Source organism: Athene noctua, chromosome 5 (genome assembly GCF_965140245.1).
Source record: "Athene noctua chromosome 5, bAthNoc1.hap1.1, whole genome shotgun sequence".
NCBI lineage: Eukaryota > Metazoa > Chordata > Aves > Strigiformes > Strigidae > Athene > Athene noctua.
Genome location: NC_134041.1, coordinates 1,501,719 through 1,788,965, shown reverse-complemented (window position 1 = coordinate 1,788,965; position 287,247 = coordinate 1,501,719). Strand labels below are relative to the sequence as shown.

The 287,247-nt window shown below is 45.9% G+C and overlaps 2 protein-coding genes across 8 annotated transcripts; one reads left to right on the top strand and one right to left on the bottom strand.

The window, feature by feature from the left end:
* Positions 1 to 94,822: 94,822 nt before the first annotated feature.
* Positions 94,823 to 267,821, top strand: LRRC7 (leucine rich repeat containing 7). Of its 7 annotated transcripts, none has more exons than XM_074905988.1 (25): positions 94,823 to 94,914; positions 165,082 to 165,284; positions 171,017 to 171,134; positions 172,070 to 172,148; positions 172,891 to 172,980; positions 175,941 to 175,997; positions 199,178 to 199,241; positions 203,206 to 203,280; positions 206,042 to 206,186; positions 207,827 to 207,899; positions 213,064 to 213,193; positions 213,592 to 213,707; positions 222,680 to 222,749; positions 224,645 to 224,744; positions 225,460 to 225,584; positions 230,465 to 230,665; positions 238,763 to 238,874; positions 239,097 to 239,277; positions 240,246 to 241,923; positions 243,673 to 243,822; positions 248,183 to 248,302; positions 253,140 to 253,358; positions 254,661 to 254,753; positions 257,264 to 257,338; positions 262,220 to 267,821. In XM_074905988.1, exons 1-25 carry the CDS (start codon positions 94,890 to 94,892, stop codon positions 262,325 to 262,327), a joined length of 4,407 nt encoding a protein of 1,468 aa, XP_074762089.1. In that variant the 5' UTR covers positions 94,823 to 94,889; the 3' UTR covers positions 262,328 to 267,821. The 7 variants fall into 7 exon arrangements, 5 of the variants coding, with proteins under 5 accessions (XP_074762089.1, XP_074762091.1, XP_074762092.1 ...); XM_074905990.1 differs by having other exon boundaries at positions 257,281 to 257,338; positions 262,220 to 262,286; XM_074905991.1 differs by lacking the exon at positions 230,465 to 230,665.
* Positions 267,822 to 267,964: 143 nt separating this feature from the next.
* LRRC40 (leucine rich repeat containing 40) lies at positions 267,965 to 284,992 on the bottom strand. Its single transcript, XM_074905987.1, has 15 exons — positions 284,743 to 284,992; positions 284,138 to 284,319; positions 282,892 to 282,965; positions 281,856 to 281,985; positions 281,317 to 281,440; positions 280,365 to 280,507; positions 279,089 to 279,261; positions 277,991 to 278,081; positions 275,332 to 275,377; positions 272,990 to 273,098; positions 272,308 to 272,415; positions 270,720 to 270,830; positions 270,239 to 270,316; positions 269,667 to 269,852; positions 267,965 to 268,757 (listed from the first exon to the last, which is right to left on the bottom strand). Exons 1-15 carry the CDS (start codon positions 284,885 to 284,887, stop codon positions 268,652 to 268,654), a joined length of 1,806 nt encoding a protein of 601 aa, XP_074762088.1. The 5' UTR covers positions 284,888 to 284,992; the 3' UTR covers positions 267,965 to 268,651.
* Between the last annotated feature and the right edge of the window lie 2,255 nt (positions 284,993 to 287,247).

Here is a 287,247-nt window from a genome sequence, read left to right as displayed (position 1 = left end):
TCTAGGGTTTATTTTTGCTTGCCATTGTTTCTCTGATCTCTCTTATGTTCTATTCAATATTGTGTTGCAGTCTGAAACATCATATATTAGGGCCGTATATTATGGTGTAAACACAATATAAGTGATATTTTCTGGATTAACTGGGGAAGAGACTGGCCTCATGAGGACCTGCTGACTTAGGGGCCCAGCCCACCTCATTAATTCATTTAATTGAGGAAAATGGTTTATCAAGACTTTTAAAGTTGCACTTTCAATGGAGATTTTGATGTATTTGTCTACCTTCCTCTTCTCATCGTTTCCAATTTGGATCTGAAACCGTTGTGCCTTTTGTCCCTCTGGGGTTAACCCCCGTCCTCTGTGAGCACTGGTTTGGGGTGCTCCTGCCCTCAACCCCTGCATCCAAACCTCCAGCCTCCTGGCAAACCAGCCCCAAAGTCCATGCCTGTCTCCAGCCCCACAAAGAAGAAATTCTGTCATCATATGCTTTAGCAAAACCCAACCCTTCCAGCCTACCTGGCATTACCTCTGTGGTGGCTTCCCGTGGGGACTTGGCACAGCCAGGTGATGTCCTGGGGACAGAGCCCCACCATGGCCTCAGTGCTCCCATCCCACCTTTGTCCTGCACCAGAGGCTTCCTCTTCTGTAGTTTGTGGGTGTGCTGAAGGAAAGCACACTCCTCCTGCAGCAGTCCCGGGCTCTTATCGTGCATGTACAGAGGGAACTTACAGGACCAAGTGATATTTCTCCTAAATTTGTTCTCCTTGGACTTTAGATGCTAAACTGTAACCATGAGACAGGAGTGGAACTTAACACAAACTCTGTTCTGAGCGTGGGTCTCGTCTCCTCAGTAAGAAGGGATGGGTGTGTGGCTTGGTGGTTTCAGTGGGAATCACCCTGGCTGATCTAGTGTTTTAAATTCTTGTCTGAAAAGCCCAGAAACTGTGAGAAGAGGAAAAAAACCTGATGCTCGAGTTCCCACAGTTTCACTGGCAGCATGTCAACATTGTATTTTACAGTGTACATGCTGCTAAGGTACTGAGATAAGCAAAAACTCTGCGATTTCCCTGTCTAGCAGCTCTCTGATGCTCTTGATTTTGTAAATCTCTTTATAATATGTGATTGAAAAAGGCCACCTTGCTGTTTGAAAAGCCACAGCAAGAAACAACAATAATGTGTGCTTATTGTCCAGCTTTGTATCTAAAGCTCTTTTGTGCTCAGATTTTTAAAAAGCTGCTTTTATTATTTTGGTGAGTTTATCTCTTCAGCTGGTCTGGAGACAGCGTATTAATCAGATGTGTGGGTAGTGAATTACCCATGATGTCAAAATCTGTTGTTAATTAAAAATACATGCTTTTGACATATTAAGCATCCATTAAAAGCACTATCCTTTGTCTGGAGAGGCACTGAGCATTGCACTTTGGGATGAGCTGACAAGGCATGAGGGCTGCCTTGCGGAGAGCCAGGCTGGGTAGGTTAAACGTAAAGAATAGAACTGTTGCCTTGGATTATGTGTTTGCTTTTGCTTATCTCCCAAGGAATAGGTGTCAAGGGCTTAGCTGGCTGTTGGGGTGAGAACTAGCAGGTGAAGGACTGTCTTTTTTTCACTGACTGGTAAAATAGATTTTTCCAGTTTGATCAGCGTAGTGCAGCATGGTGTCTGTTGGTTAGCATATCCTTGTAGCTGGTTGGTTTTCAAGGAGATGAAAAATTATTTTTTTTTAAATCTCATGTGACACACTGCTGAAATGAACAATATTTATTTTCCCACAGGCTGTATTTTCAGTGATGCATTTGAACGGGGACTTGCAGTGCTGTAGTATTTCCTTACAACTGAAAGTTAGGTTTCTCTTATTTGAGAAACAGGTATTAAGCGTACCTTAATTCATGCAAAATATGTCAAGCTGTTATTCCTTAACACCAAAAGAGAAGTGATAACAATGTCCTTGGCCTTGGTTCAGGCCTGTGGTGTGCATCTGAAAGCCAGGCTCGGGTGCGGTGGGTGGCTGGTGACCAAATCAGAGGAATCCGTGTCCTGTGAGGGGTGTGTATCTCCTTTCCAGGTGCTTTTCAAATGTTGAGTTTCTTTCCTTGCTGGAAGTGCTACAGGTGTCGTCCAGGGCCCCTGGCAGTGGAGGTTTGGGTGCTGGGCCCCCACTCCCTGCACCCTCCCTAGCAGGGGACACATCCCCAGGTTGTGCTGGACTGCCTGGGGCATCCAGGTTGGGCACAGTCTATAATGGAGGTGCGTTTTATTTACTTATTCTTCAGAGAAAAATCACGAAGTAAAAGGAAATCTTGAGAGGCAGTCTGAACTGTAATTACTGAGGAAAAGGGTTGTCATCTTCCCCATCGATCAAACCTGAGCAGAAATGAAAGGAGTATCTTTGTTCCAAGTAGTTACACCAAGGAAAATGGTAAAACTGTGAAAGCACAAGTGCTGCTGACAGGCTGTTGCTCTGCTCTACAGCTTCCTTTTCCTGGGATTATTATGGGCAACCATAGATTTCTTTAATTTTGAAGCAGAATAGAAAATAGTAAAAAATGGTATCAAGATGGATAATTTTGAGTTGGCTGTGGCATTCCTGTTAAAACGGTTTTAGTGAGTCCTGTGTCTTTTTTCAGCCCATGAGGTAGTGCACATAGAGCTTTACATTGGTATGCAGGAAGGAGCTGCAGGGCTGCATTCGTGACAGTCTATTTAAAACCCGCAAGAGAAGGAGCCTCCTGAAACAAGGTTATGCTCTTCATTTGCCATTCAAGTATTGAGAAATTGTATCTGCCCTCTCCAAAAAGGAAACAGAAACCCTACCTTATGTTGAATTTGCTCATTAATGATTGGGATCAAAATTTGTTAATTTTGATGCTGAAATTACATTGATGTGTAAATAAAATATGAAAGCCTAATATGTGTAACTGATTTAATTTGAAGTGAACCATGATTATCTACTAAAACTCTGCAATGTTATATAGCTATGGCCATTGTGGTTTATAGTTAATAATGTACCTGGAGTGAATTTTGGGAAGAAATGCTTTTTTTTGAATTACAAAACTTTGTATTACTCGAATGAGCATACTTGTATGTGGGAGCTCTGAAAATTTAGTTGCATCTCTCGTTAAACGTATTAGAATTAGATGGAAGATAATTTTGTAGTTTCAAAGAAAGATAATCCTAGCAGTGTTCAGGGTCAGTAATGTTGGTAGTGGTCGCCTGGATGTGCTGGCGTGTGGGATGTGGGGATGCCTGATGTATCATGTCATAGTCCCAGATTTTTAGAGAGGGTTCTCAAAAATAGCATTAAAGTAGGGCAGCTCATGCCACCTCTTCTCTGCGCTGTCCTGCTCTTCCCAGCTTTGCTTTCCTCTCGTACATGATGCTCTTGTGGAGTGAGAAGCAGCCTCGTACCCATGCAGCCTTTGGGGAGGGATTTGGGGTGGTTTGTAGGTGCTGGTCAGGGGATGGGCACGGCAATCCTCGCTGTGGGGAGCAAGGGCAGCCCTGGGCTCCCCCCAGAGGTGCTCGAGCAGCCCGGGAGGCTGAGAGCAGGTATAGCAAAGTCCTGCTGTCTTCTCCCTGCCAGTAGCCAGACCAGGAAATCTTGTTTCTATAGCGCTTCCTATAGCTTTCAGTAATATCCACTGCATTCTCTGACATGTCTTGCCTGAAGAGTCCCTGGAGTAACAGTCTTTGTTAAAATGTCCTGTGCAGGGAATGTTTCCTTGCTGGTTGTGGAGGAACACAGGCTCTCCTGTAGCATTTCAGATCTCTGTGTTTTTAAAGGTGAGGGTTCCTTGCAGCTCTGGGTCGTTTACTTAAGTACCTCTCTGGAAAGATTTGTATGGCTGGAGCCTGAAGACTTGGATCTCCAGTGTTTTCACCAAGTTCTCAGTGTCTTGAAGCTCACCACAACGGCTGAAGCCCAAGGTGCTGGCCCCATCCCTGCCCTGTGCCACAGTGAAATATTCCCTGCGGTGGTTGCGCAGAAAGGCTGCGCAGGGCCGTCCTCTGAGGGTGCCTGTCCACGCTTCCCACATCGGGTCCCCTGCCGTAGTGCTGCTAATGCCCAAACCTGCAGGGGCATGAACCCAAACGGTCCCTGGAGTCTGTATGAAATCCTGCTTGTACAAATGCTGTGACTCCTGGTGGAAACAGCCACTGGGTGCCAGAATAATGTGACACTTTCATTAGCCAGAATTTAAGAAAGGAAGTGGGAACAGTATTAAACTTATCAATGCACTGGAAGGATAAGAGTCCAAGAAAAAAAAAAGATGACATTTGGCTGTGGTGCTAGACAACAGTGAGTGTGAGCAATGCCTGATAAGGCAGACAGCTCTGAAGTGCAATTCCGGTCTGAAAAATTGCCTTGTGATAGCAACAGTGAGGTTTGAGGTGGTGTGTATCAGTGGCTCTCAGCATAAATGCTTTTCTAACTGCCATCCCTGGAAATGCAGCCTCAATTCTCAGAGCAAACTCCAGCTCAAGTCATTAATAAAACCTGTGACATCTTAATTTCAATAGCAGTGGCTTAGTGGTGACCACTGGGGTAGAGCAGGCCTCTTCGGTCTTGGCTGTGTGAAAACCACAGAGTTTGAGGGGGAAAAAAAAACCCCTCAGTAAAAGCGTATTTTTGTCACCAATGTCAGCAGATAGTGCTTTGAATGTGTGCAGGGAACAGACCTGCTGAGTCAGGTAGAGGCATTTTACAAAATTGCCTTTCAGAGGAAAAAGTGCATTTTGAGGGAGATGTAAAAATTCCAGGAAGATCCAAACTTTAGTGCTATGCAGTAGAGAAGATAGCTAAATATGAAATGTAATGGGACTCCCAGCATGACCAGAGGGAAAAAAAGCAAGAGCCAGAACAATCTTGGAAACTTGTTTCTGCCAGCAGGTGTGACCTGCTACCATACAAACCGTTCCATTCATTAGGAAGAGCCCCTTTTGTATGTGATGCGAGGAGGTGCACGCTGCTAAAGGTATTAGTGTTATCCATTTTTCTATAGTTGATTTTAGAGTGTGAGGAGGGAGGAGTGAGACGCCAATAAGGAAATGTGAAACGCTGGAAGCCGCAACCATAAGCCACTTCAGATGCTTGTGCCAGCACGGTGAAAGGAAGCTGTAAAGCATTCGAGTGAGTGGATTTATGGGGTCATATGGACTGAAATGGGCTGGTGATGGGTTCAGTAACAAAAGAATTTCAGAACACATTCAGATAAAAGAAGGTGAAGGGGAGCAGCATCAAAGGGCTCCCCAAATCCAATGTGTTAATAGTTCTGCAGTAACATTTAAGCTCTCTGGAAGGAGCACGGAGCAGTTGATGGGGCCTGGCTGATGTTTGATGTGGCAGGTAACTGCTGTGTCTCGTACTTGGGGATTTTGCTGCGCTGTGTTGTGTGCTGCAGAGTACTTGGCAGTCCTGGCCTGGGGCACTCCCAGCCCTTCCCTGCTTGTTCCTGCACTCGCTTGGCCTTGAACCAGCCAGCACAACCACTCGTGCAGCTGTGCTGGGGGACAGCAGATGGCTTCAGTTTACCAAAACCCAAACAACCCACCCTAACCCCCAAAGAAACCAAAACCCCCAAACGCCAGGTGGAGGCCAGCTCCAGCATGTCCCCCAAGAGGAGCTCCCTGGCAAGCTGGTGGGTCAGGAGGTAGTGGCAGGAGAAGCTGTGGAGGGCCACTGCAGTGAGAAGGAAAACGGGGAGCTCGAGGTGCAGGGGTGGAACTGCAGCATCCCAAGGAGATAACACGGGGAATGGAGATGGAAAGTAGGTGCCAGCACTTGCAGTGTCAGCGTGGCTGTGCCGTGAGGCAGGGTTGCTTAGCAATGAGATGAGGCCCGCATAAAGCAGCAGAATAAATAACGTTCTCATAGCGACAACCTCAAAAACTTCCCCTCTTCATATGCTTTTGCTTCCTCCTGAAGTTAGCACGTTGCTCTTGAAATTTGAGGGCCATCCTGAAGGACTCTAGCGCTGTTCCATGCAGCAGAGCTCAGCCAGTGCAAACCTCTGGCAGAGCACCTGTGGGAGGACCCTGCCTCCCCAAACACCCCCCCCGAAGCCTGGGGGCTTGCACTCATCATTGGGCTGCTTTCTGGAAGGTGCTTCTCTTAAACTGAACTTTTTTTGAGGTGCCAGTGGGCACCCCAGCTCCCCTGAAAGGGCCCATTGCTGTCCCTGTTAGGTTTTTGATGTTTCTGCTTCCCTGGTGGCTGCAGCTTGATGGCTGCTTTTTTGACTGAATCCATCTCAGACATCAGCAGCACCCATTTGAAGTGTCCTTTAAATATTTGTGTGACGAAAGGCCATTGCCTGGATGCTAGTACGCTGTGGAATTTCCGTGGAGCTTTGGAGCATTTGAAATTGGGGCAATTTAGGAATACCAATATCCCTTCTGGCTTAACAGCCCATTTATCCAATGTATCACGACAGAGGCTGTATGAATTGTGGTTAGGTAAATTGCTGTTTTGTAAGCTGCTCCATTTATATTATTCAGATGTAAGTGTGGAACTGCAAGCTTTGTTTTCTTGCGTTGTAGCAGAGATCGTAATGGTTCCCTAGACTCCTCGGAGCTGTAGAAAATCTAATTAAAGGAAAAATACTTTGCTGTGCGCATACAAGATTCACAACTGCTTAATGTCTGGTGTTTGGCTTTTTTTTTCTGATGCTTGGCAGAGCTTGTGCCTCCCGGGGAGACCCTTTGTCCCCTGTCCCAGGGGCAGGGGTGCGGGCAGGGCTGGGCTGCAAGGCAGAGAGCCTCTGAGCAAAGATTCACTGCTGCTTCCATACCTAATTCCGATTAACTTCCTTGGGAGTGTTTCTTTGTGTGCTGTGGCATAACATTTCGAAAGGTGTAATTAAAAAACCATCTCAGCTGATAATGTACCTAAATCAAAGTGTATTATCCACAGGATTGCCTTCTGATGACCAAGGTGATGGGGTGTTGTCTGTGGCTGCCCCGGGCTTGAAGCAGGGATCACCTGTGTGATGGTTTAGTCCCTTGGCCTCAGCCACCAGCAGCCTTTACCCCAATGTTGTCCCACAGGAAAACCAGCTAATGGCAAAATAGGTGGGGGCAGGAGGATTTGGCTGATAATTGCATAAGTCTGTGTAGGTCTGGAAAAGGAGAAAAATAATCATGTAAACCCCCCAAGCCTGGAGGTTATGTAAAAGTAAAAAGGAAAGCCCAGAGCTGGTGGAGCAGGGGCTGAGAACAAACCAGGGGAAGAGGTTTTGGCTAAAAGTGTCCTGAGCTTGTGGGTAGTGATGTGTTTGGGGGAAAAAAAGCTGTGAATTGAAAACACTCTCAAAGCTGCCTCTGCCCGGTGACTCTCCCTGGCCAGAGCAGCACCCCGCTGGCATGGGGCAAAGAGCAAATGTGGGACGAGTGGTTTTTGGTGTGTAAATCTGTCCCGAGTACCTTGTTCAGGTACAATCAGTGTTCCTAGAGGTTATACTGAATACATATCAGATGCACTCGCTGTGTACTGAGCATGTCGCCACCTTGGCTGCAGGTTGTGCAGCACACCCAGAATGTCTTCTAGGTCTCCAGTAGAAGGACCAGGTCTTCTGCAGGGACACAGGCACCTGTGCAAAGCCAGTGGCTTCCACTTCTCAGCAAAACAGCTACCTAGTCCTAGGAAGAGGTCTGGTACAGGTGGTGTTCAAGAAATGTTACCTGTGTGGGTGGGAAGAGGCAGATGAGGACCGCAGAGTGATCTCCACTCCTGATGAGAAAGGCTTAGATGTGGGTGGTAGCCATGAGCTGCCCCTTTCCAAGGCGGGGGGGTGGTGTCACTGCAGTGCCATGCCTTCCCCTGAGCACTGTCAGGGCCTTCCTAGCCCAAACCTACCTGTCTGTTGGGCTGGCTGGGGCATGGCACTCTGAGACGTGAGTGACAGAGACCTGTGATGGAGGGGCAAGGCTCGCCCTGCACCGGGGGCTGCTGCTGACCGCCAGCACCCCTTGCGGTGTGTCCTTCACCCTGCCTTTCGATACCTTTTGTTGGGATTATTTTGTCCTGTACCAATTAACAATAACCAAAAACCCCACCCGTGGAGCAGGAGCAGGAGCAGCACCAGCTTTGCTGGAGGTCTCTGGACTGCCATGTCTCCGCTTGTGGGGTTGCTGTCATCCAGTAACAGCAGCAAACCCTGCGGCTTGTGTCTCTCCTGAGCAGGGTAGAATAGGTGGAGCAACTGCTTTTGTAGTCTGTTTTTAATAGAAATGTTTTTATAATAAAGTAAGTCCCTAAAACATGGAAACTTAGTAAGGCAGAAACATAAAAACATTACACTATAATATACATTTATATTTACAGATATGGTATTTTTAAGGTGTTTTTAAACTATTGTTTATTAGAACATGTTGGTCTGAACCTATCATTGAAATTTAAATCATAAAAAATTCAGAGTGGTGGACTTTGAATTTAATATTTTACTTGCTCAGCATGTGTGCAGGCTCTTGGATCTCTTATGGTGATGGTCAGGAGTGTCTCTGAAGTCTGAGGCTCGTAGAATGGAGAAGTAGCAACATTTGAGGCTCACTTGGATTTGTTTGTGATGAGTCCAAGCCCAAAAGATTCTTTGCTGGGAAAGCACCTTCTGCACCTTCAGAAGTGACATATCGAGGTGTTTGTAGTTCTGCTGTGTTATGTTGTGCATATATTCTGCCTGGTGGAGATTTCCTGGGGTCATGCAATTTTCTGTTCTTGAGTTCTGTCAACAGCTTGCTGTGCAATTTGTCTTTTTTCTTCCTTTTTTTTTTTTTGAAGTATGATTGCTATGTCTGGATATTTCTATGGTTTAGCAATTTTCTGATCACTTGCATTCATTTGCTGTGTGCAGGGATTCATTTTCTGTGTTTCCTTTAACTGATGTTCCACAAATGAACTTTGTTCTTTAGTGCCAAAATCCTGTGAAACCGTTTTAGGTGAAACAATGGAAAGAATACGTTCCCGCGGATGCAGAGCACCAGCAAGTGCAATGTTTTGGCCTGTCTCTCTAGCACATCTGTATCTCTTGGCACTCAGGGAGGAGGTAGAAGGATGGGCTCCTAATTGAAAAATTAAATGGCTTGTATAGACTTCATTGTGTAGACTGATCTGTATTCACTGAGAATCAGATGCTGTATTGTTTTACTAGCTGGATGAGGTGTTAAATCTTGATCTTTTTTGCATGAAAATGTCCATGAAATTTTCCTTTGATTCAGGGTAGTTAAAAAAAAATAATGAATCTATTATATTTGGACTTGTGGCTTAAACTGCAAGAGCTGGATTTCATAGCCACTTAGGATTATTATTATTGATAAATGAACAGTATAGAAGCATAACCATGGATTGAGTAAGAGGAGTATGTTTGTGTAAATGAGGCTGATACTGCAGTGTGCTTAGTAACTCCAGCCCGGCTGAGCTGATTTAACAGCTGGTCATTAAAGTCCATGGTGCCACAGAGCAACCCCGTGGGACTGCAGTATTTTCTCATACCATGACCTGATTCAGCCACAAAATGTTCAGAAGAATTTAAGTCATGGGCAACTGCTTGTCTTTAACCTGTGGCTTGTTGTGAGGCGCCTACAGAGAGAACTTGAGATGCCTTCTTGGAAAGCCCGGTGGTACCTCCCTGTCTTGATGGCTGTTGTAGGTGTGAGAACTATAGATTTAAGGCTTGGGCCATCTCTACAGACATCCCTGTCTGTGTCTACCCCAGCAAAATCGGCATCGTGTAGGTTGTAGGGTTCATCTCTTGGTTTGGGAAGCCCTGCTGCAGGCTTCCCACCAGGCAGTGGTTCAGGAGAGCCCCCGGAGCTGGGGACACAGCCACGCTCTCCCCAGTGTCAGTCAGCCCAGGAGTTTCAGATTTGATTTGGGTCTCAGTGCGAGTAAAAAACATGCGATGGGGAATTACAGGGAAACAAAGAGCCGGAGCGAGGTTGACTCTGGGAAGAGCTCTGTCACACACAGGGTTTTAAAATGAGCTAAATTTAAGAATGAAGTGTGAAGCTAAACTTCTGCTCGTGTGGTGCTTTGAAGATATGTTAAGCACTGAGTAGTACTATGTCTCTGGAAAATGCATTTGGATATTTTCTGTCTCTAAGTGGAATACTCCCTGCAATTCAGTTCTCTGCTGTACAGTATTTATCTTCCCTAATTTCATTCCTTACAAGATGGCACTATTTTTAAATGAGGCTTTTATTTTCCTAATTAACCATGTAATATTTGCTTTTCTGTTTCTTAGTTTTGTTGATACATTTGAAAGCATCTCGTTCAAGTTCTGTTTCTGCCCTGGCTTTCCTGCAACTCCCAGAATTACAGCCAATGTTTCACAACCAATATAAAGTTTCACTGCTGAAGATTCCTCCTTGAAAATAAGTCAGTTAAAATTTACCTGTGCAGGATTTGTGTGGAGGTTAGTCGGCAGGTCTCATAGCAGCAGAGCAGCTCCCAGTTTGCTGATCAGCAGGAATATTGTTCTTGGAATAAAATGAGTTTTTGTAAATTTTTTTCCTGCTAGTCTCGAAGCCACCCAGAGACCTTGCCATCTTAGCTGTGGCTTTGCGGTAGACAAGAAGCAGCTAATTTCTTTACTTTTTTTGATTACTCAGGAGTTATTCCAACTGCATGGGCATCCAAGCAAAATCATCTCAACACCCATATCACCTGCCCACCAGACCATCCTAATTAGCCCATGCCTTTTTCTACTAAACACGAGTTACAAGTAGCCCTCAACTCTTCACTGTTGTTTTGTTTTTTTTTTTAGGAAGAGGATCTCAGGCTGTGGGTTTAGTGCTGCTGTGTGTCCTCACTCATTCCCAGCTGTGCACAGTGCTGTGGATCATTCCTAGCAGGCAGTGCCCTGAGCTGCCGTGGTGAAGCTGCTCAGCAGAGCAATGGGGTCAGAATGGGAAAAGGAGATTCTCAAAGAGGAGAAGGCATAGCAATATCCTTAAGGGCCCAGAAGTGCTGTCTAGGTGCATGGGTGACCAAAAGGAAGGTAAAGATGTCAGAGAAGGATGCTGGAAAAGCAGAGGTTAGGAACAGTGTGAGAAAGTTGACTGCAAGCCAGTGTACCTTGTGTCACTGATGGAGAGATCTTACATGGGTGTTTGGAGGGTGCCGTGAGGAAAAGGAGTTTTTGCATATTTAGGGGTTTGCTATAGAGAGAACTGATCTTCTTTGGGAAAACTTTGGATGACTATTAATAGATTTTTTTTTTGTACTGGGATTTGGTATTAACTTCTAACAACTGTGGAGTGCATTGCAAAAATTGATTTGAAAAATTTGGCTGCATTCTTGACCTATTCTCTCTGCTGCTTTTTTGTGCTGCTATTGGTGAATAATGTATGTGACAAAACCTGTTAAAATAAGAATGAAGTTTATTCATAAGCTTCATAACTTTGCCCTGAGCAATATTTTTCTTCTGAACTGAAATTATCATTTGTCTGAGCATCCCTGATTTTATGTGTATAACATCATTCTCTGGAGTTATTTAAGGCAGTGTCCCAGAGCTGTGGCTCGGGTGCTGGTGATCTGGGCAGTGAGCCCTGACTTTGGGAATGCTGCCAGCAGAGACGTGCACCTTGCTGAGAAATGTCTCGGGAATCAATCATACCATAAAAGAATCTCCTCTTTAATAAAAAGTAGTACAAAGGACATGAAACGGGTTGGTTTTCCAACCTGCCTTTAATGGTGTTCGCTGGCCTGTTGTACCTACTCCCCTGCCTTCAGGAAGGAGTTTCCCACGGCCCACCCGGTTCATTGGCATTGAACCTGCCTTTCTTGGAGCGCTCAGCAGCTGTTGAGATATCCTGCTGCTGGTGTTTTGTTTTCTGTCTCCTTCCATGCCTTGGGGAGCACAGTGCTCTCCAGTCCTCCATGAGCCGAGCCACCAGCATCGCCTTGAGGAAAAGCCAACCGGCTTATGGAGAAACCAGTTGGGTACCAGTAGTTGAGAAGCTTGCTCCACCTGTACTTGCAAGGTAACTAGTCTTCAAATCAGATGTGCCCCATATGTGTGTTGTATACAGAACTGACTGGAAGTGTGTGGTGTCTTCCCAGGGAAAAGGTGCGTTTGGTGTGAGGGGGGGGAAAAACCCCCCAAACAACAAGATCTTGAGATGTGGGAACTGCTGCAGGTCATGCACAGCATCCTGCAGAGGATATAGAATGCAATCTGTTTCTTCAGACACACACGTGTGTATATATATGTATGTACACATACTTTTAACTTTGAAAAACATCTCATGAAGTCTAGTGACTGCTTGTGCTTTGGAAATTCGGGGTGAGCCAGGCTGACAGCGCGCAGGATAACCTGCAGCTGAGGGGGAAACTTTCCTTGCCCAGTTAGTGCATCCGCTGGAGTCACAGCAGTGACACTGTGTGTGTACCTTGGAGAGACAGAGACAATGCCCTAAAACATAGGTGTTGGGAGACATTTTGGTTGCCTTATATTAATAAAGGGATTAGCCTAACTGATAATGTTTCAGTAAAAGGAACAGAATTGGGATAGTGTCTTAAGGTCGGATGTTGGAAAAACAGACCTGGGAAGCATGGCAGTGAGGGTCCTCACTGGTGGTACTGGGTGGAATGAAGTGTGGGCAGCTTTTGCCCACCTTGGCTTGCTGGGGGGCATCTGTGGCTGTCCTCCCCTCTGACCTGGTGCTTTCAGAGGTGACATCCAAGCAGCAGTGACACAACACGGCCCTGTTACGTCTGGTGGGCTGGTCTGTCTAAGGGCATGCAGGGGCTGCTTTCTGTCTCCTTGCTGGCAGATCCTTGCATTTTTTGAGAGGAAATTGGATTTTACTTTCTCATAGGCAGGAATGGATGTATATCTGGAGAAGTCTGTGAAAGCTTCTGTATTTTAAATTTCAAATGCCAAACACAACAAACAGCTTGTGGACACGGTGATGCTGTTGTTCAGTCGTGGTGAAACCAGCCCCCACACAAGGGCCGGTGAGGATGCTGGGTGGAGCAAAATGGTGCAAAACAGCATCTGAGGGACAGCATCACTCTGCGGGTCCTGGGCAAACGCCCGCGGGCAGCGCAGGCGTGAGAGCTGCTCTGTGTGCTGTGACCACGTGGAAGTACAAACCAGTGACACTTGTTGAACAAGGTGTTCTCCAGGATCTGGTCCTCAGCATGCTCTGTCACCACTGCTTGGCAGTGCTTGGAGGAGGAGCTTGGAGTACCAAAAATAGCGAGAATTCAAAAAGATCTGTCTTAAAATTACAGAGCAGCTCGGTAACAAAAAGTACACAGTCCATACTAGGCTTCAGCTGTTTGTTTGATGCTTCATCCAAAACCGGCTTCGTTAGTCAAAATGAAATACTGTAGGCGGTTAATCCTAAACCCACCAGGGATTCTGAGCAAAATGGCAGCACGAGGCAGACACAGCAGTGTGGGAGCATCTGTTGCCATGCCAACCTCTTAATTTAAAGCTATTGCAGAGCAGATGCTATCACATCATAAATATAGGTTTACCTTGTAGTAACAATGCTGTTCTAGACATTAAGTTTGCTTGTGTGTAGGAATGCTTGGGACCTCAAGTATGCAGAATAAATCAAAGTACTGTGATTAGCTGTATTTATCTTTCATGAAATAAGAATAAGGCTTCCTCAGACTTATTCCTTTGCATGAAAAATAGTGAGTTACAGGTTTTGTTTTTTTCTAGAATGCTCCTTTGCACATCGCTCACCTGGGTGCCCCCATCCCCACAGCAGTGTGGTCTGTGCCACCCATCTCCACGGCCTGGCACTCTGCTCCTTGGTAGCATCGATTGCATTTTTTGTGTTTGAAAGACTTTTCTGTAAGTCAGGCTGACAGCTATGATGTCTAGCTGCAAGTTAGAGCTGCAAACAGACAACCTGATGGTGTGAGAGGTAGAACATGGGAAAAGGCTCTGAGCTCCTGCTGGCAGAGGTATGGCTAGCTCCAGACATGCTCTGGGCAACAAGGTGTTCACTATCCCCACTTCAGGTTTATTGTTTTTCATCCTGAGGTGATGTTTTGGATGTGAAAAGGCATATGGATACATTTTATATTTAAAAATAAAAACCAAAACGATTCTGTCTTGAGAGAAATGGCAGTGACTGGAAGGTCTGTGAAGGACGGGTGTTAACTGAAGGCTGAACCTGTGGCTGAAGCTGACACGTGTGGTCAGCCCTGCCAAGGAGCTGCTCAGCCCAGAGCACAGCACCTGGCCAGCGCAGGGGTACAGAACAGCAGCTGTAAGAGTGCTGGATGGATTCATTGAGGTTAGGTTTTCCTTCCTCCTCCCTTAACCCTGGTAGTGCTAGCCTGGTACCGTGTCCTCCAGGGTTGTGATATGGTCAGTTGGGTACCTCCTCCATTTACTCAGAGCTGCTCTCATTTTCCTGCTTTGCCTCTTCTGATCAGGTGCTCAGTGCCTCGCTGTGCAGAGACATCCATTGCACTAGCAGGTCCATTGCTGAACCCTTGACTTTGAAATAGTTTTTCAGCTCCTTCTAGGAATTATGTTGGCATATGGATTTATACCACATCCTTGTTACTACGGTTCAATTTATTGAACTCACAAAAACTGCTTATGTTTTCCAGTTTTACAACTTTTTTCCTGTTGCATGTCCAAAGATTTAGATTCTCTGTGGGTACTTGTTGCAATCAGTGCCCTGCCTTTTCTGCTAACATGCTTTCCATTCTCACGGTGAAGCGAGCGGCTGAGCAGCTCACACCTCCCAGGCACAGGGCTTTGTGCCGCAGGGAGCCACGGCCATCAGGAATGGAGGTGGTGTGGTTCTTACCAGGTATCATGTGGCAATCCCTTCACAGAAGCTGTCTTAAAACTTAGCAAGAAGTGTTCAACCGTAGCATTTATTTTTCTGAGGAGGACAAAGCAGAGATGCACAGAAACTTCATGCCCCGGAGGCAAACTGGTGCTTCTAATTTCTGGAGTATGGGCAGAGGGTTGTAGAGTACATCGGGTGTAACGGGTATGAGTCATAACTGGAGCAGGTACAGAAAATTGCGGGGTGTGTGTCTGGGCAAAGCATATATACAGAAAGCACTCTGGAGCAAATACGCTTGTTGTGTCTGAAACAATTGGAAGGATGGCTATATCCTGCTCGAAGCACTGGTTTCACCTTCATCCCAAACATAATAAGGAAAAACCTTTTCAGCTTCTGTGTGCTTGTGGTAGAACAAGTGCTCAAGCAATGAGTTGTCTGAAGTGAGAAATGAATGGAGGCTTCACCCTAAAATTGAGGCTGTATTGCACACGCTGGCATCTTGCCCATGTTTCTTCCCCAGAAGCGTCCTTTTGCAGGAACAGTGCACTAAAACCCTTTTTCCTGAATTTTTCTGCCAGTGAATTCAATGACAAGACTGTCCATGGAAAGTGAACGAGTTTAACTGAATTAGTGAATGCTGTAAAGCGACTTTATTTTTTTCCTCTTTATTTCTCTTCTGTGCTTGTGTGAGAAGTGTATGAGTATCAATGAACTGTTAGCAGAAAATCAGTTCCTGAATTCCCTTTTCTGATCTTAGTTTGAGTCAGTACCCGAATGTGCTCCTTTATACCAGTCTGGTTGGTCTGTGGGTTAGCAAGCTGTTGTTATGCCCCCATAGAAATACAATATTCTTCTTTGTGTTGCTTTTGCAGTCCACAGATGGAGCCATGCATAAAAATATTGTGGAAAAACGTTGCCCAACTGCAAAAAAAATATATTTGGAGGTGGTCTAAAAGGTCTTTATTTAGGAAAAACTAATGGAAGTGTCAATTTGTACCATACGAAGTAGGTGAGCAGCAGTACGGGTCAGGGGACGGGGCGTGCGGCATGGCTCTGCTCTGGGAATGCTCTGTCACAAGCCAGCACTTCTTCAGAAGTTTTCTATTAGTAATTAATCATTTATTAATAATCTGCAAATTATATATGCCCTGGAAGCCCAGAACCCTCCCCATGGGCCCTTTCTCACTGGCAGGTGTTGGAAATCAGCCATTTTAGCCAGAAATGTGCTGTTTCCTCAGGAAGTTTGTCCCTTGCTTCAAGATGTTCCAGATTTTTGGGGTTGCTGGTATTTAAAAGCTGTACTTTTAAAAATTATATGAAATATTAAAGTACCAAAAGGTATTAAAAAATGGCAAGTTTGCTTTTTTAAAATACTGGGTTGGATAAGGAGAACGGCTCCTCTGCCAGCCGTAGCCACTCATTCCTGTGATGAATCATTATGGTTTGCCCTGAATTAGCCACTTAGCAGAAAATTGCTGATGTCTTTACAAGCCTCAGAGCCTGGTATATGTGTTTAGAGAGAGGGACAAAAGGCATTCATTTTTAAAAAGCCATGTTGCCCAGAAGTGTGCGAGTCCACGTGCCAAAGCAGCTCAGTACTTTTGGCAGCTGAAACAAGTAGAAGCACAAATCAACAGGATCAAAGTGGGAAAAATCCGTGTATATACAAAAAGGTGAAAAGGAGGGTGCAATGAAAGAAGCACTCCTTGTTTAGGCAAGACCCAGCCCTGGCCCTACCTACTTTGGGTTGCCTGTGGGACCAGAAACATATAATTGTATTTTATTTGTATTTTATCTGCCTCTGCTTTATGTTTATCCATACTATATTCACAAAGTTATTCTCATATTCTGTGGCAGGACCTCATAGTCTCTTTGCTGGGCAAGGAAATAACGTTATCTGGATTTTATAATCACTTACATTCCTGCCATGCCAAGGAGGTGCAGCATGGACAGACCTAGAGGTAGCACATTGAAGGTAGAGCTGAGAGGACCACGTGCATCTCTGTTGCAAATACCTGCTTGCAAATTTATCAGGCTCCACTGTAAATGTATTTGTGTTCTTTTGCCCCAATACCCTTCTAGGGGCTGCCCCAGAGTTTCCTCTCAGGTGCTGGGCAAGGGGGGAGCATGCAGGATGCTTGGGTGTCCAGCTCGGGGTGGGCTATGGGTTAGGAGGACACACTAAGCAAAAGTAGTTTTCTTTGGGACATGTAATCTCCAGTCTTTAACCTAAACACTTGGTGCTTTGTCTAACTAATAATTTTTGGTTTACTACAAAACTTGTTTGGTGTTTTGTAGGGGAAAGAGCGAGAGTGGTTTTGTCAGCCTTACGGATATGCCGTTGTCTCTGGGTTGTGCATGCGGGCACCTCCAAGGGCTGTACCCCAGCCTGTGCTGGGGTGCAAAGGATGCAAATACATGTGCCCAGTCTGGGGAGGGCTGGCGTGGGGCTGGCTGGGGATTGTGGCTCACAGCTGGTGCAAAATGCAGAGGCATGCTGAGCTGCGTGGGTGCCCCTCTCGGCTCCCAGTCCTTCTAGTGGGGATGTTTTCCGTGTTATCCTCGAGGAATAGGTGACTTCTGCAGGGCCCTGTGTCCCCTCTGGAGGCTGTGGCCCTGTGACGGCTCATGGCCCAGCTCCCTGTCTGCAGGGCTGCTCCTTGGGGCAGGAGGGACCTGCCTGCTTGGTCAGTCCGCTGCCTGCAGCCCCGTCCATCACCCCACAGAAAGGCTTTCCTCTGGCAAAGGCATCAAGAACCTTCGGTACCAGTAGTTCAGTGAACTTTGTGCCACCGGTGGGCAAGAGCTTCACCCAAAAGCAGCTGAGGGAGGAAGCATGGAAGTGAATGGGGAGGAAAGGGATGTGCCCATTCGCCATCCTGGCAGCACAGCACCAAAACACTTCAGTCTGGGATTTTCCTGGTCATGTCTAAATTTGTCCTGTAGCAAGCTTGACCTGTAACATATATATTCTTATATAAAAAAAAGAGCAAGCTTAAGTCTGTTTCCCAAATTCAGAGTAGCATCCATTCCAAGTGCTCCAATGCACTGTGAAGTCTCACCAGAGCATGATGATCCCGTTTATGAACTGTTACTCTCGCCTTCCTCTAGCTTCAGCCTGGCTGACATCTCTGTTTTTACAGCTGCTTCCTCATATTCTCCCCCACAGTTTCCCTTTTAGTAACTTATTTTAGCCTTTTAAAGTGATTTGTCTACTAAGCCTCATCTAAGTTGGAGGAAATAATTAATTTGGAAATAATACAGGCTGTATCAAGGCAAGCCCACTGTGATTTGCCAGTTTGACTCGATGGACAGCCACACAGAGCATGAAATATAATCCTAAAATAGAAACGGAAAGAGCAGAACACAGTAACCCCTTCTGAGATGGATTCTTTCTTTTTCTTTCATGGATAGGGTAAGGTTTGCACAAGGGGTATTTTTCCCTTTCGAAGGCATCGCTGTGCTAACCTTTTAATAGCGGTCCCCTCTGCTATGACGTGGTGGAGCACAGCTCCTCGGAGGCCGGCGGTCCCGCACGGGGGATGAGGCTGCTGGAGGGGCTCGGGAAGGCAGCGGCTCCTCACGCTGCCCGGGCGTTTTCTGGCAGCTGAATGTTAACGGAGGCCCCGGTGGGGCCGCGGTGCGGCACGGGCGATGTGCAGCAGCTCAGCAGGCACCAGGCAGGGCCTTGCCTCCAGCAGACCGTGTCTTCTTCCAGCACCTCTGTCTCTGCCTTCCCCACAAACTCTGTGTGCAGAACTGGTGGGAGTTTGACTGACTGGGCTCACCGCGAGCATCCTTTTATTTCCTTTTTACTTCTGCAGGCCTGGGTGGGTTTTGCGTTCAGGGGCAGAGTGCCGCTTGCCACCCATGCGATGCGCCCACGTGGGGACATCCAGACGTGCTCAGGAAAGGGGGCCCTGCTGCCCAGCAGGCTGCCTGGGGGCTGTGCCTGTCCCCCCAAAGCCCCCCACGGCAGCTGACTGGGAATTCAAACCTGCTTCTGCCGTACTGTTGCACAATCTGCTTTCCAGTCGTGCTGAGGTGCCAGCTCGTTTCAAGCATCAGATACCACCACTCCTATTCACCCAGAAACATACTGAATGTGTTTGGTTTCCAATACTCTTGCAAATGTATATATTTATCATGCTGTCATATTTCGTTTTGCCAGTTGTTTTAAAAAATGCATGATTTTAAAAGTCCTTGCAGGCAGCATAGGTAGGGGAGGAGGGAGTGTTAAAAAAATTTAGCTCACTTAGAGTAATTTTTAATCTTCCTCCCTAATTATTTAATCACTGAAATAGCGCTGAGGATGTGTCATAAATAATGCTACGTTTCTGTTTCCCCCAGCTAGCTGCTTTCTTCTCGGCTGAGGCACAATACAGCAAGGCAGAGCTCCTTCATCTTTTATTCTGATTGATCTGAATTCATACTACCCAGTAACACTAAAGCAATCTGGAAAGGAAACCAAAGGTAACTTTATATTTTCACTTGCTTTAACAAATAATATTTTATTGAGTCACGTACATGTGGGCTTTGACCTTGTGTGTGTACACACAAGCTCAGTGCGTTTGGTGGTGGCACTGCTCACCTCAGTACGGGCTGTTCTCTGTAGCACTCCTGTTATAAATGAAGAGAAGAATTTGTCAATAAAATGAAGCAGAATTACACCAGGGTGTAATGCATGAGATGGAAATGCATCACATGGGTGTGTGCATGCAAGACACTTGCTTCCTTACAAGGTTTTCTGTCTGCAAAGGGCTTCCAATGCTGCCTTGTTTCCTCCAGAGCCCCTAGAAGAGGGACAAGCCCTTGTGTCAGCCCCTTTTGTGTTTAGCAAGTCGTGGTTAGGAGAGGAATGGTAAATATGGTCAGTTCTGGAGAATGAGCTGAAGTCAGCCATTCTCCATCTCAGATTCGAATCCCTACTTGCCACACAGAACAGCATCCACTTCCCTGGTGAGATACCGAACCCCCCTGCCCCAACCTGGTCCCCAGGTGAGCCGGGGGGTGTGGTGGGATTCCCACCCACAGCGGGGAGCTCACATGTGCTGCCGGGGCCATCTGCTCCCCAGCACATCCCAGGTGGGTTTTGTGGGTTGTGGTGTCCCTCTGGCTGGGCTCCTGCCTGGGTGCAGGTGGTCCTGAATGAGATGAGCTGAGCCCAAGGGCCTGTGGCTGGGCTTTGCTCAGGGCATGAATGAGGAAAAATAAGATGTTTTCCCTGCACAGTGTTTTGAAAATATGCCCTTGAAAGTGCTGAGGGATAATAATTACCAGCTCTTAAGACTGCTTCCGATTGCTTTATGGAAATGGGTTTTTCCCATCCCCTCCTTGCCTGTGTCTGGCTGTGCACTTGTGCTTTGCTGCTCCTGCCCAGCACCTCCCAGGATCCCAGCTGCCGGCTGGCTGTCCCTCTCACAGGGCATGGGCAGGGATTACAGCTCCAAACCGCGGACACACCTTGGGAGCACCAGGGAAAGCAAACCAGGGCAGCTGGGAGCTGTGGGGATCCTCCCGCGGGTGTTCCCGCAGGGACTGAGGCTGAGAGCGGGAGCCGGGCCATCCGCAGGGCCCCTTCACGTCGCTCTTACCCTGGGGCCGCCTCTGACTGCTCACGGGGCAGAGGAGTTTGGATCTGCCAGTGTTGAACCCAGAGTGGTGTCATCAGAAAAACCCAAAACACTCTGGGTACAGAAAAGCTCAATTCTTTCACTTGTAAACTTTCTGCAATGTGTGTTTGCCATACTTGGCGCAAGACTGACACAGTTACAGCTGGGAGCTCTGGGCAAAGATGAAGCAATAGCACATGCAATTACACTGACATAAATGGCTTCTTAGAACTTTTCAGCAATGCTTTAAATTTTACATGAAGTGCTCAGGCATCAATGGGCTCTTCATCAAAATTTTTCTTTGCCTTTCTGTGTAAGACGTACAGGGACTGGATGCTGAAATGCAGTTTAAAATTTTGTCGCCATCTTCCTAGCTTTGAGAAATCCAAAAAGCTGCCACCTAAAAAACTACAGATGTGGGGAGTGCATCCAGCACCTGAGTGCAGGATCAAGGGAAAGAGCTACAAAATATTGGGATTTTGAAATATTTCCTCCTTATACAGAGGCGGGTGGTGAGGGTAGCTGCCAAGGTGCTGTGTGCAGGTGCCCCATGGCCACCCGGGCACGGCAGGGCCAGGAGCTGTGTGTGCACATGAAAAACCATCAAATGAAGAAAATGGCTCTCCCACCAACCACGGGAGAGGCACAGCATGGCTCTGGCAGCAGGGCTGCTGCACAGGGGAGGTGCTGCCAAACAGTTCATGGTGAAGAAGGAGGAAGGTGTAGCTGCCTCTGTGCCTGACTGCCTGTCCCCAAGCTCCCAGCAAGGAACCACAGAGCAAGCATTTGCTCTCTCCTGGCACACTCAGAGGTGCTTTGACACCCAGGTATCTGCTTTCCAGGAATGCAATTTAATCTGCAGAAAGGGGAGTGTGTCAGATTAATGGGAAGAGTGTGTGGCACGGATCCAATCTTTTTTTATATGAGCCATAATTCTCTTTATAAAATGCAGTGGCCATCCGGAGTTAAGGCTGCACATCCATTTTGTCACTTCAGGCTGTGATGTACTTCATGAATCCCCCCATATACACACACTGCATACCTTGGGTCTGTCTCGGGAGACGAGGCTCTCCCAGAGGAAAAGGAAAAGGCAACTGCAAAGAGGGAGACTCTGTTTTTCTTTATTAATCATTTTTTTCTGAAAATCAGTTAGCTGGCAGAGGCAATCCAGCAAGTCTCTTGGTAGCTATGGAGACAGGCTGAGGAGCCAGGGGAGAAAAGTACAGTTTATTCATGAAAAGTCCAAATTTTGTGTTCTAGTATTTTTAACCTTTTAGAGACAATTATAAACGATTTTAATTAGGAATGTTTGTTGCCTGCTGTAGAATGATGTTGTCTGGACAGAAGGAACTGTACATGCCTTTCCTCAGCTCCCCAGACTCATACTCATCCTCCTGCTTTGGTGCTGCTTTTGGTGCAAAGCTGCCTGGGATTTGTGTGAAACGTGCCGAGTACTTTCTGTTCCTATTAAAATAAGTTTTTCACTGGAAGCCAAATGAGAAAAGCTGATGATTTAAGTGTGGAGTATGATAATTAGTGCCAGGCTGGGGCTGTGTTTCATGAGGACCCCTTGCAGCCCTTGAGTCTCACTCCAGCACCTGGGTGTTTGCTGCCTGTACCCCCCTGCTGTACTGGGACTGATGTGCAGGCTTTGCAGGCAGCTCTGCCTTTTCTTCAGGTTAACCAATTCTTCCCATTTTCTAGCTGTTGGGCTGGGGTGCAAAGGTCTGCACCATGCTGAGGGCTTGGCCCTGGGGTTGGCTGGAGATGAGTTATTCAGGTTGTCTTTAATACACACTGGATGTAGTGTTCCCAGTGTGGTGCTGTACCATTTTTGGAGTGGAGCAGTGGCACAGAGACACAATTATACCCCACGTATGCCCCTGGTGAGGGCACACACTTTGCAGTATTGCAGAGTGGCCTGAATCTGTGGCTCAGGGTGGGGCATTGAGGGATTCCTCAGGGGAGATGTCTCTTCTGGCAGCAGCACTGCAGCCCCAGCACTCACGGGTCTGTCTGCTCTCCTGGTAACTTTCCTGTAGGCAACCTGTCCAGAAGAGATCACTTTTTTGGCCAGGGGTTGCAATTTAAGCATCTCAAGTTTTTTCTAGCACTTTCCAAAAGGAAATTGATCTCGTATCTGAGACAATGTTTTGTTTTGAACATGGCAAAAATCTTTGCAAAATCTTCCATGCAAAAGAAATTTGAAAGAGAGCTGCTTCACTTTGAAAACTCACCCATAGAGAACTTCAAAATTTTGCTTTTAAAGGTCTTTATTTTATTCTCTTTGATAGGTTGATCGTGATGCATTGCATGGCACAGCTGTGAGCCTCATCCTCAGCATCCATGGGAGGGTTTGCAGGGCAGAGGGGGTGCTGGGGAGCAGCCTGGGAGGTCAGGGGTGGCCAGCCCTGCCCTAGGGGACAGGAAGGTGTCAGTTCTTGGAAGGTATCAATGCTGAGAGGACCGTGGAATGAGCGGTGGTGGAGCTGTAAGGGATGCTTGGATTGTGTGGTCTATGTTGATGAGGCCGCAGCTGCTGCGGGGGGACGTGCTGGACCTCTGTATCTATTAGTGTGTCCCCACAGCTTAAAGCCTGAGCTGCAGCAAGTACCAAATCACCGTCAGATCCAGATCTGAAGGTGCTTGAACTCCCCCAACTGTCCCGTGCACACCAGTGGCTCTGGCAGGCCAGCACCCTCCATGCTGTGGGAGGCAGAGAGGAGATCCCACAGGGTCCTGGGCCCCCGGGGCTGCTGCAGGGTGGGTGGCGGGGCACACGGAGGAGATGGGGCCCCTGCCTCTGGGTAACAAATGAGAAGAATCCAGTTCAGATCCATAAATACCATGAAATTTGAACTGCAGCCTGACTGAAGCTGTAGCAAAGAAGCAGTGGTAAAGGTGACATCTCAGGTCCTGTAATTATTCAGCTGGTGATTTCCGCATCCAATCTGACTGCTTTGCAAGGCAAAGCATATTTTTCTAGCAGCTCGCTTTCTGCATTTTAACCTGGCCATGAAAAATCATGATATCTTATTCACACTTACACCTCTTCACCAGCCAGATACGTGGTAGGAGCCAGCATAAGTGACAATTTTGTTGCGAATGCAGGAAAGCCCCAGCATGGAGTTCATTTTGCAGATACAGGTCCTGAATCTATTCCTGGTTACATAGCAGTGTCAATCAGGAATAACAGTCTCAGTCAGTGTAACGCAGCCCCCAGAGATTTTTTTCAGCAGTTAAGCAAGGTCAAAACTTAAACCCATATTTGTCTCTGTGAAGCTAAAAGTGGCAGATTTTTCTTTGTGAGAAGAAGCGATCCAGATCCCCGGGAAGCATGTCTATGTGCATGTCCAAGAGGATAGCCAGGGACCCATTTTCTAAGCCAGTAATCACCCAGGTTTACTCCTGAAGAACTCCTTAATTTTAATCCTAACTCACATGTGCTGCAAGGCATTGCCATAGGGGAGGCTTCTCATTTTAATCAGGACAAAATAAAGGGGGAAAGACCTACAGCCTCCCAGGTTTGCAGTGTGCCCCTGCCTTGGCTGCCCCACGGGTGCTGGAGGGGCTTTGGGCTGCTCAGAAGAAAACCTTTTGGCTTGCTTGGCTCCAGAAATATCAATGTGTACATGGTGTTTAAAGAAAATTCTTAATGTTTTTCTTTTTTTTTCCCCCAGTTTTGTACAGCCTCCTTTGCTATTTCTGTCATGACTGATGCCAGCTGAGGCCAGCACACACCCTTCCTTCAGCTGAGGCGGTGCAGGGCTTTGTGGGCTCTGAGCTCACCTCGTGTTGCCTCTCAACCCGCTGCTGTTTGAGCCTCCCCCCGTGCGCAGTGTCCTTGTGCCCTCAGTCCTGCTCCCCGCCTGCTCAGGGCCACTCCAGCTCTGCTGTGGTGTCCCAGGACAGAGAGGGAAGATACTTGTGGATGTCTGGGGGAGGACAAGTTGCTACAGAGCGACAAATCCATGACATTTTGTGTAAAATCTGCAGTTTTGTCCTCTTTAAGAAGCCATTAATGATTGCATTCATGCGAAACCCGGTGCTGTTGCCTGGTTAACCTGTTGTTGTGATTTCTCCTCGGCTTTTCTCAGCACATTGCTTTCTGCCTCAGGTTCTGCCCCATCCGCTGTCTGCATGATGCTTTGTCCTGTGTCATGGGGCTGCCTTTGGGTGTGGGGCTGGGGAGATCTCTCCACACTGGAGATAAGGAACACTTTTTGGGCAGAGCCTTTGCCTGAATGCTGGCACAAAGACAAGTTATAGTGAGAGCAAACGTCGTGGGGTATCAAGGGCTATGGCCAGAAACGAGCACAACTGGTGGCCTTGTCAGCCTTGATTTCAAGGCCAGTGATGCAAGAAAAACACAATCCCCTTCCTGCCTTACTCTGCTGATTGCTTTCGGCAGGAATTGAAGATTAAAGAAATTTGGTTCAGCCGAGTTGCATGGCATCCCACTGCCTGTGCACGGCGTGGCACCCTGCCCGTGCCAGCAGCCTTTGTGGAAAACCCTCTTAGTTACAGGATCTGCCCTTTGGATTTTAAGAGGCTGAAGTGATAATTGGCGGCTCCTGGCGCAGGACAGTACTCTTGCACTAGAAACGCTTGGGAAGGTGCTCGTGATCCCATCTGGATTGCCAGTGAGATCAGAGGCTTGAACCCAGACTCTGCTTCTCAAGCAGGAGCAGTGGGCTCTGAGACCCGCTGGGCATCGTGCCAGACCAGCTTTCCCATGAAACACTTTTGTTCCAAAGGCCCCAGATCTGGGCCCATCCTGCTGATGTTCTGAGCCTATCCCGAGTCCTGGCCTTCCTCCACTTAGATCTTGGCTTTTTTACATCCCTCCTGTCTTCCATGTTTTAATTTTTTTGTCTATACCATGCCTTTATATAGAGTTGGGAATATTTGGAAGCTTTGTTGTTAATGCGTTAGGGAGCAGACAGTGCCCTCCGAGGAAGAGATGTGGTGCCTTAAACTTTGCTTTAAGCTGCCAGGCCGCTTCTCATTTGCTGCACCTGAACGCACTCTGTGTTCTGACATGGTGGCAGCAGGTGGCAGTGCCCCTGGAGCTGTGTGTGCTGCTGGCACCTGGAAACTCTCCGGGCCCTGGGCTGGAAGAAGTATCTGTATCCTCCAATGCGAAGGAGCGCGCTCGCTGCGTCAGAGGCATTCAGCAGAAATGTCAATGAGCCAAATTTAGATGTGCTGCCAGAGGGCAAGAAGAGGAGACAAACTCCTCCTGTCTACACTGGGTGACTGTTGGGCCTTGTGCTTCTGCCATTTATTTTTGTGTGTGTGAGACCTGGGAGTGGGGCTCGGCACTGAGTTACTGCAGCCTCGCCAAGGAGCAAATGTGTGTTGCCCCAAACCCCATGAGTTACCCCCGGGAGTAACCCACGCCTGCTGCACGTGGTTACCACACGGTGTAAGATCCCGTGCCTGCGGACGGCGGTAGCTCTGTGGGGCTGCTCAGCCCTGGAGGAGCCTGGGTACAACCAGGAGCAGGACAGCCTGCGGACAAAACCCAGGAAGACCTGAGTTCATTTAGGGCAGCATTAGCTCGAGGCTGTCAAGGAACTGCTAGGATTAATTCCCTTGATGTCATGGAGACGGGGAAAAGCTCCACTTTCCTAGACAAAAAGGAAAATGCATAATTCTCTGTCCTAACTTGATTATTTTAGCTGTAACTCAGTATTTGTGCCCATTGCAGTAGCGCTTTGCCCTGGAGCCCTCCCAGCCGTGGTGCTCCCCACCTCTCCCTAGCTGAAATCGGGAGGCTGCAGCCATCGTGTGGAAGGTGGGAAGAGCTTTACTGAGCTTTGAATTGCAAAATCAAAGGGGTGAATAATTCTGTGTAAATAAACAGGAAATATTTATGATGGTTTTGCATTTGGAAGGTACAGTGGTGATTTGGATGAGCACTCTTGGCTGTCTCAGTGCTGATGGCCAGAAATAGTCCCATTTTATGGGCAAAAGAAAGAGCATGTAAAACAGCTTAGTACAATTTTGGAGAGCATCCTTTAAAATTTAATTGCATGTGCCCTAGAGATGACTGTTAGAAAGGGTTGCTCTGGAGCATCTTGTGTGCTCTTTTCCTTGACATTAATGATCTGTTTGGGGCAGGTACAGTTATTGCATGTTCACCATGTTATCAAAACATGAGAAAACCAAAATATAATATTATATTTTGGTTATCACCCACCTGCAGACCCGCAGGTGAGGGCTACCCCTGCTCCCAGACTGGGTCTCTCCCTCCCTGCAGCCCCTGGGAGGATGATGACAACAGTTTGAGCGCTCCCAGGGCACCGTTCCTGGACCAGGGGGGAGGGAAGCTGTGCGTGGCTGTTTTGTGACTCTAGGGTGGCTAAAATAAAATCTGGACTTGGGGGATTGCTTTTAAACTAAGTGGACATCCCAGGCACATGTGTGATTTAAAGCTGTGTCTACCATGTTTAGGTTTTTATGCATCCTGGTGGCTAGTGGTGTTTGAGATGGCTGTAAAACCAAGCACAAGCTCGATGGTCTGTTGGACAGAAAAATGAAGGCAGGAGCTGCTGCCCTTGTCAGTGTTGGACAATTTGTTTTGACTGTAATCCCAATATTTGCTTTTTACTCCCTGGCTGCCGGGGCGTCAGGAGGGGCTGGCTGAGCCCGCTGTGCCCCATGCAGCGCAGGGCAAAGCCTTTCCCCTGCCATGTCATTCCCACGGGGAGGGCAGTGGTGGAGCGGCCGGGCTCCCGCCGGGCTCCAGGGCGCAGGCACTGCAAGTCTGGATTGTGGTTTGCTGTGCCGAGGCTCCGTCCGAGCCCTGCTCCGATCTCACGCAGAGGCACTGGTTGAGCTTTCCATGCAGGCCTGAGTTTTCTGCCAGTTCTTTTGGGGGATTTGTCCTGCTGTGGATAGTCACCCCCCTCCCCAGAGGTGTCCAGGGGGTGCCAAAGCTGTGTGTCCCCTTCCTCGTGAGCCAGGTGGAGCTGCTGCCAGGGAGCAGAGACCTGGTACAGCCCCTGAGGTCCCTGAGCTGAGGGCAGGGGGTTTCAATTTCTGGAAGGGGCTTGGCTTGCAGATGCTCTGAAAATATTCCCTTAAGTAATATTATTTAGCACCACACTTCTAATATCTGTATTCTGAGTTTTCACTTGCTCCTATGGTCTGTTGACTACAGGTAAGAAAACAAATAACCTTGAAGTCAAGCCAAGGGAAAGTGTATATGGCAGCTTTTACCCACAGGGTGTTACCAGCCTCTGCTCTGCTTTCTGCTCAGGGCTGTGTCACTGTGCCTCTGTCAGTGCTCCAGCCCCGGGCAGCAGCGGCTGCTCCCCACCAGCCATGGGAGAGGGGCTGTGCACCGGCCTGTCCCCTCCCTCCTCCTCCTTTCTCCAGAGACCTCAAGAAGAAAACTAATATAGTTTCCTCTATCTATAGTAGCTTATTGCTTAAGGGTAATGTTTGCCCTTCAGTGCTGTCATGGGGGAAAAGAAGGTAAATAAGACTATCTGAAGCAAAGAAATACCGAAGAGGAATATCAAGTTCCTAGGCAAGTCTTTATAGTTGATATTTTCACCATAGGATAAGATATAGACTGGAGTCTTCTGAACAACCCATCTGAATAATTCTTTACCAAAACGTTACCTTAAATACTCCCCTTCCACCACTCCCTTGGTTTTCCTTTACCAGGGGGTTCAGAGCATTTTGACTTATCTCTGTGCAGCCGCAGGTGGGGCTTTCAGGCAGAGCATATGAACATCCCTGTAGCGTAACCAGTTTAGCGACAGGAAGAATAAAATGCTTTGGAAAAGCTTTGTAGGGAGCTGAGGCCTCAGAGGGGAGTGCAGCAGGACAGGAGGATCCCCTGCGATGAGTTCCATGGGTGTGGGAGCCTTTTACAGAGGGCTGGGCACACACAGACGCAATGAATTTTGCTCAACCTTCTGCAGAGAGGAGAAATTAAATTATTACAATTAATCAAGCAGACATTACCCTAATTCCTCAGCGCAGTAGATCGTAGCATTATAAGTTAAATAATGCTACTTTAGCAGGAACAGCTCAAAAAGTTCTTCTGCTGCAGCAGGCCAGAGTTTGGGTAGATAACATCACAACAGTGCTGAAATTATCCCTTCTCGCAGGAGAGGACATCCTTTCTCCTTCCAGAAACAAGAGGGAAATGAGCCTGGAAATTAGTTTACGATTGAAGCTGTTGGCAAGCGAGTGCACCCCGTGGGTGAGCTGTGGGTGCACACCTGCAGTCCCCCCAGCATTGTATCAGGCCGGTTATCCACACGAATGCTGGAAGTGATGCTGAATGAAATATGGGGATACTGCACTCATCTTGGTCTGCCCAGGCTTTGCTCCAGGGCAGATTGCAGCAAAATCACCTCTTTCTCATGTATTTCCCGTATTAGTGGGAACTTTCACAGTCACTGTGAATTAGGAAACTTCCAGTGGTGAGGAGGACTTCTTTAGGCTGGTGCGCTGTCTTTGTTAAGCAGCCAATGCAGCCAGGAGCCCCAGCTTTGCAAAGTGAGCCTGTGCTGGTAGTGTAGCACAGATTTTAGTCCTGCTTAAAATAATACAGAAAGCTGTTACCATGTCTCTTCATCAGGTGCATTGTCACACCCGGCAATTGGGGTGTTTATTATATTTGATTCCTTTGTGTTTGCCCCTGTGATAAATGAGAGTTCTTGGTGCCATCGAGGAAGCCCGAGGGGTGACACCGGGGAGCTGTGACCGCTCCCTGTAGGGTCTGCAGCATGTTCCCCCTGTAGAGGAATGTTACTTCTCTAAAATCTGTCTTTGAAGTACACAACCTATAGAAGCTTTCAACAGCACCATGCGATGCAGCCCTGCTCAGCTGGGCACGGAGAGCCAAGGGCTTGGGGCGCAGGCTGGCGTGTGGGGTGGGGGAGCCCTCCCTGTGCTGCCCGCAGGCTCGGCTCCTCACGCTCCAGGCACGGCCTCGGCAGCTGCTCCCAGGCTTCTCTCTTGGGGGATGACTTGCCCCACCAGCTCTTTTGTGTCATTCAGTTGAGTTTTTTCAGGATGCTGAGGGTGTTTTAGTGCCTCTCCGGCATACCTCACAAGCCAGAGAAGAGAAGGTAACAGGCAGCTTTAAGCAAAGCTGCTCTTCCAGAAGCTTTTAAATACAACCTGGTAACGGCCCGAGGCCGCTCATGCGGTGCTCAGTGTTACTGCACACAAGTGCTATATATTCCACTCTATTTTCCTTATTTCCACCTGTGTTTTCTCTAGGTGGCTAACTTATAAAACATGCCCAGTAACAAACCGAACAGTTTTAAGTATTTACAGAATCAAATACATTTGAATTCTGTGCTTGGTATATTTTGAGACAGCAGAAAAGGCGCCCTGGTGATACTGGGGGGTTGACCTGGCATCGCCCGCTGCCTGCGTGGGGTGGGGTGGAGGTGCCAGTGGCCTCTCCTCACCACCCTCTGCCAGGGGCTTGTGTCCAGGGTCTGGGAGAGCCCCTCGGGGTGGAGGGTCCCCCTCTACTTGTGCACAGCGTGTAACAGGCAGGAGAGGGCTCATCTGGCATGAAATAACCCTGCTCTGCTTGAAGGGTGCTCAGTGCTATAAAAAAATGCAGTTCATGTTACTTCTTATTCAACTGGTGGGGTATTGGTTGCTGGGGGGTATCAGCCGCAGGGGTAACGGTTTACAGTGCTGTAAAACTGGGCTACACAGGGACACTGTAATGGGAGTTTCCATTCAACAAAGATACGTCTACAAAGAACTAATCTTGTTTAGCTCAACAGTAGCAAACCAATGTCTAAGCAAAACTGGACATTCTCGATTGCTTTGAAAATGGCTCTGATGACTTTGTTTATCTGAAGTGCCGAGGCACCTCTGTCTCTGTCGGCATATTGGATATTGCACGCCGTGCTTTGGATGGGATGCAGAAAGGTGAATGGTGGCTGCTGCTCCGAGCCCACGTGCGTGGGACATGGTGGGGGCCCCGTGCCCCTCGGCGTGGTCCACCTTCCCCAAAATATTTGAGTGGAGGCTGTTTGGACAGTCATCTCTCCTCACATGTCCATCTGCAGAGAGTTGATGCCTAGGAAATCCCAGAGGAGGAAAGTAGCGTGGGTAATTAAGTGCCTTTTCATATAGGATTAGCCTCTGGAAGCAGAAAAAAGAGCTGCTACCTCTTGATCCATCATCCCCCAGCTATCGGTTGCCTCCAGACCTGTCTTCAGGCAGCTGCTGTTCCAGCATGTGGTATTTAATTACCGGTCCCAGCATTCTGGTGCCTCAGAGACTTATCTGAGCATGAAGAGCGGGACCAGAATTCACGGCAGAACTGTCCAGCTCATCACGGAGCCCTGCGGCACGGTAATAGTCCTCGTTTTGCTTGGGCTTGCTGAAAAATGTGTTTAAGGTCTTCACACAAAGGCAATTGGGGATTTAGAATAAACTTATTCCCTTTAAAAACAGACTTTAGGTCCCAGAAAAATATAGAAGAAGAAAGAGCATCCATAGGCAGTGACTTCAGGCATGTCTCTGAGGCAGGTACCTGTCTGACCCACTGCTGCGTTCATGAGCTCATGTCGCTTAACCTCCCTAAAAATCCTGCCCGTGTTACGCAGCCCTGTCAATAAACTGCAGTGGGCTAATAGCAGCCTCAAGAAGGGAGAAAGAAAAGAGGAGGGAAAAAAAAAAACTTCTCAGGTATTACTCTGTGCTAAAAGCAATTAAATACTGAATTTATCCCAGAAAACCGACTCCTCGTGGGATAAATGCTTCACGCTTCAGTCTGGCAGCTCTCGCCCGCTCTGGCTCTACGTCACCCCCCTGTTTTTCAGCTCTGCCTGCTCTGCGCCTGCTGCCTGACACAGGGCTTTCCTACATCAAATACGTGTTATGTGTGAGACCATTTATTAGGTGAAAGGAGGGTGAATTGGAAGCATCTTCCTCCCTTTGTATAGATTTTGCTACAAAGTCATAAATTGTTAGACAATGATTTTGCTCACAAATCTACTTTTGTGTGAGGCTTCAGTTGATTTTGGGAAGAGCAGGAGCCTTTGGCCATTACTGTCCAATTTTCATCTTTGGTCTCTTTTTTTCTTTTTCTTCTAGCTCAGATAAAATTTCATTTTTCTGACTGTCTCTTAATGCTTTCTCTTGGTGGGGCAGCCAAAGGGCTGTTGTGCGGGTACAGGGCTGATGACTGTTAAAAAAAAAACCAAAAAAAACCCCCAACAAAAAAACACCAAACCCCAACAAAATCAAGATACCTTTTACCATCTCTGTAGCAAGCTGATCTTTCTATGGAAATATTGTTGATCTCTCTCCTGGCAAGGAGAGGGAGGAAACTCTTGACTTTTTGATTAAATACTCCATTTTATGATTAGAAAAGTATTTTGAATTGCAGAATGCCATGTGCAAGTGTTAAATATTTGAATGCCTTTTTCCCTGAATGTGCTTTTTTTGCACATTTTGAATGTTTTTTTTTTTTTTCTCTGGGTGTGCTGCAGATCTAGCCCTTGCTGTGGGGCACGATTCTGTAGCTGGTTTGTAACTTAGATGACACAAAGCTTTTACTTCTTGGTAAGGCTCAGGATACAGGAGGAGTTTGGTGTGTACCTCTGGTGAAACACCTCATTACAGGCTCGAGAGTGAGCCAGCGTAGCAGTTAGCCCAGCCCAGCCTGGGGGTGCACGGGGAAGAAAGAGGCAGCCCAGACAAATAATGGTGAAAAGTGTTCTCTCACTTGGCAGGGCTGGCCTTGTGTGTGCCAGGTTGAAGAGCTGGTAAGAAAAGAAGCCAAAGGTAGTGTTTACGTTCTCTAACTTGGCGATAAATGTCTAAGAGCAGGTGGCAGGCTCGCACTGCTTTTGTGTTTGAAGCTTCCCCCTTTGCAGAACTGCTCTATTCATCCCTGGTCCTGTTCTTCCCGTATGTCCTAGCACCGGTCTTCAACTTCAGCTCCTTTTCCCAAGCTTCCTTCCGTGTGTGTTATTTTATACTTATCTGCATTGAACTTCATCTAATGTTTCAGTATTAACAGTCTGGAAAGAGCAGGCTACAAATAAGATGCCTATAAAATGCAATTCCTCATCATAAGGTGCTTGCCCATCTGTTTCAGTGACTTTCCTTAGGATAAAACGCTCCGGAGCTGACCGTCTTGGTTTTTCATGTGCAGCCTCTAATCTCTGCATAAGTGATTCCTCTTCCCCTCTTTTTTCAGCACTTTCTGGTCTGATCCTCTGAGGGCTCATCCGCTGCTGTGGCAGCCCTGCTCCCTGCCCCGCTCACGTTCACGGTATTGCACAGCCATGTAGTGAAAAGCCTTAATTTTGCCTGCAGTTCGTTAAGCATATCATCCCCCAGCGTTTTCAGCAACTGATATAAACCACGTGTGGCATCTGCACGTGACAGCTGGAGAAGATGGCTCTCGGACAATGTGCTTCATTCAGATGCTTTTTGGATATCAGAATTGCTCCCCATTCTCTGTCTGCTGTCAGCGTAATAGTTCTTGTGTCGTAACTAAATTCTGACATCTGGTTTTTGCAAAGGGCCTTGAAAAGGATGCAGATAAGTCCAGAAATGGTTTGATTATCCCCCTTCAGAGATGATGCTCAGTCTGCAAAGCCTCTCCGAGCTGCCTGCATGGTGAAGGCCCTGGAATCACCGGCCAGCGGCTTCTAATCCTACTGGAGAGAGTTTGATTGTAGCTTTAGACCAAAGAGAAGTGTCACCTGTATTTTAGATTTCTTCCAGTTGTACAAAGGCTTTCATTTCCCCTACAGGTCTATAAAAATAAAAGTATGTGGGCTTCTGTCTCCCTGGCAGTAATTATCCATGCCTGGGCTTTTTTTTCTGCAGCAGGAAGCATTGTTTTCCCTTCCAGGAGATCCCACTGATGGATGCAAAGCACGTTTGCATGCACAGTCTGGTTTCACTTGAGCGTGCAAATTCTGTCATCTCTGTTTACTTTTAATACTGCAAGTTGAGGTAATTCCTAGCACAAATTTAGGCTCTAGCTCTGACCTCTTAGAAAATGTAGCTCTTAGAATAGCATAAGCTGTTGTATTTGCTGACTTTAGCGTGTTCTTAACCTTCAGCAATACTGTTTTATGAGAAGTATAGATAATCTATCTGTACGTCACCACTAAGGGAAGCAAAAATGCAAGCAGTGAGAATGATGGTCTCTGCTGAGGGCTTTCCTGGGACACTGTGCTTAGGCCGACTGCTCCATCGAGGCACAGGGCTGTGGTGTGTCCTCTCCTCAGCACGGCAAGAAGCAACGTGAACCAGTAAGGTGTTTGCTCAGACGCCCAGTTACGTTTCGAAGGGAGATGATGATAGGCAGTATCTTCAAACCTTCTAGCTGATTTGTTTTGTAATTCCATCACATCACACATTTATAAGCAAATAGGATTTTATTCTCAGAAACTCCAAGCAGAGAGGATCTGACAGCATCACGGGAAATGTTTTACCAAATCCGTGTAGTCCTGAAATATTAACACTAAACAAATACCAAGGGCAGGCTCCCCGTTGTACCACAGCAGTGCTGGGAATCCCAGCCCGCACGTAACTCCAGTTAGGGGTTTTGCTGGTAAATCAGGGCAATGGTTTTGTCTTGCAGCAGTCGGGCTCGGCGGGTCACGGAGCTGTGCGTGGCTGAGTACCACTGCCAGTGACTGCAGCAGGACAAGTTCTTTGTCCCGGCGGGTCGAGGTCTCTCAGTTCCCCCCCCCGTAGCGTTTTGGTGCTCGGCATCGGGCCTGGCCCCTCTCCTGCTTGGACTCCCCTTGGGAGATTCTCTGCTCAGCACCCAGCGTGCAGCACTGGTGGATCTGATCGTGCCTTTCATAACCTTCCCTGATCAAAGCTGTCACTCACTCTGTGTGCTCTTGATTACAGAACAAGCAGGAAAAAATAACAAATATTTCTGTATTAGCTCTAAAAATAGGGGGGCGGGGGAGTGTTTTTGTTTACACTCTGTGGCTCTGGCGCTGTCTTCTTGTCTCCTTCACCCCTTGCCTTGTTCTTACTTTGCTCTAAGGGTGGTGCTGGCCTGGTACCAGGCTCCTGCACGGCAGATACAGGCAGAAATTTGCCTCCCCACTGCTCAGCTGTGTTTAGCCTCTGACTTGGATACCAAATGCACGGGCAGCGTGGGGCGGGCAGGAGCCTTGTGCCCCCCAGCAGGGCATTGCTTGGTGCAGGAAAACACACACCGACCCCCAGGTTTTTCTGCCTCTCACCCTCAGCAGCTGGGATTGCACGGCTCACTTGGGGAGGTTTGGTTATAGCTGGTAAGGGGAAATTCAACCGAGAAGTGGAGGAAGTGTTGTTTGTATCCGGGGGCGGGGGGGGTCTGTCCTTTACACCAGTATCCAGATGCAGTAGTGTAAATCTGCCCTTTGTGCAAGGACCCAGACTGCAGATGGGGCTCTGGTTTTCCTTTGTGTATTAAGTTGCTGTATCAGGCGCTGTGCTGCTGCCATGGTTTTTGTGGTCTCCTCCTCCATTCATGGCTCATAGCTCTGCACCAAAGAGGCTCCAAGGTACTTGAGAAGATTAAAAGGATGATTAAAAAATAAGAACAAAACCAGATCTGTCAGTCTTTTAAAAGGGGATTTATTTGTAATCACAGAAAGAGGAAAATGAGGCCCCAACCTGCTGCACTGCAAAGCAGGAGAGTCATGTTAAGGACTTGAGCTGGACCCTGGTTCATTTATGATCTTCACCATCTGTAATTAAATACAAGTTTATCTGGGCTGAATGTATCTGCCTGCTTATACTGCACTGAAATACAGTACTGTGTTTTTAGCAAATAAAGCTAAAGTGTCTGTGGTTTATGATTTTTCGTGTTTGTTTAACTTCACAGCTGTGTGAGGCCCTGCAGGAGCCCGGCGCAGCCAGAGCGTCCCTGGGTGCTGCTCTGGGGTCTCGAGGCGCAGCAGGGACAGGCCCTGGGAAGCCACAGAACTCCCCAGGTAAGGCCAAGCTTTGGGATAAGCCCTACAGAGCAGCAAGAAATAGAAAGACTTCACTTTTCTTAAAAAAAAAAAAAATCCATTCTATTTAGAACCTGCCTTAGTAAAAATATTAGAAAAGAATAGGAACCTTGCATGGAAATACCCTTGCCTCTCCGTACTGTAACTTTCAGGCTGTGTCACGTTTGTCCTTCTTGCCTCTGTACAAGAGAAACACCTTTTTTTTTTTTTTCTTTTTGGTGTTTTGGTTGGAAGATGATTTCTAAAGAGAATAATTTTGTTAACACATCTACTGTTTTTCTCACAAGTCTTCAAAGCAAATGAAGGCAGAATAATTTTTTCCTCTGAACACATTATTGTCCTAACTGAAGCCTGAGCCCATGTGCTGTCCTGCAGCCCACGGGGGGAGTGCTGGAGGCCTTCTCTTGCAATCAATTCGTATAGAGAAAAATTACGTAAACAGGTGTAACGATAACACACAAGTCAATACTTTACAGGCAAATTCTTGCCATGCTTTCTGAGCTCAGACTCTTGTCCAAACCTGCAGGGTGCTCTCGGAGCAAAGGGCCGTTGGCGCGACGCTCTGTGAAGCGCAGGCAGCCCCGGCCGCCTGCAGGAGAGTCCTCAGGGAGCTCTCCGTGCCTGCTGTCCTCAAATTTACTACTACACAGCCTCCCTCCTGGTTTTATCTTCAGCATTTCATGCTCATGAATTCTGTTCAGTCTAGTCAATAATTTCTCATTAAGAATAGTTTATCAGTGAGTATTGGTTGAGAATCTTCAGGTGTGACGAGGCTGGGGCGAAGCAAGCTGAGACACGGTGGGTTTTTGCCGTGTCGCATTTGTGGGCAGTGATTTAGCTCCCTGCCCCTTCTTGTGCTGCCTCTCCTTAACAATACAGATTGCTTTTCTAACGTAGTCCTGGAAGATCAGTCACATATGTGATTTCTAATTAATACGGCTGCCAAGAAAATAGAAACTTGTCTTGGTATCAGAGGGACAGGGGCATGAAGAGTCTGGCTTTCTGCCTCGTAACCTCTGGGGAGGGATGAGAGGTGGCTCCAGCTCGTCTTCGTGCAGGTCTGCAGCTGTGGGAGTAGGGCTGGGCAGAGGCAGTGCCTGTTCGGGTGCAGCCACCTGTGATACTGCCCAGCCCTCCCTCCTGTGAAATGCCTTTGAACCCACCTTCAGTTGTTGCTTTCCCACGTCGTTATGAGATCCCTACTCCTGAGGGAATCCCCGTCAGATAACGGCAGTAATCAGAACCGAACGCTTCATTATCTCTCAGGTGGCTTAGGGACCTGGGTATGTTTTTTTCCCCCCTGGAAGCAGAATATGCTGATTTAAGTCTTCACCGATTCAAAGCGCTGGCTGTTGGGGTGCAGATTCAGCGCCCAGCGATGAGGCTGCCATGTTGCATGCTGCCAGCAAGAAGGGCAGTGACGGCTGGTAGGAAACAGGGAGTTGGCCCATTTACAACTGCATTTCTCTGGGCTCTGTAGTTGGCAGTTTCTGGAGTGTTTGGGTTGGGTTTGTTGCAATGGCAGAGCGTAAGGGCCCTGAACTGCAGAGCGGTCCTGGCCTTCCCAGGAGGTGTCCAACTCATTTGTGTGTTTGATCTTTCTGGACCCCTCTGACACGTGTGCCTGTGGAAAATGGATGAAAGCTTCCCCAAAACAGGAATTGGGGTGGATGCAGGACTGAAGAGGTGCTGGTGAGTGCTGGCAGTCAACAGGGTGCCCAACAGCTGCAGGTGGTGCAGGACTAGGACTTCTGTGAGGAACATAAAATCTTAGACTCACAGCACAGTTTGGGTTGGAAGGGACCTTAAAGCCCATCTGGTCCCACCCCCTGCCCCAGACAGGGCCACCTTCCACCAGCCCAGGTTGCCCAAAGCCCCGTCCAACCTGGCCTTGAACCCTGCCAGGGAGGGGGCAGCTACAGCTTCTCTGGGCAGCCTGGGCCAGGGCCTCACCCCCCTCACAGGGGAGAATTTCTGCCTCAGATCTCATCTAAATCTATCGCTCTCCACTTGGCCATCGAGTTGTTGACCGCAGCTCTTTGAGTGTGACCATCCAACCAATTCCTGATCCACCGAGTGCTCCATCCGCCAAACTCACGTCTCTCCAGTTCAGAGACAAGGATGTTGTGTGGGATGGGGTCAAACACTGTACAAGCCCAGGTAGATGATGTCAGTTGCTCTCCCCTCATCCACCAACCCCATCGTCGAAGGCCACCAAATTCATCAGGCATGATCACTGCTTTCCAAGACTGTACAGTGATTTTTTTTGTCAAACCTATTTCTGTATCTCTTACATCTCTGAGAGAGGGAGAAATTTCTCAGCTGAGCATGGCACAAATGCCACCTCAGGGCAGCACCTGCACGATGCAGAGCTAGGGCTCGGCCTGGGGAGGCTGCATGGGATGGCTGGCTGTGCTGTGCAGGCTGTGAAAGACAAAAGTTCCAAAAAAAGGAAAAAGGCAAAGAACCTGACATAAGTTTTTCCAATCCATCTTGATAATTAAGCATCTTTGAATTGGGACTTTACCAAACTTGGTGTAGTTTCATGGCAGTCTTTGAGGAAAATCATCTGAAACATTCCAAACCATCTCTGTGTTTGATAATGGTATGCACATCTTTCTCTTCTCTTTCTCTCTCTCATATTTCTGCATGAAGAAGTTCAAGGGTTTTCTGTACACAGAATATTACTTCAGGGTTTGTTTCTTTTGTATTGGGGGATGCTGTCGGGCCACCCCACAGCCTGGGGATGGAGAAAGCAGCCTTTTCCCTGAAAAACAGATCTTTGGGGCTGCAGAGACCAGCTCTGTACCAGCAGGTTAGATGAGAGTAAATTGCTTTACAGGCAATGCTAATATCTATAAATCATGTGAAGAGTCCAAAAATTTCACTGATCTCATATATTGTAGTTTGTTGCAAATGCTGTAATACCTCATTATATTGTCTGAATAGCATAAAATAACAGAGAACTAAAGGCAGGTCACATCTGGCATGTCTAGACTGGGAAAATAGGTTATGTTTGAAAATGTTAGCTCTTCCCCAGAGTCGCTCATGACCAGTTAACATATTTTTGAAAGTATTAAATCGCATTTGCACTAGGAGCAAAATCATGTTTAAATTGCTATTAACTAACACATTTCCAAGCGTGGCCTATTTTTCCTCAGAAATGGCTGTTATCAGCCGAGCTGTCACCAACACAAGAGGGGATGTATGAGACACAAAGAGGTAGGAAATGTTAAAGGAGGCTTTTTTATTATCTCCAATATTTGCTTTGGGTTAATTTCAACTTTTGGCTGTAGATTCCTGTAAACCATCTTACTGAAAGCAGTTTGTGCCTCCGTTAAAGCAAGGCTGTTGGGGAATGTGGGTTTCCTTGGTAAGCGCCTCACTAACACATCTCGCTGAGCAGTTAAGCCTAGCAAGTCTCCAGTGTGGCATCTCTCCATCCTTCATTGTATCTCTGCTTTGATGAGAAGATTTTTGCGTTGTTTTGCTGAAAAATTTGCTAGGTGGGAATTGCTAAACCTCTTTTCCTGTCTATCCGTTGTCTGAGTGTGGTCAAGACATTCAGCCTTGCCGCTGCGCCCAGCTGGGCCGGGAGCTGCCCCTGGGGGATCCTGGCACACCCGGGTTCCCTCAGTGCTCTTACAGACTCTGCTGAGGGGTCAAAAGCCCTTCAGGAAATCAAAAGCTCTTACACCAACGTTTGCAGAGTGGGGTGGAAGTCCCAGATCAGCCTTTGCTGATCAGACCTGGGAAGTGCTTCTCTCTGACGTCTCAGCGAGGGCACTCGCTGCCTCGTGGCTGGGCCAGGATGGACCCGGTAGCGTTAGTGGAGAGCAACGTACTGCTTAAACCCAGCCTTTCCTAGGGTCTGGTTTTAATCACAAATGGAATTCAGTCCCAGGTTTTACCACCTGATACATGGTAGGATTGCAGCTTACCTGCTCTGTGAAAAGAGCACGGTCACCTCTGCTGACACAGCCACATTTTTTGCAAGCATAGATTTTAAATCGCTATTTGATGTATAGACTGATACTTTTCTGTTTTGCTTTTTTTTCCATTGTTATCCATGAGCATTACTTCTCCATTAATTGCTTTTCTGTTAATTGCTCACATTAGACTAACATAATTTCTGTGACTAAGATTGTCAGTGAAGTTCAGGGGCAGAGCCCGCTGCAGCATGCTCCTGCCATCGCGGTTCAGGTACAGCCGCTGCCCTCCAATTATCCACAACCTGCTGAGGGAGTGTGAGCTCCAACGAGGAGGTCCTGAGTCAGAAATCAGAGGGCAAAGAGCCTCCAGACAAGAGGCTGGTCACACAAGCCGATGCACATAAAGGTTATTCTCTGCAGAGAGTGGCCAGCACAGGCAGGGTGGGCAGCGCTGCCCCGGCTCCTGGCAGGGATGTCCCGGGGAATCAGCCTGCTGCTGCCATGGGCGGGATTTTTCTCTCCAGTGTCTGATCGTGTCTCTTCTTTCAACGTGCGTGTCATGCTCAGGAGTTGTCTGAGGGGTTAATCTGGCTGTAGAAACTAGAGATGGGAAGTCTGGGAAGAGAACGATGTAAATTGGCAGTGAAGAGTTCAGTAGCTCGATTTGACCTCATCGGGTAAAGGATAAAAACCCTTTCGGTTATCTGAACAGGGACGGAGAGCTGTCAGAGGATGATGGACTGCAGGCCTCGCGCGTTGCTCCATTGCTCAAATAAACGGAGCAAACTCATCTCATCAAGGGGCTAAAGCTGTTCTGGGCCCATCCACGGGCTCCACAGCCGTGCAGTGCTGCACGTGTCCTGCAGAGCAAACCACAGGGCACCTCGGCTCTGCTGCATCTGGGACGCTGCACATTAAATAACCCGTTTTTAATTCCGCTGTTTCAAAATCAGGGTGAAAATTAGTTAAGAATGGATACACGAGCATTAATTAACCTCGGTCTATCCAATTCTGTTTAAGCAGCGAGTATTTTTAGCTGCTGCTCATGGTGATAGTTTTGTGAGTTTATTAATAGTTGGACTTAATTTTTGTGCTTCTCTGCTTGAGAGCAGACTGCTGGTGGTGGATGAGCAATGGGCTGCTGTGGGGAAGGTTCGGGTGATCTCCTCCCCAGAAGAACCAGTAGAGTTAACGAGATATGAAAATAAAAGCAAATCCAAGAGGATTTTTTGGTTTAAGGTGATGAGACAGGGACGTTTTCAGGTGCTTTAATGAAGGCTGTGTTTTGCTCACAGTTGAGGTACGAATGGCAAGGACTTTGTGGAAGGAGGCAGAGAAAAGCCAGTAAGTCGAAAAATTTCCCGGGTGCAAACGCCACGGGACATGGAACTGGCCAGTGCAGGGGCTGGCATGGCTGCACAGGGCAGGCAGCCCAGGTGAGGCTTTTGGGGTGATGCATCGGGCGGCAGCGTCGTGCGCTCGTCCAAGCGAAGCTGGGAAGCGCTGAATGAAATCCAGGGGGTGGGGCGTGGGGTGGGGGCGGCTCTCGGGCTTGCGGAGCTGTACAGCCCGGCCGCCCCGCGGGCTCAGGCAGCCCGTGAGTCCCAGAGAGGTGGTGTGAGAGGACGTGATCCACGGCTTTAGGACTATGATTTGCAGGGCGAGCTGTGGGTCGGCGGGGAGCGGGGCGAGGAGCAGGGGCGAGGAGAGGATGGCTGTCCTGCCACGGGTGCCTTGTTCTCCAAAACGCAGGAGAAGGCTCATCGGAGCAGGCAGGTGCTGGTACAAAGCCATTTTCTCATTTCGGGGCTGGCTGCCATGTCCTTGGGCAGGCCTGGGCTGCCGGTGGGAGCCTCAGCCACGTGGATTCCTCCCACATGTGCCTACGAATGATCCTCCAGTGCTGGGTATCACAGGTGTGCAGGCAGGCAACTATTGAAAGATTGCGGCAACTCAGTTGTGATGATGTGTTTATTAAAGGCAAATTACTGATATGGCTCAGAGATACAGAATGTATTTGACTTTGCACATGCCAAATGCATTGCTGTCTTCTGGAAAATAAAGAATTGTTACTCTTCGTCTTAGCCAAGCGGCATCTGACCCAAAGTTCCCGTTGTAAAACGTAAAGATTTCCTTGACCCATCCCTTTCAAACAACACGGTGGACCACTGGGGCCCAATCTGTGACTGATGACCCCACATCAATGGACCACAGAAAGCCCCACCCCCAGAATTAATTGCCCCTTTTTGAGAACTGGCCAATGGCTTTGGCGGATGCAGGGTCGGAGGCCCCCCAGTTTTGGCAACTTTATGCACTGACAGTGTAGCTGGGAGGACAAGTGCACATGTCAACATCATCATTTGAGACTGGAAAATGAAAAAATGGGGAAATTTGGGAAGAGAACCTGTGGCAGAGCTGGGGCTTGTGCCTTGGGCAGGGGTTGGCCAAAGCTGCCCCGGGGAGGGGTGGGGGATGCCTGTGCTTCAGTGTTGGTGGGCTTGGTGCTTGTTGAAGTTACAAGACCAGAGCCCTCTGGCACAGCTGTGCTAGTGGTGCTCAGGTTCGTGAAGCTCAAACGCTCCAGATGTTGACTGCATTATTTTAATGTCCATTTTTTCTTTTACAAGGCGAAGGGCCTTGAGCAGCTCGTGGCAGGAGGGGGTCATGCACAGTGGCCCTCGTGCCTCACAAAGCCCTTCTGCAGGGGGTGACCTGCTCCTGCCGCTTGCTTTGCTTCCGGAGGAGGGGAGAGGCGGGCAGCTGCCCAGACGAGCAGTGCCTCCTCCCCAGCACCGTTCCTGCTCTGCCCTGCCCAGGACCTGCAGTGGGGCCTGGGCGCAGAACAGCAGGTGTGCACAGTGACCCGCGCTTCTGAAATCCAGGGTGCGGGAGTGTGGGCAGCCAAAGACCTCCGTCCCCTACTTAGCAAAAATTTAAATGTGGTTGAAAATCGTGAGGAAATCAATAGACACGTTTAATGACCTCCTGTTGAAGGATGGCTTGAGCTATAGCAACTATTGACCAGGCTACAGCACTAACAAAGGAATGGAAACTGGCCCCCCGGGCACCTCCCGCCCTTCCGCTTGGACATGCCGGCGGGACGTAGCAGCTATCGGTCACAGGAACCACACGTTTACTCGTGGTTTCCTACACATCTGCTATTCTGAGCTCTCTTCGAGCACCTGGCCATGGCGGGTGATGTCCTGCCTCCAGCAAAGCTTCGAGGAGTTTATCTCCAGCTTCGGTGTGAGGCCAGGGCAGGGGGTGGGGGGCCGACACGTGGGGTCTGCTGAGCACACGGGACATGGCTCATGGGAACACCAAGGAAAGTCTTTGCTCTGTGTTTTGTCACAGACATCGGCCTGGGACATACAAACCAAAACCTGCAGTCTCATGCGGGCCAGCACCCGTGAGGCAGGGCAGAGGCGGGTGTCCTGGCCGAAGGCAGAGGGATGGAGCTGGTGGCCCCCGCCCTCCCTGTCCTCCTGCTACGTGATGCCGCTTCTCTGGGTAAAACACACTGAAATGTCTTTGTGTGTCCAGATCTGCAAACTTCTGTTTGCGGTAGGATGTCGAGTCTGCAAAATCCAATAACTATAGTTTTCATCTGTCTTCACTGAAATACCACTTTCTTGGATTCCAGATATTTGATTAAGTTTATTTGATTCTTTTTATTTTTGATTTAATTCTTTTGCAAGTCAGACAATGATCATCAGAGAAGGAAAACAAATATTTTCGTAAGATTAATATGAACTTGTTAGGCAAAATGCAAGTGAAGTCAGCCACAGTTCCTTTTTTAGCTCTTTTATTCCTCATTCCGTGTTGTGACAGTTCTGTTCCTTCCGCTTAGCTAAGAATAGCCAGAAGTCTCCCAGGAACAGGCTCAGAATTGTGCTTCCTGGGACTTCACGAGAAGAGTCACCTTTGCAGGAGTGTGTGTGAAGGGGAGAACCACCTCCAGCCAGTTGTCTCCAAGTTGTCTCTGCTGCCCATGTCCGCTGCCCTCTCCGCTGTGTAAAAGAGCTGTGGCCTTTAGCCGCACTTAGGGGACGAATTAGGGCCAAAGCCAAAGCTTTCTGTAGCGGCTGCAGAGATCTGCTGCATCAGGCTGGCTGCCTTGGAGCACAGGAGCTGACAGGTGCTGCTCCCAAAGGAGCTTTTCCTTTTTCTGTGCGTTTCCCTTCCCAGTGTGTTTGGCGCTGCTGTGCAGGCTCGCTGGGAGCCGCGGGGCGGTGAAGGCACATCCCAGCCCTGGCTGGGAGCCCTTCCCCGCGGGGCCGGGGCCGGCCGCAGGCTCCAGCACCCGAGGCAGCAGCGGTTGTGTCGAGAAGAGTTCCGATTCACCGCAAAGCCCGTGGCGGTGGCAGGGAAAGCAGCGACACGGAGGGACGCAGATAGCCCTTCTGTGCCCTGGGCCACAGCGTGTCCCACACGTGGAGTGAGCACTCACACCTTGCCTCAGCCGAGCCCCTCTGACCCGTGACGTCCCCGGTGAGGTGTCCTGGGCCACCCCGGGGTCCCCCACCTCCGGCAGCGTGTCGGCTCCCGGCAGGAGCAGCCCGGGCAGCGCTGCCGTTAGCTGGAGAGAGGGGCTGCCGTCGGGGTCCTCTGCTTCTGTACCTCTGCCAGGGCCCTGCTCAAGGCTGGTGGCAAGCTGATGCTGCTAGCCCGGCAGTATTTTTTTTGGAGACGCAATGCATGCATTTTGTGTGTGTAGTAGCGTATAGATATCAGGGTGATGCCTCTGACCAGGGACCGCTGCGCTGCAGCTCGCAAAGGGATTTTGAACTCAGCGAGTCACTCACTGTCACAATTACATGGGGCCAGATAACTCCAGACTGACTTCATCAGAAAATTGCTCTTATTTATTCTTTTATTTGTATTCAAGCCTCAGCTATGCAAAGAAATTTTCCTTTGCTGCACTAGGATGAGGAGCAGGCTCCTTGTCATAGCTCCGCGTGAGGACTTCACCACAATCATGAGTGCTTCCACCCCACACATTTCAGAGAGATTGAAAAGCAGCAATTTCATCACAGGAAATTCAACTCATTCTTGACACAACTATTATATTGATTAGATGAAACAATTTTACATAAGTGTGGTGGCAGCAAATGGCAACTTACGCAAGAGAGGTTAAAACAATCTAATAAGTTTTTTCCCACAACTATATTTTGACTGAACTTACAACGATGTCATCTTCACGGACGATAACCCGAGCTGCTAAGTGCTGTGTGCTTGCAGCCATACATGCACTTTATAGCAGAGCGCCAGTTATGGGATGCCACCGTTTGTAAATTAATTAACCCTGAGTGCACAGCCGTTTGCAATGGGAAACAATATATAGCAGCAGCTATAAAACCGGTTTTATGCCTTTGTGAGTATTTGTGAACCGCAGAGAAGAAAAGTCATTAATACTTATTTTCTGCCAGCTTTTAGAGCTTAGAATTATCTCATTAGGTGCTGAAGGAGAGATGAGCTCACAGTAAGAATCATTGGCTCTAAACTTGCAAATAATTGCTGAAAGCAAGGTGAATATTCTTAACGCTTTCTAAGGTCTTAATATGCAGGACTTTGTTTCAAAGACATCTTTTCTCCTGAGTTGTTTTTATTGCAACTTATCCTGTCTCAGATTTTTGTTAGTTTTTAGAATATCCTGTTTTGTTTCCAGTCTTTACATTTTAATAATTGGTTTTATACCTTTGGATATCTGTCGTATGCTTCTGGCCACCAATGCCTGCGCTCCTCCATCTACCTGGCTGAGACACATCCACACGTACCGCACGTCCTGGCGTTCCTTTTGCCCTCGTGCTAACTCTAAACCATTTCAGTTGATGCGGTTTTCATGCCTGTGCTGGCAACAATCACAGGGGCTCGATGAGAAATGTCAGCAATGGCAGGAACGTGGGAGCGGCAAAGGCTGCAGCCCTTATTTGCCCCCAGTCTAACAGTAGCTTCAGCTTTTGTCCAAAAATTCTCCTTGGATAAAACTCAACCTGTGTGTAATGGAGATGCCACCAAGGAACACCTTCACTCTTTGCGGATCGCTGGCACCTTCTGAAGGTGAACATTGCCAAAAGTTTGATGCTGAGCGTTTGGCTGTACGTCCCGGGGTTCCCCGCAGCGAGGGGCGGGAGGCCGCATCCTGCACAGCCAGAAAATGAGTTGTGCTGCAGATTCAGCCGCTGAGCCCAGAGGGACCTTGTCATGAACCCTCAGGAGCAGCGGCAGAAGTGGTCATGATGCCAGAGGCTGCTGTCCTCACTTCAGCTTCCTGAGAGTCGCTGTCAGTATTTTGCACCGGAAATGCGTTTCTGCAGCCTGCTCTTTAACTGCTGGTGCTGATTGCTAGGGCGTGCAGTGCAGGAGAGGCACACAGAGTATGGCTTGCTTACAAAAAAAGCAAACAAAAGCAAGTTTAAAAATAGTTGCGAGCTTGAGATTTCGCTGAATTATTTTTCAACCACCTTTTTCCTGAAACACCCCCTCAGGAGTCAATCCTCATTAAATATCCACAGACCTTTCCAGCTGCTGACCCTCCGCTCCCAGCCGCTGTGAGACTGCAGGAAGGGAAGAAGAAACGCTGCGGGGTACGTCCCCCTTTGCTGAGTGAGAGCCCGCACCCAGGAGGCTTCCCAGGCCGCTTCCCAGAGGAGACGGGAGGGAAGCACCTGCCTGACTTGCGGGAGGAATTGGAATCCTTTGCACTCCCCAGCTCAGCCCAGCATGAATCCCCCAAGAACGTGATCTTCTGCGAAGAGCACAGCAGCTTTCTGCAGACGTCTGCTCTCCCCCCTCTCCATAATGCATCATTAAATCAGCAAGTACTTGACATAATTGGATCCCAGTACATAGCTGAAGTTTGTAGTGCCACTGCAGTACAAATAAACATCTTCACCACAGCTGTGGGGCTTACAAGATAAAAATGTGCTTGTCTCCCAAGAAAAACATGGGAGACCTTGTGTACTGGCAGGTGATTCCTGCTACAACGGTATCTGGAACCGGGAATCCTTTTTCGATGCTGATTTACTGTTTTTTGGGGGTTTTTTTTAAACAAAGGAAAAACAAATCTGGCTGCTGTCGGTGCAGGGCGGTGCTGGTAGGAGGAGGGCTGGGACTCAGTATTGCTGAGTCAGCGCTTGCCTGCTGCAGGTGATGACTGGTACCAGGTACTGGTCAATGTGGGGTGAGCACACCTGCGGCATCCCCAGACCCTGGTGCCAGCAGCTCATGGCAGGGAACAACCTGCAGCAGCGAGGAGAGTAGCTGGTCAAAGAGAGTGCGGAAATAAAACATATGGATTGGAAAAGAAAGCCACGGGGTGTTAATTAGCAGTTGGTCTGGCAAACTAGTATTTCAGAAATTCAGTTTTCTCTTCTTAATCTTGACACAGCTGCTTGAAGGTTATCTGGAAAGGGAAGAAGTGATTTTCCTGAAAGCAGGTTTTGTGTTCCATCATTTCTTTAAAGCATGTTATTGCAATTACCATTTACCTAATGAACTCTTCAAATTTAATTAGCATAATTGGTGCCAATTTTGCAAAGAAAGATTCATCCTGCTGTAACAAAAGTTTAGATGAAATTTGCCCATACTCTGCAGAGCCCTGAGCTGGCAAAGGGCTTCTGGCGACACTCCCCAGCAGGGCCAAGGACGGGTTTTACACCAGCTTTTCACATCACTGATGGTTTCTGGAGCAGCAGCCCGGGTCTGGGGGTGCTCGAGCTGCCTCGGCCACCTGGACCAGCCCAGATAAGTTGCTTTGGTATGAGCAAGGCATCAGCATCATGTTGTGTTGGCTTGGTCACTGGCACCGAAAATACAGATGAATCATAGATTTGCAGCAGAGTTTGATTTGGAAGGGACCTCAAAGCCCACCCAGTGCCACCCCCTGCCCCGGGCAGGGCCACCTCCCACCAGCCCAGGTTGCCCAAAGCCCCGTCCAACCTGGCCTTGAACCCTGCCAGGGAGGGGGCAGCCACAGCTTCTCTGGGCAGCCTGGGCCAGGGCCTCACCCCCCTCGCAGGGGAGAATTTCTGCCCCAGATCTCATCTAAATGTACCGCTCCCCACTTGGCCATCGAGCCATTGAGCCCAAGTCCTTGAGTGCGACCGTCCAGCCAATTCCTGATCCACCAAGTGGTTCAGCCACCAAAGCCGTGTCTTTCCAATTTAGAGACAAGGATGTTGTGTGGGATGGTGCCAAATGCTCTGCACAAGCATGAGAATGAGTTTGAAACAGAAATATCCATGTGAAGAGAGGCCTGTCCTTGTGACACTATGATTGGACAAGGACATGCATCCACCCCTGTTTGACAGTCACGGAGAGGTGACGTGCTCTGGTCCTGCTCTGTGCTCTGCCCCTGCTGTGTCGGTCTATGCTGGGGTCAGGTGTGCAATGCAAACACTCTTCCTCTTCGGTTCAGCCGCTTGGAGAATTGGCAGTGATTTAAGTTTTGAATTGTTCCCTCCCCAAACGTGGCGTGTTATCTACTTATAAAAATATGTCGTGGAGGTCCTGGCCAACATACAGATGGAGGAGTTAAATGTATGACAAACATCCTTTACATCTGGCATACAGGAGCTGGTAAGTATTTCCAGCTGGATATGACATAAAAGATTTAAAAGCTGCCGGGCGAGGGGTTGCCCGTCAGGATCAGTCAGTGACAGCAGCAAAATCAGTTTTTCCAGTAGGAGATTGGCATGCAGAGACTGGCCCCCTTGCAGTCCTGTCCTGCCCCCCACAGGTGCTCTGGGGGACTCCAAATGGATTTGCCAACATTTTTTCCCCAAAAAGTGTTTTTTTCCCAAAAAGTATTCCAGAGTTTGAGGGAAGTTTTGCTAGAACAGATGCCCAAGCGCAGCCACTCCTCGAGCAGCATGGCTTTCTGTGATACTGCTTTAATGGGAAAAGCTGTTCTGTAGCCAAAGCCTCACTTCAAAGCACAAGTATTTTGAATATTTCTCTTAAATGAATTTGACTTTGTTAATTTTACTAATATAATACAATGCAGAAGAGCATATGTTGCTGCAAAACAAGCTGTGTCCCGGAGGGCTGCCCGTAGGTGCTGCAGAGCGCCACGTGCTTTGGCATGCCTTACCCACATTGCAGAAGCCTTCCTTCTCCGTTGAATAAATTCTTCTTGGTATTTGCGTCAACAGTCGTAGAGATGAGACCCTGCTGCTGAAGCAGTCAGTAATTTAACAGAAAGCGCCGAGAGCCTGGCCCTGGGATCCGGTGGGGAAGGCAGGAGTGGGACCAGGAGGATGCTCACTTACACCTGGGTGCTGGTACAGCAGCGGGTGGGAATGGTTGTGCTCTGTAAACGTGGCTCTGTCTGTCCTCTGTCTTCCCAACAAGAGCGATGACTGGAGTCTGTTTTATTAAATTATCATTGCTTGGGCTTTACTAGCTGGAGTTTTCATGTCTCCTGCTATTCGAGTAGTCAGCTCCTGGGCAGCTTTTCCTCTTCTCAGCCCCTTTGCATGAGTGGTTAAATTTATGTGAAGCAAACCAGGAAAACATGACATTCCAGACATTGCACCAACAAATTAAGAGGAGACCATCTTGCTTCTGCTTTCCAATGGTCTCATCATTCCCCGAGTTCAACGTCTCCCTTTCAGAGCTCCTTGCCAGGAGACGTGCTGTGGGAAGACGAGGCTTCCTCTGCAGCGAGCCAGCCACCTTTTAGGTAGGATTCTCCCTCCCATCGGGAATGGTATGTCAGGAGGTGCGATATCTGATGTGGATTGTTTTCCGCTGTTATTGAATAAAGAGGCACAGCTTTATGTGGAATATCAGCCCAAATCTTGGGAGTCATTACTTGTTCCTGTGCCCTTCATAAACCCCATGCAAACATGGTCAGTGCATCCTTCCCGTTCCTGCTGACCTTCCCAGCAGCAGTGGCCCAGAGTCCTCGGTCCCCTCCCCAGGTTCAGGGGTCTCCGTGCAGGCTGAGCCCCATTGTCCCTCTGGTACCAGCCAGTCTGCGGAGGAAGATCCCTCCCGACACAAACAGCTTTAGGAAAATAAACCCCTCTATCTTTATCTGTCAGATTTTGTTGGAGCTGCTTTGATCAGCTCCTCGCTCCTCCCCATCCCCTCTGCACCATCCCATGGCTGGGAAGGGATGTGCTCACCCCAGTGTACCCCTCCAGCACCTGGCACCCCCCCAGCGAAGCTTCCCCAGGGCAGAGCAGCTCGGGGGAAACCAAATCCCCTCCTGTCAGAGTTGGGTACCAAACCCTCGGCACCCAGCTGTGCTCAGACCAGGGACTCTGCCTCTGGGAGTATAAGCTGGCTCCTGGGTACCAGCAAATGTTGCTTTTCCCCCATGTTTTGTTAAATCTGTCAGGCGCTGATCCTCCTTGGCAGCTCTGGAGAGAGCTGCTGCCCTGACAGAGCGGGATGGAGGAGCTGCCTTGTCCCTTGGCTGCGGCACGGCTGTTCTCCCGGGGGGTCGCCGCGTGGGTTTGTGTCTCTTTGGTAGCACAAAAAGCCAAGTGTCGGGGTTGAACACGTGTGTGATCAGTGTAGCTATGGGGCTGGCTGGGATTTAATGTTTTGGTTACCCTCAGCAGGCCCTATTATAAAAATCTATACATCTGCCTAAAAACATTGTTCTCATTCCAGTGCCATGATGAAACTCTTAATTTGTGTAATTACATCGCCGCGAAGCAGTGAGCACATCAGGAGCCGTCGATGGCTCCCGGGGCAGCGGGGCCCGAGGCCGGTGCTGGTGTGGGTGCTGTGGGAGGCGGGGGGGCAGGATGGGGCCCCCAGCATGGAGGGCTCAGCCCGCATGCCCCCTGGGCGGGCAGGCCTGCATGAAGCATCGCTGCTCTGTCAGAGGGCTGTGCCCCAGCGGGGGTTTGTTTGGCAGCGGGCTGGGGCCGCGGCGGAACCGCTCCTGGTTGATGCAGCGTGAGGGGGGGGTGGGTGTGCGGGTGACACCTTCACGGCTTCTCCAGGAATGCCTTGGGAGTGTGTTGGCATCTTCCCTTGGGAGCCAGTGCTTCCCAGGTCCTGCGGGACTCCAGCAAGTTCTTGCCCTAGAGAAATGTAAGTGACCCTTGTCCTGAGGAGCTTCAGCCATCGGGGGTTTTTAAATTAGTCTTCAGTTGTCTCTTCGCTTGCAATTACAATCAAATAAGCCCCTTGTGCTGTAGGTTATAAAACAGAGGCTTGTAGCTTCCAGAATTGTTAGTAAAACTTAATATTCCAGAAACATGGAAGACGTGGGGGTAGAAATCAATATTTCATCTTCTTCCTTCGGTATCCATGTGCTGAGTGCTGCAGTTTTGGAGGGAATGAAGAGCAGCAGCCTGGTCCTGCTCCTGCCTTTCCCTCTGCTGTGTTCCCCCCCCAGATTTGGGGTTCTCTCAGCAGCTTTTGGGGAGATCCCTGCCTCCCCTGGGGCAGCAGAGTACCGCCGTCCATCTTTCCTTATGCACTCTGGAAATAACGGAGATGAGAACCGTTTAAAAACAAAAAAAATGGTAATAAGTGTGGCCAGAGCTGAGCGTTGAAAATGAGATTGTCTCTGCTCTGTACAAAATTAAATTCCCAGTGGAAGTGATTAGCAATATTGCTAATAATTTACTACGCTGTATTTCAATATAGCAGGCAGCTCCAGAAGTGTATTTCCTGAATAAATGAACACCCAAGGGCTAATTCTCCCGTCCTTCACAGCGCTTTCACACCCGTCCCTGCCCCGCAGTGGCCATCCCCGGCTCGCTGCTGGGGAGAGCACAGGCCGGCCCAGCAGTGTCAGGCTCCTGCGGGGACTTGGTCCCCTCTCCTGGGTGAGCACAGCAGCGTGTTCGGGGGAGCTACGTGCAGTCTCCCCAGAGCCCCTCAGCGCCCTGAGGTGCCGCACCTCCCGCCCCGTTGGGGAGGGTGTCGGGGGGGGCGGGGGAAAGCAGCCAAGGCATCGCCTCAGGGGTTGCAGATCTCCACGTACCCAGTCCCAGCCCCAGGAACTGCTGCTGCCCATCTTCTCGGGGTTTACACGTACGTGTAGAAATAAGCGTGAAGCACAGCACAGCTAAAGCGTTACAAATGAAATGAGTGAGGTGCTTGTCCTCACAAACGCAGCAGTACCTGCTCTTTCTAGCTGTTTACTCCCTCGGCACCCTTGCCGGCGGGGACTGCCTTGCCCTTCCCTTTGAAGTGTTTGCAGACTACAGATGCTTGGGAGCTGCTTGAATCCCACGCGCGGAGGATTGCGCAGCTGGACCATGAAAAGCAAAACAAGACCACAATACCATGGAAGAAATGTAAAAACTTTTAATTATGCTTCCTGTTGTAGATTCCAAGCGCTGCTTGAGATCTGTAAGAGAGGAGGGAAGAGCTGGACGATGCCCCCCAGCTCCCCAAGGATGGGGCTCCTGGCACCCCATCCTTCTCCCCCTTCTGCCCACGGGGCCAGGGCTGGGTTTGCTTTCCCAGCAGTGCCTTTGTGTGCAGCTCCATCGCTGTGACACCAGCTGCAGCACACAGGTATCAGTCTTTTCCAGACTAGAGGTGCTGAAAGCTGTAATCTCTGTATTTAAACACACAGTAAGAAAATCTGAGGCTTTTTTCAGTGTAGGTAGCGTTTAATTCCGCCTTCTTCACCTCTCTGTTTTGACTGATAATAATTTATTTTTGTTTATTAATATCAAAGGTAAAAGTAAGTAGCTTTTAGGTCAGCTCCTCATCTCAGGTCTCTCAGCAAAGCTGCCTGAGGTCGTGCCTGTGCTCGGGAGAATCCCACCTCCAGCCCCTGCCAGCTCCTCCAGTTTCTGTGGTAACAGCACGTCTCCACGGTTTCCACTTCAATATGCTAAAAAAGTTATTAATAACAGTGGAATTTCTTTCATATGCTTTTTCATTTGAATGATGTCAGGTTTAGAGTTAAATTGGCCAGGTATTTTGCTTGCCCTGAATTCGAGCTGGTGTTAATGGCTGACAGAGTCACCAGCAATTAGCAGCAGTGCTGCTGGGACCTGCTGCGACCGGGGCAGCTCCTGGAAACCTTTGCTTGATGCTACTTGTTGTGATTTCTGATACCCGTGCATCGGCCGATAGCAATGCCTGCAGGCTGGTGAGCACGGGATTGCTGCTTTTCATCGAAATATTTGTAGGTTTTGGGGCTCTACTGGATTCTTACAAATTGCTGTAGCTGACTGCAGAGCCTACTAGCGCTGGCTGCGCCGACCTTTGGATCCTGCTTTGAACCGGTGCTACAGAAATGCAATCAAGTTGGTTCATTCATACTAATACCCCTTTATTGTGTTGGCTGGATACAGCTAGAAAAACTGAATTTTTCTTCTGTGATCTGCTTTCTGTGGTCTGGTTTTATTTCTACTGTAAGTGGTTTATAATTGATAATGGATGGCTTTGCTTTTCCCGTCACGTGAGGCTGAAAGCTTTCTTTACAGACTTTGGTATGCATTTACTATTCAGGTCTCTTCCACTTCTCTCATTTTATGGAGAAAATTTGTCTCAGGAGTGAGGAGCTCCTGCAGGCAGCAGGCCAGCTGAAAAGGGCCTCCACGGAAATCCCTCGCACTTCAGATGGGAGGTGGCTGCGGCGAGCGGCTCGGCTGGAGCAGCCCACCCAGCCCTGCCCGCGCGGCCGCTCGCTCTGGGAACGGGGCAGATATTTTATTAGCCTTTGAGGAACAAGTGCTGAAAAGCTTTGCTGCTCAAGCGGGGTGTTGTGTGTTGTTAGGGCGGGGTGTTTGGTGCATGGGCGGAGGAGGCTTGGCAGAAGGGAGATTGAGACGCCAGCGTGAGCATAACCATGAACTGACACTATCCAACTGTGAAATATGTTAAATTAAGCTTATGGGGTGAGGAAGGTTGATTTTTTTTCTAGAGCAATAGTTCCTTTAAGGTTTATGAGCAATCCTTATCTGCAGCAGTGACACCTTTCACACGTAGCGTGTGAACGCCAAAGCCTCTGTGGATTTTGGGGGCGGGGACAGCAGGAGCCCACACTGTGATTTCAGGGCGGTGGAAGCAAACCCCAGTGAGCCCAGGCAGTGCCGGGGTCCCCCCGCCAGCGGCACGGCCGGCTGCTTCGATGGCCGGGCTGCCAGCAGCCACTGCTGCCTGGCCATGGACTGGCTGCTCTGTGATTGCTCCCAGGGGTGCAAAACTGGGAAGAGATTAAAGTGACCTTGAACACACCCTGTATGCCGTGGGGGTTCAGGTTGGACTGGCTGGGCCTCAGGGGCTCAGCTTCCAGCTGGAGACTCTGATTTTAGAGCTTGCGCTGGTTTTGGCAGCTCAAACCATGAGACAGCAGGATGAGGTATTCAGGGAAGTTATTTAGTTTGGGTCATCACAGAATTTAGAGAGATCTCAATAGAATTTTTAGGAATAAAGTAATTCTTAGGATGAATCTATAATGGTTTAATACTGCAGCCTCGTATGTTACAACTGGTTTCAAGTGAAACCCACATAATTTAGTTTCTGCTTAATGAAGTTATGAAGTCTTATTGTGTATTAGTAAAAGCTTCATTTAGTCTGTTTTGGAGTTTACTAGAAAAAAAGGCAGCTGTGGTCAAAGGGTGCAGCAGGACAGACTTTAGATGATAAAGCAAAACTCACAGGGCATCAGTGGGAAAGTACCAGAGGCACCCGGGAGGGGCCTGGGGGGCTGTGGGGACAGACCCTGGGCTTGACTTTTGTCATTCCTGCAGCCCAGCCATGGCCCGGGGACACGCGCTGCGGCCGCCCTACTGCTCACCCGCTCCTCCTCCTGAAGCAGGGAGAGTGGGATTCACCCCGCTGCTGCCTCCGGGGGGTTCAGCAGTGCTGAGGGCCTGGCTAGGCGGCGGCACGGCGTTTGGGTGGGTGCGGGGGGGCTGCCAACCCCAGCCCAGGCAGCGTCAGCATCGGAGTGAAGAAGGGGGGAAAAACGCCTTTCAGTGGTGCGTTGTGCCGGGAGCCAGCCGCTCCAGCAGCGCTGGCCTTCGCTGCCCGGGCATAGAGCAAGGCAGTGCCCAGCCTGTGGCACGTTTACGAATGCAGCTAGAAGCATTGTACAATGCAGATCCAGGAGCTGGACAGAAATGCTGTGAGTCCGGGTCCCTTATGTGCCAGCCCCAGGGTGCCCCCGCAGTGCTGCCCGTGCCCAGAGGATGTTTGTGTCAGAAAACTTGTGTGTGTAAATAAATGAGTCAAGTGAGGAATTCTCTGCCATGCTCCCACTGTATTCCCTGACATCAAAAGCGCCTCTGTGGCTCCCTGTGTTTCTCATGTGCTTCGGGGTCCCGATGGCCACAGGGACCTGGCACATCTGGCCCTGGTGAGCCCCCCTTTGCAGCATTACACTGGGAAGAGTTCCCATTTCTGTAATCCCGGTTTGGGCGCCCCGCAGCCGGGCTGCAGCCCAAGGGCAGAGGAGGGTCACAGGGGAGCAGGGCCGTGTGCGGGCGCTGCGGGGTGGCTGCCTGGGGACACAGCTCTCCTGTCCCCATCTCCGACCAGGAACACCAACCTCCGAAGCCGCCGGGGTTTAACTGAAAAAAACGTCAAGTCTCTGTGCCACAGCGAGAAAAACAGGACAGAAAAACAGAAAAATGCAGTGCAGGGGTTTATCTTTGCTGTCAGGTGCAAGGTCAGACCAGGCTTGGTATTTCCTCCGACTTGCTCCGTGGAGCCTGGCACCTCACATCGGGACGCTGCCGCACGTAGCCGCCCTCGCTGGAGGAGGTAATTGGTTTCAAAGCGAAAATAACTCACAAATTCTATTGTCTCAGCCTTACAGCTTGAAAGGTCTACTTTAAAATGCAATAGCTGCATTCCCATCTTCTTCTTCTTTTTTTTTTTTTTTTAATAAGAAAAAGATTGTTAGCTCAAAGTTCATATATTCTACTGTCAAACAATCTGTTTAAGATAAGTGGTAGACCTGACTGCTACACTTCAACCCTCCAACGCAGCTGTGGCCCTTTGAGGTGCCAGGTTTGCTCGGGAGAGAAAGCCAGCAGTATTTTCCACCTGAAATGATCCACTGGCTTTTTGGGACTACTTATATATTCAGATTAAGGGAGGGAGGCCAAAGTCTGTCTATATAAATGTCATCTAAAGCCTGCTTAATGGAATTAGCAGGAGTAAGTCAGTGGAACTCCACTAAGTCAATTGAGTTGCTCCCACTTAATTGGTGAATTTGTCATCAAATACTTAATTTGCTCTATAGAGGGATGGAAACATGCTATATATTCTGTACGCTAAAAATAGTCTATCTGTTGGTCTTTCATCATTAATAAAACGTAACAAAGGAATTGTGTGCAGCACAACAAGCCCATAGTTAATAAGTATTAATTGGTGAAGAAGGAGCTCCACCACTCGTGTTGTGCCGGATGCTCCGGTCCTGCCGTGGAGGAGCCCTGCGGATCCCCGGCTGCCCGCCGGTTCGTGTGGGAACCGAGGGCTGGTACCGGGCCGTGCAGTCACAACCCGCCTGGTTTTGGTTTCTCCCTGGCAGCGGGATGTTGTTGGGAGCTGCCTGTGCCCCCACCGACTCTTCCCTGCTGCAACAGCTGTTGCCTTATGAATTTTCCTGTGAGCGTACAGAGCCGGGGTCAGAGCGTGGAGAACCCTGCCCAGGCTTTGTGCCAAACGGCAGCGCTGGTTCTGAGGGCGGCGGGGAGACCCCCTGGTGCCGAGGGCTGGTGCGGGCAGAGCAGGGCAGGGACGGGAGGGAGCCCGCTGTCAGCCCTCCTCTGAAGCTGGCGGGGCAGCCAGGCCGTGTCCGGGCCGTGAGCGTGGGGACGATATGCGACACTGGTTGCTCTATAGGGTACGTGGCTATACAGGGCACAGCACCCTCTTGCCACACTGCCCGGGGCCTTTCTCATTTTCTCTTTCCTTCTTCTCCTACTTACCCAGACAAACCTATCAAGGAAGACACAGATTATCTTGTCTGCATGAGATTCTCAAACAGAGAAGCTGTTTCAGGGGCTCTGAAGAAACAGCTGCAGAGGGGTCCCCATCGCCCAGGGTCAGTGGAGCTGCAGCTGCAGCTCCGTTTGTGCTGGGCCAGCCCAGGTCTGACCGCCCCAGCCCAGCACCTGCCCAGAGAACTGCTCGGGGGGTTTGTTCCTTGATTGGTTTATTTGGCTTTGTATCTTCTCTCTTGTAACCAGCAGCATCGTGAATGATCCGGAGCCAATTTAATGCTCTAACGCTAAGGTTGCTCTTTCTCCTTGCAGATTCGGTTCGGAAGGACGGAGGGGCTAGCAGCATTGAGGCACGCGTGGATGTCGAGACAAGGTGGTTGAGGTGCCATGAACAACTGTGGAAAGCAGCAGGCGTGAGAGACCCGCTGATGTTTTGTGTGAGAAACACCTCATTTGTACAGACAGGGAAGACCAGAGTTTGAGGCAGAGAAGCCGAGGGACAGCATAGCTGAAGGGTCTGATGGTGCTTTCTCTGGCACGACAGCAGTGGCAGGAGACCTGCTGCCCTCTGCAACCCTCCTCTGAGCCTCACCACCACTAAAACCACGGCTCAAACGCTCCCAAGGAAGAGGCTCTTCAGCAGGACCGTGGAGCAGAGGAAATCAGGGGAAAAAATGGAGACATAATTAAAAATTAGGAGCTGGACTTCAGAAAAGAAGATTAAGGTATTAGACTAAAGCAAAAGCTGCAGCGACTACGTGACAGCACTTAATTTTCTTCCCTGGGGCAGACTGAACGCCTGACCTCTGGCCATTTGATGATGATTTTGAGATTGCTGTGTGGGTCAGTACAAAGCGTCTGCCTGCTTTCCCCTGTTCAGCCTGGTATTATCATCTCGCAGTAATTACATTTTCACAAAATGAGACAGAAAAAATACATGCTTTTTTTCCCCAAGCATCAGAATATTCATGGGGTTAAATTGGCAGTTCCCTTATTTTGAAGCAGGGATGTCGATGTTTCTAAGCCTGACTTGTCAGCCTTCCTCTTGGCCGGACAATAGTAGACTTATTGATCGTTTCTCAGAAAAATGGAGTAAAGGATCTTTGTCTTTCAATGGAAAACCCACTCAAGGTGAGCGGCGGCTTCAGCTCCATCACTCTGAGGTTGGCTGGCTCTGGGCTTTGCAGGTCAGCCCGCCTTGGGATGGCCATCACGGCGTGCGTGAGGCTGACCTCTGACAGCGGGGCTGAGCCGGTGCCTGACGGGCACGGTGCTGCTCCGGGCTGGACGCCGAAGCTCTCGGGTCAGGGCGGCCGTGAGCAGCCTCTCACCTCCCAGACAAACAGCTTGACCGCTGAGCAGCTGCTGGTGAGTCATCGGGCTTAGTAGTTCCCTGCCGGTAGTTTTAAAGTGGTTTGAATTCTTTGTAATAAGAAATGATGACAGAAACTCAGAATTCTGGTTTCTGGAGTTATTTCTTGATGTACTTTGAGTGCAGGCTTTGCAGGGCAATACTGCAGGTCCACATTTGTCCCAAATAACTGCTGCACACACTTGTTTAGTTCGTCAGTTAAAAAGGCATTTATTTCTAGCTGCCAGCCATGGAAACTCGACTTGCTCCCTCGAAGAGGCTGATGTGACTCATGCACCATGACAAGTGCAGAGGCACAGGAGCTGCCTCTTCCCTGCCTTTCCCCCTTCCCACCCCCAGGCTCTGCTGGGGCTCTGCAACCTGCCTAATTAAGGACAACACATGCGGCCCCTTGGCAAGGTGTGAGCCACAACAGAGTCTGATCTGCTTCCCGCCAGCCCGGAGAGCGCTCGGCGTCAGTCCTCACAGTCACCAGCTCCGCCGTGCGCCGGGAGATGATGCGTTAAGTGCAGAGCTGTCACTCAGGCGTTGTCTTTTTAACTTGTGCCATGAAATACCAGGGCTGCACAGTCAGATACGGTGACATTAGCAAGTGGAGCTGGAGGGTAGGAAGCTGCCCGCTGCAGAGGTGCTCAGGGGAGAACTGGGGAGCCCAACTTCTTGAAGTGCCAGCACCGGCACCCCCTTTGCTGCCTCTGATCAGCAGGGCAAGAGCAGAAAGGGGGGAAGAAACCTGTGCTTCTTTATCTTCTTTTCTTTGTGTCCATACTACTGAGATAAAAAATATCACTTTGAGCTCTTTGGGGTGCTTGTGTGTAAGTCTGTGTTTAAGGCAAGGAGATCAGATCCTCTGTTACGTGTAATCGGGTCATCTGCTAACGGGTTATTTTTTAAGTTGTCTTAGAGGTTGCTCACTACAAGCCAGATATAATAAGCTTTGCTTGGTTTAGTTTGTTTATGAAACTGGGAAAGAAGGTATGCTTTATGCTTGCTAGAAAATTCCCTGAAGAAGTGTATGACTGGGAAGTGAGTCACATGCAGCACATCAGGTCGTGCATTGTCCCCCAGCCTGGGGTCCCTGCTCACCCAGGGCTTTTCTGAGCCACCTGTGGGAATGGAAACAGTGCACTTGGAAGAGAAACCTGGAAGAGAAGCCTCTTCCAGATCCCAGGTGCACAGCAAAATGTAATGAAACATCAAGATTAACATGAATAGTTTGCAAGGTGTTTTGAGGACCATGATAAAGCTAAAGGATTGGTTAGGTAGGAGCTTAATACTTCCCTTAGAAACACATTCACAGTCCAAATCCACAGAACATTTTCCTAGAGCCAATGTACGTTTGAAAACCGCAGCTCTAGCTCTAAGGTCCCAGATGATGCCGAGAACTGACTGCCAAAACGTGGGTGACCAGTGACTGCCCTGGGCAGTAACAAGTAGAGGAAGGTGCTGTGGAGGGAGCGGGGGCTGTGGGGCTCACCAGACAGATCGTTGCCCATTAAACGTTTCAGGTTTGTGGAAGAAGGGAGTTGTGCCTTTTACTTCTCATTTTCTCCAGGTATGTTATGTAATGAGAAAGAAGCGATGGCTGTTGGCATGGCAGTGTTAGCAGAGTTAGAAACATCTTCTTAATTCCTGGTTTAAATTGTCTGAGCGCTTGAGTATCACAGGTTGCATGCGCTGGCTGCATCCTGACCGTCCACCCAGCGTTTGGGTACCAGCATCCCCCAGCAGTTACAGCATCATAAACAACAGAGATACCTCCCCCAAAAATCCCACTTTCCTCTCACTGGACGTGTGGCTGAGCTGGGCTTGGGGCTGGGGGTGCTGGTGCCGCTGCCCCTGGCCAGGGCAAAAGCCCGGGAGCACCCAGCTGGCTTCAGTCTCCACGTGACACCCACCACATCCCAGCACCGCTGCACGTGGGGCAGCTGAGGAGCAGCACCAGGCACTGGGGCGCTCCTGGGCACCGGGCAGAGAGCCCCGGCTGCTCCAACCACACCCCCAGGGAGTTCAGAAAGACACCCATTTCAGATGGTTTCTTACAGCAGAAATCTGCGAGTTGGTAACCGACACTATTAAAGGCCAGTAGCAATTTTGGTCTGCAACATCTGCCATTTCTCACTTGCTGAAACCTCTGCTTTTCACCAAATTAGCTACAAAGATTCCCAGGCGGTTTTTCAGCCAGTGTGAATTGCTGTAGCTTCTCTGAAGTCTGTGGAGGTTTGTGATCCTATGTCAACGGGTAATTTGGCCCCTAGTCTTCAAAAAAGAATCAAGGCTATGTCCATGACAGGGAAAAGTTATTAGTAAGTGAAAATTGCTTCCTTTATTTTTTCTGCTTCTCCTTGTGACAGTATAACAGTATAACTGTCCAGAAGAGCACTCATAGAGCTATGGGAGCAGGAGCTGATAAAAGCAGATCAAGAAATAACCAAAAATACAACTGCAAAGAAGAAAGCACCAAGTGGTTCAATACTTTACCTCCTGCTGCTCGCGTACGTGGCCCTGGGGGCCGAGGCTCTGGGGGGTGCTGCAGTGGTGGGACAGAGCTGGAGGAAGAAAGAAATCAGAGAAAATCTAATTCCAGCTGGGATGCTCAGTTGCATGAGATGCAGAGGAGAGATGAGAACTTGAAGCAAAGCCCGGCAGTGCCACGGGGTATTGATGCAACCGCTGAAGGTGCTGACGGTCTAACAGCTGAAGCCCTCAGATGCAGTCGGGTTCAATATCTCCCACAGCAAACTTTAGGGTTAATTACGTGCAGGCTGCTCAGACCCTGCCCCCAGGCCTCTAGGGTGTTACTTTTAATTTATCTGACTGGATTATTAGCATCTCCTGCTTGCCCAGGGATAATTTTGGGACACTAAGAGCCAGTTGGGAACAGTGCTGCAACAAGTGGACTCCCTTCTGCTGAAATGAGTTCATTGCTTTAGCCCCCGGACATGGATCAATTCCTGTGTGTGCAGGGGAGACTGTTTTATGAGGCCGGAGGAGTGTGGCAGCCTCCACCCCAGGCCCGTGGACCCAAACCTGGCTCCTAAACCTGTGAAATGAGCAACGTGCTCCCAAAGGCGCTGAGATATTTTATAGGGTGGCTTTGGCTCCAGGCAGTGTGGATAACTGAAACCAGCACTGCCAGGTATTCTCACACGTCAGAATTCGATAACACGATGTGCGTGTACACATGTAGAGTCACTGGGGAGGGAGGTGTAAGGAAAAGGCATAATGTAAATGACAGCACATGGCAGAGCGGAGCTGAGCTTACAGGCAGGAAACCCCAAGGTTTAGAGTTCTCTGACCTTTTCGGTGTCCGGATGCAGAAGTGTGTGTGTGCGTGCATTTCCCTGCCAAGGGTCGTATGTGTCTGCGGAGGATTATAAACTGAAATCGGGTATAAGAGGCTGAGGCTGCACTGGGGCACGGCAGGGCAGAAGATCTCACCCTGAGCCGTGCCAGGTTTCATAAACCCCAGCCAAACACTAAAGCTCCCTCGTTTTGTTAATCCAAGGCAGGGCCCAATATCTCCCGTTTCCCAGGGAAAAGGAATAGCTATGGCAGAGCAGGAGATAAGTAAAAATGACTTTACAGCTGCTGGATTTCGTGCAGTAGTTGTGTTTGCTGGGTCCAGGAAGATCACACAGGTGCTTTCAGGCTGCGTGCAGCAGCCAGGCGGGAGCGGGCTGTGCTGCCGGGCTGACGCCGTCGCTCCTTCACGCTGCACCAGCACCTTTGCTGAGTGTCTGAGAGTTTTCTGAAAGCAGAGCCAAGCAGCACAGATCAAAGTGTGGTCTAAAAGCGGGATTCTAAATAAATCCTGGGGTCTGATGACTTTGGTGCTGTTAACTAATGCATGGAGCATCGTCCCTGCCGGGAGGGAATAGCTGCTGTGAAGAGATCAGCAAGGGCACACGCTGCCATCCTTCAAAACTCCCTAAGCAAAAGGCAAGGCAAGAAACAAGAAGTCTGTTTTCTAAGTTTTCAGAATATATAGGCAGCACAGGTAATATGACAGTGAGTCATTAAAAAAGGAATGCTTCTATCTAAAACCTACGATTTTCCTGGAAGCCAGTGAAAATCTCTCCAGATAGGGCTGGTGAGGTCAAAATGGATTTTCTTTTCAGGAAATCTGAAGACAAATAGCAGAGGTGCACAGGGCTGCCCTTGCACCAGACCTGCTGCCCCTGCCAGGCTCCAGATTGTAGAACCACAGAATTGCAGCATAGTTTGGGTGGGAAGGGACCTCAAAGCCCACCCAGTGCCACCCCCTGCCCCGGGCAGGGCCACCTTCCACCAGCCCAGGTTGCCCAAAGCCCCGTCCAACCTGGCCTTGAACCCTGCCAGGGAGGGGGCCTCAGTGAGCGCTGCCCTTCACAGCTCCTTACTGGGGGGAGCCGGAGGTGGCTCCCACTGGAGGAGAAGGAAAGGCTCTCTTTGACATCAGTGAGAATTAAATCGAATCCCTGGAAAGGATCCAAGATGAAAGTGAGTGAATAATTCACAACCAATAATTTATGCAGAAAATGTAGTTTCTTTTCCTACTCGAGGCTTGTCTGTAAAATGGAAAAGATTACTTCAGCTGTGTTTGTTGTTTGAATTTGTTCAATTAAGCTGAGTGAGGCTTTGAACCTCAGGTTTATATTATGGATTGATTGTATATAGTTTATATATCAGATACTTAATTTTGAGAAAACCTCGCCTGCTTTGGTTAGGGATGAATTATCCGAACTGTGTCGCGATGCTGATTTTTGTGCTCTGACTGAATAAGCGTAATACTTGTAGGGCTTGACCCAAATCTCTTTTTCATCTCTTGCTCTTGGATTAAGCCCTTGATCGAGAAGAGGCTTGAAGAAATACTTGTTGTAGATGCTTAAGATGTTCAAGAAAAGGAAGAGACAAGAACAACTGGGACATATTAGTAAACATTGAACATTTTTTGCATCACTTCAGAGTCATTTGAAGCATCTGAGTTTTCTTGAGAATGAGCAATTCTCAAAAAATGCAACAGGTCCTGCCATGCTGTAAAATGAGAAAGTGGGTCGGTCTGATGAGCTGCGGGGAGAGGGGCTGGGCATTCCCCACAGCCCCTCCTTGAATCAAAAATCCTTTTGTAAAGGGAAAAAAAACCCCAACAACAGCAACACCCATACATTTACATCAGCCTTCACTTATGCTATGGTCTTTTAAAATTCGGGTCTAATTAAAGGGTCTAGTTAAAGGTCTAATTCTGTTGAGACAGCTCAGTGTCCTCAAATCAGGGCACACGACACCCCAAAGGAATGACGAGTTAGTTTAAGCAGGCCACGAATAATTAGAGATGTGAGACTTGACTTTAAAGAAATGATAATGATTCTTTACAAATTTTAATAAATTATTTATTTTTTAAAGAGAGAAAACTTACTTGTAATAAAAAAAAATATTTGCCTATTTAGAGAGCAGCCTGGCTGCATCAGGGCAGGGGGAGAAGGAAGCAGCTCCGATTTCAGGCGGTGACAGCTTGCCCTGAGCAGGGAACACTTTCGGCTTTAAACCCCTGCCCGCAGCTCGCTCCGTCCCAAGCGGGGAGCCAGCAGTCGCAGACAGTTTTCGACTCCCCGTTCTGAAAGATCCGACGTGCCGCCAGTTTTAAATGATGAACTGAAGAGGTTGTACCCAGCGTTGTACGTAACAGCCCAGGTCACCTGTGTCCTTACTGCCTGGCTCTGGGGGAGCCTGGCTGGAGGCGGCCGGTCTCGGCCTCGGGGCGCTGGGGGTGGTGGAGCTGGGAGACATCCCTCCTGCCTTTCCAAACGCAAAATTCAGTGCTTACAGCAGAATTACTTCTTTTTGTGGTTTTGTTTTTTTAATCCTGAAGTACGCACTTTACCCAGTCCTTAAGGGCATCCCAAATCTTCCATCTTGGTGCTGGATGCAGCCTGCCGGTGTTCGGCCGGCCGGCCGCTCTTCTGTCTGAGCCAGGGCCACGAGCTGCAGGGTGGAGTTAAATGGAAGCCAAGACCCGAGGCCTTTGAGGAGCTTCATTAGCCATCCCTCCGCAGCCAGCCACGCCTCTGCCTCGATGCTGCTTTTCTTGTCCTAGAAGTCCATGTCCACCCTCCCAGCTCTGCACTGACCCTGTGCTCCCCCGTAAATATTGGGGCTTGGTTACATGTCACGGTCTGTCCGTTCTCTGCGCTGGGCTGCTTGGGCCTTTCCAGGCACTTAAGGGACTTCGTGTTCATACGCTGTTATTTTTACTGTGGAAGATGATGTGGTATGTCACGGTGGGGCAGTTTGTGCTGAGAGCTAGAGATGGGGTAGCAATCACTGGCATTTCAGGAGGGACTTCCCAAATTCTGCTCCTGCGAATTGCCTACTTATGCTCAGCTCTGACTCTTTAAAGTATTTTCTCCTTTTCTTTTGTCAGGGAAATAGATGTAATCACCAAGGTGCTGTTCTAAAATGTACTGCTCATTTTACGTAACCTATCGCATTAATTAACATTCATCTGAGCAGGCATAGGTGTGGTGGGGAGAATAATAGAGTTCTTATAATCAGTCTTCTGGGAAAAAGATATCATAATTCCAGCATGTGAGTACCGTTTTATCCATTGAAAAATATTCCCCTGTTCCCTCATCAAGAGCAGAGTGAAAAAGAGAGAGAAGAAAGATGGTCAGATTACAGTTGTTTCTAATTCAAATGTGAGGACTCTTCATGGCAATGAATATTTTTTGAACAGAAAGTGCCTGCAGCATTGGCCTGCACCAGGCATAGGAACTTGTTATCTCTGAGGAGTATAATCCTTTGGTTTAGCAGAGCTGGTGTTCTGGTAACGTGGCAGATTTAAAAATTCTCCACTGATAACATCTGTGGGACTCTGACAAGTGATTAACAGAAGAAGGAGCATTTCATTAGGACATTCACATTTTTATGCCGAGCTATGAGTTTTGGTCTATCTAGAAATGAATAAGGAGTTGATGTTTGGGGCACTGCTGATTATTAATTATACACCACCCACAATTACGCAGGAGTGAGAATGGACAGGAACAGACATCTGCACTGTACAAACCCACTTGTGTTGCACTTGATTCTCTGAAGCTGGAACATGTCCCGTAAATGCCTTACGTCCCGGGTGAAGGCGGTCTGGGGGAGATGTGGTGCAAGCATGAAAGAATCAGACCCTCCCTGCAGCTAAACTCTTCTGAGGGGAGCACAGCGAAAGGTTCATTCTCGCTCACAAGCACCAAGATGTGTGTGACCAGCCGGGCTGGCCAAGGTCACGTGTGGGGACGCACAGGACCGGGGTATCGGTTCAGGAGACCTCACCAAGGGTCCGCTCTTGCTCCTGGGTGCTCTCGGCCTGGAGACGCTGGGCTGGTCTTTGGGTGAGTCTCCTGTACCCCTCAAGAGTTGTGGCTGTTTGTGCTTCATCCTGCTGCCGTCCTGCAGAAAGCAGGTGGGCGCAGACATCTGGGGCACTGCTGGGATCTCAGGGTCAAGCACGTTCATCTGTGTACCCAGAACAGCTATTCAAGTGCTGGAAAGAGACCAAAAGCACAACATAAATCAAAAAATATCAATAATCTTGGCTAAGTCCCAACGAAAGGAGTTTGGGGCTGTGGGGTGCACGGGCGGCCGTGCTGGGAGCCCGGGCCTGGCGAGCAGCGGTGGGCGGGAGCGTGGCTGTAGGGATGGGGCACGCCGCGCTCAGTCCCAAGTGTCAGCTGGTTTTTTGCTGCTCAGCCCCCTGGCTCAGTGTTCCCTACAGCAGGGGACATGAGAGATAGCCAACGGGTGAAAAAAAAAAACAGGCAGTCCAGGAGAAAGCAGGTGGGTTTGGGAGCAAATGTCCGGGATTTCTCCAGCTTTCCACAGCTGTCCGTGCGGCAGCTCGGGGCTTGGGCAGGGCCCAGCCCGTCCGGTCCTGGGGCTCCCGCGGCTGGAGCAGAAATAACGTGAGGAACGGCAATGTGGCTGCCCTTGTTATTTTCGCAATCTGTATTTTTGTCTGCAAATTCCATAAAAAAGGGAAAAATTCTTATCAAAGAGTGTTCCTTGGTAGTTTTGCAGAAGGTTTTATATTTCACATAATTTAAAGAAAACACATCTTCTTCCAGAAATGCTGTATAACATCCTAAGGAGGGAAGCAGGGAAAAATATTGCCTAGTAAGTGATAATATATCAAGGTTCCTCTGCTCATTATCAGCATAAGAGACATAATATACATAAAATGTAGGTCATAGCATCCCATTTAACACCCTATTTATCCTTGGTGTGAGAGGCAGTTGTGTGCTACTGCAAAACAAGTCATGTTCTGATAAGAAATTTCAATGGCAAAAAGCCTCCTTATCTCGCAGATAAGCAAATGTGTTTTCTTTCTCCATGGATGTTTTTCACAGCGTGTCATCTCCCTCCCCTTCTCCCTGCCTGGCTGCGGGATGGGTGAGGCTGGGGGAAACTCCCCGTTCGCAGGGTTTGGCCATCGGGGAGAGGAGGAGCTGAAGGCACCAAGGGGCATCTCCAGAGGGACGTGGGCAGGACGTCTCGGCCTTGGTGATGGCAGAGCAGGCAGGAGCAGGCAGGAGGAGGCAGGCAGGGGCAGGCAGAAGAGCCACGCTGGCCCGGAGCAGAGCAGTCCCACCGGTGGGACCTGAACGACTGCAGCTACCGTGATTTCAGAAACGAAGGGAGATGTAGGAGAGATCTGGTGACATTTCGGACTGCGGGCGCCGTGCTGTGGATTGCAATTAGGGAAAAAGAGCTGTTGATACAGTTCCACGTGGGATGCTGTGATAAAGGAAACTTCACCTTCTAAAAATGTTCTCCCAAAAGATTTCCAAGCAGCTTGGTAACCTGGCCTGGGGTAACCCTGCCCAGAGCCACTGAGCTCCTCCTGGAGCGAGAGGAGACGTTGCGGTGGTGGAGGCGTCGGAACCGCTTTTGGGAGTGAGGAGGGGACGATTGTGCGGGGCTGTCTGCTGGAGGAGGGCAGCTCACCCTGCGAGGAGGGACAGAGTGCACCTCTGTAATCGATGCTGGAATTTTATTTGGTCATTTTCCCTTCCTCTTTAGCAGAATAGTTTCCCTGGAAGTCACCTCCCCCTGCAGTCGCCATCGCTGCCTCGGGACCTGAAGGAGGCTGGGGCACACGGGGCTGGGGACACCGGAGCGGGCACCCACGTGTGACCTGGGGTGCAGATGGGTGTCAGTGCCACCGCTCAGTCCCAGCCTCGGTTCGTTTCTTCCACGCCTGAACATCCACCTTTTGTGACTTTCTGGGGGCGGACACTGCGAGCGATTTGCTGAAAACCGGTGCAATCGGGAGCAAAAGCAAAAAAGATGCAATTAGTGTCCAGCCTGTTCCCTTGGCATTTCTCAGATGAACTGTATATGGCGTTCTGCATAATAATAAGAAAATTAGAGACAAGAGCCACCACCATTAAACATTTCCAAAATAATTAAGCAATAAATAGTAGTGCAGGAGGGTGCAGGAGACACTGATAGATGATCAGAAAGTTGCTGCAGGTGAAGGCTGACCAGGAGTGATAAATGGGAAGGTGGCAGGGAGGAGGGGAATGGAGGGAATACTGTTAGCATAGAAAAAACTAAATAATAAGATAGCGAAGCTCCTGCTTGCCCTCCTTTGCCAAGGCAGGACAGATAAGCAGCAGGGTGTCAGGAGCGCAGAGATGGATCATCGAGCAGCTGAAATTCGTCTAAATCATGATGATGAGTGAGACACCGAAGCGCTGGGCTGAAGCCCGTAAAGGAGACAGTGCACGAAGGGGGAGGAGCCGGTGCAATATGGATGGGGAATAATATTACATGCGAAGCCAGGAATAGCCTAAAATACTGGCTGTAGCTGGCAGGGAGGACTGGAGTAATGGGTAACACTCCCCCCCCCCCCCCCCCAAAGTAACGAACAAAAAGAAACTGAAGAGCAAGTGGAGTGGCAGGCCATGGGCTGATGGTCAGAAGCCTGTCAAAAGTGGGGGCTACCGGTGCCCCCCCAGAAACCCCCGTGCTGGCAGCGGCACCCAGGCCAGGTGCTAAGGGGGAGCTGCACCCACAGCATCCCTCCCTCTGCACCCCAACCGGAGTGCTCACGGCTCGAAACCGGGAAACCACCGCTTCTCTTTCATAGGGTGCTGCGGGAAAAACGTGCAAAATTAACAGAAAGATAACATCAAGCATTCAAAATGAGCAAATATTTATTTATTCGCGATATGCAAGACGAGGTGGTGAACGAAATCCTCCCTTCGAAAGAGCAGCTGTAATGGCAGGGGTTGAAAAAAAAAAAAAAGAACGGTATTAAATAGAAAGCAGGGATCTGGATCAAAACACGATGTTATAGACAGAAATAGAGAAACTGCTGCGGAAGGCTGTAGAGCTAAAAAAATACCTTTTAGAGCTTTGTGCAGGTACAGAAACATGTGAACGAGGCAAGAGAGCAAAGGCCACGGTGTCAGTGACACCCCGGGGCTGAGATTGGGGCGTTTCTGCGGTCTCTGCTGTGAGCACGGCATGAGCAGAGTGGGACGGAGGGACGGAGAGATCATGGGATGCTTCAGATGGTTTGACTGAACTTCTGATGTCTGGAAGTTTTTTGAAAGTAGGTTAAGACATCAAATAATAAAACACTCAGGCAAGCAGGCGTGAGCCACCCACGGAGCCACGGCCCCCGGCCTCCCCGGGCCCCCATTGCGCTGCGCTTCTGACGCAAAGAAGCAAAAAAATAAGAAAATTCAGTTAAGCAGTCTAAAATCAGCTAAAATGCAGAAAAGCTGCGTAAGACATAGTTATCTAGGTTTTTATTAGGCATGAGGAATATGTTACTCTGGAACTGCATAGCTCTCAGAGTGCCTTGCGGGCTCTTTCTACCCCCACAAAACTGACTGTAAGAGCAAGATTTCAAGATTTCCAGTGGAAGATGAGCTGGAAATAATGAAGATACCAGTGGCAAGGCAGGGAAGTCCTCACCCCAGGATCATTTCACGACCTGGGAAAACACAGCGTGTCTCTGGGTAGCTCGAGGGAGAATAACGGCCCCTGGGAGGTCAGTGCGGTGCTGGGGGGCCCCGAGGGAAGGGTCCTGCGCTGCGCCTGCCCCAGGCCCGGCAGCCCCTCCTCTGGCACAGCTCGGGTTTCCCTGCCTTCCCCCGGGGCGTGGGAACCCAGCAGTGTTCCCCGGTACCTTGGGTGCGGTTACTGCTAAAATACAAAATCTCACCCTTTGGCCCCCTCTTTTAGAGATAATTTTTACTGACATTCTGATTTTTTTCCCCTTTTTTCTACACTAAATATATTTGCCAGGTTTTATTTTTAAAACTGTGGAAACCACATAACTTGAATTTTTTATAATATATATATATATATTTTTTTTCCCCTCTCCATCTGGAAAGCCCCTTGGAACTCATTTCATGATCTACATTCCCTATTAGAGGGAATGAGGCTAGTTCCTTACTCAGCTCACTAAAAGTTAAATTAAGCTGAAAAAATTTGGAAGAAAACAGCTTCTATATTTATACAGAAACTAGAGGTGAAAACACAAGGCTGAAGCTTTGATGTTGTAAAACTGAGAATATATTTCTAATTTTATGAGCAGTCCAGTGGGTTTCTGCAGGAATATTTCCTGTACGTGGCTTATGCCTAAGAGCATCTCTGTGAGCACTGGCGGGGCAAAACCTCCAGGCCCAGCAAGCTGGTGCCGACAGCCCAGGGCAGCCCGGGGGGTCGGACGGCGCTCTGCGTCCGTGCAGGGGTAGGGAGGTTGGTGTATGTATGTCTGAAAACTTGCCACGTACACGCACACTGTCAGTGTCCTCATTTTTCTCCAGCTCAAAGCTCCACTCCTATGAATAAGCCGTGGTTTTCATTCTTTCTGCATTTCTGAGCTGAAACCGGTTGATGCTGAGCCTGCATTTCTAAATGTGCCATCTTTTGTTGGTTTCCTTTCTCCCATTAATGTTTTGCATAAAAAATTGTATGAGCTGAAGCCCAGGAGCAAGCCCTCGCTGCCCATGGGCCCTGCCCAGCAGAACTTAATGCCACATGGATGCTGCCTTTGGAAACCCAGGGGACTTTTGGAGGCCAGGGCTGAGCCCGGTGCCGCCGGCAGCCTCACGGCCCCGGCCTGGGGCCTCCCTCCGCCCGCTCCGTGTGCTCTGGGCCGCGAGGGCGGTGGGTGATGGGGACGGTTTGAGAATACTCCTCCAGCTGCCGGGGTGAGACGAGCACTACGCGGCTCAGCACATCTTTGCAGCTGAGCAGACATCTCATACGCGCTCGAGTCTATTCAGAAAGTCAAAGCCTGGGATGGCCAGGCTGGCTGGGGAGAGAGGCGCGAGTGGCAGCAGCGTGACGCTTCTGGAACTGCACGTAGGTGCTGCCGGTGTCACAAATCACGGCGCTTCTCTGCAGGCGAAGGGCAGCAGCCGCGTCCCCTTCGGTGCTGAACAGGCAGGGAGCCACCAGTGGAGCCTCAGCCCCGCTGTCCCCACGCGCCTCCCCACATCGCTGCATCCAGCCCTGAAAAACTACAGCAGCAGTTCCAGCTGTGACCAGCCTGGCGGGTGCTGGGGGCTGCCAAGGACACGTGAAGCCTGAACATGACCGAAACCCCGTTTGTTTCATATTCCTATTGCGTGTCATTGTGGATTCCTGCAGACGATGCTGTGTCGCTGCAGCCCTGCTGAAGTAGGGATTTGCCGGGGCTGGCCCGGCACGAGGGAGCACAGCTCTGCAGCAAGGCCTTTGTAAAGTGCTCTTCACCAAGGAGTGCATTTCCTTGGGTTTATTATAATAGACTGGCAGAAAAGTAAATAGATGTGCTAACGTGAAAAATCAAGTTTCAATTTAATGAAATGTTTATTCACAGCAAGTTTAATATTAATGTTAAATTGATCGGTGGAATTTTTCCCATCAAATATTAATGTGATACAATCTTTGCTTTTCTGCTCTGAAAGCATCTTCCAATTAATTGGCAGATAACACACTGTAAATCTGACACCACCACTCAGACAGTCCCAGGCCATTATTTTTTTGAAGTGCATGACCACTCAATGAATAATTACTGATTTATAGTGGTATTCAACTATGACTAGTGTATCAGTACTGTAAGGCAGGTAACAATTTTTTATCTATAGTTGAAAACAATGAAAATTAAGAATGAATATATATATATATATATATAAAAGTTGGTTACTGCACGTATTGTGCATGCATTAAAACCTGACTTAACACCTACACAGCAAGGTACAGCTGCCACGCTGTGCTTTGTAGAGAGGAGCCCCAAACCTTGTCAGAGATTGAACCAGACTCTACACACCTCAGTGGAATCTGGAAGCAAACGCATTGGCTTCTCTCTCCTCTCCCCCGAGTTCAGGGGCCGCAGCCAGAGCAGCTCCACGTCAAGAGGACGGCTCAGTGCCTTGCAGTGCATGGCAGCAATTAATGTGGGGGTTAGAAATGACTTAATTCGCAACTGAAGAAAAAAAAAAAGGAGCTCTTGCCATGGCAACCAACACAACGTTACAGCCCTGCATGTCCTCAACCCCACCGAGGTACCCACCAAGAGCTGCACTCCCTGCGTAGAACAGGTCCGGGCTTTGCTTCTTTGCACAAGGCAGGAACGTGCCTGGGTTTATAACATTAATATTGATTAAAGAATTTTATAACTAAGTGTAAGGAGGAAGCAAAATCCTGCTCAGCGCTCTGAATAATTTCGAGTGCTTATTTTTAGGCCAGGATGAGATAATTGATTTACACCAAGCCCTTAACATTGTGATGGAGCCAAGGGCCAGGTACTTAATCCTATTCTTGGCCCTTAATGGCTTTGGGTTGCAAAGCAGCGCCGGTGCACATCGTCACCGGTGGGCCCCTGCACCGCACTCCCCAGGGCTCCGGCCTTCCTTCATTATCGGAAGAAACAAGAGCTGTGTCCTTTCCTCTGCTCCTTTCTTGAGGCTTTCTGCTTCATCAGCATCCATTTGAATTCGTAATGAAACCAGATAGGCTGTAAAGTAAAACTAGTAAGTATCATTTAACACAAAAAACCTCCCCAAAACCTTCTTTATAGATGTTTGTTTGCTAGTCCGTGGCTTTTCTTTAAATGTTCACACACAAACAAAAGCTGAAATTAAAAAACCCTTCACATATCTAACTCTGAAAATGTGAAACGTTCCAGCCCCCCAAATAATTACCTTGGGCAAGAAATTGAAAATAAGGCTTAGTGTGAAAGTGTAGTAGTAGTAGTAGTAATAATAATAATTAAAATAATTATAAAGTCTAAGTGGGAAGAGCAGCCTGGTGAGGGGAGGCAGAGCCCGCAAGGTGGCTAGTGCAGGGTGCAGGGAGAGGCCAGCAGCTGGCCATCCCAGGCGGCTGGGCCCACGCAGGGGAGCTCCTGCCGCTGGGCTGTGGAATGGAAGGCCACTGGGCCAGAGCAGCCCCCCTACCCAAGGGCGGGAATATGTTTTTATCCCTGTCTGTGGTGTCCTTTCCACCGCTGACCTCCCCGTGCCCCTCGCCCGTGCTCTGCTGAGGGAAATGGTGTTGCAGTAATTCTGTGGGGCGGGGAGCCAAGCCCGGGCACTTGGCCTCTCCCAGCACCAAGCACCTTCCAAAACCCGTACAGCTGTGTGCCGTTAATGGCACCTACGAAGGGGAAAGTAAAGAGCTGTCGCCTTTCTCCTGCTGTTGTGATACTTATTACGAAGGATGTCTGTGTTTTTTCCTGCTTGTTCTTTGCTCATTTAAAGGAAAGATGTTTCTCCTGCAGGAGAGCCCCTTCTGCAACGCAGGGAGGCGAATGATTCAGTGGTGTGGAGGTTTTCCAGCCTAACTTTTCTCCCTCAGTTGTCAGGGAGGATGGTCTGAGCTGAATTTTAACAAACCTGCTTTCCTGCCAGCTCCTTCAGTATCAGTGGCAAGAAAGAAATGGAGAGTTTGAAACAGCCTGAACACAATCACACCCACTGCACGTAGTCGTGTCTCGTGAAGGAGATGCTGTTGTTGTCATGGACCTCCTGGTCTTCAGCTACTGACAGAGACCATCTGTGGGTCCAGCAGAGTGGACAACTCCTGCTCTCTCAATGTAAAACAGAGAGGTTAAAAAAGTGTATTTTGCACTTTCATGCATTCAGAAACACTCGCCCTCCCATCAAAATGCATCCTGGATCCCTTCGCTTTGAGGCTTTTTTGTTCTCTGGGAACCATGAAGGTCTGACTCTGCTCCAGGGAGGCGGTGGCTCTCATCTGGCAGCTGAAGAGGGAACCAAGCAAGATTTAAAGGAAAAACCCCAAACAGAGGGGTTCAAATGCGATTAGAAGTCAGCCCCCTCATTTCTCAAGGCAGCAACATGGTAGGCAGCAAGTTCCGAAGGACACTTGTCTCCCCAGCTGTGGGGTTTCGAAGGACTACGTTTGCTACACCTCATCTCTGAGCTGACATCTCTCATTTTTCAGCAATAAAAGAGGTGAAGAGCTGGTTTTTGAGGCGGTACCCACATTTGTTGTGAATAAGTAGACTTTCTGAATCTCAAGCACAAGCATTCACCAGCTGGTAGACAGTCTCGGGGGAAACTGCACCACGCTTGCTCATCAAAATAACAAATTAAGGCTCTGCTGGGGCCACTTAGTGCTTTTAAAACTTGCAGCCAAATTTAGGTAGAGGTGAAGAAAATATTCCTTTCCTTGCAGGGAGCTTTTTTTGCGATGATAATCACCTGAGGACGGTGACCCCAGGGTTGGGGAGAGCTGTCTGCCTTGTGCCGTCCCACCGCTACCCCTTTGAGGGTGGGTGGTGGCTCCAAAGGCCTTTTCATTAGGAGCTGTAAAGGTTTGTTTGGCTTAGCAGGGACTCAGCCTATAAAGGGGCTTTTCTCTGTCCCTGGGAAGACCAAAGCCCCATCCCTTGGGGGCAACGGCCTGTACAGTGCTGGGTGCTGCTCCGAACCGATGGCTTTGCAGAGGTCATCTGTGTTGGCTGAGTTTAGGAGTGGGGCAGCGCCAGGACGGCTCGTGCTGAAGGATACTGTCCGGAAATCTAAACCGGCTCCCTCGAGAGTTTCCGTATAGACCTGAGTTAGCAGCTCCCGTGTCCCCTCAGGCATCCCAGCTGCACAACATCTCCATAGCTACTTCTGCTTTTTGCTTTCCCTGTGCTTTCCCTTTCCCCTCTTCTGGGTTTTTCCTTCTCTCACCCTCCTTCACGTTATCACTTCTGCAGTTGGACCCCATTAAAGCGCCAAACGTGGGGCAAGCAGCCCGGCCCGACGGCTGGGGCTCTGCTGGGGGCTGCTGACGGGTGCTGTGTTTCCAGCCTTGGTTTGTGCGTGTCTGCTTTCCTCTGCCGGTGCTCCCCGTGCCCTGGGGGACCCTCCCTTGGGCAGAGCTGCGGGACCGCAGGCTGTTGCCAAAGGCTGGGAGGTTGTAGGACCCCAAGAGTGGGTGAAGGCGGCTGCAGGCAGCGGGTGCGATGAGGCACAGGCAGAGGATCCGGGCTTTGCGTGTCCGTCCCCCCGTGTCTGCCTGTCCATCCGGTTGTGTCTGTGTGTCCGTCCCATCGCGCGGGGCTACAGCATCCTCATGCCTGGCGTTTCGCTGAGAGCGTGATAACCCGCTTGAAGCAGGGAAGAGCAGTTCCTCCAGCGGCGGCGGAGGACCGGGGCGGTAAAGCAAAGCTCAGCCAGCATCTAAACCCGCTGCGTTCCCATGGCTACCGCGTTCCCCGGAGCAACCGGGACAGCCGCAACCCAGCGCATCCCAGTCTGCTGCAGGCAGCCACCCCCAGCCCCACTGCGGGGCCAGGGTGCCCCCAAACTGCCCCCTGTACCCCCACCCCAGCCACCCCCTGGCACACGGCAGCCCCGGCCCCCAGGCTGTGCCTTGTCGGGCCGGCAGGGTGCCTCGGTGTGAGCCCCAGTGATGGGCACCCTGCCCCGGGGTCCAGCCCCTGGCTTTGGGGCTGCAGAGAGGGGCAAAATGCTCATTGGAAACCTCGTGGTTATTATGTTCACAGGGCAAAAGCCGTCCCAGGGGAGCGGGGACGCGTCGCCGTTGGCAGAAAAGCAAAGCGAATGCAGGAATGCGTTAAAGCTGTCAATAAATAGCTAAACGCGGTAAACGAAGAGAGCATTTTCCTTTGTTCTCCACTTTTGATGTTGTTTAAATCAAGCAGGAGCTCGATGTCTACTTGATTTTACCTTTATAACTGTAATTAAGGGAGACTAGAGATCTCTGGAGTGTTGTCGTCTGCTTATTTTTGCATGCTGGCTTATGTTAAAATCTGTCATGTGTTCCCGGCGGAGGGCAGGAGATACGGCGCCAGGCTTGCACAGCCCTCAGTGAAACGTTTTGCGTACCACAATCATTTCCAGGCAGCTTTTCAAGCCTCTCTCATTTCGGGGGGGGTGGAGGAGTTTGCTTGTCGCAGGTACTCCTTGCAACCCCCCCTCCCCAGCCCAGGCGGCCGCGGGGCTGGGAGCGCTCACCACCGGCGGCCTGCGCTGGGGGAGCCGCTGCCCGCTGGACACCCCGCTGCCCGGCCTCGAGGAGCTGCCCTTAAGGGAGGAGGTGGATGTTCTCCTCAGGAGGGAAGAGATGCTCTTTTTGCCGGCAGTAAACACTGGTGCTGGGGGTTCCTTGAGGGGTGCAAGAGGTTTGGGGAGCCCTAGTTTTGCTGCAGCTCTTGCCAGGGTGTGCGAGGGGACGGAGGTGCAGTCGGTGGGCACCAGCTCTGAGGGAAGGGGTGAGGGAGCAGCTCCTCACCCTGGTTTGGTAGCGAGGTGCAGAAGCAGAGTGGTAGGGGCTGGGTCCTTTCTGTCCCCCTGAAATCGTCCCAAAGGGGCCAGCAAGTGGTGAGAGGTGCTGGCAGAGGCTCGGTCTGCACACACGGTGCTGTATGCTCTGCTGACAGGACCAGCCCCTCTCGCGTGGGGGGTGAGAGGCAGGGACCGATGCAGGGCCTTCGCTGGGCAGGTTTCTGGGTCTGGGCTTTGGGGTTGTCTTGTTTTGTGGGGGCATTCCAATTCTGATGTGATCTGAGGCTGCTGGGAGCTGCCCAGGAAGCCTGGAAGCGGCGTGGCCGTGACGCCGCACACCGAGCTGTGGAGGTGGGCACAGAGGCATGGCATCCACTCCCCCTGAAAGCAGGCTTTGTTTTACTTTTCAGTTAAAGACTCAGAGCCGGCAAAAGCATACGGCTCCCCAGGGGCCCTAACGCAAAGCCAGCAGAAAACAGATTGAAGTCCCTGATAAATCTAAGCAGCATATTTTCAAGATCTTCCTTCCTTGATCAGAAAAATATGAAGTTGGTATGAGCCCAGCTTGAAAAAACAAAGAAGATTGCACAAGGTGCTTCAGGAAACAGGAAACTTGCTGTCAGTAAGTGAGAGAAGAAGCCCCTGAGCTTCCACAGCAGAGAGCCGGGTGTAGCTCTGGTCGTGTGTGCATGGAAGTGCCTTCAGGCTCTTTCACTGTGAAACAAGACTCTAGCGTTGCTTTCCCGGTACTCTGGCTGTACTTGGCATTTTTTAATTACTTGCATGCTCTTGGTTTGAAGGAGCGCAGCTCCTTACGCAGAGCTCCGGCTGCCCGAGGCCCAGGAGCTGTAAATCCCCTGGGAAGGAGGGTGCTGGTCACTCCGCCTCAGGGCCGTGCTCCAGCTCAGCTCCACCCTCTTTCCATCGCAACTGCACCGTCCCGCGGCCTGCGAGCTGCTCACTTCCAAAGTGAATAAACAGCCACCGAGCGTGCGGGTGCTTGTCTGGCTCTGCTGCGGCAAGCGAATTTTGCCGCTAGTCATATGCTGCTGACAACGTGGTCATTTTGCAATATTCAATACAGTAAATATCAAATACCATCAGTACAGTCCGATCCAATCCAGTACAATCCTGCTGCTTTATACCACCTTGATCATTAGGAGATGAAGAACAAGTGTTTTGTGTCAAAAATCAGGGAAAAAATGGAGTTGGAAGACATCCAGGAACAGTTCTGAATCTATGGATGACATTTCTCTTGTCAAGGCTAACGGTGAAGCTACCTGTCACATCTAGGATGGGGATGACATTTTAGGAGCCCACCCTCACTGTTGGTGAAGGCTACACCCCACACAGCACCCAGCTGATGGAGTGGGAGGACGGGAGAGCACGGGAGAAGCTGAGGGGCAGGAAGAAGTCGGGAAACTTGGTGCCATTCAAATAAAAACTCTTGGCAGCAAGAACAAAATCTGCTGCGGGTGTAGGCAGCTTTACACCTGCGACCTCCTGGAGAAGCTTGGTCTTCAGAAGTGACCCGCGTGTCCTGATGGGTGGGTGTTCCTGGAGCCACCAGGACCTTCCCTGTGAACCCCAAGTCTCGCGGATGGGCACCACCGGTGAGCACAGCTCAACCCTCCTGAAAACACCGGTTTGCTCTCACGATGGAGGCGTCACCCCAAGGGACCAGGCTCGAGGCTCCCTCCTTCCCAGGGCAGGAGGGGGAGAGCTTTGCCAGAGCACCGGAAGATTCGGTCCCTTACTTACAAAAGTTGCAGTGCCCCAGGATGGAACTATGTAAAAAGGACAGTATAAATGTAAAAGGAGATGAAAAATAAGGCTTCACACTCTTTGTACTCCCTGGTCACGTCCCCCACCACAGCTAGGATCCGTGCATAGCACGTCCCCCGTAACAGGTTGGGAACACGGAGCAGCTAATGCAGGAGACGATCTCTTTTCATACTAACTTGCTATTTTTTCACGAAGAAAATAAATTTTTAAGTTAAGTTTTTCACTGTGTCTGTCCTAGAGCATAGACAAGAAAGGTTAGTTATAAATAATGTAGAGCTGTGTCCCCTGTTGAGGGGAAGGAAGATGCAGGGGGCCTCATAAAGGGGAACACAGCAGCACCCTCGATGGGTGGGGATGAGGATCCCACCAGGCCACCACAGCCCTTCTGCTGCCCACGGGAGAGCTGCCCGTGGCCTGTGGCCAGGCGGTGAGCAGCCACGTCTGCACAATCCAGCCCTGACCCCGACACAGCTCCGGAGGCTTGTCAGGGCAATGAAAAATGCAGCAAAGGCGGCGGGATCAAAGCGGCATCTGAGCACAGAAGCACTTTAATCGGGCCATGCTCTGGAAACTACTGGAGGATGAGCCCGAAGAGGAAGGCGTTATCTTCCACCCAGCTTTTTAATCAATTCAGCCAATTTTCTGTGTGTGGCAGAGGGCTGATGTAGCTGCTGCCCAGCCAGCGCAGTGCATCACCCCCATGTCCCCACTGTGTGCATGTGCTGCCTGCGTGGTCACCCCACGTCCCCAACCTGGGATCTACACCCCACATCCCCACCCAGGGACGAGCCGCCGCTCCCCGCTCAGGACAGCACGGCGAGGAGATGCCCTCACGCTGGGGAGCTGGACTCGGCACTTCATCCTCAGGCACCTGAGCAGTCCGAGCCACACAGGAGCCCTGGAGCTGTAGCCCTCCTGCCCTGCTCAGGTTTCCTCACTCTTTTTTGCCCTTTTGTCCCCTGTGCAGACAGTTGGTCCCTCCTCACGCAGCGCGAGAGGGACGATGACTCACTGATGGAGAAAACCAGCTTTTGGTGATGGGCTGGGAGACGAGCTTCGTGTGGGAAAGAGTGAAAACTGCTGCAGAGGTTGCACGGAGTAGGAGCCTTAAAAGGACTGTGGGGGAACAGAGTAAGGTGGAAAATCAGGATGCAGTGGTGTCTCGGCAGCCCAGTCAGCGCCTGCCTCCTGCTTCGGGCACAGCACAGCTTGGGCAAAGCTGCTCCCCAAGGGGACTGGTGGGGAGTGGGGCTGCCAGTGCCCAGCACAGAGCCCCTGCCCGTCGGGAGCGTCACCTGCCCTGGGACGGGAAGCTGAGAGGCAGCGGCACGTCTCTGAGCTCCAGCACCTTGACTACAAAGGCTGGCCACTTTACTATTGCACTGCTGAGGGTGTAATGGCTTCCTGTGAAAAAACGTTTTATTTTGCATATAAAGGAAGTTGTAAGCACTAATAGAGGAAAATATATTTTAGTCATTTTGCGTGGGAACTTAGAAATCTTTTGCTTTGGCCAAATAGGGGAACGGAGCTAGACAGAAAAATAAGGGGAAAGTGATGTGCTGTTGTGTTAGTAGCAAAATTTGCTTTATCTTACAGTTCAAGAGGGTTTAATTGTAATTTTTCAGTAGAAACTTCTGAGGAAAAAATCACTCAAAAATGATTTTATTTTCTCTCAAGAAGTCAAACACAGAAGTGACTCCACTCCATGCCTTTGCTGTCCTGCACGGAAGCAGGCAACGGGAGCAAGACACAGCTGAGGCTGCTCGGCTCTCCCCGCGGCAGCGCTGAGTCTGCTGAGACCAGAGCTGGCAAATCACAGATAGTTTATTGATGGAAACTGTTGTTCTTTTAATTATATACGCTTCGTGGTGATCATGAAGTTATGCAGAAAATGAACACGGAATTCCTGAATAATCTGCCAAAGACAGCAGCGGTTCAGCAGAGGACACGCGGAGCAGCGAGGAGATGGCCGTACGTCCCTGCTGCGCAGGTTTGGTCCTGCTGTCCCCAGCGGGAGCCGGGGCAGGGACTCCTCGCCATGCTCTTCCATCTCGCCCCCACGGAGGTTCCACTCTCTTCATTCCTCCATGGCCCACACCACCTCCCCCTTCTGCCAGGACGCCACAGCTTGGCGGGGGTTTAGGGCCCACGTAAAAGCATCTTCCAGGAATTTTTGGACTGTGGGATGGTTGTGCTGGGCTGTTGGTTTCCATCCAGATAAACACAATTGCAGTGCGTTGGCGGTGGTTTGGTTATCGTGGTGGTGCACGATGCTCTGCGACAAAAGACAGGCAGTGCACTCTGCTTACTTCTGAGTTAACCCCTTTTTTGATATCTCTGCCTGACATCTAGTACCCAGGTTGTTCTTCATGGCTATATCGCAACATAATTGTTCCTTTAAGAAAGACTAAACCTGTTTGTCTCCTAACAGCTAATGATTTCTTCAGCACATGGTTTCCCATGCACAGCTGAGTTTTTAGCCTTGTGTCATACAGCGTTGGGAAAAATCCAACTGTTTTTAAAGATATATATATATTTTTTTCTATTTAAGTGGCAAGGTTTTTCAGAGAAAAGGTCTGTTTGGGAGAAAGACACTCCCCTGCCTACTCTTCCTCTGGCTTTGTCACCAGAAATGTGGTGAGTCGTGTTGCAGCAATCGCAGCACCACTGGAGGGCTGAGGGGACAGGGACCTCGGTGAACGGCCCAGCCCAAGCCCCTGCTCCAAGCAGGGTCACAGGCAGCAGGCTGCCCAGGACCTTAGAAACACAGAAAATCAGGATATAAAAATAAACACAGAAAATCAGGGAGTCCTGACGCACCGCTGGGGCAGGGCTGACTGCAGCGAAGTCTCCCTCATCATCCTCTTCCCTATCCCGGGGGCTGTCTGCCGTTAAACTCGCGTTGGGAAAGCTGAGGGTGTGCGTCGTGCTGCCTTCCAGCTGTTTCACACCAAATCCATCATTCAGAGCAGCAACCTGAACCCAAACAAGTGTGAACTCCTCATGGGCGCTGGGATTAAAGGAGAATGTGTGGTCCATCAGCGGACATTAGTGGTCCCTGGGGCAGATGGACACTCTACAGTCCTCAAGTATTTCAGCACTCTGAGGCCAGTTTGATGATAAATTTAACAAGCCGTGAGGAGACTGTAGTTTGGGAGGAAGCAGCTCTGCTTTGTAGGAGCACGTTAAATCCACCGATGGTGTGTGTGCACCCTGCGAGCCGTGTGCTAAATTATGTATCTAGCAGCAAACTTTAATGGAAGTTTTGAATTCTTTCATTGCTCGGTTTTCTACTTGAAGAGAAATTCATCAAAAAGGAACTGCAAGGAGAGCAGAGCACAGTGCCAATTTAAAAAAAAAAAAAAAAAAAAAAAGTCTGCTTTAAAGACATCTCTTGTTCCAAGCCTGCTCTTTACAGAGGCCATAGCCAGCAGTCTCCAGCCAGGAGCTGTTTTTTCTGGCGGTTGCCCCTGGGACCCCTCCCCGCAAGGCAGCAGACCCTTTCCCTGCCTGCCCGGCCACGAGGCCTCCGGGTGACTCCTGTGCTCCCGTGCCACCCTGGGGCTGGAGGTGGCCATGGCTCTGGCTCTCATCCCTCAGCGATTTCTCAGGAAGCACCGTGGTTTTGACAAAGAGGTCACCCCCATGTTCCCCTGCCATGTCTTGAGCCTGTTCCCTTTTCTCAGTTATGAACTCATTTGTAATGAAGCAGAAGGGATTGTTAAAGAATTAGGGTCATCCCATCTAACACTTGCAGCTTGTAAGTTGACCTCAGGGACTTTTTAGATGTCCAAACCCCCTGTCTGGTTTGCCAGAAAAGATGGGAGAATCTGATAGGTAAATGATTTGCTCATCCCTTAATATTTCCTTACCCCTTCACCTGCACTAAGCTGGCTCACCCTATAATAGTTCAGGAACCTAACACAAGTTATCTATTGCTCTTTCAGAAGAGTGAAGCGATTACGTTTAGCTGGCGTATAGCCTGGCACATATGGCTCCTGAAGTTACCTAATTACGGTCGCAAATCTGAATACCTTAATTTAAATGAGTGCCAGAAATCCTGCTGCTAAAAATGAAAAGAGGCCGAGGTGGTATTCACTTCCAGAGAGCTGTTACGATCGGCCGAGCTGCACCATTGCATCCCGCCGGGGCTGTGGCTGGGCACGGCCGTTCCTCTCTGGGAAGCTACACGTGTTGGGGAAAGCATCTGCTTTTCTGCTTCTGTGTGTGATTATTTAGGCACAAAAGAGCACGGAGTATGGACAAATCCATCATTCCTTTTGATAATTTTAATGTATGACTTTTATTTTTAATACTTGGGCTTCTCCAGCTGCATCTTACAACTTTTTATTACCACGAGCTGTACTTTTCTTCCCATTTTCTCCAGCAGACCTATCAATTCTAAGCTGCTGTCTTCCTCTGCAAAGTCTTGGTTAATTGAAAATGTCAGTTATAGTATTTGATGATATTTTCTCCCCTATTCTAACTCTGGCTGTGATAGTGGTTGTTGTGAGAAGAGACTTTATCCTAAATCTACTCATAAAGACACAGTGCAAAAGTCTCAGCTGCCATAAATCAATGAGGGATTCAGGAGAGCTACTTCAGCTAACAAGGATTTAACCCCCAGCTCTCATGCTTTGTAGGAAAAGTAGAGATATTTTTGCGATTTCTCTTAGTCTTGCTTTTAGTATCATATGTTCTGCATCTCTTTCAGTGCTGCTCTTGGCTTCTTGCAGAGATATTGAGACCTGGGAAATTAAAAAAGTCTGATGAAGCAGCTGTGCGCTGCTTGTGGCCGCTGCATGAGGGCATCGGGTGCTGGGGAGCCACACTCGGGGGTGTCAGAGGGGCCAGGAAACAGCCAGGGGGAGGATTCAGCTCCCCTGAAAATATCCCAACACAAGTCAAAGATGGAAAAAAACCGCTTCAGAATTTCCACTTTACTGGTTAAGTTCCGGAAAATGAGTTGAATGCTGGGAGGCACCGGCGCAGTGGGAGCAGGCTGCAGCAATGGGGGAGGCAGTTCCAGAGCTCTCTGGGTCCATTATCCAGGCCGTTCTGGTTAAGAATTAAAACCTGATCCTCTTGGAAAATCTGGTGGGGAGGATTGTATGGAGAAACTCTTTGTAGAAAAAAAGAGAAGTGACAGTTGTGGCTAATTTCTTTAAGATCTGAAAACCCTAAAATTGCTGCTTCCACTGCTGCGTTAGGAAGATGCGGGAGTTACCAGGAAGTGTAAGACTCTCCTATTCCAGACTTTTAGGCAATGTTCAGCTTAATCAGCAGCAGAAAATTAAGGCAGAAGAAAATGTGCAATTGAATTTGAGCAAGAACCCGTGAACCGCTCTTTCCTGGAAGAACAATGACCCTCTCATCATCATCAAGAGAAAAGTCTACCCGCGGTATCATTTTTATTCTCTGGCTGCAGACATAACTCACTCTGCATCTTGTCCAAACCTCCTTCCTAATCATCATGTAAGAGGTTGACAAGGCACAAGATTATCCTCAAATATATGCTTTTTCTTACATTTATCTGACTGTCCTTCACCATCTGCCTAGCAAAGAATGGGTACAGAAAAGAAAAATTAATAAGGAGGGGAAATGAACATGGAGAGAACAGCTCTGCACTCAGACAGAAATTGATATTTCACTTTGGTCACGGAACGGGCATCCTTCAAGTCTCAGCACCTTTTGGTGCCAACCTGTGATATCTAACGTTCTCTAAAATCTCTTCTCAGCTGACACCCCTTTACTAGCCGGTGCTCCTCTCTGCTGTCTATAGCCATGAGTTTCCAAAAGTACTTCAGTGACTTAAACCCAGCTGCTTCCCCAGAAATGGTTGTGCTCCCGGTGTCTCAGAAATGCCACCCCCTGCAGAACTGGGGCTTCCCCGTCCAGAGCTGCCTGTCTGGGGGGCAGGTGGCCGCGGGGCCGGCCGTGGGCAGCGTGGCACGCCGCGGAGGCAGGAGGCTGCAGCAAGCGTGCTTATAAAAAGTGACACTCTTAAATGAGGTGAGGCTTTGATTTTATGAGGTATGAAATGCCACTCACATAGCGCAGCCTTCAGCGGAGATGGTCGTTAAGCAGTTATCTGCACAAGGAGCTGGGGTGAAAACTGGGCATTTCCCCCAGGCTGGGGACGTGTGCCGGCGGGCAGCACCCGCTCTGCTCCCGGAGCACCCGGCGGCTCTGGGCCGTGAGGAGGGCACTGCTGGAAAAGGAGTTGGAAGCGAGGAGCTCCCACTCCTCTGTGTCACTGGGGAAAAGCGTCCTCATGTCTGCCCGGGCTGCTCCGGCAGACCTGCACAGGCTTTGGAGATGCTCCGTGAGGATGTTCAATACATAATCTGACCCTGGCAAGAGATTCGATCCAATGAGATACTTTATTATAGATATATTCTGTATTCAGGTGGCTGCTTTTCTGGTCACAAACCTTATCACTTATTCTAAGGTAGCAGAGAAATTCCGCTCCAGTTTGCCGTGCCTTTAGTAAAGCAAACTCCACTCCTGTGAGGTTTCCCTTGGCTCTGACCGAGGGGCCGGGTCGGGCCGGGCACGCCAAGCCTGAGGCTCTGCAGGGCAGAGGCTGGTTTTCTCTCCATCGGTTTTAACTCGAGTTGTTTAGAAATTCACACAGAGACTTGAAATATGTGACTAAATTCCCAAAGTGACCAGGTCACCACGCCGGCACAAAAGCTTTATTTTAATGTGTCGCCAAGAGAAGTACAAGGAGTCAAGAAATAGGGGAACCTGTAGGTCATAGGGAAGAACAAAGAAAATAACTGCTTTTGTCTTTGCCTTCCTCTCTGTCATTGCGATCAAGCTTGCCTCTTGCTTCTCGTTTAACAGCCACTTACCCGTCTCAACAATTTTACCTGTTGAAGGGCAGAGGGAAGCGAAGGAGAAGCAAAGGCACCGCTTCCACTCGCTGCTGCTGCGGCTGCCTCTGCCCCGGCCCCCAGCTCTGCCCCACCGGGCCCGGGCGGGCAGGCGGGGCTCAGCCCCCCACCGCCACCACGGCCGCATCCTGCATCCCGCCCGCCGCTGCTCCAGCTGCGCCCTCCGGGGCTCGGGGTGTCGTTACCGTGTTAACTCGTACGGGGTAACCTGACAGTAACATGATTCACAGAGCCAATAACAGTTTTTGATAACAATAATGCAATTGCTAAGCCTGAGTCCTTAACCAGTACAGCTCAGCAGGGAAACATTGACTTCAGATATGTTGTGCTGCTTCAGCTCCTAATAGTCAAAATACTTAATATTGATTTCTTCTTCTTTTTAAAAAAAATAAAAATAAAAATCATGGCATACTGTTTCCTGGCAATTAATGTCTTTAATATATGAAAACACAGCATTGCATTATGCAGGTTTGACACTTAACCAAAGTAATTAGTGGATGCAATAATGAATCTTATAATTTTTCCCCCCTGTAAGAAATAAAATAGCTATAAATAATTTGTTAGAACCTGGACATCTCACCAAGCTTTTATTGCTTTGTTCAGCATTGAGTGAATCCAGTTTGGCCCCATCCTGCTGCTCGTCCCACCCAGCAGGGTAGAGCTGCAGGTCCCCAGCCCCCCGCTGCTGGGGTGCTGAGCTGGGCGAGTGCACCCCAACGGGCTCTGCTCCGGGCAGGCAGAGCAGCACCAGCAGTGCCCGTGACACCGGGCGCTCTGAAACCACCGTTTTGTCCAGTCCCTGGGAAGAGGGAAGAGGTTATTCTTTTGCAACAGCCGCCAAGGCCTGGGCTGGCCTGGGTGCTGCCCCAGGCTCTGCAGCGGGAGCAGGGACACGCCAGGCACCCCCCACCCGCTGCCCAGCGAGCCTGTCCCAGCCCCTCGCTCACACCCCGTGTGTGGCTCAGTGCCATGACAATGTGGTTTAAGTAAGATCAAAGCACTCGGCATAGTAACAGTGGGTCTTCAGTTTGGTTTATCTCCTTTTGAGAAAATTGGGGGTGTGTGTGTGACCCAATTTGAACGCAGGTATTGATGAATTGACACCGAAGAGCCCTTAGCAGTAATAGGTATGAGAACTGCAAAAGCTGGCTGAAAACACTTGCCACCTTCAAATGCCTGGAAAAGCACAGGCACAGTTCCAGCACGGGGCCGGGGCCGTGAGGAACCGCAGCTCCCGGCAGCGGAGCTGTACTGGGGAGCTCTTCAAGCATCTCTCTGTGGGCAGCAGCTCTGAAGCCCCCGGCCCGGCCGGACGCTCTGCTCACGCTTCATCCTTAATGCCAGAGTTCAGGCGCTTTCATGTCAAAGCAGTTTTTACAGCAGTTCGTGTTGCATTCAACTAGTAATTGGAACGGGCAGAAAGTTTTAGTGTCAGGAGAAATCCTGGTATAACAGTTTCAGAAAAGTGATACAGCTGTGTTGGATTTTTAAATGGGTGTTGGAACAGCTGGCAGGAGCGTGGCAGACCAGGGAGGATGGGGTGTGATGCTGGAATACACGTGACTCCTGCTTGCAGGGACATCCCAACCATGGGCAGTGGCCCCGTGCAGAGAGCTCACACGTGTGCCGTGAAGGATTTTCCTACTTCTCACTTTAGCGACCACAGTAATTATAAAGATTTTGTTTGAAATTTCAATTTCAGTATGTAAGGTTGGGCGTTTTCTATTCAGATGCTACCCGAATGCTTCTGCTTTCTTTGGCCATCACTGTTCGTTGTTAAATACCCTCGACTGAAATGGGACACAGGAGGAGAAAGGCCACCGAGGTGGCAGTGTTCGACCAGAGCTGTGCTGACACTGGGGCTCTTGTCCCCTGTCTCCTCCCCATCCCCACTGAGGCCAGGGCTGCCGAGGAGCCCAGGCCGCAAGGGTTGTGGCCAGGAATTGTTCCCAAAATTCACTCAATTGCAGGCACCCGTGCCTTTCCACCAGCTCTTGTCTTATGGTGATTTTTCCCTTTTGTCCTTATTTTTCTTACTCAATGGCACCATCTGAATGATGGAAATTTAGGCTGATTTCATACATGGAAACAGTTGAGCTGAAAAAGCTGCCTTTCCCTTGCCCATCCTGCAACCACATGCCATCTGTGCTCTCCCGAATAGCAAAGGGTCTGGTGCAGGGTGGGTCGGGTCGTGGGTGCTGAGGGTCCTGCTGCTCTGGGTGCTGAGGGTCCTGCTGTGCTGGGTGCTGAGGGTCCTGCTGCTCTGGGTGCTGAGGGTCCTGCTGTGCTGGGTGCTCACCTCCTGTGCATCTTCTGGCTGGATATCCCCGTCTGTCTCGTCTCCTTAAAGCAGGAATAGAAAAGGCAGCTGAAAAAAAAGATCAAACAGCAATGGAAAACACTCAGCTGAGCCCATGAAACTCCTGGCAGTAATGGACTTCTGACCTCACGCTGTGGCTTCTCTCCCTGCCCTGCTCCTGCCCCTGCTCAGCCCCCATCCTGGTGAGCTCCCCCTGGGAACCCGGGACTCGGCCTCCTCCTCCACCCAGAACTTTGATGCGGGCTGTAAAAGTTCTGCAGCCACACCAACATCAATCTGGAGTCACCTCCCTGCTCCTACCTGCCGTCACCTCAGAGGGCTCCAGGACCCGCGGCCGTGCTCGGGGCGGCAGACAGGGGGTGTGCAGAGCTGCCTGCTCAGGGTTGCACTTTCCCTCCAAACCTGACGACCGTGGATGTTTCTCCAGCACTTGCCCCCTGTGGTTACACCACTACATCTCCCACTACATCTTTACCACTTTACCACTAAGGATTTATTTTTAAAGATGTCAAAATGTGCGGAAAGGCTTGAAAATCTGACCTGCAAACCAAGATGTTCAAAGTCAGAGTGAAAATAAACAGGTCCTGATGGTCGCTGCTATTGTTCCCAGGGATAATGGGAGAGAGGCAGCGCGGGCTGGGGAGGGAGGGCTCTGATTCATAATTTGTCAACCCACAATGTTTACAGCGCTTAGACTGGGAAAAATACCTGTTCACAGAAACGGTCCTCAATAGGCTTTGCTTTCTACTTACTGCCATCGCTTAGTAACAGCTCTATTTTTAAATGCTAAAAGGGTATTAGACCAAAAAAAATGAAAGTTTACTCAATCTCCAATCTAACAGGCGTTAAACTCAACGAGGACGCGGCCGTTGGTCTCGGGGGAGCTGCCCTGAGCAAGGGCGGGCTGCGGGCATGGGGAGCCCTGTGCTGGTGGGCTGGGGGCTGTCGGTGCCAAGAGCTGCCCCCACCAACCTTCAACTCTTCCAGTAGAGTTTAAAAAAAAAAAAAGAATGAATCAAACCTGTGTACTCCTCCGCGTTGGCAGCTCATGGTGACCTCCCTGAGCAGGCAGGTAAAACCTGTCGAAATGAGGGGTGGGACTTTCCTGGTGCAGTTACGGGTGGGCTGAGGAGGAAGGAGAGCATGGACATGGAGAGCTGAGCTTGGGCAGTGGGAGTGGGGGCTCTTCGGGGGCACCCGCTGGCCACCCTCCTCCCTGGGCGATCTGCCCCCCTCCCAGCGACACTTTGGAAAGAAATCTCTTACAGCCCATGCTAAAATAGATTTCCAGGAGTATCCAGATCTCCCAAAATACCATCCTGAGCATCTGATTTGGGAAACTTCTCTTGCAAGCCCCGTGGAGTTGGGAGCACATCCAGCCCGTCCTGCTGCCCCGGCCCCCCACGCTGCCCCACAGCACCCCCGGGAGGCTCCTGGCCACATTCTGCCCGCGGGATCTGCCCTCGTTAAAAATATCGAATGGGATGAGTTGCCTTGGACTAACCCCTGTGACTGATCCACTGAAGGTCCTGGGAAGTTAATTCACCTCACTGGGATTTGCAGTGGGCAGCACATTTCCCTCCATCCAGGTCTAATGATCTGCAATTATTAGTTTTTTTCCTTTCTTGAGGATGCAGCAGATAATTTCATTGAAATCCCCTGGGGACATAAATGTGCTTGGCCAAGGGAGAGCCCAGTGCCAATAACAAGCTGGTCTTTCCACTAACAGGTTGTCCCTAAAGACTTGTGCCACCGTCATCTATTGTTGCGTTTTTAATATATTTATATAAGGGATATGGTATTAAATACTTGCAAAAAATCAATTGTTTTGTGGTTGATTAAATGTCAAAACAAGGCTCAGGGTTTTGGTAACTGCAAAGCCATTTACTGTGTATACATTTGATTGCCACGAATATCATTCCTGCTGCAAAATGATCATAATAAGAAAGTAATAAACCAGAACATAAATGGCTGCTTTATTTTTTGAGCTATCTCAGTGATGCTGTTTTGGGAGCCCTGCCAGGCTGCAGCTGCCTTCTGCTGCCGGCTCCTCTCCTCCCTGCCTGCGCAGGGTCCCTGGAAGGGCCCTGCCCTGCGGGGAGGGAGAAACCTGTGCGCAGCGACTACTCAAAAGCCATCTACAGACAGCAAAGTAGGGGAGCTACCCATCACCCGGAACCCCAGAAATGATTTACAGCGTTTTGATAGCTGAGAGGATGTTAGGAAATTATGTGAGTTTTTTAAAAAATGATGAAAAGTGTCACATAATCATAGTCCTGAGTGAAAATTGCAGTTTCTGGGGACATTTAAAGCCAGAATGATCGTAACAGTGAACCTTTATGGAGGAGTAAACTGCATCCCCTGATCGATGGTTTACATGGCTCGTGTCTGGGAAGAACTCTTTGCTGTTCGTATTCTGCGACACGTGCCGGTCTCCCATGGAGCCCTCCTTTGCGGCGTTTCTCCCAGCGCAGCGTTCAGGAGCCCTCCCGAGGCACACGCGTGCCTTTTGCCCACCGGCACGTGGCTCCGCAGCGCCGGGCACTCCCCTCCGAGCGCCACGAAACCCCCGGGCCCGCTCCCGCCGCGCCCGCGGGACGGCTGGCACCCTCCCTCCTCCTATTGCCACGCCAGGCCGTATCTACTGCAGGATCATTATCGGTCACTAATTTTGTCTTGCCCGTTGGGATCTGCAGCATTTTGGGGCGGGAAGCCCGTCCGCGGCGGGGGCAGCTGCTGCCGGGGGTCTCAGCGCGGGCGCCTGCTGGCAGCTCTCCCTCCCTCCCTCCCGCCTTGCCTACACGGTGTATATTTTAATTTTAGAGGTAGAAAGAATTCAAGTATCTTAAAGGTCAGAAGGATATGAAACAGGGAATAAACACAGACTGTTGCTGTGAAAATATAATGGAGCACATGGTGAGTATTTGTTACTGCTGCAGTATCTGCAATGTATTTTTGACACACGCTTGCTGCAGAGTGCAGCCCACTGCAGCAAAGGAGGGAAGTCGAATTTTCCTCCCCCTGCGCTCGGCAGAAAGCGCCGTGTGTGTGCTTTGATGAGAGGTACAGCAAAAATGTAATAGCCAACAACTTTGCCAGCACTGACAGAAAACACTAGTGGGAAGCCTCTGCATCAAAGCAATTCTAATTTCCCCATGTTAGCAGCGGAGTTAGGAATGACCTTCATCTGCTCTTCATACAGGCAGCTCTGACAGGGAAAGTCATGCATGAATTGTGGCAAATTTAGATGAAATTATGGATTTGAGACACAGCTGTAATTAGGTTTGAAGCAGACATTTAAATACTTTTTGCTGGATCGACCTAGAGAGCTCAGCCTTCTCCAGGGCGGAATTTAAATAGTAGTGAAAGGCTTTTGTGCACCACCTGAACATCACATCCTGGGAGACAGGTACACGGTTCAGAGAAAAACAAAATGGAAGTGAGAGGATCAGTCGTTCTTCTGACAACAGTCCTGGCCCCTGTGGCCAGCACTGAACGTCCCAGCCGCCCTCACGCCTTGCCTGCAATACTAACATTTCAAAAAAGATATAATCTGAATATTTTCCAGATTATATATTTTTGAGTAAGTGTCTGGGCTCACCTCAGCACCGTTCTGGCCCACGTGAAGTTTGTTGTTTTCTTCTCCTGCCCGGGGGAGGAACAGGATGGGACTCTCCTAATGAATATCAGGTTGGATGGAGGTTCAAGTGCTTGCGGTGAAAATAACCTGGGACGTGACCCAGAGCCTGGGGGAGCCATTAATTGTGGTGTTAATTGGGCAGTCTGCCCGCCCCATCCTGGCTGCAGCCCCCGGATGGCAAAGGCCGTGGTGTCCAGGGGCACGATGCTCCCCGGGCCCGCGGAGGTGTTTCAGTTCTCCCAGGAGGGAAGAGTGAGCAAGTTAAGATGCCTGGTCGTTATATTTTATAACAGGTTTCTAAAGTGCTTCCAGATAATATAGATTGAATAATTTCACTATTAAGGAGAGAATTGTTCCACTCTGAAGAAGGGTTATAACTTCTGATGTTATAGCCTGCTGATGTCATACACTTAAGAAAAATTAATTTTTTCCCTTATGTGATCCAATGTAATTTTAACTTTTTGACCTATGACGGGCGTTGGGGATGCAAATGTCCCAGGTTACTCTAGTGAGTTCCCCAGCCCCTCAGCGCCGGTCGTCCCTCGCTCCTTCTCCCTGCTTGCAACCCATTTTTCACATCAACCCTTGCCAAAGCCTCATGTAATTCCCGAGCTTCTCAAACCCGCAGCCTGCCTTCAGAGCTCTCTGCAAGAGAGGAAAGCTCACAGAGTGTTGACACAGTTCTTGGCATCTTCCTGACACAAAAGCTTCTGCAATCCCTCATCGATAATGATAAAACCCAACCGCACACCAAGGTCAAGAGCGAGGGTGGAAGGGGGGGGAGCCCTCTCTTCACGGGGAGGAGCTGCACTGGGCAAGGCAAACGCGGGACCAAGTCTGGTAGTAGGTTGCTTTTTGCATTTCCATTAAGACTTTTTCTTTCTTTCAATCACACTTTTCCCCACTTCTACACAGTCTCCTATATTCTGTGACGATCAGGAAGGTGCAAAGGACAGTTCAGGTGAAGTCTGTTCCTGTGACCTGCTCCTTCTTCTGACTATCCCCCGTATCACAGCTCCATCACTCTGCCCACCAGTTTTTTCCACGGACAGAGTGATCTCAGAGCTTTTTTCTTCAAAATGCCAGAAAGCAGGCAAGCGCCTGCTGCCTCCCAGCCGCACACGTCTGCCTTCCCTCTCATCGGAAGGCCAGGGGTGGCGGTGGCAGGGGTGGTGGTGGTGGCAGTGACAGTGGCACTGACTCTTGGCCCAGGCTGGGATGCTCCCACCCATCCCATCCCATCCCGTCCCATCCCATCCTGTCCCTCCCAGTTTTGCTTTTTCCCCCAAGACTCCCAAGAAGAAGGTCCATTATTGATAGTTCACATTGTTTCCAAAGTTATTGACCTTTTTTGCCAAACTCTGCACTGACAGGTCCCTTACACACCCAGCTGGGAACCACTGTTACCATTCACAGCACCCAACTGGACTTTTAGTTACCATCCGCCGTGGCCTACTTAGAGGGTGACCTAAAAATCAGCATCCATCTCTGCCACCACAGCCCATGACTCATCCACTCTTCTCAATCTTAAAATTAAGGCCTCCAGAAATGGAGATTGTCGTTGTCTGGGAATATATAAAGTAGCACTTGAGAGAACTTAGTACAACCAGAAGGAAAAAAAAAATACATTGGGACTTCTGCAGGGAAAATTTTCAAAGCTGTGTAGCACCACCATTTATTAATGTGAGGAACTGTGTCCTTTATAGCTCTTCCTTCTCTATATATTACAGACTTTTTAAAAATGAGGAGAAAAAATAACTTTATTTCAGTCTCTAATTCACCATGCCGTCTTCCCAGCCAGTGTGACTCCAGCAGACACTAGTGTGCCCAAACCTGCAGAACCCCCTTAAGGAACTCATCCGGCTTTCCTAGAAACTGTGCTGAAGGAATTTCATGATTCTATAACTTTTCTTAGCCAGGTCTACAAATTAATAGATATCAGCGAGGAGGGGGGTTATTTATATGTGCATATCAGTGACAATACTTGTACGTACACGTGGTGAAGTCCAGGCTATGGACTTGTTCAACTCATCAGCTTCAGTTTTGCATTGAGCAGCGTTTAGAGATACGCCCGAGAGCCACGTTTTTTCAGAAGGCGAGTCTTTGGCCTGCTCTTTATGTGCCTTGGTTCTCGTGTCTCCCTGGAGCCAGTGGAGGTGAAACCGCTGGGAAACTCCCGCAGGACTGAGGGGATCAGGGCTGCAAGGCCAGCAGTGTCACCTACGACACTCAGCTGCCTCAGTGTGACCCGCAAAGAGAAGCGGTGACACCCCCCCCCGATAACCGCGTCACAACAGCGTCGGGCTTCTCCCCCTCCCCGTGTCCCCCCTGGGATGCCACAGTGGGTGACTGCCCGAGTCCGGAGGAGGTTTCACTGCTCACATGGCTGCTTTGCAAAAATGCAAGACTACGGCAAATTGGCTCGTGCTTGTTCAGACGCAGCACCCACAGCGGCTCCTCGTGCCAGCAGCGGCAACGCGGGGCAGCGCGGAGAGCAACTCCTGCACCCGCTGGAAGTCTTGGCATTTTAGTTCTTCCCTCTACGCGGAGCACGCTGGGGAAGGCGCCGGGACGGCTGGAGTGAGAGGTGCTGCTGCCCACCAGAAGCTGTCGCTGCCCCGCTGCTCCCGGGCCGTCTCGCCGTGGCCCACGCCGCAGCCCCAGGCCTCTGAAATGAGCCACCCCCCCGCCGGGTCCCCCCTCGCACCGTGCGCGCTGGCTGCCACCTCGGCACCGTCTGCCCCGAGCCGTCCCACCTCTACATCCACAAACCCGACCCGCGGCCCACGGCAGGGATTTGTCGCAGATGGGGCTGAAGCCAGAAGAAGAGAAAACCCTCGGAGCTCCCACCATTGCCAAGGCCGCACGTGCAGAGGCGCAGGGAGTCTCCAACACGCGCTGCTGAAAGCCCAGGAATTTCGGAGGGTGTCTAAGGGGACAGGCTGGTGACACGGCTGGGAAGCTCAGTCATGCTGAGCAGGTGACAAAGCCCAGCCTGGAGCTGAGCCTCTCTCCCGCACTGTGTCCTGGCCATGCCCTTCCCAAGCCCCAGCTTGCAGGGTTTGTGCCCCCCCGAGAAGGTTCCCACCCACCCCTGTCCTCCTGCACTCCCCCATGGCAGAGCCGCGTGTTTTTCCCACTCCACACTCGTTTTTACTGGCGAGAAAGATCTGTCTGTATTTTGTAGGTGAGGACTAGGCTCTTCCAGGGATTTTCCAGTTGCAAGTCTTTTTGCCCTGCAGAATTGCGGCGATGTTTATCAGGAACATGCAGGAAAGGAGAACTCCCTGTTCAAACAAAAAAAAATTACATCTCTCTCGCTACAGGGGATTTCCTGGGGGACAAATTTCCACCACCCACGTACCAGCAGCTGTCCCCCCTGCCCCTCGCTCCCGTGCAGCCGGCAGTTTGCCTGCAGACGCGTAATGGCCTTTGGCTGGCACCGGTTTTACGTGCCACCGGTTACAGCAGCAGAGGCTCCTTCTCTTCTTTGATGTGTTTCTACTGACAGAATATTTTATCTGACTGTCGTTCCCTGCCGGGGGCGGGTAACCCTGGGCAGGACTCAGGCTGCGGGTGCTCGCTGCCCGGCTGCGGCGGACAGGGAGATGCTGACATCGAAGACTTGATGAGCGAATACCCGCTTCCAGTGGCACAAAAATATCAGGCGGAGCAAAACTTTTCTGGGCCAGATTTCAGCTCGCGCTGTGGAGATGCTGAGAGAGGGACAGCGTGGGACCTGCCCGAGCTGGCCTGTCCCCAGAGCATCAGCCGTGGGGAGAGGTCGTCGGCACCGAGGGGTCAGCCACGGGCGACGGGGACAGAGCACGGGCACAAACCCTGCCGTGACACTGCTCCAGCGCCCGCTAACGCTCCCCCTCTCTGTGGGCAGGTCCCACGGTGCTGGAAGAGCAAAGAGATGCCCTGAGACGGCCCGGAGCGGGCACGCTGCCCCCAGGGAGATGGGGTGCCATCGCCATGGCCTGCCCCACTGCTCGGCAGGGGTGGCCAGTGACCGGGCCAGGCCAGGGGCCACAGCTGGTGGTTCTGCAGCCTTGGGAAACCAGGAGTGGAAGCACCCAGGGCGAGTGGCACCCACGGCCACAGGCTCTGCCCTGCTGAGAGCCGGGAGCGGCTGCGGGAGACCCACCGAGCCGCGGGGCCTCCGCACCGCGCCCGCGTAGCGCAGGCTGTCCAGCTCACGGGAGCCACGGTGACACCCACGTGCCTCTCCCTGTCTCCTGTCCCTGGTCCCCATCTCCTGTCCCTGTCCCCTGTCCCCATCTCTTGTTCTCGTCTCCCATCCCATCTCCTGTCCCTGTCCCCATCCTGTCCGTGTCCCCCCCAGCAGCTGGCAGTTCCCGGCGATGGCGGACATCCCCCACCCACGGGTGGGACACCCCTGCAAGGTCTCCCCCCTCTCCCACGCCGCTGTAGCCGGTGCCCGGGGACATCCCAGTCGGGGTGGCGGGGCCGCGGAGCCACCCCCCAGCGCTCTCCCCCACCCCGGCCCCCGCAACTTCTCCAAAGTGCGGAAAATGGCTCCTGCCTCAGCGAAGGGCGGCAAGGACGGGCCGGGCGGGCGGGGGCAACGGGAACGGCAGCCGGGAGGGGGGCACCGGCCCCGCCGTGATGCTCCGCTCCGCTCCGCTCCGCTCCGCTCCGCGGGGAGGGCGCGCCCGCGCCACGCCCCCCCCGCCCCTCATCCCGCCGCTCCGCCCCTGCGCCGCCGCGGAGCGCAACGCGGGCGCGCAGCGAGACCCGCCCCGTCGCCGCCGTCTCCTCCGTCCCCGCCGCCTTTGTGTCTGGGCGCCGCCCCGCGCAGGGAGGCGGGACTTGCGCGGCGGGGCCGGCGAGCCGCGGGCGCGGGCAGCCCTCGGCGGCGCCCCCCCCCCTCCCCTTCCCCTCCCCGCCCGCGGAGGCTCCGCGCCCCCGGACCGCGGCTCGGCCGCGCATGGACGCGCGCTCCCGCCTGCACCGTGAGTACCGCCGAGCCGCGGCTGGGGGCTGCGGGGGGGACACAGCGCTGAGGGGGGGTCCCGCAGGGATGCTGCTGCTGCCGCCGCCCCCCCCTTCCCCTCTCTCCGCCGTGCGCGATGCCCCCGCGGCCGCGGAGCGCCCGGGCTGCGCGGAGCCTCCGCCGAGGACAAAAGAGCGGCGGGGCCCGGCGGAGGGGCCCCCCCGGGCCGCCCCTCACCACCCCGCTCCCCAGGCTCCCGCACCCCGAGACATTTGGGGTGTTTCCGCGGCCGTTCCCTTCCAGCCGCCGGGCGCGGAGGCACCGCGCTTGGCGCAGCTCCTGGAAGGTTCCGCGCCCTTCCCCGTGGCCGTGCCTCCCCCCGAAGCACCGCGGCGCCCCACGGGCCCGCGTGGATCAGCCGCCGCCCCCCCCCCCCCTTTTTTTTTTTTTTTTTTTTTACATCTTGGCCACTTCGGGGAAGGCTAGCGTGTGCTGGAAGTTGGTTGCCAAAGGGTTCGGGGAATCTCGGGGCTTGAGCCGCACCTGCCCTGGGGAGCTGCAGAGCATCCCCGGGGCCGGGGGGGCCGGGGCGTGCGTCTCCCCCAGCCCCACCGCCAGCCAGGGCCAGCTCTGCTCCTTCTTTCTGCCAGGCCGGAGCGGGGCAGGGTGCTGGCCGGGAAGGCAGCGCTGAAAGTTCCTTGGGTTTCGGGGAAATAAACCCGAGCCCTATCCAGGATATTTTTGGTGCGCCCGTCGCCCCGGTGAAATCCCTTCATTTTGGTTTTGTACCTCTGTGGTTTTCAGCTAAAAACTCCGGCCACGTGCCGGGCCTGGTTTTAACCTCAGGTGTTCTGAGTTAATGGTAATCCCTGGGGACAGGTGAAACAGAAAGCGTTTTCCTCCCCGTTACGTGACAGCAGAAGTGACTTAATCCGGTGGGTTTTGCCGTTACGCATCTGCTCGCTCCGATCCCCGACGGAGGATGTATGCTTGCCATGGCAACCTCCACCTCCCGTGTTACAGCCACTTTTTTGGAAGTAGCAAGACTTGCTAAAGAAATAGGAACAGCTGGTTTCAGAAGCTACGTAATTATAAATAAATTGTGCATCTTGGAAAACATTGACCTCTTTTCCGAGAATATTCATGTGCCTTCAGTTCGTAGGTACGGGGATGGGAAGGGAATCGGCCTCCTGAGGAGGTCGTGTGTTCCTTTCCATGCAACTGCAGCGAAAGAAGGTTTCTTCATTTTTCGAACAGTATTAATTACTGTAAGTTATTTCAAAACCTTATTAATTTAGTGATCTTATAATTGAATATCTCGGTGCGTCGTGTTAGCTTGATGTTCGTGCAAACTTTAACCTTTGCTGGTATTTGATGTCTAAAACTTTGATAAAACAGTATTATTTAATTTAATTTTTAAACAGGAGGAGCTTTTTAGTCTGTTTCTGTTATACAAATAAGACAACCCACTTAAAAAAAAATGGTTTTACATGAAACCGGTTTTTGCAGTTGCTGAAGTAATAGCAATCATCGCTAACTGCCCACTGTACGCTGGATGCTTCAGGAGCAGGGAGCAGCAGGTCGGCAGCAGATGCTGCGGTGAGCCTGGCCGGAGGCGCCCGGGGCACGGCGACGGGTGCTCGCTGCGCTCGTGGGAGCTCCTGGAGAGGAGGAGTGCTGCCCGGTCCTGAACGAGGCCCCGCAGGAATTTATAAATGCTTCTTAAATGTTCATTAAAAATTCGTTAAAGTCGTAGCTGCTTACAAAACGGGATTTTTCAAAGGAAGGTTGTCCGTTATCTCTGGAGTATTTCAAGACGGCAGCGCGTGTGTGCTGGTAAAGCCACAAAACTTCACGTTACAGAGGAATTAACAGCCCCTGAGGTATTTGCATCTGTCCAAAGCCTCGGCTGTGTGCGTTGATCTCAAAGCGGAGATGCCAGCGGTGCAGAACGCAGCAGCGCATCCATCTCCATCCTAGACCCAGAAAACGGGGATTAACCCACATCGGCGTGGTCGGCAGATGCTCCGGGGGAGAGCGGCAGTGTGGGGGCAGCCCCTGAGCCCCCCCCTCCCCGTGCTCCACCCTGTCCCCTGTACCCTGCAGTGCCACTGGGTCCTGGGGGGCGCCGGGATTGCAGCAAAGCTTTCCCAGTGCTTCAGGAAGGGTGAATTTTAGCCTAGCAGACGTCAGGTAATCCAGCCCCTGCCCTGCCCCGCCGGAGGGTGATGCCTGAGCGGTGGCTTAGTCCCGTGGTCCTGGGCAACCAGCCCTGGATGGCCCCAGAGCTTGGCCTGGTGACCTGGGAGTCCGACCTTCTGCAGGTGGGTGTAGGAGGGAAACGCTTCCCTTTAGATCAGGGCGTGTGAATCCATCAGGCCGATTGCAGGGTCTTTGAAAATCCACTGGTCTGCTAGATCAGCGTCTGAAAGCCCACAGCGATTACCCTGGCGAGTGCAGTGTAGAAAACTCTCCTGGAAATGGTCAGTGCTGCTTTATAATATAAATTAACGATCTCGGTAGAGCTAAGCTGAGCACAGACCAAGCACCTAAATGTTGTATTGAGCCCTATTTAAAAATTTGCAAGAACCACCTTGTGTCTTTTGGTTTTCATCTCAGCTCTCTCTAATTTTAGTGTGGTTTCTGTAGGCTTTAATTTGCCGGCACGGCAGATTGCATCAAATCCTAGGACAAGTGTTTCAGAACTGTTATCTGTTTGTCAGATCTTTTTTTCTGGGAATGCAGCAATTTGTTGGTGGCAGGGAAATCCTGCCACGGTGTTTTACCGTGTGTCTTCCCTGGGCAGAGACAAACCTGTCGGTGTGACCTTTGAGAAGTTAGGGAAGAGTCGAAGGGGGGGGGTGTGATGCTCGGGAGGAAAAACGCGTGGAAGGAGCTGGGTGCAACTTCGTGTAAGAGGTCTGGCAGCCCAGGGGACAGGCTGCCACCGGCAGTTTTGTAGCGAAGTGCAAAATTAGGGAAGTAAAGGAGCGTAAAATCCGTACGGCTCCAGAGGTGCTCTGGTGAGGTGGAGCAAGTAAAATGTTAATGGATCGAGTTATGGTGAATAAAGAAGGAAAGGAAGCCATAAGCTCAGGAAGGCTGCTCTGTTTTATTATGAGGAGGAGAACATTCTTCATCTTTTAGTTCACTCGTATCCAGAGGGAGCAAATATGTAGCCACGGGAGTTTAAGCTTGTTGGAGGAAAATGCTTCCCCCCCCACGAAGTATTTTGCTGGGGAAAATAAATGAAAGTGAGAGCTGGTGCAGTCTGAGGAGAGCAAGTTCAACCTTTTATAAGCGTGGTGGGCAGAAAAAGTCTGCCTCTGTCTCAGTGGGGCGAAGGACAGCAGTACTGTTTATTCAGATGCCGTAGTCAGGATGTGTGAAACCGTCGGTGGGACTCCTGGGGGTCTGCGCTTGCTCTGCAAGTTCCCATGGATGGGAAACCAGCACTTGGCTCCGTGTCACTGAAATTGCCAGGAATTGCTGTTTGTTCACTGATGTGCTTAAGGTGTAAAGACATACTTAGGAAATCTTTGATGCTTAGTTTATCACTGAGGTTTGATGCTTGGAAGATATGACACAGACTATAAATAGAGCCATCTTCCAGGTATAAAATACGTACTTAAAGAGCATTTTGATAAACAGAAATCGTGTGAGCTCAGAAGTTCATGTTGTGTGACACGGCGAGCGGAGCAGAGCGCGCCCGGACCCGGCGGCTGTGGGCGCTGACCTCGAGTCCCGTCGCCGATGCTCCCTGCCCCGGAGAGCGTTGCTCTGAAGTGGGACATCGAGCGGAATTTAAAGCTTTGGTTGACTTGGATTGTTTTTCAGCTGCTGATTTTAAAATACTGCTTTGTTGTGGTTGGGTGTTTTGGTTTTTGTTTTTTTTTTGTACTGTTTAAATTTTTACTGCAATCGACTTGGGGAAGATTGTGGAAGAGAGCTGAAGGCATGGCAGGAGGAGGATGGTGGCTCTGAGGGGAACCTGCTGCCCTAATGGATTTACTGGTGTTCCGTCGGGAGCTACGTGAGGGCCGTGGCCAGGGCTGGCTCCTTCCCGCAGGGTGCGGGCTCTGGGCTGTGGCTGGGGGTGACCCAGCCCTGGCGGGAGCGGGGCCGGGGGGCCGGGGCAGCGCTGTGGGGAGCGGGGCTGGCGGGGGCCGAGGAGCGGGGCTGTGCCCGGCAGGTCCCGCTCCCAGAGCCGGGAGCTGTCTGCAGCTCTCCCCAGGTCAAACCCCACAATCCCTCCCCCCGTCTGCTTCTCTTGCGTCACTTTATTCCCAAATATATAAACCCCTCCATTCAAACCCCGTATGTTCTGCTCGCACCACCACGTGCCCATCTTCTCTTTGCTGTTGCCGTGCTCGGTGTCTGGCCGTTGAAGAGTCTTCTGGGCAGAGGCTCTCCATCCCTGGGAGACGCTCTGTGCGTGGTTCTGGTGGCCCTTGCTCTGGGCAGAAGGGCCGCGGGACAGGCTGGAGCACCACCCGCACAAGAGGGAAGCGCGGGGGTGGTTGGGGAGCGATGCCGGAGGCTGGCGGTGAGACAGATGAGTCTGGGGAGGGGAATGTGTCACCCCAGCAGGAAGGGGCCTCCGGGTACCTGGTGGGCAGCTTCGCTTCAGAATTGGCATCAAATCTGCTAATGGTGTTGTGTGAGCAGCGTCAAAATCTCTTTGTGTTTAATTTTGCCTCAGGTATTTGATACACTGATCAAACCGTATGGTTAGGCGGTTCTACCTCTAGGCATGCTGGAGCTTTAGCTGTTGTTACAATAAAAATTCTTAAATCTTAAATCCTGAGTACTAAATTGGTAGCTTTCAGCAGTTCTCTAATTATGTGAGACATTTTTTGTACTTAACAAATGGTTCTTATTCTTGCCAGCACTTCAGCCCGGTGTTCTAGGACTGTGGGTGTCAGGGAACAGAACATATTTCTGTGTCTGTGAATATGATCCCACACGTTGTCTTAAGTGGGAAAATGTTCACAGCCCTTATATGGCGAGGGATTTTTTTTTTTTTCCTAAATCCATCAGTGCTTTCTCCTGCAGTAATAATGCAGTTTTATCTTCCTGGTGCTTTGTAGGCTGGATATTGATTATGAACCAGAAATATGAAGTGGTCTTTCTTTTTTTCCTGGTAAAAATATCCTGCGGTGTAACCTGCTCTCCCTTGTACGCCATTCAGAATCCGTTTCCAGAAATGGTTGATGCTTTTCAACAGCTGATCAATATCTAGATGCCAAACCAAGAGATACCTGACAGCAGCAAGGGTGCTGGTATTTATTTCTGCCTGGCGTTGTGCATCTCTTCATCTGTGCCATGAGTTTACGTGCTCCTCCTTGTGTTCAGCCATTTCGACAGCAGAGTTGCAGCCTCCTGCAGCCAAGTGCTGTCGAAGAAGCCGAGATTGCTGCGTGTCGTGGCACAGTGACATATGTGCAGTGCTTTTCAGTCCTCTGCCAGGAGGTATCTTGCCACGGTACGCAGCGAGATTTGTGAAATACGTGAGTTACCAGAGTACCCTGGGATGTCCTGAATGAACGTCGGTGAGAGGCTGCTTACAAATTCATGAACGTGTGAAGAAAAGGGTGAAGAGTTCTTTAGGGCAGTGGAAGAGCAGAATTACCCTCAAACAGATCTTGTTGAGAAATACTCATTTTTGCGTTAGATATTCCTGCCTAGTGGTGTAAACACCCCAAAATCCATTTGGTGTGTAACGGGAAGGTTGCGTAATGCTCACGGTCATACGCAGGAGGAGGAGGATGAGGCATCATCCACGCTGGTTGCTGGGAGAGCAGGCGGTTGAGGCTGGAGGGGAGGCTGGATGTGCTCCGGCCGCAGTCGCTCAGCAGCGTGGCACAGTGCCACCCCCCTTCCCAGGCCCCTTGCCTGGGTGGTCACCCAGTTTGGAGGGCAGCACCCCATGTAAAGACACCCAGCCAGTGTGCACGGGACAGAGGGACGAGTAACGATGTCGGGGTGGATGCTGTTATCCGTGGGGGAGCAGCGTCAGCTCCTCAGCTTTCATGACCATCCTTGTTTTGAGGGGCTGCGTGTGTGGGTCCCCTCCTGCATGGGTGCACGGCAAGAGGGGCAGATGGCCCAGGGGGGATCTGTGGGGATCTGCAGGGATCGGGCAGCGTCAGACAGGTGCTGGGAAGCAGCTGGAGGTGCAGCCTGAACGGGGGATCCAGGACCCTCTTGGGCTCCCTGGGTTGACGTCACATTCTGCACTAACTTGGCGGTCCTTGGTACCTCCTTTCACCCGTGCTTTGTCCCGTGACAGCTCAGGAAGCGTTGCTTCAAAGGCCTGTCCTGCAGAACGTCACGAGGGGACAGCTCCGGGCACCATTGTGGGACTGGGGGGTCTTCCAGGTCCCCTCCCTCTCGGTGGGAAGGATGTGTTTGCTGTGCTCTGGGGGCTGAGCACGGCAGAGTAAGAAAACGTTGTCATCCTGCGTATGGGCAGGAAGACGGATCGTTATAGTATAGAAATTGAGTTATGATCAGTATCAAAAACCATGATTTAAGAATATTTATTAATAGTTTTCTTGGAAGTCCTCCAGCTTATTTACATGGGTGACGGTTTTAATTTTTAAGGGGGGGTTTAAGTGTCAAACCAAACTGGATCAGAAATGTTGTGAAAGTCTCTATGGTTTTTAGTATCTCCTTGGGCTGACAGTTAAGTAGAACCATCTCTTGCCTTCTGAAAGGAAGAAGCAGTGGGAGTTTTGAAGCAAAATTTAATGCTTTTTGAACGATATTTTTTTACCAAATACTCTACAGAATAACAGTTTGTGAGAAATGCTAGAACATAGGTATATTCTATTTGTTGCCATATATTGATACGGTCTGTGTAACAGTGTGGTTTGTGGCTTATCAGTGTCACCTAGAGCAGAGGGTTTGGCTCAGAGCTATCTCCAGGACAAAGACAATCTGCTTGGACCCCACGAGGGCCTTCGCCTGATGTGCCGTTTTGGGGAACAGTGGTCTTCACAAAATTCAAGAACAAACCTCAGTTAATATGCATCTATTTATAGGAATTTTTCTTCAGGCCATAGACTATGGTTTTCCTTATTTGTTTTTCCATGGTTGCAGATGCTGCAGTATTTTTCGAAGAGGTTTTTTTCCTAGTAAAGCCACATTTCAGGATTCCCGCAGAAGTATCTGTGAAAGAGGCCACGCTAAAAAATGAACACTGACGTAGTTGCCTCTGCTAGCGCATCATCCTTCAAATCTGGGCACGAAACTCCTTTAAAGTAAGGATTTCTGTGCATTTTTCAAGGCTAACGGGTGTCTAGTGTCTTCATTCTGCCAGGGAAAGGCACTCTTTTTAATGGGATGTCATTAATAGTCTGCTGCTGAATGATTATTTCCATTTAGAATAGCAACCGTATGTTAACTTCAAGATAAAAATTAAGATCCTGGGGCTGCTGGCATTCTTTAATCATCACTGCTATTTTTGTGTGGACAGATTTAGCATAAATAGGTGTGATGCAAAGTGTCATACTGTATTTAGTCCTTGTCCAAGACATCTTAGTTTTGGAATGGTGCTCTTTGTTTAAAATTACTCAAGAAAGTCAATCTGGATCCCTGGGAAGGGGTGGGTGAAAACCAAAGAAATACTCGGTGTATAATTTGCTTTCCTCCCTAGTTTTTACCATAACTGACTTTGTGTGAGATAGAACAAAGACAATCGTTTCCAATCCAATCAAGTGATGTCCCTGCTTGTGAGGTGCCTGCTTTGTGCAGTAACTTAAAGGGCTGCTTGATCTGTGGAGCTGAAGGGGATTGCACTGGTTGTGGCTGGGTCTGGCTCCGCTCCGCAGCTCTCTTCAGAAAAATGGGGGTCAGAATCTGGTACTTGACCATTCTCTCCCTTATACAGTGGTGTTTTGGTGGTTTGGGTGGTTGTTTTTTCCACGTTTTAATACTGCATGTTGTGTCTCAGTAGAAAGATTCTGGGATCATCTTTGTTCTCTGCCCCGGTGCCCCCGCAGCCCCTCTGCCCTCTCAGGGGCATAAAATTAGGACAAGAACAAGGAGGCGCAAGACTGGGACTTCCCAGGACTTGCATTTCCTCTACGCAGCTCCTGCAATCGGGATATCATCTGTAAATTTGGATAAAGCAGAAAAAAACCTCATCAGTGTTGGCTGTCAGATTAGCCCGAGATTAGATAAATCTTAATTACTTCTGCTAGATTTGATTCTGACTAGTCACACTGAACTCATTATAATAAGTTACAGGGTCACGTAGGGAGAAACTGAGAGGTAGGATTAATGTACTGTGTTATCAGAAATTATTCTCTGATACCAGGTTTATTTGGAGCTCTGGTTTTTGCACTGGAGATGGTGGCGAGCCGCTCCCACCTTCTCCATGCCACCTGGGATCCCGTAGATATCTATCATGTTTCCCCCAACTCATCTTTCATAAACTGACCTACTTAGCAACTCCTCACAGAGAAGTCTGTACCTTTGCCCATCCTTTTCATCCCACTTGAAGCATTTTCCATATCTAGTATGTGCTTCCCTTTTATTTCAGTGAGGGGACCATTTTTTTCTTACCGCTTTAGAATAGCTCTGGGAAACCTTAAGGCAAAAGAAATCGTGTCCTTTCTGAAATACTTTACATTTTCCTAGTCCGTTAGTCTGAATGCACTGATTTTGGCAGCAAGGGGTGAACAGCATGAAAAACCATAACCAGTATTAACAGAAGTACAAGATTAACAGAATACGGTGAGTTTGTTCTTCTTAATAAACGCTTACCTAATATACAGTACCCTTTAAGGGGAATGTTCATAGTTGACAAGAAAGAAAAAAGAGAGATCATTATCTTTCTAATGAACTGATAAGTCTGAATATTAAATCATCTACAGAAGCTGGCTCTTAGCTTCTATCCATCCTCTTTCTCCATCTGCTTTGCAGCAGAGAACTTGGCTGCTTCTTTCTTTGGGCTTAAGAAAAAGCACTTTAGCATTGAGCACAAAACCTACGACGGGCCCTTGTCTCTCTCACATAATTTGTGTGTGTGCGTGTATAAATGTACATGTGTGTACATTAAATGTACATATATATGTAAATACACATCTCTATTAATGCATGCATAAACATTTGAATTCACGCTGGTCATAGAGGTGGCTTCATTCTCACAGTAGTAGAGGACCTGGAAACTTCCAGCAAGTAAAATGCAACTTGTTTTATGACTTTTCAAAACCTTCGGCGTGTGGTGGTGCCAGGGCTTCATGTTCACCTCCTGTGGCTTCTTGGGTCCCTCTGAAAGATGTGGAGTAATTTCTGCTGGAACAGGTTAAACTGGAAACGGGGTGAGCAGAGCGTGTTTCAGGTGATGTGTGTGTTTGGGAAGGGCCCCAACACTCTCACGTATTGGGCAGGAGGTGATGAGTGAAGGCAGGCACTCTGTGAAGCAGCGTGAAAGCAAACGGCACAATAAAGAAATCTTGGAGCTGAGTTGTTTTCTCCTCAAAGTCCAAAGAGCATTAGTGTTCCTTGTTATATTATTGCAGAAAAGAAGGGGAAACTGCTTACGTGTGGGCTTGGGGGAGCCCCCTTCTTGGGACTGCCCTCAGCAGATGGTGCCCTCAGACTCCCAGTGAAAGGGGGAGGTTGCACCTAAATCCCCTGTGTCCTGATGACCCCGTTGAGTCACGTTTTCATAGCAGCTTTGTTGCCATTTCAGGATTCTTTAATAAGCAGCTTGTTTTTTTCCTGTAAGCCCTTACTGCGTGGAGGCTGCTGTGGGGACCCTGACTGTTCCTGCTCTTCCTGGAGCTCAGCAACTGGTGACAGCCCTGGGCAGCTCTTGGTTGGGCTCCCGTCCCTCCTGCCACCGCAGCAGAGACCTGTGGCAGCCCCTGGTGCCGTAAAGCTGAGCTTTGAACACCGCTGTGCTCCGTGGGTGCTGCTTTGCCTCCTCAGCTGTGCTGGCCTGCCCTGTTTGCCTTGAAACGGTGATAAGCTCCGACCGCTGAGAGCTTCCTCTGAAGATGGAAGGGAAATGCCTGTCCTGGGCCAGCCCTGGGCGTGCTGGAGCCGGAGGCTGGAGGTTCAGAGCAGCCCCAGCGCCATCTCGGCAGGGCCGGCCCCACGGGTGGGGCCTCCGAGGCCCACTGGGACGCTCGTGCCCAAGGGGTGAGCTTCGTGAAGACCGAGAGGGAAAGCTGTTCCCTGTGGAGTTGCTGCAAGGGTAGATATTGGCTCTTTGGAAAGCTGCTTGGGGTGGTTTTTCTCTTTTTTTTGGGTTTACCCATAATTTCTGAAACATCTGCATAAAAAGGTCGATCTTCTCAGGCACACGAGGACTTTTCCAGACCTGCTCTGTGCCGCTTCTGCCTCATGAAGCAGCGTGCGCATCTGCCAGGCTTCAGGTCCTCAGCTGAATTTTTCCAGTTCATAATTGCTTCCTTCATAAATATTTTCTTCTCAAGACTGTTAGAACTAGAGGAGGAAAACCACAGTTCTCCACCTGGGATAGTAACTTTTGATGGTTTTCCATTTTGAAACGTTCTCGCCCTTTTAGGAGAACGTGCTGTGGTTTGGTGGGGGGTGGCATTTTTAAAGCATTTTTAAAGCGGGGAGGTTTTTTTACACCCTCCTGAGAATCCCACTGGATTTGACCAAGATGTCAGCCTTTGGAACAGTGCAGCCCATCCTGCAGTGGGGAATGCCATCAGCTTTCGGGAGCTGTGTCCCCGGAGTGGCTGGGATGCTCCGCACGGAGCGGCTCGGTGTCCCGGGGTGAGAACAACATTTTTGGGCAGGGGAGCAAGGGCTGGCACGGCAGCTCCAGAGGAGGGCCTGCAGCAGCTCTGTGATACCTGCAGAAGCACGGCAAGTCACAGGGAGAGTCCTTCTGGTTTGTGAGGCTTTAAATGGTGTTCAGGAAATGAAACTGTTCTTTGAGCAAGGATTAGAAAACAGAGATGAGAATGGCTGTCCATAAAATAGCATCCACGGTGAAAGAGGTGAGGGTGCTGCAGTGACACTCCACCTTTCCCTGCCTGAGCCTGAGAGGAGCAGAAAGGGTGCTTGGAAACTCTACGGTGGAAAAAGCTATTAATATTAAGGCACTTTCTCGTGTTTTCAGCTGTGAACTGTAATTTACTATGATTATTTGTTTCCTAATAAATTGTGTGCAGCTCATCTCAACATCAAAACACATTAAGCTTTTTGCTCTGATGTCTGTTATGCAGGCTAATTCAATTCATCTTTGGAAAGGAGTTTATGACCAGATGCATGAGATTTGACTCCGAGATAATGTGCAGCTTGTTCTTTCTATCTGGATATACCCAGAAGGTCAAATTCTGCTCCTTTCTGTCCTCATAATTTAATTGAAGTCAAGAGAGCTCTGTAGGTATAAATGAAAGTACAGTCGTTAGATACCGGCGCAGCACGGGAGGGTACGGCATTTCAAGTGAAGGTGGTGGTGTGTGAGTGAATTGGCTGCTGGTCTGTTGAGAAAGCCGATGGTTGTCTTGTGAGAGCTTCCAACGTTTCAGCTGGAGCAGCTACTATTGAGCTAATGGAGTTAAAATAGGGATTTTAAATTTAAATAGAAATAAAATACAGAGTAGTGACTACTGACACCATTTAACTGCACATATAGCATGAATACTTATTATTAATTAGTGAGTGGAAGAAGCCTATTAGCAAGCTACATCATGGTATTATTCTGGAGATGAGTGTTTTGTTATTAAAATTACTCTGAAAGCAAAGATAGTCCACATCTACACATAATTTAAGGTTGTTCTTCCACATTTTGTCTCTGTAGTTTTCTTCTCTTGTTGCTTGTCTTTCCAAATCGTGATGGGACAGATTCTCTTTTGCCTTATTACCACTGTAAGCTGGCGCTCCGTTTGTGTGGCAGGCGGGAGGTTGTGCCGTGCCCAGCTCCCCACGGGAAGCCTGGCCTGCTGCCTTGCCCAGCTTGCCACCTCCATCCCGCAGTCCTCGCCTCGCTTCAGCCTGGCTAGCCAAACCAGAGCACTTCTTTTGTCATTTTCTCTTCTCCTTTAAGAAGATGTTCTTGTGTGGTTTGGATGGATATGCAGTCTTGCCCATTTAGCATCGTAGAATCATCTCGGTTGGAAAAGACCCTTCAGATCGAGCCCAGCCATTAACCCAACGCTGCCAAGGCCACCACTAAACCCTGTCCCTAAGCACCACATCTACACGTCTTCGAAATACCCGCAGGGATGGCGACTCCACCACTTCCCTGGGCAGCCTGTTCCAGCGCTTGACGACCCTCTTGGTGAAGAAACTTTTCCTAATATCCAACGTGAACCTCCCCTGGTGCAACATGAGGCCATTTCCTCTCATCCTATCACTTGTTACTTGGGAGAAGAGACTGACCCCCACCTCCTACAGCCTCCTTTCAGGAGGTTGTGGAGAGCAATAAGGTCTCCCCTGAGGCTCCTTTTCTCCAGGTTAAACACCCCCAGTTCCCTCAGCCACTCCCAGTAAGTCTTGTGGTGAGAATTGCTGGTTTGGAAAGCCATCATCACGGTGGGTACTGCTGGGAGTGGAGTGGGAGCCCCACGAGGGTCCAGCAGACCTCAGGCAGGTACGTTGACTTGAGATGAGGGAGTCAGCTCGTCTTCCGTGGTCGAAGCCAGCCCTGTTTTTCTCCTGCACTGTGCCTGCTCTGGCTCGGCAGCGTTCGAGGATTCATTTTGGCTGGTTTAACACCCACCCTACAAAAATATCCTGTGTCAGTATCTGTGTCGCGTTCTTCTCAGGCAAGAAAATAGAGCTGAAGGGTGCCGTGCTGCATCCTCACAGCTTCTCCTACACACGGTAACGGCAGCCAAGCAGGGACAGAATGAGACAGTAACCTCAGTGGTTACATGGTAAAATAATTTATAAACACCAATCCTTAAAGAAAAGCATGCCAAGCAAGAAATCCAGTTCTTTTGCAGTATCAGTAATGATTTTATAATTGATTTCCCGGAGCAAAATTTTTAATTTTATGGTATTTTAATGTCTTATGGATTCATGATGTGTTTGTCAACAAGATGAGCGAAAGCCAGATTTATTTATGGTAGTTCTAAGGGTCCTGTAACTCTATATTTAATGAAGTGCAATGGATATAAACCAACCTCAGCTGTGGTTTATAATACAATGTTAATGGAATTGTATTGGGAGCTCAGTTAAGTTGCTGAAATGTCTTCTACAGGCTCTGTATTGTAAGGACACATTGTTGAATATATCTAATTTTTATATTTTGTACCAAACGTTGCTGGATTCATTGCATCTAGGAACCTTTCCCTTCCACTGTTGTAAATCCAATTATTTCTTTGGAGTTACCATGTAACTCGGGACGAGGGGGGTTTATGGGAGCCCATCGCGAGCACAAAGCCACGTGCAGGCAGTCCGTGGGCTGCACAGCACGAGGAGCCCACTCTGCTTTCCTTGGCGGGAACATAAACCAGGAGTCGCTCGCTCGGCGTGGCAAGAAGTGGAACTGAGTTTCACCTGTATTAAGCTGTTGAGGATTCAGGTTTTAGGAGCAGAGCTCGTGGTGAAAGTCCCGGGATGAGCCGGAGCTTCAGCTCTGAGAAGCGCCAGAAAAGGACCTGCAGGTCCGGAGGTTTTCCAGCCCGACCGTTATGAGCTTGAGTGGGGTCGGTGGCTCGCGCCTGGTTACAGGAGCAGAACGCGGGTCTGGCGCCCGCTGGGGTGTTGTGCAGGCAGGGCATGGCCCAGCAGTGCGGGACAGGCAGCCGCCCTGGTGGTTTAATCGCAGCTCGGGTCTGTAGCAGTGCCTGTAACGTACAGGCAGAGGAACAAATGCAGTGCCCCAAACCACTGGGAAGCTCTGCAGATCCAGAGCCATTGCAGGCACTGAGCTGGGCTGGATGAGGCATGCACAGGGGGCTTCTGATCACCGATTCCCCTGTCAAGTCGTCGTTAGCTCTGTGCAGCACGCTCATGCCAGGCAAATAACACCTTCCATTTTGTTATTGCTGTTTTTCTGGGCCTTTTGTTTTGTTTTTGCAAGTGTGTATAATGTCTTCATTCTTGAAGGTTGTAAAAGAACTCCCCAATAGCTTAATTCTGTTTCTAAAACCATTGAGGAAAAGATGGGAAATTATGAGTCACTTCATGCTTTCAGAATCACGAACACCAACCGATCCAAAGGTTGCCTGAGATCATGAAAACTTGCATTAACTTGCATGAGATATGAATCAGGCTGCCAAAACTTATGTCTTTAGCACAGCTTTATCAGAGATTTTATTCTGCACAGAGCTAAATACAGTTTTTTAACAAGCTGATATATGTACTTGAAATAGTGTATAGTGTAATGAAAGTATAAAAATACTGGTAAGAGTTTGTTCTGAGATGCCTTTCACTGTTTCAGAAGCTATTCTGCACAGTGTCATGCCCTCATAATATTTCATTTTGTGCTGCAAAATTTTGTTTGGAAACACCAGCCCGAGCAGCTCAGTGCGATTAAATCAAGTGCCTGTTACAGGAAAATCCAGTCTGGTTTGCAAGTTGTGCTTGGTGAGAGGGAAGGTTGTGTCATCTTAACCAGAGATCAGCTGGATTTGTACTGATCTTCAGCAAGAGTGGCAGTAAAAAGGGAAAAACCCCAATGCCGCGGGTGCGGTGGCTGTGGAGAGGCTGGGGGCGCGGGGCCGGTGAGCGAAGCGGCAGCCCAGCGGCGCTGCGGGTGGGAAGAGCCCGACGCGGGGGGCGTGTGGAGTTTCTGTGCCGTTGCAGTGACGTCCAGCGCTTGCCGTGGTCTCCGTGTCGGCCCTGCGTAGCTTCTCTTGCTTGTTAACGCTCCCTGGGATAGAGCAGTGCCAGGAGCTTCGTCACTGGGGGGTTTTCTGAGGTCTTTAAATACCAACAGGAGCCGTTTTATGCACCAAATACACAGTTGTGTTATTTGCAAGCGCTGACCAGAACTGGTCAAAATAGGGGCCAGTTAAATGTAGATAATAAAATGTGCTGTAGCACGTTGCTGCTCATGTGCCCTGTGCTCCGCCTGTGCCCTCCCTGTGGCTCAATTTTAAGAGCAGCTTGAGAGGCAACTTCCCTTGACCGCTGGCTGCTACTTGGCATGCAGGCCTGCAGGGTTTCGTTGGCATACCTAGATTTTCATCGAAGAAGAAATACTGGCTGAAATCTTCAGGTACATTAAAATAGAGATTTTTTTTTTTTGGTTATCAGCTTGAACTCTAAAGGGCTTTGTGGCAAGGTTAAACATTTTTGTCAGTAGCAGCATTAATTTGGTTGATCCATAATGTGGCAGATCCATAATCTGTCCATTAATCGGTGGGCTGCAGGACACCTCTTTTTTATTTATATCGTGCTTTTTGTTCATCTTCTCTGAGTGTCAGCTTGGCTTTTCCCATTCTTGTGGGAGGTTGGGAGCAGAGGCAGGGCTGGGCTGTGGGGCAGCCCGTGGGGCTTTGTCTAACGGCGCTCTGGGGCCACACTCGGATTTACAATCATTGCCTGGCCCTGCTGTGGCAGGTAAAACTGTGAAAAAGTGCATTATAATTGCTTGTTTTCTTAACTTGTGACCTGAAGTACTTACTCTTGGTGAGTATCTTCCATGGTGTGGGTGAAAAGGAATTTTTCTTTCAGTATTTTCAATTTTTTTAATTATATATTTTTTTTTACTGTGAAAGCGAAAAGCTAGTTATAACTGTATCTCTTGCTGGAAGATTAGCAGCAAAACCCTCTGCAATGTACTGGCAAAGACCTTAGCTTTAATAAACTAGTTCCAACAGTCTTGCTTTGGCTAAGCTCAGTCTCACAGCCAGGGTCACAGCTCCTGTCTCTGAAACTCCAAAGTCTATGTAACAAGTGGGGTTTTGGGGCTTTTGAAAGGAAAAAAAATAAAAAGACTGAAAGCAGTTAACATTTCTCAGCCAAACAAAAATAACATGAGTTATTGTTGGCACTGCGTACTCTAATTAGATTCTTACAGTATGACCCACGGTGAGTTGTAGAATTGTCATAATTTTGTAATACCCTGGAATAATAACATTGCCCTACCTGCCCAAGGAGCAGAAGAGATCCTTGCTACATCTGCCATTATGAGCAAATGTCTTAAAACGGATGTAAAATTGCAAAAATCTGAATTTTAGACAGGTAGGTGTTCATGGCAGTTAGTAATAATCTCATCATTCTAGTGTATGGCATCCTTAGAAGCTGGATATGAAAAGCATTTACACAGAAACCCTTGGACTAGACTCTGTCCCTACGAGGCAGGACCGAGCTGTAATTCCCGGCCTTACGTTGAGTCGTCTCTGCAGTAAGATGTGCCTGGGACACGGGTGTTCACTCCAGTGGTTCTCAACCTGTGGTCTGTGGGCCCCTGGGGCCGTGGTGTCATCACCGTGGAGATCCATCCATGGAGGTTTAAAGCGGGGGTGAGCAATGTCCAGCCCAGAAGCATTTGGTCTGGCCCGCGGCAAGCACTGCGCCTCCTTTTCCCCCAGCCCCGTCCCCTCAGTGCTCCTCTCATCCTCAAGCCCTCCCCGTGCCTGCCCTGATGCACTACTATATTCGGTGCTAGTATGGTTGGTGGGATCCACCTTAACTAGGTGGTTTTTCTCATAAAGACATTTTTTTTAACCCAACGGCCCTTTTTGGGACCACAGTGGGGCTGGAGTTTGTTCCTCCAAGTGGTGGCCCTGGACCTGTAAACAACAATATATGGTGAGTGAACTCAGACAAGGGGGGAGGTGAGAAGAATTGTAAAAACTTTTCATCGAATTTTAATGTAAAAATTGGCATCACATTTGGAATTAGCACGTTAAAATACCATAAAATGGAGCATTTGAGCAAGAAGGTGTTGATGCTATTCTTTTAAATTCACATGGAATCATGATGAGTGTGTGCATGAACAAATTAACTTATTTCCCCTTCTCTCCAAATTTGAAGACCCTTCATGAGAAAATTGAAATAAATATTTGATGCAGTCTAGTGCTTTAAATCTTGAATTAGGTCTCGGTGGTCCATGGCCACAGAAGGCATTTAAAGGGGGTCTGTGGTGAAGGAAGGGCTGAGAACTCCGGGTTTACTCAGTGCCATGCCGAGTCCTGGCAGTCACCACTCTGCCCTTTGAGTGACAAGTGTCGGTCCTCGCTGTGAGAGCGCAACACGGCTTGGTGGCCGTAAGCCTGTCTGCATCAGGAGACCTGTCTCCTCCTTTGGATTCCCCTTTTAATACTAATTATGAGCCAGATTGTTCAGTGACTGTTGGAGCCAGGCCCCTCTTCAGGCGCAGGAACAGCTCGGGCCCCACCAAGGCTCCCGCTGCTCTAATTTGCAGCTTCATTTCACCTGGGACGGTGCCGACACCAGCCCCAGGCGGGTTCCTGGGGCCGCAGAGACCTACCGATGAGATAATAAGTAACTTTAGGAAGATGATTAAGGAAAGGTGGCATCTCTAGGCCAAGACAGCAAGCGTTATGATGTGATCGTTCCTCTTTACCGCTTGCCAGCCCCTGATAGATTATTGTCGTGGTTTCAGACACTTTCCTTGCTGGGAAGAGCAGGCTGACCCTGAAGCCCAGGAATCTCGTAGCCTGTTGATGATCAGTTTGCAAGATGCCAGTGCTGTGGATCCCCTACAGATACTTAAATTTTTACACTAGTGGGTTTTCCTGTGCTTTTTTCCCCCTGTTCCTTCTGCTTAACCGATGCAGCATTCCATAAAGAAAATGGTGGGAGAGGCCATGGCAGAAAACAAATACTAGTATTTTTCCTCCATGTTGTACATTCTCTGTCCTGTAAAGCCCTGTATCTAACAAACTGCTTCCTTTGAACTTAGTCTAAAGTAGCAAGCTTTTGTTTTCATTGCGGTTTATATCTCCTCTCACAGAGGTTATCAGGTCAGTGACTGCAGCTTGTGACTGTGTTTTACACCATATGATCACTATTCTGCGTTAGCCCAAATTTGTTTGTGTTAGAGTAATTATACATTTTTATTAATCAATACTGCCCATGTATAGTTTATCTGTAGACAGTCTTCTCTATAGACTTTGCCTTATAGCTAATAACCCTTGAAAGGCTTAAAGAGGAATTTTCATTTAAAACAAATTTATCTTAAAATCTGTATTTGTCCAAATGGAAGAAAATTATCCCCATCAGTGATGTCATCACTAATGCCTGTGAAGTTCTGCAGAGAGTCCTCTGGCATGTTCACCCTCAGCTAGCTGCTTCATTTTACCGTGACAACAAAAATTCATCATTCTTCAGAAACTCTGAGGTGCTAAAACGTGACATTGGTTTAGACATTAATGGCATTTAGGAAGGTGAGGGGCCTCGGGGTGGCGTTTCCCTGCGGGCTGTGGCAGCGTTAAAAGGTGAGCGGGCGCTCCCCCCAGCCTGGCCCCCCGCGGGCAGCGCGGAGGTTTCTCTGGAGGTTTCCGTGGGGTGTGTGCAGGCGATCGGGACCGTGGCCACTGCTGGGGTGGCAGGACCAGGCTGCGGGGGGCACTGGCTGCTCCTGCTCCTCTTTGGGGGGACGAGGGCGAAGGCACAGCTGGTGTGTTCTGCCAGCTCGCGGGGGATACAGCCATGGAGTGACAGTCGTCGTCTTGCCTACGCCGCTGCACAGTCACATCCCGTGCCCTGACCTTTTATCTCTTCAGCGGGGAAGTGCTGTGAGCGGTGAGAAACCCGGCAGCAGTGGGAAACCCTTGAAGTGTTGCCAGTACATTTTAATAGACGATAGTTAAGTCTTTTCAGTATTTTTAAACGTTGTTTTCATTTCTTGATTAGCAATCCAGACCTGCGTTCCACTGTTGTTCATCCTGATCTGTGCTCGGTTATGTAACTCCTCTCAGGCTGGCACTCCTGTCTCTCTAGTCTGAGTTGGTGGTGGAGAAGCGTTAAGACATGCTTTTTAAAAGCAGGTCTTAAGCTCTTGCATAAGTCAGAGCTTATTTCAAAACTGGGAGAGCAATGACTAAATATTTTCGACATCTGAGCCCATGTGCCTTCAGCCATTGGCTTTTGACTTTGAGGTTTGGTGTGTTTGGTTTGTTTTTTTTTTTTCATGTATGTTGGCATTAGCAGGCGCTTTCCTATAAAATTATTTTGGATTCTTTCCACCCACTGGAGGCTTTCCAGTTTGGTCGGAATGACCTTTGTTTATTGTAAGATGAACATACGTTTCTTTGTGCTTGATAGCTGACTGAGAGTTTTTTTAGTCCTTTGAAGTGGATGATGCTGTAAGGGTAAGATTAAATGTAAGGCAAGTCATTTTACATATTCTGAGACTTTTCACCCTAAAATGATGGTTGTACAATCTACCGCAACTCAGCAGTCAAGGGAGTGGGGGGAGGAGTGATCCAACTTAACAGTATAATATTTAAGCACACTTGAAATGCCAGCTTGTGGACTAACATAGTTCACTACTGGAATAAAGATACCTGCAGCGTTCTTCATAATGGACTTCTTACAAACTTGAACATTTGTTAATGTAAGCATTTAAACACCTTCAGAAGCAATCCTCAGCTATTGTAATCGTCCCTGAAAGGCTTTGTTGATTTTGATAATTTCCAACATTGCTTCCAGTTTCACAGTTCTTAAAAATATACTTCCCCGTTTTGGTAGAAGGAACCTTTCTTGTAGAAAAAGGGAAGTCACTGTAAAAAGCGTGTTACTAAGTATTACGAGTTAAATGTTTTTAATTTAATTTGTTACCTTTGTTAATCATAGGAGTCTGAATTAATTAAACTTCCTATCCATGAATATAGGATTTATTTTAGCTGATGAATCTTTAAGAAAAAGATTGGAGGTGTGTCAGCATCTCCTCTGGCTCTGTGAAAGGAAGATACATGGAGCTAAAAAGAATTACAGAAGCAAAGACATCAATAACTGTGTCCTTCATCCTTCTGGACAAAAAGCACACGGAAAGGGAAACTCTTCTTCAGGGGAAAGACTCTGATAATCATCTGGGGGGGGAATTGAATCTTCTTTGAATATTCTTATTCACTTTCCTCTCAAGTTAAGTGGATGTGTCTTATCCTCCATGTAGTCACAATTAATGAAAAACCTATAGCCCTGCTCAGCACATCTGAGCATTTTTCACTGGTTTTAATTGACTTCTCCAGCATCTAGTGTGACTTGATGGACTTGGATGGCTTTCCTTTAGTCCTTGCCCTTTGAACATTTCTTTTTCTGCTAACATTTCACATTTGAGGTTTAATCTCTTGCAGCTTTATTAGGAAGAAATTAGCTTCTACAGGAACTGAGCTGTGGAAAATGGGATATTTGGATCTTATCCTAATTCAGAAGAACGCTGCTGTTGTGGCTGGCACTTTGGAGTGTGGGTCTCATTAATACACCCTGCACGGCCTGGTTCATGAGAGCAGCCTTGTCCTGCAGAAGATGTATCAGCTGCAGGGAGCGCAGACAGAACAGGCTGATGGGTTTAGGTTTATATTCTATTTTTATCCCAAATGTTCTAATACCCCAAACAAATACTGCTTCCTGCTGTCCCAGCATTGTACTGCAACACAGTGGTCTGGAGAGCAGCAGGGACTCCTCCCTTTGCCTTTCTCTGATGCCTCTGACCCTGTTGGCTCGTTCCTCCTGCTGCTGGTGCTGCACCCAGCAGCTCTGCCCGTCCTTCCCCACGCTTCTCCCTGGCGTCCCGTCCTCCGCCAGCTCCACCCGGGGACTGGGAGCTTTTGCCTGCTGATAGGACAGTGTTTGGCCATGCCATGACACACCTGGTGAGCTCCTTCCCTCTTGGCCAACCAAGGGCTGTCCCCTGCTCTCGTAGGTGGTTTTGACTCGGCTGGTTTTAATTTACTGGCACAGAAATTACTTCATGTCTTCTTGAGTCACTGGAGAAGAGGTAAAGTAACAAAAGCCCGAAACTGAGCCCTGGAGTAAAAGCACACTCCAGCAGTGGTTCTCCATTTACAATGAAGCTTCTTTCTAAACTTTTCTTGTATGAGTTTCCAGTCTATTTAATGTGATATACTGACTTATAACATGCTGATTTCTCTGTCAAAAGTTGTACAGAAGCCTGCTGGATTACATTGCTTTACCACTGGTACTGCCATCCCCCGTACCTGTAATCCCATTGGAAGGAATTTGTTAGGCTGGTTTGACACGGCATTTTTTTTTATACATATGTGTACTGGCATTAATTTTATTCAGCTGCTGTAATTCTTCATAAATAATGTTGTGTATTGCTTATTCCATTACATTGTGCAGGATCAGTGTCAGGCTGACAGGCCTGTAACTATTCAGATTATCTCGTTTTCTCTGTTAATCATATGGTCCAGCACCTCCCTGGTCCATTTTAATTCTCCCTGCCCAAATAGTCTTAGTCTTAGAACACAGCTCAAAGGCTCCAAATACATACACAATCTCTAAAGACACTCCTCCTAGAGAAAAAGGCCCAATATGAAGTAGAAATGCACAGAGAAGGTCGGCCTGTGCCATCCTGGTGGTTCTTGCTGAAATAAACCCCCAGATGTTCCTAGAAATTCTTGTTAAGGCACTGCTAGGGCGGCCTGCAGAGGCATCAGTATATTCACTGCTCCAGTGAGTGATCAATTTATTTCACTTGTAGATTTCTTCCTAAATATTGGCAGTGAGCAGCAGGACGGGCATTTGGCCTGAGCCCTTTTGATTCCTATTTGGAAAGCAAGCTAATTCCTGCGATAGGTGGCAAACTGCGCTTGTGGAGTGTGTAATCACAGCCAGAAGGGCTTTTGTCAGGCTGCTGGAAACCGCCCCAGGCTCGGGCTGTCTGCTCACCCCCGGCTTCGTTCCGCCGCAGAGGGCTGCTTGGCTCGGGATGCGCCACACGTCACCTGCAGGATGTGCGTACGAATAGTAGAAGGGGGCGATATCTCATGGCAGCATATTAAAAAAAAAAAAAAAGTAATGTTATTTACCAATTTAGACAGGCAATGTCATTCTGTCTGCTTATTTACAAGGAAAGTAGTTCATCGAAACTCAGCAGTAAAGGAAGGGGTAATAGGTATTGAGCTCCCATTTGATTCTTAATATTTTGGTTTGGTAATTTATTTGTCAGCAAAATATTACCGTAAAATATAATTTTTCTGAATATGAGCTGCTGTGTAATAAAGTGGCTTTTGGGGCTGATTGTGTACGCTGGCCTTGTACTGTAGGAAAATTCATACTTTATCAGCTGTTCGTGGTGCTCTTTCTTATCTACTGAGCCACTGCCAGATTTGCAAAATAAGAAGATCTATTTTAAGAAAGGAAGAGAAATCCCCACTGCTGTTCTGGGACTATGAAAATGTCTTCCAGCTAATGCTAGACACTGCTGAGGTGTTCTTGAGACGCCAGGGCAAGATTTTTCTGCTGTTCTTCAGATGTGTGGTGAAACTCGGGAGGTAAATGTTGTAAAGTTGATGCTCTGGGTTGGTCCACTGAAATAATTTTGTTTCAGACTCCTGTCCTGTGCCAACTGCCCTTGTTCAGAAACGCCTTTCAGGTAGTCGGAGACTGCCTTAGTGAGGAACTGTGGTGTTTGGGAATGAATCTGAAACAGGAGTTGGGCAGAGCTCTGCTCCACCGCCTCTGAGCTCGGTGGGAGGAATGTGCCAGGCCTAGGGCTGTATCAGGGGCTCAGAAAATGCAGCCACGTGGACGCCCCCCTGGTTTCGGTGGTGAGAACGCTTTGTGGTGCCTTACAGTTGTATAGCCATAGACTCTTCCATCTGGCGTGCGGTCAGGGTGCCGCCGTGCGGCGCGTTCTGCGCACCGGGGGAAGGCCTGGGGGGACTCGGAACACGTCGCTGCCCGGCTGCAGCCTGGGGGTGGATGGAAAGACTTGGGGTGCTGTGCCGTGGCTCGCTGGAGGCCGGGGCTGGCACTCAGCACAGGCCTCGTAAATGCCACGTCTCCAAAATGGGGATGTTTCTCAGCAGAGTTTTTGTGGCAGAATGATCCACTAAATTGACAAAAGCCGGTGGGGTTGGGGCTGGTGAAGGGAATGTGGCGGCAGAGAAATTGCTCTGAATTCTGGAGCTGTCACCTGCCAATCATCACAGATGATGTCACCCGAGGACTAGAGATTAGAAGCTTATGAAACTGTGTTCGGGGGTTCTTCTCATGACATATTTCTGTAGTGCTCTGAGAGCCTTGCAGTGCTGAGCGGAGCAAGAACGCCGTTTAAGCTACAGAGAAGTTTGCTAATTAAAGACTGTGATAGGGATGAAACCTCCGAGAAGCTCCAGGGAAAGGGAAATATGTTCTTTTTACCTTTGCATTTTGTAACTGTGCAGCTGAGAACAAGGCAAGGGAGGAAGAAACTCGATCTCAGACTGCACACAAGAGAAAAACAGTCTCTTATTGCAGTCATGCTTGGAAATGAAAGCTCATTGCTGTCATTTCTGTAAGATAAAAAGGATTCCTAGAGGAAGCAGAGTAAGAGAGAAAAGAAATATTTATTTATTTATTTATTTATATATTTATTTATTCCCTTCACCCAAAGAGAAGCTAACCTCAGAATGCCCCTGCAAGTTACGTAGCCCTGGGGTGAGGGCTGGGCCCTTGGTTTCCAGATCCCCAGAGAAGATGAATTAGAAGAATTAAAGCTAAAGATTTTGGTTAAACACAATGTCTATGGGAATTTTGTCTGGCTTATTTTAATCCTTTTATCCTTTGTTTCAAGTTTTACTATTCAGCTATGCTTAAGTAAATGTTAACAAAGCTAACAATGTAAACTGAGTTGGGAAAAGAATTCTGATGTATCAAATCTAGGATACTTGGGTGCTGTTTTTGTGCTGGGTGCTGAGGTTTGAGGGTGAACTGGTAAGTGGTTAAATCACTCCTGGATGTCCTCTGATAGAAGGCCCAACTGTAAAGTGTTACAAAAGCAAAAAAAAAGGTTGCTATATCCACATGACATCTGTCATATAAGTGGCCTGATTCCTAACTTCCTAGTGCTTCTAAAATCCAGATTTGTTTGCTATCTTTTATGCTGTTGAATTACTGGTTTTCAGATATTCAGGAAGTCTGCTGTCCTCTGGGTTCTGTTAATGAAGTCACTTGCCTTATTCATGGGATTGAAATGTGATGTTGCTTCGAGAACAGTAAAAGAAAAGGCAATTACACAAAACCATGTGGCAGAATGGAAACAAGAAGGCTGCTGAAGGCCGGGGAGTTGTGTCTCGGTGAGATGTTACGCGTGTGTTAAATACCATCATTTCACTAGTGGTCTCTGCACCTCCTGGCTCCGCAGGTGCTCGCAAGGCCCGTGCTCAGCACCGCTCCGTCCTCTGCCGGGAGCAGAGGGCAGATGTTCTGCATACCTCTGACCTCCGCGTTTTGGTTTCTTCTCAGCAGCGCGGGTTCCTCCTCAGGAACAGGTTAGACCCCTCCGGTTTTGTTTCTGGATCACAGTCTTGTTTCCTTTTTTGCCAGACCAAGGGTAAGCCGCAAAGCCCGGGGTCCTGCCGCAGTCCCTGGGCGGTACGAGGCAGCACACGTTAGCTCACGGGAAACAAACCCCTATTGAAGAACGCGGTGTGGGAATGTCTTCACACACATGAATGTGGGGTGGCACGAGGAGGGGGGTGACCCAGAGCTGCCTTTGGTCGCTCCAGGATGGTGCCTGGGGCTGGGGGGCCGGCAGGCCTGCGGCAGACAAGCTCCTTCAAAGGAGCCCTGGCTCTTCAGACTGACTGAGGACACCCGAGCTGCTCACCCATCCCTTTCCCCATCTCTGTTTCATGCCCCGTCCTCTTTCAGTACCCGGAACATCCTTTACAGATCCACCGAGTGTTTAATTATTGCTAGCAGCCGTGAATGTTAAGTAACATTAGAAACCATGTGCGTCTGGGAGAGTAAAGTAATTCTTTTTTTGGATCTGACCCAAAAATTCTAGTTGGTGCCTTGTGATATACATAAGGAGAGTGTCAGTAAATTGGAGCAAAATTGCTTGTGACAGATACACATGCACATCCACAGCTTTAGCGTGTTTTAAAGTTGTGGAGGGCTCTTAAACAGCCTCAAACTGCTGCCTTTTAGCTGTCCTATGTAATGGAAACAAACTGAATCATTAATATTCAATGTTGAGCCCAATCTTTATTTGACTGACTGTTGGAATTTTTAAAAAAAGTTTGTTGTTTTGGTTTTTTTTTTTACCACCGCTTGGAGAATATTGGCCAGTGTATTTGTAACAGAGGAAAAATATTTGCAGTTATTCAGTTTTGTGATCTGTTGCTGGGGTGGAAGGAGAAAGGAGAAACAAAAGATGAGCACGTATGGAATGAATTTGCCATTATTCCGTATCGGAGGAGCGACTGAATGAAGCTGATGAGCAGAAGCAGCGATGCAGACATGTGTAGCCTTAGGCAGTGACTAATGTGCACTTGGTATTTTGCATCAGTGAGTAAAAATGGACTGTGCAGGGTTGATATAATACTCAGTAATTGTCTTCAGAAATTCAGAGTATGCCAGGGTATGCTGAAAATCTCTCTACTGTACGTGTTGGGGGTGGCTTCTTGCTGAGGCTGTTGAACTGACCACGCTGTACATCTGTGAACACTCGCCTTGAGGGGGCTGGAGGAGAGGCAGCAAGGCCGGGCAGGGCTGAGCACGTGCTGCAGCGTTTCTGAGATCACACCTCCACGGGGGGGCTGCTGATCATGATGTACATTTTTAATATAATTTAAATAGATGACAAGCAAGTTCCATATTGAATTGGTGTTGTATTTCTCACGTTAAAATACGTTTTATCTGCTGTAACGATTAAAAGCTAGTTGGATTATTTTACCATTATTTTACCATAATCTTCCCGATCTTGCTGTGTGCAAGTATGCTGAGTACCTTGGAAGCAGACAGGAGAAAGCCACAGTCCTTTTCAGGAAAACGTGTGGAATATATTGCAGTGCTACTACGCCGCATCATGTATTTTGCTGTGAGTGTAACTGATAAACCGGGGAAGGTTTTGTAGAGCCGAAGTGGTGACAGACTAGTGGACCTTGACACGAGGAGCCAGACCCCTGCCCGCTCTGAACCGCGGTAACTGTCCCGGGCAAAGGACTAACCTGGCCTACACCAGCTAACGCTTGACCGTTAACAGGACAGGTCACTGCCTCGCGTGGCAGGCAGCTTGTCTGCCCCTGCGTTTTGTGAAATACAGATCTCCTTTTTGATGTGAGAGCTGTTATCTTCAGGTTATCACCGGGGGCTAAAACCCACCACATAAACCTCAAGGGTTTCCTGCTAAAAGGTTCATTCTGTTCTTTAAAAAGGGCTCATATAGTTCCCATTAGTCTCACTTGGAGTTAGGTCTAGAGGATGCACGGGGGAGAAATTAAAGGAGAAAAATAACATTTTTAATATGAAAACGAATACAGATTTATTACTGTATTAATTCTTAAGCGACAGCTATCAGACATGCTGAGTTACAAAAATAATTTTTGATCTTTCCAATGCTTCTCCAGTTACAACGTGAATTTATTTATATTTGAATCTGTCAATGTCAATACATGACATACAAGCATATGAACACATTTATAAATACAAATCTAAAGATATCAACATGCACACAGACGTAAATATATAAACAGAGACATATAAATTTGTAAACATACAAACCTAAGCCTTTTGCTTATATTTTGCGGTGGGCTTTTTGTTCCTGCCCCCCAGCAGCCTCTGCCTGCCTGAGGAAGCACCTTTGTTCTCTTATCGCCCGGGACCGGGTCTCAGCGAGGCCAATTAGCGCTAATTAACACAAACGGCGGGTTTTGGCGGGAAGGGGCAGTGTCCGAACCGGTTGGGACCGGCCGCGGGCAGCGCGCGGCCCCTCCCAGCCCGGCCCAGCCGCCCCTGAGGCCCGCGGGAGGCGGCTCCAGCTCCGCCGGGGGGGCGAACGGCCTGGGATCGAACAGCCCAAACCCCAGTGCTCTCACCCGCCCGTTTCAAAGCACTTGTGCTGGGGTGGAGCCGAGCCAGGAGTTTTTAGAGCTCGCTTTCTAGAGCTAGCTGGTCTGACTATCCCGAACGCCCAGCAGCACAGGAGGAGCTCTCCGTGAAAGGAAAAGAGATTGGTTGGAACTTCGTTGAAATCCAGGTCGTTGTGAGGGTGAATTTAGGCTTCTGTTTGCTCTCCGTAAGGAGGGTGGGTTGGCCCTGGAGAGTTAATTAGGAGCTGTCTTCGAGGGTCCTCGCGGTCTCCGTGCCCCAGCTCTCCGCACTGAGGGGATTTGCAGGTAACTGGACGCTGGGAATTGCTCCAGCCCTCTGTGGGCAGTGCACGAGTAATTCTGGCTAAGGAAATCAGGCAGGGACCAAACCAGCCTGTTTCCAAATGCCACATACGCATACAGAATAGGCAAGAAGAATGTATCGAATTAATTAGGGGTACGATTCCAGTAACAAGAGTGGGATTTGATCACGGCTGAACCCGGCAGCCTGCTCGTATCAGTATTCCCCTGATGTCAGCTAAAGGCTTAGTGGTCAAACCCCAATTTTTTTTTCCCCTTGGGCTCTCTGTATCGGCCTGTCCCTTGGCCTCGGCCAGCGCGGGGCTGGCGAGCGGAGGGGAAGCCATCTGTGTGTGCCCGGCGTGGGGCGGCCGCCCCAGGAGCTGCCGTGCCGAGCCCAGACCTGGTGCACATCTCCAGACGCTCAACCAGATGCTTTGGCCAGGAGAGTGTGTTTCCTTTCCTAATCTGATTTAAGATATTCAGGTGTGTTTTGCTTCAATAAATAACCTCTTTATATGTAAGGATTGCTATTTTGTCTGTGTGCCAGAGATAAGGGCCAGAAGATAATTATATAAATTAAAAAAAAACAAAACGTAAGGCTGTTTGTGTGATTAGAAGGCTAGGTAGCTTGTTCTGCTAAAAAGTAATGTATTTCTGATAAAAATGAAAGTATGGGCAGATTATTTTAGTCATTTCATAGCAAAAGTTTAATCAGACAGCAATGTTCTACAAATTAACTATGTTTTCCTGCTCTGCGATGACCTGCGGGATCCTGTCAGCTCTGGGGAACCCACCCGAGCCTTCAGGGCGAGTCGCTGCCCTGTGGGAGGTTGGAGGTGGGAGCCTGGCGTAGGAGTCCTCAGCAAGGCAGGGCCGCTGGCGAGGTGCAGTGCTGAAGCAGCAGCTTCTGCAGTCCCTTTCCTTTTCTGGCCTGCCCGAGTTTGTGGGGAAGCGTGTGCTCAGGTGCATCTCCGCGTGCAATCCTACAGACACTGGAATCTCAGCAAATACCTTCGCTTGATGCATATAAATGTGGGGTTTTCTGTTGCCGGGCTCTTGTGATGTTGCAGCGTTTACTCTTGGGTGAAGGCTGCGGGGACATAGGCATTTCTGGCAAAGAAAACATTGGAATCAAAATCTAATGGGCAAAACTGGAAGAATGAATCTGTCCCTGGTTTGCTTCCAGCACAGGTACCCACAGGGCTTGTTTGGATGTGTGAATCTGACTGCCTGAATGTGTCTGCTTGCATGTCTGTATTTTTCTTCTAAATAGCTGTTACATTTTGGGGAGAGAAGACCATCTGGTGCATCAGAAGGACAGTGCTATGTGGAGCTGTAGGCTGTGAGTTACGCCCCTCGCTGTGGGAGTCCACAGATTGTCCCTCCCGTGGTTGGGAGCTCTGGGTCGCAGACCCACGTTGGCATCTTGCTACCAGACAGGACTAACAGGCCGGCCCTGGAATAAATGCACACACGAATTGCAGAGCTTGCTGCTGGGAAATCGCAAGCGGGCTCAGAAACAGCTTCTTCAAAGGGAAGTGTGGTTTATTTATTGTTTTTCTGGACACTAGTATGTGAAATTTAGGGTTGAAATGGGAGTCCAGTGATTTCATGCACCTGAAGTGTGGTTGGTGTGTAACTCCCGTTCAGGCTAATTACCCTCATTTTTGGAGTGCACAGAAAAGGCAGATTTTATTAAATATATTTTTCTCAGACTTTTTCTTTCTATGCTTTTGAAGCCTAAGCTCTAAGCCTTAGCTCTGTACACAAGTGGTTTCATTAGCCCGTGGAGGGCTTGATGGCAGAAACAGCGGAGTGCTGTGATGTATTGCCTGTGTCAGTGTGAACATCTGTACGGGGGGAAAAATGTACGTGCTTTGGAAATGGGAGCCAATGAAATGACGTTACGGAGGTGAAAGAGGAGCGGTCCTGGCGAGAGCCCCGTCGCTCCGTGCCGGGACGGACGCCTGCCGCAGGGCCGGGGGAGGGCGCGGCGGGGGGCTCGCTGCTGCCCGCGGCCCGGGCGCTCACGGGGCTGAGCCACGGCCGCTGCCCCGGGACCGGCGCTTGAGTAGTGACGGAGCGCGAGCTGGTCGTAGCAGAGGGGTGTGGGTCTTGCTTTCTAGCAAGAAAGGAGGAAAAAATAAAAGAGTGGGGGGAAAAAAAAAAAGGGAGAGAAGGAGTAACTATCTAGTAATGACTTGAGGTCTGTTTTTCCCCCTTCCCTTTGCTTCAGTGAGATTTGGTGAGTTACGGTTTTCCGCAGACCATTTTACATTGAAGGTTTTCCAATTAAGTTACATAACACAGAATAAGCCCAGGGAGTATCTTCAGGTGAAGACAAAGAGAAATGCAGCATGCTGACACGCCAGTATAAAATAACTAAAATACTAATACTACAGTGATTTGGGATTCCTTTAACAAAGCAGTGAGTGTGTTTAGCAGAGTTAATTCTTGGATTTCTGAGTTGAGCATGAAAGGTAAAATCACGGCTTACATATTCTTACTGCTGCTAAGATGGTAGTCTAAAACCTGAGGATTCCTTCGTGGCTCTTTCTTGTAAATACAGTAGTAGGCAGAGTTTCTGCTAGCGGGCTGCCAAGTGTCTACAGTTTCCCATTGTTTTTCCATGAGCTTCAGAGGAACTTACTCTGCAGTCCCAAACCCATTTTATCATCTGTTCCTTGCACTTTCTTATCTCTTGCTTTGACTTTTAAAATCTTTTTTCTTTAAAGAAAAAAAAATATGCACAGGGTTTCAAAACTGTGCTTCTTTGCAGTATGTCCTCTTAACATACTTACAATTATTCCCTTGTTACAGCAACTAGAACCTTAATTTATGTTACTTTCAAGTTTAAGACACGTGAAAATAACTCCCCACAGGTGCTTTTAAGATTTTTACTAGAGCTGAAGCCAAATGCTAGGTGACAGATGGGGTTGAACTGCGGCCTGCCTTAAGGCCTGGCCGTATTTGATTCATTTTTCGAGTTGCTTAAGTGACGTGGCAGGAGGATTGCTGAGAACAGAGTTTGCAGGTCTGTGTTACATGGCTGCTGGGCTGGATAATCGTTGTAGGTCCCTGCCAGCTCAGATACTCCATCCTGTTGTATTCTCTTCTATTGCTGGCAAATGCCCCTCCACTATCTATCAGCTGTATAGGTGCCACCAGACTGTATTGCACATTCCGGCTTTGACAGTTACCATTGTCCCAGTACCTCTCCCTATTTTATTTTCTGTCTTGGCAACACCGCAGCTGATAGACTGGGTCTTTGTCTCTTGACTTATGGAATCACAATCCTTTGAAGCTGTCCTTCTAAGCACCTCCTCCAGGTATCACATCTAGTTTTTCCTAATTTGGAAATAATTATTTATGGCCTTAAAACTCAAATATTAATTCCTAACATATCAGTGATTCAGGAAAAGGCTGACAGCTCATGTCATTAGGTGTTTAGACTTGGTTTTGCAGACTAGATGCTGCTACCAATGCATTTGTTCAGAATTTGTCAGAGTAAAACAAAGTCCATTTTGAACAAAATATATAAAATATAAGGGGTGAAGTAAAAATTTAATATTGTCCATTGTGTCAGTGTCTTCTTTTTTAATCCAGAGTTTCTCAAGCTTGTTTTGTCTCTGCCTTGTTCCTCTTGTTTTATTTAGAACTTTTGTCACATCTTTTGCTTGACTGTATTCTCACAAAACGCAGTGCTTGTGGTGTTCTGGCCTGCAGGCTTCTATGGGAAAGCACTTAGGGCACGCTGGGATTCTTTGCTGTTGCCACATTGCTGGATGCTGAACCCAGTTTATTTAGCAGAAAGTTTGAACGTCCAAGGCAGGCAGAGTGCCACATTGTTATAGGAACATGAGATTTTTCAGGTGAACTTTGGGGTACTTGCCAATACCATATAAGCTTTGCTTAGGTACCATTTACTCTTTAAAATAACTGGTTGTTCTTTCTTTGCTTTTACATCATCACCTTTTTACATCATCATCATTTATACAAAAGAAGATTTCATTTCCACGCTATCTTCTTGTCAGGAATTATCCCAACGTAACTTCCTCTGATTTCCTCCATTTCTAACAATTATTGATGAATGTTATGGCATCATGAAAGTGGCAAGATGGTTTTAAATGGTGTATTTGTCAGTAATCGTGAAATGTGTTTTTCTGTCCTCTGTGCTTTGTCTTTAATCACTCTTCAGACTTGTAACCACAACAAATGTTCCTTTCATTCATCCTTCTTTCCTTTCTCCTGTGTTTTTTGCACTCTTATTATCAGATGGTTTAGGTATCGTCTATCATCTGGAAAAGTTGCTGATTAATTTTTCTCAGTACATATTTCTCTAAGTTCTCTGATTTTTCCAAAGTAAGAGCCCTTTCTAGAGATTTGGGATAAGTTTCTTTCCTATTCATCTCTCCTCTGTCCCTTTAATGTGGAGTGAATAATTTGTGAGTATAATCTCTTCCATCTCATGTTTTTGCAGTAATTTTTGCTCATATTAGACTTGTGCTTAACTGCTAATTTTTACAGGAAGCTTTTTTCTTCATTTCTGATTTCCCTTATGACCAGTGAAGAGCCATGCAACGTTCCACCTCACTTTTCTGCTTACTTGAGTTGCTTTCACTCTTTCTTCGATGTTTTACATCAATGATTCCCAACTCTTTTACATCCAGTTTTTGCTGCTACTGCCTTCATCTTTCTGCAGGTTGATGGGAAGCGAAATAGAGGACAGCAAGGTCCTGGCTCTGCTCGCTGGTTCCCTGGCATGCAGACCGTGTGGGTTGACATAGCCCTGAGGGACCTGGGGGAGTTGGGAACGGTCAGGGTGAGGTTCATGGTTGGACTCGAGGAGCTTCAAGGGCTTTTCCAACCTTGATGTTTCTGTGTACATGGACCTGGGCTGCAGTATTTTCTGCAGGAAGTATATTTCTCCCTCAGATGAGTAAAGATACTGGAACAGATACCGAGCTGTGGAGTTAGTTACTGCCCCCGTAATGCGTTGCTCTAGGGACCACAGAAAAAATTGCCATCTCTTGCTCAAAGCACATAATTTATTTCATGCTTATCTCACTACTCTCCAGGCACTTATCTGTCCTTATTACTCTTCTATTATTTTCATATGGATGGTGGGCAGTTGTCCCACTGTCACTTTTAGTTTTCTCTTTCACGTGCTCTTCAGCTTTGTTTCATAAGGGCCTTCTGTCTTTTTTTTTTTTTTTTATAGTCTTATTACACATTTGGGAATTATTTTCTCCTTTTTCCGCTTGAATTTAGTATTACCCATATTGGCTGATTTTGTCAGTAGACGTTTGTATGTCCTCCTTATTCATTAAACCAGAAAAATCATTACTGACTCAGCGTTTGAATGTCTGATTTACCTTCTTTTGTCCTGTCCATGCAGTGCCATGAAGAAACCTCCTGGATATACCTTTATAACCTATTTAAACAAACCCTTTCAATTTTATTCTTCTATCCTGGATATAGCACTAATCCCTGGAGATTTTTTGTGCTTTTGGGGGTTTGGGTGGGTTTTTTGGTTTTGGTTTTTTTTTAGTTGTAATCTTTGAGGACCTAGTTCTTAAAATGTTTATTATTAGATGATACTAGCTAAAGGCCCTTTCTCCTATGAATGCCTCAGAAAGGGTTTTTGCCGTACTGGACTTGGGTGACCTCATCCCGTAGCATGTTTCTTGCTCTCTTTGTGAGCAGTCCTCAGTACCTGGACAAAATTGCATTGATTTCAGCAGAGCCCACATATATTGCTTAAACAGGGCAATGCATTGCAGCTAACCTCAGTGTCAGGAAAGTCTGAGGAGTGAAATCATGTCTGAAGAGCTGCGTATGTCTGTGCTGTTCCCTGGATGGGGCAGCCGTGGCTCGCTGCAGGGCACGTCTGTAGCCAAGGAAGTGAGAGGCTGTGGGTGGCTACAACCTGGGGCAGGAACGTGCAGAGAGGGGAGAACTCCAGGTCTCCAAAAGCCAGAGTATTTTACAGCAGGAAAAGTTCATTTGTCTCTGCTCATACAAATAGTACAAGTCAGTAATTCCCTACCATGGCTTCTTACTGTCTTACCCTTCCCTGCCCTGTTACTTGTCTTGAGGAGGTTTGATGTGCCGTGCGTTTCCTGTGATGTGGGGTAGTTAGTTTGCCAGTTGGCTGCTAATGGTGGGGAGAAGGAGAAGCCAGCATGGCTATACTGGCATTTAAGGCTCTCATTATAAACATACGATGGTTGTAGTGGTAGCACATCAGGTCATGCTTCCCTGGTATACATGCCTGAACCCTAGTAATATGAAGCCCCCTAAGGGCTTCCTGAGCCAGGCGTCGTGTCTGTGTATTGTTTGGCCTTGGCTGGCTTCTTCCACTCATGTGTGTCTGAATACTTTTTAAAATCCATTTATAACTTTGGCTTGTATACAATTCTCTTGCAAGAATTTAAAGAAAAGTTACTCATCTCCATTTCTTTCCTGTGTTGCCTTCATGCACCCGACAAAATCAGTGTTATCTTTGTGTAGTTTTTGAACACTTGAAATTAGCTATACTGAGAAAGAGATCTTTGAGTGAGATACTAAGTTATAGAAATTACACTACGCTGACTAATACTTATTATTAAAGATGTGACCATCTTTAACCATTGAATTTTATTATTAGCCATGTAGTCAGCTTTCCCACCATTCTCAAAGTGCATCCAAGTGTTTTTTCTAGTATATCTAAAGGTTGTGGTTAAAATGCAATGTCCTATGGGGATATCTACTGCCTATTGCAGCAAGCATCCTTGACAGTAAATACTGTGCCGATGAACTATCTAACATGAAAATCCATTTCTTTAATTCCTTTTAGGAGAGGCGCCACAATATAATTAGAATGTTACAGAGTATAATTGCATTTACCCTCGCTGCAATTGTTTTCCGATGTGAAAGTGAAGCTATTTTGAGTCTTACCTATACAGTACACACAAGTGTGCCTCTCGCATCAGCAGGGATCCCTGACTTCTGCAGGGGGTGGCGCTCTGCTGCGTTCTGAGCGGGAGGTACAGCTGTGCTGTATTTGCTGGCGAGTGCAAAGGGGTGATGCACCTCGCTGAATACCCAGAGAGGGCCTCTGACATTATTTAAGTATGTAGGTGCACTTTTCCCAGTTTTTAGCAGCTTGGTAGTTACTGAATAGACACCAAGGGACATATTTTCAAGCTAGGCTTTAACCTCTATCTATAAAAACTACATTTACTTCTACCGAAAGACATTTTTACATGCAAGTTGGGTAATTAAGAATTTAATCACCCTTTCTCAAGTGAAAATAATGTTTTCTGCGCAGAAAAAGAAGCAAAGTTCAGAGTCTTCATTCTAGAGAGCTATTTGCAAGATTGATACAGAGTCTGAAATTACTTGTTTGTCTTAAAAATAACTGGATGGTAAATCCCTTGAAAATACGTTTTGCCAGGTATCTGGAAGAGAAGGAGCCAAGCCAGGGCAAGTCAGTGAACTGCAGAAATGAGCTTGTTTTATCCACTGGCATACAGATCTGTTGAGTATTTGGTAGGCATGTCTCAGCTAATCCACTTCTGTGAAAATGATGTGCTGGTTTTAAGCTTTCAAAATTATAATTGAACTATTTCAATTGCTGGAACTATCACGGATATAAAGTCCCTATTTTCTAATCCTTTTAATGAAAGACACTCACAGATTTGGGGTGAATGGGAGCTATTCCAGGACTTAGACAGTGGGCTTGTCTCTTTATGGGGGATTTGTGAGCAACTTAGTTTCTTGATAGCTCCCAGCCATATTAATCAGCTGGATGTATAAATGACTTGTGTTAACTCATCATTCACTGCTACCAAGCAACGGCATGTGGGACTTCCAAAGATGTTGAAGGTTTTACCTAAGAAGTGGCAGCGTTGTTTTGTTTATAGGGCTGTGCGTGAAACACATACTGACATACACTTGTAAAAGATCAGCATAAATAACAGTAACTTCATCTTACTTACTTCAGAATTCCGTGCAGTGGATAAAGCCAGTCATGCTGACCAATGAATGGGAAGGTTCCCATTTTTAATTATCACTCTGCAGAGATTCTCCGGCAAGCTAAGACAATGAGAGGAGCTGCATGTTAATCTAAAATACATTTCAACCCAGGGATGTGCAGTCTCTGTTTTTTTGTGCTGTTGGCAGTTTCCCCTGCCCTTAAATGTGTCACTGCATTCACCCACCTGGTAGCTGTGTGCTTAGCTGCCCTTAAAGACGGCGGCTCCTGCATTTAAGGAAACCTTTATTCGTTTTTGTCACCACAGTGCTAATACTGAAAGCCAGCTTCAAAAAATGTGTGTGGCTGAGAGAGACGTATGCTCTGGAGGATTTTCCTCTCAAAAAGAAAGGCTGCAAGAGTCAGTCGAGTTAGCTGTAAAGCTGATTTACGGTGCAGTGGATGACAAAATGTAGCCCAGAATTATGCATGTATCATTCATGTCGCATTTGTGTTTTTTCAAAACTGCCTTCTATGGTTTCAGAGGATGATGGATACTGCCAGGTGCTCATATAATTCAGACTCTATGGAAATTAATTTAGTATCATTCTCTGACATTTGAGACCACTTTGGTATTACAAATGCTTATGGTTACTTTAGCTTTGTTGATGCTTGCATATAAATCAGTACGACAAGATGTATTCTTACTTGCCTTAATTAAGAACAGTTTAAAATTCTGTAGCTTGCTGCATTTCTGGTTTTGTTTGCATTTTCTCATTTGTTTTATAAACACTTGTATTGCATGAGAAAATTTACTGAAAGCATGGCGTAGGCAAGGTGCGTAACAGCTGGAAAATAAGTACTTTTTCTCTGACTGCTGCTTCAGTGAGACACACAGAGTGCTACAGAAGGTGCCATCATGGTGCATTCCTTCTCGTGGAACTTAAGCTCCTACTAATAGTGAACGAGACCGGCTGGCTGAAGTGGTTTCCAGTCCTCTTTTTTAAGGATATATAGCACTTGCTTACATTTTTTGAAATAAACTCAGGCTGGTATGATTCATATGAAATATATGTATATTTAGATTATGTACCATGATTCTGCTTTTCCAGGGCAAACACAGTAGGGCCATAAATTAGTTTTAAGAAGATAAACTCAGGGACATCCATTTTGAAGGTTGTGGTGAAAATACTTGACGTTTCTCAAATGCACCTCCAGACATGGTGCTGGCTCTTGTGTGAGTTTTCATATGGATTCTAGTTTTTCAAGCTGTTCCAGACTTCTGAGTAACTTGAAGTAAAATATTGGTGAACAGAGTCTGGAGACCCAGAGTGCTCTGTGGTGCCGTTAGGAACCTCCGGGGCTTCAGCTTTTCAGGTGGTTGTAAAGGGAACTCACATAGGAGAGAACCCCAGGGCAGACAGTCTTAGTGAGTGTCCCTCCTGCAGGAAAAGCTTCAGCTGACCAGAAGGAAATTTAACAAAAAGCATATATCCATAGGAAAGCAGGCTTTGCCACTGCTAAGAATCATGGAATTACTTGTTTTTCCAAGCCTGAATGCTGTGAAGAATGGGGCATGCACGTTGACAGGAAACTTGCTTTCACTTGCTCATTTTAAAGTTTGTTTTTTCTTTAATTAGAAGCTTCCATCTGAAATTTTAGATAGCCGTCACCATGTTAAGACTTTTAAAAATATGACAAGGAAAGCTGTTCATCTGAAAAAGTGGAATTGTTTCAGCTGAACTGTGGTATTGTTTTCAGATAAATTCCATTCTGTGTGTGTGACATAATTAGTTTCCAAACTCATTGTGTAGAAATTGCAAATAAACATTCTGGTAATGGGCGATAGCGGTTTCTGATTTTAAGGGATAAAGTAGGTGCTCTTCCCCAGGCTAGAATCTTCTTCTGGGAACTCTTGATAGATGCAGCTGATTTTTCATCTTTGAGGTTAAATGATGTATTAAACAAATACCATGTCTTTGTGTACAGAATGATGTTTGGTAGTGCTTCATACTGTATTTATTGTTTCTGTGGTCATCCGAGATTGTAACGCTTTGCTGCAGTTCTTCACATTTCCTCCGGTTTTTTGAACGTTCATGTTGGAAATTAAGTGCGATATATCCATTTGGAGAATGGCTTTCCAATCATTTGTATTTGATTTACTAGGAAACCCAAACTATCAGACTGTTGTTTGAAATCCATTATATTACATTTTATACAACTTTCTGCCTCCTTCTGGAAAGTCACAATACCTAAAATAGAACATTCATCTTATTGATGCTTATAGAAAATAACGTTCTGTTCCTCTAGTAGGATTTGCTGTCTTTGATATAAAGTTTCTTTCCTAAACCAGCAGTGAAATAATGAAAAATGGCTTTGGTACTTTGTAAAACCATATTCAAGCTTATAATTGTCGTAGTGCCTTGGTAAGTATGAACCCTTGGTTCCAGAAGGCAGTTGTTATAAAGTTGGTTTTCTAGAACAGGGGACAGGATGGAGAAAAAGAGAGGGATGCTGCTGATAGCAGTAATATTCAAGAAGAAAGAATAGAAATATTACAAACTGTATACACGGAGGTCAGATCCTCACCTGATTTAAGACAACATGAGACTGGTGAACTCCAGTCTCTGGGGCACAGATGCCTATCCACGCTCCTCTGGGGTTTGCATGGGAATGTTTTGACAGTTTTATTGATAATTAGAGACAATAACGCTACTGTATTGAGTTGCCTTTCACTGTGTACGTGTGAGTCCCTGGCGGGTCGTTAAGGCTTAGCTGCTGGAAGTGAGTCGGGAATATTTTTTTCCTCTGTGCTGCTTGCCTATGGGCTCGTCCCTGTAAAACCTACGGGTTTATAGCAAACGGTGGTTGTAGCTGAAGCTTTTGGAGTCAGCCCGTTCAAGTCATGAGATCCTGCCACAGCAGGCCGCCTCTGGGAGAGTCAGAGTCACGGCACCCAGTGCAACACTCTTTCCTTCTGTTTCTTACTGTACTACTCGGGGGGAGAAGGGGTTTGCAAGTTGTAAGACTTATCAAGAAGCGAGAAAAAGAGTTTCACAATTATTAGTAATCAATTACATAGTAAGTACTTGGTCATAAAAGAATGAGACCCTGCCACGTTCACAAATCTGCAGCCATTTATGATGTTCTCAAGTGATACCCATCTGTATTTCTCACATAATAAGAGAAGTTTTTGCAGTGTAAAACATTTTGTAAGTGCGCTGGGAATCTCTGCTGCCCTAACCAGTGCTGTGCAGAGCTGCCCCAAACGCATCCTGTTTGGGAGGGACGCAGCACCACGGGAAAGAATTGCTATCGTGCTCGTAGTCTGGCGCTCTTCTTATTTTAAAGGCTGCAAATCAAGGTTAGACATTAAAAAGCAAACAATTTATTCTGGAGGAAAAATGTTTTTTAAGTGGCTGAAGAATTTGGCCTTTTGGAGCAGCTTTTCTCACAAAATAGATGCTTTTTGTAGGAAACTGATTGTGACATGCTGTGTTTTCAGGTTGTACGTGCCTCCAGGTATTGTATGTTCTGAATAAGAGAAAAGATTTACTTATGATGCCACTGGAATTATTTTCTCCAAATATACATTTATGATATTCAGAGGGTGGATTCTAACTAAATAAGAGTAGCCCTGATAAGTTCAGCTCTGTCTGAAGTTTTTAGGTGGAAATCAGTGAAGTACTCGGCTATTAGCTAGATGCAGGCTGAACTGGGTAAGAGAGATAGAAACTCTACATTTGGAAGGCAATAGGAATATGTCTTAGACCATATTCAGATATATTTATAGTGAAAAATATCTAGAAATCAGGCTTTTACATTTAAATATAGTTGCTACCTGCAGAAACAGGTTCTCAATAATTTATTCCACTATACTACCTTTAGTGGACAAATTTATTAGACTGTTTTCTTGCTTCTTGTTTTATCCTTGTCCTCATTAAAATGTAATGAAAAGTTAAATGCAAAAGAGAACTACTTTACTGTCATATTGAAGCCGGTGTTTACTCGTCTGAGGGTGAATTTCTAATGCTACATCTGTTCCTCTCTGGTTTATAGACAGAACAGTATCAATATGCATAATTAAGTAGGCTGAATAATTTCTAGGATATCCACACACTTTTAGTTGCATATAAGTTGCTGGATGAAGCGTTTGATTGATTTTTTTTTTTTATATATTTTTTTTTTTTTCCCCCCCAGGCTTCTTTCCAGCTAAAATTTTATTCTCGATTTATTTTTTTTTTCTTGAAAGTTTGAATTTTTAATAACTATCAGAGCAGCTTCTGAGGACCAATGACAAATCACTCACTTATTGTTTCTTAAACATTGTTCCAGTAGTTTTGAACATTTTGGCGCTGCTGGCATCTGGTGCAGAATGTGGAAATTTGGCAGTGAGTAATTCTGAAATGGAATTGTTCCTCTTTCTGTGTTTATGAAAAAGGATTCATAACTGTGTAATGTACAGCTCTTTTGTGTACTTGGTACTCATTCACCTTCAGAGCGCTCCTGCCTCATAGCGAGCCCGGATCAAATTGAAAATATGTTACAATTAAAGACTGGGTCACATTGTCGTCATAAAAATGGGTAAAACTAAGGTTGTAAGGGCAACCTATTTTGGGCATTTCTTAACTTTGAAGTGCTCAATTTTCCAGCTTCATTTGAAATAGTTTTTGTGGGGGACCTTATAGAAGTACAATCGCGTGCTGCCATTTTGCCATGCACAATGGGAAAATAATAAAGGAGACTAGCCAAGAGCTATATGGCTGGGTTTCAAAGGCTTTCAAATATTATTGTTACTGGACCTATAAATATTGTTTAAAAGCCTTCATGAAAGCATTTTTTCCCCGCGAGTGCTATACAAAGCAACGGTGTTCTGTAGTAGAGTGCAGACAGCCTTAATACAAGGCTCTTAAATATTGTTACTTGCCTTACTGTCTTTATTCTAAAAATACTGAATAAAACCATTTCTGACATGGGCTTTTTTCCCCCACTCTGAGATATTCTTTTGTCCTGGATCATGTCTAACTGGGGATGTGGGTGACTGGTACTGGCTGTGTGTTGTGCAGCTGCCAAGTGATGAGATTAAATCATGCAAGACAATAAATGGATTCAGTGAATAGCTTAGTTTGAGGAGATTTCTGTATTTTTCTTCCAATTCCATCTGTATTTTCAGTGTCAGGGTTGTCCAGACTATATTTGTGGCTGCTCAAGACACCTTGTTGTTCCCATATGTCTCTTTTTTTCCTCCAAAATATTCGTCGCTGGTACAGCCAAATATCCTGCACTTCTCTGGGGAAGTTGCACTCAACCACAGCCTACTTAAGCATCCTACTTTGAGGAGAGAGTTGGTTGCCTGGAAACTACAGCTGGTCAGACCAGAATTTCAGTTTCAGAGGAAGTTTTGGGTTTTCTTTTTTTTCTTTTGGGTTGGAACAAAGACTGCAGAACTTGTTACAAAATCACCAAGAAGTGGTCACTGGAGACATTTCATTGCAATATAATCTAGGTGCTTAATTTAGAGTCTAGTAGAGGATACTGGACATTGACATGAAGAGTTATTTTGATGTTCTGTTCTAGAAAAGTTAAAATGGATCATCTTGAGTTTATCGAAACACTTCTACACCTATTTGGAAAACAAAGCTCTTGTAGGAGAATGAACGTTTGTGTGGCAGCCTTCGTTATTGGTAAGATACTATTCTCAGTGGAGAATATGTTCAGCTGGAAATTTTTTAGGGGTTTGTACTTGTTTCCTTAAGTCCAGGCTTTCTGTTCATGCTTAAGCCAGTCCAGTGACTTTTAATACTTGCCCATTGTTGTTTTTTTTTTCAACTCGGGAGCATTGCATTTTTTGAGAAATACTCTGTCCTGTCAGCTGCCACATAGAGAAGATGAAGACAGGTATTTGGGAGAGAGGACTGGATATGGTGGTGTGGAAGGGGGAAGGCTTCGATCCGCCCCCTGATCCTTGTGAGTGCTCCAGGGTATGGGTGAAAGCTGCGGGTGCCAGTGTGTGGTAGGGAGCTCCCAAGCCTGTCGCCCTCACAGTGACACAAAGCAACGTGCCGTGGCATTAAACAGACTTCCAGGTTGGCTTGGGAAATCTTTCTGTTCTGTTGGCATGTCTGCTGCGCGTGGGTGTCTGCCCTGCTTTTAGAGCCTGGTCCTGAGTCTGCCCAGCAGCCGTGCTGTTGGTCTGGGGTCATGTATGCTGTAGTTATGTACTGGGGGATTTGATTGCAGTTGGATGAAAATACCAGAAATTGTGCTCCGTTGAGCTCAAGATGGACCTGATGCAAAGGAGGTTTTCTTTTATTTCTTGAGCTTCGTGATCTGCTTTTTTCATATCTGTTTACAAGCTTGTGTGAAGAGGATGTAGATTGATGTTTGGCACTTCTTTGACATTGTGCTGGTACTAATATTAAATTGTGATGAAGAGTATATATAGAGTTTCTGAAAATTAATTACTGGAGAACTTTCCCTAAGATGCAGGATGAGTCATTTTTTCCCCCTTTCTCAGTCATTTAGTTTCATCCTAAATCGTGCTATTGACAAATTTGTGTATGGCAGGTTTTTTATTTTTGTATTTCTATTGCACCTCTAAAAAGAAATCAGTAAAACTTATCTTACAGTCTCAAATTTCTGTTATAATAACTTTTTCCCATTGTGATCCATGGTAAGTGTCAAGATACCAGAGCTGGCCTACTATAAAGATAAATCTGATTTTTATGAGATTATCAGCCTTTCATAAAAAGGGTATGATTGTCTTAGCTGATTGACAGCAGAAAACTCCCATTTTGGAGACACAACTTAGCCCTTTTTTCATTTTTAAGTTATTTTCATTTTGTTTCATGCATTTTAAAGTTAACTGCTTAGGCTGGGCCTATGTTAAGGGTAGAAAGCGTAAATTAAAAGGCACACACTTCTGGGCACAAGCATTGCTGTAATGATTTCATTCAAAGCAGTCTTTTCAAAGCAGGTGCTGACCTACTTGCTTTAAATTGGGTCCCCTTTAACCACAGTTAATTAAAATAATTTTTTTTTTAAGGATTTGTGAATCAAAATGGTGACTATGTAGAAATCTGCAGCTACAGGAATAACTACCAAGTAGATTCTCCGTTTTTTTTCCTCAATAAATATTTCTATTCTTTTTATCAGAGCTGTTCAGTTGCTGCACATGCATACATTTGTGATCCTGAAAGGGTGCTCAGCAGCACTCACTAGATTTTCATTCTAACGTTTAAACAAAAAGGAGGAAAACATTCAGGAATCATTTGAATGAATTAACTGACAGTAGAGCGCTCAGTAGTGTGCAGAGTGCGTGCAGTCTGGAGAGTGCTAAATTTCAAGTGCTTTTAAGGGTTCCCCATTCATTTTAAAACAAATGCTGCTCTTAGTTGTGTCAGATGAAATCTACTGAAATAAATGGTGCTGTTACAGATTTACACAAGTACAGCTGAGGGGAGGTTCCGGCCACCCGCTGATTATCATGGGAGAGCTCCGCTGTCAGGAGGCGCACTGCTGATGGGAGACATAGCAGAGTCTTCACGGTCGTAAGTGTACTGGATCTGCTCTGGAACGTCAGTGAGAACTTACCTTTCGTTGAAGTGTTTCCATCTTGAAACTGAAGGTTTTTTCTTGTTTAATAGGCTTTAAATCTACTTGAAAAGGTTATATTGCAGTTAATTCAAATGCAAGCAAACAATGAACGGCGATCTAAATCTGTCAAAAGGGTTTACTGTATTTTTATTGTTATGCCATTTTGAAACGAGGTAAAAGAGATCATTTGCAAAGCAGGCATTCAGGCGAACCTGGGAAGTGCGACAGGAACAATGAGCAGAGTGTAGCAGGAAAAACCTTTCAAGAGGCTCTGTTGTTTCTCTCTAGTAAGCAACTTTTTTGCTTTAAGAACATAATCTATCTACTGCTAGGGTTGTGTCAGTGGAAACTGGAGGCTTTCTCTGAGGTTTTTTTAAACTTTGTTTTGAAAGATTTTTGAATTTTTAGTATTGGTGAAATTCAGCCTGAGTGAGTTTGGTTAATGTCTGTAGTCCAGGTCTGTAAATTGCTTGGCAAAGGGAGTGATTTTATCCAGTTTGATTTTATACTGGTAAAAACCAGTAGCAGATGTCAAAATATGTCAAGGCAAGTGCAGTGGGAGTAGCACTTGGAACACTCTGAACTTCTGCCTGTGCTTCGGCATGTGGGCAACGCATGAATGAAAATCTCACAAGGAAGCGCAGGTCTGGAATCTCTGCTTTACAACGTCATTTTCCTCGTTGGGAATAGAGAATTGTTCTTCTGCAAACTTTTCTGCAAGATTCAAAAACTGTTCCCTGATGATAATATACTATTTCTTAAATAAGATATTTATTTTAGCACAGATTTATAAGCATATATGCATATTAAAGCAGCAGACTAGATTCTCCCATGGCGGAAGCCAATAGGTCACCTTCAGTTAAGGATTTTTTGCTGTTTTACAGAGGGGAGGAAACTCATGTTATGACCAAGAGATTTAACTAAGACTGTCTAATCCTCACAGAATGAGGCATTTGCTGTAATGCTTTAGGAGTAAAAAAGTTCTTAGATTGCCATGGTTGGATTTTTTTTCTTGGATCATGCTGAGGAAGCAGGTTTTTGCAATAAGCAGGATGGAATATGGAAATCTCCTGCTCAGAGAGAATGTCTGCTGCATTAATTGGGCTTTCCCCGAGTCCTGCTTCCTTGTTAGGAGGAATTCAGTGGCAAAACTCTGGGTGAATTCAGCTAAAGAAGGATTTCATCTGTAACATGAAACGCACATAAAATGTGATGAAAATTTTTTTGTAACAGTGTTTTTTTATTTTTTTTTTTTTTCCTACCAGCTCTAGTGAATTCAGAAAAGTGAATGAATAGCCCCCTTCTCACTCCTGTTGCACTCTTCTGGAGGTGGGAAGGGGATCTGGACACGCTTTGCTCTGACACAGACTTCTGCTCTGAGGCTGGGGTTGGGCTTTTAGAGTGGCCTCGAGGCAGGTGGGATGTTTTCTGGCATCCCATATCTGGTGCTAGACAGAGCAATGCGCTGCTCGCCTGGGTCACCGTGACCCTCACCCTTGTGCAGTGCGGTGATGGACCAGGCTGTGAGCTGTCTTCTGTGGTTAGGCCAAGGGAGTGTTAGAAACCCTTCCACTCCTCTCTGTTAGCTCTTGTACTTCATTTGTGTTGCTTTTCACAAGGAAGAAGTGATTAATGCAAAAAAGCACGAAGCCGTTAAATACTACGCTCTGTTGCATGACCCCAGAGCCTGATAAAATTCTATACCTTTATGTACTTTATCAAAATGATAGCATTGTATCAGTCAGTGCATCTGTCACGTTGGTTTGGCTTGTAAGAGTTTTGGTATAAGCTTATTCTCTGATGTATGTAGTTTATTAGAAGTATATGTCATGTTTGAAAACAAAATCAGATTGCAACAATATATTCAATACTTAACTATATATCTGTGATTACTTTTAACGGTACAGAATATGTTTTATTTGATGGGTTGAGATGAACTCACTTATAATTTGGAAAACAAAAAGGAGAAAAATTGCATTGCAGACCCCAAGCAACTACAAAACGTCTGTCCCTGAAGGGGATCCTCCCTACGACAAAATCTTTCTTTGATTATAATTATGAGGAATCTGAACTGAAGATCAAGAGATTTTTTTTTTTTTTCTTAGCAACTACCTCTTACTCAGCATTGCTAATGCTATTTAATTAGCATAAACTCTTTCTGTTTACTCCTACCATCACTCTGCTTGCCTTTACTATTGTTAAATTATGAAGCCATCTCCTATCTGAAGGATCCAAGTTCCCACTGAAATCAATTTAGCGATGCCAATTTAGGCTAGCTAAGAGCCTGCTCGTTTTTAGTGCAGAGGCACTGACTGAATGTAGACGCTCACTGGAACGAGTGTGGTGAAGGGCCACTGAGGTGGTTAAGAGCCTGGAGCATCTTTCGTATGAGAATCTGAGAGTGCTGAGGCTGTTCAGTCTGGGAAAGAGAAGGCTCAGAGGGGGTCTAAATACATGTATAAATACCTGATGGGAGGGAATGAAGAAGCTGGAGACAGACCCTTCTCAGTGGTGCTCAGAGATGGGACCAGAGGCAAGGAGCACAACCTGAAACAGATGAAATTCCATCTGAATATTAGAAAAAAAGTTTTACTGTCAGAGTAGCTGAAGACTGGAACAGGTTGCCCAGAGAGGTTGTGAAGTCTCATCCTTGGAGACAGCCAAACCCGACTGGACAGGGTCCTGGGTGACCTCCTCCAGCTGTCCCTGCTTGATGCCCCGCAGGGGCTGGGACCAGATCATCTCAAGAGGTCCCCTCCAACCTCGGCCATTCCCTGATTCTGACTTCTGTGAGCTTTGCCCCCCCTTTGGGTTTGGCTATGAATGCAGGAATGACAGTTTTACGTTCCTAGGTTAAAAATACATAGGAAGGAAACTTACAATCAGAAGGCACAGAACCGCTAAGAAATAAGATAATATTCTGGCATGAGCTGCTAATGGTCATTTAAATCTAAGAGCTTCTACCTGCGTTGACTTGAAAAACAGTTTAAGAGTATTGACATGGCATTTTTGAGCCAGCCTTTTTCATCCTGTCTAGTTTCCCTAGCACTAGATGTACAAAAACCCAGAGATGTGTTCATTTACAAAACAGTTGTTCTATATTACTTAAGTATTAGGAGATCAGTCACAAATTTCAGTTATGTTTTTGCTGTAGATTCATATAGATTTTTCTGTCTTCATACTGCTTATAGCGCTTTTGAAATTGTGGCATTAATTGCCTAAGTGGTTTTGAGGTGTTTCCTGCAAAAGCAATTTTCTCCCTAAGGAGCATTGTCTGTGTCTTGTACAACACACTTAGAGGCAAAAATCACAGAACTGTGTAACAAGTTTGGTGTAGAGCAATGCTGAAAAGCTAAAAACTTGGTGTTTGTTGGGTTTCCTAAATCTAGAGCATCTCATAGTGAATTTTCTCTGCCAGCAGACCGCGTGGTCACTACTGGAGAGTTCCTAGGCAGTGTGCCAGTGATACGAGAGTAGAATTGCGTGCACACTTCTGAGGAAATTCCTGCAGTTGTCAAAATTCAAAGTCGAACATCTAATTCTGAAATGAATGTATTTTCCTAAGTTATTAGGAAAATGTCAGAATTCTTTTTTTCTGTGAAATCTGTTGATTTTGGTTTCAGTTCATTACTTGCCACTAAAAGTTCATGATAACATCAGATGTCATCTGAGATTATTTGACATGGCATACAGATGTCATAGATAGATATGAAAGCCAAAAGATTATCTTTGTTTCATTTTATATTATTTTTAAACCAATACAGAAAAATTGGTACGTTTTGCCTTATTTTTTTGGTCGAAGTTTCTCTTGTTTGTGTTATAATGAAACAACAGTTTGAATCAGAAAATGTTAGACACCTTGTGAGTAAATGGGAGAAGTAGCTATTTTCAGTAGTCTAGAAATGTTATCACAGTCTAACACATGGGTGTTAAAAACATCTGCTCCTCTAATTAGTTCACTGAGTATTTCATTTTTCTACATGACTCGGAATGATAAGACATGCTATACTGTGCACCGTTGCAATTGAAACAACATGAAATAATGTAAAATGTACTAAATGCATTTTTAAACAAAGGCTCAATTCTGACATTGGTATTGAAACTTGGAGATTTTATTTTGAAACAGAAGTACTGAGTTTCAGTGACCTCAAACAATGTCTTCAAAGCACTCAAACGAGAAGTTTTTGAACAGGGATAAATCTAATATTCTGTGTGTTGACTTTCATGGAACAATGGCATCTGAGATACTAGTTAATGCTTAGTCTGATTTTTTGTGTGCACAGTATTATACTTATGACAGTTGTCTGTATTTGGGAACACAGATACATGCACATCACTGTTTTCTGTAAAATACAAAAGGTTTAAAACACCATTGTTGGAATACTAATTTCAGATTTTGTGAAGTTTTCTTTCCCCTTTTCCTTAATAGTAAATGATCAGATGCTTTTAACCAGAAATGGAGCCTGCTGTGACAGGTAGCTTTGTCTTAGATTCTTTTCTTTTACTCATGAAAGAAAGACTCAGGTTTTGTGTAACTTTTCACTTCTGTTTCTTTAAAGAGAGAGCTTCTGCATCTCTTCATGTCGGGAAGTCACATATAGCACATTTTACCTAGAAAGGTTGATGGAATTGTAGAACGGGAGCATGGCTGAGGTTGGCAGGACCTCTTGGGATCATCAAATCCAACCCCCTGCCGAAGCAGCTGCCCGGAGCGGGTTGCCCAGAGCTGGGTCCAGTCAGGTTTGAGTACCTCCATGGATGGAGACTCCGCAGCCTCCCAGGGCAACCTGTGCTGCTGTTCAGTTGCAGTCACCCTAGGAAAGTATTTTCGTATGTTCAGATGGCGTTTCACGTGTAGTGTGTCAGATGCTTCAGTCTCTTTATCGTCTTGCTAGCCCTTCACTGGGCCCACTCCAGTAAGCCCCTGTCTGTTGTGTACTGGGGAGCTCGGAACTGGGCACAGCACTCCAGAGGTGGCCTCACCAGTGCTGAGGGAAGAAACACCTCCTGTGACACACTGAAAAGTTGTGAACTACTAATTATACAAATAAGGATAGCAAGCAAATTAAACACGAGAGGAAAAAAATATTTAGAATGATTGCATTTTAATGTTTCTGGTTACATATTAATATGTAAATGTACTTTTAAAAGTATATGTTTATGTACTTTGAAAGTAAATGTTTACATTCAAAATTCCAACCTTGATTTCATTTGAGTGTTAAGAACTGAGATTTTGGTTGTGAGTCATCTTTAGTCATAGCAGTCTGACATTTCTATTTGGAAAGGGCAAATACTGTACACTCAGGTGCAGGAATTCGGCCAATTTAAATTGTTTATTGACTGGTGGAGTATTTCAGAAGTGGAGGAGTGGAAGAAGTGAGCATATTCTGTTTACCCTTATCTCTGTTTAATATCACGGTCTCACAAAGTAACATATAATGCTGGGCTGGCGTGTTTTTTCTAGAAATAAAGGCCAGACCAGACTTTCTTTATATCAACTCCACCTGTGACGTGTATTCTGCGTTTGAATGGCCCCTTGTATGCGGGTACAACAGCTTAAAAGATGGCAAAACTGTGGTTAAAATTTGGCTGCTGCCTCTGTACGTAAAACAAGAAAAATATTTGTTACCCCTTTCTTTATGAAAATACAAGGGAGCCATAGTGCATGAGTTATGCCATACTGCAGATCTTTCAACAAGGTTTCAGATTTCGGAGGTGTGTCTGTAAACTGACGACTCTTTTTAAGAAAAATTCCCTAAATGATAAAAAGTAACTCCAGAAAATGTCAAGAAACAACTTGTTCTAAACCAGTAGGAACTTCTTTCTCTGGCAGACTGACGTCTATTATAATCATCTTCTAAATCCAGAAGACAGGCTCTTTGTCAGCTAAATAATATCTTTTTTCTATCATAGCAGGTGACAAAATGAAACCCTTTTCTTATAATTCTGTCTGTTATAAATCGATGCTCACAAATCTCTGAAGTACTAGTTCAGCAACTTGCGTCCTCATCTCTCTAGGAATTTTCAAACTTAACAGGCTTCTCTCTCTTTTGGTGCATGTTTCTGTGTATATATTCTTGACTCAGCTTGCAACTAGTCTGAACTAGTAAACCCTAAATAAAACTTTTAACAGCCCGATTCACCGCTGTGCCGCCCTAGTGCCTACACCGGGGAGCTCCGCTCAGGTCTGTAGTGCTGGCGCAGGGCTGAAGGAGTGCTGCCAGGCTCCTCTGGCCCACAAACACGTTGCCTTCGACCTGCTGAATAAACGGGGAGAAAAAATGCTTAAAATACCGTGGATTCGGAACTCATGGGAGATTTCATTCTACAGGGTCTGTTCCCCACTTTTCACTTCAGTATTGTCATCTGTTCTTACAGACTGGCCTTTTACACAGAATAATCTCTGCATGCTGTTTGTAAAACTTTTCATGTCATTTTTCCCCAAATCCCTTTCAATCTATTGTATTCACAGTTAATATCCAGTTACATTTGATTTGTCTGGTTTAAATAATTAAGGCAGTTCTTCTTAAACCTTGCAAACGGTTTAAAGCCAGAAAGTGCTCAGGGTTGTAACGTCGTTCTTCTAACGGGCATAAACGTGCCAGTATGCGACTGGGTATCTCATTTCTGCCAGACTCTTCATTTGTCTTTCGCCTGTTTGCCCCAGCTGTGAAATCAGGTTGCAGAACGTTTAGAACGGGACAGCACAGTTGGGCTGAGCCTGCTGAGTGTTACCCGGGAGCACAGGGCAGTCCTAACAGTTACACAGCCTGGGACAGAATACTCGTCCTGTTCCTCGGTTTTTCAACAGCAGAATATAAAGTTAGGGAAGCAATGTAACCTCTCTCCATTTTTATCAGAAACTGATGGCATAGCTGCAAACTTTTTTCTCTCATTTTTTTGTTGGTTTTTTAGATAGCTCTATCTGCAGCAAACAAATTAGGGGAAAAAACCCTTTTTTGTTTTTGTATGATAAATAAATAACGCCAGGTGCATAAGCAGAAGGTCTGTTTTGCAGAATTTGGCAAAATATTTCAGAGTATTAGAATTAACATACTTTAGAAGAATTAACATATAACTTTCTATTTTCCTAATACCGATGCCAACTGAAGGTAACCTGAGGAATTTAACAGGGATTGTTCCTGTGGTACACCGGGTGTGGTCAGCATAGCAGAGAGATAATAAAAGGAAAGACTTGTTGAATTTTATTGTTCTAGTTTCATCAGAGTAGATAACTTCAACCCGAATACAGGACTACTATGTGATTTGACAGGATTAAAACAGGAGAAATGTGCCAGAAGTTACTTTGAACAAAGAGAGGCAAGAATTTTATTACAAATATCTGTCTAATTTTACATTTTATTTAAATTTAATAGCTTTCATCAAAATATCTTTCTGCTGATAGGAAGAGATGGTTTTGCTGAGAACAGGGCTGAATGTACTTTTGAAGTTTATTATTATTTATTTGCTGATGCATTTCATGAAGTGAACGTCATTGAATATGTTGAAGAGACACAGATCTCCGGTTCAAGCTCCCTGACTAAATACTGAATGAAATTTATTTGAACTATAGGACATCAGCATTCTTAAACATATTTCCTATTTTCAGGAGATTTTTCAAACTTAAAAAGTTTTAAAGTAAAAGCAATTCCAGCCTGATTTTTGGCAGCTGTCAATAACCCAGCGGTTTGAATCTCAAAATTTTAAAAAATTAACCAGCAGATGAGCAGGATGAAACTTGTGAGCATCTGAACCACAGAGCAGGACCAATTTCATAACTGACAGGACTACATTTAATAACCTAGGACTGAATTTCATAACTGGGAGAGAAATAAATGTTAAATGCATGTACAGTTTTTCTTTTTTTTTTTTTTTTTTGTTCTTCTTTGTTTCAGAGCTTTAATTTGGAGAGTAAAGGCAGTAACTACATAATGTATTGTAAAAAACTATCTACAGCTATGGTTTAAACCAACCCACCATTCAGAATCCCAAAGGCAGAAGCTGTCAGGTTTCTGACAACAGGCAACAAGCCTGTTAAAATATTGGTTTTATATATTTAATATTTTACAAGACACCATAACCATGGTTGCTAATGTCTTTCTGTTCCATTTCTGAGGAGCAGAATGATGCAGATATTTTTACGACTTTTGGAAAAAGTGGAGAATGTTTTTATTCCAAGAAATGCTTCTGCATTATGTAATGAAAGTGGACACCTGATAAAAAGGAGAGCTTAACATGACCTTCATCTAAGTTCTTTTTCCCAGTCTTAGATATTTTCAGTATATGAACTGAACCTTTAAAAGAAAACTTATGAATAAACCAAATCATAGAACCGTAGAGTTACTGAAGTTGAGGAGCAGAGAGCCTGTGGTCCAGCTCTTGCTCAGAACAAGGCTGGCTTTGGTGCTGGGTTAGGGTGCTCATCCCCCTGAGCATCTCTGGGGTGAAGATTCCTCTAGCCCTCTGGCCCCACCGTGCTAGTACCTGACCACATTCATTGTGGAGACCTTTTTCCCTCTATTTAGTCAGAATTTCCTGTGCTGCTGCTTGTGCCTGTTACCTTGGCTTTTCCCTGTGCACCTCTGAGAGGAGCCCAGGTCTGTCCTCTCTGCAGCCCCCCGTCACATCACTCTGTGCCTTCTCCTCTTGGGGCTAAGCCAACCCATCTCTCTCAGATTCTTCTTTAAGCTGGGCTCCAGGCCCCTGACTACACTGTCGTTCTAGCTGGGGGGAGCCCAAGAATGCTTGATACGACTACATTTTGCTGATAGAGAAGTCATTTCACGCACCACTTTTTATTGCTGTATTTCCCTTTTCATTAAGGTAAAAGAAACAAAAAAAAAGTTAGTTTCATAGAATTTAGAATATTCGATGGTTTTATACTTTAGATAGCCAGATAAGGTCAAAAAAAGATTCTGCAAGGATGAATCTGGTTTTGATGACTTTGTAACAGTTTCAATTGTTTCTTCTGAATTTCATTATTCTGTTAGACTTGTGTCTACTCCAAGTTGATGTCCATAAATGAGCATGTTGGCAAAGGAGTCAGCAGATCTGAATAGCCTCCGAGTGAATTTAGGCCAGGTATGAAACTCAGAAAAAGTGAAGTTCTACACAACATTGCAGTAGAGCTAACCAGCAGCAAGAAACCATTTGGGGGAGTTAGGAGAGTTTAGGGAAGAGGTTAAATGACGTCGTTGTAAGCTGTAGTAGGGTGTCATAATTCACCAGAAAAGTTCCTTCCCGTCCTGTACTCCTCTGCCTCTGTTTTTGTTCTTTAAGAACAGTAGCATAGACTGTTAGGATGTTGTTCATCTCTCTGATACCATCTGTTTTCCTTGGTGGGAAGGAGAAATGGGATTCATTCCAAGCTGTTCCAAATGTTTTTTCCTCATTCGGGCTGAAATTCAGATGTTCATGTTCAGTTTCTAATGCGGTTCAGTGGCACTTAGAGTACTGTACTCTGGGCAGTCCTGATCCATATGTCACTTGACCCAACAAAGCTGTAATCACCTCTTTATAGAGATAAAAAGGTCTGAGGCAGTTGCTACGAAATCAAAGAACAGTGGTTCGTTAGTGAAGCTGTCATTGCATTCTTTTGCTGGATTTACAATTTACTCTTTCTTGTATATCGACTAAATGCCTTCCCCTAAGCTTTTGTTCAGCTTTTGTTCCAGTTCTGTACTACCTCTGTCTGTTCCTACAGGTCTTTTCTGTAATCATCTTGACTGCTGGTGATTTTTCTTGCATTTCCAGTTTCTTTCATGTCCTGCTTCAAATTCTCTTTATTTTCCCCTCCATTAAAATAATGGACAGTGTCCTGATCTTGTTCTTGCAGCCATCATCTTGCCAATCCTCATTTTTAGATCAATGTTGGTTTTTTTTTTTTCAACAGGCAGCTGACAGTCTGAGCACAGTGATACTTTTTTTTTTTTTTTCAGTTTGCAGTTATATGCCTTCAAATCAGTGAACCTCACCAAAAAGCTGAGGCTGAGAAACTGGCTCTGAAGCTTGAGCCTGAAAATTGCTCCTCAGGACTTTTTTCCTGGCTTTTGCTGTGTCTTCTGCAGAAGAGTTTTCTGCAAGTCCCTCTCTTGCGTGACAACACTGTGTAAAACTGTCAAAACCAAGGTAGCTGTGTGTGGAAATACCGTGTATTGGAAGTTCTTGCACGTGGAAATAGTGTATGTTGGAAGCCCTTGAAGCAGTTACTGTTAAATGCCATTCTTTATGTGCGTAGCCACTCAGGCCATAAGCAGAAACAACTCTGGTGGTGTCTCCTCCCTCATGTCTTCCGCTGGGGGTTTAAAGATATCCTTGCTTACCAGTCAACAGATGGAATTACATAACTGGATTGTTATGAAAATGATTTTGTTTCTTTTAAGTCCTGAAAGGATGTGTTTTGGCTATTTTTTTTTTTTAGGCTATGGAGGGATTGAATTTTTATTTTACCATTACAGAACTCAAAGAAAGAAAAGAATGTGTATAATTAGATGTTGGCAGAATCACCTCCAAGTTATGAGACCTGACTACGTACAGTAAACTAGTCAATGCATGATTTCTAATGTATGTTCTGAGTGTGCGGTGTTGTTTGGTAATCGCCCAGAACTAAGGACTTTAATGTACATAATTCAGTGTAGAGTTTTTTTTGTTTTGTACTGATTTTAGATGTGGATATCCACGTCTGTACAGCAGCCCCTTCCATTGCTTTCTCTGGGTCTTGCAAAGAGTATCTATATAGATAGAGGTAGAAAAGTGACAAAGCATCTTTCAACTGTTAAATTGCAAATATCGTATAAATATTTCACTATAAATTAGCATTAAAGCGTTTTGATGAGTCAGGCGATAGCAAAAGAAAAATGTGAAATGCAAAAGAACACTTGAGTAGGTTTTGTGGACCGTGTTCTGCTGTGCTGCACATGAGGAGGAATTTATCAATACATGGTTATTATAATCATCAGTAGGAATGTTGCTGGAATAATTTAATTTGAAATAAACTCATGAAATCATAAACTATCTGGATAAATTTATTAAACATTTGGGAAAATCCTTGATTCCTTTGCTTACACTGTAAGAATGACAAAATAGGGATTATTCAGTTAGTTTAGGGAAAAAGATAAATACTGCATTGATAGAGCTCAGAAAAAGTCGTTATATCTTTTAAAAACAGATCTGCTTGAGTGTTGTATTCTCAAGCAGATAAAATTATAGTATTGATAGTTCCTGTAAGAATTAACCTGAACATTTTAAAATGGGATAAGGCGAATATTTGAACACCTTTACATATTGCTACGAGTCTTACAGTGTAGCTGTATTTCTGTCAGATCTGGGTATATCTTTCCAGTTTTGTCATTAGCTTAGCACCTACTTCAGTGGTGGTTTTGCTTTGCCTTGCAGTTGTCCAAATGATTATAATACTTGATACCTGGTACAGAAAGCGTGTCCATTAAAATACCATGGGTTTGCTAATCCAGTCGAGGACAGGAAAGTCCGTATTCCAGTTCTCTCTAGCTTCCAACAACGTACCTCTAGGCCAAGCTTGCACTCCTTTTTAGACCTCTTGTCACAGAGCAGATTGTACAATGGAAGTTGTACGTCTGTTTGTAAGTTGCAGCCAAAAGGCCATCACTGTTTATCTACAGCTAAGACTTAATCTAGCGGGTGGGTGGATGCTAAAATAGCGCTTAGCTCTTTGTCCACATTTTTTTAAATCTTATTTCAGGCTGTGAAAAATTACGTTGGACTTGTAGCATTCATTGTACTTGCTCAGGGGAGGTATCTTAGTCCTTGAAGAATGTCTGCTGAACTAAATGAGCTGAGACAAGGAAAGACCTTAAGTTCTGTAAGAGTGAACAGTTAGCAGTTTAATTATGACCGCCAGACAAAAGCGTGCATAAGCAAGGGAAATACTAAGGAAACCCCCAAAGAAAATCGTTGTTGCTGAATGGAAAGAATGTGCCAAAGTGCTTGGATCTTCCAGAGCTTCCAAAGCCCTCTGTCAAGAAACAAGCCCTTGTATTTCTTGAGTAAAAACAATTTAGTACAGTCTGGTTGATGATCCCAGTTTACAATGAAAGTGATAAAATTCTCTTCAGAAAGTCATTGCTAAGATTGCATAATTGGGCATTAAAGTTCTGATTATACTTTACAAACTCCAGGACTTTGTTAAAAACCTGACATTCCAATGTACTGAATTTCAGTGTTTGACAGCTCAGCTGTGAGAATTTTTTTAGAGAACATTTGTACCATAAGAACAGCATGTTAATTGACTAAAAAAAAACTGGGACAGATTAATCATGGGAGGGAACACGATACTTAAGAGAGTGTAGTTCTAGAGCCCTCTGCTGATGGAAACCTTTAGACATACAGTTCTTTCCAAACGCCCTTTTTTGAATGGCCTGGGTTGTTGATCCCATCCATTTCAGACCCCTACCTTGGGGCGGAATAAATCCGCACACTGAGGTGGCTTTCTTGCGGTGCTGACCAAGAAGGAGCCTGGAGGACTTGCTCCAGACCCTGAACTTGCACGTGGCCAAAGACGAGGTGAGGTGAATCTGCTTCTGGGTGTTAGCAGGTGTGTCTCCAGGCGTGCTGTCCCCCGGTGAATTTTGCAAGGATGTCAGCCCTCATTAAGCAGTGGCTGTGATTGCAATGAAAGTTATCTATTCTGCAAAAAATGATCAGCAAATGGCTGAGTACTATTGATTTATGTGTTGAAAGAGTAGAGAGAATAGACATGAGCTAGAAAAGTAACCAGCAGAGAACATACGCTAACAGCTTGTACCTTCCCCACAAACATCGAAGCAGTGTTTTGCAGCCTGCCTTTCTTTTTTTGGTTTTCAATGCTATTGATTAGACACGAGCCCCCTGCAGCACAGCATGCCTTCTTGCTGGGATTGATGTTAGTGGCTGTGTAGGAGGATGGAACAAACCAAGCAGACATCTTTATTTTCCACGATACCCCTCAACATACTTGTTATCCCTACTGCATAGTAAACCTGACTTTTTAGGTCTTCCAGTATCTAAAATATCAGCGTGACCATTGTCGGCAGCGTTTTGAGAGTGACTAATCTAAGCTGATAAGACTCCCTGGGCTTTGATACGGAGTTTACATCCACAAACTGTTGAATTGTTTTTTTCTTTTTTTTTAAATTTATTGTTAGAAACAGGAGCTGCATTTGTCAGGCAGCCAAGGGTCTTGTTTATTGTTCTTTGAGAACATTTGAAGCAAAAGAGGTCTGGTAGGTTTTGGTTTTTTTTTTTCAGATTTATAAAGCCAAGGCCTTCTGGCACAATCATTTACTTGGAAAAGAGAGGAGCTGTGATAAAGTTGCCCTTAAATCTGCTGTTTTCTTGCACAAGTGGCAGTTCTCTCAGGCTGTTCCAGTGGGTATGTGCAGAGCAGGGTGCAGCTACAAGGGGGTGGCCGCTGGGCAGCTCTGCTCGGGGCTGGTGGGGACACCCCGGGCTGGGCTGGTCGAACCGTGTACGGGCAGAGGAAGGCCCCCCCACCGCAGCCGGAGAAGGTGATGTCATTTCTGCCACTGAGGCTGCTCTGAATTCATCTCAAGATGACGGGGCAACTGACACTGGCAAAACATGTTTAAACCACAGGGAAAACTGCAAAATGCATTTAAGTGTGAAAAACTGGGCTACTGAGAGAATGTGAGAACATGCCACCCACAAATTTCCTTAGGGAAGTGAAATCAAATTTTAAGAAACCATTTGCCAGTACTACATTATCTGATGGTAATGTTAACAAGAAGATCATTCTTGTGATCGCTGAGGGCTGTGTGAACAACCATAAGGGTCTCCTTACCACCAGTTACTAGGGGTGTCCTCTCCGAGTTGGCAGTATTCTTTGTTTAATAAACTGGTATTTACTCATGAGAAAGAAGTAAACTAGGCACACTTGCCACGGCATAATTTGCTTTTTCCAAGAGCCATATATAATTTTTGCCTTGGTGCACATCTTTTCTTCTCTCATGATATTTCTTGTAATGCCTGCCTTTAGAGTAGCATTCCCAAGATTGTCCCCTGCCACAGGATTTGAACCTTGCAAGATTTTAAGGAGAAGTCAGCATGATTGAACAGAATGTGCAGATCTTTCCTTTGAATGCATATAAAAGATTCATAGCTCTGCAATTATATAACATAGTCTTTACTGAAATTAAATTAACTTTTTCTATTATAAATATATTTTAAACTCTAAAGATGAAATATACAATCCCCCCGAGTTCTGGAGGGTTTTAATCAAGGGTATCTGTATGCTTAATACTTCATAGCTCAAGGCTAGTGATGGGACTAGTTAATGTTGAGGGGAAGGGGCAAAATTCAGATTTTTATTACTCGATTCTGGGTAGAAATATGCAAGAGAGAAATGTGGCAGCTGCTGTGTACATGGAAATACAGAGGAGATGTATTAAGGTGTTCATGGGTAGTAAGTATTTAGAGAGATAAATGTTTGGATGTAAAAATGTACCCTCATTTTCAAGCAACCAATTTTCATGGATACTTGTGGGAATTATGTTTTTAAGATTTCACTTGTGCTGACGTTTGGTGTACAGACATAGGCTTTTGCATTTTGATAATCCAATTTAGGAACATATACGTAAGCACATTACAGCACGGATGCATAACGTTAGTGGGTATGGTGACACGAATGGGGAGCACTGAAAAAAGTTCCATCTGTAGCCAGGAAGGAGAATAGAATGACAGAAGAAAGAGGAACTGATGAACAATAAAACGTTTTATATATTTTTTTTTTGGCAAAATTTAACATCTATGGAGAGGAGGAAGAGTAAGCGGGGCGGAGGGGCAGTTGTGAGTGAACTGTGTTATATATTTGTGCAATTCAGCTGAAGAATTTGCACGTTTATGTCGGAACTCACAGAAGAGAGAATAACTACATAATAAAGAAAACCAGCCTAATGATTTGCAGTAGTTGTGGTAGTGTATAACTTAAAAACTGGGTGTAGGGGACTGGGGAGGCGAAGGACAGAGGATGTGAGGCAGAGGAGGGGTTTGGGAGGTAGGAGCTGTGGTTGGGATGTGAAGGGCAAAGGGGGATGTGTGAAGGAGAGTAAATCAAGAACTGTATTAAGATCAGGAAGGAAGGAGAGGATGGGGCAGATAAGAAGTTATCTGGTGGATGATTGGAAGACCAGAAAAGGCTGAAGAAGGTAGGTGACTGCTGGGGAGTGGGTTATGGAAAATACGGGAGCAAACCAGGAGATGTTGAGAGAAGATAACAGAGAGAGAGGGTGGGAAGTGCTGACACTTCAGTCACTTGGGAAGTGGAAGAATTGAGCTGGGTGATGGTGAGGCGAAGTCAGAAGGCTTCCTCTAGAAGGAAAGTGTGGTGAAGAAGGCGATCAGGGATCAAAAAAGGTTTTGGGTGGACTGTACCTGGCAATAATGTGAAGGGTGACAGGAAAACAAGTGTCTGTTCCGGGGCTGTTCCAAAAGGAACAGTTTGATAAAAGGTCAAGAGGAGGTGGCTGGGGACATCACAAAGAGGAGGGAGAGGCCCAGAGCCGCCTCCCAGTGTTGTAATGTGACAGGGAGCACAGGCTGAGCCGGTCCCTGTAACATCCCGCAGCGACTCTTTAAGCGAAGGGGTCGGCGTTACTGTGGCACACCCGAACTCCTCAGTTTCTGTCTGGCCTGCGTGGCCCACTTTTACTTGATGCAAGCAAAGAAGGCACAGGCGAGGAGGAGTGGAATGGTACGCGAGCAGATTCTCCTTCTGCTGTGGAACTGGGACATGGCGTGCATCCTGACGCCAGGCGCCGTCCTGCGGGCTGTGGGCTACACTGGACCTCCTGCAAAATGCAAGGACGGGTAGGAATATCCACCGAGTGGTGACCTTATGGGACAGAAACTGTCTCAAGGTAGAGTTTGAGTGGTGGTGAAGGCTGGCGAAAAACCTCACATGGAATCAGAACTGGATTTTTTGTAATGGCTAAAAAATACCTGTTTTTCAAAAAGGAAAAGATTTTTGAAAAAGGTTTGTGACTGGCTGTGAACATTTACCATGGTGAGCAAGCAAACCGCATTTTCCATTTCCTAGGCAGTTTGTTGTATGTATTTCAGATGTAGCCGTCTTTTGGAAATACAGGTGTCTAAACAAAGAGCCATTATGACATGTTGAAAATGAACTTATCTCCTTCTATTTTGGACTTCGGTAATATCTGCTCCAGTGTGACTGTATCATGCACACGCTGAGCAAGGTAACAGGAATAGGAAGGAAAATGCCCCTTGTCCCAGAGCAATCTCTGCCTGGGTTCTTTCAGAAGATCAGCTTTCATTGTGAGCCATAGTTGTCACTTTTAATTAAAACTTTCTCTTCTAGCTGCAGTTTGTAGTCGCACATTATCATCTCTGGAACTTCCATTCTGCAAACTCAGCAACTGTTTTCCTGTAGTAAGCTCCGGCTAAGCTGATTAATATGTCAGGAATAATGCAGAGGGATTGTGATGTAAACTGGTGAAAAGTAATTGGGTATTCTGCGTGATCCTGTTCCTCTGTGAGGAAGAAACCCAGACTTAATGAAAGTTATATAGCTCCTATTTAAATACCAATTTGTTTAGTTGATGTATTTAGCAGGTAAATTAAGTTTTCTATACTGTTCCTTTGGATAGCAGCTCTAGCTGTCATAGGGCAGCAGAATCCATAACCCCATAAAGCAAGAAATAAAGCATATTTCATTCTAAATTTTATGCCAGATAATCTTTTAAACTAAAGGATTACTTCAGGTAGAAGCTGAAACACATCTAAGATCTAGGTTAAAATGTAAATTTCCCACTTCCCAGAAAGCACACTTTTCAAAGGAGGCTATTCCTCATCTTAGTTTATTGGGATTCTCTCCTACTTAAATGTCTGCAGGGTAGGCCATCAAACTGATGGTAATTTCTAACAATTAAGAGCACAATTATTAATTTCCAGGAAATTGTTGAAATTCTGTCAGTTCTTATATAAAAAGAAACTGAACAAAACTGGAATTTTCCTTAAGGTTATGCAAAACCTGTCTTTAGGGAGAATAGGATACAGATAAAAAAATTCCAAAAAAACTCACAACCAGCTCCAGCAACTTTTTTTGGTATCACAAATTGTCTTTGTTCTTGGAGTCGTCGTCTACTGTGATTAAGATAAGCCAAAAACATTTACTCAGAAAATCTCACTTAGAACTTTCAAGGCGAGGCCAATAGTAAACTTCAACTGAAATAATATCAGAAAAGGTAAAGATTGGGTCCTATATCACAGAGGGGGGTTAAAGGTCTGGTAGTTCAAAACTGACTGATAGTTTGTAGAAATAATTCTACTTTACTCTTTTTGCACGATTCTTTCCTGAATCTCACAATGGTCACGTCGTAACTGACATCCCAGATCTTGTAGCAAAGAAAGAGGAACTTTCTGTCATTAATATTCTTGGGAGACAAAAGGTAAAGTTGAAATCTGATTATTCATGCTTGGTTATTTTATTTTAGGATTAGCAAAATCTAAATATGAACTTGAATGCAGATTATATTGTAATGGCAATATAATGAAAAGAATTCAATTATCATACATTAAATGGCATTTCTGGGCAGGATATGCTGGTTATCATGGTATTTCTGTGCAAGAAAACAATTCAGGTAATATTTCACATCCCTCTTTTTGATAAGGAAAATTCCCCTTTGGAAGCATTCTAATAATTCTGCTATTGTGACTTTGCCTTTAGAACCATAGTTTCTTAATCTTTTCAGGAAGATTAATGAAAACTATTACAAACTGAATATTTAAATTGCTAAATTTGAGTTACCAGTTAGAACATAAACATGGCACGCCTGACTCCTGCACCTGGCTCAAGTGTGAAATTTCAGTAGAATATGCTTCTTCCTTCTAAACAGGGTGTGTAAAACTGTAATTTGAAAAAAATACGTAGGGACTTCTAAGGAGAAAATGAGGCAAAAAATGAAGAGATCTGGTCAAACCAAGCAATGTGCTTTCTCCTTTTAAAAATATGCTAATTGGAACCTTGCAAAAAATACGACCCTGATTGGAAGGCACTGAAGTTTCACATTGTGTTTCTGAAACTGTTCTCTCCCTGGCCCGCCACGAGGCAGGTGTCTGCAGTGTGGAGTCTTCCCCTAAAATGCCAGAGCACGTTCCCTCAGAGCCTGCCTTGCAGCTCTTTCCTCCTGCAGGTCTCCTAATATTGCTCCTGTTTTCCTTCCCTTCCTGAACAGGGCTGGTATCACTGATTTATTAAAACAGAGAGACTAAATTGCCTTTTTTTTTTTTCCTTTTTCTTTCTTTTTCTTTCCCTACATGGAAAGCTACTTCCAGTCCACAATTGTATTTACCTTAGCAGAAGTGCTGGAGAAGGAATCACCCATAGAGTTTCATTTGGTTTCTCTTTAGCAGTTCATAGTGACTAAGAGCGAGGGTGGATTTGGAGTCTCATCCTGTATTCAGACAGACCTGGTGGATGTTTCTGAACGTGACGGGGGGTGGCTGGCCAAGTGGGCCTTGGTGGCGGGTGCTGTGGCCAACGTGTTCACGCCCATTCCCTGCCTGGCCCCGCAACGCTCGCTTGTCTGAACGTGGGGGTGAGAACACGTGGCTGTGAAGTCCGGTCCCTTTGGCCAGACACCCGTGTCTTACGCTGCCGTGCAGGGCTCCTACAGGTGGGGACAGTCAGGGGTGAATTGGGCTTGTTTTGGGGGTACTTTTCACAGTATAGTCTCCCTGAAAGCAGGGTGGCAGAAGATTCATTGCTTTGACTCACCAAAGTTTGCTAGTCTCCAGCCTTCAGGGCCAGTTCAGGCACGCAAGCATCTTCCTCAGACGGATGTGGCTCGCCTGTGCTGGGGCGTGCGGGGAAGGCGCTGAGCCCTTCCCCGAGGGAGGCCGAACAGCACCGCCGGGCCCGCGAGCCCCTCGCTGGGCAGATCCCAGCTTGAAGGGCAGCAGCTGGGCTCGAGCGGCAGTGGCGCCCGGGCGGGGGCTCTCTGAGCGGAGGTGCCGGGGGGGCTCCTGCCAGCCGTGTCCCGGGGCCCTTTTGCCGCCCGCTTGGCAGTGGGCCACGTGAATGGGCTGTCTCCTGCTGTCAGGCGCTTTTTATATTTGTTCTAGTTCCTCCTTGGATCTCTTCCAATTTAAGCTGATTTTTTTTCCAGGCATGGATAAGCAAAGTTGTATATTTGTTTCCAATGAGGTATTGTAATGTTTTCTGCAAAGGCATTAATGCACCTCCCCATTTTGATATATTCAGGGGAAAAAAAAGCAAATTTTATAGGTGACACGCAGCTTTAAGGAAGAGAGATGCTGATTTTCAGGCAGAGAATAAGCAGATTACATTTCATCAGAACTTCTTTTTGAGTTGGAAAAGAATGTGAAAAGTGGCAGTCACTACTGATGTAAGAGCTTACATAACCCTAATTCTCATGTCACAAGTACAGTATTATGGCTGCAGACAAAAAGTCTACAAAAAACCCTACAAAATGGAGGTATTAAGAGTTATACATCTGACTAAGCAAAGAAATAAATGAGCAACAGCTCACACAGTTTCATACAAGACAGCGCTAAGATGATGCCACAAAGAGGCATATAATAATAGAAAGGTGGGCAGCCCTGAAAGCTGGATGAGGAAGGCACAGCTCATATATATGCAGATATGATCTTTGTATTTTTTTTTGTTTTTAAATCTACATTATTAATAGTGCTGTGTTTCTAATTGAAAAGTTGTACTGAAAATTAAGCTTTGAAGTTCCCTAATTATTTCAGTGACCCAGACTGAAACCACGGACACAATGTAAATCATCTAAACAGCGCACATTAATTAAAAGGGAAGAAAGAAAACAGAAGTGGCTGTCTGGCCAGTGCTAGGAGAATTTCAGTGAGGAAAAGGTTTTTGGCTGAAGGAAACTTGAGGGTTGTTTCATGTTGGTTTTTTTTTTTTTTAATTGCAACCATATGCTCAGCTTTGTTCCATTCCATATGCGTAGTGCCTATTATCAAATCTGTTTCGCAGAGGAAATGTAACATGAAATTCTGGCCTGTTGGAGGGACTGGAAAACTCCCAATGCCTTCCTAAGGTCAGGGGAGGGCGTACCTTCTGTACCACAGCGCTGTGCACTACCCAGACCATGCCGAATGCTTCAGCAGAGGCTGCTGTTTCACAGCACGCGTGTTTTAAGGGGTTTGAAGAAAAAAGCGCTACTACCGTCCACAAGGTACGGTACGAGATGAGGAAAAGAAACAGTAGCTGAAGAGTTTGGTCTGCAGGCTCCCCTTGCAATCGGTCAGCCGTGGTGTGGCAGTGGCCAGGTCAGCGCTGTGCCCCGAGGGCCGGCTGGTGGCCCGGGGAGCGTCAGTGCCAGCCGCCTCGGGTGGGTGGCGGGGACGGCTCGAGGGGGGCTGTGTCTGGGGACACTGGACAGGCTGGCTGGGCCTCGCCAGAAACTGCTCGTCAGGGCAACAGGAAGGGTGGAGGGGAGCTGTGATTGGTTTAGTGATTGATATATTTGTGATTTCTGAGCCTGATAGTATAGCTCACTGCAGGGAGCCAACACATTAGCATATTAATGTTGTTGATTATGCTGATAATAAGAGGAAGAAAAAAGAAACAGAAAAATCATCACTTATCTGTGATGTATGACAAAGAAATCAGTGAAGCGAATTGTCTGCTGCTTTGAATATAATTAATATTTTCTGAACCCTCTGGCAAATGTTACCGTTATTACTCATTTCAGCCTTGCAATGCTCTCATTCAGACTTCTAGGTTCTTTGTTGTCAGGATTTCTCAGTAACTCTCTACCACTACCAGATCACTTAAACTTTGCAATTTCTTGCAGTTTGCTGAGTAAAATTTCCAGAGTATGAACGATTTTATGTTTGATACCTTGTCAGACAACACAGGCTGGTCCTACAGTACTTACTGCCTCTTGTTTTTCTTCCTGTTCAAATTTTCGCTTGGGCCATTGGCTATGGCAGTGCATCGGGGAGCTAAGAGTAGCCCTGAGATAAGAACACTTAAGTGAAGTGTTACACTGAAAACCTGCTTGGTAGAATAAATAAATCCATAATTAATCTAAGCTGACAAATAGAAATTGAAAAGCTGATTTATACTACCAATTACACGGCAGCAAATTTTGGAGTGTTTTACAGTAGCATTTTAATTACCTCTTCATATACCTACTTGACACTTTAGAAGATGATGTCAGAAGACTGTTGTTTGCTTCCAAGAATTAAAACTGCCTTCAGTGATTTAAAATGATTTGGGTTTAGCGAAGGCTCTCAAGGCCTTGAAGAACACGTGTGGGGGGGGCAGCCGCTCTGCAGTGCGAGGCGTGTTAGCGCGCGGCAGTCCTGTGGGACGCGTGACTGGAGAGCAGGCTGAACGCTGTGTGCAGGCCATCGTCCTGGCTGGGCAGTGGGGAGAAGTGTGTAACGTCAGTGTCACTCAGAGTTCTCATCTCGTTTCACTCAGATCGTTCTTTCAGCAGAATAGGTTGGGGAAATTACACCTGGTACTTTTTTGTCAGGGCAAATATCTGTCCTCTACAGACAACCATTTTTAAAAATTATGTTTGATTTGCTTAGTGCAAAGCCCAGACTGTTTTTTAAATGAAGAGTTATATAGCGTTCTTTTAAAGGACGAGCTGCAGAGAATTCAGGAGTATCCATCGCATTAGGAGCTGGTTTCCTTACGGAAACAGAATGATTCTTGTCATGCTTGATGCAAGCCAATGAGCCTGAGAGAAACCGAAGCTTCTGTGGATCACAAAGCTTCTTTAAATAGTCTTCTCAGTGCTTTCTACGCTGTTTTTTTGGTTGTTTGGGGGGTTTTAGCACGTGCTTAAATCTATGTATTTGAAGTTTTGCGAGTTCAAGATGATCAGCGGAGTTGACTTCGTAATTACGGTCAGGTCTTTCAAATAAGGCACTTGGGAACTGTTAATTTAAATGCACTGTCAACAAGAAATCCAGTGGATTCCAAAGGCACTTGGAAACTAGTTTTTATGTTACAACTCTTTCAAAATTTGTTGCCCAATAATTGCCACTTGCTACTTGTTCTTACTGTTTTTTTTAACACTGTGAATGGAAGAGTAAAGCACATTAAAGATTATACTTTGCACGTTTTAGGATAAAACTAAACTGATTAGCTAAAAATATTTTCAGAGAGATGTGGCATTTTTCAGTTGTATTTTTTAAAGCAAATTTTTAATTACTTGCAGGGGGGGGGAGGAGAAAAATGGCTATATCTGATCATGTGTAGGCCCAGTGCAGAGGAAGAAGCTTCTAAGATGAAAAAAAAAAATTTTTTCTGTCTTTTCGTTTGAAAAAAATGACTGCCTCCCCTATTCTTTCAAGGTATTTGAAGTTTTGAAGTTTGTCGAGCTATTTTGTTCCCTCTTTAAATCAGTTTTGTGAGCCATACAACAATTTTCTCTGCCTCTATCTTTTTAAATAGGTAAGGAGAGCATCTCTCGTGATTACTAAGAAACAGGGATTAGTGGCTTTACTGCACAAAAGATCCATTAATTGAGAAGAGATTAGATTTTATTGTAATTAATTTCCATAAAACTACTGTTTTTCTTAGATTAAGGATTTTCTTCATAAGAGAATAAACTGCAGATAATGATAATGAGATGCTTGCAGGAAGCTGATAAATAGCAGTTTCTATTTATCCTTCTTTCATAGTTTGTTCTCATTCAAGAGAATATATTTTTTAAAAGCATTCAGAAAACCGGTCATAATATTTTTAAGCTTTTGCAGGGAAAAATGTTTCATTTTGGTTTTCTGAATTGTTGAAAACTGGTACATCACAGTTTGTTATGAATGCATAGAATTAATTATTAGCGAAGACATTAATAAATTTCTTAAAATGGAATCTCAGAAGAAGAAGGATGTACATTTCATCCTACTTGACTTCCTTTGGAAAAAATCCACTGGTTCCCACTGCCTTTGCAGGACAGTCTGTATAATATTCCAAGTTGCTGAGCATTTCTATGCGTGGTCTGGCGAGTTTTGAAAATCTAGTGTTCTTACATGTGAGGCTGAACAGACAACCAAAAATGTCTTGGTTTTTGACTGTGATCGAGATCTTTGAGCGTGTGTGCAGTGTATATAGCGTGGGACATGTGGCGAGCCGTAACCTCTAATGCCCAGCTGTGGAGAATTGTGTTTCCTTCACTAGTGTGAATGGGGAAGAGTACGAAGCACTGGTGTTTCTCTGAGGAAGCACGGAGACTTTCTGTCTCACAGGGATGAAGGAATTCAGTAAAGCGGCGACGCGCGTGGTGACTCAGCCTCCTAAAGCTGGGAGGGTGGCTTTCTGTTGCCTCTGTTTGACATAAATTATGTTCCCAAGGATCTCAAGTAGCAATCCTCTTACAGTAAGTCACCACCAGAACAAAAGAAAAGCTTTATGAAAATTACGGAGAAATAAATTGTAGGTAAGAAAAGTGTAATTATCAAAGCTGGAATTAATCCAGGGTAGGAATTAATAATACTGAAATTAATAAAGGATTTAATTACAATTAGTCCATAGGGCATGAAATTTCACTCCTTTCAATTGTACCACAGGCCCTTTAATTCTGTACTGATGTTTTCTGAAATGATGGCAAAGAACAATATCAATCCCACGGGGGGTCTTTTTACAGTTTTTTTTTTTTTCCCAGTATTTTTTGTTTTCTTTTTAATTACAAAGGGTAAATAATGGAGCAGGTTGTGGACACATGCAAACCCACTTTTTACCAAAATACATTTAAATTCATACTTTCGCATAGCCATTCTTCCAGCAAATGTTCTGTAAGCAGCAGTTTCTGTAGTGGAGTTATTTCATACTAGTTTTTTTCACAAAATCTTAGCAGTGCACCATAATTCAGGTTCAAGTACCTTTCTTATTCCACTATTGATGTTTTCCTAAATACGGATTGTTCATCTATCCAAATCACATTCTGGTTTGGTTTTGATTTTTTTATTTTTTCCTGAAGAGGACAGTTCCAATAAATTCCACTAACCTATTTTAGCGTGACAGTTGGGTCTTACCATAGCTTTTGAGGAAGGCATAGTAATGAAATCACTTTTGTTTATCCTCTGCATTTTTTCTTTCTAATTTTAAAAACAATTTTCTATTGAATAAGAAATTACAGATATTTTTATGAACTACAATAATTGAAACACTTGTTTATATAAGAACCCCCCCTCCCCCCGTTTTTTAAAATGTTTTTGCTGTTGTAATTGCTATTTTTAGTACAGTTCTAACACTTCTCTATTTGTGCATTTTCTAGCTGTTCTATTATACTATTATGGTTCTGGGTTTCTATTAAAACGAAACGTGGGATTTGTTTTACGTGTATGCCTACAGTAGAAGAGAATAATGCAGAGCTAAGTGCTTGGTAATGCCTATGGGAAGAATGTTTTTCTGAGTAGTTTTTGAAGTACATGTCACTGTTCAATTGTTCATTATGTTCAAATGGCTTGAAAAGCTACAAATAATTTGATATTCCAAGGGCATTTATTTTTATTGTGTCAAGGTTTGAAATACCCAGTTGCAAATGCTGCTTCCTAGGCTTGAATACAAAGAGGCTGTGCAGCTTGATAGCTAATTTCATTTTTCTTGTGAAGTACATACTCTGTGGCCAATGGTTTTACAGTTTCCATCTGTTTCCATCTCGTACGCCGTAAGGAGCTATTTGGGAAGATGCCTGGAAGGAAGGGTGCCGTGTAGGTTGGTGTCCGTGGCCGTGCCACATCCCTTCTCCCGCCCGTGCTCAGCCTGGGGCCGTGCTGCCCAGGCGGAGGGGTTGGGGTCAGCGGGGCTGGCTCCTGCCCGGGGCCAGTGGCCGCGCTGTGTCCCGGGGCTCCCTCAGAGCGGGGGGCCTGCCAGGCTGGGGAACGCGGCCGGAGGCTGCTGCCTGCCGCTGGTCCCATGGCCCTCCCCATGGCCCCTGGGCAGCTCTCCTGCCGGGCACTGCTCTGCCTCCCGGCTGGGAAGGGTTGCTGAAGGCCGCAGCTGCAACTGCAGGTAGATGATCCTAAGGTCAGGCAGAACGTGTTGCCAGGCGACTAAATTTAAGTAGCGATGACCAAAGCCACTTTCATTGTCCAAATACAGACTTTCAGAGAGCTTTCGGATGAGCTGATTGCACGTGATGTGCTGTGGTGGCGGGCACAGGTACAGTGAAAGAGATTTGGAGAGAGCAGAAAGTGTGGCAGTCGGAAAAACCCCTGAACTGAGAGAGAACTGGGAGCACTTTGGGTGTGATGGGCCATTCCCCTACTGGACTTGCTTTAGGGCAGAGCTTCGGGACTTTTCCTGCCTTAGTCAAAACCTGACAGATGCAAAATTTTTTGGAGAAAATGATAGAAGTCATTTCTTCCCAGATGTGTTTGAAACTGACCCCCAGGTTTGAAGCTGAGCAGGCAGTAGCCGCATTTCCAGGGGGAAGTTAGGGGCAACATTGAAATAAGCATGGCTTTATCACAGGGAGTTTTGAGTGCCAGTCAAGAACCCAGGTCCAGCCACAGGGTGTGTATGAAGTCTGCCTGGGGCTCTAGTGTTCCTGCTGTATTGAAATGCTGAACGTGTAAGATCAAAGTTCACAGAGTAAATTTGAGTGGCGTGTGACGTCCTTAAAATAACTATGCGGCTGTGTTCTGCAGCGGACTGTAGCGTTGACCTGAAACAAAAGGTTTAGATTTTGTGATTTATTAGCTTGTAATTTGATTTATTCTTTTTCATACCTCTAAGTGTTCTATTTTTACCTTTCCAAGAGTTTATGTACACTGTATTATGCAGATGTTTTCATTGCATCCGCTGACTGTAAATAAGATACAATTGCTACACCCACAGACTTGGCTTCTGGCCACCCTGAATTACAGAATTACTATACCCTTTTCTCTGTTTCAGGCTTTATGCTTAAGCCAGAATCAGCCAACAGAAAGGCTGTCGTTGGCCCTGCCAAATGACTAACCAGCTGCACTCTCTGGTTTCAACACCTTAGTCTTCTTGAGAACATGAAAAAACCATTTTTGTTCTGTAGCACTCGTGCGCTCGTCTCATTGGGATTACTAGAGGCAGATTAAGTGCTAATAAAAATTAAACAAAGAAATAAAACATTTGAGTATTTTATTTACATCCAGAATGCCAATGTATTAGTCGCAGAAGCCCATGAATGGAGCATTATCTGACCAACTAAATTATGGTTTTTATCTTACATTTCAGATAAATAATGGCTTAAGCAGTATGAATTTTCTCCACTGGTATTTTGCATGAATATACAGTTGCTTTTTCACTGGCATCCTGTGAAAAAAGATCCTGATGAGCTTTATTTTGCTTTACTTGGACTAATTTTGTGCATTTATTTTTTTTTTCATAAATTTAACTCAAAACCTTGTAAGTGGTTTAGAAAACGGGAGCTGAAGGCTTAGCCCTTCTTGGCTTTGTGGCAATATGTTTCAGAACAGCCTGATTTATCTATAATCATGTTAAAAAAACTTCTGCTCCAGATATAGAGACTGCATGACATGTTTAAAATCTGCTTATTGAATCTTCTCACCATTCAAAAGTAGTGAGTTAAAGTATTTTTATTCCACTGAAAAATAGTGAGATACCATTGTGTAAACTGTTACTCCTGTGAGTTAGAGGTGCTCATACAAACTCTGTGTGTGCAAGGAAGAGCTGCAGGACTTGGCATCTAGATTAGAAGTAGTTAGGGAACAGATTGCGGTGGAATTTCCCAAGCGTTTATTTTACTGCAAAAAAAATAATGGCATTTCTGCCAAGTCCCTTATCTGAGTTTTCAACAGACTAAGGTAATAGAAGAGAAGCAGGGATGACAGGTAAACATTTCTGGTTTGGGGTTACTTTTGTTCTACTTTTGTATCCAGTTGAGTTTACATATCCTTTTATTTATTCATCTGGTTGAAAAGCCAGTGAATATACTCCAACTGTGGAAAGCTAAGGAACGCTGCTGGTTTCAGAGAAATGGGGTGTAATAGAAGGGGATGTTTGTCAGGGAGAAACAGACCCGAGTGACTGATTCACTGCAGTGACTCAGAGCCCAGACCGAGCAAGGGACCAAACCATGGAGTACAAACCTTGTCCTGTACCTTGTCTGATGAACGTGTTCATACGTGTAGGATTTACACAACTAATTTTCATCATTAAAGAGAGCAATGGCTGTGGATGGCCTTGGCTTGTTTTCTTCTGTATTGAGATGTCTTATGATGTATTGAGATTGCTTTTTGTGATTATGCTGGCAAATCTTGCTTGGTCATGTTCTGTAGAAAGGTAGAATAAGAAGTGCAAAATACAGAATACAGAGATCCCTCAGGAAAAACTGCATTTAATAGACTGAAATCTTGATAATAATTCTAAAGAAACAGTCTCCAAAATGTTGATAGATTTAGAAAACTGTTTTTTCCCCTTTTCCTTCAGTATGCTGTTTGGAGATGACAACCAAAAGGAAAATTATCGGCCGCTTGGTGCCCTGCCGGTGTTTTCGTGGTGAAGAAGAAATCGTCTCAGTGTTAGATTACTCTCACTGTGGCCTACAGCAGGTGCCAAAGGAGGTTTTTAACTTTGAACGGACATTAGAGGAGCTTTACCTAGATGCCAATCAAATTGAAGAGCTACCTAAGGTAATCAGTGTTCTGCCTGTAATACGGATGTCAAAGTTGTCTTCTTAAATGTGTGCTCGGCATGTGCTTCAACCCTGAGCTGGGGCTTGCTCTGGACCAGGAGGTCTGCTTGCTGGGGGAAGAGTGGTGGCTGTTAACTCTAGAGGTTCAATTACAGTTTTACAGTTTCTTTTCTGCCCCCTCGGAGGAGCCCGGGTGGCTGAGCCACTGTTCCCACCGACAGTACTGCGTGGGGAGGAGTGGGGCCGCCTGCTTCTCCTTGCTTCTCAGCACAAGAACAGGGGGTGGCCAACAAAGGCTTAAGTTGGGAAGTTAACTGTCCTTCCAGAGAGCACTTGTTGCACAGCAAATAGTTCAGGTGGCATTTGGTACCTTGACCAGGAGTACGCCAGGGTGTGGGGCGGGTGACCTCACACGCGGGTCCTGGGTAGCGCCGCGTCCAGGAGCGCGCTCTTCATCAGGACGGGCCGTTATCCCTGGGGGAGAAGGGCCACTGATCTCTGGCTCGTCGTTTTGTAACTGCGAATGAGGTCCTGCAATGAGATCACTGAAGTTATCCTTCCTGCGGAAAACTTCTGTTACAGAATCTTTAAATCTCTTCTCCTGTCGATTAATGTTTACTATAAGGAATTAAAAATTACTGTAACTTAAGTGTTCTGGAAACAAAAGAGGGCAAGGTAGTGGAAAAACCAATTAATAGTAGGTGCTAGCTACATAATGAAGCATGAAGTAATGTAATCCATTCCTTAATTGAATTTTTCTCAACAATAATGAAAGATGCTTACAAGTCTTTAATTAAACATTGTTCCACTGTAATCCATTCTTCATCATCTCTCAACATACTTCTTAGTTACACTGCATAGAGACTTTATATGAATTCTACTTACAAATGTAGAAAACATACTTCTTCCATTACATGGAGTTCCTTTATTCGGATTTGATGGTTCATTGCTTAGGATTGCTCACTCCATCAAGAAATTCTTTACAGATGGTAAGACAGGGTAGCTACAATCTTTTAAGTGTCACAGAGAAATGATTGGGAGAACTGCCTTATCTCTCCTGCTACTAGAAAGGACAGCAGAGAACCAGACATTTTTTCTGTCCCCATAAATATGAAATGGGTTGTGGTGAAGGACATTTCGCTGCTAATGAATACCTTCAGGACTATTTCTCTTTTAATAGGAAGATATTGTTAACCTTGTGTATTTTAATTGTGCTCCTGAAGAATATATGAAGTGTCTAATTTAGCTAGGGATCTCGGTATATTTATTTCGGGTCTGTTGAAAGTGTGCATCACCATGGTATTCAAACTAAATTGCAGCACGTAATGAAAGACAAATATATCAGGGCAATATGCTGCAATTCTGCATGGAAGAGCTGAGGGCCAAAGGTAAGGGGTCCAAAAGGGTGAAACTGGGGTGAAGGGGATAGACGTTAGTGTCAGTCACGGCTGCGATGTGCATGCCAGTGAAACCTTTGTGCTGGGTTGTGATGTCATCTATTTTGTATTTGCTACTTGTGAAACAAAACAGCACATGAATGCATACCTTGGAGAGATTTAAATGGATAGAACTCCGCTTTTGCACCTCTTTTTTTAAAACTTTCTTTGTTAGAAATAATAGTTTCAATGAAATACTAGATATTGAAGATGTCCTTTTAATCAATCTTAGGTTTGAGTTAAGCGTATTGTTTAGCACAGTCTTGGTCTTGTACAAGAGAAGATTAATTGCAGTGTTAATTTGCTTTCTTTATACCATTCATGATTTTTTTGTCTTAAGCCTTTACTGATTGTTACCATAGATTTAAAGAGTCCAAATAATTTCTCTATCAAATTTTATGCTTCAGATATTTTTTGCTGCATGTCTCTGAACTTTTTTTCACTATTGAATTAATCTTCTAGGAGAGAAAAAGGCCATTTTTTTCTTAAAATGGCACTATAGTACTTTAACTTCTGTATTACGCACTATGATCTACCATAGGCAGAACTTTCCTCTCTAATAAATGTGAATTCAGATAACTTCTTCCAGAGGAAATTTCTGTCAGTTTTCTATTACTTACCAAATGTTATGTGCCCCTGAAGTTACAACATTTTTTTAGAAATTTTCTATCATCAGAACGCTTGCTCATGTTTAAAAATTTATTGAAAGAAGCAGAGGTAAAAACTTGGTTAAGTCCTTCTCTACCTTAGTTACTTTCACTGCTACCTGATACTCTAAAACCCAATAAATTATTTTGCATTAAACTGATGTATTGAACTCACTATGCCTGTTTTATTTTTTAATTTTAGCCTTACATTTTATTCATCTTTTTTTTTTCTGCTGTCTTCATTAGAAATGGATTTCTAGTTCATAATTTCTTTTTTTTTTTTTTTAAGGATTTACACGACTGTTATATAATTCTTATTCTCTGTTTTCCCCTAAATCTAACTAAGTATTTTACTTTATTTGCCTTTGACCTCATTATCGTGAGCTGCTGCTGCAAGTATGTCCCTATTTATATGAGTCAAATGAATCAATGACTAATAAAAAAGAATACTGATTTTGATGAAGGTGGAATTGCTGGCAATCACTACCCAGAAAAACATGAATGAGATGAATATTCTCCCCAGCAGCTTTCCCTTATAAATATAAAGTAAAATCTGGACTCATTTATAATGGACAAAATTAGTTCACTTGTTAATGCCTTAGAAAAAATGTGTCTCTAAGAACAGATTCTAGAAATAGCCACCGCTGTGTTGTGCCATTTGACGTGTTGGTAAAATAAATACCGGTGGTGGTCAATATGCTACTGAGGTTAGAGGCTACAATAATGCTTAATTCCCTCACTGGGAACAAACAACACAACCACTATATAAATGGTGTTGGGGTAATCACTAACGTATAGCTCACATAGATGGTATTAGAAATTAACTGTATTTTTCTTTTACATTGCATTTGCTATATAAGTTATAGTTTCCATTAAAGGCATGCATCGTTTTTCTAAATCTGCCAATAAGAAATCATGTTTCTGTTCTGCAAAGCTAGAAACTGTTATTTCTTTGTAATCCTGACATCAAATTTCCGCCGTGTGTCAGCCAGTGTATTTCACAGTTCTGCCTATGGAAAGCAAAGAGCAGAGATTTCATATTGTTCTCCTGGGGCCCTGGAAGCCAACAGCCTCCCTTGCTGGGTAGGCAAGAACTTGAGAAATGCAGAATAATGGCCCATTGTTACAACTCCAGTCACAGCACTGTTAGCAACGTTGGTTTCCAGTCTGAAAGGAATGAAAGTCCTGTATGGACATACAGTAGGATGATTACAACAGGGGCCATAAAGCACTAGAAATTGAGAGAGACACCTCTGAAAATCCAGTGGATAAAAAAAAGCAGGCAATTTTTTGCCTACATACCTGTATTCACACTCTTATATTATTTCTGGTATAATAGTACCTCATAAAATTACTCCAGAGGGAAATTTTTTTATTACACTTCTTCATTCACTAGTTCAGAAGCCGTGCATCTGTTCACATATTGTGCAAGCTTTAAGTTCCAAGCCTCCCTTGGCTTTTAAAATAAGAATTCTCCAGGGGCATGGCTGGGAACCTGCACTGGGAAGTTCATTTTGCAGGTACAATAGCAGGCTATAGTTTGTGTCTGTGCCAAAATTCTGCAGGTCCCCTGTGCTGAGCATCACTGTGACCTACGGCTGCTCCCACGCAGTAATGTGGCTGGAAGCTTCAAACCCTAGAGCCCGTTAATTACGTTTCTTGTCCAAAACGATGTGCTTCCTTAGAAAAGAGAAAAAGCAGGTGCTCTCTGGTGCATTGCAGAGGATTTCCTCATTCTCTGGAGAGATACTTCCCTTTATTAACGTTGTCTGCAAGCGGAAAGGTGTAACCCAGTTTGGCTTCCAGGGTGTGCAGTGGTGCTCCTGCAGATGCCTTTGGGGCTCCCCGGCGCTCCGCGGGGCACTGGGCCCCGCTGCCAGGCACCGGCCTCAGCTGGGCTGCGCTGGGGAGGGGGCCAGGGGACAACCTGGAGAACCAGCCAGTCTTTCTTAGAAATCTGAAAAAACCTGGCGATACAAAGGCATTTTGAAAAGTGTCTTTCAGTAAAAAGGCCCTTTCGTGTTTGGTGTCAGGAAATAGTGGTTGTGGTGTGGCACTTCTCATGCCGAGCAGCTTTTATTCATGGGATTCCCTCTTGGTTTTCTGAGAGTAGATTATGTTGAAGGAAGAGCAGAATTTTTCTAGAAGATTATGATAGAAAGTTACAGCAGAAAAAAGCACTTTTAAAATGATCTAAAATTTACTTAAAGTGAAGTACCAGCCTGGCATTTGCACGCCTTTTGTGTGTTAATTTTCCCCTCTCCAGATAGTTGGCTGGTTTTTGCATCTAGGCAATGAAATTATTATGTATTCTCAAATAGCCTGTAGATGAGTATATAGACTTTATTCTGACATAGAAGTCTGAAAGAAAGACTAAATCTGGTGTAAACATAGTGCTGATATTTGAAGAACACTTGTGAGATGCCTGCAAAGAGAAACTGTTCTTCTCTGGAACCCACCGAATTTTCTGGTGCCATTTGCTGAAATCGTATTTGCAGAACAGTCCTACGGGGTTTGGGGAAACTTTTAACTCTTGAGAAGGGTGATGTTGTTAGAGCCCACAAAGTGGGCCCTGTGCAGCAGCTGGTCCTTCCCCCAGTCCGGCGCGGTGGGCGGCGCAGGAGCGGCCGGTGCCGGGGGTGCGGTGACACCGTGCTGGGGGTGCAGAGCAGGGTTCGGACCACCGAGGCGGTAGCCACGCGTGACCCATCCCTCCTGCTCTGCACAGGCCCTTTTCCCCAGTGGTGCCGCTGGGGAACGTGGAGCACGTAACAAATAAGCCACACGATTGTATTGCATTCTCCTCTTGCACCTGCCGGCACGCCGGGCTGGAAGAAGCTATAAGCTATTCTGTCTAAAAAATACACCTTTGGTTCTGCAGGTACAGCACCTCCAACCTTGCAGTGCAGCGTACCCACATGTGAGAGCAGTCTTCATGGCTGCCTTCTCTTAGTGTGGGGTTTCATTCGTTTCTACGTGTGTAAGGTGTTGTACGAGATGGTGATAATTCCTGAGGAAAGCAGCCACGTTCAGTAGGTGCTTTGAACACAATTTGTTGATTACTTCAGGTTGAAAGGAGGGTTTGATTTTTGTAGTGGAAATTCTGACATTTTATAAAACTTGAATTTGAATTAAAAAATCAGAAGTGAGTCCTGAATTTTGGAGGAGGTTTGAGGAAGATACCATTTTGATAAAGCGTGTTGTTTCTTGAAGATAGCAAATTTCTTCTGCGTGCGGTTGAAATAATTTAAAATCTATAATGAAATTACCTTATAAAAGCAATTATTTTCATTTGCCACAAACCACAAAAAAATTTCAGTTGATACAGCACATAGGGACTATCACGTACCTACAAAATGTTGATTGCAATGAGAATGCAGTTTTTGACAGCAAGCTCTTTATGAGCGTTCCTGCTCCCCATCAGCTGTTTTGGTTATTCTTGCCAACCGTGTATAAGCTGTGTTTATGATGCTGAGCAGCCTATAAGAATGTCTTCTCCAATAATGGCTTTTCAAAATGTTTTTTGATTATTGAATTCTCGTTATGTAGCAAACGTAGTTTTGTGGTATTTGTGCTTCTGTGTATAAATAATGATCCCAAACTGATTGTTTTCCTGAAACATTGTAAAGTATCTTTTTATGTTGCAGCAACTGTTCAACTGTCAAGCTTTACGCAAACTGAGTATACCAGACAATGACCTCTCAAGTCTGCCAACCACTATTGCTAGCTTAGTTAATCTCAAAGAACTTGATATCAGTAAAAATGGTAAGAGATCAAAAGTATAAGTATTTTAAAGAATTGTAATGAATATGAACAATATTGAAGTTTTAATTCCTAATGATTAACAAACGTGTTCTAGAAAACTTGCTCTTTTTCTAGATTATGTACTGTTTTCCTGTCTGGCACTTTTGAGAAGTCTGGGTAGATGCCTACCTCATTTACTTTTCTTTTTAAAAAAAAAAAAAGAATAGTTTGCTTTAGCGTGTAGTATACCATGATGACTTGTGACCAATAAACCTTGGAAATAGGGGCGGGAGACCGTTCGTCAGGGCACTTATGAACCATTCCACTTTCCAAAGTGGCTTAGTACTTACTCTTGTGTAATGTATTTAAGCATATAAGGCTTCAGGTAAACAACTAGCAGAATTTATACAGCCAGTGACTAATTTGCTGACGTGCATTTCCAAATTATGCATTTACGTATTTATGTGCCTAAAAACCTTTGCATGTCTGAACGTAAGTGTCTTTGATTTGAAAGTGAGGCTTAGGCACTCTTGAAAATTTTGAAAAGTTTCTTATCGGTGTGGGCCTAGAAGCTCTCAGGATTATTATATGTGTGTACTCCTGAGAAGAGAGGGAGGCAAAGAAGAGAAGGTTAAGCAATTTGGAAAGAAATGAAAGGCACAAATATCAGTACAAATGACGTCACTATTTAACTCTAGAAGATTATATAAATCAAGCATTAGCATAATAGTTTTATTACAAGGCATATTACCTGTTCTTTATTACTTTATTACTATATACCTGTGTATTTATTTAGTGCCCAAGTGTCGTCTTTTAGACTAGAATACTAAAGTGTCTGTATTCTTCCTGTTATAGCTTAAGCCTGATCTGAAAATGAGGAATGAACTCATTTATGAACAAAAACAATTTAAACAGTTTTTTATGTGTGTGTAATAATTCTTTCAATATTTTTTTAGGAATTCAAGATTTTCCAGAAAATATTAAATGTTGTAAGTGTTTAACAATTATTGAAGCCAGTGTCAATCCAGTCTCTAAGTGAGTATCAGTTGCTTGTGTTTGTATACTGCAAGTGCAGAAAATTTACACTAAAATGTAAAGGCATTGTATCAACTTTGTTTGCAGGATTAATCTAAATTTCTTCTTAGTTGTTTTAAATCCAGGGTTGACGTATATATGAAAAGGTCTGTGTACTGTCTAACAAAGCAGTGTCTTTCCACATAGCAAAGCAGGTGTTGGCAGAGCAGTCCATGTGGTGCGGCCTTTTAAACACAGGGGCTGGTGCTTTATGTAATCGGGAAGTAAGCCACGCTGCATCCTCATGTACTATAATCTCTTGGTTGGGACCTTGGCAACCCTTATTCCTTCCAAAAACTTCCAATAATAGTAACAAAAAATCTGTATTCCAATCCCATAATTTATTAAATGGAGTGAAGGAGATGAAAGGATGAAATTTTACTATTTCTGTTTTGGGGGGGGGGGGGGGGGGTGTTACAAAAAAGAGATAGAAAGGAAACATCTTTGGCTTAAAACCCTCAGCGAGGAAGGGGGAAAGGCTGATGTAATTCGAATGTGCCAGGTATTTGCATACCATGTGGTTATAGCAACATGGAAAAGATGAGACCGGGCAAAAATGCTGTCTGTAACAAGTTAAGTTCTTGAGGATTTGGGTAGAAAAAGAAGGTGAGAGAGAAAGTCATCTTTCTCTTTCTAAATATACATTGTTATTATTTCCATAGCAACTTCGGTGTGAGCATTAAGCTTTTAACTGTTTTTTTAGGCTGCCAGATGGCTTCACACAACTTCTAAATTTGACCCAGCTCTATCTAAATGATGCCTTTTTGGAGTTTCTTCCAGCTAACTTTGGAAGGTAAGTATTAGTCATCAAAGCGCGTTGCTCTTTCATAGGAATGCAGTTTAGGCTTTAAGGAAACATTTTAAAGCTGTATTCTTTTCAAAAACGAAACAAAGCAAACCAGAAAAAACAAAGAGATTTTGGCTTTTCAGCTATATTTTGATGAATGGTTGTTGTTAGAAAGAATGTTATGTCAGCAGGAATTTTATGATGAAGTGATGCAGTTTGGTGGTTTAGGGAAAAGGTGAGAAGAAATAGAAATTGAAGAGTCCTGTCCTTGATCAAATGTGTTATCAAATTGTGGCAAGGGCAGAAAATAACAATATGGTCTATGCCTATTGAAAAATGAACAGAAAGAACAAGTGGTGTGAGTCAGAAGGGAAGAAAGAAATGACTGAGCGTGGTGGAAAAATGTGAAAGCCAGAACAAGAGAGAAGATTCAAAAGACAGCAGAGCAGAAAGGATGTAAAATGAGAGTAAAAATAAACACAACAGAAGCTGAGCCCAATAGTGTTAGATAAGGACAAAGCAGAGGCAGGGAAATCAAAGTTAACAGTTTGCCATGGCCATTTCGGAGGGCAGTAGAAGCCAGTGGGTCCTTACACTGCACAGGTCTGGCAGAAATGTCAGGCTTATCCCAGGTGTTACACTGGTGAGGGAGTGGTCAGCCTCTCTGCCCTCGGCTTGTCCAGCTGCACAAATAGCTCAGAAGACAAAGGATTAACAGAGGAGATACACGGTGGTGTTCAGAATTCACCTAGTAGTATTTTTTCCTGCTCCATCCAGCTACCTGTGTGTTTTATTGTTCGGCTGGGAACATCAGCTCCGCACTCCAGAATTAGTACTGAGGTGCCATGATGTGTGTGGGAGATTACAGTGGGGGGCTCAGGCGGGGGGAGATAGGGAATGCTGCTTCATCAGCATTCCCTCGGCGGGCCTGTCGCTGGCCCGGAGCAGGGCCTGGGCTTTCCGCTGGATACCTCTGAGAAAATCCTGCTGGAAGGAGGACGAACAAAAATTGTCATTGTTCGCATTCGATGAGTGTTAGGAATGTCAGAGTAAATCCTAAGACAGCCTGCTTCTGCGGAGTGGAATCAGACATTTATGTTCAAATGTCAAGGAAGAAATGAGGGTATGAAATACCCTGCAGTTTATCAGACACGTAGTGTTTATATTCACTGTGCTCTTCTAAAGCCTTCCTGGTACTTTGCCTGATAATCTTTGTTCCTTAAGGACCTGTCTAGTATTCTAAATCTTTTAGCAGAAAGCACTAACTTTTTTTTTTTTGTTTGTTTTACAAATGCATTTTTTATCTAAATGTAATAAACTACAGTCATTATGATTTTGCTTCTATATTATCTATTTGGTATCTTGCATTTACAAATCCTGGTCATGTTTCTGAAGCTTCCCACGTTAGCATACAGACATTGCTCTTTACTTTTTTACTAGTCACACAGAGCTCTTTACCTTATCTCCCTCATTGCTCTGCTCCAAATTTTGCTGCTTTCTTAATGTCCTCCGGTACAGTAATGTTCAGTTAGTCTGTTATAGGCACATGAATAAAGTCAAGAGCTGAGTCTGCATGAGCAGCATGTAAGCGTCTCTCCACATTTCTCATTTAAAGTTGTTCTTTTTAGTCCCAGTGAAGCACAACTGTAGGACTTGAAATGTTTTTTGCTTTATTGGGTAGGAAAAAGATAACATCATCGTTTTCTAGAAGAGCATAATATTGGGAAGCCTGAGGTTCCATGAAGGACGAGACTGGTGGTGTGTTGGACAAAGAACTATTGAAAGCTTTGTTGTATTTTTAAAAAACTTTTCTCACAGACACATGTTTACACCTGTGACAGTAAAGGACCTGAACTCTAGGCACAGAGTAATATGAAGGGCAGTATTAATGAAACGGTGGAAATTCACCACGAAGTTCCTCAATAAACTTTCTTCACGTTCAGAAACTATGTTATAAGCCTAAAAGCTTTAGTCATATGACACCTCTGTTTAGAAAGGACACTCTTATAATTGAGTTATGCAGAACTGCTCAGACTCACGTAGGCCTTGAGCAGTCCTGGGTGTGGAAAGCTCATGCCCTGAATGTACCTCCAAAGAATAGTGGATTTGATGCTCCACGTTTTCTGTGAGGGGAGCTGTACGATTTGAGATGAAGAGGAAAGGACCTTCTTCATCCTTCTGGTTTTGTATCCTTTTCCTACCCACATTGATTATAACTTGGGGTTAAAGACCCAGCAAAAGGGTGACAGAATCAAAATCCTTTCATGTTTATCAAATTATCTTCCTAGGCAATGCGGGTAATTAGACAGTACTGCCCCAAGTTCTGGATCTCGATACATTAGTTTCTTCATCTCTTATCTGATGTGTCCTCCTTCCTTCCCATTATTTGACTTCATGAAATTTATTGCTGTGGCTTAAATGACATTGCCAGTTAGAGTTTGCCCAGTGCTATGGAACTGGGAAGTGCTGTTGTGTATGGCTTCTAATTCATGCCAACACCTAAGCACATTTCCTACTTTTTTTTTAAAATAAGGTAAATTAAATGGAGATCTCTTCTGTAGTATTGGTCTGCCTGTGGGGAGGTGTAGAATTCAGTGCTCAAAAAGTGCAAAAGAAAGTTGTAACTAAATAGCAGTTGCCTTTATCTTTTAATAGATCCGGAAATGTTTGAGGGAAATTAACTATTACGATGTTTGCCTTGTTTGAATAGTTAATTAAAAAAGTTTAGAATTACTGCGAAAGCCTGCTACATGTCAGAGCTTTTCAGAAGAGTTTAGATGAGGACAGGTATGTCCTTACCTGAAGCTGTTTGGTTCTGAATACATATTCAGCCCCACAATAACTGGACATCTTGCTATTGTGCATTAAGCAGACTTTTTTTCTTGAAATAAGTAGTTTTGAATCATTCTTATGGATTCCCGAATTAATTAATTGAATGAACTAATTATTTTCTATCATATTTCTAGACTTGTCAAATTGCGAATTTTGGAGTTAAGAGAAAATCACTTGAAAACTCTACCAAAGTAAGTGATTGAATATTTACACGTCTCCTTCACCTAAAATTTCCTAAAGTGCAAAATATTTTTATTGTTAGCAATACAGTGCTGTCATTCCTGTTATTTTTTCCATGGTTTAAAGAAATTCTGCTGAAGGTTTTTAGCAAAAAGTGAGTATGTAATGGAAGGTGGTGATTGGTGTATTAGCTGACTGTAACCCAGTATCCAAAATCTTTAATGTGACATTTTAAAATATGAGATGTAAACGCAATTGGAAAACAACATATGAGAGAACCCTCGTCAATGATTATGTGACAGTATTTTCCTCATCAAGAAATAACCTGATGTACTGAAAATGTATTTGATGTAACCTTACTAGAACAATTTCTCCATATGATCTCTACAGAAGTCAAATGTATTTGGTGGTTTACATTTAGTAACCTGTATCATCAGAATATTGAAGAAATATCAATTTGGTAGTGTTTCTTGGTACTGTATACCAAAAAAGTAATTTGCTATAATTTGTTGCTATAATTTGACCAACATTTAAATGGTATTTTGAAAAGGAAACAGTAAAGAAGTGAAAAATAAATCTAGATGCTTCCCATGCTAAATATAGGAGGTTGCACTGCATAAAGCAAGGAATGTGTTTTTGTGTTCAGACCAGCGTTATATAACCGTTTCCTGTAATAGGGATCCTAAGCAATGAAAAAATATCCCTGGATTTGGGGCTTGTTAGAAACGGGGGTTGTATGTCCCTGTTATAAGCGAGACTTAAAGTGCTGGCAATAGACTGTATTTATTAAACGTTGCTAATACTGAATTGCATATTATTTAACTCATTTAGAAAGGGCACCCTTTTTAGCAAGCATGCATTTATCACCATCTCCTACGCAGGCATTTTGCCTATAATGGGATATAGTGACAGTTTCACTACTTCCTGGGGGCTTTTATCCACAGCACTTGCCTTTTTTGAAGGAAAGCTATTTCTTGTGTTACAGGCAGTATGCTCTGTATGAGCTGAAAACACCTTTTTATATAAACTTTCTACTTCCTCTGTTCTGAATTACATTTACTATTTTGAAAACCAACCAACCAAAAAGCTTCAGTCTGCTACCAAAGTGTTTATCTGCATTTAAAAATGCGACCTGTTCAGGACAGCAGGCTTGCAGCCTTTGGGGTCCCCATCTGAAAGGCTGTCTCTGCGTGCTGTGATCTAGACTACCTCTTCACCATCGGCCTCTCATTAGAAGGGAATCGCTTGGTCTTTGCACGCAGAAAGTGCTGGTTGGAATAACTGGATGTGTGTGTGCTGGGACGGAAGAATCGGAATTCCACAACAGAATAATTTTGATCAAACAGAATATTTTCATATCTCCAGTCTAAATCTAATCCCACTAAAGATGAGAACAGATTTGTTACTGAACTAGCTGGGAGCAAGATTGGGATTGTGTGTCATTGTTACTAATAAGAATAACTGATTATTTTTTTTTCTCTGGGATACGTGGTGCTTAACGGGCAAATCTTGTGCAGTTTGGTAGGTGTTTGGAAGATTCATACCTAAGCGTAGTAGCCCCTGGTTGCGGTAACACCGAGTTTGTGAAGGTGGCTGAGTGTGACTTTTCCCACTGTATGAGTCTGAAAGTAAGGAGGTTCTTTGATGCCTGTAACCAAGGGAAACATTATTTGTAGGCGTGTTTGTTCTCTGCTGTTTGCTGTGGCAGAAGGCTTTGCTGTGTACTGCTGAGGCGAACTGGAAATAAAAGGGTTTGCTTATGCAAATGTTGTCCTTAAAACTGCAAGATAAAAGGGACAGCTGTGTTACAAAATAAAGGAGAGGGAGAAAGTTGACAAGGTCATTTCACATCAACTGGGACACAAAGGGGAGATCTGTGCGTTTCTGGGCTGCTTTTGTCCTCTCAGAGCAAAAAAGGGGTGCGCAGCGTAACGGGAAGAGAGGAGTTAACCCGTGTTAGGGAGTATTAATTCCGAGGATATCCATCCTGCGTCTTCCTCGGGGTGGGTTTGACCTAGGAGCACTGCTCTGAGGCAGCAGCTCTGCGGCGGGAGCGGCCTGGGGGCCCTGCAGACCCCTGCTACCCACTGGGGTGGTGCTCAGGCTGCACGGGGAGAGGGACACTCGTGTACAGACTGCGCTCTCAGCCTGTGAGAGAAATTGTGACCACGAGACCGAGTCGGTGGTAGAACCATCTGCAGTTAGGAAAACAACTGCAGTGATATAAATCAGGATATGTTTTACAATCTACTTGCAAAAAGGTGATGCAGGCCTTTCGGGTGAATACTCAAAGGCTGGCTTTCTTATCCTGCCATTTCTTAGATATATCATGAATAAGATAACCTGATTATGTTGGTAGTTTGTCCAGTAGTTCTAATGTAAGAAAAAACATAAAAAGGAAGGCAATTAAATAACTTTTAATATTGTAATTTGTTTTTTTAATAGATGTGAAATGTACTGTAAGACTGTTTCAGGTAACTTCTGTTCAGTATTATTACGATGTTAAGTGCAGCTTAAAAGGTGTTATCAAAAAGCAGATCATATTCTTTCATCTGTTCTGTGCTGTAAAATACAGGTATGAAGAACTTTTAAGGGAAAAATTTAGCATTTTGGCATAAAGAGGAATTAAATGTGTTTTGTGTTTACCATAGCTCTAATTTTGCTGTATTTCATACTAAATCTGCAGTCAAGACTGTTGTAAAATGTATCCATAGTAACGGAATGCAAAATGTTCTAAAATTATTTACAAAAAATTCAGATTAAGTAAATGCTAACTATCGTTGGCTGAAAGGAAGCTCTCTAACCAGATCTCCAGAGTGTCCCTCTTTAATACACCTTGCATTAAAAAAATGAGAGCTTCCATTTGTTGAATTTGTTGACATAATTTTACGGCACCTAAAACATGTCCAAACATATCACTGTATTCCTAGACACTTTCCTGATAGAAAATTAGTGAAGCATTGTTCATAAAATGCTTTGAAGATTATTCTGATTTCTTCTGACAAGCATACCAAACATGTGAAATCACACTGTCTTGCTCTATCAGACTGGGCTGGAGACAGACGTTGCTCTTCAAATGAAAATGCTGCAGGATGTTCCTATTTTCTGTCAGCAGTACTTTCTCGTCAGAATATTTTCTAGGCTTACCAATATTTTTAACATACTGAAAGTATTTGTATGTTTAGTCTGTAGATCTTCACAATACTGTTTTATTTCCTCTCTTACACAGTTTGGTGAAAGGTTATTATGGATACCTGTTTCCAAGATTTTTTAAACATTTTAGAAATATATGGAAATCTCTGACCAATATTGCAAATAATTTCTAGTACTTTGTTAAAGCTTTACTTTGTGCAACAAAAATAGAAAAATCTGGTTATTCTTCTTGAATTTCTGTTAAATGCTTTGGAGTGTTTGTGAGATTCTGACCAAGTTTTTTATGTTTGAACACTGTTACCACCTAGATCACAAAGTTGCCTTTTGGCTTGAAGAAGGAACTAAGATAATTTTTATTATTCTGCTTGGGTAAAAGTGCACTTGATCTTCATGGGCTGTAACATGTCGTGTAACTGTGTACCAGCTGGGGATGGTGTTCCTCAGACCATGGCTCCTCACGGCTCCGTAGCGTCCTGCTCTAACACTACCCTGCAGAGTATGTATTTGAAGCCCCAGGCGAGACTTTCCAACTGACAGTGATGTTTTCAGTCATTTTGCACCCAAACTGAAGCAATTCAAATCAGTGGCCAGATTCCCATTAGCTCCAGTGGGTTTTGTATGAGGCAGTTTGTGCTTCGGTGTTTGTTTATTCCGTGTTTGAGTAATTTCTCAGCGTGGGGAGATGAAATTCCCAGTTCTCTGTCCTGAATAAGGCTGTGGTTCGACCTGGGTGGGGAGATGTGGGGCAAGAGGAGGCTGTGAGGGAGGAGCTGCTTAGGGAACCGTGGTAGGAGACTGCTGAGTCCCACAGGTCCCACCAGGGGCCCATCCTGCCCTCAGTCGTGTTTGTGGCAGGGATCAACGCTTCCCTGGCAGAATCCCAGTCACTTGCTGTCTGTAAACCTCTTCTCAGTAACAATTTTTCTGCATTGTTTATAAACAAACTGACCAGCATGTGCCCCAGCCCAGGGCCTATCTCATGGCAGTGCCTCCTTCTCCACTCTCTCATTTAAAATCGTTTGGTTTGGTTTTTTGGTTTTTTTTTTCCAGTGTTTGGTCATTTATTTATCCATGTGAAGTCCCTCTTGGATCACACAGCTGCTTAGGTTAAGAACTTTCAGTGAAGGACCTTTGCACGTATCTCTTGGAAATGAGGATAGATTTTATTGTCCAGCTCTTGCAGTCTTGACTCTTTCAAAAAGACTCCGAAAGTATTGTGAGTCATCCCTACTCATCACAAAAACTGTGTTGAATTTTCCCAGCGTGTCACAGTTGTCTATGTATCCCCTTATTCTACTGTTTAAAAGAGTTCCTGTTAATTTGTCTGGTACAGTTGTCAAAGTCACTGGTCTGTGGTTTTCTAGGCTTATCCTGGAACGCTTTGAAGATTGTTGTGACATTAGTTGCACGCTGCCCGGTCATCTAGCGCTGAAGCACTGTGTGAGAGGTTTTGTGTGCTGTACATGCATGTGTCTGAGCTCATAACCGTGGGTAAGCTTTGCAGCGTGGGAGCCTGCCCAAACTCTGAGTACAGATGCAGAAAATTAATTTAGTTTTTCTGTTCTGACCTTCTTTTTTTTCGAGCATTCCTTTTGTATCTTTTCCATAGACTCTGGCAGGCTTCCTGCTCCTGAGGGGCCTGAAGAAAGATTTATTATTACATTTTCAGTCTTTTTTTTCAAATATTTCTGAAGGTATTTTCTGACCTTTTATAGTTAACCATTCTGTTCTATCTTTTCTTATTTGGACATATTTCCATCTTTTTTAAAGGATGTCTTCTAAGTCTCCTCTATTTTTTTCTTTGCCATGTTGGCTTTTGATTTCCTCAAGTCCTTGTGACAGGTGGTTTTGTATTGCTTTAAGTGTCTGGATCTTCCCCCAGCAGCAGTTTAGCTTACTTAGCTGATGTGGAGGATTTCTCACTGTGATTTTTTTTTTTTTTTTTTCCTCATATCTGTCCAGAGCCATGCCGGGAAGGGCTGGAGCTACTTAAACTCAGAGGCCAGACCTGACTCCTGAAGGTCTCCTCATGTGGGTCCCCTCCTTCCCCCATGTGGGCCCATTACTGGCAGTTCGTTGCGGGGGGACAGACTGGCCGAGTGCCTGCCTTAGCACACTGCAGCCCTGGGGCCGATGCCCCCTGCCTCGTCACAGGCAGCACGGTCGGTCGGTGTGCCTGCGGCCTCGACGTGTGCCCAGCCTGCGGAGGGGCACGGGGCAGCCCCTGCCCTGCGCTCACCGGGAGGGCTCCAGCTGCCGGACCACCAGCGACACGTGGAGCTGTCCCTTCTATAGACAGCACAAGGCAAACTTGCACCAAAAAAATGGTCCTGAGCATAAAATCGGGAAGGTGGGTGCACCCAGTGAGCACCTTCACCTTTCCTTCCTCTGCCTCAGCAACACGGCGTCTGCTTGTTTGTCAGTCATTCAGTATTACCCCTGCGGGTGGTTTGGTACTGTCTGTGTGGGTGTTGTCAGTGAATGTGTCAGCATCTCTGGGTTCAGCGCTGTAACAACCTGGGATTACAGTTGCACTTTTCATCTGTTGTGTCTAGTGAAACAGAAAACACCCCGCATAAAGTTTTTTCTCAAGTTTCTAAGACAAAAATACATTCCCGTTAGTTGCAGGTTCCACTTATGTACCAGAGCCCATGTATATTTACATCCATCCATGTGGATGCACTAACGCACCCGGTTTCTGGAGGGGGATCTGTACCAGCCCACCCTAGAGGGTTAGCACACCCACCTCCCTGTCCCACCACCCTCCACATCCCCCCGCGCAGGTCAGGGCAGGGGTGGCTGTGTGGGAGCTTTCCCCGGAGCTGGCATTCCTGCCCGGCTGGGCTCGCTCCTCAGGCTGCCCCAGGCCTAACCTTTGAGAGCAGGAGGGGGGCTGTTACTGGGAGCATAACCGCTTGCCAAGTGTATTTGGCTATGTTAAAATTGTGATGGTGAGGCAGGAGTCAGTGAATTTTTTAGTAGCTGGTAGTAGGTGTGAATGCACCTGGTGTGGGGTGTTAGGTGTTCACATTACTGTCTCAGTATTCCCAGTTCAGTCCAGGGAAGCAGCTTTTATACCAGTTACCCTCTTCTGTTTCCCACTCCTAACTGTAGCTTCAGCTCATGCAGCTTTGTCTCTCCTCCGATACACACAAGTTGGAGTGCGGTTTTCCTGTACGATGGCACGATGAGGCGCTTTTTTTCCCTAAGGGGTTAAATAACGGTTAGCTAGCAATGCCTGTGTTGTGTTTCTGAAGCCATTTACCACATAGCCTTTGTGCTGGAGCTGTGAACTCCAAGGCCTGCACCTCATTATAAGGCTGCCCTTTGTGGATGGCTAGGAGCACTGGAAAGAGCCACAGAACCCTCTGACAGTGACTTTCTAATTTCTCTGATTAATGCAACCACTCTGATGCACAGGATGTTTAATAATTTTCTTTGAGGAGTGATGTAAACGGTATAAACTGTTTAGTAAGTGGATTTTACTGAACGCGCAAGAGTTCAGGCCCTGAGCGCTTGTTTGCCTTGACATATTATTGGTATAAAAAGCCAACTTTTCCCAACCATTAGTTGTTTCTGGAAAGTTCTTTCAAACTAGTTGAATGAAAGTTCACCGTGGACGCAAATCCAGAAGTCCCGTTTGTGGTGCCCACGCTGTCGGCCTCGCCGTGTACGCTGCGGTGAGTCAGGCTGAGGCGGTGCGGCAGCAGCTGTGCTCGGCAGCCCGCCCCTGCGTTTGCCTGCTGCCCCTGCTCTGCCTGCTTGCTTGTAGCAAACGCACCTTTAGGCAGTACGTCTTCCAAATACAGTCTGATATTCTCCCGAAATAACTGAAAACCAGAAGCTGGTGTTCAGATGTGGATGTCAGTCCAGCATATTGTAAAGGGTATTTTGCTGTTGTCGTTCTACCACAGGGCAGCGTTGTTTCCCCAGGGTGGGTTTTTCCCTTGAGAGTGATAAGGCAGGTCTATTAGGCAGACTTCACGTTAGTACAGACCTTATTTCCATCTTGACTGTTTTCCAGGAGTCTAACTTGGTTTGTGTATTAGTAATAAGGACCCCTCAGGGACCCGTGCCATGATGTTGGTGTCCAGAGGAATGCAGATACTGGGGCTGATGAAGGATCCCTGAGAGGAGGGAAGAGGGAATCCGTAAAGGCAAAAATGTCTTATAGCACAATTACACCAGCACGTTTAGAAACCAGAGATATGTAGAGGCTATATATAACTATGTGTTTTAGGGGTGTGTGTATTTATGTAGACACAGATACAGGATATGTATGTGTGTATATACACACACTTACATGTACCTCCACAGATGTATGCCGTATACCCGTACGTGATCTATCTGTAGCTTGTTGTTTCATAGACTGGGAACCAGCCTAGGAAGAACAAACCAAAAAAGATGCCGTAGGCAGGAGGGTAGCCCAGGTGTCAGTGCTGGACGGGGATGGGGAGTGTGCAGCCTCTCAGGGGGCGAGGAGGTGAGGGGGCCGTGAGGGCCAAGGTTTAGATTGTATTGGCTGTGGAGGACTTGCACCCTGAGCCACGTGGCTGCTGGTGTCAGGGCCCTTCCTTGGCTTGCCCTAGGAAAAGTGCCTTCTGACCTGCTCTTAAAATGTAGCCTGGCCTGGACTCACTAGTCCACAGTTTAACCCAACCCCAGATCTAAATTACCAGTTTTCCTAGTTTTTGGGCCAATCGCTCCAGGAGCTGTGGCACAGACACAAAGCTCAGAGATGGTTCCCCTCACTGACATTCATCACTTTGCTTGTTTGCATGCTGAGCATCTGTGATTGTGTCAGGACAGCACCGAGTTATTACAGTAATTGAAGTAAATCACCAATTCTTCAAACAAATCTAGTAGCTAAATTTACAACTTAGTTGGGGAAGGAATGTTCTGAGCACATTTCAAATGCAACAACAAAAGCTTTTAATTTATCTAACAGTTGTATTTAAGCCTGGTCTGGTTACTACTCCTATGGAAGCTCATTAATTTGCATTGAATTTTAGATTTTCTGAAATTAGACTTGGTCATAAATATTCATTGCTCTTCATAGCAACATATGTCAGCAGCCCTGCCACTCCTAAACTGAATGTTTTGAGACATTAACATCCTGTTGAATTCCTGAGAGCAGTCAAGAATATTTCATATCTCAGGAAGGAATCTGGAAACTACACCCGTGCTGATGCTTGCACCAAGCAGCCAGGCAAGCTGTCTGTATGTTTTTCAAAAATCTTTGAGTAAAGCAAAGTAGTCAGTACGGTCTTTGCTCTTAGAACCATTTGGGCTGAGGAAAAGGTTTTTGTGCAGTTTCTTTCAGTAGAGATCTGTAAAACTGAAAAAATGTAGAAACTTCATTTGTAAATGGTGAGTCACTAGTGTCTGAGAAACTGTAGGTGCTGGTAATTGATGAGAAAATACTTGTATTTGTTGTACTCATCCTAATGACTCAGTGTTTCCCAACTGGAGCTGTGGCTTCTCATCTCTTCTTTGGCTTTCTTGACAGTAGGTATTACAGCTATTGTTGTTCTGCAGTACCGTGCTGTTAGGAAACAATGTACGATGGAGATGTTACCACAGGGGTGGGTCCCTAGCAGCTCATCTTCGGGAAAAACAGGAGTTCTCTTGGTCTTCGGCTACAGCTCAGAATTAATTTGCTTTGTGAAGAGTAAAAATTGTAGATCGAGTTCTCAAGTACAGCCTGTAAAATTGGAAGAACTATGTAATTCTGAAGACAGGAGCAATTAAAAACTGGGTGGAATTTAATAGTACAGTGTGCGAGGTCAGGTAGTGAGGGACTAATAGGAATTTATGTAATAAATTAGGAGTTCTTCAATCAGAAATCATACTGGAAAAAAAAAAGACACAAGTATATTAGTAGGATGTAAAATGTGTATGAGTCCTCAATCTAATAAAGCCGTGACAATGCCAAACGCTCTTTGTCAGAGTATTTTCACTCCAGCCAAAGAAGCGTTTGTGACATTCTATAAAAGTTGAGGGAGACCTCGTTTGGAAAAGCTCCAAGTGAAACGAGGATGGGCAAGAGCTAAAGAAGGGCCTAGTCTGGTGCGAAAAATAACGAATGCAGTGTGTTATATGGAAGGGCCCTAAAAATAACGGGTTAATCTAGGAGAAAGAAGTCGAGGGGAGATGTACTGGTGTTTGTCTCTACACACGCAGCCAAGGTAGGCGACCTGGAGGAGACTTGTTTGTTCTGCCCTGGCAAGGGACGGAGCTGTGTGTGGTCAGCAGAGCACCAGAGGGGGGTAAGTTTCCAAAGTATCGGTCATCAGTATCGTCTCCCTCTTAAGATTGAAAAACATGGCTCTACGTTTTGCTGAGGGACAGGAGCGGCACTTTTGGCTTGGGAGTGGGTCTCCTCAGTGCGGGTGTAGGAGGGGGGGAAGCGCCTGGGCTGGTCCCTGAGGGGGTCTGTCCTCCCCCCCGGGCGGAGGGGGTCTGTCCCCCCCGGACTGAGGGTGTGCTCAGATGGATGTCGGCTCAGTCTGCCCTGGCTGGCCAGTCTGGCCACCTCCTCTCACAAACCTCTAGTTTTCACCAGAAAATTGTGGAAGAATTAAACTTAAAACTGACGGTTTGAATGTGGTGTGTTGCACCATCAACTCTGCTCTCCACCTGAGGCAGGGTTTGGGGTTTATTAGGTAAACTGGCTGAAATCAGCCCGAAATGGGTAAGTTTTTATCACAAATTATATAACTACATTGTAAGAGTGTTTGTGCTGATCAGCGTTTGATATTCCTTTGAAGATGTCTGCATGCATTGTTCTATTGTTCTTTGTTGGTTTAAATCAGTGAATTTCTGAAAGATGCTTATTTTCCAATTATCTCTGTCCCTTGGTTTGCAGTTGTTTCAGTGCAATCTTCCTGCATTGCCAAAGTATTACATAACTGTAATTTTACTTGTGGTTTGAGTCAGGAATAAAAGGACTTTATGGAGATGATGATGATGATGATGGGGTGTGTTTTGTTTTTTTTTTCCTTTTGTTAAAATTATCCATTTTATATTGATGTGTTTTCAGTCTTAAAACGTAAACCAATGTTTTATATTCTTGATCGCACATTTTTAGGTGCTGATTGTAATAAAATATAACTATGTGAAAATAAAGGCAATATGTTTTTAGACACGCAGTCTTATCTCTGAGAATTGCTCCTAATTATGTTTGCTGTCAAAATTCAGACTCTACTTGAAAAATCATTGGAAAAGTAGAATGTAAGAAAAGTAGAAAAAGTCTACTGACTTCTATTGTAGGCAATATAATGTTAAGTCAGTAATCTTCTGTTTGCCTTTTTCTGTAAATGTCTCAAGTTGTCATGAATCTCTGGGCTTTAACCATCACTATTTACAACAGTAATTCTGTGCACTCTACTTCCACAAAAGAGTGGTTCTCAAAAATTCTGTGTAAAAGCAACTTTCCTATTTTGTATAATATTTCGCTATCAATGCTTGACTTCATTCCTTGATAAAGGACAATGGATATGTTTTCTTTCAGTAATTTGAAAGCACAGAAGGTCAGTCTCATCTAAAATTTTCTGTGAAAAATGTTTCAGAGAAATGGAAACAAGAAGGATGCTATTAAGTTGTACCTTCTGGATACAAATCACGGTGTGAAAACAATATTTTTGTGCATGGATAATGAAAGTGTCTGGTTTGGCTTCACAAGTAAATACATATTGTAACAAAAACTGGAGGTGGGGGGAATGAGGGGACATGGACAGAGAATCCCATTTTTCACCTGGAAAAATTTACTCTTATGAAATTTCATACAATGGATGTTTTTCTACCATTATACCATCCAAGTATGCTTTTATTTTTTTCTGTAACTATAATGTGAAAATCTGTCATTTTTCTCTATCATTCTTTATTTCTTTCTTTCCCCCAAAATTTAGAGATAGAACCATAGAAAATAGAAGCTCTATAAAGTGGTGGGGGGAGTATACAGGTTCCTTTTTTTTTTCCTACCTGGATAATTTATTTGTTTATTTTTAAATTTTGTTTTACAAACTGATTAAATCAACAAGTTTATGAATCATCAGTTGTTTTTTCTTTTATTCCCCGGCTAATCACCTAGCAATACTATAACTCTTTCACACCTGAAAAATAAGCCAGAATATTAAATGCTGCTCTGGGAATGCCAAATGTAATTAGTTCCACTACCATGTGGATCTGCACCAAATGAATGTGCCAGTTATCCACAGCTACAAAATCTCTAGCAAACAAATCAGATGGGAACAGGGCAAAGTGGTGGAGGTTGTCCTGTTCCTGTTGTAGCATTCATAAATACATATTTGTTGAAATTACTTGTAACACTTATGCTGGTTATTTCTTAAAAGTGGTGAGACTGTGCATAAGGGGACTCAGATGATCAAGGTTTCTAAGCAGCATCATAAAAACTGTGTAACATTTGTAATTTGTTTTTAAAGCAGTATCAAGTGAAGTAGACTAGATTCTTCCTTGGCAAAATACATATGAACTAACAGTAGATGGTTTGCAGAGGTTAAGCCTGCAAGTTGAAAGTATCTAAACCTGTAGGGAGTTGCAACTCTTACACCCTTCTAAGGCTTTATTCTGGATGTAGAAAGGAAGGGGATTAATACAGCTGAATCACTTCTTGTATAGATACGGTGTGTGTATTGAACGCTGCCATTCTTCTTAAATAATCATTTCAGTATAAAAACCGGCACACATCACTTAGAAGCATCTTCGGTGATTTATCAGAATATGGTTTGAAACACTGTCAGGTGAAGTTATTTTGTCTTTATTCCCTATTTCGTTACCACATTGCTTTGAATTTCTGAGATAAGTGTAAACATTCCTCAGCTTTTGCAGTGCTGAAAGACTGCAGATATGGCCTTGCTTGTTTCTTTAGTTTCATCGCAGCAGGATGAGCCAGTAAAGATTCAGACAGATATTCCCACACTGAAAGCGTCACGATCCGTTACCTTTCTTCAGATGTGAAGTTTGCTGAATAAAAGGGATTATAATTTCCATTAACCTGATAATGGAGTCGTAAAAAGCATTCTTGCGACTTAAGGACTTTAGTCCCTTCGACTTTAATAACGTTTATATTCTTAACATCCTTACCACTTCCCAAATCCTGTTTTAGGAAGTAGATTTGCAAAAATCGCAGGTTGTCTTAAGTGTGTTGAAGTCAGTGGAACAGACGATTTATATCAGCTGAGAATCTGTCCAGAGACATCTAAATATAGGTTTAAAAGCTTAGCTTTAGACTGCTATTTTTTGAAATGCTGTTCCACTTTCTTCCTAGTTTATAATAAAGATGTAAACTGTTTCCCACACTTTGAGATTACAAATATTTTCATCATTCATGATGACCTGTTTTCTTCAAATAGTAACTCTGGCTGAGTTTAATAAATCACATTCCAGAAGACTTACTACTTTGGCACTACATTATTAAAATATTGCCAATATTTTAATAAGCAACTACTACTGCGTATCTTCCCTTTAGGCTTTTTAAACTAAATATATTTGCTGCTCAGAGGAGATGCAGAAAAATATATTATATTGTTTTCTTATTGTAAGAATGCTTTTCCAACATATATAGTGAGTCCAACTTGTCTGAAAAATTGCCTTAATTGTACTTGTCTAAAGGCAGTAGTGGCATTTTTTTGCCCTATCTCCAGTAAGGGCCACTCTGGGAGAAGATAAGCTAAAACTCCTCGTATTGTGGTGAACACACGCCGGTACTGCTTCTGCCATCCAGGGTAATCCTGATATTACTTAAACTGTAATTAGTGGGTCTTACCTGGTAGTGTTCGTGCTGTATAATTTTCACGTGTCAAATGGGCAAATGGAAGACAAAGCAGAAATTAGAGCCTTGTATGTATGTAGGCCTGTTCCATCCACCGAATGTTTTGGTATGTATTTATCACTTATTCGCTTCTTTAAAGCTTCCATTTCACAGATACAAAAGCATTTTCTTTTTTTCAGAAGCGTTATATCTGAGTAGTAGGGCTGAATTTCAGATAAAGACTTCATAGCACAAAGTAGGATGAGGGGAGAACATTTCTAACCATGAAGGATCACCCTGGCCCACCTTACATTCTTTTGGATCTTAATTATACCAGAACCCTGAGCTCCTCCCCGAACAACCGGGAGCTAAACACACGGAGTTTGCTCTGACTGCTGTTAATGAGACCTAATTTGGTTACACTTAGACTTTGTACTCCGCTTTCTCACGTATGGTTGTTTTATGGTGTGCAAGGAAATTGCTCATTATACTCAGAACACCGTCAGTCAGTATTCTTTTAATTTTACTTGATTAAAAAAAAATAATCTACAGAATAAAAGCTCCTGCGCACAATTCAGACTGCAAGAGGAATTAAATAGAAAGATGATGACTGCTGGAATGCATTGAATGGAACGGAACAGGATGGGCTTTTTACCTGCTGTGACCATCGGAGACCTTTTCTTTTTCCCAGCTGGAATAGGAGACTGCTAGAACACTTGTTTCCCAGCCGCAGTGCTGGTGCAGCGTTGACTTGCAGGGAACACCCCTCCTCTGCGTGTCTGCGTGCACTGTGTGCTCTCCTCGCTTACCTCTGAGTAATGGCTCCCCCCCTGCCTGGGACAGCGTGTTTCTGTCCTTTAACAGGTGGTTGCACTGACGATGGATGGTTCTGAGCTAAACACGTGTAGAATGATGTCTTCAGTTGTCGCCATCCTTGGCCGTATCAAAGCGTAGAAACTGCGGGTGCCTTGGGCTGGGAACTTCAGCCGTGGCCCTGACATGTCCCTCTGCATGAGAGGGAAGGGATCTGCTGGGATCAGCTCTGCTGTGCAGAGGGTTACCTCCTGCTGCCGTTCCCCTCGAGCCTTGGCATTTTATTTACGCCATCAGGAAAACAAAAATAATCATGCAAAACTTGATGACTGCTTATATTCTTACGCATGTAAAACGGGATCGATGATTGCTCTTGAAAAACTGTGGAATACCCGTGTCTGAATAAATTCCAATGATCATTAGGTTTTTTATCACAATCACATTTTCCTGTAGCTGGTCAGTGAGTTCTTTTACGAACTGTTAATCTTTGTATTTCCTACTGAAATACACTTCTAGATTTATATTCACCAGTTACATCCAGCATTTGCCTTGTAGCCATCCCTTTAGGGCTTTTCCGAGCTCCATTTCAGCCTCTCCAGAGGAGTGGTTCTGTCAAAGCTCACAAGCTCTGTGTTGCAGCTTCTTCCGTATCACTGGGCTGCGAAACAAATTTTGCCCATGTTCACCATGCTTCCTAACGTGATGTCATCTCTCTGCCTGCCTTTAACCGTTCTCTGATAACTGGGCAAGAAGATTGTGGTATAGCCCTGCAGTTGCTTTGTTTTTTTCCTTTCAAAGCTGTGTCTCCCAGATAGAAGTGTTACAGTGGCCTCCTCCCACCGCTCCCGAGGGCAGCGTGGATCCCGTGGGGTTAACGTGCTGGTGATGTGCTCTCTAGCCCAGCTGGCAAACAGCCGCTGCAGCCGAACACGTTACTGGTAGTGAGGTAAAGCAACCGGCGTGGAGAGCCTGTCAGGGAAAGTCTTCCCAGTCGTATAGACTGTCCTTCTGCAGTTAAAGCTGCTGGAGATCACCTGTGAAGGGATCAGCCATTCTTCTGAGGGTGCGTAGCTGCAACTACACACAGGTATTTCATGTGCAACAACAGGGGTTGCGCTCCATGCCGTCTCTGACTGCTTCCATCCTTCTTCCTCAATTAATATGTAGATAGTTATTGAATCGTGACATTTTTTAATCTCAAATTCATCCTCGTCTTTTTCTAGCACATCCCCTTTTTATTTCTCTAGCTTTCCTTTTAGAAATAATCCTGGGTTTGTGTTCACACTGTCTCTAGGCCATATCTCAGTAGAAATGGGAATCAAAAGGACTACTAAATAAAGAAAACTGTGTTGAGAGTAAAATTCTTTTACTCTTGTTTTTTGGCTTAGCCGATTCATTTATCTTTTAGTCATCAGATATTCATTAACACCGTTTGAACTTGTTTCATCACTGTTAATTATTCAGCATCTTAAGTTAGGTCTTCTTCCTGCTCTTTGGCAAAGTAAATGGGAAAACAAGGGCAAAACTGCATTTTCAGTCTTGCAGGCTAAAACTAGGTCTCTCTCTAATTTATGTTCATTCATTCCATGCAAAACCAGTACATAAGAGTATAAAGCATGTGCTGAATTCTTTAGTCTTTTGAATAATATATTGCATTTCTTGATGAAACATAGGTTATTTTTAGTCAACTTTTAGTAGTGGAAAGCTTAGAGCCTGCATCTCCTCAGTCTTCAAGATGGTGGAGACCCAGATCCCAAGTACTAGTCATCTTATATTAGTAGTTAAAGTATTAAATGTTAATTAATGTTATAGTGAATGTTCAAGTTGATCAGTACTGAAGTGTTTACGAATCAGTTGTTTGCTTTCCACTGTATTACTACACTGTAAACAAAATATAAGTTGTCAAGTATGTTATTTACCAAAGACCTAATCTTTTAAGGAAAAACGATGAGGTGACCTTTGTGGCAGTGAATGATACAGTCAATCTTGCTCAGTTTCAGTGGTTTTGAGCGTAGATACCTGCAGTGCATCCTGGGTTTGTGATTGGTAGGCAGGTGTATCTGTCCCAGGACGTGGAGCAGTATTTACTGTCCTTACGTCACCTGTGTTACTGATGTATTGTGTTTCTTCATCCAAGTGCAGACATCTCATAGCAAAATCATTGATCTCACCAGAAACACGTGCTGTTTGCTCTCTAGACGGGAATTTGGCTCCAGTGTTTACTGACTGTTAGGGTGGATTTGCCCTGTGACTCTAATGTGCTGAAGCTCAAACTTCCCTCAAGGGATCGTAATTCTGAAGTTCACTTACAGAACAGCTGTATGTTTGTATGGTGTTTAACTAGATAGACTTTGAAATTTTGCAAACGTGAATTTCTCGTGTTTAAGGTGTCAGTTGAAACCAGCATTTTAAGATAGATACAAGGTCAAGCAACACCCATTACTTCCTGAAAAAGAGACACTACTTCAGCTGAGGCCATTTAATCCTGCAGGTGGGCACATGCTTCCTCCTATCTTCCACATAGCGTTCCTCCGGGTTTTTCCGAGATAAACAAGACGAAATAGAAAATACCAAATATTAAGTGGTAATTTTCAGTTTTCTATCTCAAAGGATCTTTCAAGTAGTGGTTTGTAAGCCAAATGGGACATTTCAGGGTTATGAATGTATACATGCGGCATTATATAGCTCCAACATTCAGGAGAACAGTCCTAAGGTGCCGGGTGGCAGTACCACCTGTATCCCTGGCTCGTGGGCACGGCACGGCTGCCAGCCCGGCCCCTTTCCTGCCGTACGGAGCAGCAGGTAATCATCGCTTACTCTGCACCTAAATCCTTGCGCAGGTGATTCCAGCAGGCTGTTCTGCCAGCAGGTGCTGCTCCTCGCTGCAGCACATTTCCAAAGTGTGGGGAGCAAGAACCCACAAACGGGGACCCACAAGGAATGTCGGCCTGTGGGCTATGGGGCATATCGTGGGAAGATTTGTGCACCGGGTAGGGTGGGCTTCCACAGGGTTCAGTCCAGACAGGGAAACACACAATAGCCTTGATTTGACCAGGCAGATCCAGTTACTGTGAATAAGGCAGAGGAATCCAGAAAGTGGATGCAAAATAAAAAGGAAAAAAAAAAAAAGGAGTTCAAAAAAAAGATTTAAAAAGTTTATACGTAAAGTCTTGATATTGCCAGGAGCTTTGCACTGGCTAATGAGATTATCTCTGTGTTCTGTTTATTTATGTCATCAGTTAAGCTGAAGTGGATCTGAACTGAAATGTAGACTGCCCTTCCCCAACGATTTGAAAGCTGAGTCGGGAAAGAAATTTGTGTGTGAATGAAGGTCAAAACTATGAAGATTTCTCCTTTTTCTATCATCAGTTGAGGAAATCTTTCCAGTTGTTGAGTGGTTCATAACTGGGTCCTAAACAAAGGGGTTAATTTTAGAGATGTAATCCATTTCCACCATAAAAAACCCTGGTGGGAATGTAGGATCCTTTGTGGAAGGCAGTATTTTAAGTCAGTAGTGTGTTTTTAAGATCCCTACTTTTGCATGCAAACATTTTTTCCTGAAATGGGGTGTCCCTGTGTTTTTATTATGACTGAATCATGTAAGAGCTTGATTTCCAGTTTCTGTCTATAGGACTCTTGTCTTTGTGGTGCTTTTTATTTTAGGCCCTGGGTACAGAATTAGGTGAAGTCTCACAAGTCTCCAGTGCCATTGGTTGTGTTTAGACACCTTCTGCACCAGCAGTTCCATCTTTTGGGCATTGAAATTGATTTTTCTCATCTTAGCATTTGAAGATGGAGAGTGCCCTTGCCCATCGCCTGAGAGTACAGTGACTCGAACGGCAGAGGATGTGGAGGAGCAGATTTTCGGGCCCCAGAAATGGCAGCGTTGGGAGCATCAGTACGAGTAGACTGTGTTGAGGTAGTTCTCCCAAACTATATTATGAAACCAAACGATTCTGGTATACGAAGGCCGATGGAAGCTGCCTCTTAGTCCACAATGTTTCATCCAGGTGATATGTTGGCTGGTGTTCCCATGGGCTTGACCCAAGCGGCGTTGTGTCCTGCTGTGTTCTGGTAGCTGTGGGGCCAGGGCAGCAGGGGGCTGCCTTGGGGGTTGGCTGCACCTCACCTCTCTGTGTGTTAGCCCCAGGCCTCGCCACAGCAGCAGAGCAGCACACTGACAGGGCTGCCCCCGCCGGGCTGGTGGGGCTGCCCCCCGCCGGGCTGGTGGGGCTGCTCCCAGGGCTGCCGGGCGCTTGGTCTGCACAGGCTGGATTGCGTCAGGCACCATCCCCTGGCTCTGCTGCAGCCCTGCTTTGGGGGTTCACACTGCAGACTGTAAAATCCTTAACTTCGGTGGAATGGAAAGTTGTCATGGATGATCTTTTTGATAGTTAAAGGTGAAGCAGACATTGGTATACACGTTACGTAAACTGGTTTAGCTATTTTCTCAGTTATATAATTCAGTCCACGTGTAACAGTATTTTGTATCCTCAAAATCAGTTTTTAAACACACTGTTATTTTGAAGCCTGGATAATACATAGATTCAACACTTTATGGTGGATTAATTTATACTTTCGGTCCTTTGCTTTACACCATGTTTTATATTCTAGAAATTATAAAAATTATCTTGAGATTCACTGAAAAACTAACACTGGGTTTTCTTTGTAACCTATTAAGCGATGTATAAGTAAATAGCAGTTTTGTGATTGTAATCATGCAGTACTTTAGCCCTGGTTAAGATTTAATTACTCTGCAACAGGTAAACTATTAAATACTAATTTTACAATTTAACTTCCAAAGTGATTCATTAATGAATTTAAAGTTATGTTGCAAGGTTTAAAATGCTAAAACTGGAAGGGACTCCTGAATGTGACATTTTAACGACTTTGAAATAAAGGTTGTGGTGTACAACAAAAGTGTGAGAAAATATTATTTGAAATGAATACAGCCGGTAACCCGGTAACGGCAACACATTTGCCTTTATGTGTTTTTTATTTCTTCAGAAAATAGTGGTATCCATTTATCATAAACTCAAATGGAAATATAATTCTGTATGTTGTTGCACAAGGACATAAGAGTATGTAACTGGGATGACTTGCTCAGTCCTGCCTTTGTGGGAGCGTGGCACACAAGGAGCGGGCGTTGTGTGTGTAGCGGTACTGTGTTGCCTCTTCCGTTGGACTTATCGTTGTCTACATCTGGTGGTGTCTCTGACACAATCGCTTTCCTCTCAGGAATCTTTACCTGTCAGAGATACTTTTGTGATTCATGAATACGGTTTTTGATATGTGGATATAATTCAGATGTGATTAGAAGTTTGTGATTGAAGGTTTGGATAAACCTTCACGTAATCACCATCTCTCCTATCTGTCAGAAAGCTGACTGGGATTTTGATGAGAATACCACGATTTCATTAAAATAATTTATGGCAGTTGACACTTTTTTTTTTTTTTCTGACAGAAACTGTAAATGGAAGGCATTTTCCTAGTTATTTGAAGTATTTACAATATGTAGATAAGTATCTTCTAAATAAGGCAGCAAAAACAAGCATGCAAGAATGTGAGCAAGTTATATTGGGCAATATATGTGATTACCATGAATTGTAATTAATACCACTGGATTGTATAATGTGATTTATAAGCTATGGAGTGTGAATGTTTTAAAACTATTGTGAGCAATATTAATTTTTCACCAAGTATCCAGTAATCTCTCTATGCTGGTTTTTGTGCATTTGTAATTTTTTGAGAACTGTATTCCATTATTGTGTTTAAAAATTTAAAAAGATATTCACCTTACTCTGACCCTACCGTGAGGTCCACTTCCACAGCCAGGAATCAGATCTCCATATAACTTCTGCAGGTACTTATGAATGGAAGAATAGATCCAAATGCGTTATGGATAAAGATTTATGTGAAAATTTTGGCTGCAAGTTTTATTAGCACATTAATTATTACATTACATCATTTAAGCAATGAATATTTAACTGAGCATTACTCATAATTGCACCTTTCCTGTTCCACCTTTATAAAATGACCCCACATAAAAAATATAATGAATCTTTTCATAAGAAAAATATAAGTAATTACATGAAAGAGATAAAAATATCACAAGCTAATGAAAAATCTCATATAATATTCCGCTGGGTACATTTGGCAGTGTGCTTTATCTTTTGATATAGTTCCTGCTAACTGAAATTAATCTGCCCCCATATAAATGTTACGGTCTCTGAAGCTCTGTATCTGACTGTAGAAACTGCACAAAGTAACGGGACAAAGTTGCTTTTTCGGGTGAATTTACAGTAGTACAACCCAAAACCTACAGTAGAACTTCTGTTCGAAGGTAGACTACAGTAGGCAATACACACTTTGTGACTTGGGGTACCATTCCTTTCATCTTTGAAGAGTTTCAGAGTTCCACATTGTGCGTATGTGTGCGTGTGCGTCAGCAAGGGAGAAAGGCTGCGGGTCAGCTCCTGGTCCCGGGTCAGGTGCTGGCGGCCGTGTGGCTCGGGGTTCTGAGCGCTTGGACCTGGGCAGGGGCAGTCACCGTCCTTAGAGGCTTTTCTCGACTGTGATGCAGAGTGGAGTGCTGCCTGTGAGAGGAGCTTTGTGCGGTCTGTCAAAAACGTATCGCACCTTTCCTGGATTTTCCCTTGTGAAGGCACGGTACTACGTAGAGCTTGTGAGTGTGCGTACTGATAATGTTATCACTGAAAAAGTTGTAACGTCTGCGGCTGTAAAGAACTATAAACCTGCAATGCTCAGTGCTCACAGCCTGACACGTGCTTCATGGGGTGTAAAACCTTTGTGTGGTTCTAAGGGGTGAAGCCTGCTGTCGGGATTTGTTAAGGGGACTTGGGTAGCATTTAAATGCTTTTCATGACTTGGTCGTTGAGGCTGAGAGCATGAGCACTACCTGACTGGTTAGAGAGCAGCTGAGGGCTCCAACTGGTTCGTTTTAAGCAAAAATACTTTGGTTTCCAAAACACATAAATCGTGGCTAAGCAAGTGGAAGCATTTTTAGTAAACCTTGAGTCCGCTCTTGCAGACACGTACTGTCAGGGAGCGCCCACATTAGCGCAAAGAATGCTCCCGAAGTTAATGAGATTCCGTATGGTAATAAGAGTGTCCATAGTCATCAAGTTTTCAATTACAAATGTAATTACTTACTTCATTGAGTTCAATTAATTTAAAAATTTGTATACGATATTTACAATTTGTATCTAAATGTCAGAAGTCTAAACGAGATGAATAACAAATCAATTAAGACACAATGGTGAAAGTTTTAGGAGTAAGTTAGACGGAACACACATTTTTAGGGGTGTGTGTGCTATTTAAAGAGAAAGGGAAGGTAACTGAGCAGGCTTGAGTGTGTTGCAGCTTTATTAAACTCAGCTTTTGTCTGGATGGGTAAAATTTCAGTCGGCTTTTGCAAGACATTTTCAAAGAGAAGACCAGTGCAGTTAGAGCACCAGAGGGTTTGGAAACACGTTTCACTACTATGTTAATGGGGATTATAATACAAAATGGAATAATTTTGGGGAAAGTGTGAAACCTTCCCTTTGTCTAGGTGTCTTCATTATCTTTCTTCAGCATCTTCACCTGTGGTGCTGGTGGAACGCTTATTGCTTCCTGAATGGCTCCCAGCCTTCCAGATACTAAGGACTACTGTTACAAGATAAAATATTTTCATTATTCCTTCTGGCTTTATAGCAAGGATAATTCAAAGTAATGAATACTGTAAGACCAAAAATGCAGTAAGAAGCAGGTTGGGAATTGGGGAGCACGAATCAAAATTTATATTACTAAAACAGAGGATCTGTGGAGAGTATACAGAAAGTTGGTTTCTGCTGAAGAAACTGCACGTTCAGTCTGGCCTGGTCATAAATATATTGATAGATATTGTTTTGCAGCAGTGGCAGACCTAACTCCTTCAGGCTCTGGGCTCAAACTACATCTTGTTTTGTACTTTGTAGTCAAAAAGTTGTTGTTAGTTTTTCACTTAATTTTAATTTAGGTGCTAACCCCTTCGGAGCTGTGTGGGCAGATACCATTCGTTGTAGCAAACAAGCAAAAAGTATCTGTCACCTTCCTGTCTCAAAGATATTTGTGAACATTGATCAGATCAGATAGGTTGGAAAATATGTTGGGAAAGAGACGTGGAATAGTTGTGGGACAGGAAAAAGAAAAATCTAAAGAAACCATGTACGACAGTGAACTGGAGTGAATATGAGTTAGGTGAACTATCAGAAAGTGTTAAAAAAAGTTGTTAAAGAGTTAACCTGCCTTAGGGTGACTGTCAGCATAGAAAGGTGACATGATTCTGGAAGCAGACTCCGACTGTTTCTAAGTATTTCCAAAACACCAAATGATCACCAGAAAGAACATATTCGCTGAGTTCCAGAGACTTGTTAGGAAACTGATATTGTGGAAAAACTGGGCAAAAAAAAGGACGGTAATGAACAAGTAGAAATATGAACACTTAGAAGAAGATTTTAGAAAACCATAAAGGTTCTAACAGACACACAGTGACACAGAAGGCACTGAAGAAGTCAGTAATATAGACGATGTCCTGTACTACCAGTAGTTGCAGAGTACTGGGAACATGAAAGGGCTTTAGGGCTTGGCACTACGCTTCCCAGAACCGTTGTGTAAATGCACTGGTGTTGATTCCATTATCTAGCCTAAATTTTCTGTGTTTGAAAGTACTGCAGATGATGTTAGATGAAAGATAACAGCCTAGATACGGAAGAGAGCAGGTTCTGTCAAAGGGAATTATGCATTTGGTTCAGTGCTGAGCTATTTGCCTAAGAGGCCTAGACGTATTTTAACAACTTCTCCGTACAGAACGTTAATATCTGTAACATACAGAAGCACGCGTGATGCCTGATCTTAATTTGTGATCCTAAGATTCACTCCTTGAAATTATGCTGAAAGTGAAGAAATACAGTAGGCCAGTCAAAGTGTGTTTAATTAAAGAAATCTAATTATATAAACTCTTAAACTCGAGAGCAGAATATTTGTTTATCTAAATGTTTTTTGGTTTTACTAACGTATCTAGCAAAAAAAGCTACTGAAGAACGGCATATATATTTCTGTGAATTTTTTTCTATGTTAGAAATCTAAAAGTAAAATTTGCTTGTAATAAATATGCAGCAGCATTCTCTATCTGGCCCCATCACAACCTCATTTTTCCGTAATTTAAATGTTAAAACAGGTCTGGGGTTTTTAGCCGTAGCATCTTTGATCATCAGTTTTACTTCTGATACAAATTGCAGAGGTAAAATGGTCTAGAATGGAATATATTGTTTTAATTTGCATCAGTATCAAACTGATGTAATTCTTTTTTGCAGTAACAGGATAATTTGAACTTTATTTTTGTCTAAATAAAATTTGATTAACATTTTGCAAGTAAAAATTTCATCTTGGATATCTCTTAATCTTTTGCAGGTCAATGCACAAACTGACTCAGCTGGAGAGACTTGATCTGGGCAATAATGAATTCTCTGAACTGGTAAGAAATGCACTGTTTTTTAATAGAAAACCTGCGTGTTTTGGACGCTCTGTGCATGGGGCATTAAACTTTGACTTAAAAGGCATTACTGTATTGGGGCCACATGCTATGGTCTGCATCTTCTGCAGAAGAGAGGATTGATCCTAGCTGGTGAGGTGGATGCTGATAGCACAGTGTCCTTCCTCGGCGTCGGCGGGTCAGCGCAAGGGCACAGGCGACTCTCTGAGCTGGAATACCTCAACCTGGCATGAACTGATGCTCTCAGTATAAATACTTGTGGCAATTATGGGCTAATTTCTTAATACCTATCATTATATCTTGCAAATATTAGAAATTGCTATTAGAAGTAGATTTTGGACACGAAAGCAGTTTCTGTCCCTAACTCCCCTCTTAAGATGAGAATTGGGTTCTCTGAGATTTAACAGCTTTCAGGAATTTTCTCCACTATCAGTACAGAAAATAATCAAGTTGCTGTTGCCTTTAGGCATGTTTCTGCTCCATCTATAGGAACTGACACTTCTATGAGGGTGCTTAAAGTCTGTTTTAAAATGTGCCTATTTTTAAGGAGAGCTCACTGACTTCATCCTGCAGCAACTGTAACGATGTTAAGAGAAGCAAAACTTAGAAAAACTGCTGCCTCATCCGTTTTGGGCTAGTGCTAGGGCTGTTTGGGGGGGGGCATGCTTTTGTAGGGCATCAAATTAATACTGTGACACTCGCTATTGCACTGATGGTGAAATAAATGTCTGTGTGTGCCTCATCCACCAGCAGCCTGTCCAGTGGCTGCTAGACCTGGGAGCTGAACCCCTTTTCCTCCAGAGTCACTGAACAAATCTTAAAAATAGTGCTGCTGAATCAGGGCTTACAGTTTTGTGGGGGTGATACTTCCTGTAGCTTTAATTCAAATTCAGATAATTTCACTTTTTTGAAGTGGCATCTAGCAGTAGAAAGCTGTAGCAAAGAGTCTACGTCTGGTTTATAGACAGTGCTCTGTCTTCTGTCATTATGGTTATAACCCTCTTAATGTTTACTTATTTATACTGCTGTGTTAGGAGCAAATAGGTGATTTTTAACTCAGACTTCTAATTGAAACCAGAAATCTTTTACACAGATAAATAGCATAAAATTTTCAGAAGTGGTACCTGGAATTTTGATCAAAAGAAATAGGTGTGTGCTTCCCAAATATAGAGTGTGTTCTTATTTGGGGGTGGGTTGGTTTTGTAGTCTTTGTTTTAAATGACTTCAACACCATTCTGCATTTGTCCACTGTAGCATATGGTCCCCTAAGAACGATAAATCAGGAGTCCTGTGGCCTCATACTGCTCTTAGGACCAGACTCCCCGAGCTGACTCAGGGGAAGAGACGAGGGAACAGCACGGATCTGCAGAAATGTTGTAGGAAAACTGGTACTAGTTTAAATCACCCGGAAAAAGGGATCAGAAGGTCCTGTTTTCATGGATTCTGAAAATCGGATTTGGGTTTCAATAGGAACTTCCTTGTTATTGGAGAAAAACGCTACTAGGACTGTGCTGGTGTGGAAGAGCTTTATTTCTTTGACAGTGCATCCCTGGACTGTTGAAGCCCCTCCCTTTGCACTGCAGGACTCTGTGCTCTTTGTACAGACGAACTGGAGCAGGAGGCAGAGGGTGCAGAATAAAGGGAGCTGCAAAGTAATTCTGCTCATTCGTTTTCTGGAAACAAGATCATACAAATCACGAGATAGGTATGTGCTCCTAAAATAGAAATCGTCGCTTCCTAAATAGCAGCCATATTCAAGGGACTTAATGTAATCAAGGAAGGGAATAAGTAATTTGTGTCACAGGTCTCCGGGAATACCGGAGCACGAAATCACAAGGTGTGGGTCAAGGATTTGAAACCTTCTGTCTTTGAAGTGTCAAAACTGGCACCGGACAAATGATAATCGGCAGTTACAGTGCCTCTGGCTGGACGGAGGGGGAAGTTGGTGTAGTTGCTCCCAGAGTTTCAGGAGTCTGCTGTCAGCAGCAAGGCTTTAGAGGAAATTTTGAAAGAAAGTAGTTAAAGGTAGGGAGAAAAGGAAGAGGAAGGAGGATAAAATGTAATATACTTTTATCAAAGATTAATGTCTGCCTTCGGACCGGTCACTAGGAAGCATTTCTTCACCGAGAGGGTGGCCGAACCCTGGGACAGGCTTCCTGGAGAGGCGGTCCATGCCCCCAGCCTGTCAGCGTTTCAGAGGCATTTGGACAGTGCCCTTAATAATATCCTTTCAGTTTTGGTTGGTCAGGTAGTTGGCCTGGGTGATCCTTGTAGCTCCCTTCCAGCTGCAATAGCCTGGTCCATTCTACTCTAATTCTATTCTGTTCTAATTTAATTGTGTCAGTCTACATGGAAAATGAAAATATTCTTCAAAAATGTGTCAACAGAGGCATTTCTAACAGAGATAAATAAATTTTTAATACCGCTTACCAAAGCTTTAGTTAGAACTCATCCGGGTTATGGTATACCGTAATCCATGCTCAAGAAATTTCAAATCGAACTGTAATATGTACAACATAGGGGTAGTCTGTTGCTTTGAGAAGGGTGTCTGTCTAATGAGAGGAATTTGAAAGAAAATTAAAGTTGAGAGGGGAAATGATGATTATCTATAATAACCATAGTCAGTGAACTCTCCGGAGGAATAAAGAAACATTAATCACCACAGGAGCAAATAGTATAAAATGACCATTAATCAATTTAGCCTGGAAATTAGAGTGGTTTAAACCATTGAAGAAACATGAAATTTCAATAGAATTAGCCAAGGCAAAATAAATTATCTTTAAAATATTGCCTAATCGTTTTTTTAATAGAAACACATTACGTGACAACATGGCAAACGGAGAGTTGAGCTCTCCAGATTAGCAGGTTCGCTCTTATCTGGTGATGCGTTGGGAGCCTCTCCCGTAACGTACTGTGTGACTGGGGCAACTGGGAAATTCTCATGGGAATTACAGATTCCCAAAGAACCTAGAGCACAGGAGATAGCTAGAGGTCTCTCCTAAGGTCCTGTGATGCTAGGCAGATACTTTTGTTTCTGGCTGTGTTGGAATCATTCCAGTGAAATAGCATTACAGTCTTCTAAAATGCTGATTTAGTCACAACCAAATGAAATATTTAATACCAGTTTCTGGCAGGCTTTGAAAAAAAATCTCTCCAAGTTTAGAGAGCTAAGGTAGATTGAAAGTCTTGTTTTACCTGTGAAAATAGTGTTTCATGAAAAAGAAAAATACTGCTTAGCCTGAAACATGGAAATATTTGTGACCTGATAATTCTTGATTTTCACAGCTGTAATGAATGAGAAGTGATTTGGGGAATTGCCTTTTTCAGTTGCTCTCACTAATATCCTGTAGTGTTGAAAAGAATAGAACATCTTAGATTAAAGTTTAATATTGTAATTTTAAGGCTTTATCATCGCATACCGCTGTTTTAACTCCTGAGTATGACAATTGCAGACATTAAATCGTACATAAATGCAGTATATCCAGGAAAGTGTTCAGCAATATGCCTCTGTTAAGCCATTTTTAAGGCTATAAATCATGCAAAAGGCAGAGTTCCACGTGTGCTGCAAGATGAGATTTGGTCTTTCAGTGCATTGTTTCTGAAGCTTCACAATTCTCACTTCTCTTACTTGCCGTGCTCAGAAATTGTATACTGCCAGTAGACTGTTTAGAACAGAACTTCTTAGAAGTTCTTTGTGTTCATTTCTTTTCCAAAGGGTTCTTAAGTCTTTCAAGTTTTGACAAAGAGCCACGGCGGTTAAATTAAATGAACTGAGCATCCTGTTCATGTCATTAATGAGCTGAGAGTCTGGTGTGGGTTACAGAAAGACAAAAAAGGAAGGTGAAGAGGGAATCTTTTTTAAAAGAAAATATTGATTTATATTTAACTAAAGACATACAGATTTAATTAACTGTCCACAATATCTTTTTTTTTTTTTTTTCCTCAGCCTGAAGTTCTTGAACAAATACAGAATCTAAAGGAGTTGTGGATGGATAATAATTCTTTGCAAATACTACCTGGGGTATGAACATTTATTTTATGTAATTAAATTATTGTGTGACATCGTGAACTATTTACCTTGCAGTAAATAAATGCATATGCATTTCCTCGAATGAGCACGTATTCCTAGTTCATGTAGTCATTAATTATTATCTAGAAATACAGGTCTCGGCATCACCATTCACGTGAAAACCTTTTAAATGTTGTCTTATTATATGATAATGGGGATGGGCCTGTTTTATTTAAGCCTTGTGTAGTTTTCATGGTGAGGGGAGATTGTTTCCTATTGTCTTCTCAGTCACCAAGCATTAACTAGCAGGTTGATAAAAACCCACGAGTTTTACAAAAGAAGAGGAAATAGAAAGTAATCTAAATAAACTTAAAAATAACAGATGGTATGTACAGACTCAACTATACTAGCAGCAAGTCTGAGGCAGTGGAACGAAGGTGTATTTCTCTAGAAAGCACTCCATTTAGAAATGGAACAAAAAATACAATCTAAACGTTAGGGTCGTGGTTGTCTATTAGTGCTGTTTCTGAGTTGTTGCTAAACCACAGTAGGACTTTGATTCTCAGTTTTTATTGCCATAAATTATTTGAGATTATCACTCTAAAATACCTTGCACTGATTATGACTGGATACCTCCACTGATTGCTAGGGATCCCCATCAGCATTTTATCCCACAGGTGGCAGATCCTGTTTCACACAATAGCGCTGCAGGGAAAATGCAGAACTAGATTTAGCACAACCACGTCAAGGTGGTGAGAGGAGCAGCAGTACTTTCTCTGCCAGCTTTGAACATTTGTTAATCAAAATTCAGTTATTTGCATTGAACAATGATGGGTTTTTGTCTTATATAGGTTACAATAATTTTTTATTTTGTGTTAAGCAGGATATTTCCACAGAAAATGTTCGTTTTCAGTCACTGTTCAAATATCCACTTTTTGAGTCACCTGTTAGTGGAAAGAAAAGCTGATGTTGAAATCGCTCTGTCACACTGAAACCACCTGGAGATAGGAACAGAAATATTGTAGTATTGTTGTTGGAGTGTGACCGAGTAGATGAAATATCAGATATACAAGAATGTGGGCACAAACATTTTAACCATTATTCTGTTTCTTTTCTGTTCACGATGAAATTGGTTGATATACTCAGTGCTAAAATGTGTTCCAAACACAGTCCTGCTGAGCTGTCATCATTCCTGAAGAGGGTATTTAGAGTTGAAGATGTTCAGTAGATCATGGAACTGAATCCCAAGGAGTGTAATTATTTTCTGTGAATAATTCATGTTTCCTAAATCTGCTTCTAGTAGACTCTAGATGATGTTTTATGAAAGCCTCCTCCAAAACAAGAGGTTTAAAACAGTTCATATTAGCTTTAAATTTGGACTTTTAAAAATAGAAAGGAAATACCAACTGGTAATTGATTTTAAGATTTGGGGATTTGCCAGGTTTCCAATGTTAATAATTTATTTTTTTGAAAAGTAGTCTGTGCTAGAAACAAAGATTGTATTCAGCTATTAATATGGGTAGAATAGCAAAGGTTGGGGTGAAGGGGAGATTTTTCCCTTTATACAACAACTCGGATATGATTAAAGATAATGAAACTGCTTTCTTGGAAGCAGAGAGCAGATCTCAGCAAGGTAAGAGATGAAAAGGAAGCTATAATCATATTGTTTGAAAGTACCTGTAGATGAAGCGGTCTAAAATTATTTTCCTTTTTCACGTGTACAGTAAATAACCACTCAAAGTGTATGTAGATAACTAAAAAACCCACTCCCGTGAGCATTTATAGAATCCACAAACTTAACGAGTCATTCCCCCGGCTTTCCCAAAATCCGTAAAGGAAGTTCCCTCCGAGGCCATGAATGTTTATTCATCCGGCTTGAAACAAAATTTGATATTCCTCATTTAACTTGTGTGTTACCAGTGAGGTAATTCCTGTGGATCACAAAGTATTTCTGCGGATGCAGAGTGCCGGAGCCCCGCGGCAGGTCTCAGTGTCGGTGCTGTGCTGCCAGCCCGCCCCGCTGGGGCTGCTCTGGACCCACCGTGACGCCGCTGTGCTCTTCCACCCGGAGGGTTTCGTTTACGGAAAACAGCAGCATCTTTGTTGTTGATTTCCTTGGTGAAGTTTCCATCTAGAGTGCAGCGACCGTCTTGTGATAACGGATCAAGAAGCAGGTTGCTTCGCAGGCTTCAAACCCTGACGTGCTCCGCAGATTTTCAAAGAAATGAGGGAAGAATTCCTGTCACGTTGCTCATTGATGTTACGGCTGCAGTTAAACACTGTATGCACAGAAGTGTACTGCCGGGGTTAACTGCTCATAATTGAACTATGAATATCTAAAGTCTAATTTTAGGTTTTCTAAAATTCAGAGAATCAGTTTGACACAGAAAAGCTTTACCTGCATGTCTAGCCTCTGTGATCTGAAGAACTGCTGAGTAAATTGTGAGTAAATGTCCCTTGGATCTGTGTCCAGATGAAGAAATAATAGAGTAGCGTGACTGAGAGCTTCAACTTTGAGCAGATTTAATGAATCTGGAACACGTTAATTAGATTGATATGTGTGGTTTAGTTTGGTACAGTTCCGTTTGCAGTTGCCTGAACAGGAGGGCTGTTAGACCACCACTGATACTGCTTCAGTGCAATAACTCCTGTAAAAAGGATGCTGAGTTAACTGAATGTAAGCCTGTATTACTATTGTTTGTCTTTAATTAAACTGAGAAACTGGCAGGCAGTGTATATCTGTTCAAGTAACACTTTGTAACATGCTATTAAGTCTATAGGGAAGTTAAAACAGCTCGTGTACCTGGATGTGTCAAAAAACAGGATAGAAACTGTTGATTTGGACATATCAGGATGTGAAGGACTTGAAGATCTCCTGTTGTCATCCAATATGTTGCAGCAACTGCCAGACTCCATAGGTGAGAGAAGCTCAGGATTTCTTGTAATCTTCTACAGTTGAGCATTTCATTTATATATATATATTTTTTGGTAAATATGAGACTTCATAATAGCTCTGTACATCTGGACAGTTCATTTCTGTCTGGATTCTTTACATTTTCTTTGGAAGCAGTTGAGGTCTTTCCTCTCCTGTACAGCTTCCAGCCGACGAGCCCGCTGTATCGTCATCAACTTCCTCGCTTTCCTAACGTGTCCCTCTGAACGTGGAACTGTTCAGTTCCCCAGTTCTAAATCAACTTAGTCAAGCTTCCAAAACGTATTGCTAATTAATAATACTGTGCTACACAAATGTTACTGGACCTGTTTTACAGCTGTTTTCCATTTTGGTCTTTTACATCTCACCATAAATTCTCCAATTTTTGCTTCATGTGGTTTTCTGATACGCACACGCAGATTGATTTTTAGAGGGCATTTAGCTCCTGTACGAAAGGAATGAATGTTTTCATTTTGCACTACACATTCTTGCAATGAAGATATATTCAGCTCTCCTTTCCAAATTCCTGTTACTGACTGGTAATAGATTTAATAGGAGAAAGGCAAAAAGAGTCATTTCAGTACTGCATTTTCAGCTGAGGGCTTGCTGAAATCCGTTTTAGTGGAACTTTTTCATCTTAAAAGAAAATTTTGTTGGAATCTAGATGTTTCTTGGAACATGCTGATTTTGGAAAAATTTTCAACAAAAATGTTCTGCAATTGAAATGAGGAGTGTTTCTAGTATGCCTTTTAATTACACTTCTCATTTGCTTCAGCCTTCATATTATGGCACATTAACATTTTTCTCTATATTAGTGATTAATTTATATTATTTCCAACATTAATTACAAATAACCGTTTAAAAAATGTATGTCAGTATATCCAGAAATCTTTCAGGGAAAAAAAATAACTCCCAGAACGTGGAAATCTGTTCCAAGCTCTGTTTCTAGCACTGTAATGCAATAGTTTTCCCATTTTTTTCTGTCTTTATTTTTTTATTGGTTTTTGCTGTTACGCCCTGGTAAAGCAGAAGTTTCATTCCCTTCTTGGTAAATGTTACCCAGCTGTGCATCTGCTTACAACTAGATATATAATAATACTTAACAGAATTAACTGCATACACAAATGCATTCAGGAATTCGGGATTGATTCTGGTTTTCAGTCTGGTTCCGGTTTCTTGTCTATACCTAAAAATTGTAAAGCTTTATAAATGTGGCATTCACTGCAATAATTCTCCTGATGTCCTGTTATGACCTGAGCACCTTTTTATCAGTGCAACGGGACCTGAATTCGGTTGGAACATGAATAGATAAGTAGAAATACTACTCTTCCTACACAGATAGGAGACTATTTTATTTTTTTTTAGCAAGTTTTTTTCAAGACTTCAGAAATACACTTGATATTTCACTTGCAGTTTAACATTTAATCAGTGCTTCATTTTGGTGAAACTATTTTAATCGGGACAAGAATGTGGCTCTGTACTGTCCTTTATACAGAAGGTTTCTAAAATTTGGATCAAAGTTGTTCAGTGTTAGAAATCATTGTTTAAGATTACGGGAGATTATGGAAAGTAAAGAAGATTGTTGTGAAATATTTTTCTATTGCTTCTTCCTTACCTGTTTTGTAGGACTGTTGAAAAGGCTTACAACTTTAAAAGTAGATGACAATCAGCTTACAATTCTGCCAAATGCAATTGGAAAGTGAGTATAAGTCTCATGATTTTCAATATAAAGTAAAATGTGTTTTCCATTTCTGGTTTGCAGAATGTGGCTTTTGTAAAATAAAAAATAAGACAAAGATGTACTGGATTATAAGATCATTTCAAAATGTGTGCTTAACACCCAGCTTATAACATTTAAATTTGGAGCAACACTATTACTTCTGTGGACTTACAGTGGCGTAAGTGATAAGAAATGTATCATATTTTCCAAGGAAAAGAACAAAGGTATTTTTCTGTATGAATCACTTGCAATTTAAATGATTAGAGCAGCAAAAGTAGAAGAAATAGAAGTATTTGGGGGAATACGTCTGTTTCCATAGCAACAGCCAGTACTTGATGCTGGAAAGAAAATGGCTGTAAGCCTCATATATGTGCAGATTTCTTAAAATATTGAAGTAGCATAAATGAAAAAGTCATGACAATTCCGTAGATTTATACATCAAAATGTGAAAGTATCATCTAAGTGATCTCATTATGAGAAGCACTAATGATGCCCTTTAGCTATCGTTTTCTCAGCTGTTACAGGATCACTGGTACAGGATTCTGTCTTGTAGTGCTGTGTGTCTTGAGCTTACTGCTAAATGAAATCTGCAATTCATCGTACGATCCAGGCAGATGCAAGCCTGTCTCCAGGTGTGGAAATAGGTGATGCCTTACATTGGTCCACCCCACACGTGTCCCTTTCTAGCACAACATATCTTTAGCATTGATATTTTTGTAGGAAGCCTCTTCCTTTACATATTTGACTTCTGAAATTCTATATAAACTGGTATTTGTAAAAAATCTGAGCATACGTGGTCCCTGGCTGCCTTCTGTGACTGTAGCACTAGTGTTTTCGTCATCCCCCTTGCACCTGCAGCGGTATTCATGCAGAAGAAACGAGAGTTCAGCCTCAGTAACGATTGTATGTGGTGTGACTGGACACGTGGTTGCACCATTCACACCAGTGCCGGGCTGTCGGCGCGACAGGCTGAGTGTGGGGCATCCCTGCGCTGAGCTGCACTCCGACACCGCGCCTTCACTCTCCGGGCAAAAACCCTTCTCAACGGGCTGTTTGACCAGAAGTAGGTTTGTTAAGCCAGGGCTTTTCTGAGGCTTCCTAAATGAAAGCCTAGAAAGCTTCGTTTAGACTTGTCTGGAAATACGATAGTGCAGTGAGGTCTCTGGAATAGAAACCGTCTCTAACCTGCACAGCCAGTGCCTTACTACTCCTGCACCTGTTTTATAGTAATAATGTCTATAAAAATGTAGTTGTTGGTATATCATTTAGGGAAAAATATATCCAAATTTGTGAACTATGACAGCTGCAGCAACTGAAAGCTCAGGTTTGGCTTACCGTGCTGTACTTCTTGCAGTGTCCATAGTTTTATGTGTTTTTCATGGGAAGTATTAAAAGTTGGTTACATGAATCACAAAAGGGCAAATCTTTGCGACACAAATCATTGTAAATCATCAGTAAATTCTGATAGGCAGTGAAGGCTCAGAGCTGTACTGGACACTCTGCAAAAAGGTTGATAAAATGTCCAACATTAGTAATTTTGGGGGTCAGTTTTTAAAGCCTTTTAAAATCTTTCTTGCTTACTGAATTGCTCAAACTGAAGGGGTTGAATTGCTTAAATTGAAGGGGAACCCCTCTTTTTTTTTTAACCTAACATCTGTCAGTATTGTTTGTCGTGGAGCCTTTATCACATTTTTGAAAATGCATACTGCTGCTCTAAATGGTGTATATGAAGAGCAGTAGGCTAATCACCTAATATCATCACATTATTTTTGAGTGATTGGTTGTGCTTTTTAAGTGAGGTACTTTCTCTCGTTTAATGAGGACAGTGTCTCCCACATCAAAATGCACTTCCTTACTCTGACTCATCCATTTGGATAGTTTCCTACTGGGTCTCTTTCTCCTAAATAGTATAGTAGTACCCACTGCAGAGTGTATTATTGTCACACAAAGATGAGCAATGTGGAGGAGGGAACTCTCCCTCCAGGGATCAGTTTCATGATGAGCCACAGAGCACTTCAACACTGTCTGAGCCGGTGTTGCTAATAGTGAACCCCCACCCTCATTTTTGGCAGTCTTGTTCAAAGGGCAAGCCAGTAAGTGGCGTTTGGAGTTTGATCCTGCAAGATACTACACATAGTAGACCCAGCTTAATAAAACATACCACATAGAATCAGTGGATTCCCACTGATTAAGTGCTTTACCAAAGTGGACCTGGAGGTTTAGGGGTAGGACCTGGGTGAATGCACATGCTTCCCTTGGTGGGTGGGAAGGCATCTCGAGGGCAGTCGTGACCCGTACGTAGGTAACGGTGCAGTGGCTCGAGAGTCACTTGTGTTAGATGTGTGTGTGTGGGGGGGTGTGTCTGGTCTGTACCATACCAGAGGCTGCCCACACGAGTGTAAACCTGTATTCCTGGGGCTGCAGGACTCCTTTTGCCCGAGGTTTGACAAATAATAGGTGTAGCTTACTCAGGATTTAGGCCACTTTGGCAGTTATCTGGGTGCCGTGGCTGTTGGGAGAAAAGGGCTGTGACTGTATGAAATGGTCTGAGATGGGTTGGAACCACTCTTTTATTTGTGGCAGTCTTCATTCTTCATGAATCTCTCTCTACTAATGTGTCTAAAAAGATTCTTCATCTACCTTAGGACACGTGCTGTGAACTGCCTCGTTTCAGTGCCAAGCTGAACAGCAGGTGCCTATCTGATTTTTGTCTGCCTTTCTTTAAACCTATCAGAATGGTCTGAATTTAGCCCAAGAAGACAATAAGGTTAATGATATTTTAGCTAAGCTAGCATTGACAGAATGATAGCTATTATTACCAGCTTACTGTCGTGCACAACCTATGTTGAATTAAAAATCACTTTCTGAAGTGCACGTTTTTTTAACTGCGGTAGTTACAGAGATAAAATATAGTTTCACGCTGGCTTTGTTGGTTTTGTTGCGGCCATCTTCATTTGTCTGCTGCTGATGTCTTCAGGAAGGAAGGAAGGTGAGAATGTCTCTGTCAGACAACACCTTTCAAATAAAACTCTGTTGTCTGATAAAGTCATTCTTCCACTGTCAGGGAAACTTTCACAGCTGCGGTTCAGAGTATCAGATTTTCCGACTGCCATTGGAAACATAGCAGTTCTCAATTAGCTTACCTATTTTCAAGCTTTTCTGGTTGTCTCACCATCAGTAAAAGGAAGAATGTGTGCATCTTGGAATTTAACAAGCTTTCCAGTTGGACTTCCCTTTGTCAAGCTCATATTCTGTGTGAAGTAGGTAAACATGACTGCGTTCTGCCCTTACTGAAATGCTTTTGTATCTAGTTTGAAATAAATTGGGGTGGATACAAAGCTGGTAATAAAGAAAAGCTACAACCAAAACCTGGCAGAGCTTTTGGATATATTCCATGCATCTCTTCCACTGATCGCTGTGTGACTCACTTTGGCCTTTTGGTCTACTGAAATACAGCAATTAGAGGAAAGTTCTGAGAATTCCATGTTAGGAATAGCTATTTCTGGTTTCATGTTTCATAAAATTTCAAGGCTGAATGACCTTTTTTTAATTAAGAAACTGGAATAAAGGTAAGTTAGACATACAGTGAAGGTCCAGTCCTGCAGCTGTGACTCATACAAATACTGAGGAGCAGGGTTTGTAGCAGAAGCAAACTTTTTATCAGACCGACTAAAACATTGGGAAAAAAGACAGACAATCTTTTGGGCACCTAGTCCCTTTGTCAGTGGACAGTTTGATGACAAACACTGAGGAAGAAATAATTGCTTGCCATTTAACCTCACTATTAATTAAAGCACTTGAGAGAAAAAGATAGTACGCGTGGAGCAGAAAAGGGGCAGCAGAAGCAGAGAATGATGGCATTTGTTATGGGTCACAAAACTTTTATTCCCTGAGCTGAACGAGCAGTGCAGTACAGCATTCATTTTAAGAATTTTTATATCCAGCCTAATTTTTTAAGAGATTCAGTAGATAAATACATAAATATTTTGAAGAAATATGTGTGTGCGTATGTACATAATATAGATGTAATATGTATGTATTTTTATATATCTGTATAACAAGTATTACATAGATACGTTCCTGCTTGTAAATTATTTGCGTTAGCAAAGGTCAAACTGCTGATTCTTAATCACCGAAGTAAGATTGATGTTTGAGTGTCGCCTGATACCACCTGCTGTCCTCGGGGAAAAAGCCAACACTCCGAAGAGCCCTGAGGGTGATGTGAGTGGCTGGGACAGGGTCCCCAAGAGCACAGAAATGCCTCTGAAGGCTGTTTGGTACCGGAGCAGTGGTGGGTGGGGAGGGCCAACGCTGACCTGCACCGGGTCACCTCTCTTGGCATTTCCTTGGCTTTCATTCTGCACAGGTGCTGTCGGAGCAGGTGCTGGCTTTTACAAGGTGGGCCCCTTTCATTTAGGACTCAGTAGCAAAGCTCCAACGCATTTCACAACCTCTTTGTGGGTAATAAAGTGCAGGGAGATAGTGCCTGGAAGGTCCGTGCCCGGGGAACCCAGGTGCAGCTCACCAGGGGACTGCCTGCAGCTGTCTGCATTTCGTCCTCTTCCCTGAAAACGTGATTACGTGGAGGAAAGGTCGGGTCTCCTTCTTTTCGCAGTATGACAGGGTACACTAATCTAGGAAAAAAGATACAAGACAAAGGGATTATTTCATTTTTTTAAAAGAGAGAACTTCAGTGTCAGAAGATTACTCTGGTCTGCTTTGTTTGGGCCCTTGCCATACAGATGCCCTTTGGAGATCCCTTTTTAGCCAGCTTTCTCCACATGTGAAAGATAAGCGCTTCAACAAGAGCTGTGTCAGACTAACAGGTTGGGATTACTTTGCTGCGTTTGGATCCAAGCTCATCTCTTTTCACGACTGATCTGTATTGGAGGTGATGTCAAGTGCATCAGTTGGAATGTACCCTGAAGGCAATTTCTGCTTCCCTTCCCTTTGCTCTCACCAGCGCTATTTCTTTACCCGTTGTCTGTGTGTTCAGATTATAAACTTTCTGGTTTTATTCTTCAGCTTAGTATGAATTGTCCTGAGCATTGTGCGATGCTTTAAAGCTTTCAAAGGTTTTAGATTGTTAATTTTTGTTATCTAGTCCTTGTATAGCATCTAACAAGTGTATTTACAATTTCAGTTTGTCTTTATTAGAAGAATTTGACTGCAGCTGTAATGAGTTGGAGTCCTTGCCTTCTACCATCGGCTACCTTCATAACCTGAGGACGTTGGCTGTGGATGAGAATTTCCTTCCTGAACTGCCCCGAGAAGTGAGAAGCTGATTCTGTTTTGAAATTACAGATTGAAATGTTTTGTGGTAGACCCAAGATTTCACCCCTGCTCAGGAAAAGTACCTGTTAAAGCAATTGTTTCTGCATGATGTGGAAGACCAAATCTTTCTTACAGGCTCAGTAGTAAAATTCACTCAGTAAATGAGTGAATTCGTGTAAAGGTGAGAGTGTCACTCAGAAGAGTAGTGGAGGGAACCTGAGGCGTCTCCCTGATGTTACTGACAAAGGGAGGACTTTATTTTTCTAACTGAATTCTGTATCTTCTGCTTTTTGTCACTTGCAGTAAAAACAGAATTTGGCCACCTCCTAACATGAAAAGCGGTAATAAATTTTATCACAGTAGGTATCCTAACATCTTTGGGTTTTCATTCCTATAGATTGGAAGCTGTAAAAACGTAACGGTGATGTCTCTGCGCTCTAACAAGCTCGAATTTCTTCCCGATGAAATTGGTCAGATGCAGAAGCTGAGAGTGTTAAATCTGAGCGATAACAGGTACAGTCCACATGATTTTTCAAAACCATTATAAGAATTTATTTTTTTAAAAAAATTAAACTATTATTTTTAGGAATTTGTGAAAATACATTTATATAAAATATATTTTAAATAGCTTTATTTAAACTGTTTAAACTATAAGGAAAAATTGTTGATTTTTTTTTTTTAAATCTTCATGGTTTGGTCTTAGTTCTACTGACATCCAAAGACAAACTTGGCCAAGATCTGGATATTAGTGTTTTAATAGATTAAAACCTGTTTACTTCTTTTATCTCCCGCTGTTTCCATGTGGAAGTGTGATATTTGGCTTTACAACTGTGTATAACTTTGTAATATTTAATGATTTAAAATATGTGACAAGCTGATATATAGGATATCATTAAATGTGAGCACACTAGCATGTTACCCTGCCTCCGCTGAAATCAAAAGAAAATTTTCTGTTTCCTTCTGCAGAACAAAGGTTTTGTCAAAACCCCAAATTCTTCTGTTCTTATGCACGTGACTGTTCCTCTGAGAAACGCAGTGCTTAAAATGAACATTTCTCAATACCTGTCCTGTGCTGCCATAGGCATCAGAAAAGACTGACTTTTCCTCGAGATTTATACATGTGTATGTTCCAAGAACATGTTAATTTTCAGTATAACCACAGAAATACAAGTTTTCTGGGTAGTACAACATATGGTGTGTGAATACCATTTTGTTTCCAGTAATTATCTTCCATGCTCAGTAAAAATTAGCAGAAGGACTTTCCACATCTGTGTCTGATTTACTGTCAGCAGTTTCACTGTTGAAATTAAGGTTGAGCATAAAATGTAAAATGAAGTCATGTAGAAATATATTTGTTTCAAATTACTCAATCGTTAGATGATTTTCCACATTGCAATGGTGTATCATAAAATACATTACGTACGGACCAGAATGTAAAGTTAGGCTTAACTCTAGTTTGTGTTGGAACTGTGCAAGTCCCAGAACCAAACTTGGGGTCTCTTGGCCGTGGGTTTCAGGTTCCAGTGCTCTCCCAGGGCAGGGAGTACTCTCCCATCACTGTGGCACCGCAGCAGCGTTCCTCTGTGCTTCCATCTGCGCAGGTAGAGCCTGACGCAGTGTTTCAGGAACACTTTCAGAATCACTCCAGCTGGCATTCGTGCCCCTAGCTTCCCTCTGCTGTTCCTGCAGCCTGTCCTGGCGCCGTTTGGTTCCAGTGTATGGTGAGCTTGAGTACCTCAGCAATAGAGATGAGAGAAACACGGTGGGTTTTCAGATGGACGTTTCTTGGGGGCTGTTCCAGCGGGGTGCTGCTCAGGCAGCTGGGGTGGCACACGGGAGGAGGCACAGAGGAGTGGGGAGGCAACAGGACAGCGCCGGTGCGGGGCCTGGGGAGCTGGGGGAGCTGGGGGAGCTGCAGCTGCAGGGTGCCTTGCCTGGCACATCAAACCAAGCCGACTGGATCCCTGCCCCCTCTTAAACCTGTAATTCTGCAATGAGCTTGTGTTGAGGAAGCAGAAAACTAGTGAGGGTTTTTGATGGGTTTTTTTCCCTTTTATTTGCCAAGTTACTTTTCAGCCAGGTCAGCTGCTGATTTCAAGCCCAGGACTTCATGTGTAATTACTGAGCTGAGGGCTGTCGCTGAGGTGAGAGGGGGAAGAGCAGGCAGGGTTCCTGCCCGAGCTGACCTGACATCTGGCTGCTACCAAAACAGCAGTCCTGCTGACCGAAGACTTCCATTTTCCACTGAAAATGGAAGAAATTCTCATTCTTCTTGTCGTGTTCAGAGTATGACACTCCTCATTGTCTGTTTGCTCCCCATGGGGCTGGCAAACACCAGCACCGGCTCGAGGTGAAGAGCTGCTGTGAGCAGGGCCAGCGAGCAGGGCCTTTGCCTCTTGAGGGGGGAAGCTTTTCTCAAAGTCAGCCTGGAAAGCTGTGCAGCGAGTTGTAAGCTTTGCAGAACTAGTGGGAGAGCACAGAGTAGACTGGGAGAGAGAGGAACTGACTCAGACTGTAGACCTTCAGCCTTTGAACCTGGCTGGATTGTCTCATTACTTTTCTGGAGAGGCCTGGGGAGGAAACTTTTCCTCCTTTGTTGGTATCAATTCTGGCTGAGGTTAAATGTTGCCCTGCTGAGACACTGTGATAATGCTTTTGTTGTGGAACTTCCCATCTTCATGAAACTAAAAAGTGTCAGTGTTTTGGCACCAAAGAGTTTGGACAAAGTTCAGATACCATCTTAATGTTGGATTTTTTATTTTTATTTTTTTTTACTTTTCTGTTTTCCCATTTTTGCATTCACCTTAAAATTAAGGCAATATCCATTCTGTCTTTGAATGAGTCCACATGTATGTGCTGATAAGGAGCATACTTGGGCTCCGCTTCTTGCTAGGACCCTTTCCATGTTACCACAGATTTTGCCCCTCTACATTTCCTCCTTCAGATGTGACAGAGGAGGTAGAGCACACCAGCTCTTTTCCTGGATATTTCCTGGAGCCACTGGGAGAAGAGACACAGAGAGGCGAGCAGAGCAGGAAGTCGATTCTAGAGCCAAGGGGTCAGTGTGTGTGCTTCACCCGATGGTGATGGGCCTCTGGGTCCTGGGCTCCGGGTCAGCCTGGCAGGAGGCCTGTGGGGTCCTGGCCCTGCAGGTGCCTCTAAGGCAGCCCCGTTCCACCAAACCCTGCTAATGCAGCCTTTGTGGCAGGGAAGCTCCGACTTCTGCTCCAATATTCTGAGGAGCAGCTGTTACTCTCTGTACTACATAACAAACGGGGACGGACTGTACATAGGATCACATATTCTGTCAGAATTTGTCTGGTCAGTCCTTTATGACTTTCTCCTCCTGACGCCAGAGAGAATTTCACGTCCGTTCTGGCAGGTGTGCAGTTGCTCAGCACCTGTGCACGTTACTTTCCTTGCGGAGGGAACAGACCCTGTTGCTGTGACTGTCAACCCCTGCTGGTCATCACGGTGTGAAGGTTTACAAAGGGAGCACAGTCTTCCAGTGGGATGTCCACTGCAGGTTCATCCCAGTGAATGATGCCTCAAGGTCATCTTTTTCTACTTTGTCACATACCAGATTTCACATCTGGCATCTACAACTGTGACTAAATGGTGCATTTGTGTATCCGTTAACCTCCTACGCTGTTGCCTTTATCCCAGTGACTTCTCTGCTAGTAGTCGGGCTACAAAAGTGTTTACCGAGAGATGCCCTTTTGCCACCAAAAACGTTCATTGTGGACATGCTCCTCATGGCATGGGGAGTGTTCTGGCTCAGGGCACACAGAGTACAGGGGTGTTGGTGCCTTTGAACTTGCCTTGCCAGAGTGCCTGGAAAATTGCTCTCTGAAAGGTCACGCACACGTGGAGCAATGGACAGCTGTGGTGTGCCGTGGAAGGAGGAAGGGAGGAGCTCTCCCTCCCTTGCATTATCTGGAGCTTGTCTGGCTATCAAAGTTAGAAACATTTGGGGAGATTTGGTCTAAAATCCTGACTGGATGTCTTTCAGGAAGGAGGCAAACCTGACATAGACCTCTTTGCCGCTCAGGCTAGTGGGAATCTCAGATTTTTGTGAGTTGACACATTTTACTCAAAGGTGGGTCAGTGCTTGGAGTCCCTCTCTAGTGCATTTTTAATACTATAGTTTCAGCTACTACAGACTTACACTCTTGTTCCATGTCTTCTGAAGGCCCTCATCGCTGTAAGATGGACCTTGCTGATCTTAATTGACCAGAAGCTGTTTCAGTTCCAGGACTTCCTTCAAATACTCATGTTAGAATTCCATTTTAACCGGGGAATTAGACTCCAGTTTTTCTTTCCCATGCCGTACACTCTAAGTCTAGATCTACACTTCTCACCTCCATAGCTGGGAGTCCTCTCTCCTTTTATCTTTAGGGCTTCAACCCTTTTCTACCCTGTTAGAGGCTCTTCGTCCCTGGGAAATGCAGTATTCGGTTGTCTCCGCACAATAAAAGGCAGTGATGGGTCGAATCCTGACTTGCTCTCAGATTGCTAAGGTGGAGTCTAACACGAGGGCTAGTGTGCAGCTGAGCAGAGCTTAGGTGTCTTCACCTTCTCTAGTCAGGAAAGTTGTCACTCCGAATACTCGCTGTGCAGCTGCCTGGAGATCCATCCTTGCCTTTGCCGGGCATAACGCTGTCTCCAGTGCTTCAAGAACCAGTGCGGCATTTGATAAAGTAGCTGTGCAATCACTACGTGCATGAGAGATACCGAGACCTCCGCCACGTAACGAGTCAGTGGGGGTAGCTGCTTGCCTTCAGTCACTGTTAAGAGTACACATGGGATTCATTCAAAGCACAAAAGATGTCTTACCAGTAACCGGTGTTCTTCACAATGTGTAGTCCACATATACATTTGTCTTCCATCTGCTTCTCCTCTCTCCTCAGAGTCCTTCCAGGTATGAGTCCTGTGATTGAGAGGTAGAATTGTTAGAATGTACATTTGGGCTACACTTCTCAAAGAGCATCGGTTACTGGTAAGTAACCTTTCTTTTAGTTTTAGATTATTCTTAAAGAAGAGCTGAAAGAATCATCACCTTTCTGTATTTACACTGCTGCTTCTGTCCTGGGGTCAGAATGCAATTACTGCTCTGGATTTCACCCACAGAAGTTAGAGGAAAAAAGGGCCTAAGATTATGTGATCCATTCAAAAAAAAGTCTGTTCCCTGGTGTACCTTTTCTTTTTCTGGCTAGACATTTAATTATATGGTATTGCTCATAGCCAAAGAGGTAATTACAGCTGACCATGCGTATCCACAAGTGGTTTTGTGAACAGCACGTTGATGCGTTAATATGAATCACGTTCTTTTAAACTTTTCACACTCTGAAAGCCCTATAGTTAGCAATTTGCTGAGAGTTTCCTTGAAGAACTGTCACAAATAGCAGCTGTCTCTGGCTTGACCGACTGACTGTAATGCTCCTTGTTATGAGTAACTTTCAACATGTTTTGACATCAGTTTCGCACATTTGGGTTATGATTTGAAAATTCTTTCTGAATATCACCAAAGTATAATATATGCATCCATGAATCTAGGAAGTGTTCCCCTAGGTGTTTGGCAAGCTCTTTGTACGTTATATTACTCAAACTAATAACCACTAGAAACTCTTCCCATACTCTGAGGGTGCTTACTTAGGGCATAACAAAACCAGAGTTTAGTACCTGCTACAAATATGTAGTGGGTTATTTTACAAAACTAAGAGGAAAAAAAAATATTAACAAAAAAGTTAAATTTATGTCTGTCAGGATGCTTACAATAAAAGCAAAGACCACCTGTGCCCCATACAACTCCTCAAGTACCAAGATTTGATATTTTTTTGTGTTTAAACAGTATCAGTGACGTTTTCTCTGATTTTCGCGTGTTCCATGACTAATATTCATTAGCTTACTCTTAAATTATTTAGCCCTTAATAATCTAACCAATTACACAAAAGGTGTAGTCTAGGATGAATACTGGAAGGAATTATTCTAAAGCCCTCATTCCAGAATGGGCTGCCCTGTACCTGTGGTACAACGCTTAGGGGTGTCACTTCAGAAAGCGTCCTGGTTTTGCTTTAGTTTGGTTTTATTCACCTGAGGAACTTCAGGGGAAATTTCTCCTTTTTTTTTTTTTTTTTTTCTTTTTTTCTTCTTCTCATAAGAAAACTTTTTCTTTGTGAAAATGAAACACTATAAAAAGAACATCTGCATTTCATGCTTTTCCAAACTAATACTGTGGATAGCTGTTTTCCTGAAAAACCAGTTGGTGCTTCAGGGTTTGCCTTAAAAGAAATATTTGTGTTAATAACTTCTAAATTTGCCAATGACATACATGATTTTACCTGTAATTTAATCTAATCCATATGAATACAGGTAATCTCTATAGCACTGAGAGGTTTTTTTAATCTGGCTATCGCATTTTCAGCTCCTTTTACAAATCATTGTAAGAGATTGCAAACGGAAGATGTTAGTGATTAAAAAATTGCACAGGAATGAAACTGTTGTGCAGTCAAGAAAGCACGTGCAGTGGGTGGCTGCCAGTTGTTAGAACTAGTGTGATTGCTCTGAAGATTCAGAGATCCTCTTTGCCCAGACGTCGCATCTCTGGATGCCCTTCAGCTGATGCCCGAGGGCTGGAAGCGGGCTCTAGGGCTGTCTGTCTCTTAGGCCTAGTCCCAGTCCTGACTGCTGGGCCGCAGCTGCTCCAGAACAGTCAGCAGCACCTTCCACTAGAGAATGGCCTCATGCAAAGGGTGTTTATTCAGGCCAAGCGGTAAGAGGAAGTCATTTTGGTACAGCATCGTTTGCCTGTGGATTGTAAGTTCATTTAATTCAACCATCTTCTTAATTACCTTTCTATACACCAAGTAAAGGTTCATCTAGTAGTGTGAATAAATTTTCCCTTAGATTTATAAAAACAATTACATATGTAGTTTTCCAAACTGTCTAGTGAGAAATTTAAGCATAAAAGAAGAGTTCTCTATTGACTGGCACAGCCATAAACAACATTTCTTTGTACTGCTGTCTGGTCGCAGTCCTGTATTAGATCAGTGGAAGCAGTGCAGATTAAGCACTTTTTTCAATTACTGATGAATAGTTTTCTCTTCAGAGGCGACCAAATCCTTTACTGAGGATGATGTGAGGTAGTTCTTTGAAATCAACAGAGTTATACTGATTTACACCAACTAGAATCTGGCCTATAGCGTGCAGGAAGTAATCAGCCTACATCCATGCGTATCTAATATTTGAGATCCTTTGTAGTTGTAGTATACCCTTATTTTGACTGATGAAGCTAGAAAAAAATGTATATGTTTATGTTTCATGGTTAAACTAATACAGTGTAAGTGACAATTACCATGGGCCTCGCTCTGGAAGTGGGTGTAATGCAAAATCACTTGGTGATTCAGTTGTTCATGAAAGTTGGAGTGTTTGCCTGTGCATTGTTAGTCCAGATGAAGGAGAAATTTAAAAAAAACCTTGCAAAAACAAATTGCAATTAGAAAAAGAGGCTGAAAATTGGTTGAAATTTTTCAAAAAACAGTAATAATTTTGGGTGCCTCCATTCTTTGATCTTTAATTTGAGATTTTTTTTCTTTTAAAGACTCCTTAAAATCGACCCTTTTCAGATATTTAAAAAACAGGTATCCAGGCTTAGTGGCAAAGAACAATTAAAAATAACAGCTTCTGTGTTTTGTTTGAATGTGGAATTGGGAAGCCAGCTGGGGAGATCCCCTCGCCACCCGTTCGTTGTAAGCATGCTTGCCAGCTTTGCTTCGCCCTTTGATGCACAGTGCTCAGCTCGAGTGCATTGGAGACACCACCCGTAACCCCCTGCAGGCAGAGGTTTCTCGGTCGTTTTGAATCTTACATTACAGGTACTGAATCCAAAAGGGTAAAGAAATAAAGGTATCACTTGAAAAGCAAAAAGTTCTTCTCTTTTTATAGAGAGAATAAAACATCTGGATAAAACACTGTTTAAGAATCTTTATGCCAACTATTAAAATTTAAACTTGTAACGTTAATTTATAAAGCATGTCGTAAACTGCACTATTCCACGCTGCAGTATTCATTTTATAAGACAGGAATGAAAACTAAATTTCAGGTAGTTTAGGCACTCCTTACTTACGGCATTAATTCTAGGTTTAAACATGCAAAACCGCTCTCTATCTGTAGAGGCATTTCATTGGAGATTATGTCATGGCACACTCTGAACGTGTGTACATTCATGTCAGTTTATTTCACTTTTATATACAAGTCGTTTTTAGTATCAGGCATTCTTATTAAAACCTTGAAAATGTGTTAATTGCAGTAAGTACACACTGCTTTCTGAAAGAACACGATTTGTAATGGTAATGACTTTGTGGCAAAAATATATCCAAAATAATCCCATAAGGGATACACTTCGAAAGCGCTGCGTGGAGGCAGTGGTACAAAAGCTTGTGAGGTGCCTATCCCCCAGAAACACAGGGAGATTTTGAATATGAAGATGTCTGTAGGAGTGTTGTGGTTGTTTGCTGGTGGAGGGGCAGAGGATTCCTGCGGGGGGGTGCCGTGGGGTGCGGGGCCTGCCAGTGAGTGCCTGTCTCCATCCGGGCTGTGAGGGAGCACAGCCGGCAGAGCCTTTCCCTCCTCGGTATGGGGCGCTCTGACTCGCTCAGGAAAGGGCTTTTCCTCTTTCTTTTTGTTAAATCACACTCGGATTTTGTCTCTGTAGACAGTCCTTTGGTCAGTCCATTTCTCCCTACAGTCCTCCAGGCCCTTAACCTTCCGTAACACAAAGATGGGAGGATAGGGGTGCGGTGAGGACCGCCCTCTCGTGTGGGCACAGACTGGAAAGTGAAAATAATATGTTCAGAATTAGTGGGAAAAACATGAGTGAAGTTGCCACAAGTAACTAGGCATCATTTCCCCGTTCCCACATTCAGATCACTTTTAGGAAATGCGGTTACATGTATAATGAAAATGTGAATTTTTCAGTGCTTCATTTAATTTTCATTTAGGTACACTATGAATATGTACATTATTTTAATCTTTTTTCCTAACATTTCTGAAAAATGAATTTTTAATCATCTTAGAGTACTTCTGTTCCAAAACTTAAATGTCCAATGAAAGGATTTCCGTTAGCTACACTGAAAACTATCACACCTTTCCTTTAAGTTTCCCTGGGACCAAAATTTCTGCTGTTTTCTGTGTTATAAGCTGTAACTTTGGTTACATTACAGCCAAGGCAAAATATTGTTGCTTCCTTAGTACCTTTAGGGTATGATGTCAGTAGCTTTAGGTTCCAGATGTGACACTTAATGTGGAATGCCCTTAATAAAATATTAGATTTTAGTAAAGAGTGAGAGAAAATAAAGATATTAAATTCCAGCATTTTCAGTATGATCAAGATAAACATGGTACACACAAATCTTTAAAAGAAACTATTGTGAAAATGAATGATTCATGTTGTAATGATAATTTTGATAATATTGTATCATTTACAGGCTGAAGAATTTACCATTCACTTTTACTAAACTTAAAGAACTGGCAGCTCTATGGCTTTCTGACAACCAGGTAATGATTTTCACTATTCATATTTTCTTTAGTTACTGGGGGTCTTAGCAAGGGCCGTAAATGAAACCTGTAATTTAATACATGACTGTAGGAGAATTTTGCTCCCAGTCCAGCTTTATACTTTCATATCAAGGAATAGATTCTTCTGGCTGTTATTTATTAACTTGGAGAGATTGATCCCCTTTGCAGGATTTATTACTTGCACCTAGCTAAGCTTCTGATTCCTTACAAAAGTAGTAAAGTATCAAGAGAATATTTTGTAATGGAAGACGTAAGACACTGTTATCAAACTTCTTATTAGTTTGTCCCATCCTTTAGTCCATCTATGCCTCTGTTCTTGTCATCTTCTCTTTTCTGGTCCATGCTTCCATTCCTGCATATTTTAAACTCCATTAAAGTCAGTGGGAGTTTAAACATGTAAAAGATGCACCAGAACTCTTAGTCTTATTTGGAGAAAATTCTCATTTAAGTTCCTTTTAAATTTAAGTATGGCTTTCTTTGTTCCAGGGGGTTTGGTTTCACTACTATATATTCTTCAGGATTCTATTTTAGCACAGATTATGTAACATGAACACTGAGAAATGTAACAGTTCAGCCAGAATCTCAGCACTAAAATAAGTCTCGATCTTTTCCAGGATTGGTGGATAGAATAATTTTGCACTTCCTTAATTTAACTCTAAATGGAGAAAAAACTCCATTTGTACAATGTTAGAAATGTTTGACATACCTAACAGGTTTTATTAATCTCAATAAATCCTCATCTTTCTCACTTTGCAATACTGCCCTTGGTCAGATATTGTCCCTCTTTAACTGAAGTTGATGAGGATAATTCTTCAGGGGCCAGTTATCGTGCTACTGGAAATGGATCCACCCTCTTACCCAGATGAGAGAGGGCAGGCGCCGGGGTGCCAGAGCTGCCTGTCTGCAGGGGACGGTGTGTCCGGACGGGGAGCAGAGCCCTGCCTGCCTGCCTGCCCTGCCTGCCCGGGGCAGCGGCCTGCAGCCGGGCTCTTGCCTCCAGAGGTGCCGGGTGGGCTCCCTGGTGGCTCCTGCCAGCGCCTGCCCTCCGGCCCTGCCCTCGGATCGTGGCAGAGCCACGGGCCGTGCAGCCGCTAGATACACACTGGTACGTGCTTATTGCACCCCTCCTCAGACGGGCTTTTTACTTTTACAGCTAAGCAAAAGGTTTGAGAGCTGAAGGGAGGAGAGACAAAGTGTCAGGAATAAGAGGAAACGAGCAAATTTTAATGCATTAAATGAGAATTCTCATTTTTTTCACTCTGTTTTTCATTAAAAAAATACCATTACGTGACTTTTTTAAGCATTTTGACTTTCCTAGGGAATGGCATAGGTTAATTCCTATTCTGTGAGCTGTGACAGTCACTCCTAGATGCCACATTAGAGCAAAACAATAATAAAAAAATGATCAGTTGAAGTAAAACACAACGGTAGCATCTGAATATTCAGAGTGCCACCATGTAAATTCTCAAGTATCTGGCACCAGGTTTACCCTCAGATGAACTAACAACTACGGTGAATTTACTCCTGGTTAGCCCTGGCTTAAGGTAGATCACAGCCACAATGTGGGTGTTTTAACTGTGTAGTTGCAGCTCGGTTCTGCTCATCCTTTAGCTTCCTCACTAGCATGACTCCGAACATGCACTGTTTCTGATATTTAGTGTTCTTCTCTTGATCCTGGTAGGAATCTCAGAAGTGAGGAATGGGAGAGGAGGCATTTCCACCACATTAAAACTTGTTTTGGTCCACAGAGAGATTTATTTTCATACAGAATGTTAATTAATCTTCTATTTTCTATTTACAAATTGCTAAAGTCCCGTCTCGGTTAACACCCGTGCTCTGAGTTAACAGTTGTCTGTTTTGCCTTTCCTGTGCAGTCCAAGGCTCTCATTCCACTGCAAACCGAGGCTCACCCAGAAACAAAGCAGAGAGTACTGACTAACTACATGTTTCCCCAGCAACCCCGCAGTGATGAAGGTAAAACGCCAGCAGCAGCTCCTGCAGAGGCAGGAGCAGTGCTTGCCTCGATAGTGGAGGGGCCAACAGCGGGAGGGGGAGGAAGGGCTTTCAGGTGTGTTCTGTGGGCCAGCGTCTCCCCTGACACCTGAAGCCAGCGGTGCGCGTGTAACCGTCTGTGTTTGGTCACAGGCAAAGGAATCCTCTTCGCGCATCCATTATTCTCAGGCCATCAGGTTTACGTTTTCTTAAACATTTTCGGAAGAATGGCTTTGTATAAACAGTTTGAACCTGGGAATTGAGTGTGCGTGGGACAGAGGTCGTAGGAAGTGCCCTGGTGCCGTGCAGACAGGCTGTTGGCCAGAGCCAGCTCACCCTGCAGAGACACCGAGCCCGGCCGGGCGAGCCGGGGCTGGGCCGGCTCCTGGGCACGTGAGGCTCAGACTCTGAGCCTGGCAGAAGGAGGGTTTGGCTCCTCGCACAGTGCGCTAAGATAGTTTTTGTACCCTGCGCCACTCCAGATCTGCCCCATTGCTTCCCATCACTCTCATTTCAGTTTTAACATCAAACTCCTTAATGGTTTATCAGTTACTGCTCTCAGTGCCCCCTCAACAGTTTTAAAACAATGACCCAAGATTACAGGATCAAGAATATGTCTTTTTAGATCATTTCCAGTCTTCTGCTGAGGGCACTAATTACTTGTTCTTGTGCGTTGCTGTTTGCAATTCAACTGTAGATTTCCAGTCAGACAGTGATAGTTTTAACCCTACTTTATGGGAGGAGCAGAGACAGCAACGTATGACTGTTGCCTTTGAATTTGAAGAGAAAAAGGAGGAGGAGGAAAATGCAGGGAAAGTTAAGGTAAGTTCTATTTGATTTATTCTGGTATTCATATATTATGGACAGGGTCCGATTTCCAGATCTCGAATGGAACTATTTTTGTGTTCTAAATACCCAGAAAGTACTCGTCACCGTGTGTCAGGTCCAGCCGTTGAGGAAGTAGGGCAGATCTGTGCTCCCTGGAGGACACGTTACCAGTTTCTGCTTTTGCTGCTGTCTAGAAGGCAAAACTTTGACTTCGTGAGTCAGTTCAGGGCCACAACCCTAATGTGGGGTTCCTGCTGTGGCAGGTGCTTTGTCACAAAGACAGAATTAACACAGAATGTTGGGAGACTTAAAATTAATGTCCAGCCACATAATTCTTTAGAAATTCTTCGATCACCCAGGGGGTTCTGTATTCCTCTCAAAGTGGAAGTCAGTTCCAGGGGTTCCACAGGAACGTGCAGTGGAGAGGGTATCTCTCATCAGTTTTGTAACCTACCAAAACTGAAGATCAGAACATGAATAACCTCACCCATTTATCTGAAATTTTAATATAATTCCAGAGTTTTCAGTTGAGCCCTTAACTGGTTTCGGTGTTAGAAGGGTATTGTCAGGACCATCTTTGTTTACGTGGCATGAAAATTTCTATTTCTTGAATGACATAAAGGAATTATCCCAGATCAAACACTTAAACACTGCAAATTCTTTAACTGTTGTAGGATACCCAACATAAAATGTATTGCCAGAGACAAAAATCATGTGTGAAGATATAAATCATATCTTTTAAAATTAATGATACTATCATTAATAGCTAATTAACATTTCTGTTTAGATCTGCTGTGAAATTTTGGGTTTTTCTTTTTAGTATTTTCCCCAATTAGGGGTTTTCTTTTAGCTCTTGTAACCAGAGACAAGGGGCTCTGCTGCTTCAGCGAAATAGAAAATGAAGTCAAAAGGCAAGCTTTGCCTCACAATAAATAGATTAAACTGAAAATTTACCCCAGGTGAATCGCAGGTTTATGGATCATATATGGAAAACAGAGCACCTGGGAGAGGTTGATATTGTTCCCCCACTGTTTTAACCGGGGGTAACACGGCTGTCCGAATGTGCAAACCAACTGAAATGTTAGCAGAGAACTGGATATCAGTTTCTGAGATCACAGAAGAATTTAATCGTATTATATGTTGTTTGCAAGCATTATTTTAAATATTGAGATGTAACATATGAATTGTATCACTTAGCCATTTTGGGTTGAATCCATTTCAGAACGCTGTGAGTGATTGAGACAAGTATCTCCTGTGAGTAACCTGTTCTAGTATTAAAATCAAATCCTTCAGCCGCTGAGCGCGGCTCCTGTAGCTCAGTTCCAGTGCTGCCATCTGCTGTGTGGGAAACGGGGAGGCCAGCCAAGGCCCAGTGCCGCATTTTGAGGTTTCCTGGAAACAGCACTTCACAGAAATAGCTGCCCCGTGCCCCTGCTGCGGGCACGCGTCTCTGGGTGCTGCGGTGCCAGGCCCCGGCGCGCCGCAGCGGGGCCGTTGGGGGTGCGGGGGGCGCCCTGGGCAGCCCAGGGGCTGGGGGCTCATCCCCGGCGGGCGCTGCCGAGCCCGCGGGCTGTGGTGGGGGGCCGGGGGGGCTCTGCTGCAGCCACAGCCCCCGGCAGCAGGAGAGGGGCCGGGCAGCCTGCGGCCAGCGCAGCGAGCGCTCTGTGCCGGGGGCTCCACCTCTCCAGAGCGGTTTGGCTTAGCCGCCCCAAGGTCAAGGCAGTCCTTGTCCTTTGTATCACTGCTCCTCAGCTGGGCGAGAGGCCAACACCAAAACGCATCTCCTGGGGTTCTTCCTTACCTGGTCTCCCTCTCATCCGCAGGGAGCGAGCGGGTACAAACCAGGGTCGGACTATGTGAGTCTGTCTGCAGGAGATTCCTCTGCTCCCATATGCAATGCCATGTTCCTCTCCGCCATAATGATCCTAACGTCTTCTCATCAGACCAAACAGGAGATTTTGCAGCTGATGCTGCATTTATTGCTTATGTAGAGAAGAATTATTAAATGAAAAGCTAAGCAGGGAGCTAGGAGCTGATCAGATATTTCCTCCTGCCTGTGTACCCTGAAGAGGGCATCTCTCCTCTCTCGTATCGCAGTGTGCGTACACCAGATACCCATAAATACCCGTAGTTTGTAAAAACCAAAAGTCGAGAAATAATACCCTTCAAACCTGGGTAGTCTTGCCAGGCTGTGAAAGGAAAAGGTTTCCTACTGAAGGTGTGTATGGGCTTTTTTCCCTATCGTGGAAAACCACCTTTATGCCCAAGCCATGTAAAAATGAGCTCAAGTTCAATTACTGTTAATAAGATAATAGAAGTGTTTATTTGCATCCTTTTGGTATGTCCATGCTTTTTCCTAGTAACGCCAATTAATTTCTGTATATGAACGACCACAGAAGTGTTGTAAAGCGTTGAGTGAACTGTTCACCAGCCTGGGTTTAGGTGCATGCCCGTGAACTGGAAGCTGATTGCTGGAACCTTTTGAGAACTCAGTGTGTGCCAGTCCCTCCGTGTGTTGCAGCAGGGCTTGGGCAGCTTTTAGCACGTACGTGTTCAGCTGTTTCACCAGACCTTTATGGGATGGATAGGAAGGTTACCTTATCAGTAGGCAGTAGCCACAAACATTGGTAGTGTTGTATAAAAGCATACGTGGTTTTCAATTCTTGTCATACTTAAAATTGAACTCTAAGCCAACTATATGTTAAACTAGATTTGGTAATTTAGATTGTTCGGTAACTTCTTCCATCAAGAATTTTGAACTTTGAAAATTGCCTTTTCAGGGTGATGTAGCATTAAACATAGAAGAATTGTATTGAGAGGGAGTACAGATTTCCTGTTAGATCAGTGATGAACATATCTGCATTCCAGTGGGTATCACCTACCACAGCTGCCAGCATTTTTGCTGTTTAATGTTATTACTCAGTGATACGAAACTCTTGCTGAAATCCCTGTCTATGACTTGTCTATCTCATGAGAGTCTGTTAGTTAATTTTTCCTTGACTAGTACTTTGCAAGGATTTGCTCTATGACTTGGCTTTTAGCTACGTTTGTCTGCAGACCTTACACTTAAATCATGGTCTGAATTTTGTGAAAAAGCAATTGCCTAATTAGGCCACATCTAAATACGATTTCTTTCAACCGTAAATCAACCAGAGCTTTAGTAATGCTTTACAGACTTACTTTATTTTTTCTGTTTAAATTCTTTATTGACATATGACATCATAGTCATACATTTTAACGTTTTATGTTAAAGTCATGTCAGAATCTATTATCCGTAATGTTTATTCTATTGTGGTTGAGAATTGTATGCTAGTATTTCATACAGTTTTATTTTCCAAATCGATCATGTTTTTGCTTCTAAAATATTCCTATCATGTTCATTTGAATCCAAAATTACATTTTTCCTACTCGTTAGGAGTTTCCAATCCAACCGCTCTAATAGTGAGCTATTGAAAGTCCTCTCCCTTTGCTCACCTCACGTACGCAATGAGGGAAATGCTTCCAGACACTTACTACATGGTAAATGTGGAGTAATCTCAAATTTCACAGCCTCACAATCGGGAATGGTTTTTCTGACACACACAGCTTGCGCTGGGAGCTGTCATTTTACTCCATGGACGGATTTTCTTGCGTTTCCACTCGAAATTCCGGCCCAAAGAGCGCGGCAGGCTCGTGTCTGGTGGCTGTTCCGTGCCCTCAGCGGTGGGCTCGCCGCTCCTCAGGGCCCCTTTCGGGTTCACCCCGTGACTCCCACGGGTGGGGCTTGAGCCACAGTCAGCTCTCGCAGCTGGGCCGAAGGCGGCGGAGGCAGGGCAGGAGGTGCTCCGGGGGGGAGAGGGCCCTGTGCTGAGGGGAGCATCTGCCCCGGCCAGGCTCCAGGGACAGACCCTGCACGGCCCGGGCAGCCTTGCCGAGGTCGTGCCTTGTTGGGATGAGGCGTGCAGCTCTCCTGACGGCGTGCCCCGGTGCTCAGCGCGCAAAATACATCCCTAGTGCAGCAGAGGAGGTGTAAGGGGAGGTCAGCATCCTGTGTGTTCTCCTTCCTGCTTGGATCATTCCCGACGGGGTCACTTGCTGCTCCATCTCCTCAGAGCAGTTTGCTGATAGTGTAATGTGCAAGGTGATGTCATCCATGAGCCTCCTCAGCCACTCCTCCCTCAACCCTGAGATTTTGTAGAATTGTCTCCAAATTAGGATTGCTTCGGACTTGGGAAATACAGTGTTTCTCTGCTTCTGAGTGAGAAAAACGATAAACTTAAAACATGGAGGTTTCTAGAAAATCTGTGGGTCTGTCAGTCAGTTGAAGTACAATTCAGTGTCACTTAGGGTGGTTTTTCTGTAGTGGTTTGAGCCTGTTCTCCTGTATTTTCTGTATAAGAAAAGAGTAAAACACACTTGAGTGCATGTACGTACGTTATACATCTCAAAGAGCAAATAGCTCCCAGTAGATCAAATTCTGTTCCGAGCTGCCGTAGATGATTCAGATTAAATCAGTACACTGAACATAGCTAAATTAATTCTGCATTTACACCAGCATTGTTTTGAAAAAGTGTGATTTAATGTGTCAGTACTCTCAAACAAAGTGTAGCATTAAAATACAATACTCTCACAGGGTGAAAGATAGGCTTATAGGGAACCATTCCCATCCATTACTTTATGTCACTGAAGTTCCATTATAGGTTGACACAGTGTAACTGAGAGCAAATTTCAGTCCAAAAATCCATGAAGATAGCTCTGTGTAACACATTACCTCAAATAGATTAATTGAAAATTTGAGGAATTTGCACTTAGCCATAGTACTGTAAACCATGGTTTTAGTTTGCATGCTGTTTTCATTTTGTATTTGTGCTTTAATTCTTTTTATGAATGTTCAGGTTGAAATAAATCTAAAACGTTATCCCACTCCATACCCGGAGGATTTAAAGAATATGGTAAAATCAGTTCAAAATCTGGTGGGCAAAACAAGCCATGGAGTACGGCCTGAGAACTCAACACCAACTGCGAACAGTGAACAAACTGTGAAAGAAAAGTATGAGCACAAGTGGCCCATGGCACCAAAGGAGATTTCAGTGGAGGTAATGTAAAAGGATCGTTGTTCCTCTCAAGAGTTCGAGATGGGCTTTTAACATAACTCCATCTAATGATATTCTGCATCTGCTGTGAACTTCATACCTAATAGTTTCTAGTTTCGTTCCATAAAGTTAATTTAGTTTTATATTGAGTTGCTGTTTTTCCCAATACTGTTGAGTTTATCGGACTGAAGTTTTGGTTTTAAAATCTACGTAGATCTGAATTCTGGTGTTAATATATACAAGCACTCTACTAAATTTTGATGATATGAGAGACTTGCATATTAGCAGGAGAACGGACCTGACCACAATTTACATCTCAGACTTAAGTAAGTGTATTTCCACATCAAATATATTAATGACAGATCAGTTTGTTGTGTCTGACCCTACCATGCCATTAGGTTCTGCTGCTTCTGGTCGCGTTACGTGTAGGCGAGAGCCAATTCACCTTGTCAGAAGTGAGTGAAGTCAGCAGGGGTGGTTCGTCGACTGCAGGGAGCTTTAGATCAGGCACCCCCGGAATAGCAGCTTGCAGGGAGTTGCAGACTCTGGCCCTTACATGTTTCCCAGAAGCGGATCAGAATGTGCAGTAACCAAATCTTCCTCTGGAACACGCATGCAGTCACTGGAAGGTAGATTCCTAAACACTGCAGTCTCCTGCAAGGCTGTCGCAAGTAGCTGAAGCTTGGTCTCAGAGGGCATCTACTCATTAACATTCACGCTAACGACTTACTTTGTGCAGGCACACTTTATAAATAAGGGAAATCTTGTACCTTAGCAGTACGTACTGATAGTGTATAACCTTGGACAGATCTACAATGCCAGCATTCTTGAAAATCTTTGATGCCTTAATGTTCAAAAGAAAGAAATGAGGGAAAAAAAAAAATCCCGTTATCTTTTCATTCCTTTGTTATTTAAAATGACGATAAATTGATTGTCCTTGAAGTATCCCTGTCTCTGGCTAGTCGTGCATGCGTGAATTTTTCTTCCTCGATTTTCCATATCCTTAACTCGGATGGGCTGTTCTTACATATTCAGCAGTCACTGTAGCTGCTCCGCCAGTACTGTGTGTTTTATTTCCAGGTAAACATTTTCATTTCTTAAAAACAAAAAACCCACAAAAGTTTTTTCTTAAGCTGGCTTCAGAAGACTTTCTAGGCACAGTTTTGAGTGGTACTTCAAGCTAAAATATTTAAGTTAAATCATTCATGTTTTTATCTAAATTGGAAATCTTAAATTCCACCATTATTCCTTTTTACTCATTAAATTCTTTCTTACCATGTAAATCTGGCCTTTGAACCAACTTACATCCCATGAGATGAGTATTGACATGTTCTCCTGTTGTTGCTGAATACATATAATTTATTTGGGATCATCTAACTTTGGAACTTGAATATCTGCTGGTTTGAATTATCCCTCCTGTGAACACACACACGTTACGTAACTGGAATTTGAATCGGTGTTGTCTGAAGACATTAGGGGTTCGGTCTTGTGGCTGTGCCTGGGGATGCAGGCTTCAGAAATAGGTGGCTGTACTGGTTTAGCTGCTGTTACACTAAATGTTAAGTTGTTAAACTAAAATGTTAACATCCCAGTTAACTCAGCCCCAGCAGAGCCCTGTGAGTATGCAGAGCCCCGTGACGCCTCCTTTGGGGAGGTATAAGGAAAGAGCAAATGGCAGCAACCCCCTTAAATACTCGTGTGACCACATACTGTGTTCTAACACAGAAAAAGGCGCAGATGAGTTTCATTCATTCTCTGATAAAATTGCATTCACTTCTGCAACAGAAAAATAATATCTAGTTTTTCTGTGAATGTACATGAACTGTTAACTGCATGACAGAAGACATTCTGTAAGAGTCGTTGAATTGCTGAAGACCCTGTGGTAATTCCTGAAGTGCAATTAAATAATGTGGTTGCAATTTCCTAGCTAATTTTCTACCCCAAGCAACTGACATGAGCGCATGACTCTTTCCATCTTATCAGTGAAGGTGTATTTTTCATCTTCTATTATTATAATAGTGAAGATGGTGGAGGTTTTTCAGATTTTAATTTCCCTAGTACGTAGTCAAGACTAGTAACACAACTGTCTTGTCAGCTAAAGAAGAGAAAGCAAGTGTTCCTGTTGTTCATGCGACTAATGACACGTGAAGGTTTGATGGCTGTAAAGCAGGGTGAGGTATACATTTTCCTCTTTTCAGCTTCCTGCATGAAGATAAGAGATACGGGAAACTGTAGAAAAGGTGCGAATGATTTTGTGAATAATACTACCATGATTTCAGCTGTAACACGTTAAATAAAACATAATTAAGCTCCGTTTGCTTTTCAGATAATTAGGAGACATGATCTCAAGCCTCAAGTTAAAATACAGTTTGAAAATGCAGGTGTGTTCTGATGTAGATTTAGACTGAAGACAGTTTCTAATAACAAGGTAATTTAATTTCAGGTGCAGTGCTCACTTTTTCATCCTCAGAGGCCGGATAAGCTGGTTTCTTTTCTGATCTCTTTTGGGTTTTCTGCCAGTTAATTTACACGTCTCTTCACAAAACTGTTTCTAAATAATCAAAGGGAGCATCTGAATGAAATAAGTAACAAGCTCCATTTCAAATCCCCTGTATCGTCCTCCACCTTCAGTAATAATAAGCAAACAAGTTCTTAATTAATCATCAATTAAAATAAACCTCTTCATTGTCCTGCTTCATTCTGAACGATGTGCATTTTGGACCAAAGCAAGTCCGAGATCACTTGGTGTGTCGTGTAGCCTTTCTGTGAGAAACAGTGAGAAATACCACAGATCGGCAATTAAGATCTTTATAGTTAATATTCTCAATATGTATGGACTGACAAATAAACTAGAAATACTTCTATATAACCCTCAGCCTTGGATTAAAAAACATCTTTTCTAGTCCAACCTGCAGCATTCCATCCTTTGGGTTAGTTCCTAGCGGGTTTATGAATGCTGTGTAAAAAGGAGTGTTATTCTTTGAGTGGTCTGGTGCAGGTGCAGATGCTCGTGTAACATCTAGAAAAATACCAGCTCAGCTGTACCGGATCTTCCGAGCCCTTCATCTCATCTCAGCCAAACGAAGACCTCGATCCTTTTAACTTCTGACTTTGTTACTGTGTGGGTTTGGGTTGGGGTTTTTTGGGGTGGGTAGGGGTAGAGAAGAGGGTTCTTTTTGTTTTGTTTTTAGTGAAAGTTTCAGAGACTCTGAAAAGATCATCTTGCCTTTCCAGAAAGACTTAGACTTTTATTTCCCCCAGGATGCCTGGCTTCAGTTGATTCAGTGGCTGTGTCTGTTGTGGGAGCTGTTTTCCACTAATGAGATGCACAATGACAGTCTCTCCTCGGTGGGAGAGGAATGTTTGCTAAAGATTCTTGGTTTGTATCTGCTTTAAGCCCATACCGTGATGGGCTCTATGCAACAGAATTAGCTGTATTTTACCAGGAGTCAGAAACGTCTTCATTATAGAGTTTTGGGTTTCTCCATGGCACAAAAAATCTTTACTGAGGTTATGACCTTGGTGTCTTCTTGTCAAAGGAGAAAGGAGGTAACGAGTTATTCATCTGGAGGTCTGACTCACAGGAGACTTTTCTTCAGGTAGGGTGTCAAGTGTCCTAGAGTTCATTCTGAGTTACTTTGACTCCTGCCTGACCTCATCCAAGTGTCTGGATTGGAGGGGCATTTTTCAGGGCTGCCTCCAAGATAAAGCCTGCCTTCCGTAAAACCGGTCCGACAGGTCACTGGCCCCCTGAGGCTGCTGCTCTGTCTGGCCCCGCCGGCGCGAGGCCCGGGAGGGGCAGTGTTCCCTGTCGGCGCGGCCCTCTGCGCAGACGGGCGCGCCGGGCAGGCCTGCTTTGTGCCTAGGGACCAGGAGGTGGCTTCTGTGCAGAAGGCCTGGGACTCCTGGCAGCAGCCTCGGTGAGAGCGTGCAGCTGGGCCCGTTGCTGCCTAGGCAGGGAGCAGAGACAGGAGAGCCCAGGGAGTGCGATTCACCTGTCAGGGTGTTGTAACTCAGGGCAGCACTGAGAATTCTGTCCTCACGCTGAAGACCACATAGAGCTGGACCAGGGCCTGTCTGTGGTTTTAACTGAGGAGGATGTTAGAAGGTCTCCCATCCTCTGCAGTACATGACTGACAACTGCTTGGATAAACATCTGCAGTTTGGCTTTGCAGCATCCTGACTGTAGCAGCTAACAGGTCTAGCCATTTGAGGTTAAACCACTGGAAATGGAAATTTTCATCCTAAAACACATCTTTGTAGACTGGAGGTCTCTAACTTTGGTTTCTTTGGTGATGGGTAGTTCTGGTCGGTGCTTGGATGCATCCCCTTGGCTGCATTTCTGACCACCTGAACAGGGAAGCTGAACGCTGGCGTTCCTCCAGCTGCTTGCCGCTCCACTGCCCCGCAAGGCAGGGACGTGTGGCAGAAACAAGCCTTACGTCCTACCTGCAGGGGACGACTTTCTCCAGGATCTGCTATGCCTTTCCATGCGGAGTCCCAAAAGCGACCTCTGCCCCAGTCTGTTCCTCACGTACTTAGGCCTCTGTTGAAAGCTCTGTCATACGTGTGAGCGCGCCTGCTGCAGCCGGAAGGCGGGGGCTCAGTGCCCGAGGGTTGTGCTGGCTGCTCTGTCACCGCTGCACACGGGAACTCTGACAGGGTTCCTTCGTTCTCCCACTTTCAGGTTCCGTATCCACATTCAGAAGTTTTCCTTCCTCCAGTTCACTTGTATTCACCCCCTGCCTGGGACACCCAGTAGCTCTAAGGGTTCTGAAACTGGCCTTTCTGCAGCTGCCACTGCAGCCGGAGGAGTGGGAGAGGTTTAGGAGCTGGTGGAGGATCCTCCACTCCCCTCTCTGCCGGGATGATCCATGGTTTGGGGTGACTCAGTGCACTCCTGGATTGGCGACTGAATTTTATTCAGATCACTCTGACAGCTGCTAACTTAGACAGCAACACACCCAGAACCGTGACTGCCTTTCACATGCGGAGCTTCAGGTAAAATTTGCTTTGTGATTTTGTCAGGAGACTATTTGGTGGGACTTTGAAACCGCTGCCATGCAGATCCGAGAGGTGGAAGTACTGCCGCGTTCTGTGGGTACGTGGCTCAGTGGATTTTGTTACAAAACCACGCCACTAACTGATTCTTGGGAAAGTAGCCTCACTTTGTCTTGCTTTTCCCTAGGGATATTCCAAGGGCTGCACCTTCTGTGATCTCCCTTATTCTTTCATCAAAAGTTCTAGTAAAATACGGACTGAGTAACATTTGCCACAATCCCTTTATTTCTTCTCCATTTCTTTATGGCCAGCTTGTCATTCTTTAGACGGACCTGGCCTTCTCCAGGTTAGAAGTGCTGCCAACCCTCCCCACACATTAATTGTTCCTCTGGAACAGATCCATGCCTCTGCCTTGTGCGTGCTGCGTCTGCCCCGAGCCCTGCTCTGCTCTCTGCGGGGGCTTCATACTCTTTGCAAGCAGACTCTTTAAGAGTTAGGTTATTTTAAAAATTCCATCTCTCCAGATTATAATTTAATGTTCTTGTGCTGTCAGCATGAATAATTGGTGATATTTCTCTTTCCCGGTTATTTTAATGCTTTTTACCACATATTTTCTCTTGGGAAACACCATATTTTTCTGTTCTCTACCTATATCTTTCTCTGATTAGTCCTGAGGAATAAGTTCTGACACAACACAGTTTCATTTATCTCTTCCCTTTGTTCTTGTAATTGGTCCTATTAATAATACTTCTTTTTTCCTGTTAGTGGCTTTTTTGTTCTTGGACTTGTAAGTCCTCTTAAACAGAGTAGAATTAAATGGAGTATGATTTTGTTTTTTTACAACATATTTCACTTTAATGGCATATTCACAAATGCCAGACTAGTTCTTTCAAAAGTGTATTGATATTTTTATTTGAATAGGGGCTAAAAAAAAAAAAAAGTATAACATAGAAACCTTCATAAAATCATGCGCTTGAAATAAAAACCTGGTTCATCATTATGTCAAAAATTGAACTGCTAGTTCTAATCATCTTACAGCAAGAAGTTTTTTTTTAAGCTTAGAACTTTTGGAAGTTTCATGGCATGGTATTGGGATTCTAGGTTTAAGATAGAGAAAATAAAGAATTCCAGAAGAGCCACGTGTCTGATACAGACAACACTCATAAATAACCTCTGGATATCCCAGAGAGGAATGAGAGCATAGGAAAAGCTCAGAGGTACAAGAAACTTAGCATACACCATGCTCCAGAGGTGGAGAATTTCACAGTCGGTGAATACTGTGCACTTTTTTGTTTCTCAAAAAATGGTTTTGCATAAGTTTGTTACACTGCACTAAAAAATGATTGTGCTGCACTGGAAAAATGCCGTTGCTCTGTTGTTGGCTCTAAGTTGTACGTATGTCACTACTGTTACGTAAGAAAGACCGTCCACAACAAGGGATCTCTGCGTGTGAATAGTTTAAAGTCTTGAGTGTATCACACCGTCTAAGAATCCGTATGTAGCTCTGTTTGCTTAGATGTTAGCACTGAGGGGGTTAATGAAATGGGCTGTGAGGATACCTGCTCTTTGCTGATTCGGTGTGGTGTTACCTCCAGTAGAACACCCAGTGCAGAAGGATTAAAATAGATGTCGTGTAAATATAATTTTACACTTCAAGGATAGGTCACATGGCAAATGCTTCTCTGTTTCCACTGTAGCTACAAAAAGGAGTTAGTGGAGAGTAGACCTCTGAAAGTTTTCTCCTTATAAATAGAAGTAAATTTTAAAAATACTGTAGCATTTTACTAATGTGGGCTTGGTTTTGGTACTCCATTTTAAATTGCTTCTCTAAATATTACATCTCTTCCCTGTATTGACTTCACTGTGCAAAATCACTGGAGTACCTTTAACAGCAAAATGTCAGGGTACAGAGATCCCATAGTGACTCCATCAGTGTAAGTTCCCTCCTAAATATATTTGTCCTAACCATTTCCTTCCTTATTTATACTACTAATTACCGATTTTCTCCTAATATCCCTCAGAAACTTCCTATTTTTACTAGACACTCTCCTTCTCCAGCTCCCACCCTCTTTATGAAATCACAGCTCATCCTCTCACTTCCAAGACGATGCATGTTTCTCGTACCCCTCTCGTACCCGCAGGGATCTTGAGGCGTTGGCACAACGTTCCAGTGGTGCGGTGCCCACCTCCACCCGTTCCCTTTCCATCACATTTCCCTGAGCCCGGCACCAGCACCCACGGCGAGGGTTTCCCCTAGGGCTCGCTCTTCTGGCTGCCTTTCCCTAAGTCCCCTCCCGAGGGCAGGGTTCCCCCAGTGTCACCCCCTAGCCCCTCTCCCCAGGACACCCATCTTCAGGTCAGCGTCTTATTTCTGAACTTCCTCCCGGGGATAAGAAATCCCACTGATTGGTGTCTTCATTCCCAGCGAGCTATCCTATGAGCCTGATTTAAATGTCCTCATTTATAGTATCTCTAAGACTACATCTCGCTTGCTTTCCACTTTTGAACTCATGTTATTTTCAGTATATGTCCTGTTGCCAGCTAGAACAGCAAACCAGTTGTGCAGGGCAGTCTTTGGAGGTCAAGATTTGCCGAACTCTCAGTGAGAAGTTTATGAAATTTGAATCATTTTAATTTAGAAAAAAACTCTTTAGAGACAAATTAATTTTAATTAAACATAGCTATAGGGACAGCTGAATCTGTGGAAGGACTTGTACCACGAATGAATGAATGAGGAATACTTACTCCTGAAATAAGAAGTAATTGTTTATTCTAAATTTTTATTTATTTCTACTGGCAGCTTGCATTTTTGTGACCTTTACTTCATCAAAAGCGTTTACATGGCCTTGATGTATCTTGCAAGTTCCATCTGTTTTGTCCACATTTTCAGAATGAACACATCACCATAATTTTTACAAGTATTTATGTAGGACTAATTAGAATTTTCAGCCGACAAATCAGCATGATTAGACACTACCCGTATGGTGGGGTTTCAGTGTGTTGTCACGTTCATGAAAAGAAGGCTGTGAAATGTTTGTTCGATGCAGTTTGAAGTGGATTCTGTTTCCTATGTTTACTCTCCGTTGTTATATTCCTCAGGATGCCTTTGGACATCCTGCCAGCGAGATGAGGATAGGGGAGCTTCGTCCTTCCATGCCAGAGACTCCGTTGTACCCACCCAAACTTGTTCTTCTGGGTAAAGATAAGAAAGGTACTGACTTGACTTACAACCTTTCAGCTGAAAGCGTATGTAATGTACACAGACACGTTGCTTGAGATGTTCTACACGCCACTCTGATTTTAAGACATAGTACGTGCATATTTGTGCACACGTGTATGTATAATATCCATAGTATCAATCTACAAATGTATTTTTCTGGAGTTTAGTTTTCGAATATCACCTCCTGAAAACGTTTGCTGTGTTTTGTTTCAGAATCGACAGATGAGTCTGAAGCAGATAAGATCCATTGTCTGAATAACAGCGTTTCCTCAGGCACTTACTCAGACTATTCCCCTTCCCAGGCTTCCTCAGGGTCCTCCAACGCGCATGTTAAAATGGGGTCCTTGCAGACAACGGCTAAAGAAGCAGTGAATAACTCTTTGTGGGGGAACAGGTGTGATCATCTTTCTTACCACAGCTTCTGGTTGCCTTTCGTCTTACTTTGTCATATGCATTTAAAGTGATCATATACTACCTGTTAAGGCATTTGATTAACAAAATACAAGGTTTTTACCCCAGTTTCACAGAGGTGTACGTAGCTACTCAAAGCCCAGGCTGTGCAGTTGGCCACCTGTTCATACTCTATAAATGTCAGTAATTCTACAGCTGGTTTTTCAACTGCGTGCTAAAACCATGCATTAAAAGCACCGAGTAATTGAGCTGTAGTTGTTCTACTCTGTGTGGTCCTGACCTTCAGCTGGCTTTAGTTTAGCACAGATAGCAGAGCCAGTGTCCCTCAGATTATTGCTGTCCTGAGGCTCACTCTGCCCTGGACCTCCAAGAACAACACAGTTCTTTGAAAGTTGTCGTTTGCACTGGCCATCAGCAACTAAAACCGCTCTCGTACCGTCCCAGAAACACCCTGCCCTGTCTGTCCCTGCCATAAATCACCTCATGTAGTTCTGTCCGCAGGCTCTTCCCCGTTGAGGAGAGGCTGGGGCCCGCTCACTGGAGATGCATAGTGAGGACATGGGCAAACTGAATCTGGTATTTTTGTTTTAAAAAAAAACCAATGTAAGTGTAAAAATTCTTCCCTTGTACTCATAGAAGATTATTTTTAAATCAGGAAAATATGTTCCGCAGGATTTGTATGATACATGGCATTGAGCCACCCTGGACTTTTGACTGACTTCTTAGTTTCTCTGCGTAGGTACTTAGAGAATCTCTACTCCAGCACAAGAACCTGCTGCAGCCATCCAAGCCAAAGCAGCAGCACAGGGTGCACGTCTGGTAGTACGATCCCAGAGCCAGAGTGTAGATGGGGGAATGTTAAACTGCTTTAGAACTGCATCTTTCTGATGCCTGCTTCTGCGCTGCGCCGGAGGGCATTTCATCTTGTTCCTTTTGGTTTGGTTTTTGCAGGCTGGCACAGTCCTTTCCGCAGCCCCTTGAAACAAAGCCATTGCTGAGCCAGCGGGAATCCGCTCCGGCGGGGAACCTGCCGCCGCGCCCCGACAGGCGCCCGCTGAGCGACACCTTCGCCGACAGCTGGAACGACAGCTCGCACTACGATAACACGGGCTTCGTCGCGGAGGAGAGCGCCGTGGAGAACCCCAGTGCCAACCCCCTCCTCAGCTCCAAATCTAGAAGCACATCCGCGCACGGACGCAGGCCCTTGATTAGACAAGACAGGATAGTTGGCATTCCCCTGGAGCTGGAGCAGCCGACGCTCAGAAACACACACGAATCTGAAGTGCCTCCTCCCAATCCTTGGCAAAATTGGACCAGAACCCCTAGTCCTTTTGAAGACAGGACAGCTTTTCCTTCCAAACTGGAAAGCACCCCCACCACCAGCCCTTTGCCTGAGCGGAAAGACCACATCAAAGAGTCTCCTGAAATGACTAGCACTTTCACTCCGGGAATAGCATGGGAATATCACGATTCAAACGCTAACAGAAGTCTCACAAACGTCTTTTCCCATATCCACTGTCGCCCAGATCCTTCCAAAAGCATTATTTCGATCAGCAAGAGTACGGAACGGCTTTCTCCCATGATGAGGGATTTAAAAACTAACAAATTTAAGAAGTCGCAAAGTATCGATGAGATAGACATTGGTACATACAAAGTGTATAATATACCCTTAGAAAACTATGCATCTGGTAACGATACTGTAGGAACCCACGAGAGGGTGGACAAGCTCCTGGGCCCAGAGCACGGCATGCTGAGCATGTCCCGCAGCCAGTCGGTGCCCATGCTGGACGACGAGCTGCTGACCTACGGCAGCGTCAAGGTGCAGCCGCAGCAGAAGTCGTCCGTCACGAAGAAAGTCTACCAGTTCGACCAAAGCTTCAACCCGCAGGGAGCAGTGGAGGTCACAGCGGAGAAGAGGCTACCGCCGCCTTTCCAGCTCAACCCCGAGTACATTCCCCAGCAGAGTAAAAACCTGCCCCAGGATCTGGTCAGCCCCAGGGCCTACCGCGGCTACCCCCCCGTGGAGCACATGTTCTCCTTCTCCCAGCCTTCGGTCAACGAGGAGGCGGTCGGTGCCCCCTTCACGAGCCAGGGGGCTCGGCAGGGCTTCCTGAGGAGAGCGGATTCGCTGGCCAGCTCCACCGAGATGTCCATGTTCAGGAGAGTCAGTGAGCCCCACGAGCTGCCCCCCGGCGACAGGTATGGCCGGCCTCCGTACCGAGGAGCTGTGGAGCGCCAAAGCAGCATCTCGGTCTCTGAGTCTCAGTTCCTCAAGAGGAACGGCAGGTACGAAGATGAGCATCCTTCCTACCAGGAAGTGAAAGCCCAGACTGGAAGCTTTCCAGTTAAAAACCTTACACAAAGGAGGCCGTTGTCTGCAAGAAGCTACAGTACAGAGAGTTACGGCACATCCCAAACCAGGCCGGTTTCAGCGAGGCCTACAATGGCAGCTCTGCTGGAAAAGATACCGTCAGACTATAACTTGGGTAACTATGGCGACAAGCCTTCCGATAACAGTGATATAAAGACAAGGCCTACCCCTGTGAAGGGAAATGAGAGCTGTGCTAAAATGCCCGCTGACTGGAGACAACAGCTACTTAGACATATAGAAGCTAGAAGGTTAGACAGGGTATGTTTGGCATTTCTCTGCAATTAATGCCTTTAGTTGTGTGTTTCGGTATGTCAAACTATTTGCACGTACAGTGGTAACCACCAGAATTCCCAGTAATGAAATTCCTGCATTGGTGTCAGAGGAACTGGCCCGCAGAGGGGTCTGGGGGTGCTCAGAAGCAGCTGGAGTGAGGGGTTCCCGGGTAAACGAGCAATAAAGAGTCTCTGCACGACTCGCGCACCACGGTGCACGTTACTGACGTAGGAACCGCTGCAGCACTGCTTGAAATAATAAACCCCATAAAAATCTCTCCTTACCGACAGCTGTGAACGTGCTGCTGAAGGCCACCACCTCAGTAATGATTTGAGAGCTTTAAAAGATGTTGGCTACATCTTTGCAGTGAAAGGAAATAAAAAAAACCATCACAGATAAAAAGTAAAATCATGTATTTTAGCTTTCCTGTCACTGTTAGTGGAGGGATTTAAGGGTGCCTCTTAACTCTGAGAAATATCACTGGGTATGCACTGCCACTGTTTCTACCAAGCAATATGATTATTACTCCTGTTAGCAGTAGGAAGTTATGCTTATTTACCTTCTATACAAAACAGTACAAGTACTGTAGTGCATGATTTCGGTAATGACCTTGACTACTTAATGCCCTACTTCATGAATCGGATTTACTTCGTAATCTGAAGTGGTTGTGAAAAATTACTGTCGTGAGATGCGTAAGATAGTTTCAAAATGTGTCCATATACCTATCTGATGCTAGATACTCCTGAGTTTGGTGTTACTATATTCATCACCTTCCAGTTGCTCAGATGTGATGCATATTAAAATATCGTTAAGGATCAAATGGGTAAACTTTAAAAACGGGCTCGAAGGCTGAAGCTTTTCCCTTACTTCAGCTGGTTTCCTTGTGTCGTGTAAAACCGATTGGAAATACCTGATACCTAGAAAAAACAGTGCGCCCCGAGCAGAGACGTTTCTGGGGGAGATAAACACTTCCCAGATGCTGTTTGCTTAAAGAAATATCTTTACGTTTAGTGCACAAGGTGCATTTGCTAACGAAATACTTGAACTCCTGGGAATCTGGCCCTGGTGGTTTCCCCTGCTCAAGCTGAGTTCCCAGTAACCCCTGTGGGTCCCAGCGAGCTAGTTCCCAGTTGCAGCAGACGATGAGCGAGGCTCTGAGCAGCCGGCTGCCGGGGGGAGAGGGCGCTGGGGGAGGGCCCGGGCAGGGCCAGGGCCCGTGGCCCCGCTGTGCTGGGCCCCCAGAGCTTGTCCCGACGGGCAGCTGCCGGGCAGGGAGCTCGGCAGAGCTCGTGGGGTGGGGCAGAGCCCCCCTCTGGGGGGTGCCCTCCTCTGGGGGGTGCCCTCCTCTGGGGGTGCCCTCCTCTGCCTTTGGTGCCCTTTGATGCTAGATACTTGTTTTCTGGCCCGTCAGGGCTTGTGCAGACGTACCAAAATTCGGCCGTATTTGCAAAATAAAGACTTGTACCATGTTATATACTGCAGTTTTCAAACTACAGATAACAACATATCCCATCTGCTGTCAGCGTTGAAGTCTTTTATGGTACCCATTTTATGTATAACTAGCAATGTATTTGCTTCCGTGTGACCCAGTGCATGCCTCAAGAAGCTATTTATTTCTCGGTACTGTTTGTTTGCTTAAACTAAAACTTTGTGAAATTAACCATTTATGTGTGATACTTAATTCAAGGAGCATGTGTGTTCATATCCTGTCACGTGGTTGTTTCCTCTACTCAGACCGCTGCTTACAAACACAACACAGTTAGCCTTGGCATGCTGCACTCTGGAGGGTTTTCAGCAATGCATGCCGGCAGAAGCATGACTTTAAACTTGCAGACTAAATCTAAATTTGAAAACCAAATGCTTCAAGAGCTACCTCTACCGAAAGTAAGTATGGGATAGCCAGCATATACCAGCATTACCAAATAAATTAATAATACTCCTTGCTTTTTCCTGGTTTAGCTTTTGCCTATTACTCATGCTTATACTATACACAATCCAAAAAGCAAAGATGATGGTAATACGGTTTTCCCACTCGATAATCTTGCTTTTTGGATTCGGTAGCTCACGTGGCTGTCATTACTGCTTTCCGCTCTCGTCTTACAGACTCGATCGTTTTCTCAGTGACTTAATCTGTGCGCAGAAATGGAGAACGTGTTTTGTTTTGTGACTGTTGGAGCTTAGAAAAATTAATGTAGAAATGTTGAATGTGCGTTTAAATAGGCTCCAAGGGATTTTAATATTTGAACGTTAATTGGGTATGCTGTAATAGTTTTGAGTACGTGCCTACCACACCTAAACTAATTTTAAATTTTTGTTGAACAGTGCCTATAGAAAGAAAGCAATTTTCTCTTTTTTTTTTTTACTGTTTATTTTACAGCTCTTAACGATATATTGTTGATGAGTACATACATACAAAATGATATCCAAACAAACGTTTGATGGGAAGAGCACACATGACAAGGCAGAGAGGGACTTTGCTGAAGCATTTTCAGGGTAGCAGAGAGGAGACGCCGAGACCTTGCCCTGCGTCACGCGCGGCCACGGCCGAGCCGCTGCAGCAGCCGGCCACAGCCCCGGCCAGCGCTCACGCTGGGGGGTGTAGTGCCTGGAGTGGGGGGCATCGGCCGGTGCCTTGCTGCGTTAGCAGCAGGAGCTCCTGGTACAAGTTAGCAATGTCCCCGTGAGTAATTAAAGGGTAACGGAGCACGGATCCAGGCGCTGAACAGGGATCGTCTGCGCTGTTCATTGCTGGACTGGCCTCAGGTGAGGTTTGGCCCGGGCCAGCTGGCTCCCTCCCGGGCCAGCCCTGGCCAGAAATTTCCAAAGGAGGGTTCCAATGCCCGATTTATGAGTTTAGATCCAAGGCTGGTTAGAAGAGCAAGATAATCTGGTCGATGTTGTTGCCATTAAATTGTGCTGGTTGGCCAGAGGAGAGTCCTTAGCGCTGCTTGGCCTAATCCTGCAGGCACACACGTTGCACCCTGGGGTGGGAGAGCAGCACACCCCCCCCAGCTCACTGTCGGGTTTCTCCGGCCGTAACTTACTCCCCATGCACTGTTAACTCCATTTACACCACCCATTCAGCTGTCCCTGGATTTAAACAAGTCCTAATGTTAGTGTGTGCTTCTCTGTTGTGCAGTTGATGACATCTTAGATCAAATCTTAACCGTAGATGTGTGTGTGTTTGGGCACGGACAACTTTCCACTGTTGGTCTTACTGTTCTTTTCTTTCAAAGAATTTGTTTGTCTGCTTGGGTATACACTGATTCTTATCACAAGTCCTTGAAAGAAGTCTGTGTGGTATCAACTCCAAATACTGGTACTATTTTTCTACACGCATTTAGGGATAAGGTGTTATATATCACTTTGGGAATTTTAGGCTTTAGATGAATATGGATGCTAATATATGGATGTCTGAGGAAATTAATGAAACGGTTTAGAGTGACGTGTTTTGGGGTGTGGTCTTATGTGAATTATTTTGCTTTATATTTCACCAGCATTTCATTGCTACATACCCATATAAAATGTGATGCTGAACTGCATGAAGGGGGTGTATTCTCTTACTGTACTGTTTGGGAAGTAGTGAAAAATGATTGTTGAACAAATAATATGAATGTTTAGTATTGTTTAATTTTATTCTTTCATGTGTTCAAAAGAATTTGCATTTCTTAATGAATCCAGGCCACAGCAGCTTAATGTTTACCTCTCCTTATTCCTTTCTTGTGGCCTAGATTCAAGAGAGTAATGAGTGAGGTCTAATTGTCCAGTGGAAGATCAGGAAATCAAGTATAGCAATTACTTACTTTGAGAAAGTTTATTAGATCGATTCTGCTCCATGTATAAAATGTTTGAACTGCTGCTTTTCATTTCTTACCTGGACTTAATGGATATGTAGTTTGTTTGCAGTCTGTCCGAGTTCTGTAAATGAATAATATTGCAAGTAGGCAAATTCATTTTACTGCAGAAAATGAAAAGAAAAATCTGTTATTGTAGAATTTTTCTATTTATTGAAAAAACAGACAGCACCCTTATATTGTTTTTTTTTTCCATTTTGAGTGTGAACTCACCTCTGCAGATGTAGTCAGTCACTTGCAAAAGCAGCACAGCGTTGTCTGCCATGACAAAAGAAACACTTTTCAGAAGAATGCTTTCGAATTCTGGCATCCATCTCCCAGTTCTTTTAAACATTTACGGTTTGGTGCACGTCATTGTCAGAAGTGCACAGTACCACCTCCCTTTAGGAACAATCAGCATATTCACAGGTGTCACTTAGGAGGGAAACAGAAGTTCCCGTGGGAAGCTGCCTCACTGACCCCCCTCGGGTGGGGGCACCCAGCGTGTTTTAGAAGTTGGTCTCGCGGGGAGGTGAGCAGAGCTGCAGCACAGCCTTGGGCACCTCGGTCTGTGGGCGCCCTGGAAGGGGTGACTCACATCACAAAGATGATGGCCTTGCTTTTTCGTTGTTTATTATTGCTATTCAGAGGAGAAACTTTTGCAATTGTACTTTTTCACTGTAGAAGGTGTTTACTGCGCTGTCTCAGGTGACGTACCCCCTGTTTGGGGGGGTTACGGGGGGACGTGCAGCAAACAGGGCAGGATGGCTGGTTCGCGGAGAGCCCAGCCTGGGCCTAAACTGGGACCCAGGTTCTGATCTGTGGGCAAAGAGGGCTCAGCGTGCCCTGGGCTGGGGAGCCCCAGGCAGGGGCTGACCCGGCACTGTCCAGGCAGGCTGCTCGCAGAGGCTCTGCCCTGTGGCCGTGTGCCCGCACACTGCTCGGGGCCCAGATTTGCCAGTGCTGGAGCGGTGTGCTGCCAGATGGGCACTGGGACCAGTGCCTCCTGAGCTGGGCAGGTAACCTCGGGAAAAAGTGCTGAGGTTGCTCTCCGCTCTCCGTTGTTAACGTGTGTAGAGCAAGCTCTACAGGGAGGTCTTGTAGTTCAACAGGGGAAATGTTTTATTAGTGGGTTTTAACATAAGGGGAACCACATTTTTTTTTTCCTAATTTTTCGAGAAGACTTCTTGAATGTGGGAGAATTATAATGAAAGTTTTCTTTGATTTTAAATAATTAGGGTTGAATTTTTCTACTTAACCTTCGAGGAGTATGATTTAAATCGCAATTTACTTCTGTTTACTTTTAACAGCTTTTTAAGCTTACAAAAAAAACCAACCTTTTAATCGACCAGTTACCAGCTTTAATACTTCAAAGCAACAATTTCATTTGTTTTTCAGTCATCTAAAGAAATGTTTCTTTTTTTTAAAAAAAAAAATCTGAGCTGAAGAAGAAACTGCTTGAATGACAGAGGGGAAGCACAGACTTTTTTTGGTTTTCTTTGCAGATTACCATTAGTCAGAACTGAATAAGCAGTTCACTGACTAAGCACTACATAACCCTGAGAGCTGCCAGGGGTAGTACAGTGTTGACATTCTGGAAAGTCTGACACAAAAAGCCATAGCCATGTTAGCAAGATTTCCAGCTGCGGTAAAGAAATACAGAGACGGGTAATAGAAAGCCAAGAGGGGACAGAAAAAGTACACACATCCTCAGAAGTACTGAGAACAGGAATAAAATAAAGAGGGGGAAAAAGTGACCAAGAAGAAATATGTATAAAATGAGAGAAAAGTGAAAAATATTGACAAAAGCATCAAGCTCATTTAGGAAGCTTTAAATGTATGTTATGCCCATTCACATTCAGCAAGGTATTTAATTCCTGGTTATACTGTGTGTAGGCTATCCTAACAAAACCAGCCCTAGCCTAGCCAGAGCTCTAGTACACGGAGCGTAGCTCGAGATTGCCCTTCAGGAATATTTTCTGAAGGAAATATAAGCATAGAATTTAATCTCGGTAGCAAGTACTTAATAAAAAAGTTTTGGGTGCTTGAATGACCATTAAGAAAATTTCAACTCAAATAATTAATGGCAGACTGCGTGTTTAAATATGGAACTTTGCCAAAATTTGTTTCTCTGAAAATAATGAGTTATGTTAAATTAATCTTCTCTTTTCTCTCACCATTCATTATTCTCATCATTTCTCTTATATATCTTCCGAGATCTCCTGCTTGCAGAGAGTCCCACAGCAATATGATTACACGTTAATGAAATACCGTAGAAATGTAAAAGGAATTCCATGTTAGCCGTAGCGTGTTACAGTTTAACTGGGTTGATTACTGAAACAAATATGAAGAGAGACTTGCCGGTTGTGGTGTGACAGTGACTAAAGGCTGCCCTACCGTTTCCGCCACAGACCCCATCGCAGCAGAGCAGCATCCTGGACAACGGGCAGGAGGAGGTGTCTGTGAGCAGCCAGTGGAACCCCTACCCGCTGGGGCGGCGGGACGTGCCGCCCGACACCGTCACCAAGAAGGTAAGCGAGGCTGCTGCCGTAGCTGCCGTCGTCCTCTTCTCCCAGCCCATCACTGGAAGGAGGAGAACGGCTTAAAGAGGTTTGGGAAACACCTGCTTTTCTTTCAGAGTTCAAAGCAATAATCATTATGAGTTAAGGGTGGTGTTTTCATGCCGGCTACCTGGGTTTGCGTTTGTTTATGCCGATGCTGGTAGTTAGATGTGTTGTGTGTGGAAAGGGCCCGGTGGGCTTGGCAGGTGTGTTGCTGCACGGATCAGACAGCCGTCGGCTCCTTCCTCTCCTGAAGAGCCTTCATTCAGATTTTTCCTTTCAATGTCATTCTTCAGATCGTGACAAAAAAATAAACGCGTTGAGATGGAGGCCAGCCCAGTGTCTGCGCAGTCACAGACGTTCTGGCAGAGGCATCCTGGGCACACATCATTTGCTGACAAACTCACTAGAAAGGCTTCTGATTTCTAGTACCTTGTGGCAGTGGATATTAAATTCCAGTGCTTGGATCTGGCCCGTCTCGATGAAAACACTGGCTGCTCTCTCCCAGCCCCAGCTCGGCTCTGCTCATCCACTGAGAACCTGCCGTGTTTAGATGCTCTCATCATAAAGCTGCAGAACGGAGGGTCCTGACAAGCTAAGCTGTGTTTGCAAGCAGCTTTAGAAGGCGGAGCCACCCATGTGAGCCGTGATCGTTAGGGTGATTGTTACCTCTGTGGAGATGGGCCCTGCTCCTTCCTGAAGCAAAGCCCTGTGAGTGAGTAAAACCGGTGTGAGAGTCCAAGTGTGCACACGGATGACTTCCGGAGTGGAACGAACTGTCAGCTCTGCTGGGCAAATGTCTCCCTGCTGGCTTCGCATCTTGTTATCCAAGGCAGTTGCAGAAGCAGTAGCCCTCGCCTTCTTACAAACGTAGCGATGGGATACACACATGCAAGAGAATTGCTTGAAGGTGGGAGACAGAAGGCACCGCACCTTGACCTGCCCAGGGACTCCTGCCCAGGCACGGGAGGGTGAGGAGGAGGGCGCCCTGACAGTTATTCAGAGGGTTTCTTTATCCTCTGATGTGCAAGAAACCAGGATAAGGCATTTAAGAGGAGTCGCTGCTTATCTCCACTGGCATATTGGGATGAACCTGCCTTTACCCATTCACACAATCTAACACAGTCTGTGTCCTGCATTTGTGCATCATTGCTGCTGTTATAATAAGAAACCGCAGATTCTGTCTCGTTTTGAGTATTTCCGTATCTCGCTGCTCAGACGTGGTAAGTACAAACATTGCATCACTGTGCTGAAATCTGCTGAACTCAGTGGAGCAATCCATTGTTACATCCGTTGTCAGCTACTTTAATTATACTGTAAATATTGGACGCTGAGCTGAAAATAATTAACTTTTGTGCTGGATGTTAAATGAAGAATACAAATGAAATTGGGAGACAGTCTGCATAATAGGGAATTTTTTTCTGCAGAATGAATAATTCTCATTTCCAAGAAAGGCAGCTTATCCACCTCCAGCAAGAGCCACAGTGTGAATACACAAGAAGTAGTGATACAATCTCTTCAAAGTCTTTTAACAGGCGTGAGAAAATGAATTCTGAAAATTGTTTACCCACCATCCTCAGGAGGTGGTTTGCAGTGTGCTGTTACGACAACACTAATCCTTTCTCCGTTAAAAGTGACCTCACGTGTCTTGGTTTTCCAGCATCTGGGGATTAAAATACAGCCATTATTTCAAGTCAGACTCGGAGGATCTTCTATAAAGTCCAACATGGCAAAAAGTTAAATGATGTAAATAAAACTTGTAGTATATATTGTGTTTTTCCATGACCTAGCAGGACTGGTGTGAGTGGGCTCCTGCAGGGCAGAGTCACTCCGTGGTGGAGCTGCTCTTGGGGAATCGCTGGAGGAAGAGCTGAGACTCGTTCTTCCAGGAGGATGGGCTGTGTGCTCAGGCTGCTGTACCTCGTGTATGGACACGGTAATACGTGTTCTAAAGGTCTGCTATACGTGTAGTGGTGGTGGTTTGTGTGTGATAGGTGGGGTGGGAATGCTGCACAGTCATCGCTGCCTCGTCATGTGGGGGGTGAGTGGATGTTTCTGTCCTTTTTGCTGTTCAGAATACAGATTAAATGCCAGTTTTATTTTAAGTAAGATCATTATGTGATCATCCCATAATTTATGGGATATTTCTCTTATGGAGAAGTCGGATATTTTAGTCTTCAGATTGAATAGTCCAGTGATTTATTACAAGACTACAGCGTTTACGCTTCCTGGACAACGACTTTTTCTGTCATGCCAACAAGAGAGAGGTCAGCTACGTGCCTGATGAAATCACTTGTATTCCGTGTTAGCTGCTCCTTCCTAAGAAGGGAAGGGGTAGAAATGTGGTGGGGGATCACCAGAACGGATCCTGGACATGACTCCTTAGGAAAAAGAGGGGTTGAAGCGTGAGGAAAGAGATGGAAAATGAACAGAGATGAGGCCGGCCGACCTGGGAGCAGGGTGACAGCCCTCGAGGAGGAAGAGCTGTGCAGGGATGTGTAGGACTGTTAGTTGGCTGCTTCTGCTGCAGGATCACAGCAGCCCCCACGGAGGCTGTAACGATCTCGGAGGATGGGGAAGGAGCGTGTGCTCTGGAACCGGAGGGAAGCAGCTGCCTCTCAACAGGGATGTACAGAAGTGTCTGAGACACCATTTCTCTCCCTTTCTGACCTGGGAGCATTTCTGTTAGTCACGACTGAGAGCCTGGAGGCTCTTTCATTTCCAGCATCTGCTGTTCACTACAGAGGTCTTTTAACTTGATAAAGAAGATTTGAGGTTTTTCAGTGAAGAAGCACATATTTTTTTTTTTTTTTTTTTTAATTTGAAAGAGACATCTTTCTCTGAGGCAGACAGTGCACCTGCTGTGGTGGATCTGGGGTTGTATCTGGGGCAAACAGAAGCATTTATGACATTCTGCTTTTTTGGGATCCTCTTGTGATGAGTCTGACACGACACGAAGCACAGAACCGTGCTGCCCATGGTCACCAGCTCGCCTCGTGTCTCCGCGGTGCGGGTGACACGGATTCAGCAATCTGCTGGGGCACGGCTCGTTGCCGCAAGGGAGTTGATGAATAGCTAAAAAGTCTGTCTTGAGCATTTTCCTTCCCTCTGATCGTGGTTGAATTGAAGATCTCCCTGACCTGTAAAGTGGGATGTTCACAGTACAGGCTGTTCTTGGTTTCTCAGCGTCTGTTAAGCACTTTCCCTGACGCAGGTGAGCTGTGTTTCCAGAAGAGTTTTGGGATTGAGATTTCTCTGTCGTTACTCGCCTTGAGACTGTCCCCCTTGTACTAAACTGAAGAACTGTCAGACACGTATTCTACCTACTCCCTTTCTTCATGTGTCATCAGCAAAAAATAAGACAGAGCAGATCAGTTTTGCTCGCAGTCACTGCATGTCTCGCTGGGATTGTGTGTTCAGTGACACATCTTGGAAATCCATTGAGATGTATTTTTGCTATGGCAACAAGCAATTAATTCTAATGCCCTGGCTGCTCTGACTTCCGAGGCTGGATGGTTGGCCAAGGGGTAAGAAATGTTTTGATCCTTTGCTGTATTAAATTTGATCTTGTCAAATTTGATAGAGTCTCACAAGTGGTGGCTCTTCCATGCAGGATCATAAAGGTTCATTAGCACCGAGGATTAGACCTTGACGGCGAGATGTGATTGGGTCTCTGGCTGGTGTAATCTCAATGTGAAATGTCATTTCAGTGGGTCTGATTTGTCCGTAGAGACTTGCAGATATTGAGGCGTGCAGTCGTAACGCTCCTCCACGTTCAGGCTGTTCAGACACTAGCACTGCTTGATGGGCACGTGTAATCTGAGCACTCTCAGTAGCAGCAGTGCGGTATTTCATGGAGGTAATAATATTTGATCATACAACGGAGCATGAATTTTGCTCGTTCCCTTATGGTTAAGTTGCATGTGATTATTTATAAGCAACAACAACCAAATCCCGTAAATACGAAAAGGATAAAAATGTCTCGACTGAATTTATTTTGCAAAGATTTGCCTCAAATATTTATGTAATCCTTGTGCTTAAACAGTGTGTGTTGAAGAGTAAGCAAGTATGCAACTTCACCATGTCAGGAACCAAATCCAGAAAGCAAAGCTCAGCTGTTAGACCCCAACTGCAAACGTGAAGGGCGAGGGGGATGGAGGGGGTGGAAGAATCATAGCAGTCATCTTTTTTTTTTTTTCTGAAAACATTAAAAGGCCAAGTCAATATAATACAGTATTTCACTTAGATTTACAAAATATTAGGGTTTCAGATTGGTAGAGATTATCATAGAAATTTGTTAATTTGATTATTTACCTTTTGTAAAAGCCACATTTGTTCCTAGGACGAGGCGCAGGATTCAATTGATTACACTTTGCATACACAGTGCACAACACTGGCCAAAACCTGTATTTGTGTTATAAATCTTACTCCAAATCATCCTCAGGAAAAAAACCAACAGTGTCATCAGAGTGTGCTGTGATGAATAATCCACCCTACTGCAATTTATTCCATGTTTTCAGTTGACAAAACATTCTGAGCAGAAGCGTATGTCATGACATGAGGAAAAACCCCCCTTTCTGTTTATGAAGCAGACTGCATACAGCTAATTTCCCTCCGCCTCCTAGGGGCACTGAATGCAACGGGCCTAGCCTTGCTGCTTTTAATCACGGTTTTTTTCCAACTGTGGTCAAAAGGCAAACCTCTGATATGATTTAAGAGGTTTGCTTTTACTTGACTCTGTAAGTTGTAATAATTGCTTCTTTTCAGCTTCCTGAATTTCTGGCCTAACGGGTTACGTTACCCACAGGCAGGTAGCCATATCCAGACTTTAATGGGATCACAAAGCCTGCAGCATCGGAGCCGCGAGCAGCAGTATGAAGGAAACATGAACAAAGTCACCATTCAGCAGTTTCAGCCACCACTGCCTATTCAGATCCCCTCTTCGCAGAGCTCTCGGGCGCCTCAGACGGGGCGGTGTTTAATCCAAACCAAGGGGCAGAGGAGTACAGATGCCTATCAGGAGCAGGTGAGAAAGCGTGTCTATAAAATAACACTTTGACAAGAACTGCCTGGGTTTTTTCTGGGCTGTGTAGAGCAGGAAGAGGGAGCCTGGGGCGGGAGCAGAGGGCAGCTGAGCCAGGCGGCGTGGGGAGTGTGGCTGAGCTGGAGGCAGGGAGCAGGTCTGTCCTCTTCCCTGCCACTGGGGACTGATAGTGGGGTTTTTTCTTGGCTTGACCAAGCAACATAATTTGGCATTGAAGTTCCTGAGCAGAGCTGACATCGCTGGCTCATTATTTGCAGTTTCTGCCCATTCCCCAGTAACTGAGCTCAGTGCTAACCGTGCAGTGTTTTTGGCAAGACGCTGATCTTCCCAGGTGTGGGTTGGCTGCTCCAGTTCAGCCTTGTGAGAGGCCAGTGACAGCGCCAGTGCCCGCAGTCTAACAAAGCGCGTGCTGAGGATTTTTTTCATTAAGTGGTCCTGTCCCCATGACGTCTGGCCTTAATGACTGCAATAACTGTTTGGGTCACCTGACTTGCAGAATAAGGTTCAGAATCATTAGCAAACCTTTCTCTTGTGTAGAGCACCGGTCACTCCACGCAAGCACCAGCCTGTGTGAAGTCCCTGAGTGCTGCATTGAGATTCAGAAGCAATTGCTTGTGTGGCTCAAGTACGTGCTCAGACTGGCTCAATGAACAGCCATTAAGCCACACTGAAGTCGTTTTTATTTTATATTCAGTTACCCAATGCCATTTAGCATCATCCTGACTAAAAGATAAGAGTCAGCACTCCTTCCTAGAGTAAGGTGCTTGTAGAAGTGGTTGGTGCTCGGTGCAGGCTGGTGGCCCTGGTGCTGACCATGGCCTGGAGATCTCTGAGCTTCAGAATGCCAGTTCCTTGGGTTTGACCCAAAAACAGCACCCGGGGATGCTGCACGTGTGGCACCATCTGGAAAAATAGAAGTGCATGAGATGAAGCCTCACTGACAGATTTATCCTAGTGATTAAGTGAAAAAATTGGCCAGTGTGAACTGCTCTTTCACAAGTCTGAAGGGTTTTTCTTCTCCTTGGAAATAAAAATATTAAATATATGCAAAAATGCATGCAGCACTGTGAATATTATAGTATCATTGCAGCATGCTAAAAATCATGAAAATACTTTCAGTTTATAACAATATTCTACGGCGTCTTACTGCGTTGTGCGGTCAGCTTTGGAGAGGGTCGGCTCGTCTCGGTAATGGTGAAGTGGGATGTGTGTGAAGCAGATGCCATTCTTCAGATGGGCTTTAGTGCTGGCATTGACTCATCCTGCCGTATCTTTTTAACCTAGTTTTGTGTGAGGATAGAGAAGAATCCTGGCCTTGGTTTTAGTATCAGTGGTGGAATAAGTGGGCAAGGAAATCCATTCAAACCTTCTGATAAGGTAAGTTACAAATTTCTCTCTAAATGGTCCTTATTTTAGAGTGCCATGTAGTGGAGACGTAGATAACATGAGTGAAACTTTTATGTACTTCTGTTGTGATAATTGAAAGAATTTTTCCCATAGTTGGCTTTTTTTTTTTTAATTAGGAGAGCGTTGTTTGCTTTTTTTTCCCTGGTTAACGAAGATGAGAGAAACAAAACAGAAATCACGTGGGTGTCTGCCTTGTAGTCCATGTACAGGATCATTTTTTAGACTGTTTTCCCTCCAGAAATCATGTCTCACTTTTTTCTTGTAAAAGTCAGTATGGGCCCTGATTAAACTTTCACTGTCATTAGAGGGAACACTAAATCAGTGACAGCATCACTAGGTAGCTGAAGTGCCGGGGTTTATAGCAGCTGTGTCACATAAAATGGGCCGGGCCTGCAGGAGCTCATCGGTGCCTTGCAGACACCGTGGCAGGCAGCTCTGGGTTAGAAACGTCACCACTATGGCACAGGGTGCTCGGGGAGACTCACTGGTCACTCTGGGACTGACCTGTTGAAGAGGTTGATAAATCTCTTTACAGCAAAAGGAAGCTTAGAAAAAATAGAACATCAGGTGATTATCAGCTACGCAGGGCTTTAGGATTAGGAAATGGACTCTTAGACTTGTGGATTTATCTGTTCTGTGCAGTAAAACTGGCTGGAGTTTGCTGAAAAACAAGTATTATGGGTACCTTTCTGCTCAACACGTTCTTACATCCTTTGATAATACTGGATTCAGTTTTAAGAGGCAGTCATCACTTCTGTGAATAGTGAGAAGGTTTGGCAAATGATGAAATTAAAACTGTCTTCTCAAAAACTTGAGATCGGTGTGCAAATTAAAAAATAATTTCCCCACCACTCTGAATTACAACAGAAAGCTAATCAAATTGTAAAATACACTCGGAAATATGAATCTAACACAATCTTAATTCCTTTCAATCTTCTCATTGATAATCCCTGTTGTGAACTTCAAGAATGGTTCCATTTAAGGTGCATAACTATCAGGTGTCTTAACGGCTAGGCCTTAAAAGATACTCACTTCTGGTGTCCTCCTCTGAGGTGGCACACTAGAATTACACTTCATAACATCAGGGTCTTTTTTTTCCACAGTTTAATGTATGACATTAACATGAAGCTATACTTCCACTGTCTTATCACTTGCCTGAAATTATTAAAGCAGAGTCCGTATCCCCCCGTGAGGGTGTCTGCACCGGGAGTACGTGCTGTGCGGTGACAGCCGTAGATAGATTTAATTTTACCAATAACAGAAATGCAGGATTGTGTGCTAAGGGAGCGATAGGGCGGTTATATTGAAGGAATTAAAAGGGGTTTTTTAAGTGTTGTGATGCTTCCCACACCGCTAAATCCGATTTATCCTGTGTTAAGCGGAGGAGAGCCGTGCTGTCTCGCCGTGCGCCCGGCCGCGGGGCACACGCGGTGCTGTTGTGCCTGTCGGGTGGGACGGGGCTGGCACGCTGGCGGCACGGTGCTGAGGGGCCAGGGGGAGCGGGGAGAGGCCCCAGAGCCCTCAGTCCCTTTGAGTGGCAGGCTCGTGTCACGCCTTGGTGGCACGTGGGTGAAAGAGCGGCGCCCGTGGCTCTGCTCCGAGGAGCTGGGCTGGGGCAGGGCCCTCGGGAATCCCGGGCAGCCCCTTGCTCCGGAAGGCTCTGAAATCCCTCGAGGGAGCACCTGGTCTGCGTGGTGGCACCAGGCAGGGCCCGTCTCGGGGGTCTCCGGCAGCGATGTACGTGGCTGCAGTTCAGCCTGTGCTCGGGTCTAGAGCCCGCTTAAAGGTGTTTGCCCTGGGCAGCAGGGTCAGCGCGGCGCGAGGCTGAGGGGCGGCACTGCGCGGGAAAGAGCGCGGGTGTTCATCATCCGGGAGCTCCGTCTTTGGTCTGGGGGTTTAGTAACATACGTTACTGAAATTCTGAAAAAAAATATCTAAAAATATCCTTTACTACCTAACAGCTTTTCCCCTTTTAAAGTCCTTCTCCCCTCAAGAGACGGGGTTCAGTGACAGTCTTACGGACCTTTGTGCTGAACATCTCAAGGGCTGAATATCAACACTGCTTGTTAGAAATATTTTTTAACTTTTTTTTTTTTTTCCCTAGAGGAAGTAAACAAAGTTTACTGTATAGATTACAGTACGCATTATTCTAATAAATTAATGCTTGCTCCATTGTAATTATCCCTGACAACCCTGTATCTCTTGCCCTATTCATATAGGACATTATTTTGTGACGTGGAATCTTAGTTTCAAATGGCCCACGATTATATTTTTATCAGGTGATAACTAGCGGAAGGTCACGTAGAGCTGCTACTAACCCATCCCGGTGTTTGATTACAAACAGATTAAAGCAAGAGTTTAGTGGTTAGACCAGTGCCAGGGAATTGAAAGCCCCCAGACACCCAGTTAGGCAGACACCTGTATTTTGGGTACTAGTTCTTGGTGATAGCATCCTAACCTCTGTTACTTCTGACTTATAGGGTATCTTTGTTACTAGGGTTCAGCCTGACGGACCAGCCTCCAGCCTGCTCCAGCCTGGCGATAAGATCCTCCAGGTACGGATGGCTTTAACTGCTTTGTGACTGAACTGACTCTTTGCCTCTTACAAGTACAATGATACTGTTTGCCCTGCCGGTTACCTGCGGGTTTGGTTGTTGTGGTACTTTAATGCCGATTTATACGGGTGCTACTCACAGTGCTTCTGAGAGCTGGTCTCGGGAGGAGTAAAGCTGTCTGAAAACAAGCTGAGGATGTGAAAAAGGGGCCCTGGGGGTGCTGGGTGACAACCCCCCTGACACGCGTGGGGAGTGTGCTGAGGGGCCGCGGCGCGGCGAGGCGCCGGACTGGCCTTCGCTTCCCAGGGATAGAGGATACGGCGCGTATCCTTACACCTGCACCAGCCCTCTGGGAGGGAGCGGCACTGCCAGAGGGGGTTAATGCTCACAGTCTGTCACAGGAATCATCCAGGTGACACAGTTGAAGCTAAAAATAATCCTTACACGGTATCCAGCTTTTCCACACGAACAGCACAAGAAGACGCAGGGAGACGGAGCTTTACAGTGTGTTTGACAAGCTTAAGTACGTGACAAAGCAAGGTTTGTAACCATCACCTCTGCAGCTGATGTGGCGCTGGTGTAAGGAGTTACACAGTCACGCTTTTTGACAGAACTGTGACTGTCAATATTTTTGCCTCTCCTTTGCTGCCTCAGCATTTTTGAATGCACGCGTGTGAAAACAGCCGCCACTGGATCCACTGCTGGATCATGGAAGCATCTGCAAGATTTTACAGAGAAATCTCAGCATCTTGCTTTCTTTTTTGTTTCTGTAACAAATATTTTCTGTATTCCAGTGAACTTTTCAAATAGAAAGACAGGCTATTCCTGAACATACCTTTCAAAAATTCCTCACTGACAGAAACAGCTGTCCCCGTAGAAAAGGGTTTTCTACCATGTCCTGCAAGGTTGTTTCTTCCTCCTTGTTAGGCCTGGAAAATGTGTTACCACTGGCAGCAAATAGTATTACTTCTGACAAAAGGAAGAGCCACTGTAGTTATCGAAAGGCTCATAACAGCTTTCAGAGCCGTTCATGCTGATCCAGGGTGAAGGTTAACTGTGTTTTAATCGGGTGTATGAAGGAAGTCGGCAAACCAAGGATGTTTCTAACATCTTTGGTAGCCTCTCTCCTCCTGCTTCCCCCTCTCCTTGGCCCCCCCGCCCCTCCTGCCCGGCGCAGGCCTGCAGTAGTTACCAGCTTTGCACTCTGCAACAGGCAACTCACCTTTAATTGCTCGTGTGTTCAAAAACGGCGAAATACAGAAAACAGCGAAGCGAAAAGAAATACAAAATTAGCTAGAGAGACTTAGAATAATCAGGGTGCTCTGTTGAAAACTGAGCTTAGTAACAGAGACAAACACAAGTAAAACGGTAAAAAGTAGCAGCAAAGTAAGGTGAGGGGGCTGTGTGGGGGCAAGCAGCGGGGCTGCGCCGTGGAGCGAGGGCCGTGCAGGCTGGCCACCGGCCCTGGTGCCATCAGGATTTCTGCTGAGGGGCACAGGCCCCCAGGAGCGGGGATTTCTCATGTTTCAGCCCCTGTGCCTAAAATAGGAGCATGTACACGTATCTGTACGATCAGCGTTCAGGTACCGCTGCGGGGGTTTTCAGGGAGCAAATTTCACTCTCCTAATTTATTCATCACTTACGTTGATGAAGTTTTGTTTGACTTTGCACTCTCAGTCATTCTTGTAGGCTTGTGGATCAGTCTCAGCGGAGTTTCTCATTTGTCACTGTCTCTGGCAAGAACATTTTCCTTTTGTTTGCAATTACTTCTACCCATGCGTAGTCCCGGTTACCAGGCGTTGATTTATATCGTGGCAAGTAAAAAGTCAGCCATTAATCTCATGAAAGAATTACCAGAGAAAAAAACCTAACTATGATGAAGGATATTTTACTTCTTAAATAGAAGCAATACCTTTAGCTGAAAGTATCCAGTTCCCTTGGCAGTAAGAACCTGAAATTATCAATACTCACTGGCACCACTTCACCGCCCTTTTCCACTATTACTGTCGCCTCTGTTTGTGTTTATCTCATGAGACAATCCCCTGCCAGAGACTAGAGCTTCCTCATACCAGTTACTACGTAGGAGAAGGTTTTTCTTCACCCATAATCTTTCCTCTTCAGTGGCTGCAGCTGCCTGCACCTCTTGTCCTCCACACCAGTTCCTGCTGGGACTCCAAGGAGGAACCGTCTTCCTGTGTCCCTCGGGCTTAGCCCCTGTGCCCTCACACTCTCTGCCCCGTGATCTGCGTTTCGTGTCATCGCAACCTTCGTGCTGCAGCCTCTCCCTCCCGCCGTGTCTGACTTCTCCCCGCGGCTGGCACCGTTGGGTGTTGCCACGGCAGGGGACCCCCGCCTCGATCCCCGCAGCTCGGTCGCTCAGGGCTTGGCAGGGAGGCGGTGTCAGAGCAAGGCTCCCGCGCACATTTGGTTAAACGTTTCCATGGAAGAATTTCCGTAGCAGGATGTGTTCGGGAGACACAGTAATATTGCTGTCCTGTGTTTATGTGTCTCCCCGAGCAGTTTTGGTAAAAGACGGAGGGGAGATTTAAAAATTAAAAGGCTTGAAATTCCCTGGGTGGACGTTCCCAGCTCGCAGAGAAGCTCCCTCAGAACGCGGGATGGCCTGAGGCCTGTTTGTGCTAGAGTGTCGGTCTGGTCCTTGCAAGTCCAGAAGCCCACGGCCCTGCTGGGATCCTGGGGGGAGCAGGCTTGTTGTATCTTTTCTTTCTGTGTCATAAGCTTCTAAGGTATTTTTCTGAGAGGTAAGAATGGTTTTTCTGTTACAAAATTAGCAGCAGTTTTAGCAGATGACTTTTAAGGAGGAACACAGCTGTACTAAATCAGCAAGGATCGGGCAGCTCTGTCAGCCCTGTCCTGTAACTGTGCCACCGTTAAAGGCTGCCCCTCACCTCTAAGATGTCTTGTTTTGGTGGCTCCGTGATACAGCTAAAAACCTTCTTTTTGTCTAATAATTAGACTTAAATAATAACTCCATGTGTAAGTATATATGCGGATTTCACAGCGTGTTTTGTGGGGAAGGTGTGAGCACAGCAGGAATGAGAGGTAGATTACAATTATCATTTCTTTGTCCCTCTGGGTGTGGCGTGCTCAGGTATTTTCGGATGTGGATCATCTCCTACAGCCCTCTTCCACTGAGAAAACTTTCTCGTAGAAGAGGTTTCTCCGTGAGCTTGAGCTGACCCTGCACACGTTTCCCATACCCCTCCCCGCCAGCTTCAAAATGAGAAGGGGGGTGGGCAGAGCTGGCCTGCTCTCAGGTTTGTTTGCAGGTTCTTTTATTATTTTTTTTTTCCCAAATGAGCAATAGTGAGCTGTGTGGTGAATACACCGAATACCTGACTGTCCCTCTGAGTTCCGTCAGAGTCCGAGCTGGCCTCAGACAGAATGCCGAACGGCTGCCTGACTGTGGCACACAAGTGAATGTCTTCGAAACTTTTCCTGCCTGAAATCTGTACGGCTGTTTCTCAGAGCAAATACATTTTATTATACTAAGCCGATTAAAAGTGAGCCACTCCTCAACGTTGCTTGGATGCTGCCTTTGCTCCGTGCCTGCCCGTTGCCGTTCCCGTGCAGCACCAGAGCTCGCAGCAGCCGACACCTTCGAAGAGAAACCCGCGAGTGCCGGGGAAGCAGCGTCACGCTCGGGGGCACCTGGTTGCAGGGGCATGTGCACGCTTTTAATTATTCTGGGCTGGGCAACCAGGAGCACAGCGAGTGGGCCCGGGGCGGCCTTTCTGCAGGGGGAGGATCTGAACTCCTGCCAGGGCATGAGCGGCTGTGGGCACGAGGGGCTGGGGAGCACCCGGGGGCTCTGGCAGCCCCTTCGTGCTGCTTGTGTGGCGCTGGCTGCTCCTGAAGTCTCTCTTCTGTATATAACGTATAATTAGGTGCAGAATGGTTTTGTTGTGCCCAGGAAGAGAGCCTGTAAGAGATCTGTGCGGGGCGGTCTGGATGTGTGCGGGAGACGTCTGGTAGTTCTGCAGGGCTGTAATCTCAGTTTATTCACGGAAGCATGAAGGTTTTGTTCCCCTGTTCTTAAACGTCAGTTAGTTTTTCTGTCTTGTCGAAGCGCAGTGCTTCATCTCGAACGGCTGTAAGTGACAGAGACCCTGGGCAGCCTCCGCGGCACGGCCGTGCCCTCGCGGGCCTTCGGCAGCAGGCGCCGTGGCTGGAGGGCAGCGGGGGGCTCGGGGGGGGCTCTGGGGGGGAAGGGGGGGCTCCGCACCAGCCGAGCGTCTCCCGGCTGGGTGACCCTGCAGCAGGGCCGCGGGGGTCGGAGGACGGAGCTGGCGCCCGGGGAGGAGATGCTGCCCCGAGCGTTACCCGCCTGCGGTGCCTCGTCACCTCTGGGAGAGTGGTGGATCTTCTACTTGGGTCACGCTCAGGAAACTCTGAGTAATTACGTTTAAAATGGAACTATTTTAGATAGAGTTGTAACCAACAAGTTACAAAAAGGCTGAGTGAGCACAAAAGCACAACAGTTTACTCAGTCAGTTGGTCCCTCTGTGCCGTGTGCCTGCCCCTGATGGGATCCTCCGCTGCGGCCAGCACTGGATTCTGGCAGCACTCGCCCCCTCTCCCAGAGCTCTTGTCTCTTCAGAAAATGTGCAGAGTTGCAGCCTAATTAACCTGGAGAGGACCCTGGAGCTCGTCTCGTCCAGCCCCTGCTCGAAGCAGGGGGTGCAGGATGTGCCCGATGGAGGAGGAGGGGCTCCGTCAGACTCCTGTTTGCGGGAAATCCTGATACGACTATTCGTTATTTTAGCCTTGCTTTTAATTTCCATAGATCCCTTTGCTCCCCCAAAATGAAGAGCCTAAATAGAATCTCATTTGATTTCTCTTCTTGTTTCTGTGTTACAGGCAAACGGACACAGTTTTGTACATATGGAACACGAGAAAGCTGTGTTACTACTGAAGAGTTTCCAGAATACAGTAGACCTAGTTATTCAACGTGAGCTTACTGTCTAAATATTTTTTTATAAATAGTAAATATGTCTAGCCAGATCTAATGTTCAAACAGATTTATACATAGGAAACAAATTTTTGCCAATTGCTGGACCAATGGCAAACAGTAGTGCCAAATGTATAATACTATATGTTAGTACCAATCATCTTGGAAAAAAAATATATTAACGATATAAATATATTGTTCATGTGGCTATGTATTAGTTTTACTTGTCAGCCTCTGGCTGTGCATTGGTGCGTTTTTTTAATCAAGTTCTTAAAGTCAATTTCATATGATTTCAAAACACAGAAGCACATACAAATTCTTTAGGAATTCTGCTGTCCATCAGAAACACTGCCTCAAAGTTGTATATGCCTTTATAAAGATAAAATATATTAACCTGTACTTCCCATGAAATATTTCTATCATGTCACATACAAAAATATAGAGAAAAAATATTTTCATAAACACCTCAAAGAAAGTATATATTAAATTAAATTTAATAATGTTCATTTATTTTCAATGCAAAGATATTATATGCCTTATGAAAATACCTGTACATATGCAGTGTGTATAGCTGGCTCCATATTAATTAGTAAAAATGTCACTATACAGGGTGAGATACTTAATAAATTCTACTGTCAACTCTGGGACCTAGATATAAATAACCTACATGAAAATTGGTTAACTTCCTTTTGTTTGACACTTCTAGCTGATTCCATGTGAACACACGACACGGACGAACAGTGAAGCTTAGGCAGGTGGTTTCATGAACGGAAGAAGGTTGCTGCGATGGGTGGCAGTAAAACTTCTTGATTTTATTAACTTTTAAATTTAAAATCAGAGGCCCTGTACGTGCACCCCGCTCCCCGCAGCCTCGTCTTGGTCTTTTTCCCTCTGGTCCAGGCCGCGCTCGGCCCTGCCCGCGTGGGGCTGTCGGCGAGGCTTGAGCCTTTGTGCAGCCCTCCGTCGGTAACAGCCTGGGGAGAGGCGCCGGGCGCGGCTTCACGCGGGGGCCGCGCGTGGCACCGAGCGAGCCTGGGAAGAGCCTTTTGTTGTGCAACACGTGAAAACCCAGAAATCACCCCAAAATCCCGACGGCAGAGCAGCGGGGCTATCGCCCGCCGGCATGGCCGGAGCCTTTTACTGCTCCGCTTGCCAGAGCCTCTAGAAATTCTTAAACCTGGCTTCCCTTCCCATCAAGCTGCTCTGACTGAGGTAATTAGATTTCAAACGAAACGTCGAAGGACGACACAGCCGCTGGGTGTAACCCCGCGCGGCCCCCGTGTCCCTGTGCTGAGCCTCAGGCACCAGGGGCTGCCGGGTCCCTGCCCCGCCCAGAGGGGAGCAAGGGGCTTAGGCCAGGCTCAGGGGCTTAGGCCAGGCTCAGGGGCTTAGGCCAGGCTCACAGCAACCCCGGCAGATAGGTGTAAGAGCAACACCCAGCGATGGCTTTGGGTGCCGGGAGAGGGGAGGGCGGCTTTGTGGAGAGCACCTGTGTGCATAGGGAGGGAGAGAGAACGCCCCCCCGGCAGAAAAATCCAACTACAGGTTAGTCGGGACATAGGCACAGTAGGAACCATCCCCTGATGTTTTTGCGAAGCACCAGCTTTTTAATGGTTTGGATTTTTTTGTCTTTTTTTTTTTTTTTTTTTCCCCAAACGGTGTCCGTCGAGCAGCAGAGTCCAGCAGGGCCGAGGGATGTTTTAGCGATGGTTTGGAACGCGGCACCGCTGCGCTTGCCTGTAAGTTCCCCACGCTCTGGTTGTTTGCACCTCCCTTCTTCCCCTCAAACAACAGGAACAATTGAGTTTATTAGTATAAATATTAATGAAACGTAAATTGCAAGCTGATGGAGCAGGTTACCGCGACACGTGAACTGACCCTCACCCAGGGAGACCTTCCCTCGGGAAGAGCTTCCGTCCCCCGGCCTGGCAACGCCGCCCGCGGCTGAGGCTCAGCCCACGGTCCGCACTTTGAGTGAATGACTCGGGGATATTCAGAGATTTAAATAATTAATGCTTTTCACTAAATTAAAATCCTTTCGATACCACAAGCTGAAGAAGCTTGCTGAATGCACAAGATTTGGGTTTGGATTGTTATTTGCTCCTCTTTTTTTCAGCTTTCAGTTTTCTGTCACATCAGTGTAATGTTTTACCGTTGCCGTTAGATCGCTCAGGCTCTGGCAGAGCCCGTCTGAAACTTTCCTGACGTTTGTGGCATTTCAGAGGCCAGAATTTCCATTCGTAAGGCCTTGTTGCCCTTTAGAAACAGAAACGAGGTTTTTATTCGACATCATATTCAGAAAACTGCAGGCACCTACGTAGCTTTTGATTAATGATGTCGAAAGGGAACTGGGTCCCTTACGAGACCTCCCGGGGCAGAGATGAACACACCGAATCGTTTCTCCAGAACTGGGGCGGGAGCTGCAGGTGTGCGGAGGGTGGCGAGGGCTCTGCCCGAGGACCCAGAGCCAAGGTGACAGCTCACAGGTCAAAACTGGTGAACTGAAAAGAAGGCCGAGGGAGCTGTAGGGCCGGCCAACAGCCTGGTTTGTGCCGGGCTGGTTCCCCTGGGCTGAGTTTATCGGCTCTCGGGCGGGGGGGTGTGCAGGGCTGGCTCGCAGGGCGCCCGAGCGCGCAGGGCGTTACGCTGAGAGGAGGTGGCACCGAAATGGGATCGGTGTCACGCTGAACCTGAACGTAGCCAGCGCCCCCCGGCTCCACAGAGGGGAGAGTTGGACCCCCCCGCCTGAAACATGTGGCAGCGAAGCTGTAACACCGACCCCCCACTGCCCCCAAATACCAAATATTATCGTTTTGGCATGTTGAATCAAATTGGCTGAAACGATGTTCAGCAAGCGCTGGCGCTATGGGCAGTCGAAGGCACCTTCACGGGCCCGTTTAGTTTGGCATTAGTCCGTCAGCAGACGCTGCAGCCCTGGCCGGGGAGGGGCTCCTGTGCCCCCAGACACGGTCCCGACCGCCCGGGGTGCGGGAGACGCCAGGGGCCGCGCGCCCTCCGCGCAGCGGCGACAGATTGATTTTTCTCTTTTTTTTTTTTTTTTTGACTAAATACGATCACCTGGGAAGTGCTGGCTCGGGTGGTGGTTGGCCCCGAGTTGGGAACCCGCAGTCCCGCTGCTTTAGATTTTCCCGTGCAATAAACAAAGAACTAACGCTCCTCAGGGAAGGGCTGGATTAGGAAGGGAAACCTGCCGGGCAGTTCTGATCGTAAGGAGCTGGGGGGCGGGTGCCGGGGCTCCCCTTCCTGCGCCGCCCCACGCACCCCGAACCCGGTGGCCGGACGGGCAGGAACTCGGTTGCTTCTCTGCAGATTTGTGACAAGGCAGCTCTTCAGGGGAAAAAAGAAAGGAAGTAAAATTTTAAAAAGGAAAAGAAAAAGGAAAAAAAAAAGCTGCTTCCAAAACGTTAGGGTTAGGAGAGGCCTCTCCAGTGTAGCGACGGACCCACGCGCCCGGGTGTTGGTGAACGCCGGTGGTGCAGCGGCGATGGCCCCACACCTCCCCATCTCCGTGTTTGCCAAGATAATTTTTTGCCGTGTCCGTCCGCGTCCGCATCTGTGTGTGGCGGCACCGCGGCAGCGCCCGGGGCAGGGCCAGGGCCTGGGGGGCAGGATGGAGCCGGGGGGACGGTCCCGGCACGTGGCGCGGCCGCCAGCAGCCACCCCCCCGCTTCCAGGGGTGCTGTGGGGACACCCGGCGGCTCCGCGGGGCGGCCTTGGGCCGAGGGGAAGGGGGAGGCCTCGGACACCTTCCTGTAAATCTGTATTTTTAGCTCGTACAGGAACACCCGAAAATTGAAATCACGGATGTTATAAACACCCCCAAGTCCCGCTCGGCTGTTGGCAGCGAGCGCCTCGAACCGAGACACCCGCCCTGGGTCGGCCCCGGGGGCTGGGTCCAGCCCGGGGGGGTCCGTGACTTCTGGTAGTGACCTGGGCAAGAGCAGAGTCACTGCGGAGTGACCGACCCCCCATGCGGGCTGTGGGGGGCTGCAGCGCTGCCCCTCCCGCCCGGCCCCACAGAAATAAACAGGATTTGCCCCAAGTACCGGCCTCCCGCGGCCCCGTTAATGGCGGGGGGTGACCTTTAGGATTTCCAAACGAGGATCAAACACCTGAGCCTTGAGCCCCCCCCGCGCTCTCCCCTCCCGCAGCCCCGCAGAAGGAAGGAAGGAAGGAAGGAAGGAAGGATACAACTTTCAGGCCAGTCGTTTGGATCGGAGGCGAATTAATTGGTGGTTTGGTTTTGGTTCGAGGGCCCCGGGCGTGGGGCTGCGCGGCGGCGGCCGGGGGGCAAAAGCTGGTGTTTGCGAAGCGCAAAGAGTTTCTCTTACACAAAAACAACCAAAATAATTAAAAAAAATAAAAAATAAAAAATAAAAAAATCCTTTTGCCAAGCCCCTTCCTGGACAATCCCGCTGCTCTGGAAGCGAGTGACGTCAGGCGCCGCGTGCGCAGCACCCGCCCCGCCCCGCGGTTTTCTACTCGTGAGTACTGTACCTCCTCCCCCCCCCCACAGCTTACTTTATGAGAAATTTTACCATTTTATAAAAGACATGTTTAATTATGATGGAGATGGCTGTATTGTAATTAATATTTTGAGATAATTGTGATTTTGAGCTTAAATTATATACAGAAAATGGTCATTTTTGTATGTGTTCAAAGATTGCTATATTACAAATGACTGTACTTTTCAGTTTAACTACAGTATTACTGTAAATACGGCTGAATGAAGAAATATTTACTACTTTATTAACATAGATTGTGAATGTACTTCATGTTTTTTGCAGTATAAAGACTGAACTTGAAAGCTGCTTCATTTTATGTGCAAAAAGGTACTTCAGAATTCTATTTTAACTCTATTGATTCCGTGCAATCAACCTCTGGTCGGTCCACGCGCACAGGCGGGTCGTACCCTCCGTCCCCGGGGGTGCAGGTTGTGTCTGGGGAGCGTTTTGCAGCTGTACAGAACCCACGCCCCGGGACGGAGCCCGCGCTGTGCAGCGTACAGCAGAGCCATTTTTCGGCTTTGGTGTACCCAACTTTTTCAGTATTTAAAAAAGTGTTTTGAATAACATTAAAAAGTCTCTTTATTGTATAAATAATAAAAATGTCACCTTATTGTAATTCGTCTTGGTCGTCTTTTGCTGTTGGAGACGAGTTTTCAAAAACTCCGCAAGTCCGGGGATGTGAGGGGGGCGTTGGGGACCCTGGTACCCCCGTGACAACCCCCCCGTCAGCCGCTGCAGCTGCACAGACGGCCGCAGCACCGACAGCGAACCAACCCCAGGCTGCGGGCGAGGCACCGCACGCTGCGCCTGTCCTGCCCGCGGTACAGACAGTGCACGGCAGGTACAGCCCCACGGCCCTTACAACCGCACAGCCTACACAAGCACAAGGCAGGTACAGCCCCACAGCCCTTACAGCCAGAGCTGCACAGCACGTACAGCCGCCAGGCAGGTACAACCGCCAGGCAGGTACAACCGCCAAGGCAGGTACAACCGCCAGGCAGATACAACCGCCAAGGCAGGTACAACCGCCAGGCAGATACAACCGCCAGGCAGGTACAACCGCCAAGGCAGGTACAACCGCCAGGCAGATACAACCGCCAAGGCAGGTACAACCGCCAAGGCAGGTACAACCGCCAGGGCAGGTACAACCGCCAGGGCAGGTACAGGCGCTCAGCCCTTACAGCAGCACCCGCTGCACAACACCCCACTGCGGGAACCATGGCAGCACAGGGGAGCAGCAGCTCCACAGGCACCGCCCAGCAGTTCTAAAAAAGTCTTCAAAGTATTTTTTAAAAAATTCCCTTTCAGCGTATTAATAACCACAGCGTGTTGTGCTCAGTAACGAAGGCCGCGCTCTCAGGAGAGGGCGGTGCCTTTAAATGACAAGGATCCCTTGCAAGTTACTGGCCAGTTAACGCCAGCGCGTTAACACCCCCCAGCCCGCCGGGTCCCTGTCGGGGTGCAGCCCCAGCCCCGCCCTCGGGTGAGGTGACCCCGCCCCCCGCAGGGACCGCCCATCGGCCACACCCACAGCAGAGCAAGGGCCCCAGCGCTTCACACTGACCCTTCTGTTTAAGAACCGGCTCAAGCACAGACAAACCACCGTGCGGCTGCCCAGAGCCCTTTATTACCAGACACGGCGACACGTGCTGCTGGGAACTCACTCTGGAAACGTGCAGCCTGGAGGGGAACCGCACGGCCCAGGCCAGTTCCTGAGGCGCCAGCTCCTGCCCGAAGGGTCCCTCGAGCCGCTGAGGGAGGAGGAGGAGGAGGAGGAGGCACAGCCCGAGGGCTGCCCTGGCCCGGCCCGGCTCAGGCGGGGATGCGGCTCCGCAGATACTCCAGCACGGCGGCCGTGCCCTTGGCCAGGACGGCCGCCCGCGGCGTGCGGAAGGGGTTCCCGTCCAGCAGCAGCGTCCTGGAAAACAGGGAGGTGGAGTTACGGGGAGCAGGGCTGGAACGACACCCCCACACGCTGCGACGCCCAGCCCCCGAAATCCTAAAGAATCCTGTTCCGCTACAAGGATTTTAACTTGCGCTTCCCTAGCTCGCACCAACTGATCTCCTACAGCAACAGCGGGGTTTTAATTCAGGGCGATAACCCCGGGTGTGGACACACAATCCCCACGTACCCGATTCGTCAGCCTCTGCCAGGAAAAAGAGCGAGAAAACCAACTTCTGAGCTAAGGAGAGAGCCATGCCAGCCCCGCACAGCTGCCAGCCCGCCCTCCCTCAGCACAGGTGAATCTTCCGGGAGGGTTTTCCTGATGGGGGTGGGATGTTTTATTTTGGGTTTTTTGAAGTCCCTGGGGAAAATGTCCTGCCAGGGGAAACCCCCAGGGCCTGGGAACTTGTTGTTGTGGCCGGGCTGCTGGCGCAGAACCGCCCTCTAGGGGGCACACGGCCGGTCCTGCTGCTTTCGGTGTTACTTGGAGAATTATTTGTCTCTGCGACAGCATCGAGCTGCACCCATGGCGGGGGGAAGGGGCTCCCAGCCCGGCCCGAGGGGCCCTGACCGTGTGTTGGTGTGGGCAAGGGGGCGGCTCACTCAGGCTCAAACATTAGAGCCTTTCCCTTTTGTTAAAAAAAAAATGTTTTTTTTTTTTTAAAAAATATAGGGTTTTTTTAAAACATCCCTGTTTTTAAAAAAAATCAAACAGCTCCCCCAATTCTTTACAATCTTGAGAAAACACGGCAGAAACCGTCCTGTTTGACAAGTGGCAAGAGACCCTTTTAGTGCTCCGAGAGCCCCGACCCAAGGGCGCCGCAGGGAGCAGTTGTCCCCCGACCGAGGCGGGTTTGCCTAAGCCGGGCCTGGCCCACGCACCTCAGGCTCTGGCAGTTGCCCAGCTCGGGCGGCACCTGGAGCAGGTCGTTGTTGCGCAGGTCGAGCGTCGCCAGCCCCGCCAGCGCCCGCAGCCCCCGCGCGTCCACGCAGCCCACCTGGTTGTCGCTGAGCAGGACGGTCTCCAGCGTCGGGATGCGATAGAGGACGCTGGGAAAGGCTTTAAACCTTCAAGAGGGAAGAAGGAGACAAAGCAAGGGAAGTCAGAACTAGGGCGCTCGGAAACGGAGCAGCCTTTAACGTCGGGCGCTTGAGCGTTATTTAACGGCGAAAGGCGCCTGCAGGGCTCTGGTTCTGCGTTTGTTGCGCACGGACTGTTTGATCCCTTTTTTAACCAGTTCCTACTGTCTCTCTCTCTGCAACTTTTGTGGCAGAAAGTTCCAAAAATACACAGCCCATTGTGCAAAGAAGTGCATCCATCGGGTTTGAGCTCCCAGCTGCTTGGTCAAGTGCCTCTCTGTTCCCACATCACAGGAAAATCATGCTGAATGCAGCCTGGTTCTCTTTGTTATTGTATATTTAAAAATTAAAAAATAACCTAAAGAGTTACTCACCTATTAAAAGAAAGATTGATTAATTGCAGTCTTGTCAGTGCCTCCATTTCCTCAGGTAAAGATGTCAAAAAATTATTTCTGTGTATCAAACAAAGACAAACAATTATCACTAACTTCTATGAAGTTTCAGTTAAGAGCTCACAGAGACAGACTGTGCGTATTTATCCATGGCATGATGCTGCCTAAACCAATTAACCATTTCCTAAACAGGTTAACTTTAAGACTGAGGCAAGACCTTTCCTTACAGCAAGGCTCAGAGCTTGTCCGCTTGGTTTTTGTGTTGGTTTTTTTTTTTTTTTTTAACCGATGCCTAAATCTAGGCCGCTTGCTATTTCGGATCTGCCGGTCATTCAACTGTCACGGAGGCATTTTGGGAAATGGAAACTTATTTCAGTACTGCTATCCCACTGTAACAGATGGCTGGTTTAAAAAGGCACAAAAATAAGTTACCGAGAAAGGAAGTCCAACACACGTCACAAACCTGATATCCAAATGTGTCAATTTATGGAGCACGCAGAGCTCCGAGGAAAGAGAGGAGAGTTTATTGAAGCCAAGGTTGACATCACAAACCGAGTCTTTCAGCTCCACGATCCTGAAACCAACATGAATATACTTGCATTACGTAAGCTCGTGTTTGCATTCTATTTTCTAAGTTACTGAAAAAAAACCCTGCTTTATTCTACAAATCAAGGACACGCTATGTCTCCTGACACTTCAGAAGCAATTTTGTGGAGGGAAGGTAATGGAAACTTCAGCTGTGAAAGCTCCTGTCCTGGAGTCCGAGGCCTGATGTAAAGACAAAGCTCAGAATCACTTGCCTGAAGTTCTCAGAGTAAGTTTTCCTTCCCTGATTAGGAGAGCAAACGTTACTCCACGAGCCTACTTGCTGAAATGCAGGTAAGAGGGATTTCAGGGACTGGCAGAGGTGACCACCACTGTCACCTCCTGCTCTGTAAATCGTTTAACAAGAAAACTCCATCCACCTTCTCTGGCCATCAAGCAGACAAGAGATTGCTGTTTTGTTTCCATCTTTTGTTTCTGTCCCACTGTTCTGATATTGCAGATTTCAGGAAACACAGCGTTTGCTGCGCCTTGTCAAAGGGTATTCTATGAACATGCTTTGGGGTCAGAAGTTAGCTGCTGAATCCCCTAACAGAATCTCTGCTTTAGCCCTAAAACCACAAAGCAATTAAATGAGAAAACCCTCAGCTCTCCCATCTGATCGCAACTCAAATCTCTGGCCCCCACCAGCCGCACACCTACACCTCTCCCTGGCGAGCACAGCAGCCCCTGAAATGCTGAGAAAGCAGGGGAGGCACAAGCATCATCTCACTACATTGGTTTTCTACAAGTCATATGAAAAGAGATTTTTTTTCCCATGAGAAAGAGATTCCCACCTCTTCAAGTTCTGTGTGCTGAAGGTTAAACGTTCAGCACACTTGGGTCCACGAATGGACATCAGTTACTCCCCAGGTGTGGTGGTATCCTTAAACACCAGCTTTCGTGGGTTTCTGGGGCTGCCAGAGGTGCAGTTACCCTCCTCCTTGCACAAAAGACTCTCAATTCCATTAGTGCCAAGAGAAAGCTTTTTCCTGACTGTGGATGGCATTACAAGTGCAATAATCTCAAACGCTGTGTGATGGGGCACAAAACCTGCCAAGTGGAGGCATGGAAACTGTTCAGGCTTCCTTAACAACCCACAAACAATTACCCTCTGAACAAACTGTGTTTAAATAGAACCTCAGCAGCAGCACATAGTCATCACCCATAAAAGCGGTGAGTCCACTCAGATTATCTTTATATGGGGAAAATGGGGCTCTGCAGAGGAATCCGTGCCACGTGGCCACGCACAGCCCTTCCCTGTGCAGTCACATCACTCCGCTCTGGGCCCTTCCCTGAGGCTCAGCAGCGTGGGGCGAACACAGGGCGTAGGGCCACGCCGCCCAGCGGAGCCCCGCGTGCCGAGACACACAGCACAGCGCACACGGCACCGGGACAGAGACAACGTGCCGAGGAGCAAGAAGTAGGAAAGAAAGAAACAAACGGAGGAACGACCTTTCCAAAAGTACCTTGGAGGAATTTCATTGAGCTGATTTTTGCTGAAGTTGACAGTGGTGACAGGATGGCTTCCGACGGCGTCGAACACTTCACCGGGAATCACAGCGGCCTGCTTCTCACTGCACGAGGGGGAGCGGTTAGCTGGGTCACACCAACATTCATCATTCCCCATTTATTAACAGGGCATTTGCATCTTCTTTTACAAACAGGTGAGTTGCAGAGTAGATATATAAATATCTACAGTGTGAGGTCCTTGCAGGACTGTTCATCAGCCACCAACCACCGCACCCTGTCTGTGCCACACGGTTTCTTCCCCCTCCCCAGCTGAAAAAGTTAGGTGGCTGGTTACTTTTAATAAATAACTGAAGAGCTACTCACCTACTACAAGATACTCTGAGACTTAATGAAAATTGCTGAAGAAGTATAAGAGGTACTAAAAGCACCTGAAGGTATTAAGTGTTTCAGTGAGTTCAAAGGAATGTTACTGCGGAATACTTGATAATACAACGAAACAATTTTTAAAAACCTGCTGTTCAAATCTGCCTATTCTTGAGCGCACAAATTAAAGTGAAAAACGCACAAATGCAGCAGGATTTGCAGAGAGTTCGGTATATATCATTAAAAAAAAAAGGGGCACAAAATAGGCGAGCGTTCTTAGAACTTTAGAAATAGGTAGTATTTCAAAACACACACCTGTATTCCAGCAGTTTCAGTGAAGTTATGGCGTGCACGTTAACCCTTGCCTCACTTGGGAGAGTCATGGCTGTCACAGGAGGCTCCTCACTGACAGGAGGTCCATCATCTGGAGATAACAAATAATCTCATTCACATCACGTAAAGGATTTTCTAGTAAAGGGTTTCTGCAATCTTGGGTTTCTGGTTTGTTTGGGTTTCTGGTTTGCTTTTTTTTTTTTTTTTCTTAGGGGAGGGTTGACTTAGCTTTTGAAAAATTAGGCGAGGAGGCAGCGGAGCTGTTATGTTAGACAGGCCGCTCCGCGGGCTAGGGAGAGAGAAACAGTAACAAACAGGGAACTGGGGCTAGAAGTGATGCTCTGCATCATCTATACCCCAAACAGCAAATCTGACCACAGTTTCAGTTAAAACATTAATATTTATAAACCTTCATCACGCCCTCCTCTGTAGAGTCCCTTTTGAATACCACCTACAATCCCCAGGAAAAAGCTCTGGGTGTCACAAGGCTACTTTGGATGTTTAAGGAACGTGGACTAAAAGCATCGTTCTGCACAGCTGAGGTGTGGCACCACCCCCCAGGGACCCACCTGTGCCAGAGGGGGGCGAAGCTTAGCTAGAAGTCCAAACATACACTAAATCCAACCTCCACTAAAAGAAACTGAACAAAACCCTAGGGAAATTCAGCAGCGTCTACTAACAATTGTGCCTAACCACAAGTAGTCACCCTTTCCTTAGGAAAAGTCAAAAGGGTCAAAAACAAGCTAAAAAAAGAAGCCTTTTCCCCATAAACCTCTACAGAAACAGGCCTGCCACGGGTTTAGCTCCAGCTTAGATGCCGTAACAGGTAGAGTAAAATCATAAGCATCGTTGTACATGCAAGACATGAGCTAATTTCATTATCCACAATTGTATTATCTATTATAGTTCACCAGATAACTCCCGAGTACGTACCCTAGCACTCAATTAATTTTTGTCAAGTTAATAATATGTCAGATTTGCATGGAACCTGAGATTGTGCAGCCATCTGATACACTGCCATAGCCTAATTAATACTGCCATCCTCTGGCGGAGGGAGAGAAAACCCACTGAAAAAGGAAAATCTCCACATACCGTTTTCAGTAACAGCTGCTCTCACGTATTATCAAGGCCTTAAGCCTTTTTTTGCCATTTAAGTGCAGCATAATCGTTTCCCTGCTATACTGAACACAACCAGTGAACTCGGTCATTTTGCCTACTTTAAAATTTAAGAAGGAGGAAAACCTCTAAAGCTGGTAAACCAGAGTCCTGTTTTGAAAGGATTTCACCTTCTGAGCATTCAGGTTACTTAAAGACTCTAACAGCCTGCTTCCTGTATAATAAAAAATACACTGTCATCGCCACCATTTTGTTTAGAAAACGCAACAGAAAGAAAAACCACCCAAAGTGCCGAAGTATCTCAGTGAATGAGAAGCCCAGGATCTGGAAAGCGACTCGAGCACGCAGAAGCAACTGGCAACTTTCTGTCCACCTCCTGCACGCTCTCGGTTCATTTCTACACGGCGCCGTATCTGGCAGATAATCGTGACCCAGAGCCAAGTCGGTGCTTTCAACCCAGAGACACAGCCCTGAATCCCAGAGGGTTCTGCAAAACCCACACAGCGTGGACAAGTAATCCCCTTGAAATATTTCATCCCGTTTTCTGCTTTCTGCCTTTTTAATTATTTCTGTAGGGAACGTTGGGATCAAGACTATTAGACAGTAGAAAAATGAATTCTAACAGGCCACGATTAGAATGATGTTTAAAATAATCAGTTACTTTCACCCCCAAACTTTTGATATTCTCAGTCAGCTGCGAGGTGGACTCCTCAGCACCCCCAGGACCCTGGTGGCCGACTCAGGCACGTACTTTCTGGGTATCAGAGGACGGTGCTGCCCGCGTTAGTACGTGGGTGAATTATACACAGTGTCTTCACCAAACATCCCCAACTCTCGGTCCCAGCAGTGTCCAAGCCAGCAGACAGACACCAAGCTTAAAAAGAAAAACCCTTCACGTAAACTTCCCACGACGTGGTGAGGAAAAGAAAAAAGCTACTGGAATTTCTCATGCAAAATGCATAAAAGAACCAGGGGAAAAATACATGAGATTGTTTTTCTAACTTCTAATCCCCAATGATGTTTGTTATTCAGTACTTCCTGATAGAGTCAGAAAAAGAAACAGCACTGAAATAGAAGAGCAAACTGTTGAGTAAAGAAAACTTATTGCAGGCTAACTGGAGGAACCTGGATTGAAACAGCTACCCTCTGCAGATTCCAATTTATTTTAATTTCCTAGAAAGACTTTAAAATGTAACACAGCAACATACCTTGGATTTTGCTTCTTAGATATTTCAGAAGTTCCTGGGTGCCTTTCTTTAAAAAAAAAAAAAAAAAAAAAAAAAAAAAGGTCAGTCAGGATTTGCCAGGCAGGGTTTCCAGATCCGCTCTGACCACCAAGAACGGCAACAGCAGCGGTCACGCGGGTGGACCCACAACCCTGCTGGCTACAAAATCCACCTAACGCTTCCCACAGAAAAACCCTCTGCCCAGCAGCTTCTGAACTTGCTCATTTATAATTTTATTTATTCCAGATGAAAATTTCTGATCCCGTATCACCACCTCAGGCTCCACATTTTTAGCTTTTTATCTAAAGTAGTTAGCCAGTTGCAAGAGCAAGGAAACAAAGTCCAAGTTAACCTAATCTTCTCTTTACAGAGGTCTCTAGCACAATTATGCTGCGGAGAAGACATCTAGAATTTGTCAAGGAAGCTGACTGTTCGGTGTTGTGGTAACTTTTTATGCCCAAAATTACAGACTCTGGGAACAACACTGCAATTTACATAATTTGCATGGATTTTTTCACAGCTCGGTCCTTTCAATCTGCTCATAGCAACTTCTACTGGTCAAACCCAGTTACTATCTGCATAATCTCTGAGTAATTAAACATAATCTCATCTAGCCCATTTGTTTAGGATAAAGCTAGGTTTGCCTTAGGATTTTCCCGGCTTCCTCGGTGCTTTAAAACCAGGGACTGAACTAAAGCACCAAATATGAATTAGCATGTCTCATTCTAGCACAGCTCTGTGGGACACACAGTGAGAGACCGGGAGGTCTGAATGGGGAGGGGTAAAGAAAATGGGGGGGGACGAACGAAGAGGGGGGACAAACTCTCACGAGGAATCTGATGGGATGACAGAAGACCGAGAAAGGGAGGCCGGAGGAGGCTGGGACTGGCTGCAGGCTTGCCCAGGCGTGGCACGGCCTGAGCCCAGCAAGACAAGAACGTCAATAGAGAAGAACCTGGAAACTTGTAAGGAAAAGGTGAAGGTCAAACCGAGAGCTGAGTAACAGTCCCATGGCTTGTATGGAGAGGAAAGCAGACAGTAAGACAAAGCTCAACAGCCACGTGATCACAGAATCGTCGAGGTTGGAAAAGCCCTTGAAGCTCCTCCAGTCCAACCATTAACCTCACCCTGACCGTTCCCAGCTCCACCAGATCCCTCAGCACTATGTCGACTCTACTCTTGAACACCTCCAGGGATGGGGACTCCGCCACCTCGCTGGGCAGCCCATTCCAACCCCTATGATGGTATGTTACGCTAAAAGAAAGAGGCTAGGATTTAACAGGAATCAACTGGAAATTCCCCAAGAAACAAGAATGGGTTTGGGACTAGAATGAGAGGCCTGAGAAACAGGAAAAGAGGAGATGGAGCAGGGATGGACAAGAGAAGAGTGTGCGCCTGCCGGGGTGTACCCACCCCAGAGCCCCTGCTGATCCTTAACCTCAGTATTCACCTGCTGCCAGGAAGTGCCTGGGGAACCCTACAAGCTTTATCAATTCCTTCTCTAAATCAAATTCTAGACAGGCATACTCGCAGGTATAGGAATTTACAGTGCTGGTAATGGATCAAGACCGTGTAAGTACAAAACGCCATAATGGAATCCTTTTACCTGTCGTTTGCTACAAATCTGCAATACACAGGACAAATCACACCCATCTGTGCTCCTGCATTTGGAAGAGCAAATCCTCAGAAGCGAGGGAATACCAGAACCGCAGTAACCAGGCAGCCTGACTCAGGCTCCTCTGCAGGTACACCTGCAGCCAGCTTTGCACGCTGGAATCACGTATGACTTCCATCCACTGAACCCCTGCTCATTAATTTAGTGCACACAACTCTCGCTCAATCAGATACACAATGTGTTCCTCTTCTGACAGACACTACAAAATTTCATTTCAACTGAGAGTCTTCAGTGTTGCTTATTTTGAGAGAATCCCAGTGCTTTGTAAACATTTATTTTGTAATGCTGGCAGAAGCACAGAAAGTAATGTATACCACCAACGAGAAGAAGGGCCTGCTGGGGAAAAAAAATAAAAGGGAATTCTACAGCAGCAGCAGTGCCCACGCTCCAGCCTCCCGCTGCCCTGTGCGCTTGTTTTCTCACACACAACTCACAGCTTCATTGTGCTGGTCACCTACAACGCAGAGCTGAGGTGCAGTACGTCACACTACTGGTGCCCATCACTTGGAAATTAATCCTAGATCCTTAATTCGGGCAAGTAGGAAATGAGAAACAGAAATCCATGCTCATGTAGGAAAAGCCTGGTGTAAAGTTCTCACCCAGCACCGCAATGAGCTCTGACTGCAATGGGACTGGGCAGCAGACAGCTGCCTCAGCCTTCTCTTCCCACACACCCATTGCTTCCTTTGCAATTATCTATCACAACTTCTGCAGCAGAGCAGAGACAAGCTCTTGTAAGGCAACAAACTCCTTTATTCCACAGTGCTCACTGTCTTACAAGCTGCATCAGACCCCAGCAGAAAGAGTGCCCAAGCCACAACACACAAACAGAAGAGATGCATTAAAGCTGCACAGGCTACATGAAATCTGGATGCATTAAAATTTTTTTTAACATTTTGGCCACACAATTCGGGTAACGTACGCATGCAACATAACTGAACTTCATATAGAGTCTATAGTGCTTACTTGCAGGAGGTCTCTTCGGATGGTTCTCAAAGGATTTCCCTCTAACGCCAGGAATTTCAACTGAGGAAGGTTCCCCAATGTGTAAGGCAATCTGCAAATTAAAAGAACTCATTTCAAAGATGCTTCAAAACATTTTCTAAAGAATTTGCAACGGTTTGTGAGGTGGCCTGGCAGTCTGAGGCTCAGGTTCTGTGGCCCCAACCTGACCTGTACTTCATGTAACCCTGCTCAAGAGATCCACCGCTGGCAGTCCTAAGGGATGCATCTGGTCGTGTGGATCCTCAACACCACAGCAGCTGAGGGCCAATCTGAGCACCACAGTGCTGGTCAGTGTCTGACTCAAGCCAAATGTGGAAGAAACTAACCCCTGGAGTCGGTATGTAAAGCCAAGGCAATTATCCTACTCCATGACGAGCGGACAGAGTGGGACCTGCTGAGCCCTCCTGCGCGGCAGCGGGCTGCACACCGGGATCTCCCGTGGGCAGGGCCACCCCTCGGGGCTGAGGGAATCCTTATCGCATCGGATGCTCAGTAAGCGAGTTAGGAATAAGCACGCTGAAACTCTGAAATCTCAGCTAAGCGATATAAAGGATTGGCTGTGCATGTATCACCCTTTAGACATAAACCGTTGCCCAAGTCTGGGACTTCGTCTGGATCCAGCCAGACCAAGGCTCCCCTCCGAGAGGGAGTTCAGCACACAGGGGGGTCCTTCCTGAACCTGAGGACTCAGCGGGAGGGTCTCCCTGAGAGTTTTGTCTGACCCTCTCCTCTACAAGTAAATACCCAAGTGTGCCCTGGCACCAAGCCTTGTTAAACCACTGCCACATCCACCCTCGACCTCTGGCAACTCACGGTCTTATAATAAAGTATGTGAAGTGCAGCACTCCATCCGCAACAGGTTCAAATGAAAAGCTACAGAACGTGCTCCACGGGAGAAAGGCATAGCTTGATCACAGCAGTTACACATACAGAAAGGGTTCCTCCACTGTGACTGAGCCCTTTCTGAATTGCATTTTAGTAAGTGAAGTACACCAGCTAACTGTCGTTGGATGTCGCTAGCTGTGCCCATCGCAGACACAGTGCACTTTTGAACATTACCTACTGATATCATTGTTGGCGAGGTCCAGTCGCTCCAGCTTCTGAAGCAGAGTAATTTCATCAGGAACTGATTTTATCTTGTTGTCTCTAAGTTCCAATACAGAGAGGGAATTCAGATGCTTCAGGTTCTCTGCATTTAATATTTCAATCTGATTTTCACCAGCATGCAGTTCCTATGGAAACAAAGATCATCCACAATCACATTACTCTAGTGAAATTACTTGATAACTTACTAATCTCCTAAATTGTGACATCAACAAAAACATATGATGACGTGGAGAAATACAGATCCCGATTCCCTTTCATCTGCATATGAAATATCAAACCTCCAAAGATCCAGAGGCAGGAGTCTGAACTCAGGTTTTCTGAAACTACCAGAGCCCTCAGCTTTTGAGTTCCATTTCCAAGCTAGGAATAAATCTCCTCCACTGTTGTCAAGAACTTGTCGACAACTTCTTTACTCAAGAAGTTTCTTAAATTCTGAGTTACGAGAAGTTGAGAAGGTAGCTCTCCACCTCCTGCTGGAAAGGTTTCACTTATAATGGAAAAACCAGATGGTTCTTTAGCCCAAAAAGAGGGTGCACATGCTGTGGGATGCACTAAGACACTGAACTTCACACACCAACGTGGATTTTGTTAGAAAATGGTGAAATAGTTTGAGATTTTTAACTGCTGAGTTCAGAGTTATGCAGAACTAAAAGCATCTGCATTCTGTGATGGATTTGGTCATTGGGAACAACGCAGTGATACAGGCGTTCACTCTGCCCAACCGTTTTTCTGTTAGTTGAGTAACAAATTTCTGATGTTCTGAGACCGGTGATTCTCAATTTTCAACACATCAGGAATTAAAGCTACAAAATATGTGGGAGATCTGATTATGCTAAAAGGAAAGAACAGGATACTTTCTCTGCAGTTACAAAGAAAAAAATTGTAATGAACAACATAAATTTAACCAGAAAAAGTTCCTAGAGATAAAAAGAAACTGTTAGAGGCAATACCAGATCTGGTTTTCCAGTCATTCTTCTTCTAAATGTTTCTTTTATTTTCCAAATCTGAAGAGTACTGCTGCAAATCTGTCTTCCAAATTACCTTAAGACTGACCAGCGTGGACCGTAAGAGTAATCGCAAATACGGATGTATTAAATAGAGTTCTAAACACAGAATTATCAACTTTTGATCACAGCACTTCACAAAAATTTGTGTTTAAAGTAACAGTTATTATTTTAAAAGTTTACAGCAAATACATTTACAGCACACCAACTGTTTCAAACCTCACCTTCAGTAATTTGCAAGAGGGAAATTCTGGTAAGGAACGCAATTTATTTTTTCTCAGGTAAAGTTGTTCCAAAGATGCCATAGTCGCTAATTTAGAAGGTACGGTCTCCAGGTAGTTTTTACTACAATCCAGCTGTCTTAAGCCTACAGAAGTGTGCAGCGACAAACAGAAAAATAAGAGGAAAATCGAAACGGTTTTCTACAGAAACATAAATATCCTGTTTTTTAAAATAAATGTTAACAACCTTATACCAAACAGGACTTTGGAAGAAATCAAACCAACATTTTCTGGAAACAAAGCATCTGCTTTTCATTTACTCTTCCCAGAACATCCTGGCAGGCTTTCAACGACACTGCCAGGTATAGCTCCCGTCAAGAAAGGGTCCAACACTGCAGCCCAGCTCCGAAAGATCTGCAAGGAATTTCTGTAGTCTCTATAAAAACTGGCTGTCTACCAGCTGTTCCTGTGGATCTCCCACAGCTCCGAAAATACGCGTTTCAGATCAACCACCAGCCAGCTTGGTATTTAACATTCAAATGTTAGAAGTCAACTTTATCACTAACTTATGTTTTTCTTCCTCTCCAATAATTTCAACTCTCTCTCATTTATGCTTTATTTTCCACTCGAAATATGCAATAAGGAAAAAAAAAAACCTCAAATTCCTCATTGCAGCCTTAAGGCTAATAACTTCTAAGCAGAACAGTATTAATCCTTACGCTTTTCTGATCATTCTATGCCCCATTTATCAAGAAATATGAAACATAAGAGGACTTGAGTTTGATATACAGCAGCTGTAGCTGATGGTTTAAGTAGGTCTGAACTAATATTCTTGAGAACACATTAACTCTTTTAAGAATGCATTTTTAAAATCCTGAATAATATACATTAAGTTTCTGAACACGACTACAGAACTGGCGATACGGCATTTAATAATCTGAGGAAACTAATTTACTTTTCATCGCACTGATATCTGCAGGCAGGCTCCTGAGCTGATTACAAGCCAAATTGAGTCGCACTAAGTTAATGAGCAGAGCAAAACTTGTTGGAATGTCTGTGAGATGGTTGTTGGACAGATCCTGAAGATTAAAAAAGAGAAAGAGAGAAGGAGGTTAGAAATAGAGATGTTTAAAGTATCCCACGAGTGCTGCTACTGCAAAGTTAATTACTGGCAGAACATTAAAATTAGATGGCTGACATCTTCAGGGTTTCCCTGGTAGAAATGTGAAGTAACAGTGTCCCATAACAGACAGATCACAAGGGATTTGATTTTTCTTAAAAAGTATTTTGCAAACCAAGAGCAAAACTTGGTTTCCAACAAACAGAAAACCCCAAAACAAACCACCACGTAATAACTGACATCCCACATAAATCGTCAGAATATTCACAAAGTTCTGCCATCTAGGCTATGGGGTTTTTTAATAAGCAGTAGCAAAACATGGATAAATCAGCCTTTCCGCACAAAGAAATATTTTTCAGAAAGTTGTAATTTACTAATTCTTCTAAATTGACAAGCTGTCCAAATCCATCCGGCAGGTGACTCAGCTCATTGTGGTGAAGAAGGAGGCTCTTCAAACGCGACAACTGCGTCACCTCTCCCGGGACACTCCTCAGCTTGTTGTGGCTGGCAGGCACACAGGGAACACAAGCGGTAGAACCGGTCACTTGGCGGCTGCGCGGAGGCGGCCGCGGCAGCACGCTCTGTCACACGCGGCGCTCCCCGACCCGAGCTGCCCCGCGGCCACCGCCCGCGGTACCTCCCTCACACACTCCTCGGGCCCTGGAGCACGCGGGGAGCAGGCCCAGAGCAGACACGCGGGATACTCCGTGCTGGCACAGACTAACTATCAGTTACACCTCCCGCGAGACAGGCTTCTGCAAAACGTCCCCACGCTGCGCAGGCACACGGGCCTGCCTGTCGGGATATCCTCAGCTCGAGGAAAAATCTCGTCCCCTACAACCGTTACAGCCTCTATGTTGGATTAGTTTCCTGGGAGAAATTCCTTATGTTTGTTTACTCGCTCAAGAACACTTTTAATCCTCATCTGAATTTACAATATTCCAGCTGGATCTCAATTTTTTTGTTTTATGGAGTTCACACACAGAGTGGCAGCATACCTCTTTCTCCTCGCACACAAATTGACAAAATTACTCCAGTAAAGAGAAGATTATGAACTCTCCAGCATGAACAAGAGCTACAGTTATTTCCAATGTATATTTATGACAAAAAGTACTTCTATACTCGAAACTGCCAGGCTGAAGCAAATGAATATAGATATTGCTTTTGTGTGAATATTCCAAATATCACTGTTTTCACCCTCCAAGCAACTGTGGCTATCAGTGAAAATAGTTTTAACAAACCTAAGACTGTCAATTTTGATTCAAAACTTTAAATTCTCAATATAGTAATATTCTCTAGTTAAAAATCTGAAATTAATTTTCTGAAAGTTTTATATACTGCAATCTTTTATTCACCCTGTAAAAGCCACTGCAATATTTCCCATGTTCCAGTTCTGTAACACATTCTTACCTGACATCAAGTTTCTGAAGATTTTCCAATTGTCCTAAAGCAGAAGGAAGCGATGTCAGTTGATTATCATGCACCTGGAAAATAAAGTATTTAGAATACAGTTACTAATTTGTACTTTGCATGTTTTCTTTGTCTACCTCAGAAACAAACCAAGCTAACCGAACACACAGAATAACTTTGTACACAAGTAACAGCTACACACACACCTCAAAGCCATTACCAATAGCAGCACTGCAAAATTCTGCAAAATTCTACTTAACTGATACAAATGCTAAGATTAGATATGAAGGGAGGGAGAGGAGGGGAGAGCAGGAAAGGTGGTTGCATCCAGTGACAGCTCTTCCTTCAGTGTCCGTAATAAAACTTCCTAGACCTTTCTGCAGAACAGTACCCACCACCAGACAAATTATCAGAGTGATCTGTAAGTCTTTTCTTCATCCTGAGAACACAGCAGTGCCACTTCGACACAGCCACCACTGCAGGGAAATGGAGAACAAAGATACTGAGAGCAGTCCCAGGGAGAAGGACATGGCGGGGCTGGGGGGTGGAAAACTGACCGTGAGCCACCAATGTGCGCTGGCAGCCCAGAAAGGCAACGGTGTGCTGGGCTGCACCCAGAGCAGGGGGGGCACAGGGCGAGGGGGGGAGTCTCCCCCTCTGCTCCGCTCTGGGAGACCCCCCTGCAGGGCTGGGTCCAGCTCTGGGGCACCAACAGCAGAAGGACACGGACCTGCTCCAGCGGGGCCAGAGGAGGCCACGGAGATGCTGGGGGGGCTGGAGCCCCCCTGTGAGGACAGGCTGGGAGAGTTGGGGGGTTCAGCGGGAGGAGAGAAGGCTCCGGGGAGACCTTAGAGCGGCCCCCCAGGGCTGAAAGGGGCTGCGGGAAAGGGGGGAGGGACTCTGGATCAGGGGCAGAGGGACAGGACGAGGGGTCACAGCTTTAAACTGACAGAGGGAGATTTAGATGAGATCTGAGGCAGAAATTCTCCCCTGTGAGGGGGGTGAGGCCCTGGCCCAGGCTGCCCAGAGAAGCTGTGGCTGCCCCCTCCCTGGCAGGGTTCAAGGCCAGGTTGGACGGGGCTTTGGGCAACCTGGGCTGGTGGAAGGTGGCCCTGCCCGGGGCACGGGGTGGCACTGGGTGGGTTTTGAGGTCCCTTCCACCTCAAACCAGCCTGTGATCTAAGAGTGTTTTCCTGCCTCCCACAGGGAGAGTACAGTCCTACCGTGACAGGATTGTTGTACTTACATCCAGAACAGTGAGGGCAGGCAGAAGCTGGACATCCTCTGACAGACTCTGCAGTTTGTTTGAGGCGAGTATCAGCTTGGTCAGGTCTGTTTGCTCCCACCAGCGATCCGCAGCACCAAAAGAGAGATTGTGACGAGCTTCCTCTGGAGTATCCAAATTTATCCGCCACACATGTGGAGGCACTAACATACACAAACATACACATGTTAAGTGAGTTCCTCAGATATTTCCTTTCCCATGTCCACTGTCCTAATGCTTTTCATGCATAATACACACATCTCGTGAACTGGGTTTCTAGGTATTTTTCCAGAGCTGACACTAACAAGCTGATGGAAATCTGCCAGCAACAGCCAAAAGTAAACTGACCCGTGAAGATGGCAGGAAATACTCACTGCTGTATTCTTCCCATCCTGCCCGTACAGCACTACCCGAGAATACACCCAAGGCAGCGGAGGCACACCCAGCCCGCGGCACAGACCGGCAGCCGCCTGCGAACAGGCGCCCGGCCCCTCGGCCGAAGCCGCGAGTGGTTCCAGCGGAGCCGGGGGCTCGGCGCAGGGGCCGCCGCTCCCCCCGCCAGGATCCCGCCGGGGCCCCGCGCTCACCCTCGCCGAGGCTGCGGCCCGCCAGGTTCAGCTGCCCGCTCTGCCGGGCCGCCCGCAGCAGCCCCTGCGGCACGGCGGGGCCCGCCTCGGCCGCCGGCCGCCTGAACCCAGCGCGGGGATCCCGCTCCCGCCGCGCCGCCGCCATCCCTGCGCGGAGCGCGGCCGGCACCGCCCCGCCGAGCAGGCGGGGCCCCTCGGGCGGGGTCCGCGCTCTGGCAGCCAACACCGCCTCCCCCGGCCCCGGCCGCCATTTCCCGGCGCTGCACGGCGGGGAGAAGCCGCGACGCCGAAATGGTGCCCCGAAAGGGGAGCGGGGGGCAGCAACCCCCCCCCCCCTCCATCCCGGAGGGTGTCCGGGACTGCAGGCCCGGGGGGCGGCTCCGCATCTCCCCGGAGCGGGGGGGGGGTGTTGGGGTAGGACCCTGCTCCGGCTCCCCCAAAACCCAACAGCTGTCGAAGGTTAAACTTTAGAACAAGGAAGCAACATTATGCTTCGGTCAAGAAAGATGTTCACTGTCTCTGTTAAAGCCAAAGGCATCCCTCCTCAGAACAGGGCGATAGCGAGGACATCCCTGAGCCGTTCGACCTGGAAGGGGACACCAAAAACAACACCTTCAGGTCACAAAGATCCTCACCCAGGTGAAGACCCTTCCCCCTAAGCATGTGTAGTAGTAGAAGTAGTGTGTCAGCGGTATTATAATTGTATTTAATTACTAACCAATCATTCTGGAGAGTATGGGCTTAGAAAATAACCAACTCTGCCAGTTTTGTGCACAAATCCGGCACGGACAGTCCTGTTGGTGTGCTGTCAGGAGGAATCCCACACGCACCCAGCGCTGCAATAAACCAACGTCAGCTTTGTCATCTGGCTGGGAGAGTTTTCCTGGTTACGATTTTCGGCAACTCAGCCATGCAGCCACCTTTGTGTGAGATGAAAAGTGCCCCTTCCATACCCATCTTGGCTCACAGCATTGGTTTTCATCACCCAGATCTGCTTGTGGTTTGGGCCGTAACTCCCTCCAAGAAACGAGAGGACGAAGGTGAAGTCCCGTCCCCTCCGCAGCAGCGCTTCCCTGAAGAGCAAGCCTGAGCATTTGGTACAAATCCACACAGCCTGTGAACAAAGCAAGACCAGAAACTGTAGCTGAGGACACAACGGAGGACAACAAATTCTTACTAATTATTGGGAAAGAGACTCAGTCACAAATCAGATGCAGCTGTGCACACTGTGTCACTCAGATCCTGCCTCCTGCCCTTCCTCTCCCCAATTTCTTTTCTCACAAGTGAAAATCCAGACCAAATAATATTTGGGTTTATTTGGGATATCTGGGAATATTCGATACATACACACAAAGTATACCAAATAAAAAGGCATTTTAACATCTACATACTGTTTTTCCTTTTCCCTTTAGTCCAGAGTTTGCAAACTAAATAAAAATGTTAGACTGAAAAATCCTAGCTGCCTGCCAATACTTGAGATTAACAGAGACTGGTCACCACTTCGACCGTTTAAATTGTGAATCAGATCGATGTCTGCCTGATCCTACCAGCAGATCCTGGTGAGAGGTAAATCATGAAAAAGGACCATTTTCCCCCTTAGTCACTGAACTTCTGAGCTGTAGCTCTTTTCATTTTCAAACACCGGGTTTGTGTTTCAGACAATACCCTTTTCAAAAAACACTTCTACTAGTAGTTCCACTGACCTTAAAAGTAATTAGTTAATACCACATTAATACCAAATGGCACATTAAGTAAATAAACATGTGGTTCAAGAAACTGTCATACTTCAGGCACTGGCTCTTGACTAAGGATTTTGGCTTTGTTAGTTTTTTACCACTGTTCTAATTCCCTTTTTTCCTGTCTCCTCTCACTTTGGGAGTCACCAGACAGCACTCCATAACAAAGTGCTGGGTATTCCAACCGACTATTAAAAAAGCCTGGAAATCCCAGAGTTTTGTGTGAAGTCTTCAAGTTTGTGTTTGTTGCCATAAGAGGAAGATGTATTTCAAAGGGCAGAAAGTTAAGCAAGCTGAAGCTGATCTGTAACAGGCAGAAATCATGGCAATGATGGGAAGGGCTGAACTTCCTGGTATGATTAATATTCATTACTTCAAAATCCATTTTACAGACTTTGGAAATAGCGATTGCTTTACTTACAATCCAAACCCAGAAGCAATAGAGCAGAAAATGTAGAGAACTCAAAGCAGATTCACCTCAGTGAACCCAGGCAACAAGGTACCTGTTCAACTCATCTCTACGTGACTACAATCACTTCACACATCAACTGATCACGGACCACTGAGCATGCCTAACATGCAGCAGGTTTACGCTTACAGCTCTGAGGCGGCTGGCAGCGTTACCCAGCGCACCTGGGCACCTCGGGCCGGACGCTGGTAGCCCCGTGCCAGCCTGCTTTGGGGTGAGGCCCCTCAGGACCCGCACCACGAGCCCCCGGAGCCTCCGTCCGGCGGCCGCGGGGCGAGCTCCGGGCCCAGCGCTGCCCGC

Coding starts and splice junctions, on each gene's coding strand:
- LRRC7 (XM_074905988.1), top strand. CDS start 94,890: ATGGACGCGCGCTCCCGCCTGCACC. Junction 206,187..207,826: donor GCAACTGCCAGACTCCATAG/GTGAGAGAAGCT, acceptor CCTGTTTTGTAG/GACTGTTGAAAAGGCTTACA. Junction 253,359..254,660: donor CAGATGCCTATCAGGAGCAG/GTGAGAAAGCGT, acceptor TTTTTAACCTAG/TTTTGTGTGAGGATAGAGAA.
- LRRC40 (XM_074905987.1), bottom strand. CDS start 284,887: ATGGCGGCGGCGCGGCGGGAGCGGGATCCCCGCGCTGGGTTCAGGCGG. Junction 278,082..279,088: donor GCCAACAATGATATCAGTAG/GTAATGTTCAAA, acceptor TTTAATTTGCAG/ATTGCCTTACACATTGGGGA. Junction 270,831..272,307: donor CTCAATGAAATTCCTCCAAG/GTACTTTTGGAA, acceptor TGTTGGTTTCAG/GATCGTGGAGCTGAAAGACT.